Genomic DNA, 288,358 nt, shown 5'->3' with positions numbered 1-288,358 from the left:
AATTTATTTTTGGTTAATTTCAACTTCTTTTTTTTTTTTTTTGAATAGTGTTGAATAGCCTGTTCAAAATGTCAGTCCTCTCATTAATTTTTTGTTCAGGTAGTTTGTTCACTCTTTTTTTCCTGATCATATATTATTGTCTACCCATCCATTCTAGATTGTTTGTATATTTAGCTAATTCAGAACTCCTCTGCCTATGATTGTGTTGTGAAAGGAATATTCCATATCACGTACATATTAAAGGAATATTAAGTCGACAGCATTTGTGGCATAATGTTGATTACCACAAAAATTTATTTCAACTCGTCCCTCCTTATCTTTAAAAGAAACAAAAATCGAGGTTAAGGTGAGGCACTTACAATAGGAGTGAATGTGGCCAATTTTTGGATTGTTTAAAGGCAGAAATGTAAAGTTTATAATTTCATAAAAGCATTAAGATTAATTCTTCTGTTAAAACCTCTTATTTGAGCAGTGAAGTTGTTTAAATCAGTGTTTTAATGGTCGTGTAAGGTTTTAGGGGTAAACAGCATTACGTCATAATGGCAACAAAGCTGTAAAATTGGCTATAACTTTACACAGAAAAGGTTAGTGAGCGATTTTATCACACTAAAATCGTGTTAACACGCATATTGTTCATGTCTTGTGGCAATACTTTTGAAACAGTGAGTATTTTAACGTTTACCGATTGGCCCAATTCACTTCCATTGTAAGTGCCTCACTGGAACACAGATTATTGCGGGGGGGGGTGTTAAGAAAAGGAGGAGCAAGTCAAAAATTATTTAGTTGTAATCAACATTATGCCACAAATGTTGTAGATTGAGTTAACTTGTGTTGAACCCAGAACATTCCTTTAAGCTGTATTTTACGGTAACAGCATCTGTGACAAACTGTTGATTACCACATAAATACATTTGATTCAAGCCACAGTCCCCCCCCCCCCAATTGTGTTGACTGCTGCTTGCCCTGCTTCCATTGCAACTACATTTCATAAATGTATTTCTTGTATCTTTTTACAAACTGTGGGCTTAGTCAAAATTGCCACTGATGCTGTTGACATAGAGCATAACTTCTTTAGCCTAGAATTTTACTTTAACTTCTTCCACAGTTCAAGGACATAGTGGGTGTGTCCGTGTTTGTGTGTTTTTGAGGGCAATGACTGCCTGCCTGTTTCTGCCCATTGCAAGTAGGTTTAGCTGCAGGCCGGAGACCTCCAAATGGGGCGGAATCTCCCAAGGAGGGCGGGGTTACTCCAAAAGGGGGCGGGGTTACTCCAAAAGGGGGTTGCGCCAAGTCCAAAAGGGGTGTCACTTCCACTCATGGTTAAAGTTAGGGAAAGAGTTAGGTTAGTGGCTCCCTATATCTTCAATGGCGAATTGGAGCTCACGCCCCTTTTTGAAGCAATGCCTGCAGCTATACCCTTCTCGCCTATTGTGCCTCTGTTTGACTTGTTCTCTCACTGAGTGCCCTGATAGCTCTAAATTACCGGGTGAGATCATAAATATTTTAAGCATATGTTTTCCCGCTTTGTCATTGGAGCTCACAACTAAGAGAAACAAGTGTCTACATATTAATTGGGTGAACTGGACGGTTGATACTGTCTGTGAGTGTGAGGATTGGGGGGGTCTGCTTAGAGTGCTGACAGCAGGAGGAAATGGCACTCTTTCACAGCAGCTGCTCTTTTAGACACCCACCGGCCCATCCTTCCCTCTCTCTCACTCTCTTTTGTAGGAGGAGGTTAGCCCTGAGGAGGCTGGCCCGTGCCACAGAGGGATAAAGGAGAACTTTGGAGGGGTGCACGAGGCTGGGGGACTCGGTAGAGAGAAAAGACACTGAAACTGGGATCCTTCTGGCCTCTCTCTGACACCCGCCCTCCATCATCTGGAACCCTCAGGAGCCCCTAGCATGTGTCAGAACCTTCAGAGCATTCTTGATGGCTGCGCTAAACTGGAGAATTAGCGACGAGAGGCCGAGGGGAGGCTGTGATGGGGACTGCGAGTTTGGGTCTGTTCGCAGGATGCCCCCTTCGCAGCTATTTCTAATAACTAGTGGATGTCCTATGGGAGAAGTGCACTGTGATTGCAGTCCTGTAAGCATCTGTGGCCCTTACGCTTGAGAAAGGTGCCAATGAGCTGATAATATATATGGAAATCCCATGCAATATTTCTTTAGAAGTAAGCAAACCTCTCATCACATGGATCAGTGAATAACACATTAGAGGACAGGATTGAATAGTGTCTAATTGAATTTATGGACCCTTAAACTACCACTTAAGAGCTCTTAGCTCTGTATAATGACATGCTTTACTTAACATATCTAAACAAAAACACTGACGATTCACTGTTGACATAATGGTGTTTGCTCATGCCTGATTTGACAGAGTAGAACATTTAACACATTACTGGGCCGAGATAGACTGACATAATGTAGCGGGTAATAATTTCATTATTAGCACTTGTTCAATACAAAAGAAAATCTGATTAGAACAGAACAGCATAATGATGTAAAACTCATTCTCTGTATTTTTTCCCCTCTCAAATAACAGCTACAATCAAGGTCAAACACAGAGCTAATTAGTTTGACCTCTTCTGTCATAATTAGCATGTATATGGCAGAAATGTGAGAGGCAGTCCAGCTCCTCAAACAATCTATTATCATGCAAAACCAGGTCATTGAGAGGTTGTGTGGCTTTGTACAGTGTTTGCTCATTTCATTGCTCTTCCTATACATTTAAGGAGTGAAGTCAACTATATCTTGAAAATCAAGTGCTTTTGTAAACAAAGTTTGTTAATGAAAAGAACAAATTAATTTAGAACAAACTGAACTCTCTATGAGCCTATTGGCAATAGTCTAATTTGCTCTTTGAAGAGAATAAAGACATTAAGAAACTACCTTTAGAAATATAGTTTTCTAGTTTGCATCGATTGGGTAGAAATTGTTTCATGAAAAAATGTTGTCTGAATTTGAATACTCGTGCATTTATCTCATATTCGCTGTTGTTATCTGATATTTTTGTAAGCTGGAAATGCTAGATGTGGCATGCCTTTATGCATAGTACCACCGGAAATCAGCATGGGCATAGGGGAGACCGGGGTTAGTAGTCACACTTTTTACTCCAGTGAATATTTCTCAGGGTAGGTTTATTTTTGAAAGTCAATTTCTGCATACCTTAATGTCTTGGCTACAAAAACAGCTGTACATTTTCACTGATATTGCCCAGGAAAAAATATACAGTTCACTGAACTAAAATTGACCATTTGTGACAACTTGCCCCAATAGCGGGGCATAAATTCATTAAACAATTATGAAGCACAAAATGATTCATGAAACAACAAATATTGAAAAGGTAATGTTCAGAAATATAGAAACATACTGTACAAACAAATATTGTGATTGATATATTGTTAATATTTAAAACATGTAAAACACATTTAACAATCTGCCACAATAAAAATGAGATGACATGTCCTGACCTGACTTATTAAAAATACATTTGTGCTAAGAACACATTTTAACCTTCTTTCTAATTTCAGAAGGTTTTGAAACCAAAATACAAAACCTTTGCTAAAGTAAACACACATTTGGGCAGTTGGACATTTGACTACTAACGTTGTGACATCTTCCCCGTGTGACTTCTAACCCTGTTCTCCCCTATATTATTTTATCATTGAGATAGGATTTAATGATATCTGTGACATAAAGTCTCCCAGCGAGTGACTGGATGACAATGGCACACTTCCAATCTCTGGCCTTATTGTGATCTCAAAATCTTCTGAGGAGCCTCTATTGATGTATCTTTCCAAACACAATTCTTTTTATTCAGAAATCTTGTGCTTAAAAGACAAAGCGGCATTTAGAGAGGGTACTTTTGTTGTGCATTAAAGGCTCTGTGCTTGCTCGCTGCCTGCTTCTGGTTGGATTATTACACTTTCAGTGGAGGATTTAACCAGAGGCCAGTTGGGCCATTGCCTGAGGGAGGCCCCCCGCTGTTCAATGCACTCGAGATGCACTCCCCCCCACTGCTTTTATTGCCTGCCTTTCATTCTGCCAGGGAATCCCTCTGCAGTCAGAAGGCTCACAGGATAACCTGCCTCAGGCGGTCCCCAAAACCCTAAATCAGCTCGTCTTATATGTATGCAAGACCAAAATGTGCCTCTCTGCCACTTGATATAACTCATGCAACAAAGAAATGAGGGCTTGTGTCAGCATGTGATGTCTGCTTGTTCTAGTGGTGTATGAGAAAGTTCAGTGTTTGGCCAAGGATTTAAATGTTAGCTTAGGACATGATATGCCATCAAAGATAGGGTTTGGGGAAGGAACAAAGGACTTTTACATAAAATATCTGGTGAAATATTCATGCACTGTTAACCTACAATGCAAAAACCAAGATGTTTTAATTTGACATGCGTAGATGTTTGTGCCTACATAAAAAAACAAAAAACAAAACAAAAAAAAAACATAGATTTTAAAGCATATGTGTGTAACTTTTTCGATTTTAAAATATTTTATCCTAGCCTAGCTTAATATGCAGAGACAACTATAAGTAAGCCATTCATAGGCTGATTTCTCTGCAAAGTGTAAACACTGTGGTCTGTGGCGCTATAAAATTACTGCTCTGTCTGTTTAAGAATCCCAGACATCTCACTGCAAATCCGGTGACACACACTGCCTGGCCAAAAAAAAAGTTACATACTCTAATATTTCTTTGGACCGCCTTTAGCTTTGATTACGGCGCACATTCATCGTGGCATTGTTTCGAAAACCTTATGCAACATCACAACATTTATTCCCAACCAGAGTTGCATTAATTTTTGGCCAAGATCTTCTCTAGTACATCACAAAGACTTTCTATGGGGTTAAGGTCAGGACTCTGTGGTGGCTAATTCACGTGTGAAAATGATTCCTCGTGCTCCCTGAACCACTCTTTCACAATTTGAACCCGATGAATCTTGGCATTGTCGTCCTGGAATATGCCTGTGAATGTGTCAGGGAAGAAAAAATCCATTGATGGGATAACATGGTCATTCAGTACATTCAGGTACTGTAGTCAGCTGACTTCATTTTATTGCCGCATGATGTTGCTGAGCAATTAAATTAAATAACATGACCAATTGAAGCAACCCCAGATCATAACATTGCCTCCAGAAGCTTGTACAGTGGGCACTATGCATGACTGGTGCATTGCTTCATGCACTTCCCTTCTTACCCTGACGTGCCCATTGCTTTGGAATAGGGTAAATCTGGACTCATCATACCACATGACCTTTTTCCATTGCTCCAGTCCAATTTATGCTCCCTAGCAAATTGAAGTCGTTTTTTTTTTCGATTGACCTCACTATTGGCTTTCTTGTGGCCACACAGCTGTTTAGTCTCAATCCTGTAAGTTTTCATCGCATTGTGCATGCGGAAATGCTCTTACGTTCAATATTAAACATAGCCATGAGTTCTACTGTCGATTTTTTTATGACGTGACTTCACCAAGTGTTTTAGTGATATCTGATCATGATCATTCAAGCATTGGACAGTTCTTAACTCAATTCCAGTGATTTCAGTAATTGCCTTAGTTGTGTTCTTTGCTTGATGCAGGCCAATAATTTGCCCCTTCTGAAACACAGTAACATCTTTTCCATGACCACGGGTGTGACGAGGAGGAGGGCGGGCTAATCAGCTGCGGAGAGGGATAAAGGCAGCCGGAATGCGACAGTTCGAGAGAGAGAGCCACACGCGGCTGCCGTGTGTGCATTTGTGTTGGTTATTCATATTTTTGAGACGTTACAGACATTACAGCTGATTTTCTGTAAAGCTGAATAAATAATTCTTATTCAAAGTAATGTCCATCATCATCCAATCACTGCCAACCATGATAAAATAAAATGTTGCATTATAAAATTCAGAATCTATTAGGGGTGTAACGGTACATATATTCGTCCTGAACCGTCACGGTACTGACGTCACAGTTCGGTGCATACAGTCAGACGAAGAATACGTCTGAGTCAGTCACAGTCGATCCACTCCAATCCAGAAGGGGGTGTGCACGGTAATGCAACACTATTTGCAAACTGCCACAACAGGAAAAAGGGCAGAAGAAGAGACCATCTATGCACCAACCCAAAACAAGAATGGCGTCTCCTAATGCACAAGTTTTATTTTTCATTATTCTATTTATTTTGTACTTTTATAACACAAGATATGCTTTTCAGTTTTGTAGCTGATTGTGATCAAATACCTTTTGTTTTTTTATCAACCCTACAAAAAAATATGGCCTATGCAAGAGTGCATTCTGTTTACTGCTTAGTGCTTAATACACTAAAGGAGGCTGTACTGTACCAACTACCTCAGGGGGGACTAAATGCCACTAGGTGGAACAAACTGTAATTTGCACTACTGTCTGTTCAAAATTTATGAAAAGAAACCCAGCATTTGGGATTTGTTGCTTTTTCCTGTTGTACCGAACTCATATCGCTCCCTATTTAGTGAATGACTTAACCTCCAGTGAGCTGTCTGTCTTCACTGGTGTCAGAACAGTTTGAAGTGTGCCTTATTTTCATATATTTCAACTCCATATAAAGCCTCTCAAAGTAAAAATTTTCAGCTTTTGGATGAACCCATTTATTCTCAATTTGAAAATGCATAGTAAATATACAGGAATGCATTAACTAATGTTAATGAATAGAATCGTATTTCACAGAGATAACAAAATAAAATATAACAAAATGTATATTAAAATGAAGCGAAATGTCCCACAGATGTGTTAGAGTTGAAAGTTATTCAAAATAACTAACATGTTTTTTCTACTTTTGAGGAAATGTGATATGAGTTTCCACATATGTTGACATATGTTCATCAGGGCGCTGACGTACGAAAAATGAACAGATTTTTTAATGCGCCATAATGAAAAAACTTAGAGAATTCTTACCAGAGACACATTTGTTGGCGCTGCGTACATAGGAGCGCTTCAAGGAAATCAACGTCATGCTGTTGTGTCACGTGACTCGGTGCAGCAGAAGTTAACCCTTTAAATGACAGTCTAGAGCCTTGTGAACAGTATTCAGTCAGTTTTTATTCATTTTAATTATGCGATGCATATAGTGAAGTCAAAATACAGCGTCCACGCATGTGGACACAGGGTCGCATGAGGTTAATCACTGCAATAATGATCCAATCATAGGCTCTTAAGTATCTGCTTATTTAAATCCAAACTGCAATTTTTTTTTTTTTTTTTTTTTTTTTTTTGGGCAGGCAGTGTAGTTCGAAGCTGAAATCAGTCTGTGCTTGCCAAAATTGATGCATTGCCCCCAGTGGCCAAGCTGGAAATGCTTTTGAACATATGTCCACAGAGTGGCACCAAAAGTGAGTTGTAAAGCAAGTAATATGTTTTAGTTGTAAATGATGAAATACAGTCAACAGAAATACATATTTTATTAACCATACATCCTAATCCAAACTCCAACCATAAACCAAACCATTAGTGGAGTAAAAATGTAATGTAAGAATGGAAAATGCAACCTCCGAATTGCACACATGATTGATTATGTGAACAAGATTACTTCCAGTGTTATGGATCAACTGGGGATAGTGTTATTTGGCGATATGCACGTGAATAATTTTACTTGATGTTCCAGCAGATTTGTTGAACGTGAATTGCCAAGGAGCAAAGAAAAGAGTTTTGCCACATTATTAATAAATGTTTGCCTAATTATTAAATCATATAGTTTCACTGATGTCTGTTTCAATTAAGTTTGTGTTCGATTTTAACATGGTTTAGCATGGTAACATGGTTGCCCATGTCAGCGTGGGACATTCGCTTCAATGGGAAGTAACGATTACACTTGTCAACGCAGTAAATTGCAAGTGAAATTCTTTTATTTGCAACGCTAGATCATCACATAATGAAATGTGTCAATAGTATTATAGTATAACAGTAATATACTCTCATTTTGTTTTATTTATAATGCATGATAGTTTATGTTAAAGTGCACCTATTATGATTTTTAAACGTGCCTAATTTTGTTTTAAAGGTCTCATACAATAGATTTACATGCATCCAAGGTCAAAAAACACTTTAATTTGCTCATAATTTTAATTGCAGTATTACCTTTTTTTTTTTTTCCAGTGTCAGAAACGACTCCTTCAATGATCCGTTCTAAAGGATTCATTCTAAACTCCTCCTTTCAGAGATCCTACTCTGCTCTGATTGGTCAGATGTCCCAGTCTGTTGTGATTGGTCTACCGCTTACAGTGCGTGTCGGAAAGGAAACGCCCACTACCATATCCGAGTTTCAGCTCTGTCTGAAAAAATGTCTGTTTTACCTTACCAATTTGAGCACCAGTCCGATAGTGATACATCGGAAGCTCAATCCGAACCACCATCGCAAGCACGATGAGAACAGGACGTTTCTCTGTGGTAAGTTTATATGTAGTTTGACAACAACGTGAGTTAGCCAGTTAGCAGAGGCTAACAGCTAACAGCCTGCACTGGCTGTACATGTAAACAGACCAGAGGCGGGTTTTTTGTTACCAAATTACGTAGGTTAGTACAGGAAGTAAGTCTGGAATTACTAACGACTCGTATCAGGTGTTCAGAATTGGTTCTTTCTTTTGGGTGTCAATAAAAAAACCATATTTCATGCACTGTGATTTTTGAAACTTTGCAGATATTTTTACATTCACAAACAGCTATATAACACACTACATGAAAGGTAATATTTGAAAAACCATAATAGGTGCTCTTTAACACTGCAATAGTTGCAACAGTTCTTCAAATAATTGTTAGTCCAGTAGTAAAGTTTTTGCTTTGTGAGTGATGTGATTCGGGTTTGAATCCTGTGTGAACATTCATACACTCATACCTGATACTTAATTAGCAACTTTTTGTGTTCTGTGCATGGCAACATTGCATGCTTATGACTGTCCATGACATACTAACAAATGATGATATTTCAGAACAGTGCATTTATTGTGGAGAGCAAGAACAAAGGCCAAACTGACCAATGGGAGAGAATAAATTAAACACTGCAGAAGCATGAGAATAAATGTTGTTTAGAAACATAGTGATTTTGCTTGTTTGGCTTCCTATTGACAATTTTAAGAAGCCTGTTATCTTTGAACTATGAACTTAGTAGTTCAACCGTTCTTAGAAAATTCAATATATTACTATAGTATGTCACTAAATCTTAAATTTGAGGGTCTAATAGGCATAATGCAGTGTTAACACTTGCCATTCACAATACACAGTAGCTACAAATTTTGTCCACATTTAATTATGAAAAAAATAAATAAACTACTTTAGACTATCATGTCTTGTGACAGATGGGTTTGGCTCAGCTATGCTCAGATTCAGAGAAATGTAAGAACTAGATAAACCAAATGTGGTTGGGAAATCGAAATCTTGAAGCTTTTTTTTTATTATTATTTTATTTCTCAGTTTAAGTGTTGATATAAGTACATTATTTTGCCTTTGTAGTGCAGTATTGACTTACATGGCCTGCTTATAACTCATGATGACACTAGACTGAGCAGAAGTGTCTTGCCAATTCAAACTGCTCTTTTGAATGGTGATCATTAGCTACCAGGTTCAATGGAAGTTTTATTTATTTTCTCTTTAAAACATTATAATCAAAAATCATACAGTATACAACAAAAAATTAATGGTGATCACTGGCTGTCAGATTCAGTTGCAATTTTGATTGATTGATTGATTGATTAATTGATTTAAAACTGTATAATAAATGGTGTGGTATATACTGTAGATTATACTAGAATTGGATTACTGTATATTATTGACACATTTATGATACTCTGTAATGCAAATAAAATAATTTAACTTGCAATTTACTGCTCTGACAAGTGTAATTGTCAGTTCCAATTCAAAGGAGTATCCCACAATATCATGGGCAACCATGTTACCCTGTGAAACTGTTAAAATCACTCTTAAACCTTCTGATTCATTAGAACAGACATCAGTGAAACAATGCAGTTCAGTAATAATACCAACATTTATTAATAATGTGCTAAACCTTTTTTTTTTTTTTTTTTTGCTCCTTGGCAGTTCACATTCAACGAATCTGCTGAAAAGGCAAGTAAAATATTTTGTGCTTGCCCACATCCCTAGATAATACGATTCACAGTTGATTCATAACACCGGGTTTTCATTGGATCAGAACCCATTACTCTGAGGCTGTTCGTGCAACACACTATCAGTAGCACCACAGGAAAAGGTTAACATATTTGAATTAATGCAAAAATGTCTGATTGGAAATGGGGTTGATGTCAGGGTACCAGAACATTCGGTACCAATATGCTGATTTCATATGGTATCATGTTGCCCGTACAAAAGTAACATTCAACCTATGGTGTGAGAATTGGCTGTTCAACCAATGGCAAATGGAGGGAGTTTTGGGTAAGCTGTTTAAAAACAATGTGTATATTTCCAATTACTAGTGTTGGGTTCGAGTCCATCTAAGTTGAGTCCGAGTCAAGTTATGGACTCAGTCTTGAGTCCGACTTGGCCTGTTTTGGACTCGGACTCAAGACTGAGTCCATAACAGGCTGAGTCCGAGTCGAGTCAGAGTCCGAATTAATCTGTTCATGAATCTGAATTAAAATTGTAACCGTAAACTCAACATCAATGTTTTTAGCTTATTTTAAACTTCACAACTAAGAAAAACAGTTTGTCAATATAAACATAACAAAAACACCTCTGTTACATTTCATATATACATGTTATGATTAGTATTCTGCTGAATAAACTTCAAAGTGGTTTCAGAATGAAAGCATATGCTTTAGGTGTATGAAGACAAAACTGTCCTTCAACACAATTCTTATTGCATTCTGTTGACATTTCAATTATTTGTTGCTTTTTCCCCTCCACTCTAACATAAACTAAAAGAAAGTGAAAGCTGTGTTAGTCATTACAACCAGAGTTATTATTATTTCAGGTATTTATTTTGTTTTTATTTCTACTTCCTTTTCAATTTGTCAATTCAATTTAATTTGGTTTTATTTAAAATTATCCCCATCTAAATAAATAATAGTCTATACTGAGATTTCTTTCTAAGTCTTCTGCTGACTGATTTGGGAAAATACATACCGTATAAATGAGTCAACACAGTAGTAATTAGCACATGAGAAATTACGTCTCATGATTTGACTGCAAATGCTACATCCAAAAACACTGGAAAAGCCCACTGATAATATTAGGGCCATGTCGTCACGGACATGATTTTCTAGTTAATTTGCAGGAAACCGCACAATGCAGGACAGTTCTGTGTGCTGCTCGTGTACCTAAATCCCTGATGCGTCCATGTGCGTCTCACAGCTGCTGCCACAGAAAATAAAAAATAAAATAATAATTGATATTTGCTTGAGTCTGAAATCTTTAAATACCAACCAAAGAAAACGTCATGGTTACTGGTGTAACCTCCGTTCCCTGATGGAGGGAACGAGACGTTGGTGTTGATGTAGTGACACTAGGGGTCACTCTTGGGAGCCCGAGACACCTCTGGTCTTTGATAAAAGGCCAATGAAAATTGGCGAGTGGTATTTGCATGCCACTCCCCCGAACATACGGGTATAAAAGGAGCTGGTATGCAACCACTCATTCAGGTTTTACGCTGAGGAGCCGATATAAGGTCCGGCCATTTCAGCGGGTAGTTCAGCGTTGTGGCAGGAGGGACCAACGTCTCGTTCCCTCCATCAGGGAACGGAGGTTACACCAGTAACCATGACGTTCCCTATCTGTCACTCACTCGACGTTGGTGTCGATGTAGTGACACTAGGGGTCCCTATACAAAACGGCACAAGGCTGAACTGTGTTACGTGAACTGGCGGTGTGTGGTGGGCAGACTTGCTGTGTGCCTCATAGCCAGCGCACCAGGTCGACACGTAACCTCCCCCAACACAGTTATGAGTGTCGAACGGCCCTTTTTGGGGACAAGTCGACTACCCAGAGATAGAGACAGGCTTAACGCAGTCGTGGCCTCTTTCCCCTTCTCTTTTTCCACTCCCTAAAAAAGAAGGGGGATTATCTGACTGGGCCGCCAGGTCTAGTTGGGGGGTGTCCCTCCCAAGGGGAGGACACCGCGGAGACCACACCTCGCCCCAAGAGAGGGGGGATATTTAAGTGGAAGAATACATCACATGGTCTTTTCAACCATGTGGAGAGCCTTCAAGGTAGATCCTGCCCAATGGGGGAGGAGTTACTACAACATGGAGACTGAGGGGCTCTGCCCAAGGAAGACACAGTTTGCCAGTAGGGAAATGAACTAGCGGAAGATATAGATCACATGGGGTTAGCCTTACAGGGAACCGCCACATGCGGAGCACCTACCCCAGAACCGGGCTCTTAGCGCGTGTACTGGGCCGGCAGCGAGTCTCTCCGAAAACTCGACTGCCACATGGCTCGGAGGAAGTCAACCAGGGAACAACTTTTGTGAACACTACTGGGAATTAACAGCGCACGTCTTCAGCTCAAAAGGAGGTGGAAGGCGCTATGTGCAAGCGATACACCCGGCCGGCTATCCCGGGCTTATCTGCTTGTGTTGCGTGCCACTACCTGGGACGAAACCGGTTCCACCCGGAGGTTGTAGAACCTTGCAAAGGTGTTGGGTGTTGCCCAGCCCGCTGCTCTGCAAATGTCTGTTAGAGAGGCACCTCTGGCCAGGGCCCAAGAAGCCGCTACACCACGGGTAGAATGGGCTCGTAGCCCTACCGGGGGTGGCATGTTTTGGGCGAGACATGCCATAGTTATGGCCTCAATGAGCCAGTGGGCGATCCTCTGCTTGGAGACAGCGCTTCCTTTCCGCTGTGCACCAAAGCAGACAAAGAGCTGCTCAGAGATTCTAAAGCTCTGCGTGCGATCCAAATAGATGCGTAAAGCGTGCACCGGACACAGCAACGACAGGGCTGGGTCTGCCTCCTCCTGGGGCAGCGCTTGCAGGTTCACCACCTGGTCCCTAAAAGGAGTGGTGGGAACCTTGGGCACATAGCCCGGTCGGGGGTCTCAGGATCACGTGATAATAGCCCGGACCGAACTCCAGGCACGTTTCGCTGACAGAGAACGCTTGCAGGTCACCTACCCTCTTGATGGAAGTGAGCGCAGTCAGGAGGGCAGTCTTCAAGGAGAGTGCCTTAAGCCCGGCTGACTGCAAAACTCAAAGGGGGCTCTGTGTAGACCCTGAAAAACTACAGAGGTCCGATGAGGGAACAAGGCGCGGCCTGGAGGGATTCAGCCTCCTGGCGCCTCTTAGGAACCTGATGATCAGATCGTGCTTCCCTAAGGACTTACCGTCGACTGCGTCATGGTGTGCTGCTATGGCAGCAACGTACACCTTCAAGGTGGAAGGGGACAGCCTCCCTTCCAACCTCTCTTGCAGGAAGGAAAGCACTGATCTGACTGCGCACCTCTGGGGGTCTTCCTGACGGGAAGAACACCACTTAGCGAACAGACGCCACTTAAAGGCATACAGGCGCCTCGTAGAGGGAGCCCTAGCCTGAGTGAACGTGTCTACCACCGCAGGTGGGAGACAGCTTAGGTCTTCCGCGTCCCGTCCAGGGGCCAGACATGGAGATTCCAGAGGTCTGGGCGCGGGTGCCGGATGGTGCCCCTTCCCTGAGAAAGAAGGGCCTTCCTCAGGGGAATTTGCCCGGGGGGAGCTGTCACGAGGAGCGTGAGGTCTGAGCACCACGTCTGGGCGGGCCAGTAGGGTGCTTACCAGGACGACCTTCTCCTCGTCCTCCCTGACCTTGCACAGGGTCTGTGCGAGCAGGCTCACTGGGGGAAAATGCATATTTGCGAATGCCAGGGGACCAGCTGTGTGCCAGCGCATCTATGCCGAGGAAGGCCTCGGTGAGGGCGTACCAGAGCGGGCAGTGGGAGGATTCTTGGGAGGCGAACAGGTGCACCTGTGCCTGACCGAATCGACTCCAAATCAGCTGGACCACCTGAAGGTGGAGTCTCCACTCTCCCTTGAGGGTAACCTGTTGTTACGGTGCGTCCGCCGAAGTGTGGAGGTTGCCCGGGATGTGAGTGGCTTGCAGCGACTTGGTGCTGCTAACTCCATTGGAGGAGACGGCGGGCGAGTTATGACATACAGCGGGAGCGCAGACCGCCTTGGCGGTTGACATATGCTACCGCTGCCGTGCTGTCTGTCCGAACTAGCACGTGCTTGCCTTGGATCAACGGCTGGAACCTCCACAGGGAGAGCAGAATTGCCAGTAACTCGAGGCAGTTGATGTGCCAACGCAGCCGCGGACCCGTCTAGAGGCCGGTGGCTGTGTGCCCGTTGCCAACAGCGCCCCAGCCCGTTTTGGAGGCGTCTGTCGTGACCACGATGCTCCTGGAGACCAGTTCTAGCGGAACACCTGCTCGTGGAAAGGAGAGGTCGGTCCAAGGGCTGAAAAGACGGTGACAGACCGACGTAATGGCCACGCGGTGTGTCCCGTGGCGCCATGCCCATCTCGGGACTCGAGTCTGGAGCCAGTGCTGAAGCGGCCTCATATGCATCAACCCGAGCGGGGTGGCCACCGCCGAGGATGCCATATGCCCCAGGAGCCTCTGAAAAAGTTTCAGTGGAACTGCTGTTTTCTGTTTGAACGCCTTCAAACAGGCCAGCACCGACTGGGCGCGCTCGTTCGTAAGGTGCGCCATCAAGGAGACTGAGTCCAACTCCAAACCGAGAAAAGAGATGCTCTGAACCGGGAGGAGCTTGCTCTTTTCCCAGCTGACCCGAAGCCCTAGTCAGCTGAGGTGTGAGAGCACCAGGTCCCTGTGTGCGCATAACCCGTCTTGAGGGTGAGCTAAGATTAGCCAGTCGTCGAGATAGTTGAGAATGCGAATGCCCACCTCCCTTAACGGGGCAAGGGCAGCCTCTGCGATCTTCGTAAAGACACGAGGAGACAGGGACAGGCCGAAAGGGAGGACTTTGTACTGATACGCCTGACCCTCGAACGCGAACCGCAGGAAGGGTCTGTGTCGAGGAAGGATCGAGACGTGAAAGTACGCATCCTTCGGGTCTACCGCCGCGAACCAATCTTGATGCCGGACCCTCGCTAGAATGCGTCTTTGCGTCAGCACCTTGAATGGGAGTCTGTGTAAGGCCCGGTTCAGTACTCGCAGGTCCAAGATTGGCCGCAACCCACCGCCTTTTTTCGGTACAATGAAGTAGGGGCTGTAAAACCCCTTCTTCATCTCGGCTGGAGGGACAGGTTCTATCGCGTCCTTCCGTAGGAGGGTAGCGATCTCCACGCAAGGTAGCAGCATTTCCGACTTTCACCAAGGTGAAGTGGACACCGCTGGACCTGGGCGGATGCCCGGCGAAGTGAATCGCGCAGCCGAGTCGGATGGTCCGGACCAGCCCTCGTGACGGACTGGAAAGCGCAAGCCATGCGTCCAAGTTCCGCGCAAGGGGAACCAAAGGGACAACGTCATCGGATGTACCGGCGGGCGGGACCTCGCAGCGGGGTGGAGCTCGAGGTGCCACACCACATCGTGGCCGTGCTGAGTCCGAGGACATCGAAGCACTTACCTGGCTCCTTGTGAGACCGCCGCTGGAGCGCCAACCTGCCAAATGGAGTGGTGGACGGTGGTCGTGATGCCAGCCGTACACACCGGATATGTGACCCAGGGAACAAGGAAACCACTCTTGCGGAGCTCTTGAGTACTGCAGCCACTTAGGCATGCAGCGCAATTAAATGCAAAAGGTAACAAAAAGATGAAGATCTGCTTACCAGCTCCAGAGCAGCGGGTTTCGTTGTCCCTGGGTCGCCCGTCTCAGGGGCGCTTCGAAGACCTCCGTGGGTTCTTCGGTGCCAGCTGTGAGACAGGTGGCGTCGGCTTCCTGCGGTGGGCTCCACACCGGGGCCGGGCCGGAGGGGCGGGCTGCGGCGGAGCCGGTGCAGTCACCGCAGGGGGACGCCCTCGGCAATGAGTAGATGAGGTGCGGGATCTTGAGCCATGCCGGGGCAGGATAAGCCGGCTAGCATCCATCTACTGCTCTACCATCGAGAACTGCTGGGCAGTAAAAGCTGTGATGTGCTGCTCTGAACAGGAGCCTGGAGTATTTTTCTGACATTCAAAGCTGAGCTGCTGAGGTTTGGAGTTGCAGAGAGAGTGTGAAATGTGCGTGTCGAGTGTCGGACTGAGTAGCGGCGAGCAATCATGTCCTGCTGTTTGCTCTCCCTGAGATCAGAGATCACAGCTCCCGACCACACATGCTCTCGACGGTGTCACCGAATAGGCCCCCGCCTGGGAAATGGGGGCAGCAAGGAATCGTGTCCTGTCGGCCTCACCCATCTCGACCAGGTTGAGCCAAATGTGGCGCTCCTGGACCACTAGTGTGGCCATCGTCCGCCCGAGAGACCGCGCCGTGACCTCCGTCGCTCGGAGAGCGAGGTCGGTCGCCGAGCGCAGTTCCTGCATCAATCCCGGGGCGGAACTACCCTCGTGCAGTTCCTTTAGCGCCTTGGCGGACTTGCAGGAGAGCCATGGCGTGCAGGGCGGAGGCGGCTTGTCCAGCAGCGCCGTAGGCTTTGACCGTCAGAGACGACGTAAACCTACAGGCCTTGGATGGGGGCTTTGGGCACCCGCGCCAGGTGGCGGCGCTCTGCGGGCATAGGTGCACCACGAGCGCCTTTATCCACCGGGGGATTGCCGAATAACCCTTGGCCGCCCCACCATCGAGGGTAGTGAGAGCGGGGAAGCTGAAAAGATCGGGACCGGGCAGTAAAAGGTGCCTCCCGTGACCTTGTCAGCTCTTTATGCACTTCCGGGAAGAAAGGAACGGGGCGGGGCGTGGCTTTGAGCAGCGCCGCGAGCCCAGGAACCAATCACAGAGCCGCGAGGGTTCAGAGAAGAGCGGTGAAATCCACTTTAACCGACGCTCGCGGCTGTCCGGGAAAGCATGTCGTCATCTCCGCGTCAGCCTGTGACTGGGCAATCGACCCCGAAGGGAGGAGCCCAGCTGAGGCTTCCGACTGGACGAGCCCGCTCTCCGATGCTGCGCTCGAGAGCTCATCACTTTCGCGGGCTCCGAATAAGAGGTCGAACTCACCGTGAGACGAGCCGGCAGACTCACCCGGAAGCCCGATCGGGGCAGACGAGCGTGCTGGGGAATGGGAGGTCTGCGGGGGGATACCCGATGGAGGCGGTCCCATTGGGGTCCCCAAATCGCCCCCAGTGCTAGCCGCGCTGGCCTCAAACCCGTGGGTAAAAGGACCGAGGCGGGAGCCTCTGGGGTGGCTCGCTTTCTTACGAAGGCGAGCCGCAACCGCAACGTTGCCATGGACATATTCTCGCAATGAGAACATGACCATCCACGAACGCTGTCTCCGTGTGAGCAGTGCCCAGACACGAAAGACAGTGATCGTGACCGTTAGAAGGCGAGAGATAACGAGCACAACCAGGAATAACACACAATCGGAAAAGCATCTTTAAAAAGACGTTCCGTGTGTGCGCTCTTTTAGAGAAATATATACTCTTTTAGAGGGGAAAAATGCTCTTTCAGAAAATATACTCTCTAATTTTTCTGCCGAAGCGCCCAGGGGCGTTCTCTGCAGTGCACCAGTGCAGAGGAGGGAGAAGCCGCTGAAATGCGCCGTCAGATCCAGCAGGTGAATGAACAGTAGTATTCAGCTCAGCGAGCATGACCGTTCGGCTCCGAAGAGAAAATCTGAATGAGTGGTTGCATACCAGCTCCTTTTATACCCGTATGTTCTTGGGAGTGGCATGCAAATACCACTCGCCAATTTTTATTGGCCTTTTATCAAAGACCAGAGGTGTCTCGGGCTCCCAAGAGTGACCCCTAGTGTCACTACATCGACAACAACGTCGAGTGAGTGACAGATAGGGAACTTCTTTAACCGCAAAAACATGGAGAATAATCATTTTGAGTCATAAATTTGACAGAATTGTCCTTCAAAAGTGTCAGAGATATAGGCTAAAAAAAGATGTGCATAAGTTGCCCGGTGGTTAACAATAAAAATAAAATAAAATAAACATTTAAAATAAAAACATAATAACAAACTAAATTCATCTCGTAACATGAAGTTTAGCTTCATACACAAACTCTGTCATCGAATAATACATTTATTTTAAAGTCTATATTTAAATTATAAACAAAACATTTCACTGCCCAAAATATCCTAATATTTTATTGTGCATGGTTGAATGTTGTGAATGGTGGAAAAATGCTGTAAAAGAATGTATTTTAAGCAGCTCGTCAATGCTTTGAAAATAGTCAATCAATAATAAATAGGTGCTGTTTATCTGTTTAGAGTTGCTGTCTGCTTTAGCAATAACGATTTGTTCCCCAGACTATTTAAAAAGTTACACAGTTAATTCATCAACTATTATGGACCAAGTAAAGTCAAGTCATTTTTATTTGTATAACGCTTTTCACAACACAGATCATTTGAAAGCAGCTTTACAGGAAATCATGCATATAAAAAAAAAGAAAAGAAAAAGAAAGTGAAACTGTAATATCTATAATGACTTACAGTGATCATTGTGTAGTTTGATTAAATGATTGTAAAATGTGTATAGAAATTAAATAATTAAATAATAATTGTATTTAGAACCCCTGTGAGCAAGCTGAAGGCGACTGTGGCAAGAAACACAAAACTCCAAAAGATGTTGGTTAATGGAGAAAAATAACTTTGGGAGAAACCAGGCTCACTGTGGGGGCCAGTTCCCCTCTGGCTAAACAACATGAGTATAATGCCAATATTAGTTATTTATGTGCAGTGCAAGTCATGGTTTTAAATTTGTAAATTAAGTAAGCGTTAAGGTTCAGTGTTCTAAAAAGAAAAAGAAAAAATGTGTTGGCGTTGACCTCAAGAGACTACAGAAGCCTACATGTGTGGATACATTACGCCTAAAAAGACTTATTATCCAATATTAATACTATTTGTATGTATTTTTATTTCGATATGCTGTTTTTAGTAAACTGTGAGAGACATGATATGGGTGACTTGAAGGTGCACTCAGTAAGTCGAGGGCAAGGAGTCGCATCAACATTGGCGAGGCTTTTCAGTGGTGGAGAGATCTCCAAGAGGTAAAAGGCTTGAAGACGGATGCAGAAGTTGCTCTTTTTCTTCTCGATGGGTGGGTAACATAAATTCTGTTATGTTTCACAGAACCCATATATGCTGCTGTTGTGATGTTAGATTTAGTAGCAGGAGAGTTGTGAGTGTCCGGATCTGGTGTGCGTAAAACCGTCTCGCGTGCATGAATTTGGGGGGCGGAGCTTCCAAAGGAGCACTGAAGGGAGGGGTGTGTTTGTTTTGGCAGTTGAGTTCAAATATCAACAGTGTTTCTCAGGAATCGTTGAGTGCACCTTTTGACTCAATTAAGTTCTTGATTTTAAGTTTTTAACCACGATGAAACCGCAATGCGAGCACCGTCTTGGCTGCACAAATGCAACTGCCTTTTTTAGTTTCTGTTACATTGGATACATACCTGTCTTTATGCTTTCGTCGTGCCAGCCACCTCGGTACTCGATGTTATACAGTAGTCTCTGTAATAACATTCAGGCGTATTGGTTGATTGGTTATGTGTGTGTGTGCATGTGTTTGCTTAAACAGTGAAAGAACTCTGGCTATGTCTATAACTTTAGGGGCTAATACAGCTGCATGCAGACAGAGATGTGTTCATTAATTTCTGTTTTGTTATTTATTTGTTTATTTTTTTCATTGCATCACAAATGTCATGGACTCGGAGTCCCAAAGGCTCGAGTCCAAGTAAAAATGCATCCAAGACCGTGACAAGTCCAAGTCCATTAAAATTGGACTCGTTACTCAGACTCAAACTCGAGTACCCCAACTCTACCAATTATGTTTCGTGGCGCTAGTGGTGCAGAAATTATACACTTCAGCTTAAAAACCAAAACAATTTTCATTGGCACAGACTACAGATAAAATACATCTGTTAACATTGATAACCTCTATAACAGACTTTCTAAACAGAAGCTAGTTTAAATAACACAAATGTTCTTTAACGTTATACAAAAAAGTAATGTTTAAATGGTAAATGCTAGTCTAAACTTTGGAAATACTAGTTTGTAACTTTCCCCATTGCTTTGTGAAGAGATGTGCTGCAAAAGTTCTTATCCTGTTTATAAACTCACAGCATAGAATTTTCTCAAAACACAAAACTGCACCACTCCTCATGAATATGAAATGACCAGAATATATTCATCTGTTAAACTTTTAAAATTTACCAACTGTTTCCTTTTTCTTGGGCTTGTGAATCTATCCCTTGTCAGTAAATCTTTAGTACATCCCGGATTGTCAAATCCCCATGTGTTGGAGTGGCTGATTTGGGTTGATCGTTCTATTAAAAGCAGTTTTCCAGTTCTGCTGAGTGACAGGTCTCTGCCAAGCTGGCTCATGTTGAGGGTAAATATTGCAGGAGGGCAGGGTCTCAAGAGCATGTGTGGTCGGGAGCTGTGATCTCTGATCTCAGGGAGAGCAAACAGCAGGACATGATTGCTCGCCGCTACTCAGTCCGACACTCGACACGCACATTTCACACTCTCTCTGCAACTCCAAACCTCAGCAGCTCAGCTTTGAATGTCAGAAAAATACTCCAGGCTCCTGTTCAGAGCAGCACATCACAGCTTTTAGCTCAAACAACTGCTTGTTGCTGATCACTCAAATCTCCCTGGGCTGCAGGTGAAAGTTTCCACTGGCTTGGTATGCTGCAGTGCACTATAGGTATTTTGGTTCTATATAAAGCAGATTGTTATAGAGCAGCTTGGTTTTTAACATTTTATGAGGAAAATGCAAGTGGTGCTTGCTTGTTTTAAACTTGCCATCATGAAATTGGAGATGGCTTGAAAGCTTCCCAAGTATTTGTGTGTTCTGTTTAGTTTTAAAGGCACCACTAGTGTGTTCTGGCCGAATGCTAGGGTATTGCTTTATGTTTATTATGGTAGTGGAGAGGTTGCTATGGCATTGGTAGGTTGCTTGCTGCCTTGAGTAATAACATCCCACAGTGTGCGGCCCCTTTTCAAAAGTAGTCTATCTATGGGGTCTAAGGGATTTTATTTGCCTGATAAAATGGGCAACAAATCTTGTAGCCTTCAATTATCAAGGGCCACACAAATATCTAGGGATCAGAACATCATATACCATATGTCTGATTGCTTAAAAAAGTAATAGACCTTATTCACAGAAGCGTCATCTTTGATTTTTGATGGGAATGAAAATGAGGCTGAGGGATAGTCTTACCATCTCTTCAATGACATGCACTGTATAAAGCTATCAAAAAGCTCATAGATCACATTTAATTTTCCACAACTCATGTAGTCTGGAGTTTTTTTGTCTACTGAATTTCAATGTTTCATCAGCAGAATGATCCAAATATACACTTAAAAAAAATAGTACAACCCATTGAAGAGACTGTACGTCTATCCCTCACAACCACATTGTCATTCCTGTCAAAAATCAAAGATGGTGTTGCTGTGAATAAAGTCTATAGCACACCTCACTTCAGTGAGCTGCATGATTTGAATGATCATTTATCAGTTTCATTTGAGGGATTTACATTTGCTGAATGTGTATTATGAAAAGATGGAGTCTTTTTAATATGACAGAAGAAGTTCATAAGTTCACAGTTCATAATTTGTCGGCCTATATTGCTTTGTTGACACATTATAAAGCCATACAAGCCAATCCAAAATCATATATCTAAAGTAGGACTGTCAATTAATAAAATAAGATGTAATTGAATTAATTACATGATATGCCAATTAAATAATATTTCAGCAGTTTAATATTTAAATATATTATTATAAATAATTAAATAAAAAAATTATAAATATACACGATAAATATAATAATTCAAATATTTGCAATCTATTTCATAATTGTGGCAGACGAGTAAAGCAATGATTAAACAAAACAATAAGTGGCTTTTATTTTCCATGTAATTAAGCAAGCTTATCATTGGCCTGTATTCCAAAGCAATCCATTTTGCAACTTAGGGCCTTTCTAAGGATGTGTTTATGTACAGTATATACTGTAAGCATCAGAAGGACCCTTTGGAGCATCTGACTTTGGTTGCATCACATCATAAACACAGTGTTTTATGATGCTGTGTCAAGATTAACAGTTTGAAATGTCTTAAGACCCCTGCATTCGGAGTTGAGATCCATCCAGCTATTTTTGAGCGCAAGAACACAATCTCGTTTTGTGCTGTCTGCTGTCGGTAAATGTGGTTTGCATGCTGCCTATACAACTGGAGATGCGCTAACTTCCCCCCTGCTGACTGAGATTCGCAAAAACATGAAGCTTGAATTGCTTCGATGGCAGGAATATTAATTATTATGGTCAGGTGGCATGACTGACTGCATTAATGTTTTAACGTTAAATCGACAGCACCATTGTAAAAGTATACAAATAATTTGTATATGTAAAAAGGATGACTGTATTGTGATCTGTAACATCCCTCCAAAATAAATAAATAAAAATGGTTTCTTTTAAAGGACAAATGAAACCTAAGGGTTCTGTTACGAATTTACACACACTTTAAAACATGCATGTAACAAAACAAAAAAAAAAGCTCAATAGAATGGCTGTAAAAAATATATTACTTGGAGTATTGCAATAAAGCTGCACATGATGAGACAGACAATATGCCATTTATATTTACCAGCAAAAAGACACTAGGTGAGGCTGAGCTGATAGTACAACTGACAAAAACACAGGGGGAGAATTATTGCTGAATTTCAGCATTTTTGCATCATTTGCTGCTGGCCTGATGGTAAGACAAAGGCCTTTCATAACATGAAGATGGTGGCATTGAAAAGCTGCCTGTGTTTCTGTGAAGAACGCCTCACTCTATCGCTCTGAATTTTTTTGAAAGTTAAAGAAAGTGGAGAGGAAAGCCAGAATTACACATTTAGTTCAAATGTAAAGAAGGGAGCCAGGCACGGGAGGGGAAAAAAAAGACAAAGGGGGAGTGAAAAACAGCAAATGTATTTCTCCTCCATCCCAGTTTTGATGCCCGATTTTTGAGCACATAAATATTTGATGAAATGGGCCAAAACCGAAGCCATATAACATTCCTGCATTCCTGATGCTCGCTATCCCCGTAAGCCATTAACATTAAAGGCATGATTGAGTGCATTAAAATGAACTCATTCGAACAGCACATTGATTACTTGATGGAGAGTCCCCCTCCTCTAATACAATAAATAGTGCCAACAGAATATTGCCTATTGCGTTTGCATAAGGAAAAAGAACTTGGTGTGGTACGGTGGGTGGGAGGGTTTTGGTGGGTTTTGGGGGGGTTGGTCACAGGTCTAGGCCACATGCTTTTTCCCCAGTGTCCTAGGAATCATGCTTTGTCCCCTCAAATCTATTTTTTTAAATGATGTGTACATTTGGTCTCAGTGGGAAGTTAATTAGGTCCAGAGATTGCTTCAGGTATTGTTCAGGTAATTTAAAATGTCAGAATACGCAGGATGCCTGGTCTGATCCAGGCACACTCGGTACCTCTGCAATATCAGGAGTAGCTAATTAATTTTCTTCTTTTGGGCGGCAGATTTGCTGGTAGAAAGAGAACAGAAAAGGAATAATAATTTGAAAAATTAATGAGGTGGGTTTGTTGGACCCAAAAGACTGTTTCAATATATCTCACTGCCAGTAGAATGTTTGCACTCACAGTGAACCTCCAGATATTTCTGCTAGAATGAACTGCGGTTGCTGTAAAAGTGTTACCACTACAATAGTCATCAATTCTACCGCCAGTTGTAGTGGAGATTACTAATGCGACTGCTATTGCACAACTTCTTAAAAGGCTGTTTCTAGCTTTGCCTCTATATCAGCATCTGTTGGTGAAACATCCACTGTCTAGACTATGATATTGTAATTGTCATGTTTTATTGGTATTTAACTTTAAAGAGACATTTGAGGTGGACATCTGCTGTTGCTGCTTAATGCTATTACATCATGTCATAACAAGTTTCCTGTGACAAGTAATTTATGTCCACAATGAAGGAAAAAATTGCTGTGCAATGCTACACAACCAATCAGAAGATGTTTGATGTGTGCAACCGTCAGGTTCCAGAAGTTAAATACCATTTATTTTCTCCATAGGCTATTTGATTTTTAAAAATAAGTTATAAACTTTAAAGAAAGACCATCAGCTCAGAGATTGTTAATCAATGGTATGTGCTTCTGTTGAAGCCATCAGTTCACATTATTTCAACTTCATTTAAAAAAATAAAATAATAATTAATAGTAGATATCCTGGTGAAGAACTACACGAGAAAATATCTACCAATCAGAGAGTTGTGGCAACCAAATTGCTCCAAAAGATTTCTGCAGCGACTGCCCACTTTAATGACGCCCTGTAACTGACATGATGGATCAAATTACATGCACTGAGCACTTTATTAGCAACACCATGGTCCTCAAAATGTTCCTGACGTAACATTCTGCTGTTGTAGTCCATACGCCTCAAGGTTCGACGAGTTGTGCATTCTGAGATGCTATTCTGCTCACTACAATTGTACAGAGTGGTCAGGGTTGGGGAGTAACAGAATACATGTAACGGGAATACGTATTTAAAATACAAAATATAAGTAACTGTATTCCACTACAGTTACAATTTAAATAATTGGTAATTAGAATACAGTTACATTCAAAAAGTATTTTGATTACTGAAGAGATTACTTTGCATTTTATTTTCATTTGTTTCATTTAATATTTAGTCCATTCAGATGGAAAACATTTATCCATATAAATGATGTGATCCAAAGTGCATTTGAACAGCGGTGAAACACTTTCTTATGATGTGTTACATTCATACGAGCAGACAGAAAAGTAAGTTTGAAGTTTGGAGCAGAAGAAATAGAAATAAACCTTGTGTAAATTGTCAGTTTTACGCTAAGCTAAAATGCTATTTCTAGCCATTTTACATGCACATGTTACCAGGCACGATCATATTTGTTTATCAAGAAAATTCACGTTGGATCATAATTTCTATTTTTCTAGTAAGACCTTTGATATTTGGGCAAAAATCATATTCTTGATAATCATTTTTGTATTGTTTTCCTGTAAAAATATCTAAAAATCCTTAAAACAAGATCAATTTAATCTTGTTTTAGAAACAACACTGCATAAGATATTTAGGTTTTTCTGAGAATGTATTTTTAGCATGTGTATTTTGTCTTACTGTACTGGCAGAGTTTTTATAGTCAAAACAAGTGAAAAAATCTACCAGTGCTGAAGAAGTAATCCAAAGTATTTAGAAGACGTTACTGACCTTGAGTAATCTAACGAAATACGTTACAAATGACATTTTACAGCATGTATTCTGTAATCTGTAGTGGAATACATTTCAGAAGTATTCCTTCCAACCCTGTGAGTGGTTATCGGAGTTACCGTAGCCTTTCTGTCAGCTCAAACCAGTCTTGCTATTCTTCGTTGGCCTCTCTCATCAAGAAGGTGTTTCCGTCTGCAGAACCACCTCTCATTGGATGTTTTTGGTACCATTCTGAGTAAACTCTAGAGACAATTGTGTGTGAAAATCCCAGAGATCAACAGTTACAGAAATACTCAAACCAGCCCGTCTGGCACCAACAATCATGCCACGGTCAAAATCACTGAGATAAAAAAAAAACAATTCTCCATTCTGATGGTTGTGAACATTCACTGAAGCTCCTGACCCGTATCTGCATGATTTTATTCATTGCACTGCTGCCACATGATTGGCTGATTATATAATCACATTAATAAGTAGGTGAACAGGTGTTCCTAATAAAGTACTCAGTGAGTGTATGGTGATTGGTATACAAATATTTAAATATTTTACAATACAAATAAAATATATTGTTCCTATACTAATAATCAGCAACTTTTAATCAATAGTTTTATATTTTCCCCATCAATTGCATCAATCGCAATGCTTCATGGGATTGTAGTTCATTCCCTCATGAAAGTTCAGTCTTGAGTTACTTCCGGAACCAAGATGGCTGAAAAAAGTGGACAAGCAGCGTTGCACTTATATAGGCTACAGTTATGAGGAGTGGGATATTGGACCAGTGAGATTGGATATGACTATCTCAATAGAAAGAAAGTGATTGACAAAATGCCATGTCTTTATATGGCTGTGGCTGATTAGGGAAAAAACTACTCTACATGGTGATAGCTGTTATCGCTTGTTGCTTTATCACAACATACCTAGTTAGGACACAGTGTACACTTAGAAGACTCACTTCCTCTGTCCGTCAGCGTCACAAACACGATTTTGGTTTCTCTGGTGTTGCTGATTTCCATGATGTCTCACAGATAATTATGAAGGCACTGGCCTCTTTCAGATGTAAGGTGCCTATAGTGTGTTTCTACCAAAAGCAGACATGAAGCTGTGGCTGGAGGATCAGCCTGAGGCAGTGGACACTCAAAGACATGACAGCTCCCTCAGTTCAGCTCACACTATAGATCTGCACTTACTGAAACTGCAGAGACCACAGCAGCTCACCAGCTAACAGATATGCAATTACACTCTCTTCCTTTGCAGTAATAATGTTTTTATCTACACAACCAGTAACACTTGACTTAATGTTTCTATAGATTACTTTTGATCTGAAGGCTCATGCTTAAATGCTTGAAAACAGTTTTAGATTGTAGACAAATAAAAATTGTGCCACAAATTAATTTATTTGCAAAACTAAACTAAAAATAAATAAAACAACAAATAAATTAAATGAATAAGTTGAACTGGATAATGAAGGAAAAGGAAAAACAACTGTGTCTGTCCATCATATATGGGAACTCTAATACTGTTTAAAGGAATATTCTGGTTGCATTACAAGTGGAGCTTAATCGACAGAATTTGTGGCATAATGTGGATTGCCACAATAATAATAATAATAATAATAATAATAATAATAATAATTTGTCCTTTCTTTTCTTTAAAAAAAAGAAGCAAAAATCGAGGTAACAGTGAGGCATTTACAATGGAAGTGAATGGGGCCAGTCCGTAAACTTTAAAATACTCACTCTTTCAAAGGTATAGCCATAAGACGTAAACACTATATGTGTTAACATGATTTTAGTATGATAAAATTGTCCTAACCTTGTCTGTGTAAAGTTAAATCCAGTTTTACAACTTCTTTGCCATAATGACATAACGCCGTAAACCCTAAAACGACCGTAAAAACATTGATTTAAACAACTTCACAAGCTCAAATAATACACAAGTTTTAACAGAAGAATTATTGTAAGTTCTTTTATAAAATTATAAAAAAAATTGGCCCCATTAACTTCCATTGTAAGTGCCTCACCATAACCGTAATTGTTTTTGTTTTTTTTGTAAGAAAATCAGGGACTAGTCAAATTAATTTTTTTGTTGTAATCATCATTATGCCACAAATGCTGTCGATTGAGCTTAGCTTGTCTTGAACCCAAATATTACTTTAAAAGCATTCCAGAGGGCTTCTTTATGAAGTTGGTTGAGAGAATGCCCAGAGTGTGCAGAGCCACAGGCGGATACTTTGCAGAAACTAAAATATAAGAACTTTTTATTTATTTTTTTGCAATAATTTCTATTGAGATAGTAATACAAACTTTTGTATTACTCTAAAACGTGGAAATGGTAATAAAGAATGAGTATGAGGGTTCAAACATTTGACTGGTTGAAAAAGGCTTCTCTAATCTATTCAGAGTTCTCAGCAACTTTCCGATGACAAAAGTGCAGCATATTGGCCGGTGTAGAAAAATATGAATATTTTCTACTTTTAGGAAGATTACCCACACCATTCCCAATAATTATTATTATTATTACTATTATTATTATTATTATTTTATAATTAAGGCTTCAATTACTTGTATTTTTTGTGTAGTAGTTTTAATCGAAACTAAATCCAGTGAATTAAGGAATCCACGCTTTAGAGATTCTAGTCAAATTAAAATAATTTCATTTCTTGTGATGTATAGCATTTCCCTAGCATTGTGTTAATAAGTTGAATACATTAATTTTTAATCTTGTTCTTACTGAATTATATATTCATTGCACTGGAGGAATATACATTAAGACATTAACAGGGGTATTGTTAAATACACAACACCGCAATGGATGAGTTGCCATTCACTATATTCTTTCCATTTGCTGGATCATCCTGACCATAAAAGTACAGCAATTTATACTTAGATTCCATAGTCCCTTTAATGTGCCTACACACAAGCTGTCCATTTACTGTAATAAGACCCACATGTGGATCACATATAATAGGTGTATGTCATCATTCCAATCTCATCTATTTAACCCTCATTCCACTAGCTTTTAATTTCTGTATGGAAATTCCATCGGCATTACAAACAACACAGCAGCAGATGGTTAACTCTCCCATTGTCTTCCCTATTTTGTGAGGGGAATACCTATTGAACCAGCAGATTTTTGATCTATGGGGAAAAAATGACAAAGATTCTTTTATATTCAAATGAGAACATTATCATAAGGCACCCGTCAATAGCAAAGTCCCCTTCTGTTAGTGTCTCATTTGAATAGCTCATATCTTCAAGACACCTCATCACGAGATTCATTTGGGCTTTCGTCCCTGGCATGGGATACCTCTGTAGTTGGGAAGTGTCATGCATCCAAATCCGTAATTCAACATTAAAGGAACCCTTTCAGAGATGAGCAGAAATAACTGTCAAGGTGGCAATGAGTGATGTAAATACAAAAGATTAATTAGGCTAAGTAGAGTTGTACTTATGAGTCAAATCACTCCATCGAGGCATAGATGCGCCCACCAAACACTGTCTTTCCCATTCTGAAAGGGGAAAACTGTCCATCTTTTGTCAATCGTTTCAAAATGGGGTTGATCTGAGGGAAGTCTTTTTGTGGCACCTGTGGCAGTCAGAGCGTGTACGTTGAAGACAGAGACAGAGAAGCCGCCCCCGATTAAAGATGGAGACCAAAAGAGGATCAGACGCTAACATGTCAGCATCTTTTAATATGTGTATCAAGTCTTTCAGGCATCTCAGGAAAGCCAAACAAAACAGAAATGACAAGCTAGTGTTTGGCAACTCAGAGAGTGAGGAGGCAGGGGGCGAGGGGCTGCATAGAAAACTTTTATTTCTCCAATCATTCTCTGCAGGGAATACTTCACTCCACTATCATCTCAGTGAATTACAATTAACCTGTTTTTCTTTTTCGTCTTTTTCTTGTACTTTCCCTCCTCCTTTCATACGACAGGGGACCCATTGAGGCATTTCTGTGTTTGGTAATTTCTTTTAAACTATAATTAATGTAGGTGATTTTAAATCACTAATTATGGTTAACTGACTGCTGCATCTTCAAAGCGTGTCTGACATGAATACTTGACCTGAAGATTGATCACATAATCAGCACAGTGACGCATGCACATTAGATAATACACCAGCTGAGCAGTTGCATAAAATATCCATGTATATATACACATACAGTTACTTAATTAATATCTATAATTTATCTTTAACATTAAGAGTACACTGACATGAATTACACTGTTGAAAATAATTTAGATGTACTCATTAATCTTAAAATAAATGTCAATGCTAAGCATTGTAAGACTCACAAAATAGATGTAACTTTATTAGTAAAACCATTAATTGATATTAAAATATTATTAGAATTATATTTATTGCTATTTATTTTTAGGGAAAATTATTATTAAATGATATATTACTTAAATATATTTGTTAAAACGTAATAAATAAATACATAAATAAATAATGATAAATGTGTTTTCTTATGTACTCATTAATATTCAATAAAATGTTAATCCTATCATTATAAGACCTACAAAATGGATGTAACTTGACTAATATAACCAATAATTATCTGTGAGGTTTTTGATCTGCAGATGGACTTGTGTGCAACCATTTAGAAAGCAAGCTGTTCCTTCAGAGTTTTTTAATGTAATTTTTTTTAAATTTATTTAATTTTGGATTTTAGATTTTTTGAGGAGATTATTTATTTATTTATTTAATCATAAAAGGTAAAATTATTATTAAATAATATATTATTTAATACATAAGAAAGTGTGTGCTCTTATTGTTTGTACTCATTAATCTTCAATTCAGTGTTAATCCTAGCATTATAAGACCTAGAAAATGAATGTAACTCGACTAATATAACCAATAATTGTCTTTGGTTTTGGTTTTTGTTCTGCAGATGCACACATTTATGGCACTTTTCCACTGCATGTTATGGTTTGTCTCGACTCGACTCTGCTCGCTTTACTTTTCTGAGCTTGCTTTTCCAATGCAGTTTAGTGCCACCTCAATGTGGGTGGGATTATAGGCTGATCGTCATAGTTGCGCCGCCTCTACTGCCGTGACATCATCTTAAACGCGACACAAACATTACTGACCATAAACAATAACACGACCGCTAGCTGCATGGTGATTTTACACAAGTGTAACAGTTAAATTGGCCTGGTTGTTTTAGAAGCAAGCTTTCCAGTAGCTGGTCAACTAAATAAAGTGAAGCTTTTAAGCAGAATATAGAGTTAACTTAACAAAACGTACCATCCTCCATCATGGGCTCCAACAACGCAGAGTCCAGGGCACTCTCCCAACCATTGCTCGCTGGTCTATTGCCATAGATAGCGTCCATTTGGTCGAACCACTTCCACTTTCTTCTGTTTGAACCACTCTGGCTGTTGTGGTCCTTGATGGTTCTGTAGTCACTTTTAAGTTTTTTTAAATTTCCCTACACTGTTGGTAGGTCCTGTGGTAGCTGTGTGCGGCCAACAGCTGAGGCACTTCCTGAAAGACTTTTTCGTTTCGCGTCGTTTCGTTCGTCGCTAACGAGAGGAACGTCTGCACCTTGTTTATTGACCACGGCGTGGTTTTGCGCACAGCCATTTCTTTGTGCAATTCTAAAGTTGCGTGAACAAATGATATTGCTGTCGCCGTTGCTAACTTTAAAACTAGAGGGTTGATGTCCTGTGTCACAAATCCAGTGACGTGGGTAGTGACGATTCTCTCTGAACAATCAGTGATCTGCAGGGATTTGACGTCACATTTAGTATCGGCTCAGCTCGCTTGGAACCTCGACCGAGGTGGTACTAAACAAATTATCAGGTACCAGGTACTATCCACAGTGGAAAACCCCCAAAAAGCGAGCAGAGTCGAGTCGAGCTGTACCGTGCAGTGGAAAAGCCCCATTAGACAGCAAGTTGTTCCTTCTGATTTTATTTATTTATTTATTTATTTATTGGATATTAATTATTTATTAAAGGTCAAATTTTATAATTATTAAATTATTATATATTATAACATTAAATGTTATTAAATAATCTATTATTTAATTATTAAATAAATAATGTTAACTGTGTGTTCAAAATGAAATTAATTTATAAAACCAGATAGGTGGGCCGTTACTGTCACCAGGTTTCTTTTACCTCTTTGACATTGCTGTACACTCTGTCCTCTATTTCAGCTGTTCCCTTGGTAGAGCACTCTTTATTACCCTTGTCTCATCTCTGTCTCTATCTTCCTAACCTGGCTCTCTCTCTGGCCTATGTGCTGTCTGGGCCGCCCTCTCCATCAGGAAGCAGTGAGTCTGGTCCAGCCTCATCAGGCCGCTCCTCCAGGGCTGTTGGAGGGAGGGGTAAGGGACTTACACCATATGGCTGACCGAAGCCCCGCAGCCTCCCCAGGGGTGATGAGCAAGCTCGCTGCTGATCACAGCATAGAGAGGGAATCAGAGAGAGAGAGAAAATACTAAGAAAGAAAAGAAGACAGAGAGAGAAGATATAAGCTCTGGGAGAAAAAGAAATGTAAGAACACAAAACAAAGCAATATAAATAGTCAGTGAGAGTATTTAAACTTTTCAACACATCATGACCTATTTTATTTAATTTTTCAGACCTTTTATTAATTTTACAAATTGCTTGTTTATTTATAAGGGTCATTCCTATACCATTCAGTGCCTTTAAAATCCCAGTACAATTACGATATTTATAATTTTTTATTTCAGCATATTACAGTTTTAATACGCATGTTAAAAATAATAAAGACTAAAGACTTTGACAAAAGTAGGGAATAAATCCTTGGATTTCTATGTTGTTGTTGTTTTTTGTTTTTTGTTTTGTTTTTTCATAAAATTAAGTGTTAGTTTTACATTCCCTTTCTAAAATTTATTAATTTGTGGTAAATGTGTAATTTAAACACTGATTATGGAGGTTTTTTGTGTGTCTCTTAACTTCAGTCATGATACCTTTAATGATCTATGTTATGATGTCTTACATTAGAGATGACATCAGCCAGCAACTCTTCTGTTTATGTTTCCTTTATTTTGTGAGGTTACACATATGTGGGCAATACATTTATGTTAATAATTTATATTTTAAAAATCTGTATAAGTTAACAGATATGTTAGCTAGATCTCCTTCACAGACCATATAGTGGCTAATTTTGCTTAATGAATGTCCACCCTGTTATTGTCCACTCCGGCGCCTCAGTGATCCTAGGGGGAGGACATAACAGCATAAACATCTTTTATTTATTTAAGTAATTTAGCTTGTCTTGTATGACTTGTATGCCATGTATGAATCTTTAACATGTCCCTTTAATCATGAAATATAAAAATACTTTGAGTATGTTTCATTATTCAAAGGTTTCAAAGCTGAAAATGCACTGAATTGTAGGAATGACCGCTAAACAAATAAATAATAATTGTCATGCAGATGTACTTGTCTGCACCTATTCACCCTAGAAGATCCATTACCAGTAAATTTAGGGACCCCTCACCATCTGTAGGCCACTCAACAGGCTGCACCCCATCCCACTGAATCCAGCTGTTCAGGGCTGAGCCACCTCGGCAGAAAAAAAACACCCTGACATTTTGAATATGCTTCTGTGGGGCTTAGCAGCACACCAAATATTTGCATGCTTTTCGTCTCCAAAGGCAAGAGAGATAGGGGAGAGTCAACAGCATTCTCCTCCTGAGATAGACACGTCTAAATGGAGCTCACATCCCCGTACCCCCGACAGGTCTCTCATCGCCCCGTGAAGCTCACCACCTGGAGGGCCCGGTGATTGAGAGGAGCCCTTAGCCCAGCTCTTTTATCCTGGGAACGCTGTTCTGACCCCCCTCTTTAACTGCCGCCACAGAGAGAGAGAGAGAGAGAGAGATAGAGAGAGAGAGAGAGAGAGAGAGAGAGAGAGGAAAGAGGTGGGCAGGAGAACACATTGGATTATATGTCTGAGGACAACAACAGATTGCTTATCTGAACTTTTTAAATAGTTTAAAAGTAGTGCTTACGCTATTTAAAATGATAGGAACAATTTATTAATATTGTTTATATTAGTAATAATACATTGTTGAAAGTTAATTGATAATAATAAAATATCAATATCACAAGAAATTGTAACAAAATTACATTTGTTTATCTTGTTCCTAACAGACTGATCATTAGCTTCATTTAACACCAGAGCCTCAGCATTTGCAGTATCAGTGAGTATTAGCAAGACTGAGATTGGGTGCCAGAATTTATATGGTTTACAGGGACACCTATTGGCCGGGCTGCAGAAGAAAAAAAAAAAAAAAAAAAAAAAAGACAGAATAGAATCCATGAGTAGGCTGCATGGGGACAGGGGAGACAGCTTAATGTGATTATGAGAATGATGGACTTTATGTTGTTTAGTTTAAAATGCTGCATCTTCTTAGTCATCCTGCCCAATCACTGAATATAAGTAAACAGATTTTGACAATGTTAGATAAACACATAAACACATTAACCTTTGTGTTCTGCCAATTGAGCTGAATCAAAATGTCATGTAAAAAAATAAATAAATAAATCACTATTTGATCTTTTGATTCAATAATACAAACTATTCCTGTATACTGTATACAAGACACACCCCCTGTATTCTCAATCAATTAAAGAATCCTGAATATATATATATATATATATATATATATATATATATATATATATATATATATTTACATTTGTTTGTCATTTATATTTTCAGACTAATAAGTATGATTAGTACTTTTATAATTTCTATGTAATTATATTTTGTCAGCCACATTAAAAACTGGACATCATATTCTTACTACTATATGTGTTATCAAATTATATTGCAGTATTACCTGTATATTGCATCATCAAGTAATAACATGTTTCTTTCATAAATCAAACACCAGAAAGACAAATATTAGGTCAAATGAGATGTGAAGTTAATTGCAAATCGATCTTTTACTTCCAGATGTTTTTTAAAATATTTAAAGAATTGCAATGCATCAAAAAATGCAAAAAGGAATTATGCTGTAATTAATGAGTGATGCACATTATTTTAGCAATTTAAAATGAATTACGTTTTCAGATTTAAGTCCAGCGACATGAATGTATCACCCCAGGACATGCTAAATGGTAACTGAGAGTGATATTTTAAACATTTATGCATATTTATAATATGGAGGGGAAAAAATATGAAACAATATTATTAATCAAAAACTTTTTTATGCTGAAAAAATGCATATATACATACAGATCTTTACATCTTAACATCTTTTCTCCCATGCTGTCTGAAAGGGTACATACCCACACCCACATATTTACAACAATCCTTGATAGATAAAACTTGATATTTATACTATTTTAATTGTCATGTCCTTTTTTATATTCACACAGCATTGGGTTTGAATCTACCATTTAAGATTCAATAAAAAAAATGAAAATACACTAATGGAATAGATTAAATTTAATATAATCTAACAAAATAACTATTTGTTGGAACTTATTATTTTACAAATGTTTTAATTATCTAGTTTAATTGAACTTAGTTTATAATCATCATTTGATGCATTTTCTTTGTTACATTTGATTTGTTTTTTGAAAAGTTTTATTGTTTTCATGTTTGTTTTTTTGTTTTTCATTAATATATACACACACACAAACACACACACACACACACACACACACACACACACACACATACACATTTTTATTTTTATTTTTTAGTTTCTATTGATATTATAAGTTATTATTCATTTGCATGTTTGTCTATTTCTGTCTATGTCAGAAATACTTTTTATCGAACCACAAAGGATTCACATTGAGTATGCGTAACCATTGTTTACAGGGGATATCGGATCTAGCTTTAGATCAATTTCCTGACCTGATGCTTTCTTGTTCATTCCATTGAGACTGAAATTGGAGCAAATGAAGCTTACAAAGAGAGAAGAAATAGAATGTCTCCCAAACAGGACATGTTTTCAAGGCTCTGTTTTTTGGGAACGTCCCCATTTTGCTCAACAGGTGTTGTTTGCCACCTTATCAGCATACTTAATGGCAGAGTCCTCTCTATGTTTTCATCTTCACCTTTCTTGGACGAGTTACCTCAGAAAACAGTGTAGGCCTATACAATAAATGGAATAATTCATGAGTTGTCATTAAAAATGAAACTTTCTCTCACTTTCTCTCCTTAGAATGGAGATGAGGTTTGGAATTTAACATAATGGACTCAAGATGCTCTGAAGTTTTTTTCCTGTACCTTCTCATCCCCACTAGCATATGATGGAAGCCTCCGATTCCTGTTTGCCTTTCCCCAGAAAAAAGGGCCACCTTCACATTAATTGCAGCAAGACATTCTTTCTCTCTCAAGCACTCTCTTTCTCTCATCCTTTTACTTTGACACTGTTTCTAGCTTTCCTTTCTCTCCCCATTTTTGGTAGTACTTTACATTATATACTGTAGGTATACGTTAACATTAATGCATTAGGCATCATGAACAAATTTTGAATTTGGATATTTAATAATATATATATATATATATATATATATATATATATATATATACGTATATCCCAAGGACAAAAAAGGATTGCAAATCAACACTACATAGCACATCAGTGGCCTAACACATCAGCTATTTTAAGAACGACCAGAAAGCCCTTTGTTGGAAGACCCAACAATTCAAAGCACCTCTATCAGCATAATTAGAAAAAGCAAACATGGGAAAGAAGCTGCCAGCCCTGTCGGATATTTGTGTCTCAATTATTCATTAATGTGAAATTGTACTTGTCTCAAATGCAGCTTTGTAATTTCCTCAAGTGACAGATCCTGGTCGACCCCCTAACCACCCCCCCCCCCGTTTAGGAATCTATTTCCGCCTTGGTAGCATGGAAATTCTTGATTTGTCTTTATCCTAAGACCATTTGTATTACAGAAGACAGCGATAAATAATAAATTGTGTATGATAGAGCACAGGAAAAATACATGCCACAAGTGCGAATGGTTCTATCTGTGCTGGAAAATATGTTGTGCTCTGGATTTTAGGAAGTGTGACTAACTTTTGAAGAAAGTTGTGGGATTGGTATGAAAATAATTTTTGTTGCACTAGAAGTTTGTGAGTGTGTGTGTGTGTGTGTGTGTGTGTGTGTGTGTGTGCATGGGGTGGGGGTGACTTACACCCTCTCAAGATTCTTAAAATGTATCATCAGTTGTTCTAATGTCCTGAAGTGCAATTATAATTTGGTTTCCCAGACATTACTCAAATAGAGAATCTGCCTTTTTGGTTTCTTCTAAAATGGCCACTAGGAGAGGCAAATGTGATATAAAAGATATTTCATGTAATGAGTCAATGAATAAAATAATAGGGGTATGAAAGTCTCTGCAAATGACCCTCAGTGGAAGAAAATTCCTACCTGTTTTAACCTCTCATTTTAGCTGACATACTTTAATAAGTTCTTATTTAAATGTATTCATTAAACATGGTCTGAGGACTTTAATGTATTTTAAATATGGCCTTCAGTTGCTTAGATAAATGGCTATTTAGACAAGAGAGTGACATATATCAGGGAGAAACATTGTAAAGGTCTCAGAGGTGTAAGATGATCTTAAAATGAAATATGTTTTGTCATACCATTTAAAACAAATAGCATTAACTACTACTAGGCACTGCAAGCATATACTGTAGACATGTATTTCAGAAACATATTTCACATATATGCAAAAGGATTATTCCATAAGTTGGCCATTTTCCAAATGTGCTACATTTTTGCTGGCATCTCCCCCATAACCCTTGTGTTAATCGATATTTTAATCATAATACTATGAAGATGCAACTGAGGGTAGATGTTTATTCAGTAGATTCTATCAATGATTTACTCTGCTTTAAGTATTAAGTTTCAAATTCACATGACATGCTATCCATCAACAATACAATAAAATGTAATACTTAAATTTAATATTTAATATTTAGTACTTGTGTGCATGAAACATTCTTTAAGTGTTCTGAAAATGTTGCACAGTGTCAGTTCATGCATAATTGGGCTGTATATGTTACAGGTGAGTGTCTTGTATTGAGAATCCATTTGATCCACTTGAGGATTGCCACAAACATAACTTTTATGCATTTAGAATGTTTTTGCTAGATTTGTATATATTTTACAGATATATACTTATATGTATACTATATACTGCTGGCTGATTATAGCTTATATATATATACTACAGCTACTGCTTAGCTATATTCAGCCTGCAACAGATTTCAATTAAATTTCACTGTAATTAAGGCAAATATTTTAAAAGACATAGATGGAAGATTTTCCTTCTGACACACTTAGTGATTTGAATCTGATTTTAACTGACGGTTTTTGCTATTGCCAGTGAACAGTTTCAAAAAGTACTTTACGGTCACATATATACATATATATATATATATATATATATACATATATAAACACACACACACACACACACAAAACAGTTAGTTCCGGACCTCGAATCTGATTGGAAGAGAGATGTTCCATGAGTACTGATGGTCTCACACCATTAGCACTCAGATGCTTCACTGTGTGTATCACTCCGCTTGTGTTTGTGCTGTTCTAAATTGATGTGTAAGAGCAGTGCAGATGTGTTAAGAGCTATCTGTCTCGTTACATTTAATTCTGTGACATTACATATTTTAGCCAGCAGGTGGAGGCAAAATATTTTTGTGTGTAAAATGAGCCAGTTGGTGACTGAAGTGAATCAGCATCAGTCAGTGTTTACATTCAACAGCACTCTGTGATTGCTCGTATCACTACTACACTACTAAAGCTAGGAAATAGCTTTAAACGGCTTTAAACTAACAACTTCAGCATTAAGGCTCATCAAAGCTGAGAGACACAATAGACTGATTAATTACACAAATTCAAGGTGCTTTCCTCTTATCAGAGTTTCCACATTGGAGAGGACAAAATGGCGGAGGATATTGCGGTTTCTGTAGCGAAAGAATCTTGCGCACTATTTCAGTGCTTGTTTAAATGGTGCAAAATTGCCACAAGGTTGAAGCTGTCATTATGGTATCCTGAGTTTACTCAGACACCCATAAGAGTCAGATTTATAAAATAATGACAATTACCAATATAAAACCAAAACACATAAACAAATGAAAACAAATGACTCCTGATTGTTTGGAGAAGGGGTCTTCAACCTGCTGGCGGATAGAAAGAGGGAACAGAGGCCCATGTTACATAGTGTATGAATTGAGTAATTGCATTTTAAGCCTGGCATATTATTACATGTGTATTGTACCTTATTAATGTATTTACTGCTCTGTTTTTCCATTGTTTTCCTATGTAAACGCACTGGATTAACATCCATGTCTGCTGCACTGCGTCTCGCTGTTTCTTCAGTGTCTCACAAGACCAGCACGTTTTTAGACACATTGTCAAAAGTTAAAAAGAACTTCAGGTCTCAAAAACGCTGTTTCACTGAATGCTGTTTCACTCAAAAACATTCTGTTTCATTCGTTGTGCTGCGTCTAGATTGTTTTTAGCGCGTGTGTCACAAAGATTTAACGTTCTGAACAATGTTACAATGTTTAAAGGTGCTATATGTAAGATTGACAACAAGCATTTGAAATGGCTACTGCAGTCCAAATTCAAAATATTGGAGAGTTGTCTGCCCCGCCCCAGACCCGAAGCTCATGCGGGTTGCCAGAATGTTGACACACAAATTAGCCAATTCAGCATCCGTTTTAAAGGATTTCTGGGCTTTAAGCTGTCTCCATCTTCCAAAGGCATCTCCAATTTTTATCCTTGTTTTGCTACGCCTCTGGTCATGGTGGTTTTTAGATGGATGGCGAGGCTTTTTAGGTCGGGTGGAATCTGTTATCTCTGATCCAGTTGCTGGCTTCCATGGCTGCAGCACACAGTGTCGTTTGCCTGCAAACTTGTTCAAATCTGGCAAAACGGCGGTGTCTAAAAACTATTGGTGAGTGGGCAGTGGGCGGGATCACACAGGCCAAAACATATACAGAAATTCCAGCCAGAGTGGAAACTTTGAAGTAGAATATACTGGCTGTAGCATTGTTATCGGAGAAGCCAGTATTTCAACTTAGCAAGTTTACTAATTTTCTAATGACATATTATGGCCATTTTATGATTTGGTACAGTAAAAATATTACATATAGCACCTTTATTCCAGATTGTTTTGCACCAAGCAAAATTTCAGCGCTTTCAGCAATGTTTTTTCCCCCTTCTGCTCTAGTGTGCTGAGGGGCCGCTGTGACTTGTATGCCTTGTAACATGGTGAACAATACACTGCAGTGCCAGAATATAAGCTCCGGGTGAAACTAAATTAAATAAGAACAGAAATATATCACTATTGTATACAGCAAATCCTCAAAGTAATAATAATAATATTTTATCAAATTATAATGACAAACTGGACAACAATAAATAATTGTTAGCTTATAATAATAATAATAATAAATAAAAACTGTAGTAGGTTTTACACACCCTGTTCCTTAAAAAAAAAAAGAGTGTTTTGTAAAAATATATGTAGGTAAATATTGTTTTGTTTTTTTACAAATGTTTCAGTAAACTTTTTGAATGTACTTGGCTACAACGGCTGATAGGATGAATTTAAAATTATGATTTAAAATCAATTTTGTTATTTTTTAAGCAAATATTTTCAAAATGGGGCCCCGGGTTGCTTGGGGCCTCAGAAAATGTAAACCCGCCCCTGCACAGTGTACAATCTTATTGGGGAAGAGTATAAATTCATAAACAGGAATGTGTATTTCTTCTATTTTGAGCCAGTTTAAAAAAAAAAAAAAAAAAATTATTATTACATCAGTATTCACATTTTAAACTCCTTTTGTTGACCAAAACTGTCATTTTCTCTCACCCTCTCTTTCACTTGCATCAGCAGGAGTCAAAGAAAAGAGAATTGGTGAAGATGGGCTAAGATATGTTGATGAAAAGGGATGAAAGAGGGTCGTAATCGTATTCCAGTATATTTAAGAGAGTATCTTGGGGTTTTTAAGCAGCTGGCAACCCTCGTCCCCAGCGTTTATCAATTATTACTTATCTTGGAGGTTTCCAGGCCCAGGCATCTAAGATAGTTCTAAAGGTTTTTTTTTAGCCACTTCTCTTTTTTTTTTTTTTTTTGCACTAAGCACAGCCCATTAGAGGTGCATACTGTACAGCGTCTCTAAGAAAATGATTGTTTCTGTGACACTTCCAACTGCTCCATCTCCTCTGGAAAGTGACCCAAGCATGAAGAAATGTGCCTGTTAGCCAACAGAGTTTTTAAGGTTTTACAAGTATTGGCCAGCAGTACTGGACTTCATTTTTGAACTAAAAAAGGGAAGTCAAATCCCTGAGTCATCTAGTTCAAACGAGAGAGAGAAAAAAAAAATGTGCAGAAAGGGTATTGTTTTTCATAGAGACTTTTTTCCAAATCCTTTTGGTTCTTTTGATTATTTTCTGGCAATACTGAAGAGAGGTGCTGGAAGTCTATATCAATTTTCATGGAAACCTTCCCAAATTGAGAACTGTTAGAAAAAAAACCACTTATCTATGATTAAGACTCTATTTTAACACTAACCTAATTGTCATTTAATTACACTTGCACACATTAATTTTGCAATTTTTTGTTCGATATGTATCCACTCTCTTTTTCAATTAAGCAAATGAACAGCATATTTACATAACTACAAGGGTCATTCATAATTCATCATAATTAAAACATTTCCCTGTGTTGCACTCGTGACCACCTGTTGGCATTCACACTAAATATTTAACACCATTTCACCTCCTTTTTTTCTTGGTTTTAGCTCTTGGATGTTTTGTTCCAATTTATCCATTTTTTTACATGTATTCGGTGGATAAGCGAAGAAATAATCCGGATCGTCTCTTTCAGGCTAGAAACTTTGCATTTTAACTTTTTTTTTTTTTTGGAGATCCATTTTTCCCCCCTCACTATGAAATATCATCTTTAATAAAAGTGAAAGCGAGAAGAGAAACACGATAAGTCCGCTCTAACCACACAGAGGAGCAGGTCTCTGGGAGACTGATTATCATCGTACCTCAATGCTAGACTTCTCAATAATTAGAGATGTGCTGCTTTGCTGCTTTGGCCTTGATCTCCCTGGCTAGGCGTATATTACCGCAGCCCTTGTCTCTCCTGGTGCTCTTTGCCTTCTGGCTGATGGAGAGCTTTGCACATGAAAGGTCTGTTAATGTCCTGCAATTGCATCATGGGAAAAGGCACGATTCAGATTTGGTGAACAGGGCACTCTGCTTGCTAGTGTCATCTGGTTGGGAGTGATGGAGGTCCATCAATCTCTCCATGATGTAGAGGCTGCAAAAACAACAACAACAACAACAACAACAAAAAACTCTTACTCATGCAACAAAATATTATAAAAATGTTTATTTGAAACTACATTTGTACGGTTCTGGAGTTCCGCAGCCTTTTTTTCATATGGTAACCAGTTAGAATTAAATAAAATAACATTTTATAACGTTCTTTTTAAAATGACAGTAGGCTACTCTGTGCTATGGGTGTTGTACCAGTTATCTATACATGAAAACAACTGAGAAATGTACTTTTTACCTCTAATAATTTTCCTTGTATCTGAATTAAATGTGCATGTATATGTAGTAATGATATACACTCACTGAGCATTTTATTTGGAACATTATGGTTCTAATAATGTGCTCAACGTGGTCTTCTGCTGTTGTAGCCCATCCGCCACAAGTTTTGACATGTTGTGCATTCCAAGATGCTATTCTGCTCACTACAATTGTACAGAGTGGTTATTGGAGTTACAGTAGACTTTCTGTCAGTTTGAACCAGCATTGTAATTCTCTGTTGACCTCTCTCATCAACAAGGCATTTCCATCCGCAGAACTGCCGCTCGCTGGATGTTTTCGGCACCATTATGAGTCAACTCTAGAGACTATTGTGCATGAAAATCCCAGGAGATCAGCAGTTATAGAAATACTCAAACCAGCCCATCTTGCACCAACATTAACACCATGGTTGAAATCACTGAGATCAAATTTTTTCCCCATTCTGATGGTTGATGTGAACATTAACTGAAGCTTCTGACCCCTATCTGCATGATTTTATGCACTGCACTGAATAAGTAGGTGTACATGTGTTCCTAATAAAGTGCTAATTGAGTGTATAGTTGTTAAAAAGGTCTTCAACATGTTACAGAATGCTACTTCCACAAAGTGTAGTTAGGCAAAATAATGTGTGATGTATTTTAGGATTTTATTTTTGTTCCTTGACCATTTTTAGTCCCTGCCATTTATACAGTAAGCATTGTCTTTCAGAGCATGCACACAATGCCAAGGCAAATTGATTAATCAAATAATGTGTATACATGCAGGACAAAGCAGACCTACAAACACATTATCTAGGTCGGTTAGTATGAATTCGCAAAAAAATGGACTGGACAGATGATTTCAGTTACATGACATTTTAAAAAGTTAAATTATTGAAACGTGTAAATATACTGACAGAGTTGCAAACATCACCTCATGGTCATTGAGCATACTGTTATCTGCAAATCAGAATGGTAAACATTAAAATGCTTTAATTTAATTTAAATGAGTCATCTCAACAGGGCACCAGAAACATAGGCTATAATTATCCACATGAGTGTCAGAGTGAGAGACAAATTAAACAACTATCTTGAACGTGTAATGAATGACACTAACAGTGCTACGATCTGTCAAGTAATAGGCCACAACAGAGTGTTCCCTCCTCCAGTTGTACTTTGCTCTCTAATATATAAATAATTACCAGCACGTCCATCCACCATTACCCACATTCAAAGACCTTTTGAGACCAATCTTATGGTTATTCTCATCCATTCAGTCGCAGTCAAATTCAGCCAGATTTCCAACTAATTCCAGATAATAACATTGTGTTTAATTAACATTAGACAATTAAAGCAGTAATTATTAATCATAGCTAGCTCCCCACAGGCACAAGACACAAAGATGTTTTTAACTCATTATTGGAGTTCCTCCAGCACTCATTTTGAAGACAATTGTCCTCATAGGCATTGAGTTCAATTACATAATAACACTTGTGTTTATATTGCCATTGTGGAATGTGTAACGGTCAGAGTTCAAATAAGATCCTGCACAATAGTGAAAAAATGTAAAAGTCATTATATGTTTTGCTCCCAAGAGAGAATATCTTCATTACTGTCTTTTAAATTTTTGGGACAATTTCACATGGCAAGTTGTGTACATATAATACCTGCAATATGACTGCCATCAAACCCTTTCTGGTTTGCTCTGTATATAAATAGAAATCATTGATTGGTTTGATGACAGCTTTGATTCCTATTAGGGGCTATTCTTTCTTTGTTGTCGTAGGAATAAGCTTGTGAATTGTCACAGTGACAGCTCTTATTTGCCTCATAGGTTCTATGGGTCTGGCTTGCCCAAGGTTATGTGACCTTACTCCACTCAGAACAGAGAGAGAGAGACATACAGAGAGAGAAGGCGTGTTAACACCAGTGTGAATGGAGGCTTTGAGGTTATAACTCTAGCACACCACCTGCTGTGGATCAGGGTTATTGAATGGATATATCAATCAATTGTTGGGAAGCAACATTTCTTGAGAGTTTGATGGTATTGGAAAGAATCAGATCGCTAATGTAACGAGGCAGACGTGGAATGAGGATCTAAATGCAGCTTTTAATGGAAATCAAAAATAAACAAAGTAACTCAGAATAGAATGAAACAAAAACACGGGAAACCAAGCACAGAAAAAGACAACACATGTGAAGACTGACAAAGAAACCAGGGGAAAACAAGGGCTTAAATACATGGGGGCAAACAAGGAAAGGAGGAACACCTGTGGAAACAATCAGGGGAAAACCAGTCATAAAATAAACTACAAAAGGACTACAAACTAACAGGAAACAGGAACTAAACAAGAATTTCAATATAAAAGTCAACACAAAAACAGGGAATATGTGACAGCTAAACATTAACATCTTGAACAGGAATGTGGTGAGAATTTTTTTATTTACTGTATAATGACTGCATAAACATGTCAATGCTTCTTTGTAAAAAAAAAAAAAAAAAAAGAACAGTCCCTTGGCAGCCAAAAAACAAGTGCAGAACAACAATATTCAACATTATTCATAATATAAAATCTATATAACAATGTGTTTATCAACGTAAGATGATGTACAGTAAATTAATATAGAAACTTCCATAGCGTGGTTTATTTTCAGGTTACAATTTATAACAATTCAGCTTCACTCATGTAATGAAATATCAGCCATATCTAGAGAACACCAGATTTCCAGAATCCTACATCAAAATTAATAATCGTCATCATCAATAATTTAGTTTTCATTCTTTAAGTACATGCCAAGTTGAGGTTCCATTAATATGAAAACCCAATAACCATGCAGTGTTTAATACACTCCCCAATTAAAGCACAGAGTCCTATCAGCTACATGACAGCCCATCAACGCAAAAGCCCAAGAGCATAAGGCTTTCCAGTGTATCAGAACATGATAGCCTTCTACTATCCCTCCACCCTTTCTTGAAGGTGATCAATTTCACGGCCGCTGAGCTGTTGAGAGCACCCCATCTGAATTTTTACCCTGTACTAATAGATGATGATGATGCGGCCTGTCAGGGCACTAATGAGTATCGTGGTAATCTTAATGCATGTTTGGGTCTTGGCCTAGGGAGTGTGCTCTTGTTGCGGTCTGCATGCTCCCTGGAACTGCCATAGAGCTGCACTAACTAACCCAAAATCAAGGCCTCTTTAGTCAGTCTGAGTGTATGGAATTTCAAATGCTGTTAAACCACAGGTAATGGGCACATCCTAATTAATTTCCTTACAACATTTGAATCTGAATGGGGGGAAATCAGCTCTGTTTTAAGCGCAAAAATACAGTCCATGTTTGCATGGTTCCTTCATATTTTTTTTCTTATTTGATTTATTTGAAATTGTGTGTTATTTGAAATTGTGTTGATTAAATTTTATTCATCGTTTACATTAATGTTCCCATTGTTAATTGTATATAAAGGGGTTCATTATTGACTATTAAGTCATTTATAAATGCATTATAAATCATTGATATGCAGTTATAACACTATGTATAAAAGAGGCACATTTTATGCAATATTTGCCAAATAGTGAGCATTTTAACTATGTTAAAAATACTTAATAAATACAGTTATTGGGGCCTGGGTAGCTCAGTGGTAAAATACGCTGGCTACCACCCCTGAAGTTCGCTAGTTCGCTAGTTCGCTAGTTCGAATCCCAGGGCGTGCTGAGTGACTCCAGCCAGGTCTCCTAAGCAACCAAATTGGCCCGGTTGCTAGGGAGGGTAGAGTCACATGGGGTAACCTCTTCGTGGTCGCTATAATGTGGTTTGTTCTCGGTGGGGCGCATGGTGAATTGAGCGTGGTTGCCACGGTGGATGGCGTGAAGCCTCCACACGCGCTATGTCTCCATGGCAATGCGCTCAACAAGCCACATGATAAGATGCACGGGCTGACTGTCTCAGACGTGGAGGCAACTGGGATTCGTCCTCCGCCACCCGGACTGAGGCGTATCACTATGCGACCACGAGGACTTAGAGTGCATTGGGAATTGGGCATTCCAAATTGGGAGAAAAAGGGGAAAAATCCCAAAAAATAAATAAATAAATAAATAAATACAGTTATTTGTACATATTAAGAAAAAATAATACAAAAAATCCCGTAATTCATGATTTGTCACAATGCCGCAAAAATAAACTATTATAGTGAGATTAAAAGGAGGGATTATTGCTAAAGTGTTTGTTACCGTCTGCCTTGTTTTTATATTAATTACTGCAATATCTTGAATCACTTGTATTGTCACTTTCCTTATCATGTTTGATGTCAAAAGAATGGTGCTACTCTGTGTGGTGTCCCTACTTACCTAGTCCTAGTTGCCTAAAGTCCTCTGCAAAAACACTTTTCAGGTCTTTGTGCTCATTCAAGGTCTTCATGCTCATTCACAGCTTATATCATATAATAAAGCCTTCATGCTCATTCACAGCATATATCATATAATAAAGCCTGATGACCATTAAACCATACTGAACTTTGTGTAGAGGATGTATATTAATTAATGCTTAATTTTGTCCACTTTAAATTTATGTATATTTTCATAAGTAACTAATGCTGAATAAGTGTTATTAATCATTTATAATCTGTGGGGTAAAATGGCTCACAATTTGGCATGTATTGCATGAGACTGACCCTTTTTATGCATGTTGTTATAACTGCTTATCAATGATTGCATTTGTAAATTATACATTTATTAATCATTAATTAATCATTAATGAACCCCTTTATAAACCCTTAACAAAGGAAACATTAATCTAAAGTGTTACCTGACTTGTAGATATAAGGACATTATTTTACGGTCAACTGTAGTCAATTCTAGTTGTAGTTTTTCTGTAGGCAGAAGTTGTAACACGGCTCCATGTACTCTAGTGTCCTCCTGTCACGATGTACGCCTGATGCCTACAGACTGACAAAGGCATAGCCGTCCTTCTGAAACACCAGGGCCCCACTACACCGTCTGAGCCATACAAGATGAACTACTCTCAGTTTCCATAACATTTCTTGTTTCATTATCCTCTCTGGAGCATGTCAGAAAAAAAAAAATAGAAAAGATCTGAACCTTTTCCTTTCTGCATTTGAATTTACATCTTTTGCTCATTTCTCAGAGTCTGCCCCTCACCAGGAGTATTCTAATGAAGGGGAGAGTAAGGGCTCTGCTGGGATCCCTGAGAACCTGGAGACAGGAGAGAATGCAGGCCGGTGACGGCACGGCAGCCATGATTTCCATATGAGTACAATCAGTTTGCCGACTTTTAAAGTGAATGTTTAAGTAGCCTAAGAGATAGGGCTTTGATTTGCCCTCTGATCAAGCCCAAGACGTCTCATTCAGAGAATAATGATTTTCCCCCTTAATTTCACTGTGTTTCCTTCTTATCTCTGAGCTTACAGGTAGTGTAAAACCCAGTAGTATTGTCTTCCCAGAGTTGTGCGGGTGAAAATTGCCTTTCTTCTAGTAGATTAGAGATGTGCGTGGAGGGGAGCGAGATGAGAGGAAGAATTTCAAATGGAGATTGGGGTAGTCATTAGATGCTGGACAGGTTGTCAGGGAGGATGCCTTAAACTTTGGCTTGCATTTCACAACCCTGGATAAGAGTAGAAAGAACCATATTTAAATGTATATTTACATGAATACACAAAAAATGTCATGAACTCTAAATAGATGAAAATAAATGGATTGAAATGTTTAATTTTCTGAATGCTGGTGTCAAGGAGAACAGTGAAATGCTTCTCATTCATGCACATAAACACTTCACCAACAAATTAGCAAAAATTCCACCAAATCAATTTTTCTTTATTTCTTTTTCTTTTTTTTTTCTTTTTTTTTTTTACAGAGATCAGAGTGGCATTAAAAACTTGTGCAACCAAGTCACATGACAAGTCTTAATAATAGAATGAGATGGCGAAATCAGAAGAAATTCTTTGAGCTGGCTCATACAAAAACATACAACTTTTATACATGCAAGAAACCACAGAGAAAAATAAACGAAGCAACGAATAATGTTATTATGATTTCCCCTACTCCTATCCAAACCTAAACCAAACCATAAAGTCTAACCCCTTACTCAAACCTAACCATGATTTTCATAGGATAATATTTACTGTGTACCACGGAAGAAAGAAAACATCAGGTTTGGAATGAAAAGGAAGCGTATCACAGGTTATTGACACCCTCCAGTGGATCATCGTCACCCCGCCTCTTCAGAGGGCCATTCTTCAGCCAGGCTCACAACTTAAGTAGGCAGAGGAGAGAGAGGAGGGGCGTGGTGACTTTTCCCCATTTGGCGGCATGTGATGGGGTGCACCTGAACACAATGAAGAGCCTCATCAATGCTGACTTTAAAAAGCAAGAGCGCCTCCCCTCGAAAGACTGGTCTCTACCCACTGGCGTCTTCGTAAGTCCAGGAACGGAGTAGGGAGGGTCCGGTGGGAGTTAGATGCATCGACGGACGCACACCCCAAACCCCCAATGCAAATTAGATGTGACACAGTGTGATTGGAGCACACATCACGGCCGACAGGCAGGATGCCAGGCCGCTATTCCCCTCACACGCCGAGGCCCAGGGAAGCCGCACCGCTTGAAAGATGCCGCCACCCCACGTGCCTCGGAACCTACAAGGGGAAATGCGTGAGGCCACTGGACCCCACCCACTATCACCTGGACCTTACCTCCTCATCACTACCCTTTCTTCAAATAGCCCTATCCACTGCGAGAATGCCAGACTCCCCATTTGTTTTTGGACACCATCCCCTTTGGAAACTTTATTCCCCCTTTTTCTGTTGTTATTATTTTAAATAAACACCTCTCTGAGGCCTGACACCACACTCACTGTGTCTGTCTCTTGCTCACCCTACCACAATAGATAAATATGGAATGAGAAACCAGATTTGTTAACAGATGTTTCCTTTCTTAAAACAAAGTGCTAGATAGGAGGCTAGCAAAAATGTGTTGCCTGTGTTGTATAGATTTGAAATTCTTGATTAGTTGGGACTCTGTGGGAGTACAAATTGGACCTTTTCGTACGAGCCAAATTATACGATGTCTAACAATTTCACCATCTAGTATGAATTATTATGAGTTATCGGGAACATGGCATTACATTATAAATGCACGCTTCACTAACAGTCTTGTGGCAAGTCCCTTTGTGAAATTTTTTTTTTCTTACTTTAATTGGAAAGATCCTTCGAGTGGCATCCTTTTCCTGCAGTGCCCTTCAAGGATGCAAAAATGCAGCTGGAAAATGCCCTTATAATAAAAAAAAAGGGCTATAATATTTATCTGATTCTAAAAATCTTTGTTTGTGTTCAGCAGTAGAAAGCAAGTCATAAACATTTGGGATGGCATGAGAGTGAGTAAATGATGAGAGAATTTTTATTTTTGTGTAAACTGTCACTTTAATGCGTTTAAAAAAATAAAAAAATAAAACAATAAAATAATTTTTTTTTAGTTTGGACGTGGCTTAAAAGACTGTAAACTGTTAAAAAAGACTTGACATTCATAACAGAAGAAACTATTAAAATACCCATTTGTTGACTCTCCTCAGACATAAGTTTTTCTGAGACACACAGTTAATCATTTAAGTCACAGGGAACATTTTCCAAACTTTTTATGCTGTTGGAAAAACAACCTTCACCAACTCTGTATATCAGAGTTGAACCAGCAGACCTGTGCATTTTTGCTGCAAGCTATTACTCTTTTATGCCCCCTCTTTTTTCTGTGGAAAGGTGCCTCACCAATTATTTTGAGATGGATGCAGGGATGCAGAATGACTAGAAGCATCAGGTTCTCTTATATGTTATTCCAGAGGTCCATGCCTTAGGTAAGGGTAGAATGGCCAGAGGCTACGGTAGCTCCCGAGGGACACATGGGGCTCATAAACTGTGAAACTGACATCTCTCATCTATTACCTCTGCTAACTAGACCTTTAAGAACCTTGACAGCCTGTGCTACATGTCTTTTTCCCCCTACCTGTTATTTTTCCACAAATATGGATCTCAGTTGCTCTGTTTCCAGTACTGACTCATAATCATGCACGTAATCTTATATCAAGGACATGCCATCTTAATTCAATCCCAAAACTTAAATAAAAAACTTTTCAGTACAGTGCAGTTTTTTCCTCTGTATTCACTTTTATTTAATTTTTTTATAGTTTGAATTATGTGATACATTATATATTATATATGCTGTATATATTATCAGAGTCTATAGACACAGATGTAATTTAAAAGTGAATTGCTATGAATATTTGTCTCTGGTCACTTCCAGCGTGCTGGTGATTTTGCGCAAAAGGCTAAAATTTTTAAGCCTGTAGCTGTGGTTGCTGTTCCCCTGGTGACGCTGTTCTGAATCCTACAAGCCTTGCAGGATGCCTGCAGGAATGTTCCTTCAATCACAGGGAGACCCGTCACTCTCCTGTGCGAAAGGAAGCTGCTCAGAAACCCTGTCACCTTCACTTAGCCCCACGCACAGACAAGTCCCACTGCGGTCTCTGCTTGTAGATTCTCAGTCAGCAGACACACACACACACACACACACACATACAAACAAGTCTTTCCACTGGAACAGAGTCCTTTACAGTTGTCTTAAAATCAAGATAAATTGCTGGAGTTATAAACATAAACATTATAACTGTAGTGAAAATTCTTCCTTTGGTGTAAAAACATGTTCACTTTATGTTTAGCTTTAACAAATTTTTCAACAAAAGAACAGTTGCAGTGCCCCTGGTTTTTTCTGTGCAAAAAGTCAAAATATTTCTCAAACATTTCACCTGTTAAAGTTGTTTTTCCTATTAAATCATAAAATATATACCATGAGGGTGAATAAATGATGAGAGAATTTTCATTTTTGGGTGAACTGTCACTTTAATGCATTTAAAACAAAATAAAAAATAAAAAATAAATACATTTATTAGTTTGGATGTGGCCTAAAAGACTGCATACTATTAAAAAAGATGACATTCATAACAGAATAAACTATTAAAATACCCATTTATTGACTCTCCTCAGGCATTACTTTTTCTGAGATACACAGTTAATCATTTAAGTCACAAGGAACTTTTTCCAAACTTTTTATGCTGTTGGAAGAACAACCTTCACCAACTCTGTGTATCAGAGTTGAACCAGCAGATCTGTGCATTCAGTGTTCAGAGTTCTATTCTTCTCCCTGCTGCTCCAGTAAAGAAGCACCTCTTCAAAAACTCTTCCAGGTTTGTAGTGTGTTTACATTGCAACCCTAAAAGTGTATATTGAGAAAATTGCTGAAAAGTACATCTTTTTAAAGATGGAACTGTTTCACAAGTGTTTTCCACCTGCGAGCGATACATCTCTCTGTCTGACGGACATGAGCGAAAAAGCTGTTTTCTCACAGTGCTCATTGAGACTGATTGCGTTCAATGTGAGCACATGAAACTCTTTACTTTAGGCTCTTGCAGCTTGCTTTCATTCTGAAAGCTGAAGCCGCTCCCATCTCTTCCCGCTAACACTCCTCGTCAACCCCCAAGGGACCATTTAAGTGAGACATGAGAGGAGGGGATATAGAGCGCAGAGATTTTAGGAGGGTTTTTTGGAGGCTCAAGCCTTACATGCTTCATTTTTCTCCATATTAAGCGGTTTGCACGTTTAGTACGAGCATTGTATATAGCCTGGGCTAAGCCCTTGCTGACACAATGCTAGCTGAGCTTTATTGTGTTCATTGCGAACACATGAAACTCAGTACGCTTCGCTCTAGGCTAAACGCTTCAGTTCTTAAAACACAAAGTCACTTCCAACTTCTCCCGCTAACGCTCCTCTCCAGCTACCAAAAGAGCATATGAGTGAGACGCAAGATGATGGGATACAGAGCGTGGAGATTTTAGAAGGTTTTTTCAGCGGCTCAAGACTTGCTTTCCTCCTTTTTTTCTCCATATTAAGCGGCTTTGCCGGAAAGTGGCAGATCGGCATGCACTGTACAATCACATTATGCGGAGATGAAGGAGATGCTCACTGGGCTCTCATTAGTGTAACATGTCCTCTCACATGGGGTACTTGCAGTTTTTGTACCCGAGGGTGGGAAACGGGACAAAGCGCCCTCTGAGACTGACTTGCTTGAAGTTTTCACTTGAGCCCTAAAAACTGAACAACTGAACAAAGAGCGTGTTGGTACCCAGTCAGTAAGTTTTCTTCCTTGAAATGAAACTCGACTCGGTTGCCATGTCAGTACACATGACCAACTAATGCATTCAGTCCATTCTCCTATGCTTGACAAGGTTCAAGCTGGAGAGAACCCTGCCATTGAAAAAAGGTAAAAGGTGTTCACCATGTTGGCATGCCTTCAAGCTTCGCTGCCGGTGCTGCTCTTTCCAGAGTAGTACATTATGACTTGACATACTCCCTATTAAGTGAGAGTTCAGGTCTCTTGTGCAGCTGCCTTTGTGGTACTTATTAAGCACCAGGCCAAAGAATTGGCAATCCGGTCACCAAGCTCTATGCCCAAGAAATTTGCCGGTCTATTGATGACCTGGCGTCAGTGGAATAACACCCCTGGCTAAAATGTTTCCAAAATTCTTGCTTTCCCCACTGTTGTGAGCCGGGTACTAGAGTGTGACATCTCCATATTAACACAGGACGGTAAGCGCTCTTTTTACTGTTGTTGATGCCATGCCAGAAGATGGCTATGTTGCAACACAGAGATTGTAGGTGTTGCATATGCAGCCTTCTTGGTTTCCCTTGTGTTGCAAGCTGGGAACGAGTTTGTGGCATGACACAGGTCATTTTGATGCCTGCTTTTACTATGCTGATGCCATGCCAGACAACTGCCATGTCACAACACAAACTTGGACCTCGTTGAAGAAAAGTGAGGCATGTATGCTGGATAGACCCTGTGGAGTGTTTTCTTTCGCATTCCCAGGACCACACTCTCGCTTTCCCTGTTGTATGCTAGGAACAAGAACACTATTTAGGTCTACGATTTTGATGGTATTCCAGAACTCTGCCATGCCCCAGCACAGCTGACAGACCTTGTAGTGGCTGCAAGAGGCACAAACATATTCACACAAGTGAGCAAAAATCCAGTTGAGCCGATTTGTTTGCGGTGAGCAGTTCAGCCTCAGGCGGCACACACTGAGCACAGTCAAACACGGTTATGTGCTTCGGTTCGTAAGGTGACCGGCTCACCTCAACCTCAGCAGCGTTCTGTCCTCCACCATAAGGTATTGTAAATCCACTCAGAGGTACAATAACTCCTCACCAAAATGTGATAGAGGAAGTTCCACCATGCAAGGCACAAAAAGACTTCTACAGCTGTTAATGTTATGGTCACCATGAAGGACGGTGGGCTGTGGACCATACTGGACTTGAGCCACTTGAATTGGACACTTATAAGTCTCAATTAAAAGGTGTCTTATGTCCGTCCACTGGACTGGATTGTCTTAAGAGATTTTCAGATGAATATGTGTGGATATCCTCTTGCTGCAGGCCATTCTTGAGATGTGCATTCAAGGGGACTGCATTCCAGTTCAAGGTCCTTGATATCTTAATCGAAGTTCCAAGCGTGCAAGCACAGAGACCTGTCACTAGCACATTTGGGTTCAAGGGCAACTGGACAAAGAGTGTGTGAGTGCCCAATTAGAAAATTTCCTTCCTTGGAATGAAACTCAACTCGCTAACCATGTCAGCACCTGACCGACGGATGCGTTCAGTTCATTATCTTACAACTGACAAGGTTTAAGCTGGGGAGAATGCTTCCGTTGTGTTAACAGCGAGAGCTGGGCTTGATGGCCGCTACAGCTGCTATCAACCTGTTAGGCTTGCTACGGATGAGACCTGGCTCAGCCAGAGGGTCCATCATCACGGTTGGCAACACGGTCACTTTCACCTCATAGTAACGCGTCCAAGCTACACTAGCTATTGGAGGAGAACTGAGTTTTATTAGAAAGGTGTGACACTTGCCAAGATGGCCAGGTGCCCACGGACGTGTCCAACACATCCTTGGGAGCCTTGTTGAATGGACATATGCCGTTTGGCACCTGGAAAGGTGCACAAACTGTGTGGTGCATAAATCGCCTTGAACTGCTTGCAGTCCTCTTGGTCTTTCAGTCAGACGTCAAAGTTAATGTTTTAATTTGTACGGACAGTACTACAGTTGTTGCGTGTATAAATCGGCAAATAGGAATTCGGTCACGCCCAATGCTGAAACTGGCGTGCCAAATTCTCGTATGGAGCAAGTCATGTCCTCTACATGCGAAGCATGTCCCCGACAGCAGGACAGGTTTACTTCACCATCAGGGTGCCAGGAAGGGGGAATGGAGACATCACCCTCAATCAGTTTAGAGGAATTGGGTGAGGTGAACCTACTTGCCTCCCCAGAGACCACACATTATCACCTCTGGTATTACATGACAGCGAGCTCCACCAGGCTTAGCTCACAGATGGCAGCAAAATGCAAATTTACATTTTGTACGGTCAGTTTGCTACATCAAGTATGGTGAAAGATACAGGAAGACAAGGAAACAATGATACTAGTTGGGCAAAAAATGGCCCAACAGTCACTGGATTCCAGAGGTGTTAGAGCTGTCGATGCTCTCCCCTGGGAAATTCCTTTGAGGACAGATCTGCTATTGCAATGTTGAGGCACAATCTGACATCTTCAGCCAGAGCTGTGGAGACTGCTTATCTGGCCTCTGAACGGGGCTCATCTGACACAATAGGGTTATTGAAACCTTTTGCTAAGCACCATAGTATAGGCCAGGGCCCCTTCAACTAGGTGGCTGTATGTCTTAAAGCGGCGACTGTTTGCTAACTGGTACTCTTCCTGAGGTGAGGAACAAAACCATTGACCTCTGCAGATGATACTCTCTTTCCTACAAGAGCGTTTAGATGCAGGACTCACTCCATCGATACTCAAGATTTTCATCGATACTGTAGCGACCACTCATGACCTCTGAGGGACTGTTTATAGGCAAACACCCTCTGGTCAGCAGATTTCTGCATGGTACGAGACTGCTAAGATCTTTTTTCCCCCTGCTACTTGTGGAATGCCTTTGAAGTTACAGGAGAGACTTAGAGATGTTTCTGTTTAGCATCTGCAAAGGCAACTAATGTTACAAAGGGTCTTTTAGTGACCATGATCGGAACTGCACCCAAGAATTTCACACACCATTGCACTTGTGTATATGGCTGTGTGACAATAAAGTGATTTGATTTGATTTGATTTTGATTATCTTGTAGATTGTTGGAGCCGGGCTAGTGATTTAGTGTGCAGAAGGGGAAAGGGGGAGATTTTATGACCAGATGAGCAGATTGAGCGTCTTGATAAATGTCCAAACGCTACATATTCCCCCCTTTCGTACGACGAAGTTCATGTAGGGACGTCGTCGGGCGATAGTCAAGTGGATCATGATGGTCGGGCAGCAGGTGGTTCTTAAATGTCCTCAGCCTTTGGTTCCTCAGGCTTAGGGTCCATCTCGATGAGGTTTGGCATTGTTTCTGCCTGGGTACCTCCTTTGAGCTGGTTCTGTTTGAAGGCTCGAGGAAGGGCAGCCGTGCACTTGTTCATGGACTCTTGCATCTCGTTGAACCTTTTACACAGGATGAAAGCCAGGCCCAGTGTTAGGGAGTATCCTATTGCCGTGGAGAGGCAAAGTGCAGTGTCAGCGGCAGTCCAAGCTCGGACAATGGGTGAGTGGTCAGGATGGGCAGTTGAGACAGTGCTTGGAGGGCCGTGTCGATGGAAGTGACGTCAAATTACTGTGGCCCACACAACCTCATTAATAGTGTCCACATTAGCCTTGAGGCGAATCAAGATGTCTGCTCCAATGTAGACATCATGCGGTGGGTCCGGAAGGACCAGGAAGTAGTGGGTTAGACACCAGTCGTTCCATTTCAAGTTCAAAGCGCAGATGCCCTTGGCATTCACCATGGTTGATAGACCGGTGTCCAAAGGTAAGCGGGTGCGCTTGTTGGCAAAAGGAAGGTCTGGTGTGTCTTCAATGAGGGCATTGAACAGTGCAAGTCTGATGGCTGAGTTGTCTGCCCACAGTGCAAGTATGATGTCTGTTGTAGTTACATCATTCAGCTGTAGGTCTGCCATGACCTGGGGGCAGTAGGAGTCAGAGTCTTTGGTGAGTTGAAAAGTTCAGAGTAGCGACCTTGAACCTTGCTCTGGGTCGGAGACGGTGTTCCCGAGGCTGGCTGCGAGATTTCCCATGACCTTTGTGACCTGACAGTCTGGCTCGGGTGATCTGGGTGACTGGAGAGGCAGAGGTTCTCGCACTTGAGCCCAAATTTTCAGCTGTCTAAAGTCCAGTAGAGCCTCGAAACGATCAAGCAGATCTTCGCGAATGAGAAGGGAGTATGTGTCCATTGGTGATATGTACACAGGGTGTATCAGGCTCATAGGACCAATGGTCAGGTGAATGGGAGCTATCTGTTCAAGTTGGACCTCGTTTTGGCTGTATGACTGTACATTCAGCTCACATTTTTGGGATTTAAGAGTTCATTTTTTTGTCTCTTAGCTTCAACTCGGAGTCTGTCAAAGAGATGGGATGACATTAAAGTGAGGTCGGCTCCAGTGTCTACCAGGGCTTCCAGTCTCACCTCATTTTCCAATGGGATTGCTAAGGTAGAGTTTCCGGGCCACCCCCTTTTCGATCAGGTTCCCCAGGAGTCTTCGTACCATGGCTTGTGTGGTGACCAATAGGCAGTTAGGGCTGGTCTCATGTGGCTCGTTAGGGAGGGAAACAACCAAAACAGCACTTTCTGGTACCTTGGGGTTTTGGTTGATGGTGTTATGAAGTGTGTTGGCTTGCTCTGGATGTGCAGCCGTCAGCTGAGGTGGTTGGGTGATGCCGTCACTTGGTGATGGGATGGCTGGTTCTGTGGTCAGTGGCTGGTTAGCAAGGATCTGAGTGCTAGGTTCAGTCAGAGGGCAGTCAGGGCGGATGTTGGTTTCAGGCCTTAAGGAGTCTGGCCTGTCCTTTTTGTCTCCCTTGTGGGTTTCTTCTGGATGAGTTCTTTTAGAATCCTCAGGATCTCTGCTGACTCAGACATAGCTCCACTGTTCTGCTCAGGTGAGAGGTCGGACTTGGGCTTGTCCGGGGCATGTCGAGAGGGGTTCCGCTGCTGGCTGTCTGGGCTTGATGCTTTGGCCTTTGAGGGTCGGCTATTCCTGGGCCGTCGGCCGGCTTCCCACGTAGCTCCACCCTTTGGGTTGTTGGATGGACATGGCCTGTCCCAGGGTCTTTCAGAGCGGCCGGTCTGGTGCTTGGGACGGGCATCATCATGGTTGTGCTGCTCTCTGCTGGCTGGGAACGGTCTCGACTCTCTGCTGAAACATCTGTCACTGTGGTGTTGTTGTGCGCCCTCTAGAGCCAGCTCTGAACAGTGATCAGAGACAGGGCAAATTGTTGGATTTTTCAGTCTTTTCAGAAGCAGTCTTTTGCTTGGCAAAGGCCTTATGGGCTAAGTCCCGCAGCTGTTGGGTGGACATACAACGCGGGCAGGCCAGGACCCCTAAGTGGTGGCTCACTGCAGGATGCAGATTCTGGAGGGACAGAGTTCTGAAGTTAAAATCCTCCTCCATTCCTGGCTCATTCTGTGCTCCAAAGTAGGCCAATCAGAGTCTGTTGTAGTAGGCCTGTGGGGTTTCATGTTGGCCCTGTTTAAGGTCCATGGCGGCGATGAGTCCTTGGTCTGATTCATGGTCAGAAAACTCTCTAATCAAGGCCTGTTGTAGCTGCTGGTAGTCCGATTTGACAGTTTATGGTTGCCGATCTAGGAAATTTCGCACATCATGGCTGGAGGTAATTTGTGTGGTCACGTTGGCCACAGTTTGCAAGTGAAAGTCAATATCCTGCAGGTAGGTGTGCACATCATGGCCTCCTGCAGGGTATGGGGTGAAAGTAGGGATGTTTCTGGCCAGCTTGTCAAGATCTTTTGGAGCCATGCCATGACTAGTGGCAAGAATTCTCTGGAAGGGCTCCCACCCCCTTGCTGCTGACGGGGGTTCTTGGATGCTGGCTGGTGACGTCTTGAGCAGTGGGCTTTCACCCCCCTTTTGAAATAGGGACTCTTGACTGGGAGGCCTGGGCTTGCTGGTCAGGGTAAATTCTGTGGTGTGTGTTTCCCCTTCCTGGTCACATTGCAGTCTGTAAGACTGTTTCAGTTTTCTGTGAACAGTGTCAAGTTCATCTTTTAAATAGTCTCTTTGCTGAACCAGGGCATGGATTTCAGCTTGGGCCATTTGTAGATGGCCTTCACAGGCCTTGGCCTTAGCGTCCCTTTCTTTTAGTTCAGTCTCTGCTCTCACCAGGAGAGCTTCAGCTTGTTGTAATTTTCCATCTAGTTCCTCTCTGGCTTCCTTCTCCAACTGCTCTCTGTGCTCTGTCTCTACACGAAGATCTGCCAGGTCACTTTGGAGTCTCTCCACTTCCTCCTGTAGCTCTGGGTCCATTTCATCCACTCTCCCACGCTGGTCCTGGGCCTCGAGGGTTAGCTGATCTAGGCGACTTTGAGTGTGTGCCTGGTTCCTCCAGGCCTCCTCGGCCTGGAGCTTTAGCACTGCTTCTTCTTGCTCCAGGTGGATGCTGTTCTTTTCACTTAGCCGTGCCTGGACGATGAGGTTGTGGGCTAGGCCCCCGATGATCTTGGCCCATTCTTTGTGGTTGTAGCTCTGGGTCAGATGGTGGGCCATCAGCCTGTTCAAATCCTTGTCCAGCTGCTCCCGGCTCAGGTGCTGTAGGTCACTGGCGGCTTTGGGCAGGAGGGCATTGATCATGGTGCTCAGACAGGCCTCTAGGTGATCCCAGCGGGCGGCGGGACTGGATGATCGGGTCATACTGGCTCACTGGTGGTGAGTGAAAAACAGCACAAAAAAAGGCCAATACAAGTCCGTGCAGAGTTAGCGAGCTACAATAATATGTGAATATGTAAGCTGTGTGTGTGGTTTTGACTAACTGGTGCAGACAGATAGTGGGATGTAGGCCAGGCACCTATTATCTTGGCCGTGAATGGCCAGGTGTGGCCGATTTGTGTAGGTGAGCACCAGGTCTAAATAAAGATATTTGACAGGGCGGTAGCCTAGTGGGTCACTTAATGACTTTGGCTGCCTGGGTCGTCAATCTATTATTCAGCTATCCCATTCGGCTCTCATAGTTTCGGTCTCTATGTGAACTGAAAGAAAACAAAAACACAACAGAACAAACAAACAGAACATAACAAAACAAAACAAAACAAAACAAACAAAAACAACTTAAATAAAATAAAATAAAAATAAAATAAATAAGATAAAATAAAATAAAATAAGAACACAGAACGAGATAGAGGGGAGAAAAGGCCTAAGCTTACTACCACTGCTAGGGTTTATGACAGGACCGACAGAGTGGGGGCGCTGTTGAGTTATAACGCCTAGGGAGAAGGTATGGCTAAAGAGAGGGAGGATGGGCCAAACACTTAAATGACCAGGGAGTATCTAATACTCTTTAGCTTATAATAAGTGGATGGGCTGTATATCATTAAATATGCCTTGGGGTGAATTGAGGTCACTCAGGTGAGAATCCGTGGCGAGGTCAACCTCCCTGACTCTTCCGAGCACTCGACTGCAGTGTCCTCAGGCCCCTCGTCCCCCTTGTACCATGGTGCCGACCACTCAGACAGCCACGACTTTTAGCACAACTGGGCAGCACCCAAGTGAGGCATGTCAACGGCCAGACAGCACGGCCAAAATTGGGTTTCTCCTGAAACCCCTTTGGAGTCGGCTGCCTTGGGGGCCAGCCGCTCCAAATGGGCGGTTCCATCGGTGCGGAAACCTAATCAGGGTAATTAACCCAATTGCTGGTGTCGGTCTGCGTGCCGCCGCCAATGGTACAAGGACAGATGCGTCTGAAATTCACACACAGCCAGTATCAGGCACGTCAGGCCAGGTGACTCCACTCACCGGAACCCAACCTGAAGACAATCGTCGCTTCACCACCCGAGCACTAGGGGGAGTGCTACCTGTAAGTAAACACAGATGGCTGACCAAAGGAAACTTAATTCAAATTTAAATTTAAATTCAAACTTTGTTTAAACCAAATTTAAATAATTAAGTGTGTAAAGTAAGAGAGGCAAAAAGACTGAATAATACCAAATAATAGAAAAAATAAAAGGAAAGAAATGAAGAATATTGTAATAGTAAACAAAAACAAAATAACCAAAGGGAAAATTGAAATAAACAATTCGAATAAAATAACAGGAGAGAGAGAGAAGAAAGTAGACCTAACTGAAAATGCCCACAAGGTGGCGTGGGCGAGCCCACACCAAAGTGAAGTCGGGAGGTGTAATTTGAGAAGCGTTAAACACTTGAACCAACTGCCATATGGTGTTAGTCAGAGGTTTTGCGACCTACCCTACTTCAGTCGTGATTAAACCTGAACGCGTTTAGAGTGAGATTTAGTCTCTTCTTAACGGCCGATTTACTGCAACGATCACAAGTATACCATGTAATTTAGATCCCAGCGGATCTTTTTGTGTCAGTCAGCTGCATAGTAGTGTGCTGCAGGATTTCTTCGCTGCCCGTGCACAATTAAAATATACGCAACAGGATTTCTTCGCTGTTGTTACAAATCATCACTTGATCAACATTTTTAGGACGCCATTTACATATCAATCAGATACTGGCCCGCAGTGTTTCATGATTAGATTTGCATTAGGCACGCATTAGTTAGCTAAGCTAATGGTTAAACCTAAAGGAGTGAGATGGCTTAGTTGAATTGCACGTTATTACGCAATGAATTCAATCTAGCAATACAATTATATAACGCCTTTAAAAACTGAGATGAGGAGCTTCGCTCAAATCAACATTATCACACTGAAAGCAGATTTCTTCGTTCTAACAGGCGATCTTGATAATATTAAAATGTGCTGTAAAGAGTTTTCCTCGTTTTCACAGAAACAATTGTAATATTATGAACTGCAGTTTATTTTAACAATTAACAGTGGCTAAATGTTAGACAAATAGAAGCTGTTAACATACAGAACTGAAATCTACTTTGAGCCTTTCAGTTATCAGAGAAATGAGTTCGCGTTGCGACTTGTCTCACTCTCTAACCGCGCATAAAATAATAATAATACACACATAGATTGACATCGAGTTGACTCACAAAACAAAGTTTAAAACGTGCCCATTCTCCACCATAATATGTAGCAAATTAGCTCAAAAGGGAACTATATATATATATATATATATATATATATATATATATATATATATATATATATGTATATGTATGTATATGTATATATATGTATATGTATATATATGTATATATATATATATATATATATATATATATATATATATATATATATATATATATATACAGGTGCATCTCAATAAATTAGAATGTCGTGGAAAAGTTCATTTATTTCAGTAATTCAACTCAAATTGTGAAACTCGTGTATTAAATAAATTCAGTGCACACAGACTGAAGTAGTTTAAGTCTTTGGTTCTTTTAATTGTGATGATTTTGGCTCACATTTAACAAAAACCCACCAATTCACTATCTCAAAAAATTAGAATATGGTGACATGCCAATCAGCTAATCAACTCAAAACACCTGCAAAGGTTTCCTGAGCCTTCAAAATGGTCTCTCAGTTTTGTTCACTAGGCTACACAATCATGGAGAAGACTGCTGATCTGACAGTTGTCCAGAAGACAATCATTGACACCCTTCACAAGGAGGGTAAGCCACAAACATTCATTGCCAAAGAAGCTGGCTGTTCACAGAGTGCTGTATCCAAGCATGTTAACAGAAAGTTGAGTGGAAGGAAAAAGTGTGGAAGAAAAAGATGCACAACCAACTGAGAGAACCGCAGCCTTATGAGGATTGTCAAGCAAAATCGATTCAAGAATTTGGGTGAACTTCACAAGGAATGGACTGAGGCTGGGGTCAAGGCATCAAGAGCCACCACACACAGACGTGTCAAGGAATTTGGCTACAGTTGTCGTATTCCTCTTGTTAAGCCACTCCTGAACCACAGACAACGTCAGAGGCGTCTTACCTGGGCTAAGGAGAAGAAGAACTGGACTGTTGCCCAGTGGTCCAAAGTCCTCTTTTCAGATGAGAGCAAGTTTTGTATTTCATTTGGAAACCAAGGTCCTAGAGTCTGGAGGAAGGGTGGAGAAGTTCATAGCCCAAGTTGCTTGAAGTCCAGTGTTAAGTTTCCACAGTCTGTGACGATTTGGGGTGCAATGTCATCTGCTGGTGTTGGTCCATTGTGTTTTTTGAAAACCAAAGCCACTGCACCCGTTTACCAAGAAATTTTGGAGCACTTCATGCTTCCTTCTGCTGACCAGCTTTTTAAAGATGCTGATTTCATTTTCCAGCAGGATTTGGCACCTGCCCACACTGCCAAAAGCACCAAAAGTTGGTTAAATGACCATGATGTTGGTGTGCTTGACTGGCCAGCAAACTCACCAGACCTGAACCCCATAGAGAATCTATGGGGTATTGTCAAGAGGAAAATGATAAACAAGAGACCAAAAAATGCAGATAAGCTGAAGGCCACTGTCAAAGAAACCTGGGCTTCCAAACCACCTTGGCAGTGCCACAAACTGATCACCTCCATGCCACGCCAAATTGAGGCAGTAATTAAAGCAAAAGGAGCCCCTACCAAGTATTGAGTACATATACAGTAAATGAACATACTTTCCAGAAGGCCAACAATTCACTAAAAATGTTTTTTTTTATTGGTCTTATGATGTATTCTAATTTTTTGAGATAGTGAATTGGTGGGTTTTTGTTAAATGTGAGCCAAAATCATCACAATTAAAAGAACCAAAGACTTAAACTACTTCAGTCTGTGTGCATTGAATTTATTTAATACACAAGTTTCACAATTTGAGTTGAATTACTGAAATAAATGAACTTTTCCACGACATTCTAATTTATTGAGATGCACCTGTATATACCGCGTTATGGGTCATTCTTCAATTGGGGTGACAAACGAGAGGCAGAATTTGTAAAAATGCTTTTATTTTATTTTTTTTAAGAATAAAATGTATTGCTATGCATTTAAAATTTGTTTAATATGCTATATCCAGTAAAATGGAAGCTTAAGGACATTTAGATTTTTAAAAAATTTTAATCAAATACTGGTAACACAACTACTTATGTCTATGGTGTTACCAGTATTTGAAGTAAAATTCTGGTTTATTCTAAAATGAGCAGGAATATGCAACTTTAGGGAATAATTAAAAAAAAAAAAAAAAAACTTTAAGGATTCAGTTTCATTGTTTCATTTAAATTTCAGTTTTAAAAAGAAATATGTTTAATTGTTCATCTTGGCCCCTATTTCTGCCAAAGGAGAATAGTTTTCTTTTAACAATTTTCATATAAATAAAATAAAGACATGAAAAAATGGTCTGTGGTACCTTTAGAGTTTTTATTCTAAAAGATTAAAATCACTTCACAGTCTAAAAACTTTAAATTACAAGATGAAATGGCTCTGAAGGAAACAAATTATAGATACATTTTGAAGTAACACCACAGACTTCATATTGCATAAAAGGTGTAATAATTAAAAGTTTGAGTAAAATAATGAAATTCATCATGAGTAAGATTACAAGAAGAATCTACTCTGATAAAACAACAACATTTAGAGAAAAACAATATTAAAAAATAAAAATGAAAACAATCTTGAACGATCATGAAATTTATCCGAGTAAGATTACAATCAAAAAGTTTATGTTGCAGCTTTTTCAGTTGTCTGCAGTTGCCTTCTCTCTCGGATTTTCATGGATTTTTGGCCTGCAATATGTCAAAATACAATTAAGCCATGTGTCATCACTTACAAATGGTTAAGTACATAATTTGAATTATTTACATACAAAATATGATTTACAGTTACAATCCCTTTTATTTGTCCTAAAACCTGACCTGGATGTGCTGGGTATTCTCCTTGGACTATCTGAACGTGATGATGTTTCTGGTGAGTCAAGGCTTCTCTGTTGTGACTCTCTACTCTTTCTTGCCCTGTATTCTGCTTTATATACTTGCCAGTTCTTCCTTGCTGCTGTCTTTCCCCTCTCTGAGAGATCTCCTATTCTCAGTCTGTTTTTTTAATAGGTCTGCTGTTTCTTTTGCAGGTACTCTGCTTTTCAAACTGGGTCTGCATCTCTACACTGTCTATAAAGATGCTGCTTTTCAGCAGCAGTTAATCTTGCCATACCAGACAAGAGTGATAAAATTATATGATTATGAATGTCCTAAGGCAAAATTTATGTTTTTTATTAAAAATACAACATTTCTGGTTGTATATTGTCTGTGGAGTTACTATGGAGTCTGTGGTGTTACTGTCTTTCCTGGTTAATTAGCACAAATCCAGACTTTTCTAAAATGGAGGCTGCCATCATGATGATTTCAAGATCAGGGGACATTTTGGAAATATTAATAAGACTCTATTTATCAAAATTTTGATTTAAATATGTGAGATCTGCAAGTTATCAACATAACGCCACAGACACTAATAAAGTGCGACACATTAAATTGTCAGAAATTTAGCTAACTTTAAGAAAATTAATAAGAATGAATATACTCACCATGCACCCCTCAGATCAACCAGCACCTGCAATGACCTTTACACACAGGAAGTAGTCCAAATAGAATTCCCTCTTTTCTTAAAGGGGCTACATCTATTGTTTGTAACACCACAGACATGAATTTGGGGGACACAACTTTTTCTTTAAATATAACAAAATATGTATTTTTTTAAAACAATTTAATTGAATTGTACATGTTAAATAAAATCTATATTCACAATATAACCACTTTATTTGTGTTAAGAATGTTATAATGTTGCAGTTACATTCCATGATACCTCTCTGAGGTATGGCAGGAACATGCACATTTTGTTACACATGCAATCTCTCAAACTCAATTAAATATGTATTTTAAAACAAAAATGTAACTTTTAACAGTGCACAAATTGTTTACCCTACAGAATACAAACATGCAAACATTTTATGATTTATTGGTATTTAAAGTTTATTTCAACTGTTGCAAAGTAGAGGGACACCACTTGCCACCGCAAATGAAGAATGACCCATATGACTAATCATAAATATTTAAATCAGCCAAAAAGGGAGATACATATATATATATATATATATATAGATACACTATATTGCCAAAAGTATTCGCTCATCTGCCTTTAGATGCATATGAACTTAAGTGACATCCCATTCTTAATCCATAGGGTTTAATATGACGTTGGCCCACCCTTTGCAGCTATAACAGTTTCAACTCTTCTGGGAAGGCTTTCCACAAGGTTTAGGAGTGTGTTTATGGGAATTTTCTGACCATTCTTCCAGAAGCGCATTTGTGAGGTCAGACACTGATGTTGGACGAGAAGGCCTGGCTCGCAGTCTTCGCTCTAATTCATCCCAAAGGTGCTCTATCGGGTTGAGGTCAGGACTCTGTGCAGGCCAGTCAAGTTCTTCCACACCAAACTCGCTCATCCATGTCTTTATGGACCTTGCTTTGTGCACTGGTGCGCAGTCATGTTGGAACAGGAAGGGGCCATCCCCAAACTGTTCCCACAAAGTTGGGAGCATGGAATTGTCCAAAATCTCTTGGTATGCTGAAGCATTCAGAGTGCCTTTCACTGGAACTAAAGGGCCATGCCCAGCTCCTGAAAAATAACCCCACACCATAATCCCCCCTCCACCAAACTTCACAGTTGGCACAATGCAGTCAGACAAGTACCGTTCTCCTGGCAACCGCCAAACCCAGACTCGTCCATCAGATTGCCAGATGGAGAAGCGTGATTCGTCACTCCAGAGAACGCATCTCCACTGCTCTAGAGTCCAGTGGCAGCGTGCTTTACACCACTGCATCCGACGCTTTGCATTGCACTGCACTTGGTGATGTATGGCTTGGATGCAGCTGCTCGGCCATGGAAACCCATTCCATGAAGCTCTCTAGGCACTGTTCTTGAGCTAATCTGAAGGCCACATGAACTTTGGAGGTCTGTAGCGACTGACTCTACAGAAAGTTGGCGACCACTGCGCACAATGCGCCTCAGCATCCGCTGACCCCGCTCTGTCATTTTACGTGGCCTACCACTTCGTGGCTGAGTTGCTGTCATTCCCAATTGCTTCCACTTTGTTATAATACCACTGACAGTTGACTGTGGAATATTTAGTAGCGAGGAAATTTCACGACTGGACTTGTTGCACAGGTGGCATCCTATCACAGTACCACGCTGGAATTCACTGAGCTCCTGAGAGCAGCCCATTCTTTCACAAATGTTTGTAGAAGCAGTCTGCATGCCTAGGTGCTTCATTTTATACACCTGTGGCCATGGAAGTGATTGTAACACCTGAATTCAATTATTTGGATGGGTGAGCGAATACTTTTGGCAATATAGTGTAGATAGATAGATAGATAGATAGATAGATAGATAAATAGATACTTAATTACAACAGGTTATAATTAATTATAAATATATATAGATCATCTTTCAGAATTAATTTTAGCAGAATGATTATTCTTCTGGCCAAGAAGAATAACGTTCTTGTTCTATATAGTACTAACAGTACAAAAGCATGTAGCAAAATCAACGTTTAAGTGACTTTGATGTGTGAGCCGCAAACACAGAGAAAATCAAGCCTGGATATAATGAGTTTAATAAATGAAACTACAGGTAAATACAACTAAACTTAAGCAAAGAATACAGAATACCGAAAAGTAAAGAAAGAGAGAGAGAAGAGCAAAGAATGGCAAGATTTACAATCAGTTAACTCAACCTTTGAGAACCATCAGAGAATCAAAATCACCTTAAGAGAAAGGGGTCACAGCTTAATGACGCATCTAAAGATTTATAAAACGGTTACTTGCATTGGCTTTGGTGCTGAACAAGAGTCTGGATGCGTGTAGGGTACGGAGATTCTCTGTGAGTTCGTCAGCTGAAGCGTTCATTGGATTCTTCCGGAGATCGGTTCTCCGCGGGAAATTTGAACGAAGTTTCACAAGGGAATGAGACAAGATATTCTTGAGCAGTGGTCTCTTAAGGCCAAATCAGTTCACACCCATCTTTTTTAACATGACCAATCATAGGTGCCAACTTTTAGTGGTAGAAATCTTCCTTTGTTCCCCTTCCCAGCCTATTTGCATGTTTTATGATGGTCTAGGAATTTGTACAGTTTTACACCAAAGTATGATCAAAATAGTATAATGCATTTTACAGTAACATACTATACACCATTAATTAAGGCATAAAGAGAGGATCATTTCAATACCAAACAGATGGGGTCTGCAGACATTAAAACACTGATACGTACTTAAACCTGGATGTCAGCATTCGAAGTTACCCTAACATAACTAAAGAATCATAATTAGGTTAGTATAACATTGGGACATATATACAACACAGGAATAAATCATATACATTTTGGGATAGTTTGATTATGACTTAAATGCAGGCAATGTGTATTTGCTTTTTCAGTGTTTCTCCATCGCATGGCATTTCGTGCCGGTGATGGGGTAGTCGGGGGGGTGGGGGGGGGTGACTTGTTGAATGCCTTTGAAGTTACAGGAGAGACTTAGAGATGTTTCTGTTTAGCATCTGCAAAGGCAACTTATGTGACAAAGGGTCTTTTAGTGACCATTATCTTGTAGACTGCTGGAGCCGGGCTAGTGATTTAGTGTGCATAAGGGGAAAGGAGGAGATTTTATGACCAGATGAACAGATTGAGCGTCTTGATAAATGTCCAAACGCTACAGAGAGATACGCTCTTCTTACTTCAGTCGGAAAATCCTGATGGTGTGGTGCTGTGCCCCGGCTTATATGCTCACAATGATGTCAGCATATGCGAAGTGCCAAGCTCATCCAGCCAATCAAACTGGCGTGATGGTATAGGGTTTCAAAGTAATGCCTTCTGAAGGGTACTCCCATAGTGTCAGCTTCTGACACAGTGTCTCGTTCCCTCCATTCAGGGAACCAAGGTTACATGAGTAACGGAGACACTGTTGGGCTGATCTTATTTGAGTGTATATGATTTTAAAAATATATATAAAAAAAATAAAATAAAATACAATTTAAGTATAAAACATTTTCAATTACGAAAAATTACTGAGTGCACCTTTAACATCTGCATGAGAGAGGCATTTTACTACACAACTTACAAGGAAGAATATATTGAATTGTAATAATACTTGTACAATGAGTGAAGGATTACGCTGCATGTTGTCAGCAGTAATTCTGCAACTCAAACAACAGTGTGAAATCGATGAGTCAAAATGGAATGAAAAGTTGAAGAATAATTGGCTGACGATCGATGGCATTTTGAAAATAAGTCTAGATTTTGCCATATCAAGAGCGTCCAAATTAGAGTTTATATGGGTATCTAAAGAGATCGATGCTTACATGGTCATGGTTTTATATGGCACTACGTGTGTCATTAGAGGCATTTTAATAATTCATGGTGCACAGAGGTACTGAAAAGAGAAAATAAATGAAGATTCACCTAACCAGGACAATGTTAATCCCTGTAATACTGCCACTGTGGACAAAACTGTTTGTCATGTCTTTTGGACTGTGCTAAATCAATATTAGGTGTTTTCATCACTGCCTACACTTAATTTTTGGAGTGCACTCTTATGCTGATGTTTTTTTTTATATATATTAGGTTTCTCTGTTCCTTTGCATGAATAATTTAATTTGAATGTGTGGTACTTTAATTGTGCCCCACACAAATAAGTACTCTTTCCTTAGGAAAGTGATGAAGTCATGTAGAGATTATCATGATGGCAGAGGGTTAAATGTGAATTGACTCTTTGTACTTCATTAGAAAACATATTGACCACTGTAAGTATCTAATTAAGTTGACTAAACCCTTAAGGTCAATTAAAATTTAAATCAAAGGTTTAGAGTAAAACAGTGACTATGTTTACATGGACACCAGAAAGCGGGTTATTGCGAGAAAGTGGCGTATTGCGAAAAAGCAGCAATCTTGTTTACACTTTACTCCTGTATACATGCGGCTCGGTCAGTAAGCAGCATTCTCATAGCTACGTAATTTCCCTTTGACGCTTGTATAAATAATAACATACATGGTATCTGAAGAAGACTTCACAATTTTATTCTCTGTTGCTTCACATCCAGGTACTTAAAGTACACTTCTTTTTGCTGCATTTTCAGTGTAAACATACTACTCGCACTACTTACACTACAAAATGGTGTAGAATAGTGCAGAAGTGTGCATATGCATGAACGTGAGGGACCATATATGTTTTACAACGGTGTTTACACGTAAATGGGTATAGTTTATAGTGTATGTGCTTTTCCCACTGTACTCTTAGAAATATTTTGTTGACTTGTTGTTGGGCTCCATCCTATGATGTTTGTTATTCGGTCTGTTAACGCACATGCGCACTCTTCAAAAAAACCATTAGAACGCCGCTTATGTGTTTACATGGCCACATAAGCAGCTTTCTCCAGGAGAAACCTTGGTATGTTAAACCGCTTTCTCTTAATCCCTTAAACATCGTAAGGAAATCAGCATTCTCGTTTCCATAACGTTTCAGAATGCTGCTTTCTGCAAAAACCCTGGAATAACCCGCTTTCTTGCATGTAAATGTGGTCAGTGTGTCTATGTGTGTGCAGGGCAGGCAGATCAGGGATAAAAGATGGACAACAGGGGACGTGTCAGGAACATTGATAATATTCGGCTCCATTGGCACATGAGAGAAAGAGCTAAAATGTATGTGAGAGATGAAAAGATGAAGAACTAGGAAAATATACAGATTGCTATTTCAGATAGCTGCACATTAGAAAGTGACAAATTGACACAGATAAAGAATAAAGAAATAGTCATACAATTGAATGTGAAGTATAAGAGATAGAGTAACATTGAGCTTTATTGATAAAAGGCTGAATTATTTAACAAAGCAAGAATTTATTAAAGACGAGAGATGTGACAAGCGCTCCAAAAATGGGGACAAGTAGGAACTGGGTACAAGCCTCATGTTTCCATTCATTGTAATTACAGGCATGGCATGCAAAGTCCTTGCGTATAAGACTTTGGATATACAAATAGTAATCGTTTGAATTACACAGTGCTTCTTTTTAAATATGATATCACTTTTATAATATGTGAAAGCTTGTCATGCACTAAAGTCATCAGTGTTGAATCACCCTCTACGAGTGCTATGTGGATTAAAATATGTATTTCTATAAAGCGCATTTTTTGTTAGATTTAGTTGACTGTTCATATTGATGACTTTACTGTGTTTGATTTAAAAACAATCCTCACTACAACACATTTAATTATGAAAGCTGAGATATGGATAGGGCGACACAGTTTAAGGAACCATGATGGCACATGGTCAAAATCTAGGGTATGTGTTAAATATTCATTGTAAAGCAGAAGTACAAAGCACTTTTTTGTGTCGTGCTCTCTTTCTTTTAATGTTCACAGCTATTAACAATCAAGGCAGGAGCCTCATTAAAAAACGTCATTTCAAATAAAATATTTGTGTGAATAATGTGCTGTTTAATTGGCCTGAACCATATGAAAAGATATGAAGGGTTTTTGTAATTAAAGCTCTTTTGAGGAACAAGAGTGTAGATAAAGGAATGGTGGGATTACACCAGAGACCTGCAAATTGAGGTCCCCTGTGACCTACGGGACCATAGCAGGATATTACATTTTATATGAAGACAAACACACAGCTCAGAACATGAGCCTTTCTCGTGTTCAGCGATGTGATGCTACTGTAAGAAGCGTATGTTAAATTAATGCATTTTTTTGCTGAAATATAGACATGTGAATGGCTTTCGCCTTTACTTCCCTCACTTTCATCAGTTTTTATAAGATTTAAAAGTCAAAAGTAAAGAAATTAGTGAAGAATAGTACATGAGAAAATATGACTAATGCTTATTTAATGGACTGCTACTTGATTTCACCTTATTGCAAATTCCGCTCAAAATTTTAAAAGCATTTTATGATGCAATTATTATTTTTTTTTTTCATTTGAATTTATATGACACCTTATACTGTAATGCTTTGAATTTAAAATTAAATCTACACAAGAACTATTCAAAGAATAAGAATACGTTTGTGACTTCTAGAAGTACCAACTCTTTTTTCAACGTTGCTAACTTAAAATACTATAGGTAACACTATGGTTTCTTTGTGTAATTTATGGTGATTATACAAATCATAAATCATATACATTTATCAACCTGGTCTCATAAAACCATGTTACTATACCTTCATTTTTGCAAAAATACTGTTTTGTTACCTCTGTAGCAGAAAAACTGGGTTACCTGGACACGATGCTGGCTTGATAAAACAAATGTGGCAAATAATGAAACTTCTGTAAAGACAGCACATTACAAATGTGAGTAAATTGCATACCATGCTGTATGAATATGTAGGCCTACAGTATTTTATATAAGTATTGAACTGATGTGCTAAAGCTAGCAACAACACATAATGTGCATTTAAAAGGTCACTTCCTTCAGCTGAAAAACTGTGAATGTTTCTGTGAAAAAAAAAATAAATAAATAGTGCTCCATTTGAGATGATACTACCCTTTGAAAATTCATACACTAGATGGCCGAGTACATATTGTATAGTGAAAATGCATAGTGTCAAGTAGGACTGGGTAAAAAATACAGATTTTCCTATGCATCGTGATCTTTGTTTGAACAATCTCAATATCGATTCTTAAGTCCTAAGATTGATCTTTTACTCTATATGCAACCCTTTTTAATATTTGTAAAAATCAATCGCATATGCGACCAAATTGTGCACTATAAGACTAAAAATGTCTAGGATTTAGCCACTGGCTGGTAAATGTTCAGATTTCACTCACAAGTGTTTGAGTAGTATAGTGGTGAAAAAGAACCTTTCACTGCGTGTTGAGAGTAAACATTTGGTTTGACTCATTCTGTGTGTCAAATGTCCTGATCCATGCAATCAGTTTGTCATTGAATAATGTCTCTTTTAAAACCCTTTCTGTGCTTTACAGTCGGTTGTTGATTAAAAACAATAATAAAAATAAAATTAAAAAAAGTAATACTTTTAATTCTAATCACTCATAGCATGGATGCTAAAAAAAAATAAAAATAAAAGTGAGCATCCGCTCTCCTTAATATGCACTCTTGGGCTGATGCTGGTAGTCTTAAAATGACAGTACCAATTTAGCACATGTTAAACGTATCAATATAAATACTTAAAAATTGTACAAATTATGCATGTAAACAATAAACGTGTATATATATATATATATATGTAATACAATATGTGCAATTTCAAAATATTTTTTGATGGAATACAATGAATTTGAACATTTTTCAAAAGCTAAAATGTGACCAATATGATGAAAAACTAATGAAAATATAATTTTCTGGAGAAAAACAAAATGTGAAGAGTTAAGACTGCCACTCATGTTTGGACCAGCTTGTCCACATTTCAGCATCTGCAGCTTAGATTTGTACAAGTTGGCTGGCATGCCATCTTTATGATAACACCAGTGCACTGCCAGTCAAATATAACACTGTTTGTAGTTGTGTTTTGGCTACTCCATCAATATTTAGGCTCAGACCTCTCTCCACACACATAAAAGTCAGTGGATGGGAGTCTGAGTTGTTGCCACCACTCCCACTGTTGCTAATTACCACAGTTTGTTTTGTGCAAAGCCTGGCTGCTATTTTGATTGGATTTGCTTGACAAATAAATAAATGATCATCATGAAACTATAATGGCCACCCTATAACCTTTTCCTGAAGTTTGGTCTGCAAGCAACGGAGGACCCATCGGAAATTCCTAGAATCCTTTTGTTCTTCCTTTTGCGTTTAACCCGGCTTGGCTCTCATGCTGGATCCCATTGTGACATCGCCTATGCTCTCTTAGTTGCCTTCCCATACCTTCACATTTTATTTATAGAACTTTGTAGCATTTTTTAACTTTCAAAAAGTTATCTGAGCTTTGTTTCCATTCATCTGGCTATGGCTGCTCAGCTAGGTGATTACTATATGTGAATGTTTATTTACTTAAAAGTTTTTACTTGCATCATTTTAAATCCTTATACATCAGCTGGCTGAGAAGTAAAGCAGGCTTGTTGAAACACTTTGCATGAATTTGAGAACTGGATAGTAGATCATTAAAGGCTGTGAAATTTGTAACCTGGTCTCACAGAATCACGTTACTTAAATTGTTTGCAAAATTATTTTTATGTGGCTCATTATACGTATGACCTTTTTTTACAAAAATCACAAGTAAAACATCAGTTTATCAGTGCATAAACACTTACTTTTCAATCTGTTCCTCACACAATGCTATCTTATGACATCAAAACACTTTTACTATAGCGCATGACTTGTAGGGCGATACATTTTTAAGCGTTGCACTTGCGACGTGAAGAGTATGCGAGTCAACATGTGAGCCAAAAAACTCATAGAAGCACCACAAAATGACATGGTTGCTTCAGAAATTGCGTTTTTCATCTCACATTTGCTTTTATGACACTTTCGGTTAGGTTTAGGCAGGGCCGGATTAAGACTCCTTAGTGCCCCTGGGCATGAACACCTACAGTCCCCCCCTCCCCTCAAACTACCCTTCCCTAGTCCAAAAATTTAGCTAGCTAAGCTACCAACTACTCAACAGAAAAAATTGTTAAGATAAGCTGAAAGCAACACTTCAGAGAAAGTCGCAAGTTACACTACAAAATACACGGCAAATGTAGCATGCTACATTCAAGCTACATAAAGAAAAATACCAGGTGACAGTGCCGTCTACGTGCTGCTTCAGTAGCATTCTAGAGCTCTGGACAATTATTTACAACTGATTAATGATACTGAAAAACTTTACCATTGAAATAAAAACGTACCCAAGTCAATTAAAAAAATGCCATCGCATGGTGCCCCTCTGGACGTGGTGCCCCTGGGCATGTGCCCAATTGCCCATATGGTTAATCCGGCCCTGGGTGGACAGGAATTGTGATATGACCTAATGTGATTATCAGACTTTAAAAGAATACGATTTCATGAAATAAATGCATGCGCTGCCTCCTTCAAAGTGAAAACGCAGCACTGTTGTGGCACCTGTGAGTGTGAGTGCACTGAGCCTGTCATCTTGGTGGCATGCACTTGCATCGATAATCTATGTCTGTCTCTCGCGACCGCGGATGCATGTTGCACTCGCTTTATGCTGCGCGCCCGCGTTGCGATCTGTCTTCATGTTGTGCTGAGGTTTGGTCACTTCGGTTTGAGGTTTCTTGTTTGTGTGTGGCCGAACTCTCGCACAGGTGTCCTGTCTTGTTTTTGTCTCCTGTTTTGCGCATCGTGTAGCGTTTGCGTCACAATGTACGCTCAAGTTTCATTTAGTGTGAGAATGCGTGGCATCGCTTTGTTTGCCATTGCTACGCATTCTCTCGTCTTGTTGGTTGGCATGGGTGTATATCGCCTTATTGTCTTGGCAATGTGCGCTCATGCCATTCCGGTGTTTTGTTGTCTTGTGAGAGCACGTGGCTTTGTTTTGTTTCTGTATCAACACGTGTCTCTCTGTCTTACGTCATACCCCGCCTCCTTGTTTGCCCATTATTAGTTTACATTTACATTTATGCATTTGGCAGACGCTTTTACCAAAGCGACTTACAGTGCCCTTATTACAGGGACAATCCCCCTGGAGCAACCTGGAGTTAAGTGCCTTGCTCAACCGGCAACCTTCTGCTTACCAGTTCAGTGCTTTAGTCCACTACGCCGCCACCACATATTTAGTAGTAGTTAGTTCGGCTTATGTGTCTTGTGTGTATTCTAGTCGGTCCTGTTGTTTGGTCTTGTTCCAGTCAGTCCTGTTCCCTGTCCAGTCGGTCCTGTGTATTTGCCCCGTTTTCCAGTCCAGCCCATTTCCATTATCCTCTGCCCCAGCCTGGACACCTTTTTCCCCTATGGGGTAGTTTATGTTTGTTTTCCCCCTTGTGGGAGTTTTGGGGGTTTTTTTTATTCATTTTTGTATTTGAATAAATTCCTTGTTTTTTGAATCTCTGCGCTTGGGTCCTGAGACTCTTATTCCTGACATATGTGGAAAACATATCTTGAGAATTTTAAACTTGCATACTGTGTAGCCTACCCTGTTTTACTGATAAGTTTTGAGATTGTGTTGGTTTGTTTTGGTATGGGGATACGGTATTAATTTGATCTGTTCAGGTCTTGAAAAGGTCTTAAAAGTCTTAAATGTGATTTTAAAAACTCTGCAGCAACCCTGTTTAAAGTCCCTGCATTTAATTACATCTGCAGTTACACTGTTAACCTTACCCATAACCCTAAGCCTAACTTATTACATGTTGTCCTGTGAAATTCTCACAAGCTTCACATTTGCTGCTACTAAAGCTGAGTTACGGGTTAAGGAGTAGCTGTAGGATTAGGGGTTAGGGTTCATGATTAGGGTTGGGTTAAGGAACCCTTACCCTAACACTAACCTCTAACCCTAACCCTACACCTACTCCTAAACCTACCCGTACCTCAACCTTAATAGCAGCAAATGTGAATCTTGCAAAATTTAGCAGAACAACATGTACAGTAGTTACACAATGTCATTTTATTGACTGTATTTTAATGTTAGTTCATAGTAATTAAAGACACCTAATATAAAGTGAGACCCAATAATCTATAAAATATCAGTGTCTACAGATTTTTGCAATTTGATAACTTAATTTGTTGTTGATTTAGGAAGTTTTTAGGAGGTGTAACATGCTATACTTTTTCTGAAATAGTTGTAAACTGCATTTTGATCATTCTTAAAGAATTGTCATGCATGCAGCTTTTAAGACCTTTATTGATTGAGAGAGAAGATAGAATATTTGTACTTTGAAAAATTTATTTGACACAGCCTAGGACTATTTAAAATGAATTAGTAAAGGAAAAATTGTTTAAAAAATTAAAAGTGTTGACCAAGTTATAGGACCTAAAATATAGACTTAATGTGCATGAAGTTCAAAAGTCCATGCACATGTTGCAATTTAATTTGTTAATACCAGATATTACAGTTATGTTTTATAACACTGAGAATATAAGATGTACCTTATAAATCCTAAAAACTGAGCACTGCCCTATCTTGGGACCCGAACAGAATATTTTTGGAGAGCACTTTATTTTTATTTCTTATGCCCTTGGCTTCCTGTAAGTATGTCAGTGAGACTCTCTCTTCTCCTGTCAAGTCTGTGGGATGTGGAACAGCCACTGTTAGCATGTCGTTAGCATTGCCGCCTCTGTACTTTCAGGTACTTTCAGTCTGTCCCTCTCGAAGCCATTTGGGCTCTTGATGGAATCCTCCTGTCACAGACTCATCACTCTCACAGGCTCTCTGTGTCGGTTTTCCTGCCACTGGATACCGGTGGTTACTCTGGTAACCCTTTTGTGGAGCCCTGACCATTAGCCGGTGAGTGCGTTTGTGAGTGAGCGAGCAAGCAAGGCACGAGTCTCTTCCTTCAGCTCCACTATGACTTTCTGGACTTGCTTGCTCCACTAATTAGCTCTTTGGAGAGTTCTTCACATGAAGCGGGTAGAAGAGAGGGAAGGGAGGGAGGGCAGGGGGAACTGTGGCAGGCGTGATGGAGGTACTCCATGTCAGAAAAGAAGGGAACAGATGAAAAACTTTGAGCGCAATAGATGTAACTCAGTCCGCGCTCCCCATTTTTTCTGCTCTCTCTCTCTCTCTTTCTCTCTCTCTCTCTCTCTTTCTCTCTCTCTCTCGCTGCTTCCCACCCCACCCCCACTTCCCTCTAGTTCAAAAAAGGCTAGTTCAATTATAAACGGATAGGTTTAAGCAAATCAAGATGGGAACAAAGTCTTTTGATGCACCAGGCGGCTCTATCCTTGGCTCTGATTTCGAACTATATGTGACGATACGTAGTGTGGCCGGAGGTTACCTGTCCCTGATATCTGATGAGCCTAGTCAGGTAATGAAGCTGAACCTTGGCCAGATGATTGGTTCCTTATGAAGGGCCCTGGCCAGCATGAAAGAATCACCCTGGCTTTGTCTTCTGGAGTGTAAATATTGTGCTAGCGGAATATGAAAGTAGTGCAACACTATAAGGTACAAAAACATAGGGAAAAAAGATCAAGAGCGGGTCTTACATCAAGGAGGACCCCGAGGATGTCTTTGTTGTCAACTTCAGAAGGGAAGAGAGGAGCAGAGGAGGAAGCTGGCAGAAGGGGAAAAGATGCCAGAGAAAGGCTCAAAGGAGCATCTCTGGCCAAGGTGATCGGTATTCCTCGGCAGTCTGCCTCCTGGCTCTGAAGTGGGGGAAAGAAGCTGGCAGCCAAGCCAGAGGGCATAACAGCACAAATACCTTCAGCCCGGCGAACTCGCGTACAAACACACGTACACATTATCTCTCTGAATCGCTCACACTCTCATGCACACTTTAGCACTAGACGTACCTTTATATAAACTGTGCATATTCATGATGCACACTCACTCACAGGCCACACCTCAAACAGCATTTGTATGTGATAAAGTCTGAGTGGAACTTAAAACGTATAGTTACATATTTATAAATCGTTACTTTTTTCTTCAACTCTCATGCTCCTCTTTATCCTTATACTTTCTGTTTTGTCATAAATTGTTTCTCTCTGGATCATATCCTTGACTGATGTGGTCAATGAAATTGCATGCTTCTAACCTGTTGTCTGTGAATTAAGCTATATATTGTGTAACCAAGAAGACCACTGCTTTGAAGGACAGAAAACAACCAAGTTTATTCTGTCAGTATTACAGTAACTCAACAAATCTTCATTTTCAAGAACAAAGGAAATAAATATTCACCCAGTGCTAAATCACCTTATTATGCAATGGTAACCTTGGGATTCTAAAAAGGCATATAAATCAATAAAACTAATTAAAGTAAAATTGAATGCATTTTTGTTGTTTTTAATTTGAAACTTCTTTTTAACAATACATATAATCCCCATTATTATTCCATGTCTTCTTTAATGTTGTTCTAAGTTCTGTCAGTATATTTGCTTTCTTCAATGAGCACCTGTGAGACCACTCAACAAACCTGGAAACATTCAAGGCTGAGACGAAATTCAATATCTCAACAACGTCAGGAAAGAATCGTTAAAGCAACTCAAATCTGGCTCACATTGACATTCTGTTTAAGCATCAGAGCCTCAAAGTGCGAAATCGCAAAATCTTTGCCAATTTAAGTAGAATCCTAATGCCAACATCCCCACATCTGCATCCTGAATCCTCCGCTCAAGTCCTCGACTCAAGGTTAACAAATACACATTAGTAAGGAAATTAATTAAATAATAAAAAGAGCAGCAAACAATTAGCAATGCATCAATAGCCGAATCAATAGAGATGTGGGTAATTATCACTTCAGGGAGAAGGGAGATGGCCTTTCCTTATTGATGCTTCAGAGGTAGAAGGATAGATTAGAAATACATGTCTGAGACGAACATGAAAAATAACAGCATCAAATGTATTGCTATAAAGTTTGGTTTCTCTAAACTTCAATGGAAAAGAAAAGTCTCAGTGGTCTCACTCTGATATTGTACTCTATTATTTTAGAAGAATGTTGCTATGTTTTTGCTAAATGTTTAACTGTTTAAATTTGATTTTGTGATAATGCAATAAATCTTTGTATGTTTAAAAAAATCAAACAAAATGCTTTATCTTAAAAAAAAAATGTTGCTTAATTTGGAAAATTATTGTGGTAACCATTTTATTTTCTTGTCAGACTGGTCAGACAGAGAGAAAAAAAAAAAAAACTTTCCTATGCAAACCATCATTCTGCTTTTAAAGTTCTTTAGACAACCTAACCTTTATCTCATACCATTAAACACATCCAAGTACAATGGAGAACTGCCATTATGCCTTTGCATGGGCTATCTAAGATGAATTTTATATAAATGTTATGCTTATTACAATTTGTTGCACAAGCCTCTTTCACACTAATTGAAAAATAACGGGTATGGAAAATGTAAAAAGCTGTGTAGCCAAATCCCAAAGCACTTAACCATTCACTGGGCTGCTTTCTGCATAGCCCTTAATTGGCAGTCTATGTTATTGAGCTTCAATTAAACATAACGAGAGAATTGTCTAGAAGAACTGAGGATGTATAATTCATTTCTTTTTGTCATACAATGTAACAACTTTTTTGATTGTCTACATATCCATTTTTATAAAATAGATTACTGTCACAACAACAAAACAATACAGCATTCTAGTTTTATTGTCTAAATAACAGCTTGTTCAGACATATTGTCAAAACTCACAAATGATGATAAAGGGCTGAGGGTTTCTTAACGTAATGGTAGTTGATGCATAGTATGTCCATGAGCTTCTTGTTTAAATTTTTAGGTAACAATGTAAATTAATGCACACACACACACACACACACACACACACACACACACATGTTGGTGCAGCTATCCTTATGAGGACTCTCCATAGACATAATGATTTTTATACTATAGATTCTATCCCTAACCCTAACCCTACCCCTAAACCTAACCCTCACAAAAAACTTTCTGCATTTTTACATTTTCAAAAAAAACATCATTTAGTATGTTTTTTAAGCGATTTAAATTATGGGGACACTAGAAATGTCCTCATAAACCACATTTATAGCATAATACCCTTGTAATTACCAGTTTGTAACCTAAACAAATGTCCTCATAAACCACCCAAACCCACACACACACACACACACACACACAAACACATGTTTATCTAAAAATGTGCTTCATGTAGTAAAATCTAAAATCAAAAATAATATTTTACATCACTGAATCAACCTGAATGAATACATTAGGTTACGCTAACAAAACAAACTTTAAGGGTTAGATTAGATAGAAATAGTTTCTTAAGGTAACAAGGTTTTTACAGTGTATATGGAAAAGTGTATATATTAGGTCCTATAAATGATCACCATTATTTTAATATATATATATATATATATATATATATATATATATATATATATATATATATATATATATATAGTACTGTATACCTTATATATACTGTATATATGTACAATTTATTGCATGCATAATAATAATTATAATGAATTAAGAATATGCTGCTTAAAATATGGAGTATAACATGTCACACCAGGACCTGCGTTTAGTTTTCAATGACATATTTATTACACTAAATAATCTTAAAAATCACAAAAAGTAATGTGAAGCCTTTAAAGAAGATAAAAAATACAAAAAAAACTGAATTTTCCTATAAAAAAAAAAAAATGATGGGGGGCGGGAGGGATCTTATGTCTTTCCTTCTTTTACGGTGCATATAACAGATACTGTATGTATATACAGTCATTTCAATTTAAGGGTCCCATCACATGTGTCAGATATCATACACCTACATTCAAATCCTCATATAGATAGATGTTTTATTTAATTTCACTATATGTGAAGCTAAACTTATATTCCCATGAGCAGCTGGTATTGGCATGGAGGGAGTTACTTACCCATGAGATGTCCATTGATTGCTCCCTTTCTTCTTCTGTCATGTTATGATTCATTTATTGAAGCAAAAGAGCATGTCCTGATTAATATCTCAACTGCTCATCAGCAAATCCTGAGTACCTAAAAGCCAGAGACATCTTTCCATCTACTGTAGTTTGTCCATATGCATCCACTGCCTCTCCACTCACATTTGAGGCTTATTGTTAAATCTTTCTAAACTGGGGGCTTTTATGTAAGAACAGACACTCAATATTAGTCATTTGGTCCACAGTGATGAACCAAATTAAAGATGATGGAAAATAGGCAGTCATCGTACACAGGATATCATCCATTGAGAACATAATTTGCACACTAGTTGATTGGGAAGTACAGATGAGCTTAATCTATGAACATGATGAAATCAAAGTGCAACAGGATGAACTTGACATCGGACAGGGCCTGATCTCAAGTACTGCTGTAAATGTTAATTTGCACATGGTCTGAGTAGCAGCACACAGGGCAAAATCATTTTTTTATTTTACCAAAAAAGTTCACTAGATGGAGCAAAGATACCTTGTAAAAAGCTCAGTTCACTCTTTCTGTGAATTAGTGGCAACAGAGAAAGGTTTGTGGATCAGGAAAGCTGACAAAAAGATGGGGTAACACAAACCATTTCAAATTGAACACTGGTTCCTAGAGACATTTTCAGGGAAGGAACTGGACGGGAATAATTCAGTGCACTGTGCAGGCCTTTTAATTGCTGTTGACTTTTTGATATTTGTTTATCTATCTTCGTGCACATATTTATAAGTAAAAATGCATAAACGAATCATTAAAATGTTTGAGAAGCATCCCCATGAAGGGACATAAATTCTTCTCTGTGCAATTCAGATGCGCAAACAAGACCAGCTCTTCTTTTTAATGTACTGCCAGCTAATCTTAAATGGAAAGTTCACCCAAAATAATTATCTCACCCTCATGTTATTCCAAACCCATAAGAATTTCTTTCCAGAACACAAAAGTCAGAATTCACTTTAATTGTATGGGGAAAAAAGAAGAGATGAATTGAAGTGAATGGTGACTGTGTACTGCCTTTTGTGTTCCATAAGAAATTAATACAGGTTTGGAACAACATGAGGGTGAGTAAATGATGACAAAATAAACTATCCCTTTAACTCTTATTTTATGAGACACTGATTTGCCCAAATTTCAAACTTACTAATAATAGACAACAGAGATCTGCCTGAGTGACTAAACATTTAGTTTTGTGTTATAAAGATTTTGCATTTTCCTTTCCTATCCTCATATTTAAATGTATTTATATAAAGTGGTTGCATCCATCTGGTCAGAATTGGAGAACTTGTATACCTGTCAAGTGGTTGAAAGTTTGTGCATTGCCCTCTGCTAAAAACGCAGAATTCTCAAAGGCTTCAAGTGTGCAACAGTGTGTGCGTGCAAGGGTGTGAAAGTGTGTGTGAGCTCAAAACGAGGCGGTCTATGCGCACTGCAGGGAAGCAAGGGTCTTGCTCTGGGACGCCGTGAGTGACTTTCATCAAGTCTACTCATAGTTCTATTGAAGACAACAGGGGAGCTGATGTAGTGGAGAGAGTGAAATGTCATTCACTTTTGTGAATTGAATTATTGTTGATTTGTAGAAAATTGAATTTCTACCATATCCCAGTGAACGAAATGTATAAATTGTAATTGAAAAACAAGAGCAAGATCTGTATTGCGTTTTGGCAAGAAAACTATATTATTAGTGTTATAAAGATTATTTTAGATTACAATTAGTTTGTAAATATTTTGTTTGTTTGTTTGTTTTGTTTGTTTCTCTATGACTTAATACCTGAATATCAAGAAATCAACCATTATAAATTAATTTAATGATTCATTGACCAAGATAATAATATATGATATAAAATTATAAATTGTCATTAACACCTTTTTTTTTTTTCTGTGACCAAAAAGTGTCTAATTTGTATACTGTAGATTTGTATGCTGCAGATTTGTATAGTTATATTTCGTACCATATTTTAAAAACAAGCAGAGCATCAATAATCTATACAAAATATTGGTGAAAGAGGAATTTATTGAAAACACGCCTCTAGGAAACATCTAAAAAATAATCATACTTAGCGAGAACATTTAAGGACACCTTTAAAGGAGACAGCTCTGACACCAAGTGGTAAAGATGTCAAACTACATCATGCATCCATCATGAGACAATAAGGATTCTTCACTATTAACCCGTTTTTCTGTTCTCTTGCAGAACTATGGGATCCATAATATATATATATATATATATATATATATATATATATATATATATATATATATATATATATATATATATATACTAATAATAATAATAATTATTTATTTATTATTAATTATTATTAATAATAAATAAATATAAATATACTGTATAAATTTGTATAAATATAAATTATTATTATTATTATTAGTTAATTTGAGACCTTAGACCCTTAGATATTACTCAATATATATTGTAGGAAGGCTTATTTTTCTTTAACTATGCAGATGAAAGTATGCAGCGCTCGGCACATTCAGGCAAACTGCCAAATGCAAAGACAGACTTGATCTCTTCCATAAAGGTTAAGATGTTCACATGCTTTTCTCAGTATTTTATAGTTTGGCTGGATTTTTAGGAAAACTGAAATTTAGAAGGTTATTGTCTTCCCCTGTTTTACAAAATCTTGCCTTTCATGCTTTAATGCAGTATTTTAAGACTATTTGAAGTTAATATATTAAACCCAATGTGTGAAATTAAATAATTTGTTATTGACATTGTTTAAAGTTAAACTTACTCAAATAAAGCCCTTGAGTTGTTAGGAAAAAAAAATTCTTTCTTTCTTATTCTTTTCTTTTTTACATTCTTTCTTATTCTTTTCTTTTCTTTTTCTTTCTTATTCTTTTCTTTCTTTCTTTCTTTCTTTCTTTCTTTCTTTCTTTCTTTCTTTCTTTCTTTTTCTTTCACTAATTATTTTTTTATGTTGAGAGAGTTAGACATCTGCCCACTCCAGTGTATTTAATGCAATGAACAAATATACCCTTCAAATGTATCCGATAATGAAAATTCTGTCAAAATTTACTCAACCACATGTTGTTCCTAACCCATATGACTTTCTACCTAAATAAAAGAGTTCCTTAGATCTTATTCTACAATTTTTCTTATTCTATTCTTTTTTTTACTTCCCTAAAGATAGTAAAATTATGAAGTTTACATACAATGACATAAAGAAGACAGTAATATAGAATTATGATTAAGGCTAAGAGGTAATCATCCATGATGGCTTTGATGTAACATCACACACTGAAGAGTTAAAAATGGCTTTAAAAGATCTGTCTTTTAGTTGTCCTCATTAATAGAAGGGTTTATGCTGTCTCTTACATGTTTTAATTGATATCTATTTCTTTATCTAGTTTATGCAATCCAGGAATATTTAACACAAATGCTTCCAGTGGAAGTGCTGTAGAATGCATGCATGATTTTAAGGTTAATTGTGTCTTAAATTGTCTCTGAGTCTCTTAAAAAATGTATCAGTATATTACTGAAATCTTAATACACCCAAAGAAAATGATTGTAATGCTTTAAATAGCAGTGCCTCAAAGTAGTGTCTATTTAGTTAGTATTACAGTATGGAATTCAGTGTGATATGGACTATCTGTTCTTGAAAATCCTTATATAGCCACATAGATTTTCACTATTGTATTTTTAATAGCTAAAGATAATAGAGAGAGAGAGAGAGAGAGAGAGAGAGAGAGAGAGAGAAGAACATTCAAAGTCTGCTCGAAGTAATAAAAACATGTACTCCAATTTTATTGACAGTGCCAGTAACACCGTGCTTCATTTTGTTCCCAAGCTTTGCCAGAGAATGTAAGCAGTTAAGTTTTACATAGTGTAGCTTTCACTTTAGTGCAGGCAGATACTTCAATAAATAGCTCCCTGCTGCTTACTGCCAATTGCCAAGGTCAATTAGAACCTCCTACAGTTCTCCATTTAAAACCATTACAGAGATCATGCAACGCAAATGCAATTTTGAGTAGTCATTAATAATAGATTGCAAACAAGCAATATTAAACCCCCATAAACACCAGTTCAATTTGAATTTTTTGTGCTCTTTAGAAGACATAACAAGCTGGTAATGATATTCACGTTTTTACACGAGATTGTAATCTTGGTGGAATAAAACTTTGCTCTTCTTTTGGCTTTGAACTGAAAGGATTTTCTGTTAGTGATATAACACTGTTTATCTATATGAGTAAATTGATATTCAGGTGGAGCTCAGTCCTGCACATTCTTGAATGTGCATCAAGAGTATTGGTAAACAAAGCTTGTTCGACAATCGACATGTATGGTAATGTTAGTAGCAATTTTGTGGCATTTTATGATTGCTTTGAAAGCTACTAATCTTGTGAGATATTTGTAATGACAGAATGTACTTGAAAAATCTAAACATTAAATATATTTACATAGCATCCAAAATGGATTACCATAACAAGTCTAGAACACAGTAGTAATAAGACATGCTAGTAATGCTGGTAATTAGTTTTTGTCTTGTTCAGTGATTTTATTTCAAAACATTGTTTTAAGACTCTTTCACTCATTCTGAATAATTGACCATTTTATATTGTGTGTTTTATTTTTTATAAGTGTTTTGGAATCATGATGTTTACTGATTACATTCAAGGGCAAAAATTTATTTTATTGAATTAGTTGTAATTATAACAGCTTTAAATGAAATATGAGTTACATACAGAGAAGTTTGCATTCCTACATTGAAAATGAATTTTTTTTTTTTTTTTCATTTTTTGAAAAATGTCAAAGAAACGTTATGACATAAAATGAATGGGAAATATTTAAGATTCTGCACTATTTCTGGGTCACTAATCAAATAAACAAAATTGTTTTCATACAAGATCCTTTTTGAAACATCATTAAATATGGGACAACATGGATCATTAGGTTTTGCACAAACTTGTGGAAGTGCATGCTGCCATTAAAGCAAAAGTGAAACATAACACTAAGAAATGTCAAATTTTCAATTTTTTACCCAAATTACTATGCAGACAATAACAATTTGTAATGAAAGGAAAAAAAATAAACTGCATTAGAAAAATGCTATATAGAAGCATTTTTTTTTCTTTTTTTTTTTTTTTTTTTTTTACAAATGTACTGATTTTAAAACCCCACTGTACATGCAATGAAACTTTTTATCTCATTTCCTTTCTGTGGGGGTCACACTCTCAGTGTATTTTGCCTTCAGTCAAAATAGATTTAAATATATTGAAAAGACATGAAGGGCATGTTGTCTATATTTTTGTAAGAAGCACAAAATCCCTCCTCAGGTTAATAAAAACCACACATTTGGCTTTTCATCATCACCGTCTCAGAAGTCACAGGCAGAAGCGATGGGTCCTCCCTCACTCTGTTTCTACTGTTTTCATTTGTAACTCAGTTACCCGGTGGAGTTCTCTCGGGACCCATGCTTGGCTTCGTAGCACTGCCCCATGGCTTTGCTCAGGTCAGTGAGGCCACTGTTTTCCTTGGAAATCTTTTGTGGGATTCTGCATATACGCTGGGATTCAGCCTTGTGGAAAACAGCTCCGGCCCTGTACACTTCATATACAGTAGATACTGTATGACTCCAGTTACTGAGACAATTTGCCCAAAGTCATACCACACACACACTCACATATATGCATGAGCAGCTAAGGGTGGACGGCCAATTTAACAAGAACCTTTAGGCCACCACAGTGGGAACCTCTAACTAGAACAGAAAGTATTCTCAACTTGTGTTTATAATTAAAGGGCTCGCACCAGCCATTCCCAAGTGCTTTAGCCTCTGTCCTCTATCACAACTCAGTCTTCTGATGATGGACTGTTTGATGTTTTCATTTTATTTCTTTGTTATAGTAATGTGGGGGGGTGCGATTAGTTTGTTGACAAGTAGTCTCTGAAGGGGGGTCTGGATATGGGTGTGTTGGCTGGGCAGAAGGGTTCAGAAATCAAGAATGAAAGTTTACACTAGGTCTGCATGATCATCATAAAACTGTCAGTTCCCTAGATATTATAACTGCGATTAATTTCAATTAATAGAATTTACTTTAAAATACTTATTTTGCAGACGTAACACACTGTGAATGTGGTGAAAGTTTTGCTGCTGAAATTGGTCTTCGTTTACCAAAATCCGAACCACTGCCCCCAGTGGCTGAAGCTGGAAGTGTTGTTGTGGTGAAATGCCCACAGGGTAGTGCCATAAGTGAGTTGTTTTTTTTAGTTGTAAATGGTGTAAAAAATAATTAATTAATCTTACCCTCTAACCCAAACTCCAATCCTAAACCTAACCATGTAGTTTTAGAGTGAAAATGACATGGAGCACCTTTGAAGTGTGCATATTCACATTCACTGTTTATGTGAATCTTTATGTGAACGTTGTTTATGTGAACATTTGTGAATGTAATTACTTCCAGGTTTCCATGGGACCACAACTAGTGCTTGAAGTGGGGTGGTACGCAGCGGTACGCAGTACCTGCACTTCTATAATTTACTCTACAGTTTTTCTTGCATACCACCACTTCTCAGAGTCTCCCAAATCAAGTCAGTGATTTGATGAGGCCAGCCAATCACTTTATCTGACCTTCCAAATGATTTTAATAAAATCGCGGTGGTAAACATCTGAGCCCTCTCTGTGCAAACTCAGTGGTGAGTTTAACAACACTCAACACGTGCAACAACAGCATCGGCGGTTGTCAGGCTATCCATGGTCCAGTTCCGGAGAAGCGCACATGTTTAAACTTGTCTGGACATAGTTCGGTTACACTATTTTTCAGAACATGAGCCAGCAGTTTTTATTGCGTCTTAGTCAATCAAATGTATTTATGCAAATTGTTTAGCTGCTGGGTGCAGTCAAAACTACAGTCAAAAATGTCAAAGCTGTTACAGAGGTGGTGTCAGCTCATATGCACATTTTTTCACAAAAGATAAATCGATGATGAAAACCGAAGCTTCAAATAAAATACACAGGCAAATTTGCTTTTTATTCTCAATTCTTTTCTGTAGTCCTCATAAAAGGATTGTGAAGTGTCACTGAACTTGCCTATGCATAAATCCTGCCAGTATTTAGTTCTACATACAGATGTGTGTCAGCGTTCACAGTCCTGACCTGAACATCATCAAATCAGTTTGTTCATCGTTTCTTATGATTATTTATTATCTGCACAATTATCTGGCTCCTGTGTGCAAATTCATGTGTGCAGGACAAGAAAAGGCTAATTGTCCCCTCATTGAATGGGAGGATAGTAATAATAATAATAATATTAATAATAATAATAATAATAATAATAATAATAAAGGAGAAACAGACATAATGCTCTTTTTTCAGTTTAAGGCTACATTATTTTGAGTAAAAAGTGAGTTCTGCATTAGATTGACATTGTTCTCTTATGTGGGTTGATATTGTGAAATATACAGACTTAAGCAGGTATAAATATTTTTCCTCAGATTTCATAAACAATAACCCTACATTGTATGTTTTTACTTTCAAAGTAAAATTAATCAAAATTAACTATTTGTTAGTTGAGGGTATGAGGTCATGTTTGTTCTTCAGTCATATCTTAAGAAGGAATTTATGGCCAGACTCAAATGTTAATTGAATACCTCTTTTAATGTAATTACATACTATGTTAATGTAAATAAATGCATAATATTAACAGTTTTATTTTTGTGTTAGGTAAGGATGTAATTGTAATCTGGATTATTTATTCAGCTGTGAATTTGGCAGCCATAGGTTTCTTTCCCAAAACTAACCACATTACAGGTTTATATAATTCAATTAAATTGATGTTTGTTTCGTTTTATTAGCATGTTACTGACACAATCGTAACTTAATTATCGCTATGATAACAAGTTTAAATTATGTTATGTTGATGTGTTTCAGTCAGAATATCGGGTTATGTGAAAAAACGCTCATTTTATGTGACAGGTTCCCATGCTCAGTCCAGCTCTCTTTAGTGAGAGTTGATGATGGTGCCCCATTGAACAATACACACAGGAAGCGAAGCTTTGCTCTCTCTCGTCATGCACACATACACACACCAATGGGGAGAGAGACTTATTGTTTCAATTTAACACAGATTCAATTCAGACAAAAAAATTTTGCACAGGCAGACACACACACACCATCCAAATTCTCTTTCTGTCCATTATAAATGAACAACAGACTCACATTAAACGTATACATACCAACTTCACAATAGTCTCTACAGCAATAGCAACTTCATATTTCAACAGCTCTGACGTAGATCTTTATTTATTTTACAAACAAACTCCCGTCAGTCCAGCGTGTCTTGTGTATGGTCGCTTATCACCAGTTTTCAGAATAAGGTTATTCACCACAGAAGGAAAATGACTACTATGTGTGATTCCTCTAGACCATGTTTTCATCCTAACTCTGTCCAGCCCTCACTGAGCTGGCTGTTGGGACGATAGCCAAAGATAACAGCTAATGCTATATTGCAGCAAAGAGGCATGTAGACTGATTTGGATCTAAACGTGGGGCAGTTAGGGGAGTGTGAAGTCCATATCGGTGTAGATGAACATTTGGAATGGCCACAGTGAGAGACGGAGCAGCGGCCAACAGCTAAGGCCATCCAGAGGTCAAGAACGGACCACTGATAGCGTAACGGCGCCGTTAGTCATGTCTGCATTCGAGAGAGCACACTCAGCCAACCTGCCACAACTGTGTAAATACATGTATTCATGTTTGCCAGTCAGCTGTGATGTAGCCTAGGGAAGAAACAGATGGATTGCATTGAGTTCGGCAACAGTAGGACAAACGTTTTTCTGCTGAAATTGGTCTGAGATTTTTTGAATCACTCCCCCCAGTGGCCGAAGCTAGAGGTGTTGTTGAACAGATTGGCATGTCTGAGCTGTTTCCGGTGAAATGTCCACAGAGTGGCGCTAAAAGCGAGTTTGCAACCCTTCGAATCGCTCGTACTTTTGTTTAAATGAAAATGATTACTTCATGGTTACTATAAGACCAAAACCTGTGCCTTGGAGGTTTCTCAAGCAACTATTAGAAGCACCAAAGTGACAGGTGAACACATTTGAGTTGATGCAAAAACGTCTGATGGTGAATTGCACTTGTCAGTAATTTGGCAGAATGGGGACGATTTTAGTGTACATGAACATTTGGAAGCAACATGTTGATTTCTTGCATGATCAAGATGGATTGAGCAAACAGCAAAAGAGTAGGGAGGCAATGAAAACTGTTAAAAATTAGACCCGTTTTTTATTTTTTTATTTTATTTTTATTTTTTTTATTTTTTTTGGCGTCCAGATTAACAGGTTACTTAATTCAGAACAGCAGCACAAGCGTATGTGCAAGTACAGTTTCAGCACTGGCCCTCAAAAATAAAACAGAGGAAATGCACTATAGACCTACTTCTCAATACAAACTTTACTGTATGAAGCAACATACAGTACAATACTGGAGCAAACTACTCACCCATTGCTCAAAAAATATCTGTCGGGCTTGATTCAAGTTTAACAGGCAGCGACATTTATACAAACCAACAAAATCACACGAGAAATGTACATGTTCAGATTGATCTCACAGTGAATTCAAAAACGGTTGACTTTTCTTGTGCTAAACTCTGTCTGTGATTACCGAATTTCGAAGCACTGCCCCCAGTGGCCGAAGTAGGAGGTGTTTTTTAACATAAGGTTACTTGCGAGCTCCAGTTTCCTGGTGAAATGCCAAGTTGCTTTTAGGTGTAAAGGAAGTTTTAGCATGTTTTAGTAACTGTACCCCCAAACCTTAACCCAAAACCTAACCATCAATTGAGTAAAAATGTATTCTTAGAGAGAAAATGGAACCTTCGAACTGTGCTTGTCACTGATTGTGAAAACGCAAGTACATTGTGGTTCCAACGGGGGGTGAGAAACCGGGCCTTCCACATGACTGAAGCAACTCGCTTCTGGTAACGTCACAAAAGAATGTAAACACACTTGAAAAGATGCAAAAATTTCAGGTGGGCGATGCCATTTGTCTGTAACTCAGCATGATGGGGCCAATGTCAGTGTACTGAAACATTCAGAAGCAACATTCCAACTTTCTGTGTGATCTTGTTTGCATGTTTGTTTCAATAAAAATAATTTACACAAATTTGGACCCGATGCGGCAAATTCTGGACAAGCGCCACCATGTGGCAACTGTTCGTGCCCCAAAATCACCAGCGCTATGCTTTTGACATTATATCCATTTTGATCTCTGGCTATAGAAAAGCGGAAGTGACTAATCTACATTTGCAGAGATGTGAATAAAAAGCTGCTTTGGTCACAGTCTTGTTAGGATTAGGGTTAGGTTTAGTTTTTGGACTATATTAATGTAAGTACTATTCAAATGTTTCCAAATATCAGACACGCTGTGCCTTTCATGTCACATCCATTTAAAGAAGTTCGTCAAAGAATGCAATTTTGGTCTGTGCATGCAAAACTGTAGTTCCAGCTTTGGCCACTGGGGGCATAGTTTGTAAATACAGAAAGCAGAGACCAATTTTAGCAGACCAAACAAAATTGACCTCCTGTCACCGATTTTACAGATCAGTCTGACAGAAACAGCACTTTATATTTAGTAAATCTGACTGAATCCAGTCGATGAGTCTATAGGGTTTAGAGCTACACTTTGGGGCTTGGGTTTAATTCTGTGTAAAGTATAGTACTTACCATTTGTATGAAAATGTGGTCCTCCTTATACTTGATGTTTTGGGGTTGCTGTTCTGAAAGAATTTTCTTTTCTTTTTCTTTTTTCTTTTTTTCAGTCAAATTAGATAGCAAAAAAAAAAAATTAAATAAATAATTGACTATTTAATCCATTTAATGAAGAAGCAGAGAAAAAAGTCATTTCTGATGGTGTTCAAAATTACATATAAAAGAAAGAATTGCTGTTCCTGAAGTCCTCTTGCAGTCTCCCATATCCTGTTTTATGGTTTTACACATTAAGTTGTTGAGTTTGTGCTGTAAGAGATATGTGTGCAATCAAAGCAACAATTTCAGATCCGACTGTTGACATGTATGTAACAAAGACATATTTTTGAAGGACGAATAATTCTGTGTTTGCACGCAAAGACATGTAACAGCTCCCAATGAGTTACAAACAACAGAAAAGAGGGAATTCCTAAAAAAAAAAATAATAATAAAAAAAAAAAAACATTCCTTGGAGGATTTACCAGCTACTTATTTTATTTTATTTATTTTTTTTTGCATTGTTTGACAATAATTACTTTAATCTAAGAAACTTCAGAACCAAATTCACAATCGCTGAACAATTTTCCTTTTTCCCCAGAACATCTGAAGAAGTGAGTGAGAAAATTCTAGATTTGCATTTCCTGGAGGAAATACCAGTGATTGCAAGGCAGCCAAAGAAAAGTGTTAAAGTTTCGGGTAAACTTCAGGTAAGAACAAACCCCTAATCATGATGTTTGAGGAATCATAATGTTTAAGATCAATACAGAGTTGCCTTGCAAGCACTGTGTTAACTTTTTCGGTCATGATTATCAATAGAGGAAAGTAATATATTGTGAGGGCTGTAGAATTGTCCATTGTTTATTATGATGGCTGGAACTTAAGGATTACATCTGATAGTGATTGGTGATGAAAGTAATGGTGACCACTGGAGAAACATCTGGATTCAATTGAGCTCTAGCAGGGCTTCAGTTGAGCCTTAGTAGGGCTGAAAGGTTTTGTGGTTTCAAGTTTAGAGGATCCAGCTCAGCAGAACAATATTTATGAAAGTGAATTTCTTATAAAATTTTGTTCATGAGCTCATAAGTTTTCATTAAATGTTTTGCATTGGTTATTAGTAGAACTTCAGGGTTAAGACTTCATAAGCAGTACAATAGTTTTGTGTGAGGAACAGACCCAAATTTATTTCGTTATTCACTGATAATCTGTACATTCAGAGAGCTGTTAACCGATGTGGCCAGATCATTAAGTCGTGAGTTGAACTCGAGAACTGGATCAGTCCGATTCATGAACGAATCCTCTAGATTGGTCTTGTGAACCAAATCAACTGGTTCATTTATAATATCCAAATGAAAATAATTGTTTGTACAATCATTCTTTTTCAACATGAAGGGGCATATGGGAAAAAGCCTAATTCTCTATAATTGTATTCATTAACTTAATAAGGAACAGAGTTAGAATTACAATTATCTGAATATTTTTGCTTTAAATAAATATATACAATACATTTAATGTATCATTATGTTAAAATATAATGTATAATGTAAATAATTATATTGGTAATGATAAAAAGTAGGTGCACAGCCTGGTATTCCCCATTACTGTAAAGCAGTGATTGTCTCTTCCACATTCTTTAAATTTTGTTTTATAATGGTACAATATAATTTGTAAGGTTTCAGTTTTCCATTTTAAGAAGAAAAACAGGACTCCAGAGGACTGTTTTTTTTTTTTTGTTTGTTTTTTTGTTTTGTTTTTTCAGCGGTATTATAATGCATGCCATAGAGGGGTACTTGAAACAAATGACATTAAATCTCAAATTAATCCCTTCAGTAATCTAAATTTTTGAAATGTAACTATAATATTATTCCATTTCAAATTAATCAGATTACAGTTATTAAAAATATGTCAAATAAAATCGTATTTATAAATAGTTACCCATATTTTGTATTTTAAATATGATACACTATTACATATATTCAGGTTCTCCCCAACCCTGGTAGTAAGTGTGATTATTTGATATTTAGTTGACACTTTCTAATCAAAAGTAATTCAAAGCATTCTTGCAGCAGGGACAACCCACCTGGAGCAACCTGTAGTTGTTAAAGTGTTATAGTGCCTTTTTCAGGTGTACAACGATTGTAGCTCATGAATCACCACTTCCATGTTTTGACCTTACAACCTTTGTGCTACAAGCTGATCTTTACCAATCTACCAGCACCCCTATCAAAAGTCTGAAATGGGTAATACCTGTGTCCTTTGTGTGAACAAATACACTAAATATTAGCAGCAGTCTAGTTTACTATATTTCTATGTGATTTCAAATGTTTTCAGCAACTTTTACCCTAGATGATGTGCACAGGGTCACATAATCACAGTGCAGATTCAGTACTCGTCTATACTATTATACTGTTTACAATATGTTGCAATGTGTTTGCTGTTGAAATGTGTTTAACTTTTGTTTGTAGGTTAGAATGTGTATTTGTATATTGAGTGCGTTTATGTTAGTGACACACAGGATTTTCCAACATGTAATTTAACCAATTCATCAAAGACCAGCCCTTTAGTCACGTCGCCTGTAAAGAAAAAATTGTGTGGGGGTCGGGGGGGGGTGCCTCTACATGGAACCTCTCCCTCCTCTTTTCTCACCCTCTTTAAAGTCTAGACTCTGGCACTAAAACTGCAACAAATTGACATATAAATTTCAGTTTGATTCTTTTCCAATAAAGTTCTGATAATGCTGCTGTTGATCATCACTCACCGCCCTGTCCTCTGATGTCCTCTGGAGTTCTGTCTGTTGTAAACAGCTACAGGAAATGATGACCAGTTATCTGCATGTGTTTTCAATGAGGTCAGTTCTTGGATGGTGTGTTTGTGTTTGTGTATGTTTGTGTTTGAGAGAGAGAGAGAGAGAGAGAGAGAGAGAGAGAGAGAGAGAGAGAGAGAATAGAAGAGAATGGAAGAAATAGAACCACGGGAATTTTAGGCTTGCATGGGAGATATCTGGGCATGTCAAGTCATGTTCTTTATAGTCATCGTACAAGTACAATTAAATTATTGTGTTTCACTGGCTGTTATATACGTTTAGAAAAGAGAGTAGAGAAAAATTTTCAACAGTGTAGTTATGGGCATATTATAAATCATGACCATCAAAAAAGCTAATAAAATATTTTGCTTCACAATGCACTTGGCCAACATCATTTATTATTTGAAATTTTTACAGACTTTTAGAGAGATGAGGTACTATTGTATGCTCTACAAACAGAGAAATTCCCAGTGCTACTGCATAAAATATTAGAACTTGTGGAACGCCATTTGACCAATCAAATTAATGGACTGGAACAGTATAAAACTAGTTTAGGATTTAGAATTACATATATACAACTTCAAAAGATCATAGGAATAAATATAACAGATTACAACAAAAATCAATGAACTTTTATCCTCATTGTCTCAACTTTATTAGGAACACCTGTACACCTACTTATTCATGTGATTATCTAATCAGCCAATCGTATGGCAGCAGTGCAATGCATAAAATTATTCAGATATGGGTCAGGACCTTCAGTTAATGTTCACATCAACCATCAGAATGGGGAAAATGCCACTCTTTATTTTCACGTGTAAATGAGCATTTGATTTGCCACAAATGTTTGCCAAAAGTTTGCAGCTCTTTGCCAGTAGTGGTCAACCTCCGGCAAACCTTTGGCAACAATGGACAATTTGCCGCAAGTTTGGTGCAAAGCTCATTTGCATGTGAAAATTATTGGTGGCAAATTTGTGGCAAGTTTGCGGCAAATTTCCAATGAACTCTCAATTTTCATAAGGCCACTCTGTACAATTGTAGTAAGCAGAATAGCATCTCAGAATGCACAACATGTTGAACCTTGAGGCGGATGGGAAACAACAGGACCATAGTGTTCCTAATAAAGTGCCATTGAAAGTCATCTCAGCACACCCTTCACATGCCCAACCAAGAACTGGAGGCACACCCATCTCTAGGACACAACAAAGCATGTATAAAAACCACATTCACCCATCCATATTTCCCTCTCTCTCAGTGTACAACCAGTTGGGTGGTGCCACTTTAACTTCTGTTACGTATTTGATTGAAAAACCCATTGGTGCACGTTGTATATGAGAATGACTGTTTGATGTGAGAACGACTGTTTGGCTGATTTTGGTCATTACAGAGATGAAGGAAGAGATTGTGATTCTACTGTGTACATTCATTATGCTGAGTTTAACAAAGCAGAACTCAAAGCAGTATGTCCATCTGTAAATCACAGGACAAATTGGCATTAAAGGTGCTGTAAATGATTATTTTTTTCCTGGAAAGGAATGCAAAAAAAAAGTTTACTCCCCGAAAGATATTAATGAAACAAGTGTCCTGAGATAACTCACAGGTCTCTGTGACAGCATTAGACTTTTTAAACCGTAAACAAAAAAGCATCTGCGGGCCACGGCCTCTGACGCTTTCTGCCTGTCAATCATTTTGCGAGTTCTCACAGTATTGTAGTTGCTGCAAATTATTGAGGTTTAATGCCATTTTTATACCATGTTGCTCATAACAGTTGTCAGCTGAGGGCGCTATTTTGCTGCTGTTGTTTTTGACAATCAATTAAGCACAATTTGTATCTTTGGAGTGGGGTTTTGGGAAGAGGGGCATGGCTAATAAAACAGGTTCGTTTTTGGAAATTCTAGAACAACTTAAATTGCTTACAGCACTTTTAATATAGTCCTAATTCTTGAATGATGCAGGTTGACAACTTACTTCACCAGTTCTTTTAGTTGTAGGTATTGAAAAAATCTCTGCAATATACATAGATAGGCCTATATATTCATTTCAGTCTTCATTATTTTATTTAAAGTCTTGCTTGTATCTGTTGTCACATCATCCTTCTTTTAGATAAACATTCACTGATAGGTACCCCGGGATATGAGCTTGGAAAGGGTTATTAAGCGTCTATGACTCCTCAGTGTAAGGGTCAGAGATTATTCTATTGCCGGAGGCTAAATGCTGATCACTGGTGGCATTTGCATTTTCTGTCAGGAAGAGAAGAAATTAATGCCATAATATGAGTAACAGCTTCTTTCCTGAGATATAAAAGGTATATATTATATATATATATATATATATATATATATATATATATATATATATATATATATATATATATATATATATTTATATATAAGTCTCATCACTGTCACGACTGCTATGTTGCTCGGAACTGCACCCAAGAATTTCACACACTATTGCACTTGTGTATATGGTTGTGTGACAATAAAAGTGATTTGATTTGATTTGATATATATATATATATATATATATATATATATATATATATATATATATATATATAACATTTTGATCATAAACATCAAGATATTTTAGGGATGTGTATCTTTTATTTTTGTTATGGACAATTTTCCCAGAGAGCATGAGTGTAAATACTGTACTTTCTTTGTCCTTTTTTAATTATGTCTGACACTTAAAATTTTTAATAGTTAAATATTTACAATCTTAAAATGGCATCACTATCCATTGGAATATTAATTCGGATAGAGAGTTCAGTAACCTGACATTTAATTCTGGGGTCTGGGGTTTAGTTGAAAGAACACACACTCCAGATCTGAACTCGTAAAACAATAATGCAAGTTCTTTGCGATAGAAGCCTTTCTGTATCGGGTTGGACTTGCTTCTGGTATCATCATTGGTGGAGACATTCCGGGAAGCCGTCAATTGACGAATCATTGCTCAGAGCTGCAGTAAATCATGCATAGCAACAGAAGTAGAGCAGAGCCAATGATGATTAACTCACATAAATGTTTTGTGCTCCTTTAAAAAAGGCTGAGGGGCAGATACAGTCATTGAGAATGCTTTCATAACAGCCCTCTAATGACTTTGTGGTAATGGTCCATGTGGTAAACATCAAAACTTAACGTTACACTGTTTGCAATTAAGAGAAAAGGGTAGAGAGACACAGAGAGTGAAAGATAAAGAGAGATGGGGAGAATTGTGAGTTAAGTGTACTTGCAAAATTCTAGACTTTTCACATGAGAACCAGCTCTGTGATGGTGGAATAAGCAAGGCTCTGTGGTTGTTAAGTTAGAAGGTTGGGCCCCATTGACTAATTATACTCATTTGCCACTTGTTTGGAACTGCGGCAATAGCTGTGTGTTACTGATTTCTAAGCACCTGCAGGTGGTCATTTCCTTCTTTAGAAAGAGCAATTTCATGAGATCAATTTGAAAATCAAAATTCTAAAATATGACATGCATGTCAAATGATTTCAGATTTCTGTAACTGTTATATAAGTACTAAGAACTAAGAATTTTCAGTTAAAATAAGAAACTAAGGAATAATTCAGAGAAACTACAGGGGGCCATTCAGACAGGCTTATTTTACTGTGAATTCGGCAACAGCAGGTCAAAAGTTCTTCAGCTGAAAACAGTCTGTGTTTGCCACTTTTAACCACTGCCCCCAGTGGCCGAAACGGGAAGGGTTGTTAACTGTATGGGCATGTGTAAGCTCCAGTTTCCTGGTGAAATGTCCACAGAGTGGTGCCAAAAGCGAGCTGTAAAGCGAGTTGTATTTTTAGTTGTAAATGATGTAATACAATCAACAGGAATGCATATATTATTGACCCTTAGCCCTAAACCAAACCCCAACCCTAAACATAACCAGTAAAAATGTAATCTTACAGGAAAAATGCAACCTCCGAATCGTAATCATCATTGATTGTGTGAATGTGATTACTTTTTGGTTTCCATGGGACCAGAACCTGTGTCTCGGAGGCTGCAGTAGCACCAGAGGAAAAGGTAAACAAATTTGTACTGAGGCAAAAATGTCTGATTAAAGATAGCGCTTATCAACACTGACATGCACAGAACAGGACAGAAACCCCTGCTCATTTCATTCACAAATCTAAAGGTGCCCTTTTGGTCATCCAGAAAAAGGGGAGAAATTTTATTAAATTAAATTCAGCAAAAAATGAAACGTCCTCTCACTTTCAACTGCTTTTATTTTCAGCAATTTTAACATGTGTAAATATTTGTATGAACATAAAAAGATTTAACAACTAAGACATAAACTGAACAAGTTTCACAGACATGTGACTAAAAGAAATTGAATAATATGTCCCTGAACAAAGGGGGGGGGGGGGGGGTCAAAATCTAAAGTAACAGTCAGTATCTGGAGTGGCCACCAGCTGCATTAAGTACTGCAGTCAGTGCATCTCCTCCTCATGGACTGCACCAGATTTGCCAGTTCTTGCTGTGAGATGTTACCCCACTCTTCCACAGTGGCACTTGCAAGTTCCAAGACATTTCTGGGGGGAATGGCCCAAGCCCTCACCCTCCGATTCAACAGGTCCCAGACGTGCTCAATGGGATCCGGGCTCTTTGCTGGCCATGGTAGAACACTGACATTTCTGTCTTGCAGGAAATCACACACAGAACGAGCAGTATGGCTGGTGGCATTGTCATGATGGAGGGTCATGTCAGGATGAGCCTGCAGGAAGAGTACCACATGAGGGAGGAGGATGTCTTCCCTGTAATGCACAGTGTTGAGATTGCCTGCAGTGACAATAAGCTCAGACCGATGATGCTGTGACACACCGCCCCAGACCGTGATGGACCCTCCACCTCCAAATCGATCCCACTCCAGAGTACAGGCCTCGGTGTAACTCATTCTTTCGATGATAAACACGAGTCCGACCATTACCCCTGGTGAGACAAAACCACGACTCATCAGTGAAGAGCACTTTTTGCCAGTCCTGTCTGGTCCAGCGAAGGTGGGTTTGTGCCCATAGATGACGTTGTTGCCGGTGATGTCTGGTAAGGACCTGCCTTACAACAGGCCTACAAGCCCTTAGTCCAGCCTTTCTTAGCCTATTGCGGACAATCTGAGTACTGATGGAGGGATTGTGCATTCCTGGTGTAACTCGGGCAGTTGTTGTTGTCATCCTGTAGGCTACCTGTCTCGCAGGTGTGATATTCGGATGTACCGATCCTGTGCAGGTGTTGTTACATGTGTTCTGCCACTGCGAGGATGATCAGCTGTCCTTCCTGTCTCCCTGTAGCGCTGTCTTAGGCGTCTCACAGTACGGACATTGCAATTTATTGCCCTGGCCACATCTGCAGTCCTCATGCCTCCATGCAGCATGCCTAAGGCACGTTCACACAGATGAGCAGGGACCCTGGGCATCTTTCTATTGGTATTTTTCAGAGTCAGTAGAAAGGTCTCTTTAGTTTTTATAACTGTGACCTTAATTGCCTAACGTCTGTAAGCTGTTAGTGTCTTAATGACCGTTCCACAGGTGCATGTTCATTAATTGTTTATGGTTCATTGAAAAAGCATGGAAAACATTGTTTAAACACTTTACAATAAAGATCTGTAAAGTTATTTGGATTTTTACAAAATTATCTTTAAAATACAGTGTCCTGAAAAAGGGACATTTCTTTTTGCTGAGTTTAGTTAAATAAAACAAAATTAAAATCATGTCATAATCTCACAATAATGGTAATAATGTGTCATTATGAGATTTCTTTGTAAATCACAGGCGTATTAAAGAAAATTAAGCGGAGGTGCCTTTAAGAGCACGCGCTACAGCAGAACAGGGGTGGATTCCAATCGCAAGTGATCCTCCCTATGCCCTATACTCACTCCGAACTGCAGAGCCCTTGAAGTGGGTACTCTGAAGGAAACATGGCATTACTGTCTTGTGGAAGGGCCCTCTGAGAAAAGATTCATTTTCTCACTTTCGTTTTGAACGAGCTTTCAAGTGGCATCCGTTCCGCAGGAGTGCCCATCAAGGGAGCAAAAAATGCAGTTTTAAATTCACCCCGGAACATCAAAGTGCTGTTACCTCAGACGGGTAACAGGTCAGATAAAAAGTCCACTCCATGTATTGTGTTGTAAGTTCATCAAAAGAATAATACTCGATTGCTACCGCATTTCTAACATCGCGCACCACTAGTGTAGACAAATGTATTAATTATAATGGGAGCAGTCGCGTTGTTTTCAGTGATATAAATGTAATTAGTCTTTGATAGAATATTGACATAAACTGAAGGAGCTGTCAAATTCAGCCAAAGCCAGTTTGGTTTTGTTGAAACTAATAAGCCATTAGACTAATCACTTTCAGAAAAATACCATTAGGCTACCACAGTACTGCAGCTCCCTATTCACATATTAAGCAGTCTGCTTAGGGCACCAACTCCCTAGGGGGGCACCATCATACCATAGGAGGGCACCAGAATTTCCACTGCCTGCCCTTACTCGCATGTTATAAGTTATTCAAGGACCCTGTAGCATTCGCGGAACACAGTCGATCACCTCGCGCTCAGTCGTGCCTTCGTGCCATGCACCACGTTACCAGGGTTATGCCATGGTACTGAATGATTGATCTTGTTCATATTTCATGATACTGTCATGGTACTCTAAGGTACTTTAAAAAAATACAGTGGTTTTACTATGACACATGTCATAAACATGGGGTTATCACAGACCATGTCTGAAAATAAATAAACAAACAAGTGTATTACCATGGTGCTTTTTGTGAGAAATATAACAAAATAGGCTGTTATTTGTGAAAAACAGAAAAGGAAAAATTGAAAAAAAAATATGTATAGTATCTACTGTATATACAAGAAAATGGTTAAATACTCAAAAAGCAAAGAAATCTGTTAAGTATTTATAATTACTACTTAAAAAAAAAAAAAAAAAAAAAAAAACATTTTTTATCCTTCTGTTTATTTACGAATATCTAACTCTTGGAAATAAAAGCCCATCTTTGTAGACCACATGGATGCAATTATTGAATTATGCATTCCTATAACTTCCACTGAATGATTCTGCTGATCACTCAGGTTTGGCCAGCTGTGCAGAGCGTATTGTATATCGTATGCCATTTTAATAATCATTGCAGATGCTTTAAGTTGACCTGCTCCAGGTGACCAACTGCATTTCCTGCTCAATTGACATTGCAAGATATTGAAGGACCACATAAAAATGCTCAGTAGTTCTTGAGGGTTTTTGAACTCTATTTGCTCAGAGTTGAGGACTGAGACAGGAACTCAAATAGAGCTGTTGAAATGTTGTCCAGGGTCAATGGCCGATTCTCAACAAGTAGCCTTTTTTTTTTTTTTTTTTTTTTTTTTAACGATCTCCCTTAGAAAGAGTTGGAGACCTGAAGGATGAGCAGTTATTAAGTCCAAGATGTCCCCCGGGTATTTATTTAAGCGCTTATGCAGAAAGCATGTCACAGATATAGCCGTGTGCTCAGACCTTATCTTAGGTAGATTAGGTGAGGGGTGCTTCAGGAATGTGTCTAGAGTCCTACTGATTTTCTTAGACCCATGCTATCAGTTGCCTACTCATTTGGAAGTTGCCAAGGGACTTAAAGCTTTAAGTTTGGCCATAAATACAACCTGAAAACTGGAAGCAGGTAAATTGCTAATTTTGTAATAGTATTTCCTTATTTTTATGGTCATGCAATGCTAATCAAAATGTTAGCAAAGTTAGCACAATACTAACCAAAAGTAACAAAAAAAGATATACTCACTTGCAAAACTATATTTCTGTGAGATGTTCTATGGGAATGAAACAGAACTGCCGAAACATGTTTTTTGTCTTACAACATTCTGCCAATATTCCCCACACTCCCGTGATGGCAGTGATGCTTAACCTGTTATCTTGTGCCCCCACTTTGGTGAGGAACGGTGTAAATGACATACCCAAAATAAAACTTTTATATCATTCTTTAGCTGCATTTCAACCCCGGTATTTCCTTCAGGAAATGCATATCTAGTTTTAAATGCAATAGCGTAATCTACAGCATAACTGTTTACAGTATCTTCCCTGATGTGTCTGTCTTTCCCCTGTAATGCAGAACAGATAATAGCAGCCCTTCTCGTGACCTTAGACCTTCTGGTGTCAAAGTCAGATGACTAATATGAACACTTTGCCAGATGACTGTACACTTTAAAACATAAATTATGCCTTTTCTACAGTGAAGGGACACAAGAGGTTAGAGAGGACAAAGTGATGATGTTGGGGGCTGTAGCATTCCCAGTCTAAAACTGCAAAATTCCGACCTTTAGGCAATGCTCTACTGTCTACAGTTTAATTTTCATTTGTCATCATTTATTGACCCCCATGTACAGTAGTTCTGACCCCTTATTAGTTACTTTCTTCTGTCAAATACAAAATATGTTATGGAGAATGACCAAGCACCTCGTTTCCATTCAATAAAAGTGGATGGTGATTTTCAGTATGTGTATGACAAATATAGGTATATATAGTACATAGTGCACAAGTCATTTAAACTATATTTATCAAACTTTTATGGACATTTTTTGTCCATTTTGGAGCTTGACAGTACAAATCACAATTCTTTTTTTCAATGGAAAACAGAAGCTTGTACATTCTGTCTAAAATATCCTCCTAAAATCTAATTTGGGGGTGAACTATCCCTTTAAATTACAAAATAGTGAACAATATACTGTATATGTTCATCAGCACCAGTTTTGAGCCCAGTGCATGATACCATCATCACACACCCTGTGTCAGTCTGCCAATCAGTCACCACTCAGACAATCAAATTGGCTTTCTTTCCCAATCTTTTTTCCACTCTCTGTCTGTCTCCCTTTTGTTTTTGGTGCAAGTGCCCCAGTTATGAAACCACGTACATCAGACTCAGTCAGAGGTTTGAGCTCCTGCTCCCTCCCACAGGGTATGTACCAATATGCACGGAGCACATTTTCACAGATGCCATCAGAGAACAAGCATATGAATTACCAGGCAGCCTGCCATCTTTGAGTTCAGACAGAATGCCATTAATACCAGATGAAGAGCCCAAACAACAACAGCACAACAACATGAAAGCCCAAAACAACTGGGACCAGGTAAAGGCTTCATCATTTTATATATTAATGTCTTGATTAACAAAGACTCCAAACTCAACTCCCTCTCTCTCTTTCTCACACATACTCTGATGCTCTCTCTCTCTCTCTCTCTCTCTATCTCTCTCTTGTGACACCATTGAAACTACCGGCAGACTTGAGGGACTTTCTGAAAAAGAATCCTGTCAGCAAATCACGTTACAATGAATAAAATATATGCCACTGTTGACCATGACTTATTCAAGAGCTATTATAAATGTATGCGTACAATTAAAGAAAACACAATCGTTTTAAAATTGAATGGCAATATTAGTATTACCCAATTAAGTCACAATTAATACTAAGCAGGCAGATAAGCTACAAATGAACATTCCAATTATAAGATACACATACTAAAAGAATAAGAGGGAGAAGAATATTTCCACCTGGAAATATAATGAGGATATAGTATAGATGCATAGAGAAGCAATTTAGAGGTTATCACATGTTTTCTTCGGGAACTTTTTAAAAGAGTTAAAGAATTGCTGCTACGGTCACTGTGAGGAGAATTTTCAGTTTATGACCCTTACGATTTTTTAGGCTAATCAGAATCAGAATCAGCTTTATTGCCAAGTATGCTTACACATACAAGGAAGTTGTCTTGGTGACAGGAGCTTCCAGTGTACAACAATACAAAAACAATACAAAAACAGCAGCAAGACATAGATAATAATAAAAAATAAAAAATAATTATTCACATACGTACAGACACACATACATACATACACACGTACACATAGGTAGTGCAAATCTAATACAATCTATTATCTGTTATGTACAGTTCAAATACAAATCTGTTATGTACAGTGCAAATTTTTTTTTCTTTTTTTTTTTTTCAGAGGAATGAAATGGCAGAAGAGGTGGGATGTGTTGGATAAATATAAAAAAGACTAAACTGTGTATTGCACATAGCTATTGCTCAATGGGGCAATTTAACTGTTCATAAGATGGATAGCCTGAGGGAAAAAACTGTTCCTGTGCCTTCAAAAAAGGTAGTGGGCAGGGTGAGTGGGGTCCAGAGTGATTTTTCCAGCCTTTTTCCTCACTCTGGAAGTGTATAGTTCTAGAAGGGGGGGGGGGCAACCAATAATCCTCTCAGCAGTCTGAACTGTCCTTTGTAGTCTTCTGATGTCTGATTTCGTAGCTGAACCAAATCAGACAGTTATTGAAGTGCAGAGGACAGACTCAATGACTGCTGAGTAAAACTGTATCAGCAGCACCTGTGGCAGGTTGAACTTCCTCAGCTGGCAAAGGAAGTATAACCTCTGCTGGGCCTTTTTCACAATGGAGTCAATGTGTGTCTCCCACTTCAGGTCCTGTGAGATGGTAGTGCCCAGGAACCTGAATGACTCCACTGCTGCCACAGTGCTGTTTAGAATGGTGAGGGGGGTCAGTGTTGGGGAGTCCACAATAATCTCCACCATTTTGAGCATGTTCAGCTCAAGGTTGTTTTGACTGCACCAGACAGCCAGCTGTTCAACCTCCCTTCTGTATGCAGACTCATCGTCATCTCGGATGAGGCCGATGACAGTGGTGTCGTCTGCAAACTTCAGGAGCTTGACAGAGGGGTCCTTGGTGATGCAGTCATTGGTGTAGAGGGAGAAGAGTTGTGGGAGAGCACACATCCCTGGGGGGCATCAGTGCTGATTGTACAGGTGCTAGAAGTGAGTTTCCCCTGTCTCACAAGCTGCTGCCTGTCAGTCAGAAAGCTGGTAATCCACTGACAGATAGACATGGGAACAGAGAGTTGGTGTAATTTATTCTGGAGTATAGCTGGGATGATGGTGTTGAAAGCCGAACTGAAGTCCACAAAAAGGATCCTTGCATATGTCCCTGGTCTGTCCAGATGTTGCAGGATATGATGCAATCCCATGTAGACTGCATCATCCACAGACCTGTTTGCTCAATAAGCAAAGTGAAGGGGATCAAGAAAGGGTCCAGTGATGTTCTTCAGGTGGGCCAACAACAGTCTCTCAAATTATTTCATGACCACAGACATCAGGGCGACAGGTCTGTAGTCATTAAGTCCTGTGATTTTTGGTTTCTTTAGGACAGGAATAATGATTGAGTGTTTGAAGCAGCATGGGACTTCACACTGCTCCAGTGATCTATTGAAGATCTGTGTGAAGATGGGGGCCAGCTGGTTAGCACAGGATTGAAGACACGCTGGTGAGACGCCATCTGGCCTGAAGCTTTCCTCGTCTTTTGTTTCCGAAAGACCCGGCTCACATCATTTTCACAGATCTTAAGTGCAGGTTGAGTAGCAGGAGGGGGGAGGAGGGGGGTTGCAGGATGTGTTGGTGTTTGTGTGAAGTGAAGGTCAGAGTGGGTGTGGGGTGTGAGATTGGGCCTTTCAAATCTGCAGTAGAACATATTCAGGTCCCCACCCCTGTAAGCATCCTCTTTGGCCTGACAAAGCTGCCTGAGCTCTGCTGTAAACAAGCAGGCTTGTAGTTCCCACTCTGCTTCATTGGTCCATCTCTTTACAGTCCTTACTACTGGCTTGGTTGATTTTAATTTCTGCCTGTAGGTTGGAAGAAGATGAACCAGACAGTGATCAGAGAGTCCCAAAGCTGCTCTAGGGACAGAGCGATATGTATCCTTTATTGTTGTGTAGCAATAATCAGTATGTTCCTGTCTCTGGTGGGGTATGTGATGTGCTGTTTGTATTTGGGCAGTTCACGTGTGAGATTTGCTTTGTTAAAATCCCAGAGAATAATAATAACTGAGTCCGAGTATTGTTGTTCCATGTCTGTGATTTGATCAGCCAGCTGTTGCAGCACCGCATTCAAACACGCGTTTAGCTCAATATATACACTCACCAGAATAAACTAGGAAAACTCCCACGGTGAGTAGAAAGGCTTACAGTTAATAAAGAGCACTTCCAAATTAGGACAGCACATCCTCTTTAACGTTGTTACATCTGTACACCAACTTTCATTGATGTGAAAGCATGTTCCACCGCCTCTCATTTTCCCCGTTGACTCCACGTTGCGATCCACTCTGAACAGCTGAAAGCCCGGCAGATGTAACGCGCTGTCCGGAATGGCTTCACTCAGCCAGGTTTCTGTGAAGCACAAGCAGCAAAGGTTGAAAAGTCCTTGTTTGTACGGGTGAGGAGATGTAGTTCGTCCGTTTTGTTAGGAAGAGAGTGGAGATTCGTTAGATGAATGCTCGGCAGCGCTGTTCGAAATCCGCGCCGACGGAGTTTGACCAGCACACCTGCTCTTCTCCCTCGCCTGCGTCTCTTGAACAGCAGAGATGCCCCTCCAACTGAAATGTCAAGCAAAACGTCTGAATATTCAAAAACCAGGAAAAAGATTGTCTATGCTGTCGAATGTTCAGCAGTTCGTCTCTGGTAAAACTGACTGGGAAAAGATTACTAAACACAGGACAAACAAACAAAAACAACAAAATAATATGAGCGCTCCACACTGAGGCAGCCATCCGTGGCGCCAACATGATAAAGTATAATAAAGTGTAAAAGGAAAAGTCACTGTATGACTGAGGTATGATTGACACTGTGTCGGCCAGAAAACATGTAAAGGAAAAAATTAAAGAGAATATTAAACTTTCTAGGAAGCAGGGATTATTCTGTACAGCTATCAGCCTTTGGCATTCGGCAGAATGTCTCTGTACAGAGTAGGGGTGTGCAGCGAAGCCATTATCTGTATCTGTATTTGTATCTGTTCCTATGACAAAATTATCTGTATCCGTCTCTGTCTTCTGATAGAACCAGATATGGGCATGGCTTAAACCGGAAATGTCTCAAAACTAATTAAAAATTGTAACTCTTACATTTATAGTTTCTATATGTAATGGGGTAGAGGGCAGGAAATGTAGGGACTACATTACTCTGGTGTAGGTCTACAAATTTGTAGGACTACAAATTAGTTGGAATACAAACCCCATGAGCCTAGACACTATAAAGAGGAAACCAAACTTTTTGGGCTTCCTCTTTGTGGTACCATGTGCTAAGCAGGAGAAGCTGTGTGGTGTTGTTCAAGGCTGTGTAACAGCAGATGAAAAGACCAGTTGATTAATGAGCAGCATAGAACTGAATTGTCTAGGTAAGGTTTGTGAGTATGATGGCTATAGTGGGTTTGTTTAGTTTTAACATTTGTATTTGCTTTTTGTTTTAGTGTCCTTACTGGAGATATGTTGATTGGTGCCTCAGAGAATTAAGTGGATTTATTTAATAATACAGGTACTGATCCTAATTGAATTATTGAATATGTGAGATTTGTTTTTAAGCTTTTTATATTTACACTGTGTGTTTTATGCTTGGTGGTTTTAAGTGTTTTTAATTATTGCAAATATTTTATAGGGCAATCATGAATTGTATTTTCTTTGTTTTTCTACAGATGATGCATGATTGCCTATCACTTTTATTGAGAGCATTAGTGGCTTCATTGGTGTCTTAAGAGATCACTTTAATGTTAAATTGGGTCTGATGTGTTGAAGTGGCAAAGTGATTTAATTTATTGTGAGATTTTGTTTTGTTTTTCTTTTTGTTTTGTTGTTTTGTCTTGGACCTATAACTGACAGTGGGGTTCCCATTTTCTTGTCAACTCTAAGATGGGGGGGGGGGGGGACAGTTTGTAGTGGTTTAATTTGGTGATCATTTTGCTTTGGAGTTTGTAGTGAAATTTTGTCTGTTTTATTGAGGAAGTGTGCACTTATTTGCAGAGAAATTGCCATTCTATGTGATTGGGGAACCCTGGGATCTGCGGTGGTTCCAATTATTGTTTCTTTTTGTTTGTTTGTTTTTTTGGTTGTGTTTGTTTGTTTCTTTTGCCATTTTTAACTACCCTTTGTGCTGCTTTTGCATTTGAATATTGTTTAATAAACTTTGGTATCTTTGCAAAGAAACACTGTGGCCCTCTTGAGTTCTCATCTCTTGTGAGATGATGGGGTTAAATGTATATAAAATATGCCTTGGATAGGCCTATTTAATTTATTATTATTATTGTTATTATTATTATTAATTATAACAATAATTAATATTATTGAATTATATTATTGATATATTCTTTATTTTTTCTCACCAAATGAAACTGGATATGTAGGCTACATTAACTGTGGAATGTGTTTTTATCTATGGTTTCTCCTGGTATTTTTAACATTATTATCTGTTGAAAAATAATTTTGGTTTATGTCTGCAATGTGCAAGTATTGTATATGTTTAAGTTTATGTGCAGTGTGAAAGTATAACAATGTTATTCTGGAGGCACGGGGTGTCAAGCAATTGTGAAATGTCAAGCACACATTTTGCAGCAAATATTAAAAACAAAAACAAACATTAAAAGAAAATAGAAAAAAATTAAGCCTACAAACAGGTGAAATCACTGTAAATTTATATCAGAAAGTTTGATGATAGTCTGCTCTTGAGGCTTGTTTTGTGTGCACATATAGGACATAATTATTTACTTAAATTACATGTGCAGAATTAGCTTAATACAGCGGAATAAATAGCAAGAGCGAGCCTCTATAAATTTCTTGAAGAGAAAAGCAGGGAAAATGAGCATATTTTGTTTTCTCTGCAATCCTCCGTGCATGTGCAGGAATACTCTGAATAGATTTACAAGTATTTAAACCTCTATGGAGCATTTAAACTGTGGGAATAAAGGCTAAACCATGCAATTGTGGTGATGTGGATATAAATGTGGTCAGCTTTAAGAGACAGACAGATGAGCTCTGCTATACAATCTTCAATTTTCTGGTCAGGAATTTATCATTGCGTTCAAGTTGTCAGAGTCCGGCCACTTTGCTTCAGTTGACATTCTCATCATTGTTTACATTTTGTTGGTTTTCTGCTGTTTGAGTGCATGTGGCTTTGTTTTGTTTATCATCGCCATGTGCACTTGTGTCTGTTGTAGTTGTGTTATGTTTGGTCCTGTATGTCTGCATATTGCTTTGTGCTTTGTGTTTGTTAGCCATGTGTCTCTCTGACTCTGCCCCCTTGTTGACGAGCCTGTCCTGTTCCCTGAGGCCATTGATGAGCCTGTCCTGTTCCCTGTGGTTGTCAACAAGCCTGTCCAGTTCCCTGAAGTCATTGAGCCTGTCCGGTTCCCCAAGGTTGTCGACGATCCTTTCCAGTCACCAGCGGTCACCATCCAGTCTGCCAAGCCTCCTGCGGCAGCCAAAGACCAGCTTGCTAGTTCCACTGTGGACTGCCAGGAGGCGGAGGAGCACGCTGCTCTTTCCACCCACAAGAGGAGGAAGAGGAGAGGGTTCCCTGCATTAGGGTCTACTGTCACGTTCCAGGAGGGGTCCGAGCCTGCTTTAGCTGCTGCCCAGTCAGACCTGGTCCTTTCCATTTCCCCAGCCTTCCAACCCCACCCCTGACTAAGCCATCCTCCTGGTTTCATCCACCCACCCTCCCTGGACTGTCATCTGTCCCTCGGCCTTACCCATTCCATTTCTCCTGCCTCCCGACCCTGCCCCTTACTCGAGCCATCCCCCAGGGTTCTCCCACCATTGCTCCCTTGGTTGGTACCACTTGTTTCTCAAGTCCTTCCCTGTTCTGTACTCCCTGTCCCACCCCAGTCTGTGCCTCCAGCCCCACACTAGTTTGTGTTTTTGTCTGTTATGCTTTGTTTCTGGTTGATGTTCCCCTTTTTTGGGGGGGGGGGTCTTGTTTTCTTCCTTTGTGGCAGGATTCTAACATTCTCATCATTGTTTACATTTTGTTGGTTTTCTGCAGTCATGTCTCATGTTTGTGTGTGCATGTGACTTTTTGTCTATCATCGCCATGTGCACTTGTGTCTGTTGTAGTTGTGTTATGTTTGGTACTGTATGTCTGCTCATTGCTTTTGTGCTTTGTGTTTGTTAGCCATCTGCCTCTCTGACTCTGCCCCCTTGTTACCTCATCACTCCCCTTCATTTAGTCCTTATGTTAGTTGTCTTCACCTGTTTCTCATGTGCCCTACCTGTATATATTGTGCTCCTTTTCCTCTTGTGTTTGTCAGATCGTTTTGTTTCTCATGTTCAATTGGTTCGTTTGCTCTGTCTTGTCTTTCAGTTTGTTTGTTTTTTTGCTTTTCAGTTTATCACTTTCTCTCCTCTGAGTTGGTTTTCCCCTGTTTGTATGCTTTTATTCAATAAAATCGTATTTTTTTTTCCTCATTTCTGCAATTGGGTCCTCATTTCTGACTCATTTCATGACAAGTTGGTTCATGAATCCTTGCGTGTGAATCCTTGCCTGGGTAGCTCAGTGGTAGAAGACGCTGGCTACCACCCCTGGAGTTCGCTAGTTCAAATCCCAAGGCATGCTGAGTGACTCCAGCCAGTTCTCCTAAGCAACCAAATTGGCCCGGTTGTTAGGGAGAGTCACTTGGGGTAACCTCCTCATGATCACTATAATGTGGTTTGTTCTTGGTGGGGCGCATGTTGAGTTGAGCGTGGTTGCCGTGGTGGATGGCATGTAGCATCCACACACGCTATGTCTCTGTGGCAACGCGCTCAACAAGCCATGTGATAAGATGCGCGGGTTGACAGTCTCAGACGCGGAGGCAACTGGGATTCATCCTCCGCCACCCGGACTGAGGCGAATCACTACACGACCATGAGGACTTAAAAGCACATTGGGAATTGGGCATTCCAAATTGGGAGAAAAAGGGAAAAAAACAAAAACAAATGGAAAATGTGTATGATAGTATCTTAGTTAATTTTACTGTTGACTAGATTAGATTTCTGAGATGTGCACAATTAATGGAGATTGAAATGGAGTCAAGAATGCGGCCATCTGATAAACTTAATCGCACCGTGCAAATTTTCATAAGGTTTACACTGCAATAATATTGGCTTCCCAGACTCATCCAAAATTACGAAGCAATGATATGTTTAAAATATTGCTAAATACCTGTGCTCATTGGATGATCACTCATAATTTTTTTTTTTTTTTTTGTATTATATGGATGAATTCTTTATTCGTTAAGTCATTATTCGTGCCTATCCGAATAAGGTATTCTGCTTCAGACACATCCCTAGTACATAGCGAGAGAGGGAAACAAGCAAAAAGAGAAACAAAGTTTATACATTTCAAAGATCATGCACACATTTTTACACTAGCTACACATTGTCCTCAATCAGATTCTCAAAATTCTCATATGTATAACTTCAAATGTGAACTGGTAGAGGCCCTTTTAAATGGATATTGCTTATGTACTGTACATAAAAAAAACACAAACATTTCCACATCCATCTTAAACATTTAAAAAGCCAGAAGCTTCATGCCCATTCAAAATACACATGCACTCAGATTTTGAGCCAAAAGATTTTGAATGCAATCATGATTTTGAATGCATGGTGATCACTGGCTGTCAAATTCGGGATTTGAACCCCAAGTCTTCTTGCAAATGAAAACGATAGCATTATATTAACATACTGTATCTTGCACTTCAAAGCATAACTTAAGTTTTTTTTTTTTTTTTTTTTTGGTCATACAGTATCTAATCTCGCCTCGGGTACCAAGTGAGCTACAGTAGGACTTCCCTGGTGCTCCCTCAAAAACAAACAGACAGACAAACAAACAGCCTTTTAAATAGCATTTAAGTGTCAATTTCTTTTAGATGTGCTTGAAAATGAGCTGTGGCAATACTCAGCCGGTGAGTGTTTTATCTGTAAACAGTACAGTTTCTTCATCAGCTCATTGACAAAACTGTTAGGCGCCTGTTGGCCAAACTCGGGCAACCTTCCTGCACTTAGACACCATATTGATAATGGCCCATTTTACGAAGTATAGACATTTAGGACGGGTTGCATAATGGACACTGATGTAGTCATCCAGGCACTTTGCTTTATATTAGTGTTTTGTTGCAATCGACTTTCTTGAAATCAGCTTATCTTGCTGCCAAGGCACATAATGAAAAAGTCTTTCAGATCAGAACCAAAATATCTCCAATTTATGCAAGGCTGGTAAGGCAGACTTGAACAGAAGGCTTATGTAGGCTTGTATGTTCCCATGATGAAGTATGGCAGGGTAATAAAAATTTCCCCTGAGTCTGGCCACCCACGTTGGGATATTTTGGGCATAGAAAGTTCAAGGGGTATTTGGCTCTCGATTCCCCACCCTTATCCACCACCCAACCCCTCCTGCTTATCTTGCAGTATCACATCTAAAGGACAGGACTTGTAGGTGAGTTTGTCAGATGAAAATATTGCTGCTGATCATTTGGGAAAAGGTTATGACATGGTGGCAGTGGTTCTGTTAAGGTGAGAGGAAGACAATAAGAAAGATAGAAGCAGAGAAAGTACGACAGAGAGAGAAAAACTCAGGAAAGGATTTGTGATTCCTCCTGATGCTCTGTGCTTCGGCTGATTGTCGACAGCCAGGCAGGCAGTGCCTCGCCAAACGCTGGTGTTTCCTTTGGGGCCCCCCTCCCGGCTGAGGGGGGAGGTGGAGAATTGCAATCCCACCCCGTCAAAGTGCTCTCTCTTAAACACTCATGTACACACACATACGGCAACTCTCCACAGGAAAAGCTGGAGACAGAATGCGCAGCCCCTTCACAGCAGCTTTGGTGCGTCGTGCAGTCCAAATGGGATCCTGCTATACTTTGATAGTTGCTTAATTACACATATGATACCACACAGATGTCTCAGGGGCTCTAGCCGAATTCTCGTCTCACTAACTCACTGACTGACTGACTGACTGACGGGACCCTGGGGAAGGCAGACAGTTAAGGAGCGGTAGGTGAAAAACCAGGAGGCATTTATAATTCACGAGCATAGCAGTTTACGTGCCAAGCTGATGCTAAACTAAGATGCTACTTGAAGAGCTGTCTACTAAATAGTTCCGTGTGTACCAGGTTGTGGCAGTGACTTTGAACAGGAAACGCATCTCGGCTCAGAAGTGTTCCTTTGCTGTCAAGATAATGAAAGAGGGTTGAAAATTATTCCAAACAAGATGAGAGTTGATTAACTTTTCACAGTTGTGATTCTTTTGTATGAATAGGTTTACATTAGCTTTTTAAGGATAAAATAATTTAAGTTACTGTACTTGAAAGAGATTTGTGATGGACAACTTTTTTTAAAGTAAAATAATACATGTTTTACTGCTCTTTTTTTTTTAACAAAGTATCTGATCAGATCAAATCAGTTGAAATCTCCTCTTGTTGGACAACTCAGTAAAATGTGGAAAATGAATTTCAGAGTTTATGAAAAGAAATATCTTTAGCATGTAATTGTTACTGTGCTGTGTTCCTTCCTTACCCTCCAGTCCATGCAAATTCTCTGGTATGAACTCAGAAGATTTTTTTTTTGTAAGCAAGAAGCAGTCCAAAAGTCAACCTTTTTGTGTTAAAGTGGCCATTTGTTTAGGAAACAGCCCATCTGAATGCTCAATCAAAACTGGAGGTGGAATGTATGTTGCAGAAACTAAAGTGATGAAAGCTATGCAACGGGCGCATTGTTAAAATTACAAATGAAAAAACAAAAGTTTGGTGCTATGCCACTAGCACCATGCCAACACTGATGGGTACTTGATGAGAAAGGCAATGTCACGTCCCCATGGCGTGACAGTAACTCATACTGGCACTCTCCATCTGTGCTCCTCCACTAAATCCCTTTTGAAGTTGCGTTGAAGTTTTGCAGATCTAGTGTGATACTTTTAAGCAATTCTCTTTGATTTTGTTTTATTCTGAGGCCTGTTTGGAACATGTAAGTCTTTTTATTTGGGGGGGGGGGGGTGGTGCGTGGAGAATGTGAGACAGTTGAAATATTTGCTAACTGAACTCAAACTTGCTTTAACTTAACATGATATATGTCCTCTTGTTTCTTGTCCCACAGCTGTGGTAAAGAGCACAAACCTGACTCATCAACAAATCTGGAAATCAAAGCAAGAACTGTGTTCAGCAATGGGCTCTACAACACTACATGTGTTTTTGCTAATGGCCATCATGGTCACTGGTGGAATATGTCAGTTAAACAGCACAGTGGAGCTTAAGGACTCTTTTCTTCAAAACTCCACTACCTCTAAAACTACCATCCATACTGGTCTCCAGCCTGCCCCTCAGCCCACCTCAAGAAAAACCCTGATGGGTAACAACACCAGACCTAGGGGCCCTCCATCCTGCAAGGCTCCCACCTCCATCAAGCTCTGTTTCAAGTATATTAACACAATTATTTCTTGTGCTGTTTTTGTGGTGGGAATGGTGGGTAATGCCACATTGCTGAGGATTATATACCAAAACAAGTGTATGAGGAATGGGCCCAATGCCCTCATTGCCAGCCTGGCTCTTGGAGACCTTATCTACATCATCGTAGACATCCCTATCAACGTCTATAAGGTAGGAATACACACCTCTGTGCTTCACACAAGATGTGTTCTTGCATTCTGTCCACTCTGTTTTTTAATTGTCTATGTACACATTGCCTACAGTATGTCAGACCGATGTCTTTGGCTGTTATGCCACGTCTCTTTGTTTATTCAAGGTCTTGCACCACAAGCACAACTTTTTAAAGCAATACCTTAGAATGGTTTACTTATGACAAGTCACAACAACAGTATGAGATGGTGAAATCATTAGAGTTGGCTTGGAAAAAACTTTTACTCCCATAGAGAAAAAATAAATGAACCAATGAACGATGTTGTTGATGGTTTTTCCTAAATTTAACCCTAAACCTAACCATAAAGTCTAATCCCTAATCCCAACTCAAAAACTAAGTGTTTTATAGGAGGCTATACAGTAGTTAAAATGTGATTGTATTGATTTGAACTTGTTTGTTGATCGGTTGGTCTCTGTGAGAATAAAAGTATACATAAAGTAATAAAAGTATACAGTTTCTTAAATTAGCAGTAATAGGATTAGGGGTTAGAGTTAGGTTTTGGGGTAAGGGTTGGATTAGGGCTAGGGGTAAAGTTAACAGTGTAACTACAAATGTAATTAAATGCAAGAACTTTAAATGTAATTTCAATACAACAACTTGTATGTACATAATGAGTACATTGTATCAAATGGTTAAGTACATAGTAGTTAAGGCCACCTAATATAAAGTGGGTCCGACTGTACTTTACCTCAGATTACGCAAAAAAAAAAAAAAAAAAAGACCCGCAAATTTCCCAGCTTGTATAGCTAATGCATATGCGTGTTCTCAAGTCGATTGACAGACGATGTCTGTATCTAAAGGGTGATTGGCTCTTTAGCTTTAAGGCAGGACTTCCTTCCTACATCCGTTGGCCGTTTCAATTTCTCACATTCATTTTAATAGAAGTGTCCCGTCCCTACTAAATAGTCTCTGGTCAAACACAAAAGGAGATATTAGGCAGAATTTTGGTTACCATTTACTTAGCATCTTTTTTCCATATGAAATGAAAAAATTCCATGTAAGTGGATGGTTGCTGAGGCCAACATTCAAGTTTAATTGTTGCCTTAAACTTTTCAGTTAAATTAAAGTGGTTCCAAAGTTAAAACATGCAGTTATAAATTCATAGCACTTTTTCAACCACTTTGATTTTAATTACTGATGAAATCGAGCAGAAATTGCAGAAATTATTGTGACAAGTTAATAGAAACAAAGATTTTGTACTAAGATAATTATGAATATTAAGTTTAAGGCCAGAAGGCAGGATAGTCTGTAAGATTTACAATGCTAAAACATTCTCTGAGCTGATGTGCATACCACTTTGGTGCAGCTTGATTATCTTGATATTCCGAAGACTGATAAAGCCAGCTATTTGCTTTTACACATTTCATTTTGAAGGACTTTTAACAGGATATTAGATGGAGATGTTAGATGTGAACATCTAACATCTATAGTCTTGAGAGTTATACTTAACACAGAAAGATCAAATTTGTTTAGAATATAACAGTTACCTCAGAGACAGTGCAGAGTTCACAGATCTCTCTCTCTCTCTCTCTCTCTCTCTCTCTCTTTGTGCTTCAAATATAGAAAAAAAATAAATATTTCTGTATCAAAACGGAAGTGTGCCTGTTAGCATGTCTTGTTTTATGACGCACAGATTCATGTGCACTCCAGAACACTAACTTCCAATATACTCAAACACACACACTTCTCTGACTGTGCCTCTCCCCTCACTTGTTAAACGTGGACTCTTCATACATCAGGGCCAGGATACACCCATGAGGAGTTTCCTTTCTAAACTTGAGAAAGATCCACATTCTTTTCCTGTTTAACAAAAGAGAGGGTCCTTTCAGAGAACATTTTTAGGGCCACTTGAAGGATTAGATTTTCTAAGGGTCCAAAAAGGAACAAAAAAAGCTTCTGTCCTTTGTGAACTGATGCAATGGGTCATTAAAAAGGGGTACTTTTTTATTATTATTATTATTTTTAATAAAGGAGACATAAGAGGTTTTCCAAGGTGTCTTTCAAGGTGAACGCAAAAGTACACTCAGATCAAGCAGTGTCTGGGCCCATGTAAAAGCAGCAATTGAAAAGCCGTTCGAATAAGATTCATGAAGCCAAGATGTGTGCCCTCAAGGCCCAAGATGGGAACTGAGAAGCAAAACAAAAATATGCCCCTTGTTGAAGTTAAACTGATTCAGAAACAAGTAAATTCCAGAAATCAAGACTGCTGAAGTTATGATAAGACATCTTCATTTCATTCATATTTTTTATAAATAAATGTCCTGACAACAGCATCATTTTAAATAAAGAAATACATTTTGCTCAATTCATCACAATTTCATTCATCTTAATGCAATGTATTCTGCTTGAGTATTCTGCATAGGGTCATATGGAAAAAGAGCCTCATAGTCATGAATGATTCTAATTTTCTTGCAGTTACTTTTCACAAAATGGCCATTTGATGACAGCTCCTTTGGACTTTTCCTGTGTAAACTGGTCCCCTTCCTCCAGAAAGCATCTGTGGGGATTACAGTACTCAATTTGTGTGCTTTGAGTGTGGACAGGTAATTCTCATCTTGACCATTTTGATATCAAAGTGTACATGTGTGAACATGTTGTAATGCTGATATATAATCTTAAATCAAAAGCAGCCAAAAGCCACATGCTGCAAAACACTCAGCTTCTCATGCCCTGATGTTCTAAAGCTCATCACAACAAGTTAATATTTTTAGAAATCAACCTTTTTTTAAACTGCAGCAGTCAGATATAACACTTTTAAACTCTTATTTTGTGAAACTTTTTTAATGTTTTTATTATTATTATTATTATTGAAAATATGTTTTCATGATAAAGTACTTACAATACCAGAAATCCATTATATATAATATATAAACTTGATGTTGTCTCAGTCTCTTTGTATATGCTTATAAGGCATCTTCGAACTTGAATTGCATCTTAACATGATCTAATCTTCAGGCTCTAAGATTTCTCTCACTAAATCAAAAACATATGATGCTAATGTCCCTGAGTGTTGTGGAAAACACCCACATTTAAATCAGTTTTTATTCTGACAGAAAAGCATTATATGTTGCATTTTCATAAGCAAAGTTAAGGACAGAGATCCTTTCACTGCGTTTTGAGAGTAAAAGTGCCAAAGAACTCAGACAATATCCATGCAATCCATTTGTCATTGATAATGTTTCTTTTGATACCCTTTCTGTTCTTTACAGTCAGTTGTTGATCAAAACCAAATAAAGGAACATTTAATTCTAATAAAGAATCTGTATGACTCCACTCTTGTTATTATGCACTCAACTAAAATAAAATGCTGAACTGCCAGAAGTCTTAAAGAGACAGTACCGTTTTAGCACTTGTTCTGCATATTTCAAATACTAATATAAATACTAATAGTACAAGTTATGCATGCAAACAATAATAATTTAGGCCTAACTATAATATATATTAATATACATTATTGTGTATATATACACTGGTGGCCAAAAGTTTGGAATAATGTACAGATTTAGCTGTTTCGGAAGGAAATTTGTACTTTAATTCATGAAAGTGGCACTCAGTTGATCACTATGTATAGTCAGGACATCACTGATATGAAAAACAGCACCATCACTATTTGAAAAAAGTCATTTTTGATCAAATCTAGACAGGCAGTCATCACTCCAACACCTTATCCTTGAGTAATCAGGCTAAATTGCTAATCTGGTACTAGAAAATAACTTGCCATTATATCAAACACAGTTGAAAGCGATTTGGTTCTTTAAATGGTTTTTGGTTCTTTTTTTTTTTTTTACTGCAGTAACACTAACTGGTAACTTGTATAGATCCATATTAAATCTATTAGGGCGAATCTATTAGACTTTGTTTTTATTACAGCAGTGAAAGTTGTAGTTAAAGGTTTCTAAATGTGTTTATGCTATTAGTTTTTTCATAACAAATACTATTATTTTAAAAAAACTATCAACATTAACTACAGTAATGTGGAGCCATCCATGGTCTTACCTGTGTAATGGCGTAATCATTACAAATGCCACTGTTAAACAATGGTAGAATATATATATATACAGGTGCATCTCAATAAATTAGAATGTCGTGGAAAAGTTCATTTATTTCAGTATTTCAACTCAAATTGTGAAACTCGTGTATTAAATAAATTCAGTGCACACAGACTGAAGTAGTTTAAGTCTTTGGTTCTTTTAATTGTGATGATTTTGGCTCACATTTAACAAAAACCCACCAATTCACTATCTCAAAAAATTAGAATATGGTGACATGCCAATCAGCTAATCAACTCAAAACACCTGCAAAGGTTTCCTGAGCCTTCAAAATGGTCTCTCAGTTTGGTTCACTAGGCTACACAATCATGGGGAAGACTGCTGATCTGACAGTTGTCCAGAAGACAATCATTGACACCCTTCACAAGGAGGGTAAGCCACAAACATTCATTGCCAAAGAAGCTGGCTGTTCACAGAGTGCTGTATCCAAGCATGTTAACAGAAAGTTGAGTGGAAGGAAAAAGTGTGGAAGAAAAAGATGCACAACCAACCGAGAGAACCGCAGCCTTATGATTGTCCAGCAAAATCGATTCAAGAATTTGGGTGAACTTCACAAGGAATGGACTGAGGCTGGGGTCAAGGCATCAAGAGCCACCACACACAGACACTACAGTTGTCGTATTCCTTTTGTTAAGCCACTCCTGAACCACAGACAACGTCAGAGGCGTCTTACCTGGGCTAAGGAGAAGAAGAACTGGACTGTTGCCCAGTGATCCAAAGTCCTCTTTTCAGATGAGAGCAAGTTTTGTATTTCATTTGGAAACCAAGGTCCTAGAGTCTGGAGGAAGGGTGGAGAAGCTCATAGCCCAAGTTGCTTGAAGTCCAGTGTTAAGTTTCCACAGTCTGTGATGATTTGAGGTGCAATGTCATCTGCTGGTGTTGGTCCATTGTGTTTTTTGAAAACCAAAGTCACTGCACCCGTTTACCAAGAAATTTTGGAGCACTTCATGCTTCCTTCTGCTGACCATCTTTTTAAAGATGCTGATTTCATTTTCCAGCAGGATTTGGCACCTGCCCACACTGCCAAAAGCTGGTTAAATGACCATGGTGTTGGTGTGCTTGACTGGCCAGCAAACTCACCAGACCTGAACCCCATAGAGAATCTATGGGGTATTGTCAAGAGGAAAATGAGAAACAAGAGACCAAAAAATGCAGATGAGCTGAAGGCCACTGTCAAAGAAACCTGGGCTTCCATACCACCTCAGCAGTGCCACAAACTGATCACCTCCATGCCACGCCGAATTGAGGCAGTAATTAAAGCAAAAGGAGCCCCTACCAAGTATTATACAGTAAATGAACATACTTTCCAGAAGGCCAACAATTCACTAAAAATGTTTTTTTTATTGGTCTTATGATGTATTCTAATTTTTTGAGATAGTGAATTGGTGGGTTTTTGTTAAATGTGAGCCAAAATCATCACAATTAAAAGAACCAAAGACTTAAACTACTTCAGTCTGTGTGCATTGAATTTATTTAATACACGAGTTTCACAATTTGAGTTGAATTACTGAAATAAATGAACTTTTCCACGACATTCTAATTTATTGAGATGCACCTGTATATATATATATATATATATATATATATATATATATATATGTGTTGTCTAAAAATATGATCAAATAAAATTAAGTTAAACTGAACAAAGTTAGAAAGTCCCCTGTATAATTAACAGCATTAGTATGTTCTAATTGCGAGTTTCACGGCTCAAATGGATGTATTTTTTTTTTTTTTCTTTTTTTTTTGCTAAATTAATATCATACCTGGCAACTCTATGTTTTCATTTAGTACATTATGGATATTAAAATATTAATGATAACGTTGAATTATATTTAGTATTCAATGAAGGGGTACTTGAGCCTTACTGGTGGCGCTGGGGGTACTTATAGCAAAAAACTTTGGGAAACACTGGTCTGTTGGGTGAAGCAATATTTCATGTTTTGTGACTCTAAACAGTTTTTATTTATTTTATTTGTTTGTTATTATGTAAGTAGGGTTTCTGTGATAAACTAATGGGTTCAGATTCATGGAAATATATATACATATGAAGTATATAGTATTTCTTTCTTGCCTAATTATTTCTTGCACAATTGACCTCAAATTATGTAGAGGTCATTAATCCAGAAAAAAAAAAAAAGAACAATTTCTTTACATAATTTTCTTTCTTTCCAGTGTACTTGTTTTTAGCTCAGAGGAGACAAAGCACAGATATATATATATATATATATATATACATTTGTATGAAAAAAGAGGAAAAGCTGTATTTCCCGTATCATCTCGGTCAGGGTGGTGCCAATGAACAGTTTCTTGGGAAACATTAATGGATTTGCTCATGTGGTTTAGGGGAAAAGGCGGGACGTGAGCTTGTCAAGTCCTTGCCTGAATCAGGGCACTTTTTCCAGTTTATAAGGTCAACTGTAATGGGCACCTCTCATTAGAAAGTATTTTCCTCATCAGGAGTCTGAAGCCACCTGCCCACCTCTGTTTAATCACTACCATAAAGAAGAAAAGGCAGTTATTTTGTTGTAAGATTAGACTCTAAAGCTAAAATGGCAATTTTCTCTTTTTGCCTATTTGTTAAATTTCAGTCTTGACCGTAGACGCATCTAGTGTTAAAGAATAGTGTAAGTTATAACTATGAAATGATTTACTTTGTTTTTTTTTTTTTTTTTTTATTGTATATTAATATATGCATTTTATTTATTTTATTTTTTTCAGTAAAATAGAATTTGACTTATCAATCTTTTTTTTTATTTTTTTTTTTATAAACTTTTTAAAGGATGTTTCATTGGATGTTTTCATCCTGCCCTATACATGGTAAAAAAAAAAAAAAGAAAAAAAAAAAGTGGGGTATTAGCAGCTCCTTAAGTGTTTTTTTGCATTCTATCTTACTCTAAAAAAAAAAAAAAGACTTTTGTTGGTTTAACCCCATATATATATTCGGGTTGATTCAGCCATATTAAATATGTTTGTCTTAAAACCTGTTAAGATACATTTAGTTACCATTTGATGTACATTAAGTTTATTTGACAAAACATTTTACAGTCCATTTAAACCACAAATTTGTAGCAGTCTGTTGCAGTTTTTAAAAAAATGAATCGCTTGAATCAAAAGACTGGTCTTAATTTCACAACAGCACAGCAGCTTTCAATTAACTCCTGAATCACTTCGAGGAAATATTCAGCACATCTTGTCCGATTTGTGTTCCACATGTTGTGAGAACTTGGATATCATGTCTTTCTCTCTATCTGAGCGTCTGCAAAGTGGATACATCTCCACTATGTGAAATATAAATGCCCCATTGTTGTTAAACAGGAATATTCAAATGGATCATGAAAAAAATATATAGTTACATATAAAATCTTGATGCACCATTTTACAGAAACATCCACGAGAGAAAATATATTAATGAAACAAACAAGCAAACATGGCTTTGAGCAATGGGAAACAAGCAGCCAGGCAAACCAGTGACTTTATCCAAACAAACAGCTGAAGTTTATATCTGTGAGCATTTTGGTAATATGAATATTAAAATGCAAATCAGTCTTTTCATTAAACTTAGATCAACCTTTTATGCTATCACAGGCTTATTGTAGCTCTAAACCGGCATTCCCACAGGATACATTTCTGATTCTGTAAATGATTAAACATTCTTCTCTGAGGTCATTTACAGAGGTGTTCGAGCACAAGTGGAATTGTTACGGAATTAGCTTTAACCTATATGTCTTTGTATAACTCTCTTGTTTGTATGTTTTGAAATGATAAACCAGGACCAATAACATGAAAATGATAAAACTGGTGGGAAAAGTTTTTCCCCACCCAAATATCGGACTTGATGACAAGCGTCACCATGTGGCAAATGTTCATGTCCCAAAAATTTGACATCACATCCATTCTGATCTTCGGTTTCAGTGCTGTAAGGGTTATGTTTAGGGTTTTGGTTAGGATTAGGAGTGTATTAAAGGCATATTCTGGGTTAAGATCAGTCGACAGCATTTGTGGCATAATGTTGATTATCACAAAACATAATTTTGACTCGTCCCTCTTTTTCTTTAAAAAAAAACAAAAAAAAAAGCAAAAATCGAGGTTACATTGAGGCACTAACAATGGAAGTGAATGGAGCCAATTTTTGGAGGGTTTAAAGGCAGAAATGTGAAGCTTCTAATTTTATGAAAGCACTTACATTAATTCTTCTGTTAAAACTCGTATTATTTGAGCTGTAAAGTTGTTTAAAATTGTAATTTTTACAGTCATTTTAGGGTTTGTTGAAATTATATTGTCATGGCAACGAAGTTGTAAAATTGGATATAACTTTACACAGAAAAGGTTAGTAAGCAATTTTATTACACTAAAATCTTAACACATTGTTTACATCTTGTGGCTATACTTTTGAAACAGTGAGTATTTTAACGTTAACGGATAGGTTCCTAACTGGAACCCAGATTTTGTTTTTTTTTGGAATGCCCAATTCCCAATGCGCTCTAAGTTCTCGTGGTGGCATAGTGACACGCCTCAATCCGGGTGGCGGAGGACGAATCTCAGTTGCCTCCGCATCTGAGACCGTCAGTCCATGCATTATCATGTGGCTCGTTGGGCGCATTACCGTGGAGACCTAGTGCGTGTGGAGGCTTCACACTATCCTCTGTGGCATCCATGCACAACACACCATGTGCCCCACTGAGAGCAAAAACCACATTATAGCGACCACGAGGAGGTTAACCCAACACAACTCTACCCACCCTAGCAACCGGGCCAATTGGTTGCTTAGGAAGCCTGACTGGAGTCACTCAGCACGCCCTGGTTTCGAACTTGCGACTCCAGGTGTGGTAGTCAGCGTTTTTACTTGCTGCTACCCAGGCCCCGATTTATGTGTTTTTTTTTTTTTAAAGAAAAGGAGGAGCAAGTCAAAATTATTTTTTGTAGTAATCAACATTATGCCACAAATGCTGTCTATTGAGCTTAACTTGTATTGAAACCGGAATATTCCTTTAATCTAATTACTACTTAAAAGAAGTAAGTGAAAGAAAGCAGTTTGCTTTCAGTACTGTTAGGGTTAGGAGCAGGGGCATGGATTCCGTGGGGGGGGGGGCAATTACAACCCCCCCATGATCAATGGAAACGTGTAAATGTTTCACGCTGCAACCTCCCCCAATGTTCAAGCCAAATCTACGTCCTTGGTTAGGAGTATATTCATTAAATTACTACTCGGGTGTTTCACTCAAACAATGTTTGCTCATGTCTTGCGTCACATGAATAATCGCACTGTGAATTCGGCAAAAGGAGGTCAAAAGTTTTGTAGCTGAAATTGGTTTATGCTTACTGAAATTTTCATCATTGCCCCCATTGGCCAAAGCTGGAAGTGTTGTTGAGGTGAAATCTACAGGATGGTGCCAAAAGATGAAAATGTAGTTTTATAGCAAAAATAAAACCTCTGAATCATGATCACCATTGTTTATGTGAACGTGATTACTTCCTGGTTTCTACAGGAGTTGAACCCGTGTCTTAGAGATTAGGCATGCAATGTGCTATCAGTAGTGCTGCAGGGAAAGGTGAACATGATTGAACTGATCTAAAAATGTCTGATAGAAGACAGAGCTTGTCAGTAATTCAGCAAAATGGGGTTGATTTTAGGGTACATGAACATTTGGAAGCAGATTTCCAGTGTGATCATGTTGTTTTACCAGACAAAAAAAAAAATTGACCTCCTGCCGCAGATTTCCCGCCAGATCTGTCTGCTTAGAAGGCAATGAATCCTCTTACACTGTAAAATTTGTTTGACTCCTTGATGTATCAAGGTGCTTTTTTGAGATGGCACATCTAAATTGTCCAGTCAACTTAACATATTTGTATTTAAGTTGCATTAACAAGTGTATTTGTCATTTCAACTTGCTTAAAGGGATAGTTCACCCAAAAATGAAAATTCTCTCATCATTTACTTACCCTCATGCCATCTCAGGTGTTTATGACTTTCGTTCTTCTGCTGAACACAAATTAAGATTTTTAGAAGAATATCTCAGCTCTGTAGGTCAATACAATGTAAGTGAACAGTGACTGTACATCTTGACAGCAGTCTCCTTGGTGTTCATGACTTGAAGCTCGATTATAATTCTTAGCGCTTGACACATACACAGAGCGCTAAATGGCACTCTAGGAAGTGTAATTGAGCTTGAAATCATGATTGTGCCTAGAGACTGCAATAACAAGATTTACAGTTAAAAAATAGTTATATTTTGGTCTGTTCTCACCCAAAACCAACTGGATCGCTTTAGAAGACATTGATTAAACCACTGGAGTCTTTTGGATTACTTTTATGCTGACTTTATCTCTTTTTTGGAGCTTTTGGAGTTCTGGTCACCATTCAATTTGTATGGACCTACAGAGCTTAGATGTTCTTCTTAAAATCGTTCTTTGTGTTCAGCAGAAGAAAGTCACACACCTGGGATGAGGGTGAGTAATTGATGAGGGAATTTTCTTTTTGTGTGAACTATCCCTTTAACAAAGTTGTCTGAACAAAGATTTGCCAGCTCCCAGCATGCATTGCAGTATGAATAAATGAGGTTAGTGTTGTAGGCTTGTTTTCTTGCTATTTGACGACTTTATGTGTGCTGCTGCTGTTGTTTTTGTCATTACTGTTGATAAATAGGTGTGTGGTGATGTTAAGAGCTCATCTTTTACATAATGATGTTTGTTGAGTATTACCATTACTGAGGATTGTCTGTCAAATGTTGATGTCTATGTGCCTCTGAAACAAACTTTGTTCTTGTAACCTGTGTTTCTTAAGGAAAGACCTTCCTGCAGTGCAAACCTTGCAGGGTTTACGTGACAATTATTGTTAGGTTCAGTAAACTACATTTATAGTGGCAGGTCTTAAATTTCAGTTATTTAAAGTGAAGTTGTCCTAACTTACCCCAATTTCAGATAACTAAACTGAACTTTTCAAAACTACGTTCAATCAGTTCAGATTACTTTTTAATTTGTGAGATAAATGTATCCAATTAAGTCAGTTAAACTCAAAAAATCCCATGCAACAAAGGCACTAAATATAATGAGTTGAATCAACAATTATAATTTTTTTTACAGTGTAGAGTTTTGTTAATGGTCTTTAATTTGTTCACCTGTGGTTTAGGTACAGAGCTGTAGCATCCTGGAGCAGAGTGCAGGGGGTAGGCATTCCTCTTTTCACTGCCATTGAGATTGTCTCCATCTGGGTCCTGTCCATTATCCTGGCTGTGCCAGAGGCAGTGGTCTTCAACATGCACCCCTTTACCTACAACAACCAAACCTTTCGCACATGCATGATCAAGCCTGAAACGAGTTTCACTAGGGTACGTTTTAACCAGATGAATGTCATCCTTTTGTTCTTTTTCCTCTGTTGTGCATAAACACTCCCACATTTGTTGACCTCAAGCAGGATTCTATGAAGGTTTTTCTGTGATCTTGTACAAACTCACAAAACTTTGATCCACTGAGCAACATTTTCTGTAAATCACAGACAAAACAGGGGGATAAGAGTAAAACCTTTTAGTTTTTTTGCAGTTGCCCAATGCAGACAATATCTGGAGATTTATTTCGCTTTGTTCAGCCCAAAGAAGTAAATTGATGGCAGAACATAAGCCCAATTACATGCTGATATATCTCCCTCAAGCAGAGCCATATGTGTGGATGAGAAACAGAGTTCATTCTCTCACATGAGCTCGTCTACCATTAATCACAGAATTCAGAAGACAATCCAATACAACACAAGTAATTAAATTATCATCGTATTGTATCCCGGTGTTTCTCAACTGGTTTTGCCCAGGACCCAGATTTTACACTGGAAGTGGTGACCTAACATAGTACCAAAATTGTTTACAGAGTGACTATTTGCACCCAGGTGTAAATAACACCTGCCACACAGCGCGGCTATTTGCTCCCCAATAGTCTATTGGAAACTTGTTCATGACAAACTTCATTGTCGCTTCAATTACATGGGGCATAACGTCAATGAGACTGTGCCTTTTCGACCCGTGTTCAGGGCTGGGGAGTAACGAAATACATGTAACAGGATTACTTATTTAAAATACAAAATATAAGTAACTGTATTCCACTACAGTTACAATTTAAATCATTGGTAATTAGAATACAGTTACATTCAAAAAGTATTTTGATTACTGAAGAGATTACTTTGCATTTTATTGTCATTTGTTTCATTTAATATTTAATCCTTTCAGATGGAAAACATTTATACAGTACATATGATGTGATCTAAAGTGCATTTGAGCAGTGGTGAAACACTTTCTTATGATGTGTTACATTCATACAAGCAGACAGAGAAGTAAGTTTGAAGTAAGTTTGGAGCAGAAGAAATAGAAATAATCCATGTGTAAATTGTCAGCTTTACGCTAAGCTAAAATGCTATTTCTAGCCATTTTACAAGCACATGTTACCAGGCATGATTATATTTCTTTATCAAGAAAATTCACGTTGGATCATAATTTCTTTTTTTCTAGTAAGACCTTTGATATTAGGGCAAAAATCATATTCTTGATAATAATGTTTGTATTGTTTTCTTGTAAAAATGTCTAAAAATATAAATTTGAATTATCTTGTTTTAGAAACAATACTGCATAAGATATTTAGGTTTTTCAGAGAATGTATTTTTAACATGTGTATTTTGTCTTGCTGTACTGGCAGAGTTTTTATAGTCAAAACAAGTGAAAAAATCTACCATTGCTGAAGAAGTAATCCAAAGTATTTAGAATACGTTACTGACCTTGAGTAATCTAACAGAATACGTTACAAATTACATTTTACAGCATGTATTCTGTAATCTGTAGTGGAATACATTTCAAAAGTAACCCTCCCAACCCTGCCGTGTTTGATTCCACGTTTGTCGCACTCTTTTTCCCATTCTGTTTCCTGTCTCAACATTTCTTTAAAACCACAAAAATACTATATTAATATTGTAGCAAGCATGTTTTTTCATTGATCTGATGCAATTAACAATAATTTTACTACAGTAATATGGTGTTTATATAGTAACCATGTTTAATTTTGTGGTTACTATGATTTTACAACAAACTACAATGGTGATACTGTGGTTACTGTAGTAAAATCATGGTTAATTTTTGTGAAGGAAGGTTAGGATTATGTTTAGGGGTAAGGCATGGTGTAGTGTGTCTGTGGAACTCTAATAAACACAATAAACATGTGATGCTTACAGTGATGCCACTATACTGTTAGTATTTAATTAGGGGTGCAAATAGTATTTCCCACTATTTGCACTGGGGTGTGAATAGCATCTACCTTTATTTGGCTAGCTTCTACCAAGAGACAGATTAATTAGTGCCAAAATACTCTAGAATTTTATTGGATGCAGCTTTTTGATAAAAGCTGAAGAAAGGGTTTGTTCTGATAAGCCTATTTATTTTGATATCCTGATATGCATGGTTTTTGGGACCAGACCTACCAACAAACATTGTATTCAACAACTTTGAGTACTGTTTTATATGTGTAACAGTAAAGTATACGGTAGTAACAGGCGCCCAGTTTATGATTAGGAGATTACACTTCAGATCACTGAGCAGCCATTCACATCATAATGTGCTCACTGTGAAAATAAAGAAAAATAAAATACTTTTACATTAAAACAAGATAGTTTGAAAGTAATTGTTGTGAAGATTCAGCCTTTAAGTTACCACTTATGTGTTTCATCTGCTCTCAGTTCTATGTAGAATGGAAAGACTGGTGGCTATTTGGCTTTTACTTCTGTGTGCCGCTGGCCTGCACAGCCATTTTCTACACCCTCATGACATGTGAAATGCTCAACCACAGAAACGGAAGCCTTCGGATTGCCCTCAGTGAACACCTCAAACAGGTGAAAATAAATAATTAAATACTAATTCTAAATACTAATGATTTCAGCTCTTTATCATAAAACATAATGAATCTCTAATGTTAATGAACGATTACAAGATTTTATAATATTCTTTTTAGCCTGTTTTGTTTGCGCTCTTGGGTAAAGTCTGTGAAATAATTGATTTTTAATGTCTTGACTGCTGTTCCTGTTTTTGTTCTGCAGCGACGTGAGGTGGCTAAGGCAGTCTTCTGTCTAGTGCTGATCTTTGCTCTTTGTTGGTTCCCCCTGCATCTCAGCAGACTCCTGAAGAAAATGGTTTACGTTCCAAATGATGAAAGACGTTGTGATCTTCTCAAGTGAGTGAGCAGTCTTTTTATTTGCAGAGTTCTGATTTATTTTATACCTTGCATACTTGTACTGCTTGAACATCAAGTATGTTAGGGAAACAGAATATTTTGTGACACAAAAGTTATAGTTTGTTCTCTAAATGTTTATATATGATAAAAAAAAAAATGCGTCAATTTTCAGCTTCCTGTTGATCATGGATTATTTTGGAATAAACTTGGCCACTGTCAACTCCTGCATCAATCCCATTATCCTCTACTTCGTCAGCAAGAAGTTCAAGAATTGCTTTAAGGTGAGCTTAGATGTGCTTGTTTCCCTTATTAATGTGCTATTACAAATAGACAAATACAGAACTTTTTAACTTAATGATCCTCATTATGGGTTCTCAAAATCTGACAATAGCTGCCACAAAACATTCTATCAACAAAATAGGGACTTGTGCTTTATTTATGGAGACAATATTTTAAATCATTCTGCCAGCTCAGAGAGAAGTTATGTTTCTCTGTTATGCTTGCCCTGATTGTCTTCATTGTGAGTCAGCATAGTTTGCAGACTCTGATGTCAAACCCTAAAGTGGGCCCCTTCCAGTAATGAGTTGAGGATGATCCCAAATAATGTAGCTGAATTCTCAGTGAGACAAAGCTAAAAATACAGTGGGGTCCAAAAGTTTAAGTCCACATAGAAAATCTTGGTTTCAAATTAATTTATATCGGAATAAACAAAGTTTATAATAGGATTTTGAAAAGAAATCTAACATAAATGTAAAATGAATATAAGATACATATTTTGGTCGCTTATCAAATAAGCACATTTGTGACATTCACCATGTTAGCTTTTTTGTAAAATTCAAACTTTTTAAGTCAACATTTCACTTTAATGGACTGCTTCCGCATTCTAAGTAGCTCAGGCGCGGCTCATGCGTTTCTGGTTACAGTGTTCAGGGCACCTACATGCAGAGGTTTATTAATGAGAAGGCAGATTATTTGTGCTTTTTAGGTCTGTCAGTTGATTAAAACAATAAATCATGTTTCTGCCATTTAACGTGATCTCAAATTTATAATTTGCTGAAAGTTGCTTCTAAATTTATTTTGTTCCTTTCCAAATGTAGCTATACACCCAGCTCCTGAAAAGTGCATCAAACATACTGTATATAACCTACAGCAGTCTGGCCGTATCATTAACGCATGTTTTATTCATTGATGGTATTTCATACCTGTTGAGCTTCAACGATAAATTCCACCATACAACGATTGCAAATGACTTTACTTTGGTTAAACGTCCTGATGGATTGATTTATAAAAACATTAGTCGATCTCTTACTTTGACCAGGCTTTAAAAATCACTTAGACCAGAATGAAGCAGTTTTAATGTCAAATTGGATAAATACATTAACTGCGCTAAAATATACAGTATTTAACAACACTACACATATTTAATACTTTTCATATGTTATAACTCATTGTCTTTGGCAGTTTTTCTACTTTTACATTTACATTTCAACATATATCGATATACTTATCACTGAAACAATGACACAAAATAGAGATTAAAACATGCATTTAATAAAAACAAGGTGATGTATGTGTTCATCAGGTCTCTCTCTCCTCCCTCACATGGAGCATTGCTGTGTTTGAAGCATGTAGTTGTTTCATTTAAAGAGCGCTGGTGCTGACACCCTTTACTAGTCTCCAACCTTCTGGCATGTGCGGTTCAATCTGATCTGTGGTTAAATGTCTGCTATAAACCTCCGTGTGAGGAGAAATGGTGAAACGCATTTGGAGTTTTTACCAGCCATACTTTCTCAGATCGGCTTGGGCTGAATTAAAGCTCTGAAAACTGTTCTTCCACTGAATTTTGAAGACGCTGTACATAGTAATGTTCAGAATATTTCTTCTCCTGCTCTGAAAATGTCAACCTAGTCTTATAGAAGGAACGTTAATATAATGACATTTTTGCAAACTGAGTTTTACGTGCCACTTTCTATGCTTTGCTGCAGTTTCCTGGTGAAATGAACACTAGAGACGCTAAAACAACTGTGCGTTTTGTTCACTTAAACACAAATCATGGCTACTGTGGCTGCGTAGGACTATATAAACACTTATTTTTCACTTTCTTATTACTCACATCCTGCTATGTATCAAAACACTTTTACTTTAACACATCATTTGAAAAACAATAAATTTTAATGCTTATATTACAGACCCACCTACATTTACACACTTATTTCAATGTGATTAACTTCCGCGGTAGCTTATCTGATAGAGTGTTGGACTTTGGACTCTGAAGACTGAGCCTCGAGGCCAGCCAAGCATGTAACGAAAGTGAAAGTGAAGCGAAAGTGTCATAGAAATGATGTGGTTGCTTCAGTAAATGTGCTTTTAATGTTAAATTTGCTTTTAAAACACTATCAGTTATCTTTAGGTTAAAGTTTTAGGTTGAGGAGGTATGTTTTACTCATTAAAACATTCATCTAATATTCACCTTAAAAACCTCATCTGATTACAACATCATTTCACTCGATTTTGGCACCCCCTACTGGACAATTCACTGGGAAACTGCAGCCAAACGTGTAATGAAGCATGTCATTTTGGTTTGCAAAAATCTTTCCATTGTCAACTTAATTTCATGAGATCAGGCTGGAAAATGTCCGTATGTTAAAATCTTCTTCCAAACATTAATTTTAAGTGGAGTTTCAGGAACTAGGCAACTACGGCACTTTGTAAACAATCTCAAAGCAGCAAGCCACTTTATTTCACAGCGGAAGTAGGTACGTCATGAGGCTCAGTGCAAGTAGTCCATTGTCATAACTGATAATAATTTGTTGTTGATCAAAGCTGCCTTAAATAAAACAAAAATCCAAATAAAGGCATTTTCTAGAAGCAAGTTCACTCAGACTTTTAAACACCACTGTACAAGCAAAAATGGACTGCACTCTCAAATTTCATGGCCTGAGGTGATTTGTAAATGAAGTTGTGTGGATCCAACAGAAATATTCAACATTGATTTCCTATGGTCCAAACTTATTGCTCTAGAGACTTAAAAATAGTGCTGCAGAGAAGTTGTTTCATTTAAACTCATTCACCTCTAATACAATATACGTAAACTACTTTAATATCAGTTCATTTTTCTTTGTTCCTTTGTTTTCTCTTTATTGTGTTACTGTATCAGTCCTGCCTGTGCTGCTGGTGTTACACCAAGAACCAGGTGTCCAGCTCTGGCCCCATGAATGGCACCAGTATTCAATACAAAAACCATGAGCCCTGCAACCTCAATACCAACAGAAGCCTCCGTAAAGACAGCGACTGATCAGTGAGCGTGGAGAACAGCCAGCCAGTCTACAATCATACTTAAAACACATTATCAAAAAAGACATCAGACAGCATCAAAATTTGAGGTGTATAACATTGTAACTTTTTGTATGACGGAAACTAGAGGCCTTTCGTACTCAGCACAGTTTGAGGCTGGTTTTATATATAGCCACAGACTAGACAATGGACCTGATATATTTAAAGTCTCCCGCAGACCCAGAGCAGCTGTTTCCATAGACTCTCAGTGTTGTTTTTCTGTATGAGAAGAGGTGGGAGTGAAGAGCAACAGCAACAGGATGCAGCTGAACCTAACAACCACAAATTAATCCTCATCAGGAGCTTGACGTGTTTTTCCTACGCAAACACTTCACCATGAAAGCGCTTTGGATCGTCACTGTCCGACGTGAAAGGAAGTTGCAGAAAGGAAGAGTGAAGTGGTGTGTGTCAATATGTTTTCTGTGGGCTCTTTTCTATGAGCTTTGCCAAAGAAATCCCCAGCATGTTGCTGATGATGCAGCCTATCCTTTAAATTCAGTGTCCGGTTTAATGTCCGTTTGTTATTGTAACTTTGGACACAGTTATAGCTTGATGCAAGACTATTATTAAGAGAAACAGGAACATGCAAGTAGTTTAGGTTGCCATCTCCCTCAAACTTTATTATTTGTTTAGTGAATAATATTGTGCACTGGATGTCACCTCTGTTATTTAGTGGGGAAGGGAAGATAATGAAGATATTTTTGTATCAGCCTTTGTGTTTGTATACCGCATTATGATTTATGTATAAACACTCACTGAGCACTTTATTAGGAACACTGTGGTCCTAATAAAGTTCCCGACATGGTCTTCTGCAGCTGCAGCCCATCCGCCTCAAGGTTCGACGAGTTGTGCATTCTGAGATGCTATTCTGCTCACTACAATTGTACAGAGTGGTTATCTGAGTTACCATAGCCTTTCTGTCAGCTCGAATCAGTCTGGCCATTCTCCATTGAGCTCTCTCATTAACAAGACATTTCCGTCTGCAGAACTGCCGCTCACTGGATGTTTTTTTGGTTTTGCACCATTGAGACTGTTGTGCTTGAAAATCCCAGTTTTTCCCCATTCTGATGGTTGATGTGAACATTAAACTGAACTCCTGACCCATATCTGCATGATTATGCAGTGCATTGCTGCAACACATTTGGTTGATTAGATAATTGCATAAATAAGTAGGTGTACATGTAGGTGTTCCTAATATAGTGCTCAGTGAGTGTATATAGATATGCATGGGAGGTGGCCTTATTGCTAATGCCTAGCCTTGTATAAAGTGTCTAAAATGAATCTATTAGCTCAGAATTTATTTAAAAATGTGCTTTACTGAAACACGATGAACTGAAACAGGAACATGTTCCAGTAAATCTGAAATTCACCAGCTGGATTCACTAATCATCACTTCCAGCAATGAGGCAAATGACATTTTGACCTCAGCGGAATTTAAGAGTAATTTCTAGGAAGGCATCCAATTGCAACAAATGTTGGGTCATAATGTGTTATACACACACATACACACAATGAGGTAAAAAAAGAACAAATAATAATTTCAGAATTCTAAGAAAAAGGGTAATCTGTAATCAAAACCAAAAACGCCCAAGAGAGATACAGTAAAAGTTCTTGCTTTATTTTGACACTGTGAATTTTAAGAGAACTCGAATGTTGTTAACATTGTATACATTACTTCAATATTCCTAATATTTAATGCTTTGGTAGTTGTAAACATTTTCATTTGCATCTGTATTTTGAAGATGAAATATTTGTTTTCTTATATCCAAAATATATGGAATTTTTCATTTTCTGCATAACGTAATTTGAAATTACTGGTGTGAATGAGATCTACAGGGCTCCTGTTAAATTAAAGGGCTAATTATTGTGAAGATGAATATGCTTGTGTCTTTGAAATAAAATAAAGAAAAGGTCATGTTTGTAGTGAGAACATGATATCACATATGTATTCATCTTCTCTGCCCCCATTGAGTGAGGAATATTGCACATTTATAAAAAATAAAAAAATGAATATTTAGATTTAAACGTATTATATCACTATAGAAACCAAACAGCTCTGTTTATATGCTATGCGTTACTGTGATTAACTATACATTATTTTACATATTATGATTTACTGTGGTTATAATACTGTATAACATTTCCTTTCATAGACTGTTATAGCATCAGTCCAATTTTTTTAGATAAGCTGCTAGTTATTTTTAAGAGCATTGGACCAGACTATTGATCCTACCACTTAAAGCAACGTTGTCTTATCTCAAAATGTAATGAGGTTCCAGTGTTCAAAGATAGGTGCCTTGTGATAGCTGTCTTTTTGTGGCTTGGGAAGATGTTCCAGTATGGGAGTGATTTGATACGCACTTTGACCCGTTAGGAAACACGGCCCCTCTGGGTCATCTGTGTCGAGCCAGAGGATGTGAACAATGCATACATAGGAGATTTTATGTCAACTGTGGTGCTTATGCCAAATCTGTTTGCAATGTCTGTTCAGTAAATGTTTATTTGAACAAAAATCTTCCATCAGTCTGATTGGTTTGGACAAATAAAGTGTGTTTTTTATTTACTTTTGTGGGTTTTTGTATGTCATTAAAGAAGTATATAATGGAAAATATTGCTTATACAAACATTTATTCTACTAGACAATAAATGATTGGTTGTCTGTTTTTAATACTTACTGGAAATCTATGAAAGTTAAATTTGGTTAATGCAGATTTGTTTGCTCAGAAATTAGTATTATGATTGCTTTTTTAAATTATAAAGTCATTGCGTTTCAGACTAAATGTAAATCTACAATATCCATCATCAAAAACAAGCATGGACTTAGTAATTTACCATACAAAATACCTTATTTTAACAAGCATGGACTTAATTTGAAAGTACAGAGACAAGTCTGTTTTTAGAGTTTTGCCAAACTATTTAAATGCTTTGCAGTCTGAAATGCATTAATGAAAATGTGTTGCTTTTCATCAGTGGTTTGAGATATTTTTTCTCATGCTTTAGACACTTTAAAAAAGATTCTGCCTTCAGGGAAAAGGAGGAATGGTTTTTAGGTCTGAAGAATTTGGTGGGAACCTCAGAGTTTGCCAGGGAGGAAGCAAATGAAGCAAACAGCAGAGACACACTTAGTAACCGAGGCAGTCCTTTATATCCATCCATCCATCTATGATTTTGGATTTTTTCTAATCTGAGTCCATTTAAAAACTGAAAATAAAACAACACTTTACATTAATGTGTAAATGTACACATTTTTTGATGAGATTATGAAGAGTTTCATTAATTATAACTAATAGTTCATTTACAAATCATTGATATGCACTTCTAACTCATAAAAAGGTGACTTTCATGCAATACCTGCCAAATAGTGAGGCATTTTACTTCACATGTTATAAATACTTAACCCTTATTCAACATTAGTAACCTATGAAAATGTGCCGTAATGTAAAGTAGACAGCTGTGAAGCATTTATTATGAAGTTGCCAACATTAGAAACCTGTACATAAAAGTATCTAACTATGATGTTGGTTTTTTCTAATCTGACTACATTTAAATACTGAAAATCAGTAGCGGTTCTAGCTTGTATGGCGCCCTGGGCGAAACCCGCTTCAACACGCCCCCAAAGTTGTTGACCTTTCTGTGTGGATGCCTCGTGCAGCACCCCCCCCCCCCACACACACACACACACACACACACGCACACACACAAGATGCCGCCCTGGACAACTGCCCATGTCGCCCATGCCTAAATCTGCCACTGCTGAAAATAAGGCAACAATTTTACATTAATGTTCCCTTTATTAAGCAATTATAAAGGGTTTCATTAATGATGACAAATAATTAATTTGCAAATCATTGATATGCAGTTATAACAAAATGCATACAAAGTTGACTTTCATGTGATACCTGCCAAATAGTAAGCCATTTTACTTCACATGTTATAAATACTTAATAATCCTTATTCAACATTAGTAACCTGTGGAAGTGTACCGTAATGTAACAGCTGGACAGCTGTGAAGCATTTGTTAAGGAGTTGCAAACATTAGAGACCTGTACATTTGCACTTTTTTGCAGAGGACTTTAGGTAACTAGGACTAGGTAAGTTGGGACACCACTCGGAATAGTACCATTCTTTTGACATCAATGTGACAAGGAAAGTGATAATACAAGTGAGTCAAGACATTATAGTAAGTAATATAAACACAAGGCAGACTGTAGCAAAATGACATAATCCCTCCTTTTAATCACACTATAATAATCTGTTTTTGCTGCATTGTGACATAAATCATGAATTAGAGCATTTTAGGATTTTGATTAAAATAAGTATGAATAAGTGTATTTATTAAGCATTTATAACATGTAATTAAATGCTCATGTTAAAATGCTCACTATTTGGCATGTATTGGATGAATGTCACACTTTTTAAGCATATTGTTATAACTGCATATAAATGATTTATAATACATTTGTAAATGACTTATTATTAATTTTAAAAAAAACATTATAAATCCTTAACAAATGTAAATTGTTACAGAAAATATATTACCTTGAGGGTTATACCTCAACGCGAAGCTGATCACCCAGTCAGGGTTTATTTTACGATACTGACTCCCACTTATTACATCGCTGCATAAATAAATAAATACATGGACATACTGATTTAGAAATACAGATATGTTCAAATAAAATGGCAATGGCAATATTGAATTGAGTCGAAGTTATTTTATTAGTTTACTTGAAGAGACCATGGAGAGACAAAACCACAACACACCTTTGTTGAATGCCCAGATCAGCAGTCAGTTACGCAGTGCTGACATGGACAACAGTCATTATTTTGAAATATTTCACTGCTGAAATCCCTGATTGACCAATCAGAATCAGGTATTCCAGAGAGCCATGTAATAAGAACACTACACTCATAACACAAATCTGAACATAGGAACTCATAGCTTAGCTGTCACAATCACCTTTCTAACCAAACAAATTCACTACATTTACTTTTGTTCAGGCTTCAGTTCAAGTCTTTTAGCACTATATATTCCGAAGAAACAGCACTTTTGCTTTTCAGATTGCAAGGCCAAGCTCTCCCTAGAACATCAAACTTAGATAAGCTCTGGCTGTATGTTTCTCTCACAAAATCTGTTCTGTCATGGATTAGATTAATAACACATTTATGATATTACACAACACCACTGAAATTTGACATAAAAAGACAAGAAAGAGAAGGAATTTGGATCAAACCAGGGAATAATTGGTCTTGACTGTGAGATATTGCAGTGTTTGCTTCACCTTTCTGTCCATTAGAACACACTATTTTTGAACATGAGGTACCCATATCTGTCATGCTAGAAATAAATAAAAAATAAATAAATAAATAAACATACAGAACATGAGCATACAGAAATATCTGCAATGAGTTACAAGAACACAGATATCCAGGAAGTAATAAGTTATTCAGCAAAACTCCTTGCAATGATTGTTTTCTTGTTCTTTTTTTCAAAAGAGTGCATAGTATTGCACATGTTATTATATTGGAGTAATAAATGTAACCCTTGTGCGACATTCTGGACATTTTTGTCTTTTTCATTTTGTTTTTTGATCATTTTGGCTGTGACTCAACGGCATAAATTTTGCCAAAGGTGTGTATTTTGGGGGAAATTTTGATATTTCAACCTCAGTTCCTAAAATACATCTATAATACACTGTACACAAAATAGTTACACTTAGGAACTTCAGGACAAAAATGTCCCCATTGAAACCCATTAAAAGTGCGATATCTGATCCCAGTGCCATTAAAGCATAAAATCATGAATTCTATGATATTATGCTTTCATTCCGGAGCCCTGGTTTCTATATATATATATATATATATATATATATATATATATATATATATATATATATATATATATATATATTCCACCAGATGGCACCATTTTTCTCATGTTTGGCCTATGGAGAAAATACATGCTTTTTTCCTATTTTCTGTTTGTTGTATTATAGAGCACTGCAGGCCAATTGAATAAATGATGCAGCTAAAATTGTGTAGGTGTGTTGGTATGGATGTCAGAGTGTGTTTTGTATGTGTGTTTGAGAAATATGTGTGTGTAAAAAACAACTGTGGCATTATATAAACAAACTGGCATTTAAAGGGTTAAAATCCTGAAAATTAATGTATATTTGGTAGTTATGATCAGGACTGATGTTGGTTAAAAAATGTACTTATTGAAAGTGGAATATAATATTAATATATAATATTATTATAGCAGTTTTTTTACGTGGATATTTTTGTCCTCGAAGGGCCTCTGAGTAACTTTTTTTTTATTGATGCACAAGGGTTAATTGATTACCAATGAGTAGATTAGATTGAATCATTTGTGCACTCAAAAATGTTTGTCACAACTCTTTGGCCAGATGTTTGAGATGAATAAATAATCAAACGTACATTTACTCAATTTTCTGTCCTGAGGGTATCCATCTGGCATGACACCAATTCATGAAGATCATAATTCAGACATGTACAAAGACATAAAGCCATAAACCATGATGCTCTCAATGTGTATTGACGTCTATATTAAATGCAAACTCTAATGCTGGGAGTCACGTTAGCTGTTAACTATGGACATCACTCAGCTTTTAAAGTTTAAATGTGTATCTAATTTTCTCAAACAATGTGTTTGTCTTCCCTGCCCTGACATGGCTGAATCCTGCATGCCATTTTGCAGAGCTATCCCTTCAAGTAATTCACCAAGGCACTCACATGAGTGTGGCAAGAGCGATTTCTAATTTATAAAAGCCAAAAGGATCGATTCAATATTCATGAACAATCTGTCCCACCACTTTGAGTCATTTCTGTAACTGGGGGGCAGTATGATGACAGCACAGCAACATAAAGGAAAGTTCTGCCTCCGCGTATTCAGGACTGAGATTCTTCAACCTACAACTTTAGCTCACATCTTCCTCTGTCCTCAAATGTTGCACTGGCCCTTTTATGGATATATCTTATTTTCATGATACAGGACAACAGCAGAAGAACAAATGACTGCCAGGTGATGCCAGTTGTAGCTTGTTTCTTTCCAGATAACATAAAAGGAGAGGGGAAAGAATGAATATTTTGTTTTACAGGTCAAGCTCCTGCTTTCATCATAGAAAAGTTCAGCTGGATCTGGTTTTCCATGTTAAAGACCATTTCATTGTTCCTCCACATTTGGTGGGTAATTCAAACAGGCCAGTAGGCTATAGCTGGGCTGTTATGTCTGCTACAACAAGGAGATACTTTTAAAGATAAAATAGGTCTACAATAATAACATCTCAAATTAGAACTGTTCATCACTCAATGTTACACACAATGCCGATTCTAAATGTTTGATTGCTTAGAGAGCTCCCCAACTTCATAAGGTAAACAGCCATTAGCTAAAAAAAAAAAAAAAAAAAAAAAAAAAAAAGTGCATGTGGTAACATCTAATTTAGCTGATTTTATTTAAGTGAAAATATTATCTAACATGTCTGAATCAACTTGTCTACATTAGGTTACACCAACAAAACACTTCAAGCTGTGCCACTGCCACTAAGAAAAAGACAAGGGTCACATTGAAAATGCCTGACTCTTGTGACAAGCAAATTAAAGGAATAAAATCAAAAGTTCAGAATTACATATGAACCAATATAGCTATATATGTATATAAGCCTATATTATAAATACATTTTATGTTATTTTATTTGCGGTTTTATGTAGGTCATTTAAATCAAATCAAATCAAATCAAATCAAATTTAGTTCCAAAACTCGTTCACTCCGCAATTCGGGGTTCAATCACATTGTGCTTTCGTGCTGAAATGGCATTAAATGTAATTAGGTTAGCACACAGATGAATAAAACACTTTTTCTCACATCCTAGGAATCTTAATTAGAAACTGTAATTTGGCGACTGTTCTGTTGTTCAGGAAAACAAGCATAAACATGTGGCGCAATATCTTCCTGCTAATATATATATATATATATATATATATATATATATATATATATATATATATATATATATATATATGAAAAAGAACTTAGACTCACAAGCTTGGCTTGTTTTTGTTCAGCAACAATCATACTTTCTGTGATAACCTGCGCTGGAATTTTAAACCACACAGTGCCATCTAGTGGTGGTAGATTAATATATGGACTTTTGTATGCAAAGCCAGTTTTACTTCCTCTGATGTATCCGGGCAATAAGATAATTTTGCTTAATATAGGTTGCTTTCTATTAGCTTATTCAATTAGCATATATATATATATATATATATATATATATATATATATATATATATATATATATATATATATATATATATACTTTTTATAAAAGGACCAAAAGCACAATAAATGTAGTCCATAAAACCTAGGCAAAATAAAGATACCATAAAGAGCAGACACGAAGGTTGAAGGTTACTTGATGGTGAAAAGAAACTCAGCATAAAATATTTATTTAATTTATTTATTTATTTAGTGTATGCACAGTGGGTATCCGCAGGGGCGTAGATTCCAGGGGGGATGGGGGAGACGTAACCCCCCAATATTTATACCATGATCAATGGAAACATGTAAATGCTTCATTCTGCTCCCCGTACGCCCTTGGGGATCCGTATAGTACAGTATTTATAAATATATATATTTTTTTTAATGTGAAAGTTTTGACCAATTGCCACATTCACATAGAATGAGTTTATTGGATAAGTCATGTAAAATAAAATGAAGATGCGGTTGCTAAAAATGTTTTTGTTGTAAATTTGCGGAGATCTTTTGTCTTCAGTCTAGACGTTTGCCTGCGTTGCACGTCATGATTTGGCGCTGCTGCTGCTGCTCCGATCCGAGTGGTGGCGCTAACTGCACAGTTTCCTTCTCGAGCGTTTCACGAGAACAGGCGAATAACCCAAATAATGACGACAAGATCAACAGGAAGTTCCAACCAGCTTTGTTTATTAACTTCTAGTCCGTACACTTTTGTACTCTGCAAAGTTGTGTGCGTTTGACGTTATGACTTCTCAAAACTTGTCGTTAGATATGATTGCGCGCTGCAATGAATGTATTTGGGAGCGGAAAGTATGAGGAGGTCACTGTGTGTGTGTGTGTGTGTGTACAGTGAATCAGCTGATTGTTTACCGCGGAAACCCTGCTCATGATTCTTCTAGATCATGATCATGTTTTTACGGATCATATACATCTAAATCAAACCACAGGAGTAGAACTACCAAGGACTTAACGCGGCATTGACAGGCTCAGATTTTATCCAGGCGAGGAAACTGGTTCCTTCTTTCAGAAATCCTATTTAACTGTAATGTAAAAGTTCAGTATCAACGGTAAAGATGCCGTGCACATGTGGGAACTGGAGAAGGTGGATTCGACCTCTGGTGGTGCTTCTTTACATTTTGCTCCTTTTGGTTGTGCTTCCACTTTGTATATGGGAACTTCAAAAATCCGAGGTCAGATGTCTTGTTTGTGTCCATACACAAACACACACACAAACAACATTTTACAGCTAAAGATCAAATCTGTCTTTATATGCTTTTAATGAGTAGTTTTCTCTCTACCCCATAGTTTAGTACTCATAATAAGGCGTGGTTCATTGCTGGGATTTTTGTATTCATGACAATACCCATCTCACTGTGGGGGATACTGCAGCATCTAGTACACTACACCCAACCTGAGCTACAAAAGCCTATTATCAGGTAAACATAGATGTATGAATAATAATACTTTACAATGAGTTTAATTTTTTTATACAATATTGTAAGCCCTTTCTCACCCACCCTGATTTCTTTCCCTTAGAATATTATGGATGGTTCCTATATACAGCTTGGATAGTGTGAGTATCATTTTATCACCATATTGTTGTTGAAATTTTGGCATTCAAATCACAAATGACGTCTTTGCTTTACAGTCCAGTTTACCTGTTTGCCGTTTGACACATTTCTTTTACTGGCCATTTTCTGCTTGAGAGTCAGTTAATGAGAAACCTGATGTTGCAGAAGCTGCTGACTTGGATTACCTTTAGAGTTTGGCTTGAGAAAGTCACTCTTTTAAGCAAACTCATGTGCTTTTAATCTGATTTGTGTTGTCTCTGGACTGTATGTGGAAGACTGTGGTTACATTTTAATCTGTATGGTATATTTAGTTTCAACATTATGTTCTTCTGTTTTCACAGTGGATTGCATTGAAGTATCCCAACATTGCCATTTATGTAGACACATGTAGAGAGTGCTATGAGGCCTATGTCATCTACAACTTCATGATCTTTCTGCTCAACTATCTGGGGAACCAGTATCCCAGTTTGGTACTGATGCTGGAGGTGCAGGAGCAGCAAAAGCATCTCCCCCCTCTCTGCTGCTGCCCACCTTGGCCAATGGGAGAGTGAGTTCACAAATCATTGTTTATATGAAGTATGAAAGTTAGATGGGCTTGACTATAGTAGATGCATTTGTTTCAAACTTGGTGTTTTTGCAAAGGCAGGATGTGGTATTTAACAGCTTCATTTTTACAGTAAAGGCATAGCTGTTTTTAACATTGCTGAAGTCAAGTCATTTTTATTTGTATAGCGCTTTTCACAAAACACATCGTTTCAAAGCAGCTTTACTGGAAATCATGCATTAACAAAAACAAAAACAAACAAATAATGAAACTGTAATATCTGTAATGTCTTACAGTGATCATTGTGTAGTTTGATTAAATATGATTGTAAAATGTGTATAGAAATTAAATAATAATTGTATTTAGAACACCTGTGAGCAAGCCGAAGGCGACTGTGGCAAGGAACACAAAACTCCATAAGATGTTGATTAATGGAGAACAATAACCTTGGGAGAAACCAGGCTCACTGTGGGGGCCAGTTCCCCTCTGGCTAAACAACATGAATATAATGTCAATATTAGTTATTTCTGTGCAGTGCAAGTCATGGTTTTAAATTTGTAAATTAAGTAAGCATTAAGGTCCAGTGTTTTAAAAATAAAAATAAAATATTTTTTTATGAACTTTAAGATGAATGACTAATGTCTTTGAAGTTCATCCTGGATTAACTGCAGAAGTTTACATAGATGCATTGTCCTTTGTTAGTTGGCTGATGAAGACTTTTGTTGGCAATTAGATGATAGTCTATGTATTCCATTTCAAGAGTGTAGTCCATCAATAGACAAAGGTGATGCAGGCAGAGATAAATGATGATGTGCATCGCAGTTCAACTTGCAGGTCATTTCGGTGAGGTTTGGTGGGGTCCATCCTAAGTCCAAGGTTCAGGCAGTGGCATATGAAGTATCCAATGTCTTACAGTTGGAGTTGGCTCCAGTTCATCCTCTAAAGTAAAAAAAAACTGAAGTGATATCTGGCTAGCATCAGCTGTAGTTTGTCGTCATCTCTCAGAGACACGTAACAGTGGAGTCTGACACCAAGCAGGAACGGAGCTGGATCTGGCAGGCTCTGGTAACCTCGGGATATGAGTTGTTGAGACATGGAAACAAATAGAATAATATTAACATAGATGCCATTAAATTTTATGCAGAGTTATAGATCATGATGTATGTTTCTGGTTCCGGCAGACCTAACCAAAGCAGCTTAGAGTTGAAGGATAAATTAGGTGTTTGCCTGGCTAAATAGATAAGTCTTTAGTCTAGACTTAGACTGAGTGAGTGTGTCTGCATCCCGAACAGTGTTAGGGAGACTATTCCATAGTTTAGGAGCCAAGTATGGATCTACCTCCTTTTGTGGATTTTGATATTCTTGGAATTATTAACAAGCCAGAATTTTGTGATCGTAATGAACTTGATGGAATGTAGCGTGTCAGAAGGTCACTTAAGTCCTGTGGAGCTAGACCATTCAAAGCTTTGTATGTAGTTAACAGAATTTTCAAATTAATACGAAATGTAACAGGTAGCCAGTGTAATGATGATAAAAGTGGGCTAATTTGATCATATTTCTTGATTCTAGTTAGCACTCTGGCAGCTGCATTTTGAACCAATTAAAGTTTACTTATTGAACTTGCTGGACATCCTTCCAGTAATGAATTACAATAATCTAGTCTTGAGGTCTTGAACGCATGAATACATTTTTCGACATCGGGAACAGACAGCATGTGTCGTAATTTAGCAGTATTTCGTAGGTGGAAGAATGCTGTTCTACAAACATTGGAAATTAGATTTTCAAAGGACAGATTGGTATCAAATATAACACCTAATTTCTTTGCAGAAGAAGACAACGTAACAGTACATCCATCGAGAGTCAAATAATATTTTAGCGGCTTATTTTTAAGAGGTATTTGGTCCAATCATTTTTACCTCTGTTTTGTCAGAATTGAGTCGAAGGACATTTCTGGCCATCCAATCTTTGATTTCATTGATACACCCTGCTAATTTGGAGAATTATGAATTTTCATTGGGTTTAGAAAAAATATAAAGTTGGGTATCGTCTGCATAACAGTGAGAACTTATTCCATGATTCCTGATAATATCTCCCAGGGTTAGCATGTATAAGGAGAAAAACAGAGGTCCTAAAACTGATCCCTGTGGCACTCCATACTTAACTTTTGTTTGATTTGACAATTCCTCATTTACACATACAAAGTGGTAGCGGTCTGATAAATAGGACCTAAACCATGCTAATGCAAGTCAACTAATGCCAACATAATTCTCCAGCCTATTCAAGAGAATGTCGTGATCTATCATGTCGAAGGCAGCACTAAAATCTAAAAGCACTAGAAGAGAAATGCAGCCGCATCAGATGATAAGAGCAAGTCATTTGTAACTCTGATAAGTGCAGTTTCTGTACTGTAATGGGGCCTAAATCCTGACTGAAATTGTTAATATATTCAATTTCTCTGTAGAAATGAATATAGTTGGGAGGACACTACCTTTTCTAGTATTTTCGACATAAATGGTAGATTTGAAATCGGTCTGTAATTAGCCAATTCTCTAGGATCAAGCTGTGGCTTCGTAATAAGCGGTTTGATAACTGCCATTTTAAAGTTTCTTTGGACATGTCCTAAGGATAGCGAGGAGTTAATAATATTAAGAAAAGGTTCTGAGATGACTGGGAATACCTCCTTTTAAGAGCTTAGTTGGTATTGGATCTAACACACGTGGCTTTTGATTTTTTCGTTTTGTTAGTTCTTCATGACCTATGACAGCGAAGGATTGAAGTTGCTCATGAGCAAAATTATGAGACACTGTTTTCTGAGGTGCTGTGACTGTTGATTTCATAGTTCCAATTTTATTTCTGATTATTTAAATTTAATCAGTAAAGAAATTCACGAAGTCATTACTATTGTGCTGCGACGGAATATCTTGTTCAGTCGATGCTTTATTCCTAACCAATTTGCCACGGTACTGAATAAACACCTAGAAGTGTTGTGGTTATTTTCTATGAGTTTGCTAAAATATGCTGACCTGGCAGCTTTTAGTGCCTGTCTGTAGCTACAGACACCATCCTTCCATGCACCACGAAATACCTCTAATTTTGTATTCTTCAGCTTGCGCTCCATTTTCTAAGCTGCTCTCTTGAGAGCATGAGTGTGATCATTGTACCACGGTGCGAGGCTTTTTTCTTTAATTTTCTTTAATCGAAGGAGGGTGACACTATCACGAGTGCTAGAGAAGACTGTATTTATATTTTCTGTTATTTCATCAAGCTCTTCTAGACTTGTTGGTTTACTGAGTATGTGAGACTATTCTGGAATTAGTGAAGCTGTCTTTAGTGCTCAAAAGAATAGTTCTACCTGAACGATAGCGTGGTGTAGATTGAGTGATATTAGCTGATCGCAACAAACAAGAGACGAGGTAATGATCTGAGATGCGATCGCGCTGCAGTAGAATTTCTATAGTATCAGCATCAACTCCACATGACAGAATTAAATCTAGCGTATGATTATGGCGATGAGTTGGTCCTGTCACATTTTGTCTGACTCCAAGAGAGTTGAGAATATCAATAAATACTAATCCCAATGTGTCATTTCCATTATCTATGTGAATGTTGAAGTCACTAACAATTAAAGCTCTATCTACAGTAACTACTTGATCAGATAGAAAATTTGCAAATTCACCAAGGAAACCAGAGTAAGGCCCAGTTGATCTATATACTGTAGCAAGGGCAAAAGACGATAGAGATATTTTTTATTTATATCTGATGGTGTCATATTAAGCATTATTAGTTCAAAAGACTTACATTTATATCCTGTCCTCTGAGTAACACCAAAAACTGTAAATTGCAGCAACACCTCCTCCTCGACCCTTCAGATGAGGCTCATGTTTATAACAGTAACCTGAGGGAGTAGATTCATTTAAACTAATATATTCATCCGTTTAAGCCAGGTTTCAGTCAAACAGAGCACATCCATAATATGATCTGTAATAATTTCATTCACAATTAGTGATTTGGTAGAAAGAGATCTAATGTTTAGTAGCCCTACATTTATATGATGTTTATCTTAATTTTTTTTTTTTTTTTAATTTGACCTTAATCAAGTTTTTTCTAAATGGTTTAGTGAGAGTTTTGTGTTTGGTAGTTTGGGGAACAGACACAGTCTCTATATGATATCTAGGTGATACAGTCTCCATGTGTTATAGTTTATGTGACGTCTCAAGGCAGTTAGCAGACGTTTGGGTTAACCAGTTTGTCTGCTTTCTGACCTGGGCCCCAGTTAGTCAAATACTATCATTATTAAGACTATGAGCCAAATTACTAGAGAGGAGAGTGGCACCTTCCCTGGAGAGATGGAGTCCGTCTCTCTTTAGCAGGTCAGGTCTACCCAAAAAACTCTTCCAGTTGTCTGTAAATTCTATGCGATTTTCCAGACACCACTCAATCATCCAGCCGTTCAGTGACACTAATCTACTATAAACCTCGTCACCATGACAAGTAGAGAGGGGGCCCGAGTATATTACAGTGTCTGACATTGTTTTTGCAAGTTCACACACCTCTTTAACATTATCTCTAGTGATCTCCGACTGGCAAAGTCAGACATCATTAGTGCCGACATGAATAACAATTTTAGAAAATCTATGTTTAGCATTAGCCAGCACTTGTAAATTTGATCTGATGTCAGACGCCCGAGCCCCCGAAATGCATTTAACAATGTTGGCTGGAGTCTCTATTTCCATGTTCCTTACAATAGAATCACCAATTATTAGTGCTCTTTCAACATGATTCTCAGTGAGTGCATCACTAAGTGGGGAGAATCGATTGGAAACCCTAAAAGGAACGGGAAAGTGGTGTTGCTTTGCTGAGCGAGTATGCTGCCGAGACGTCACCTAATCGCCCTGCTGTGGGGGCTCTTCAGCCGGAGCCAAAGTTTGTGTGTTGCTCACTGTACTACCAGCATCTGAAACTGTATCTACCGGCTTCTCTTTCTCACTGACCTCCACTAGTGTTCGGATGTGTGCCACCAGCTCATGAAGTGTAAAGTCAAGGTGTTATGTTTAAGGCTTTTTGTCTTGTGTTGTGAGAACAGATCACCTGTTCACCATCTTCTCCTTTGGAGCCATCTCCAAAGTCCTTTTTTAAAGTTGCTTGCAAAGCAAGGAACACTTTCTCAAGGGTTTTGGCAGCCTTTAGCTAGTACTGCTGACAGCAGCAAGTTTAAAATTTACGTTAGGCAACCAAAGTAATGTGTGACATGTTTGTTGATTTAAACCAGAAGTGTTTTAAACTGCAAAAAAAAGACATTTGTGTTTGAAACAAATGCTTTCTGCTGAGAGAACAGTGAAGGTCTATGCTATTTGCCATTTCACTTAACCCTCTGATGCATGGTGTCCACTACTATGGATAGCCATTTTTAACCTTTCATAGTGTGATGCTACATCCAAATCACCATGGGCCTTAAAGGAATAGTTCACCCAAAAATGAAAATTCTCTCATTATTCACTTACCCTGATGCCATCCCAGATGTGTATGACTGTCTTTCTTCAGCAGAACACAAATGAAGATTTTTAGAAGAAGAAAGAGCTCTGTCAGGTCCTTATAATAGAAGTACACGGGTGCCAGCACTCTGATGGTCCAAAGAGAATTTTTATTTTTGGGTGAACTATTCTTTTAAACTTGTATGTTTTGACCCCTTACACATAATTATATTTGACTCTATATGTCATGTCTCTTAATATGTATATGTTATTAATTGCAACAAAATCAACCTGGCATCATTTATAAGCAGTTAAAAACATACCAGAACAACTACTTGTCAGTTGTTAACCCTCCCATTCTGTTCAAGTAGGGCTGCTTACTTTGCTGTACGTGGTCATTTTTGACCGGAATCAAAAAGTACAGGTGTAAACATTTTTTTACAGAAATTATAAAATTTCTACCCTAAAGTAAAAACAATAAAATTATGCACTTATTTGGGGATTTTTTTGTTTGTCTTATTTAGATATACATACAGTAAAAACCTTCACTTCTATAAGTTGAAACATGAAGAAAATATGAGAATGTGTCATATATTGCTGCCATCTGGTGAAAAAAGAAAAATGACTTGAAAATCATGTTATGACAATAATAGTCAGTAGATGGCTGCAGTGTTCTGTGAAGCCACCTACTGTGTAGTAATCCAAATGTTATCATAAATTATGCATTTAAATATATATTTATTATTTGTTATTACAATTTTTATTTGTTTTTGTTTATTTTAACTGATTTGAAGTGTCAGTTTTTGCAATAATGTCACATTATGCTTGCAGTCACCTGGTGTTACAAAGAGAAGACATAAAATGTTCATTTTACTACCAATCATTTATTTCAAACATCAAAATGTAATAACTTAAAGTAAATGAATAATAATGTCAAGAAAATGAACAGTTATAAACAGAAATGAACAGCAATGTACTGTGAAAATTCAATTAGTGTATCAAAGAGAATATGCAGACTTTGTTATTTGTTCTCTGTGTGCGTGCGTGTGTGTTTGTATGTGTTGTGTTCTGTGTTCTGTTAAGTCTCACCCCCTCATTTATGTGTGTGTGTTCTGCATTGTGGCTGATTTATACATTGTATTTGAAAACATCTCGGTTTTGTTTTTTTTTTTTAATCTTTACCGTTAATTACCTATAGTCGGTCAGTTTTGACCGCAAACAGCAAAGTTGAAAGGTGTCACTTTTTTCTAATCGAATCAAGTCCTTTTTTTTTATTATTATTATTTTTTTTTTATTACAGATGGCAAGTGGAGAAAAAGTAATAAAGTCTGGTACCCCTCAGATAAACTAAACCATTTTTATTACATTGAAAAATGTATTCCTGTCAAAAATGACCGAACAGAATAGGAAGGTTAATATGTATAAAATATAAAATATCTCACTGTATTTAATGAATGAATACTCTCTTAACAGAGTGCTTTTGCTGAGATGTAAACTGGGAGTTCTGCAGTACACAGTTGTGAGGCCTGTCACCACAGTCATTGCTTTGTAAGTGTCTGAGAAGTTGTCTTTTGTTTTATGTGTTTTAACACCATTTAAAAATAAAATCTATAATTGCTTTTAGTAGAGGTCTAGTAGAAGTAGAGGCATCAACAAACCCCTTTGAACAACACTAGCACTTCTAAATACTCAAATGCTTTTTAACACAAGACTGAACTGTAAAAGAATAAGGTAAAATACCGGCAAGTCCCGCAGCTGTAGTTGCCAGAAATTTACTGCAAAAAATATGGTGACCGTGTTTCAGGCTTCATGGGATGTAATTTTGATGCTGTATATTTTACTGTTCACTACTGTTTATGTCATTAAATGTTATAAACATAATATACTAACCCTCTGGAACTATAAAAGTCTTCTTTTTTACTTTAAAATGTATTGTTAATCACCATAGTAGATACAAAGGGCCACATGATGACTTAAAGTTCTTCAAGAGTGGCCCTTCCAGGAGCAATTATTAATACACAAATAAAGACAGTGCATAGTGTTACTTACACAAACACAAAACACCATCAGAGTAACATGTGACACTAAACTAATGCATTAAACATGAACTAAACTACAAAAAATATAACACAGAACACACCAATGTACATAATAATAATGTACGATATTAAAAATAAGAAGAAACATAACTATTCCCATAAAATATAATGAAATGTGATGGGTCATACAGGGAGTTTTTTTAACGATAGCTTACCGTAAAAATTGCATGTATTGTCTTGTTTAATATATAATAATATTTTTATCTTATATGTTAAGGTAACTACCCATTAACCAAATAATTTGTTTTTTTTTTTACTGTAGCATTTTTTACATTCTTTTACCTTTAAATTACAGACTTTTTTTTTTTTTTTAACAGTGTGTATTAAGTTAAGATTGTTTATTTAGAGATAATACCTGGGGATAAAGCTCCAACAAAAGATTATATTTTTAAAGCTGAAGTATGTAACATTTTCAGTGTTAAAATACTTTCTTCTATCCCAGCTTAATATGCAGAGACAACTATAAGTAAGCCATGCACAGGTAAATTTTCTCAAACTGTAAACACTCTCTGTGGCACTGTAAAATTCCGTTGTTTGTTTTGAGAGACCCGCTTAGACACGCCCCCACTACGGGACTATTTGACGGTTTGAACAACTGCAGGTGAGGGCATGTTCAGAAAGCTGTTCTGAAAACCGTATTTATATTTGCCATTCCGCTTGGTGGCACTAGTGGCGCATAAAGTACATACTTCAGCTCTAAATATGATCTTCATTTTAGCATACAACTTTTCTGAATGAAGCTGTGTGTGTCGGACAGTAATTTACAGACATAAGTAATTTTAACATTGTTTGTCATCGTCTGAAATAGAATTTGTCAGCTTTGTGGCGTCTATGATGAAGGCAACTTTAGCTCTAAGAATGTCTGGACGTACCTGGTTATCGTCAATAATCTCTCTCAGCTTGTAAGTACCTCTTTTTTTCTCCCTGAATATTATGTAAGGCTGTCACATGACCTTGTATCATGAGAGCTGTGTGAGTCTGCAGTCCCACACAATAACCAGAAAGATAAAATGTATCTGAGAGCTTTTGACATATTTTAATTGTAAAAAGTTGCAACAAACATTTGTCTCACTACCAGACCTTAATTCGTTTTAATCATAAAAAAAATGTAAGCTTATTGAAAGTGAAGCAACAACAGTCAAAAGATTATTTATTGACAGTTCAAGTTAAAAGATAACTAGCTTACATGGCAATGGGCTAATGGTGCACTTGTTTTCTCTCTTCAGTTTGCCATGTACTGTCTTGTGCTGTTCTACAAAGCGCTACGAGAAGAGCTGAGCCCTATCAAACCAGTGGGCAAATTCCTCTGTGTCAAGCTGGTGGTCTTTGTGTCATTTTGGTAAACTGATGTGTTCTCTAGACAAATAACAGACTTCTGATTTACTTGAAATGATAAATGTTATAACCATGTTGTTTAGTAGCATCAGGACTGCCTTATAATTAAATAAAATAAATATTATAAAGTACTGTCTAAATATTTTACTTTTTTTCAATTTCTAAAATAAGTGTTTGAATGAAAAATATATCTCAACTAAAACATCTCAGCATATTAGAGTAACACTGTGTAAAAGCTATCTTTCATCTAAATCTTGAGTTGTAGTTTTCTTGTGAAGAATGTTTTTACCTGATTTATTTATTATTTCATCTGTCTTAGGCAAGCTGTGTTCATTGCACTCTTAGTGAAGGCAGGTGTGATCTCAAAATCTCAAATCAGGGACTGGAATAGTGTGGAGGCTGTAGCTACTGGATTACAGGTGCGTACTTTACTTTGGTCTGAGCACTACCATATTTAATAGGTTCATATACCTTTGATTGGGTTAACGTGTATATCTAATGAAAATTAAAGGGCAGACCATCAGCAAAATATTATCCTCTCTTGCATAGGTAGCATAGACTTCTGTTTACTTGTGCCTTTTGTTTTAGTTTTGTAAATAATTGTGAAGCATTCCAATTATCTTGGTGATTGGTAACTGGCAAAGTCCAAGCATTGACTCTGGTTGTGTACTGTAGCTGTAACAGTTAATGTTATTAAATTGTAGTTATTAAAAGTCTAGTGTGTAAAAACAATGGGTTTTAATGGGTTTGCTCCATTAAAGGAAAATGGTCATTTTATTTTCTCACAGGACTTTATCATCTGTGTGGAGATGTTTTTGGCAGCCATTGCCCACCACTTCAGCTTTACTTACAAGCCCTACATCCAAGAAGCAGAGGAAGGTTCCTGCTTTGATTCCTTCCTGGCCATGTGGGATATCTCTGATATACGGGCAGACATCTCAGAGCAAGTGCGCAACGTTGGTGAGTCTTGAGGATTGAGAGTGGTTTCTTATGTTGAATGGTTAAGTCTAGGATCACTGTTGCTGTAATCATAGAACATGCTTTATCTTGTTCTTTATCTAGTTTTCTACTTTATTTATTTACAGTGGAAAGAAAAAGTATGTGAACCGTTTGGAATTAGCTGGTTTTCTGTATTAATTGGTCAAAATGTGATCTCATCTTCATCAAAGTCACAAGTGTAGACTAACACAATGTGCTTAATCTAACAACACACAAACAATTATAATCTTTAATGTCAGTCTTTCATAAATATTCGCAGTGCTGTGGAAAATGTAAGTGAACCCTTGGATTTAATAACTGGCCGATCCTCCTTTGGCAGCAGTAACCTCAACCAAGTGTTTCCAGTGGCTGTGGATTAGACCTGCACAATGTTCAGAAGGAATTTTGGACCATTCTTAGGATGGCCATATTCTTAGGATGTCTGGTGTGAAAGGCTCTCTTGATGTCATTCCAAAGTATCCCATCCATTGGGTTAAGATCTGGGCTCTAACTGGGCCACTCCAAGAGGTGGATTTTCTTTTTTTAAAGCCATTCTTTAGTGAATTTACTTTAATGTTTAGGGTCATTGTCCTGCTGTATCAACCAACTTCTACTGAGCTTCAGCTGGTGCACAGCCACCCTGACATTATCCTGTAGGATATCTTGATAATTAATTTTTCTCTCTGATGGCAAGCGGTCCAGTCCCCGAAGCAACAAAGCTGCCCCAAATCATGATGCTTCCTCCACCGTACTTTACCGTTGGGATGATGTTTTTATGTTGGTATGCGGTGCCCTTTTTGCGCCATACGTAGTGCTGCGTGTTCTTCCCAAACAATTCGACCTTAGTTTCATCAGTCCACAAAATGTTTTTCCAGTAGCATTGTGAAGTGTCAAGGTGGTATTTGGCAAACTTCAGGCATGCAGCAATGTTTTTGTTGGAAAGCAGCAGCTTCCTTCGTGGTGTCCTGCCATGGGCACCATGCATATAATGTTTTCTGTATAGTACTCATGAACAGAGATGTTAACCTGTTCCAATGATTCCTTAATCTTTAGCTGTCCCTCTAGGGTTCTTTTGTTACCTCATTGAGCATTCTGCGGTGTGCATTTTGAGTCATCTTGGCTGGACGGCCACTTCTAGGGAGAGTAGCCACAGTACTAAATCGTCTCGAGATAACTTTGTAACCCTTTCCAGCTTTATGCATTCTTGATCATAGGTCTTCTAAGATCTCTCTTTTTTTTTTTTTTTTTTTTTTTGCGAGGCATGGTCCACATCAGCAGATGCTTGTGAATAGCAAACTTAAAATGTTTGAGTGCTTTTTATAAGTCAGAGTAGCTCTAACCCACAACTCCAATCTCGTTTCAATAATTGCCTGGTTTTCCAACTACTGATTCTAATTAGCTTTTGTTGAGGTCATTAGCCTTAGGGGTTCACATACTTTTTCCAACCTACACTGTGAATGTTTGAATGATGTATTCAATATGTACAAGAACAATACAATAATTTTTGTATTATTAATTAAAACAGAGTGCGTTTGTTCATTATTTTAACTTGGATGATCAAACCAGATTTTAAGGCAAATTATACATAAATGCAGGTAATTCCAAAAGGTTCACATACTTTTTCTTGCCTCTGTAGGTATTTTGATTTTGTTTAAAACATACAGAGCTATTCATGAATTTGTGTCAGACTTGTTTGTTTACTTTTAACCCTAAAGGGAGAACGGTCATGGGTCGGCCAAAGAAAACATATTTCGGTGAAGAGGTTTACCAGGATGAGAACACTGGACTTCTTTCAGATGGTTTGCAAGACCCTAGTGCTGAAGCCTTCTCCACCCCTCCATCCCCCAAGGGCCGTTACCAAGGCATGGGGCAAACTGTAACCCCTCACTCCATCTCCGCTCCTGCCAGCCTCAGCTGTGCACCGTGGGAGGGAGATGTTGATGACATCAGTCCTACGGTGCTGTCCGGCAATTATAAAAATCAACAGTTCTCAGATTACGCTGCTATCACTTAGCATGCCATCTGCAGCGGCTACCAAAGCTATTAAAGTTAAAGCGCATTGGTATAATGTGCATTAGCTACTGTGTTGAATATGCAACCACTGTTAACTATGGGTACTTGTATGAATTAGTTACCTGTGGTTAATATGTGTTCAGAGAGACTTGGTGATGCTTTGGTAGCAAGAACATATTTGAAGGACACGGGGCAGGTAACAGGTTAGGTCCTCTGTTTATATCTCCTTTCTGCATTATTCTGCTGAACAACATGACCAAATTCTAAACTGACCAAAGAGCCAAGCACACAGTTATTTACCAATACACAAATGCCGGTTTTAATAATTCACATAACCAGTTGTCCAAGACAGCTGTTGGAATGTTTATTCAAAGTGAGAAACACTAAATGTTGATGACACTATTTCAAAATGTGATTGATGTTCTCCTGGACTTTGTAGGCAAGTAATTTTAATATTTTCATTTTAACATTGGATTTACTTAAAAACAATTTTTAAGTGATGTTTGTGGAGCAAAACCTTGACCATGGACAATAATGCAAAATTGCCAGAATGCAGAGAACATAGCATGGGCTCTAAAGCACATGATGCTTAAGCACCCAAATCTCTGTGCTTCAAAGAACAGCAACTACTCCTGAACAGCTTGCCTTCAGTAGAGATTCATATACATGCACCAAAGTGTATCTTTCTGTTGTTCAAGTCCAAAATTATTTGATTTCGAGTAAAAGCATTTATATTTTTGGTTGTTTTATCAACTACAAAGAAAAAGTCTAAAACTTAACCTAAAGAAATAGTTCACCAAAAAATGAAACTTCTATTGTAATTTACTCACTCTCATGCCATCCCAGATGTGTATGACTTTCTTTCTTCTGCAGAACACAGATTTTTAGAAGAATGTCTCAGCTCTGTAGGTCCATACAATGCAAGTGGACCAACACTTTTTTAATTTGTTTTAGGCTCGCATTGGGAAATGTTGTCTTTTTCCATTAAGAAATTGTCTTTCCTTTTTTTTTAGTTTGTGAACATTGTGTTGTCATGATGCTTATATCCGCAATCAGTTAATACTTAAGTTGCACACAAGCTGTTAATGTCATATATATATATATATATATATATATATATATATATATATATGGGATACAAGCCAGGGCAGATAATTTCATTATTATAGGTGTGGACATGCGGGACAAAATGTTATGAACTGACATGCATATCTCTGCTACATTCAGAAAGAGATACATCTTCTACAATGGGTTGTACAGCTATTGCATTGCCTTATCTAACAATGGTTGTCACAAATCATTAAACATCATATGGAAATGTATATTAATTGCCTTTGATCCCTGTTTACATTTCTATAAGTGTACCTAAAGTAATCAAGCCACACAATTTAGCAGTGAATTATTTTTTAATGTAAAATGTTCTGTTTTTAAAAATATTAACATTGTACAATACAGCAATAATATACAATTGCCCATTAGCTGCAATTTGTCCATTTTGGAGTGCACTTTACTGTATATTTCAGGCTTCCCAGAATCATAACCCCTTCCCTTCATGAGGTATTGCTTAGAGGTCCCATCTCTGTAATGGAGTCCATGTCTACAAGCCCCTCCTCCCTGCTGACATAATTAGCTCAAAGCCCTTCCTCTTTAACTGCTGTAATGGAGATGCTGCTCTTGTGGAGCCGGACGCTAAGCTTGACCCATTCTCCTCTGCTCACCACCAGGGGCTGCTGGAGGACCACCGCTGCCTGCTTCCAGTGAGCAGTCTCACTGAAGGTGCTGACACTCAGCTCAGAATCCAGATGGATCTGGTACCAGAAAGGGATGGCAGTCACATTGCCAGAGGTGCTGACCTGAATCTGTCAAATATAAAGAATTAATGAATGAAATTAAGGTAGTTAGATTACTAATCTAGACCTAAACTGTCATCATTTGCAGTGTAATTTTTAGTCCAAGGCAATGCTTCTTTCGGCTATGGAAACTGCAAATTTATGGTCTAATTACAACCATTTTTACACAGGGTTCCCACTTGGCAAACCTGGAGATATCAGGGAATTTTAAAGTTGTGATTTCAGGCCAGGAATGGCAATGAATAAAATCTCGAAAGTCATGGAAATATCTATAGTGAAAATACATTCAGTGAATATATTTTTTTTTCTAGTTTTTCTCTGCTCTAAAATATTTCATGAGCTAAATATTACTCTGTGATGTGTGATTCATGAGTGAATCATGCTATAGAGTCAGTTCTTTTCAATTAACTGGTTGAAAGGGTTCACAAATTGTTCTAAACGATTCCTTAGCAAATTGGTCTGAATCAAAATTACTTGTAAAAATATATATCCAGTTATCTCAAATGCCTGGAAAGGTCATGGAAGTCATGAAAAAGTTTGCCATAGACAGACATTGTGCACAAGTTTTTAAAGAATTTGTGCTCCGATCAAATTCACAAACAAAACAAACATTACATTAGTATTAAGCTTTCAGATAGAGGTCAAAAGGACCAGAACCAAAAACTATTTGGACTCACTTTGACATCTTTGTTGGTGTAATCGGCAGTGCAGTTCATGAGGTCCAATGTAAAAAGTTCTACTGGTTCACTAAGATTCGTACACTCTAGAGTGGATAGGTCCAAAAACATATGAACAGGTACCTGAGGAAGTAATAAATTACAGGAGACACTTTAGATTTTACACTAGAGAACAGCACAGAATCCATTTTAAATTGTTCCCCGAATGTATCACTTTTCCCCAAGTGTGGAATTATCAGAATACCCATTTATATACTATTTGAATAAGCTGGGATATGACAGGGAAACTGATTTTCAATAAGCACCCAAACTCTGCGGGTTTTAATGCATGCAAATAATCCTGTGATTCCCTAATATTTTGTTGCATGTACTTGTATTCTTTGGTATACTGTATAGGTAAAGTTCAAGATAAACAGACAGACCAGTCTAAATGTCTGTGCAGAGTTTGGAAATATGGCAATAAACAACTAGATAGGTAAAGTTTGTCAAGATTAACTGATGTTGACAGACAGACCGATATATGACAGATAGACAGACAGATAGATATGTGACACAGATAGATAGATATAAGACAGACAGATACAGTTGAAGTCAGAAGTTTACATACACCTTAGCCAAATACATTTTAACTAGTTTTTTTTTTTTTTTTTACAATTCCTGACATTTAATCATAGAAAACATTCCCCATCTTAGGTCAGTTAGGATCACTATTTTAAGAATGTGAAATGTCAGAATATTATGAGGGAAAATGATTTATTTCAGCTTTTATTTCTTTCATCACATTCCCAATGGGTCAGAAGTTTACATACACTTTTTTAGTATTTGGTAGCATTGCCTTTAAATTGTTTAATTTGGGTCAAATGTTTTGGGTAAACTTCCACAAGCTTCTCACAAGAAGTTGCTGGAATTCTGGTCCATTCCTCCAGACAGAACTGGTGTAACTGAGTCAGGTTTGTAGGCCTCCTTGCTCGCACACGCTTTTTCGTTCTGACCACAAATTCTTCTATCTGATTGAGGTCAGGGCCTTGTGATGTCCACTCCAATACCTTGACTTTGTTGTCCTTAAGCCATATTGCCACATCTTTGGGGGTATGCTTGGAGACATTGTCCATTTGGAAGACCCATTTGCAACCGAGCCTTAACTTCCGGGCTGATGTCTTGAGATGTTGCTTCAATATATCCACATAATTTTCCTTCCTCATGATGCCATCTATTTTGTAAACTGCACCAGTCCCTCCTGCAGTAAAGCACTCCCACAACATGCTCCACGGTAAGGCATTGGCATGGTGTTCTTCAGCTTGCAAGCCTCACCCTTTTTCCTCAAAACATAAAGATGGTCATTATGGCCAAACAGTTTAGTTCAATTTTTATTTCATCAAGCCAGAGGACATTTCTCCAAAAAGTAAGATCTTTGTCCCCATGTGATGACTTTTTTATGGCGGTTTTGGAGCAGTGGCTTCTTCCTTGCTGAGCAGACTTTCAGGTTATGTCGATATAGGACTCGTTTTACTGTGATACTTGTCTACCTATTTCCTCCAGCATCTTCACAAGGTCCTTTGCTGTTGTTCTGGGATTGATTTGCACTTTTCTCACCAAACTAAGTTCATCTCTAGGAGACAGAATGTATCTCATGGTGTTCCCATGGTGTTTATACTTGAGAACTATTGTTTGTACAGATGAATGTGGTACCGTCAGGTGTTTGGAAATTGCTCCCAAGGATGAACCAGACTTGTGGAGGTCCACAATTTTTGTTTTCTGAGGTCTTCGCTGATTTCTTTTGATTTTCCCATGATGTCAAGCAAAGAGGCACTGAGTTTGAAGGTAGGCCTTAAAATACATCCACAGGTACACCTCCAATTGACTCCAATTAGCCTATCAGTAGCTAATTGGCTAACTGCCTAAAGGCTTGACATCATTTTCTGGAATTTTCCAAGCTGCTTAAAGGCACAGTTAACTTAGTGTATGTAAACTTCTGACCAACTGGAATTGTTATAGTCAATTAAAAGTTAAACAATCTGTCTGAAAACAATTGTTGGAAAAATTACTTGTGTCATGCACAAAGTAGATGTTCTAAACGACTTGCCAAAACTATAGTTTGCTAATATTAAATCTGTGGAGTGGTTAAAAAATGAGTTTTAATGACTTCAATCTAAGTGTATGTAAACTTCTGAATTCAACTGTATATAGTTATGTGATAGACAAGATAGATACATAGATGAGTCAGAATAGTCTAAAGGTCTCTGCAGAGTTTGGATGTATGGCAATAAACAACTACAGGTTTCCCACTCTTTTTAACCAATTTTTAACCAATTTCCATGCCCAAACATTTAGACTTTCATTCTAAAAATGGCACCAAAAATCACGTAACAATAAAAAAAATAAAATAAAAAAAAGAAATGACACCATTGTTTGATAAAATCAAACATTTAATTTTAAATTTAAGCCACAGGAACACATTGCGTGAATCCTAATATGTGAGGGGAATAGCGGCACATCGTTGTCTGTATTTGGTCAGGTATTCTAAATAACATGATATATTTTAAACTCTTCACCGTGTGTTTTTAATCCAGTGCAACGTAACACCCCAATGAAATATTTTAGGACAGAGCATAATAAATAATATATATATATATATATATATATATATATATATATATATATATATATATATATATATATATATATATATATATACATTTTAGAAGATTTTATTACTTTCCATGACTTTTCCAGGCCTGGACATCACAATTTTAAAATTCCCTGATATTTCCAGGTTTTCCATGACCGTGGGAACCCTGCAACTATATAGGTAAAGTTTAGACCGACAGACAGGCAGACAGATAGACAGACAGACAGACAGAGACAGATATGTGACAGACTGATAGAAAGATATTTGACAGACAGACAGTTCTGACAGATGAGCCAGAACAGTCTGAAGCTCTGTGCAGAGTTCGGACATATGGCAATAAACAACTAGATAGGTAAAGTTTAGACTGACCGATGACAGATAGCTATGTGACCGACCGATAGACCGGACAGACAGATAGAGAGACAGACAGAGAGATAGCCAAGTCAGAACAGTCTGAAGGTCTGTGCAGAGTTTGATTGATGAAGCTTGAATGCTCTAGGAAGACTTACAGTCAGACATTTCGATCTTGGTTTAGAAAAAAAACAGTAAATGTCTGAAGAGTAACAGTATGTTGGCTTTGCCAAGCCAACATAATTTATAGAGCAGTTTCACAAACCACATTACAGCGTTTTCAAAGATAACAATGAAACTGTCTTAACGTGGCCTTAGTGTATCTGGTATCAAATGTATACTGAATGTGTGCTGAACACCTCCCATTTTGGCATTTGGTCAAGAATTGATTTTGTAAAAACTAACTGAATGCAAATTTTACACAGCAGCAGTGCAAAAAAACTTTTCAATTGAAGATAAACAAATAAAGCAAGAAAATGCAGTACATTGCAAATATTCATTGGTACTTAGAAGTAGGGGTAGGCAAAAATATTGTTTTTCCAATGCACTGCGATCTTCATTAGAACAATATCGATACTGATTCTTAACCCTCTACTACAATGTGAGGAAATCACTTGTATTTGCAACCAAATTTTGCACTATGCGAATGCAGTGTATATTTTTAACAACTGGATGGTAAATGTTTACATTTCACTCACCAGTGATTGTGTAATATAGTAGTGGGGTATTCAGCAGCGAGATCCTTTTACTGTGTGTTGAGAGTAAAAGTTGTTCTGTATAATGTGTGTCCAAAGACGAGACCCACGTGACCTATTTGTCATTGAAAAATGTCTCTTTTAATACCCTTTCTGTTCTCTACAGTCAGTTGTTGATCAAAAACAACAAAAAATAAACATTTAATTCTAATGCATGGCACAATTAGATAAAGCCATTTGAATCCTCTCTCATTAACATGCGTCCATCTACAGACGCTCTTTACAGAAATGCCAGTTTTTTAAAAAAGACAGTACTGGTTTTAGCATGTGTAAATAGTACAAATTATGCAATTAAACAATAATCATGCAACACAAAATAATATATGAAATATAATATCTTATTTATTGATTAAAAACATGTATTTGTTCATTTTTAAAAGGCCAAAATGTGACCAAATGCTGAAAAACTAATAAAATATAATTATTGAAATTAATATTTTCGTAATGTACCTAGTTAGAATGTCCCCTGTATAATTCACAGCATTAGCTGGGAGAGAATTTCTTTCATATGTAAAGGGACATTATGACTGAAATATACCCATATGAATCGATACTGAATCAAAATTGTAATCGAATAGAGAGTTTGTGAATCAGAATCGAATCGAGTATCAATGCCCAGCCCTATTTAGAAGTTAAAAATAAATACGGAGCCTCATACAGAGAGAGACGAGGTGAAGTGCAAGTAGTCGCAGGGTGGTTGAAGGACATACTGTGAATTGATTGATAAATGGAGCAATGTTGAACCCAAGAGTTGGCTCTGTTCCCTGAACAGCGCTTTCCCGAAGAAGTGTATCGGACTCTACGAGCATACCATGGATCACAATACGCTCTGGGAAAATCTGTCCACCGTCCTCCAACAAACACCTAAAATGGCAGTTGATAAGATAAATGTCTGTCCAGAACATAAAACAACAAGGCTTTGTTTAACACTCGAACCAGGATGACATTACCTTGCTAATGTTGCTTTCTCCAACAGTTTCTGTCTAATAAGCCCACAGGTTTCTATGCAGTCCATGATGATGGCACTCCAGAGCTTCTGAGTGGCTGGCCGCTGGAGAACAGCAGAATCGTCCTCCACATGTCTCAGCCAGAACTCTAGAGTGCTTTCAGGTACACCATTTCCTTTGGCCAGCAGTCTCAGCATAGTCTGGTGATGTTCCTTCTCCACCGAGCTGTAGGCTTTAACCAACCCAGTGCTGAGTTGTTGGTCTTCACCTGAATCTAAACCTAGCTGGGTTGCCATCAAGGAGAGCACAGAGAAGCCCTCTGACACATCGAGCACATAGGCCGGATCAGTTTCCTATGAGCTCCTAGTTGACTTCAGAGAAGCTAGAAGTTTACTCATGGCCTTTTGGAAGCTGTTATGATATGTTGTGTTATTGAGGAGGGCGATCTCTGAACACTCCAGCAAGAAAGTGTAAGATGGTTTCTCCTGGTTGGTTTGAAGGCCAGCCAAGGCACTACACAGGTCTGCCTCCGAATTTGTGGTGAGGATCTTGGGAGGTCCTTTATTTACATTGTCTAGATGAAATTTGTGTCCGTCTCTTACAAAAGCAACACAGCACAGCCTCAGATAAGTGTCCTTAGACGAAACTTCCACCAACAGTTCATCACCACATTTTACAGTGTCTGAGGGATGACATGAATGATTGAAGTAAATTATTTTCCTTAAATTAAATGTACAGAGTCTAACTGCCAATAAAGCATTACTTGACATTATTGACATCTTAATATACAGCAGAATTCATACAGAATTTAGTTTTTGCAGTGCCAAATTCAACTGGTTGCAACTAGACAGATTTAAACCAAAAACTCATCAGTTTGTGCGTCTTTTGACCGTTTCATTAAATTTTTGCACTGTATGTTTATGTTTGTGTGCAGCCAACGAAGATAACTCAATGGGAAGACTTATTGTTTATTTATTCTCACTATTATTTTCAGAATATTTCTCTCATCACATTTAACATTCATTATATTAACCGTGGCACTGTAAATTCAGTAGTGTCACAGAATAGTGGTGCAAGAAATACTAGGATAGATCACATGTGGATGGACAACTAGCCATGTATTAGCAGGATAAATTCGCCAAATGTGAAATGAGTGACACTACTTACTGTGAAAGCTAATTGTAACTCACTAAAGTGGGGGAAGCATGCTTTTCTAGCCACTTCACTTTCATTAATGCATTTTGACTTTGTTCATGGTGCAGGTGAAATCCGATTTTTTCTTAACCCCGATTTTTTGGAAGTTATATGTGGCCAGATCTATTTTTTTTCCTTTTGAGACTGCAGTCACTTTTGCTAGTAAATCCAAATTTGCATAGGTTCACCATGCATGAGACTTAAGCAATGGATGATTTGCTGTTTATGTTTTCATGAGTGCAGTATTCAAATCTGAACACATTTGTTACACACTCGAATAAAAAATGGGAAAGGGTGGTATATGCAATGACATACAGTACTGTTCAAAAGCCTTTGTTCAAAGCATTTGCCTTGAGATGGTTATTTATATCTTCAGCTATAGTGTGTCAATAGGAAATATAAAGTTTAGACTCCCAAACATTCCTTTTGCAAATAGAATAGAAGAACAGGCCCTGCAACAGATGGCATGACCCCCACAGAGCCCCCCCCCGCGCTGAATACTGAGTCAGTCTGGGATTACAAGAAGAGACAGAAGCAATTGAGACAGCCGAAATAGATAGAGCATCCTATCTGCCAACAACCAAGAAAAGCTGTGTTCAGGTGTACCTAGGAGTATTGGAGCTGTTTTGAAGACAAAGGTGGTCAAACCAAATATTGATTTAGCTTTTTTATGTTTACTGGACTTTGTATGACATTAAGTGATAAATGAAATCATCAAGTGCCTAAAACTATTGCACAGTACTGCATGTCTTCTTGTCAAAAACAACCTGTCACACAACAAAATCCGATCTGAACGTTCAAAGAGATGCATTAACAAATATCTGAATTGAGTTGTATTGCAAACCACCATTGAAGATGGTTTGGATAATCGAAACTTGAAAATCAAATTTCATTTGTTTTTTTCCCCCTTGCTTAGACTATGGTACAAAAAACTAAACGGCTTTTGCTGCCTGTCTAAACAAGATTCAAGGAATATTTTAGAGCAAGTAGTTCTAGAATAATGGTCATCTTCTCCACTTTACTAGATACTGTATATAAGCAGCTCTTACTGAATGGACTCTGTACAGGATAGATAGCCTTCTCCCAACATGTGTCTTCCTGTGGGCCAGTGGACAGGTGGTTGTCCTGGTCCAAGTGCAGCTGAAACCCCACAGCCAGAGCATCAAGAATTCTCTCCTGAGTCACATGTAGTCGCAACATCGTCATCTCTCTGGAGCAAAGTCCCTCCAGCTCCTGCAATTTGTTTGCAAAACATAAGACCGCTTATAACAATTCTGGTGAGTTTTTCTCTGCAAAGTTTATGCCACTTTGTGTCACATTAAGTTGCAAAAATATATATCCACCCCCCCCCCCTCCCAATAAATTCCACAAATATTTTGTGTTCAATACAAGTTAAGTTCTATCGATAGCATTTGTGGCATAATATTGATTACCACAAAAAATATTTTTGTCTTGCCCCTCATTTCCTTTAAACCAAGCAAAAATCTGGGTTCCAGTGAGGCACTTACAATGGAAGTGATTGGCGGCCAATCCGTAAATGTTAAAATACTCACTTTTTCAAATGTAAAGCCACAAAACATAAACAATATGTGTGTTAACATGATTTAAATGTGATAAAATCGATTACTAACTTTTTCTGTTTAAAGTTATAGCCAATTACACAACTTCGTTGCCATGACGGTGTAATGTCAACATACCCTAAAACCCTAAAATGACAGTAAAAATGATTTAAACAACATTACAGGTTTAATAATACATGAATTTTAACAGATGAATTAATGCAAGTCCTTTTATAAAATTATAAGCTTCACATTTCTGCCTTTAAACCCTCCAAAAACTGGCTCCTATTTACTTACATTGTAAGTGCCTCACTGTGACTTCTATTTTTGCTTTTTTTTTTTTTATTTATTTATTTTTTTTAAAGGAGGGACAAGTCAACATATTTTTTTTGGTAATCAATATTATGCTACAAATGCGGTCGACTGAGCTTAACTGGTATTGAACCTGGAATATTCCTTTAAGACATGCATTGTTTAGGACAGGACTATTAAACTGGTGCCCCGATGGCCAAATCCGGCCCATTTGCTATTTTCAGTGGCCCGCTTGAGGTTGTCTGTTGTCTTAGGGGCTGTTCACACTGAATGTGTTTTGTGTCTGATCGTACTGTTTTTCAGTTTTTTTCCTATGTAAACTTCCGCTCTCGATGTTTTGCAGGGTCTCGTGCAAGAGCGCCGCTCTTCAGGGGTTGCGCTACAAACAACACTACATAACACAATTTTTGTTCCTGGGTAATAAGTGTTATTTCCTAATTGCTTATGCCTCAAAAGTATAGAAAATTGCTATTATTCCCCACACACTTTGCTTTGGTGACCAGGACTGTGAAATTTTGAAATTTAAGTTCGGAGAAGCAAAAATTTTATTTTCATTTAGTTGGTCAAGAAAACATTCGATTTGAAAAGTTTATATTATTGCATCTTTATCAAACTTCACTGATATTGTTCAATACAATTTTTACTATCAGTCTGATTTACTTTCTCAGTTATGGACCAATTTTAAAGCATTTTTTAGTTGTTTTTTTCCCCCTGTTGGATAATTTTTCTCTTGATGTTTTATTGATATAGTGAACATAAATTATAGACCTACTATAACACAATATCTGATAGAATATTTTCGTTAACAAAATGTTCTGGCTTGGCCCACATGCCCCGAAGATTTTTTTCCATCTGGCCCACTTGTCTATGAAGTTGAATAGCCCTGGTTTAGGATGACATCAAAATCAACAGTAGCAGGGTTTCAATCCATGTATTTTATTCACATTTTGGATATCACATAAACTATGATGGAAGCACATTTAATGAATAAACTCCTATTGAATTTATTAGCATTACAAGATACACATCAGAAAGTCTTGTGACTGAATAATTTGCTCATAACTGGAATAACCAGCAGACAAATCATTGCATCTGAAATGTGTCTGGTCGTCCTGAAATAACGGTGTCCTGAAAACCCAAAGCCTGCAAAGAGTTTGCAGAGCAAATAAGTCAAACACAAACTTTTACTGTGCCGAAGAGCAGGTTTATTGTCTCTTCTGAAAAATATATTATAGATCTGCTTGGCAAAAACTTAAGGAAGGAGGAATGCATACACATAGTGTTCCCAGAACTGTGTGATGTGCTTTCGCTCCCTGACATGAGACAAAGCTCTTTACAGTGTTTTGCCTGTGTGCTCTAAAACGTGAGTATTTCATTAACAAAAGAGTCAAAGTGGCTACAATTTCTCCAGAAGTGATGATTTTGTTCATTTGAACACATGGGATGGAAACACGGCTTTATTCGCACATTGTTTTTGCAATATTATGGTTTTTTGCATATATTCAATTTGCAGCTTGGATGGAAACACAGCTATTGTGACCTGTTCGGCTATCCATGTCAGGCTTTTACTGACCAACCAAGTACATCTGGTAAGTGTAGCTCACTTGCTCTGGTCAGAATTTATTAAATTCACTGATCTCTATACCTGCACATTATTGAAGTCTATGTCCAGTGCTGTAAAAGGCTGGGTGAGCTGAATGTATCCTCCACGCAGGCGGCTCAGTCTCTCAGTAGTGTAGGGCTCTGTGCTATCCTCAGCATCAGCTGAACAGCTCACAGGACTGTAGATCTGTCCTACTGGAGATAGGTCTAACCCTCCCACTGTAGACGCACACAGTCTGCAGACGAAAGGAAATGACAGCTGACTGGACGGTTAAAGGAATAGTTCACCCAAAAATGAAAATTATCTCATCATCTACTCACCCTCATGCATCCCAAAAGTGTATGACTTTCTTTCTTCTGCAGAATACAAACAAAGATTAGAATAATATCTCAGCTCTGTAGGTCCATTCAATGCAAGTGAATGGGGTCCAACATTTTGAAGTGCCAAAAAACAGATAAATGCAGCATAAAGTAATCCATAAGACTCCAGTGGTTTAACCCATGTCTTCTGAAGTGATCCAATCAGTTTTGGGTGAGAACAGACCAAAATATAACTCCTTTTTCACTATAATTCTTGACATCAGCAGTCTCGTTGCCGATCATAATTTCAAGGTCGATTATATTTCCTAGCGCCAACTAGCGATCTGCAAATGCATCAAGCACTAGGAAATGCAATCAAGATTTAAATCATGATCGTGCCTAGTTAATTCAATGGCAAAATGTACAGTGAAGGAGTTATATATATTTGTCTGTTTCTCACCCAAAAATCAGTTAGATCACTTCAGAAGATTTACTGCCTCAAAAGACCACTGGAGCCATATGGATTACTTTTATGCTGCCTTTGTGTGTTTTTTGGAGCTTCAAAGTTTTGGTCACCATTCACTTGCATTGTTTGGACCTACAGAGCTGAGATATTCTTCTAAAAATCTTCATTTTGTGTTCTGCAGAAAAAAGAAAGTCATACACATCTGGGATGGCATGAGGGTTAATTTTCATTTTTGGGTGAACTATCCCTTTAAGAAGTGCATTGTTATCACTTACAGTTTATAAGTCTTTAGTAGTTCAGTTATTTAAAATCTACTGTAATTTTTCTAAGATCATACTCAATAGCTTGCTCCTTTGAGAAATATTTTTTGTTATTGAAGACCCAAATGAACAAAAAATGTAAATTTTATGGCTTGTAATCCATGTCTGTAATTATTTAGGCCATCTATATTTTAGTGTACTTCTAAAGGTTGACAATTATCTTAAAGCAGATATCCACATTTAAAATTTAGTCTCTCTTCTGGTAAAACAGACCAAATATATTGATGACGCACCTTGCACTCAAAATTATTGTCCAATAAAATGCCCTCTAGAATAAGAATGTCCTTCCCCCTAATGCCACCTAGGACAACCCTTCGATGTCCTGCCCAACTTCAAAAGGAAATACGTCAACACAGGAAATAAAACAGTGCTCATCATATAAATTTGATATGATACAATTATATAATAGAGTAATATTAGTGTTATCCAGTAGAATGTTGTCGCTCATGCATGAGCAGCTTTGATTTCTCACCTGTGGTGTCTACGGATCTCATGGCACTGCACAGCCACTCCAAAAACAGTTGCACCAGCAGGTATTACCCGGCCTGTTTGCAAGGGATTGGACAGCGGTTCCTGGGTGTTCTGCTGAAATATTTTACTGCTCAGAAGTGTTGCCTGGATACTACAAATTTTTATGCTTCGTATAGCCACTAGGTTGCCCTGTTGGTTACATTTAAAATGCCACCCATTAAGGCTACTCTCTGATACTGATTTGGGAAGAGGCTTGCCATATTCAATCCAGATTAAGGATTTGGTCAAAAATTATCTGGCCCTAGGACGGCAAAGTATTGAATCTTTTGCCAAATTTTACATTAACATGTTGGTGCAAAGTAACTTAATATTTTAGCGAGGAAATCCCTTGTCATGGCCGGACAAACAAATAATCAGACAGGATAAAGTCATTGGTATAAAAGGATTACATTATAATCACAGTTTAGTTTGTGCCATCATGTGAACAGGCAATACCGCATACACATACTGAAATATATGTTCAAAAAGTAGGTGTTTCCATGCATGGATCAGACTCTCAATGATGCCCTCACCGAACAGCCCTGCATCTACTGTTTCTGTTACAACGAGTGACACCCTAACAAAGGGGGCAATATATACAGGTCAACAAAAAAATTATATCTAGCAACTCTTCATCAGGTAAAGCAGTAAACTGTTTGCCAATGTTTTCCTTAAAAAAGTTTATATACAAATCAAAAATGCAATGCACCATGTCAGTGTCCCATGCATTAAAAAAACCACAAAAAAAACAAACAAAAAAAACACATATTTTAGCACACACTTACACTTAGCACTCACATTACGAGAACTAACACTTGCACTTTAAATTCACTTAAAGGGATAGTTCACCCAAAAATGAAAATTCTCTCATTTACTCACCCTCATGCCATCCCAGACGTGTAAGACTTTCTTTAAAGATTTTTAGAAGAATATCTCAGCTCTGTTGGTCCTTACAATGAAAATGAATGGTGACCAGACCTTTGAAGCTCCTGAAATCACAAAAAGGCAACATAAAAGTAATCAATAAGACTCTAGTGGTTAAATCTGTATCTTCAGATGCAATATGATAGGTGTGGGTGAGAAACAAAATTTGAAAAAAGTGAAAGTAGAGATTTATAGTAAAAAGGATTTAAATATCGATCTGTTTCTCACCCATACCTATCATATCACTTCTGAAGATGTGGATTTAACCACTGGAGTCTAATGGATTACTTTTATGTGGCCTTTCTGTGATTTTTGGAGCTTCAAATGTCTATTTACAATTCACTTGCACTGTAAGGACCAACAGTGCTGAAATATTCTTCTAAAAATCTTTGTTTGTGTTCTGCAGAAGAATGCAAGTCATACTTATATGGGATGGCATGAGGGTGAGTAAATGATGAGAATTTGTATTTATGGGTGAACTATCCCTTTAAGAAGTTGAAGTAAAAATGTTGTCATTAAACATGCACCATTCATTTTATACAACTGAATGAGCCATTTACAGTATCAACTAAAACAAATTGTACATACACATTTATACTTTTTTTCATGTGTAATTCATTTACATTTGATCAGAATATGCTTTACCAGAAATTAATTATGCTTGCAATACAGCATAACAAAATATTTAATTATGCATCTGGTTAATTGTTTACCTGTTTGGTATGTCTTTCGGAACTTCCATATCCAGAAACTTCATGTGAACGATCTCGATGCTTTCTGCCATCCCATTGGCTGAAAGCACCTCGCATGCCAGTTCGTACATTGTCTTTGACAGCTCACAGGCATAAACCTCAGCAGCACCTGCCATCTTCGCACACATTCTAGCATGCCAACCAAACAGTGTCATAACACAGTCACTGCTGTATACATCAGCTGTAGAAGGTGTCTGTTAAATAACAATATGTTTCTGTAAAACTCTCACCAGAGGATGCCAGTGCCAGTTCCAATGTCCTAAACAGTGTTGCATCCTCCCTCTACAGCTTTCTGAATAGCCAGCTGATACTTGTGATTACGGCCATGGTCGTTGAGCATTAAGAAATGCCAACGTTCTACCAACCAGTTAGCGACACGATAAAAGTTCTCCTTCGCCTCTGGGAAGTCTGGTCGGAGTTTAATTGCTTTGTAAAAATGGCCAGCAGCCTCGTCCCGAAATCCCATTCTGAAAACAAAAGAAACCATTCCAACAACTGCCTCAGGACTATGTTTCTAAATAACAACAAGATTCATCTGGCTGCTTAGCTACTGACTGTGACTTGTAGTTTTTTGGCACTCAATGTTCCAGTAGTTGTAATTATATAACACAATCTTATGTATGTGACACACTTCGATTTACATAGCATGTATTACTGTTAAAACTTTGATTTGACATGATTTTTGTAATAAATAGCCTACCTAAAGAGATGCTCTCCCATGCTGTTCACTATCACCTCATCGACTGGAAACAACTCCATAGCTTGTTTATAGCAATCAAAGAGGTCCTGAATGCATCCCAGAGAGTCCAGCTCATCAGCCCATTTAAACAGAGTAAATCTAAAGGACTCCTGTAGATACCAGCACACACATTTACTACAGTCTGACTTTGGTTTGGAAGTTAACTTCAGATACACCATTCTGCCATGCATTCATGCAATATTTAGCCTTACAGCGAGGAAGAGGTGCTGGAAAATCAAGCTTACATTTGCAAAGTCTTTTAGGGCTTTAGCGAGGTTTAGAGCCAGGAGATAGTGAACGAAAGCAGTGCCGTAGTCCTGACTGAACAGACACTGCTGAGCACTTTCAAGTGATCGAGACACCAGCTCATTTCTCGCAGCATCCTCTCTCTGAGCTCGCCTCTGACGTCTCGTCCTTTTAGGTCTTGTAGTGGCATTGGGCATCTCTTCTGTGAATGAAATAACTGATTAAAACCAGTCATTCTTGGCTAGATTACTGACTACTGTTGAATAAATAAATTATGGACCAGGGATACAATCCAAGAAAACAGGCATCTGTTTAAACATTTCTGATAATATAGATGTGGTGGAAGGATGATAGAAGTGGGTGATACTCAAGAAAACTGTCAAGAAAATGTTCTAGTCATATTTTACCCCAAATCAATAAAAATAAATTAAAAATATATATATATGAAATTATATTTTGCATAAAGAAAATGAAGCCTACATTTAGGAACTTTAAGTTGTTGTTTTTTGCATTGTGTTTATTAACCCTATTTCTCCTTACTGTAATACGTCCCGGCGTTTAACTTTTACTTTCCCCATTGTTTTCAATTATGAATCTCATTACCATAACACAACGATTTCTTACTGTATTACAGTAAAAAAAAATACTTTTATACAATGTTTTTTTTTTTTTTTAAATAGCACTAGCACTCCCCTGCTTCTTGATGATTTTAATTTAAAAAAATGTTTTAAAAAATAATGTACAAATACTTTACTATTTCAATCTTTTTTCTTCTTCTTTTTTGCATTATGGTAATTAATGAATGTCACAATGTTAAAAGTCTTAATGACACTAAAATAAGTTTAATTTTCTAAATACAAAAAAATATTTATTTCTTTTAGATTTTGGAATAAAATACGACCACATAATTTTCTTGACGGGTTTCGTGAGAATCTTTTAAAGGGATAGTTCACTCCAAAATGAAAATCCTCTCATTATTCACTCACCCTTATGCCATCCCAGAGGTGTATGACTTTCTTTCTTCTGCTGAACACAAACGAAGATTTTAAGAAGAATACCTCAGCTCTGTAGGTCCATATAATGCAAGTGAATGGTGGCCAAAACTTTGAAGATCCAAAAAGCATATCAAGGCAGCATAAAAGTAATCTATTTGAATCCAATTGTTGAATCCATGCCTTCAGAAGCGATATGATTGGTGTGAGAGAAACAGACCAATATTTAAGTCCTTTTTTTTTTTTTTACTATAAATCTTCACTTTCACTTCCTCGTTCTTCTATTGCTTTTGGCGATTTGCATTCTTTGTGCATATCGCCATCTACTGGGCAGGGAGGAGAATTTTATAATAAAAAAGGACATAAATATTGATCTGTTTCTCACCCACACCTATCAAATCGTTTCAGAAGATATGGATTTAACCACTGGCATCTTATGGATCAATTTTATGCTGCCTTTATTTACTTCTTGGACCTTCAAAGTTCTGGCCACCATTCACATGCATTATATGGACCTACAGAGCTGAACTATTCTTATAAAAATCTTCGTTTGTGTTCTGCAAAAGAAAGAAAGTCATACACATCTGGGATGGCAGTAGTGTGAGTAAATGATGTGAGAATTTTCATTTTTGGGTGAACTATCCCTTTAAGTGGATGCGCACCACTATTATCAAATATCGATACATAAAAGGTAAGTGCTTTGCAACAAAACAAAACGAGTTTGTGTTTGTTAAGATTGTAATATGTTGAATGCCTATTTTTTAAGTTATTTACGTATTTACCTGTTTCAGATCTGCTATCCCGCCAATGCAAATTTAACAAACAAACAACCCGTCGCTGTAACTAAAACCTAGATCGCATTTTGAACATAATTTATATGGTCATATCTGAGCCACTCTAGTGCAGCTCAGCTCCCATGCAGCATGTACGTGCAGTACAATCAGACGGACAGAAACAGCAGCAAGCCCCTGTTTTAAAGTTCCACGTACGATTAAAACATACTGACACTGACCAGCCCATTAGATGTATCATATTAAACAGCGTTTATTAAGAAAAATAAGAATCGAATACTAATAATAAACAAGTTATTTAGGTATGAACAGAGGTAAACTGCTATGAGCACACTGCCTGCGATCAAGCAATCCCAGAAAAAAATCCCGGTTTTCCAGAATGCCAAGCGTGATGACGTGATTGCGTGAAAAAGCCCCGAGAGTCCTGCACACGGGAGGAGACTCGCGCGCGGCTGTCATACGCGGACCCGAGAAAAAAAAAAAAAAAAAAAAATTCCCTGACTGGACATTACTACTACCTTTATTTAAATAGATATCGCTACAGCTTAGAGCTGTTTACCGTATCTGTTGAGAGTTTAAACCTGGGACATACTTAGTACCCAAGGACCAAGTCTACTCGTGCGAGGGGTTTGACTTTAGTAGAGTTTTGTTTGGAGAACTCTCGTTGCGTTTGGTCTCAGCGAAATATACGAGGACGCGATTTTTTTTAATCGTTTTTAATTGTTCCTCTTTTATTTTGAACAGTTTTTCATTCACGGGTCTCCTTTTTAACGGGAATCAGACGCTAGCTAGTCTGTAAACTAGCACAGTCTATTGAAAATGGGTTTACACCCGTTGGAGTTCAGTGAATGTTACCTGGACAGTCCTGCTTTCAGAGAGAAAATCAAAGCACATGAAGCCGAGTTGGACAAAACCAGCAGATTTATCAAAGAACTATACAAAGATGGGAAGAATCTCATCAATGCCATAAAACGTAAGTGTCAACCCATTTCATGTCTCGAGACATTTCACAACACCTACAATGCAAAGTGTTTTTCTTATAGCTGTGCGTTATTATTTAATGTGCAAATAATTATGTATTAAACGCTAAAGTGTGTCATTTAGCCTGACAGTTCATCAACATGTTATCCAGTCACTATTGATATGTGATATAATAAATCATCAACCCAAATCAATCCAACGGTAATTTTGGTCAAGGTCAACGGGACAAGACTTTGCTGGAGAAGTTTTGCTGGAGTACTGCATACTAGTCAGGGGAGAGTAACATGGATCATTTGGTGTAGTGCTCATAGAGAAAATGAGCTTGCGTGGCACACCCGTTGCTGACCTCATCTGATCTTGGCTTATGATTTACATGCATACTGAACTAATTTATGTGCAAATCACCAGGTGTCTTAAAAGTCAGATTTTTGGTCGGTTTACATTTGGATTTGCACCACTCAAATACATTATCAATTTATTTGAAAGGCCACACTTCTCAGTTTGGGATACAACAAACGCCTTGTCAGACGTCAGTAGTTATGCATCTTCATATGTGGCTTATCACCTTAGTCAGGTGACCCTCCTTTTCCCATCCATGTGTAATGCTTATTGTAAACATGCCATGCATCTTGCCGTTTAGGCTATGCACTTATTATTGCTGCCTTCTTCCTTGGAGTTTAAGAAAGGGCAGAACAAATAAGCTAAAAATAAAACTTGAGTATTACTTCAGCACACATTGATTGTTCAATCCTTTTTTGGACTTGTTTGAGTTATTAGGATCTCAGTATCTGGACTTGCTTAGCTTTGACATGAGAGCTTTGAAGCTGTTTCTTGTAATATTATTATTTTTAATTTTTTTTTTAAAGAACTGTTCATTTTAGATATGATGTTGTAATTGGTTCCTCTTTCTTTTTTCAGTTGTATGAGTAATGCAAATGAAGTTGTCATCACTTCCAGAATATATAATATTGTAAAAGTGGCTAATTTAAAGGAATAGTTCACACAAAAATTAAAATATAAGACTGTTTTTTTTCTTCTGCAGAAAACAAACGAAGATTTTTAGATGAATATCTCAGCTATGTAGGTCCATACATTGCTAGTGAATGGTGACAAAAAACTTTGAAGCTCCAAAAAACAAAGGCAGTAGAAAGTAATCCATAAGACTCCAGTGATTTAATCCATGTCTTCTGAAGCCATTCAGTCGGTTTTGGGTTAGAACAAATATATTTTATTGTATATGACACTCTCGATTTGATATCATATGTATCATATGGTAAATAAATAAATGCATTAGTGCGATGAAAACCAAGCAATGCAACATTGAGAGCTGCGAATCTGTCTCCTCTCCGGAGAGGCAGTGCTGAGCACTCACAGGAAAACAGAGCAACTAGTTTACATAGGTGAGTTGAGAGCTCGAAGACCGATGGCAAACGGCAAGTAGATTGTAGCATTACAGCTTGATGAATTTGCCAAACAATGGTGTCATGTTGCGGTGCTAGAGTACATCAAACGTGTAGTTTTATTTACCCCGACTGGGGATGCACCAATATTTCGGCTGCGAAAAATGTAGTCCGAAAATGCTGTTTTCGGTTTTCGTCCGAAAGAGAAAAATAGCCGAAAATCTGAATAAAAACTGTTACTTGAAAATCAAGTATTATGAAAAAAATGCAGTATTTTATGTGAAAGATGTAAACGGCTGCTATGTTTAAATATATATTGATGGTAACAGGATTGTGCTTATTACTGAGATGCGCATCTGTACAGAGTGTGTATGTGTGTGTCCACACGAACAGGTTTATGAAAGCACACTGTGGTGAAATTTAAAATGCAAAAGCTTATTCTGTTGGTATTTGCATTACCTAGTTGCCTATTAAAGTCTACATTCCCAAAAGTAATGTAGCGATCACTCTCTTGAATATCAACGCAGGGATCCAGACTAAAAAAATGACTAAGGAGCCAGTGGCTCCTAACTGAAACATTTAGGAACCAAATGGCTGTTTTAGTTGACACATCACAGAATTGCTCGATTTATATAGAAAGCCAAAGAAAAGACAGCTGATAGCTCATTAATCGGGTGTTTAATATATATCTTTACTCTGACTAGATGGCCCAGACACAAAGACTACAAGAGTGCAAATTGAATGAAATTTCAGATGCAGTTTATTGTGCTACTCCAATACCAATCGAAAAAAAACAGAAAAAAAAAAAAAAAAATATTTGGTACATAACACGGGACATTTAATTATAAACAAGCCCGAAATTCACATGGGACTACTATTTTGAAATGCCTGCGCTCCCAGTTGTGAACTCACTGATGGCTGATTCACAGAGAAAGTGATTCAAATTCAAACTGCTAACCTGAGCTCCTGAGTTCAAACGAGCTCTTGTCGGGTGATTCATTATAAAGACCCGGTTCAAAAGAGTCATCTGTTCACGAATCGGACATCATTGCTTGCGATGTGTTTGTTGTTGCGTGCAGCCATTTGAGTCGCAGTCTGGAGCCTTGCAGCGCATTAATAAAGAGGGTTTCACTGTCCGTATTCAGTGGCTGTGAGGCCATTAAGCTTTATCCACCGAGTACAATTCAACCCGCTTTGCATCCGCTGTTCGCGGTCTCGCGCAAACGGGCAAATTCACGCTTTTCGGCTAAAACTGGACCAGTGAGTGACAGTGGCACAGATAAACTAAGTTTAATTTTCCTCACTCACCGCAATATTGACAATATGGATGATGGACAGATACAATAAAAACTTAGAATAGGAAGGTTTGCTTTTGTACTTTGCTGTGTATTCAGAAGTACTTCATTAACACTTGGTAGAGTAAATTTGCTTAGGCAAAAGTCAGTTTATATATATATATATATATATATACACACACACACACACACAACAGTTAGTTCCGGTCCTCAAATCTGATTGGACAAGAGACGTTCCATGAGCACTGATGGTCTGACACCATCAGCACTCGGACGCTTCACTGTGTGTGTATCACTCCGCTTGTGTTCGTGCCATTCTGAACTAAAGTGTAAGAGCAGTACATGTGTGTTAAGAGCTGCTGTTTGTCTTTTTTTTTTTTAATTTGTTTTTTTACATATGTTAGCCAGCAGGTGGTGGCAAAAGATCATTTTTGTGTGTAATATGAGCCAGTTGGTGACGTGAAGTGAATCCACGTCAGCCACTGTTTACATACAACAGCGCTCCGTGATCGCTACTACACTACTAAAGCTAGGAAATAGCTTTAAACGGCTTTAAACTAACAACTTCAGCATTACGGCTCATCACAGCTGAGAGACACAACAGACTGATTGATTACAGAACTCAAGGCGCTTACCTCTTCCTGGAGTTTCCACATTGGATACATACTGTTTAAAATGGCGGAGGTCATTGCGGTTTCTGTAGTGAATGACTCTAGCACACCGGCTACCGCGAAATAGTGGAATACCCCCGCTTGGACGGCTATTTTACCACTGAGAAAGCTGATCTTCAGAAAGCTAACAGCATCTCTGTTTGGGAGTGGCAACAGGTGATCGCACACACGCTCTCTCTCTCTCTCTCTCTCTCTCTCTCTCTCTCTCTCTCTCTCTCACACACACACACACACACACACACACACACACATCCATCCTTGTTTATCCAATAACTTGTTAGAAACAGCACAAGCCGTGATACTATTTCTGAAGTGACATTTTTGAATCACTAACGGAGGCTTGGACGCATCATTTGGTTTGAACCAGCAACGGCAGATTCTGATCTGTCGCGTAAGAAAGTAGTTCCATGCACAAATGCGTTTTTATGACCGTACTCAGTTTTTCCAAATTTTTAAAATGTATTTGTTCATTGAACTGTTGTATATAAGCAATATCACACTCGCAATCGTGCTATATGGCCCAAAATCAGCACTGCTGTGATTACCTATGGCACTTGAGCGGCCTTGTGCCTGCGGCTGAATCACAGTAGTGCTGATGCAGGGCCATATCGCACTTTTGCTCGCGTGATATTGCGTGTGTATATATATATATATATATATATATATATATATATATAGGCCTAAATACAGTATATATTGTATATATTATACATAATATACATAAATACATGATAGATGGATAGATAATTATTCCAAAGTCCAATACAAAAAGTAATATGTGTGTGTGTGTGTGTGTATATATATAGACGTGCTCAAATTTGCTGGTACCCCTCCACAAAAAACTAAGAATGCACAGTTTTCTCTGAAATAACTTGAAACTGACAAAAGTAATTCGCATCCACCATTGTTTATTCCATATTTAATAGAAATCAGACTTTGCTTTTGATTTTTTTTATTCAACATAATGTTGTAAATATTAAAACAAATGAAAATGGCATGGACAAAAATGATGGGACCGCTAACCTAATATTTTGTTGCACAACCTTTAGAGGCAATCACTGTAATCAAATGTTTTCTGTGGCTCTCAATGAGACATCTGCACCTGTTAACAGGTAGTTTGGCCCACTCTTCCTGAGAAAACTGCTCCAGCTGTCTCAGGTTTGATGGGTGCCTTCTCCAGACTGCAAATTTCAGCTCTTTCCATTGATGTTCCATAGGATTTAGATCAGGACTCATAGAAGGCCACTTCAGAATAGTCCAATGTTTTGTTCTTATCCATTCTTGGGTGCTTTTAGCTCTGTGTTTTGGGTCATTATCCTGTTGGAGGTCCCATGACCTGCGACTGAGACGGAGCTTTCTGACACTGGGCAATACGTTTCGCTCCAGAGTGCCTTGATAGTCTTGATATTTCATTGTGCCCTGCACAGATTCAAGGCACCCTGTGCCAGGCGCAGCAAAGCAGCCCCAAAACATAACCGAGCCTCTTCCATGTTTCACTGTAGGTATGTTGTTCTTTTCTTTGAAAGCTTCATTTTTTCGTCTGTGAACATAGAGCAGATGTGACTTGCCAAAAAGCTCCAGTTTTGACCCATAGGACATTCTCCCAGAAGTATTGTGACTTGTCAATATGCATTTTATTAGCAAATTCCAGTCTGGCTTTTTTATGTTTTTCTTTCAAAAGTGGAGTCCTCCTGGGTCTTCTTCCATGGAGCCCACTTTCACTCAAAAAGTGATGGATAGTGTGATCAGAAACTGACGTACCTTCACCTTGGAGTTAAGCTTGTATCTCTTTGGCAGTTATCCTTGGTTCTTTTTCTATCATTTGCACTATCCTTCTGTTCAATCTGGGGTCGATTTTCCTCTTGCGGCTGCGCCCAGGGAGGTTGGCTACAGTTCCATGGACCTTAAACTTCTTAACAATATTTGCAACTGTTGTCACAGGAACATCAAGCTGCTTGGAGATGGTCTTGTAGCCTTTACCTTTACCATGCTTGTCTATTATTTTCTTTCTGATCTCCTCAGACAACTCTCTCCTTTGCTTTCTCTGGTCCATGTTCAGTGTGGTGTACACAATGATACCAAACAGCACAGTGACTACTTTTCTCCATTTAAATAGGCTGAATGACTGATTACAAGATTGGAGACATGTGTGATACTAATTAAAGAAACTAATTAGTATGAAATATCACTATAATCCAATTATTTATTATCTTTTCTAAGGGGTACCTACAAATGTGTCCAGGCCATTTTAGAATATCTTTGTAGAATAAGTAATAGTAATCTCTTTTCACAGCTTCTTTGCTTTATTCTATGACATACCAAAGGCATGCAAGTACACATGATAAAATAGCTTTTAATTTCATCACTTTTCAGGAGGAATGAAGCATTATTTCAATGAGCTGTAAGAGTACCAACAAATTTGAGCACGTCTGTATATACCTCTGCCTACATAAAAATTACAGCCCAGCTAGCTTAGTTTTGCTTAGCTTATATAGCGGATACATGGGGAGGGAAAAAACGAAAAACAAACAGCATTTTCAGGTGAGCAGAGTCAAATGAGAGATGATTATTATAGGCAGCATGCAGCAGCATTTAGTAATGTAATCGAATGCTGTCAGGTTTTATTGTTTTCCCGTGATTTTCCTGACAATGGCAGTATTGCTGCAGCCAGTTTGAGCATTTATAAGCTCTGTTCATGGTTTCATTTTCAAATGTCTATTGCAGTGTTGATCTTTAGTAAATGGAAACAATTGAAGCATTATTGCGTGCAGAGCTTTAGCCTCTATAAAAAAAAAAAAAAAACACTAAACAATTAGCTGTGGCAGGACAGTCTAGTAAATACAATAGGTTGCAGCTTGCAGATTTCAAAGATTGCACTTCTATGAAAAGGACCTTCTAAATGCTATCAAATTTTGAATTGTGTTATACATTCTGTGTGATTGTTTTTGTTATTTTGCACTGGCAATGAACAATTTTGGCATTACTGAATATATTAAACAAGCAGTTGGTCAGCACGTCAGCAGAGGTTTGGCTTGGCACACATACATTGCAATGATTCACACGTCACTGTGCTGTTGCAGGATATATGTGGATTATTCCTCAATGCAAAGCTTGTTGTAACGACTGGCTTTGCCCCAGTCAACAGTAATGCCTCCTGTACAAATCTTTATGCAGTGACCTAGGAGAATTAACAGCAGAAATGGCCAATTAACTCTCCCACAAACAGAAAGGGAGACCCTGCAGAGATCAAATTATGGCTCCCATGGGTAGTAAAGAGATCATTAAGACTTAGCTTATAGCCTACATATGGTGTATTATAATGTGTCAAAAAGTTGAGATTGTTTAAATGGTTACTTTAAATACTCTCCCAGAGCTTACCCTTTGGCTTAAGCTGGTATGTTTAGTGTTTCCCACAGGATTTTGTGAGACTGTGGTGGGTGGACCTCGGACCCTGTAGGGAGGTCCGGGGGCATGCTCCCCTGTAAGAAAATTGTGTACATTTTAAAGTTAAATGCATCAGTCTGGTGTACTTTGAGAGCATAATTAAGAGGCTAGATCTATGAAGAACTTTGTGCTCTTGTAAACAATTGTGTGTTCTAGTAGTAATTTAATCATAAACGCAGATATGAATGTCACACCCACAAAGCATGGTAAACAAGACGGAGTTTAACGCAGTTCAAAAACTGAACTGAAACTACTCTGACTACTGCCCCTTTCTCTGCTGTCAAAATCACCTGCTGTCCCTCTCTCGGGGGAGGCTGTCTCCCCTGCTGCCCCTATGGGAGTTACCTGCCCTGCTGCCCCTCTCTGAATGTCTGTCCCTCTATGAGAGTCAGCTGAGGCTGTCTCTCCTGCTGCCCCAGCTGTCTCTTCTGCTACCTGGAGAAGCTGTCTCTTCTGTTACAAACTCAGGCCGGGGAATTCTCTGGGCTGTGACCTAACCCCCCTCCCCCCATTTCTAGGGAGGGAGCTTTGGCACGTCAGGATGCACTTCCTTGCGGACAGCAGCGGTTCCTTCGGCTCCTGGCGGACGGCAGCGGTGACTCCGTCCCCTGGTGAACGGCAATGGCTCCTCCTCCTGGCGGATAGCAGCGGCGAGGACTCCGCCAACGCATCCTTCCTCCTTCCCGGGTTTCGGCACCAGTGTAACTATTCAAGGATGGAAAAGGAGGAAGCTGGGACCAGCTTGACAAACACGTTGTAACAAGGTTCTTAAGATAAGCAAGGAGGAGGGGGAAACCTGCTGAGCAGTCAATGTAAAACTTTAATAAAAAACTGAACTCAAACATAATATAATCTGCATAACAAACAAAGATGCACACACACAGCTTCGTGCATCTCTCTCTCCTTCCGGCCGGCCTTCTCCGCCTCCTGGGAAACTGAGAGAGAGGAGGGGAGGGAAAGGGAAGAGAGAGAGAGAGCGAGCGTGAGAGACCGAATGAGAGGGAGAGAGAGAGAGAGAGAGAGAAAAGTGGCACGCCGGTCCCCAGGCACGCTGTCACCTGGTCCTCGGCCAGCTGGGCAGCGGTCCTCCACGACACTGGGAATGGCACTGGACCTCGCCTCCTGACAGACGGCAGCAGGCTACTCCGCCCCTTCGCGGACGGTAGCGGCTCCAACGTCTCCTGGTGGATGGCAGCGAGCTCCTCCGCCTTCTGACGAACCGCTCCATTACCACCGCACCAAATCTCCTCAGCATCGCGACCCTCCAACAGCGGCAAGGGCTCTCCTACAGAGCATCCCTCCTCCCTCCCGGGTTTCGGCACCAATAAAACAAGGTTCTTAAGATGGGCAAGGAGGCGGCGGGAACCAGCTGAACAGTCAATGTAAAACTTTAATAACAAACTGAACTCAAACATAACATAAACTGCAAAACAAACAAGGACGCGCACACACAGCTTCATGCGTCTCTCTCTCGAACTGGCGTCTCCGGCTCCCCCTTATCTCTCTCCCGCTGATTAGTCAACTCGGCGCCAGGCGTGCGTCATCACAGCCCGGCCATGCCCCCTCTTTGTCACAGTTACTTTGTCAGAGGCGCTGGTAATAACATTAATGTTAGATAATTAGCTAACGTTAGCTAGCTATAATGTTACAAACATTATACATTGTTTTTCATGACAAGCAGCCTGATATATCAGTCGACATAAGCGAGGAGACTGACAGCTAACGTTAACATTACCTAACTTGGTTAACGTTAGATGAACGTTAATTATCAATGATAACTTATGCAGTAATGTTATCTGCTTGCTGTCGTACATTGCAGAGCTCGACATTAATCATTGTCATGTGCTTGTCCTCCGGACGGTGAATTGGTCATTCACTTGTCGATTAAAAAAAAGTTCCTTGTCCGGAGGGAAAAAAGGACATTTGCGTTACATGCTCAAGTAACATGTCAAAGTTTCTGTTGTATGTTTCCTAAAATTACGACCGATTCCCAACCCAATAGTGTACCTATGCAATCAACTCAGTTCTCTGCGACAGAAATGTAAATTGCACTGGGTAAGGGAGGAGCCTGTTGTCATATGTTAATTATTTTATGTCATGTATGGTAGTCAAAAAAACAAAACAAAGAAAAACCCACAGGTAACCTCAGGAGAAATACAGGCTGCTCTGGAAAAAGACGGTGTGGTTGTTTCAAGGAGCACAATACGACGATACTTGAACAAAAATGAGCTGCATGGTCGAGTTACCAGAAAGAAGCAAATGCCACAAAAAAGCCCGGTTACAATATGCCCGACAACACCTTGACACGCCTCACAGCTTCTGGCACACTGTAATTTGGAGTGGCGAGACCAAAATAGAACTTTATGGTCACAACCATAAGCGCTATGTTTGGAGAGTGGTCAACAAGTATTGTGCTCCTTGAAACAACCACACCATCTTTTTCCAGAGCAGCCTGTATTTCTCCTGAGGTTACCTGTGGGTTTTTCTTTGTATCCTGAACAATTCTTCTGGCAGTTGTGGCTGAAATCTTTCTTGGTCTACCTGACCTTGGCTTGGTATCAAGAGATCCCCGAATTTTCCACTTCTTAATAAGTGATTGAACAGTACTGACTGGCATTTTCAAGGCTTTGGATATCTTTTTATATCTTTTTCCATCTTTATAAAGTTCCATTACCTTGTTTCACAGGTCTTTTGACAGTTCTGCTCCCCACTGCTCAATATCTAGCCTGCTCAGTGCATCCACGTGAGAGCTAGCAAACTCATTGTCTATTTATACACAGACACTAATTGCAATTGAAAAAGCCACAGGTGTGGGGAATTAAACTTTAATTGCCATTTAAACCGGTGTGTGACACCTTGTGTGTCTGTAACAAGGCCAAACATTCAAGGGTATGTAAACTTTTGATCAGGGCCATTTACCATTATGATTTAAAAAGGAGCCAAACAACTATGTGATAATAAATGGCTTCATATGATCACTATCCTTAAATAAAAGACAGTCATATTTTGATCAGTCATATTTTCAAAATTTCTGCCAGGGTGTGCAAACTTTTGAGCACAACTGTGTATATATATATATATATAAAACAGCCATTTGGCTCCTTAATGTTTCAGTTTAGGAGCCAATTGCTCCGAAGTTATTTTTGTAGTTCTGGAGCCCTGTATTTGACCATTCAGGTGTGCATTAGCATGAGCATTTTCGGAACACACGCGCATGTTCAGTACACACACATGCGCTGCCTGTCAATCAAACAGCACAGCTGTTACTAGATTGCTAGCGAATTATAACATTGCATGCTGTGGATTATTTTCCATAACAGCAAAATAGGAATATGAACTTTGTAATAAGTGACACAAGCCTAGCCTATCACAAATAAAGCTGGTTATTTTTTCGTTATTGACGTTTTAATCAGTCTGCTTGTCCGGTCAGGCAAGTAAAATTAGACGGGCCGTCACAGTCTAGGTAATTAATGGGAAACACTGATGTTAACAAAGCATGTGTGGAGCAATCTGACCAGAGAAGCTCACATGACAACGCAGATGTACATTATGATACATGGGTAGTTTTTTTTTCTATAACAAACATTAACATCTCACAATCATCATGATATCTCGTAAAATGTCCAGCAACATACTAAGCTTGTTTTATTTTCACAGAAAAGGGTTTAACAAAGGCAGAAACCTAGTATCATTAAACGTTTACATGCACGATCTTTCACGACCAATTATGCTTAAGTTGAAACCATCTAAACACTTTAAACTTTTTTTCTTTATTGGGTTAATGTTAGTTTATGCAAAAAACTATCGCCAGCTGTGTTATGTGTACTAAAATTCACAAAGTTTTTGATAAAGGGATTAATAGTGACCACTAAGCTTTAAATCTTTATATCTCATTAATGCAGTAAGACTGATTGGCAGCAACAGAATCAGAGCTTGTTGCTTGCCTTCATAGTGAATTGGGAGTGAAAATGTTAATAAACCATGTGGGCTAATTATGATTAGCCTATACACGTTGCTTTTAATTAGGTAAATAAACCTTTTGAGTTTTGTTTACATAGCATATCTTGAGAATGTGCCAAAAATGTACACATCATGAGTAGACAAGCAGGAAATTTGGGAAGTTTTACTATAACTCAAGCCCTGCCGCCTCAATTTTCCACCATTTGGAAGTCTGGGAGGATGTATCCGGTCATGGAATCCTTGCTTCAGAGGGACGTGTGACAACAAGGCTGTCAGTTGGTATGGAACAGGAATATCTCAGTGAATGAGAAGGACTCAGAGGATGCGCTCCTGTTTCCTCTTTAGAGCAGCTAGTCTTTGTCACACAACCTTTTGACCTGTCCTCGTATCCTCGCATCTCCCCAGAGGAGATGTGATCCTTGTTCGTCACTGTTCATAGGAAACAAATAGTGGGTTTTGTATTCCATAGCAAAAAGATGCCCTTATGAAAATGGGGGAAAATGCTTACATCAGTGCCTTATATCTTGACAGCATATATTTAGCTCTGTTAAGAAAACAAGATCATAACATGACCTCCACAATGAGAGCAGAGTGCTGTATAGCTAACCTGATGTCTTATACATTGTCAGTTTATTGATTATGATTTTATCAAAGCAAATGGACTGTGCAGTTTTTCACTCTCTGCATGTCACTTTTTATAAATGTCTGTGAAATGTTCTGAACTCTTGCAAAGGTTTCCGTTTGCAAACAGTCCCAATACAGTGTTTGTCTACCAACACATATCATCATTTTTTTATTAAAACAGTATTAGAGTGGATAAGAGATCATGCAAGGAGGGGTTGCTTTTTTAGGAGAAGAAATGCAAATCCATCAAATGAGCTTCAGGTATTGTGCAGATGGTGTTTTTATACTGCAGAGAACAAATGAAAGTTTTGCTGTTGGTGTTTATGCAACAATGTCACCATCGTTATTTGATGATGCCAAAAGGTATGCATTTTTTTAGTTATCCATCTCCTTTTCCACTTGCTAGCAACACTCCAGATTCTTCCACTTCCACTTGATCAGTTTTACTTTTAGTGGTCTACTGAAACAATAACAAAGTATTCATAACCAAAGCCTTTTTTTTTTTTCTTCTTATCTTACCTTAGTTCAGCATGCAGACCTATTGCAGCCCTGGAACGACTGAACGTCTGCAATGGTATTCCACAGTAATTATCATATCTTCAACGCATTCAGGGAATTAGTGCTGGAACTAAAACTGAGCCCAGAGGGTTAAGGATGATGTCATTCGTTACATGAAATAATAAAAAATAAAAGAAATACTGTGCTTAATAAACTTGGAGAAATGGTAGGCCAAAAGAGGCCTTAGGAGAGGAAAAGAAAGAGAGGGTGAGTGAGGGAGAGAGAGAAGGGAAGAAGAAAGGTCTGCAAAAGATCAGTGAGTGCACAGAAAAAAATGGGGAAAGAGAGGATCATGTAAACACAGTCCTACTTATGATATGGGTTGATGATTCACTGTACCCTTGCTTTCACATCAGAGCTCTAATGTAAAGATGTCACAACTCTCAAACATGGCAGAGGAATCGGAGAGTTGCTGATCTCAGTGGTGGCTGGTCCATAGGGGGTGCTAGGGCACCGCCCCACCTGGTGGAAAGTTGTTTTTTTTTTTTTATAAAAATTTTTAAAGTAATTTTTTAAAACTTATTTTAAGTATGTGTGTGTTTAAAATGCATAATAACGTGTAATATATAAATCATTATGTGGGGGGAAATTAGCTTCCTTTTCATCCCTTCTCTCGTCAAGAGTCCCGACCACCACTGACGGTGCATGCTTGGGGTGCTTTTTCCAGTGCCCTTCGGTGGAGCCAACCAATGCTGACACAAGATATTCACATGTGCAAAAGAAATTTAGCCAATCAGTGGCCTCGATATTATGGCCTGAGGGGTGCTGAGAGAAGCACATTTTATCAAAGCATTCCTGACTTCAATAATAGGGTCATTGAGAAGTTTGCCACTCAGAAGGACAGAAGGGCAAAATTCCTGTAAATAATATTTTCAGAATCAATGCCAAAATTTCACAATTTCTGGCAGGGTATGCAAACTTTTGAGCACAACTGTACCTATATGAATCGATATTGAATCGAAATCTAATCAATTCGAGAGCTTGATAATCGGAATCGAATCGGGAAAACTGTATCAATACCCAGCTTTAATGTGAACTCTGTTTACCGAACTCTGGTGCACACCCGGGAACCGCTCCTGAGTCTGCTTGAAAAGGTTGTCTGGGGTATGGTTCATGTGAACTCTGGTACAGTTAGCTGCTCATATGAATGCAATCATACCTAATTGCTAAAGTAAACCGCTTGTGATGACGTATAATTTGTGTCTTTGCAGGCTCGTGTTCTCAATTTTTATGGTATAATGCATTTCTCATACCTCCTTGTGTCCAAAAAATCACCTTCAGAGAGCAGCCCACATTCTTCACATCTCTTGCAACATATCCGCGGGCTCGCGGCAGACAAATGCTATCATTCATTACATCACTGCACAGACAATGCATTCGCTGGAGACAAATGTAAGTGCCGTTCTGTGGATAAGTTATGGTGGTAAATCCAAAAAGATGAATTCTTTAATAACACAGTGAAGCTGAGGTCTTCTTGATTTGTTACCTAGTTATAGTGGTAAACAGCTGCCACTTTTACTCGCACTGATGATGTAATTGGTCCGCAGTTCGGACCCAAATAATATGATATGAACAGAGACCGGGGGGGCAGGAGGGAAGAGGGAGGAAACGAACTCTGGTTTGATCCAAGCAAGCGAACCAAGAGTGAAAGCACCCTTAGGTTCTCCATATATTTTGTTCATGTAAACTCACATTAAATTAATGAAATGTGGATTACAAACCACTGATTACAAACCAAATCCATTGTTCAGAAGCACATAAATGCTACAAAATGCTGCAATTTGTCTAAATTACACTAATATATGACTCAAACATAAAGAACAAGGAATGTACCCTACATAAAATTGGTTAACACTACATAAACAGTATTTCATCTTCACTAGTTCAAAATAAACTTGACCCATTCCAACCCATCTCTATCCAAGTTCTCTTCATATTTCACAGATGTTTATCAAGATTTTATCTGTTGCAATTTGCGTTTTTTCAACTTTATCTATTTGTAATGTAACTATGGTGGCTAGTATTGACTTGTAGAATTTGTTTAAAGAATATGAACAAAGTTTACATTTTCATTCTGCTGTTGAAAATAATCTAGATGGTGTTTTCGAGCGTGTAGGCTATAAGCAGTCGCTTAGAAGAAAGAATGCCTTGCTTGACCAATCAGAATTTGATTCGACATTACCTCAGGCAGCGATCTGAGTAGTTTAAATATTCTAATTAGCTAGTGATCTAGTAATAGGCTGCAATGTTTCTCAAGCCTCCAAACCCCGGTCAGTCGCTTGGTAAAATGGCTAAACCCCAAAAGAAAACCATTCAGATTACGAATCTAAAAGATAGAGGAAAATGTATGAGGAGGAAGAATGAGTGATGTTCTGCACTGTCTGTCAGATGCATCCCAACTTGGCTGACAAGTACGTTTCTATCATGTTAATTTTAGTTGTGTAGACTAGCTGATTGTGATAAACTAGCCCTACGCCAATAACAACAAAATTGCACATGATTACATCACGCCTTTTCCAGGAAACATGTGACTGTAAAGACTGTACATAATATATGTGCTTGCAAGTATGCATAATACATGATGTCATGATGCCCTGATATCCCACATCCCATTTCATCCCATTACTCCAACACAATCTACAACCCTTGGGCCTCTCATAAAGGTTGGTTCATGTGGTTTCAGTTGCTTTCTGTCCTTTTGTGGTTTGTATTGGTGTGAGGGGACACTCAGATTTTTTAGGAATAGATGGTTATGTCTAAATGAATTCTGAGTTGGGCCTCTTGCGTTCATTAGGGAGATCTTGACCGTTTCCAGCATTTCTCCCAGCATGCCTTAAAAGGACTTTGTTGAGAGCACTGGGGAATGTCTGTGCTGATCTGGGGTTGTGCTGGTATTCATTCAGACTCTTTGTTATTAATCTTCCAGGAATTTTACTCTCATAGCCAACCAATGTCTTTATCTGTGTTGATGTGCAGGTGCCAATGATGCAGATTCTTCCGATTGCTTTGTTTAACATAGGTCACAGTCCAAGCAATAGATCAAAACTGCAGTGATTGTTTAGATTTTTTAATAAGCTGTGCAAGCTAATTTATACATGATTAAAGAGGCCCTATTATGCTTTTTGGGATTTTACCTTTTGTGTGTAACATAGCTCTTTGTGCATGTAAAAGGTCTGCAAAATTACAAAGCACAAAGTCCACGCAAAAGGGAGTTATTCTCTCCCACAGACAACACTGCTCAAGAACTACAAGAAACGGCTGGATTGTAGTCCAGCCATTTCTTCTGTAAAGTATCTACGTCACTAACACATTTGCATAATTATAGACGAGGCCAGGATGAGTTGGGTTAGTGTTGTTGCCATGTCGAGAAGATGCTGTTTTCTTCAATGTGAAAACAAAACCTCTTTGTTTGGACTACCAAAGGCAGACGAATTGAAGAATCAGTGGTTAAAATTTAATTTGAATTATTTAGCAGTACAACCACAACCAATGCCGGATTTTTAAGATGGTTTCTCCTTAAAGATGGTGCAGTTCTCACTTTGCTGGGACAATCTGGCGCTTCAGGATCACAACCTGTAAGTATGCTTGATTATTTGTGGATTTATCTGCTAACGAGAGTTCAAATGCAGAGTTTTGAGTTTTGTGTTGTAGCTGCGGTGTACAACCAGTGCACAGCTGTAGGCCTCTGCTTACCTACTAGCTAATGTTATGGTGTTGAAATAGTTTTGCTAATCAGCTGCGGGCCCACTTTCGTAGGTTTTACCTACAATTGTGTAGAATTATGCAGATTGTTTGTCGTTCTTACCATTATGAATAGTGATCAAGTGTGGAGATGGATTTTTTTTTACAAATGGTAATTTTACGTCTGCAATCCACGGTAGTGCTTTGCTAACTTGCTATGTAATGTTATTATTTTGGTAAGGGTTTACTATTCAGCTGTGGTCCGGCTTTTACCTAAAACTGTGTAACAAAATGGCCGTAACACTACAGCTTGTAATTATATAATTACAGTTGTGCTCAAAAGTTTGCATACCCTGGCAGAAATTGTGAAATTTTGGCATTGATTTTGAAAATATGACTGATCATGCAAAAAGATATTAAGGATAGTGATCATATGAAGCCATTTATTATCACATAGTTGTTTGGCTCCTTTTTAAATCATAATGATAAAAGAAATTACCCAAATGGCGTGGATGCACAGGTCTTTTGACAGTTCTTTTCTGCTCCCCACGGCTCAGTACCTAGCATGCTCAGTGCATCCACGTGAGAGCTAACAAACTCATTGACTATATATACACAGACACTACTTGCAATTTAAAAAGCCACAGGTGTGGGAAATTAACCTTTAAATTGCCATTTAAACCTGTGTGTGTCTATAACAAGGCCAAACATTCAAGGTATGTAAACTTTTGATCAGGGCCATTTGGGTGATTTCTGTTATCATTATGATTTAAAAAGGAGTCAGATAACTATGTGATAATAAATGGCTTCATATGATCACTATCCTTAACTTTTGCATGATCAGTCATATTTTCAAAATCAATGCCAAAATTTCTGCCAGGGTATGCAAACTTTTGAGCACATCTGTAATTATATAATTACAAGCTGTAGTGTTACGGCTGCTATCCACGGTAGTCCACGGCTAACTTGCTCACTAACTCTCTAATACACCCAGTAATGTCCAACCTGGAGTAAGCCTCTGTTCTCCGTTCATATCTCAGGCGATACAAGTTTGGCTACACCCATACCAGCAAAAGATAACTAACTTTATTAGTTAATAATATTTAGTCATTTAGTTTTACTTACATATTAGTTGACATGCTATTTTATATGAACATGGACATATTTTACTAGTTGGACTATTTCCAGACTTGCCAGCCAGGATTCAGAGTATTGAATTTTGAAATATGTCCTAATAGGCATGTTTTAGTTACATTTAAATGTTGTTTCGGCTAAAGCAGGCATTTAAATTGTATGCTGTATGATATAAATATGATATGTAATATGATATAAAAATAATATGAGTGTTTAGATTATATTTTAACTAGTGTTTATGCTGCCTCATTATCATCAATGGAGCTTGTGCTTGCAAATATCTGTTCGGGTGTAAATGTGTAAAATGTGCTGTAAATATTCCCATATTAGAAAATCAGCATATTAGAATGATTTCTGAAGGATCATGTGACACTGAAGACTGCAGTAATGATGCTGAAAATTCAGCTTTGATCACAGGAATAAATTGCATTTTACAATATCTTCAAATAGAAAACAGTTATTTTAAATTGTAAAAATATTTCACAGTATCAGTACCGTTTTTGCTGTATTTTGGATCAAATAAATGCAGCCTTGGTGAGCGGAAGAGAATTCTTTTAAAAACATTAAAAAATCTCACAGATCTAAAACTTTTAAACGGTAGTGTAGGTCTAAAGTTTTTAAGTAAAGTCTTTATGTAAAGAAAATGTATAGTCAGATTACTTTTAACTTAAACTTGATTTTGTGAATAGGCTACAAACAATACATTCAATCATTAAGTCTCCTCACATTCATTCTCTCTCAGGGGAGGGGTCTTTGTCTCCTCAGGTGTGAATCACATCAATATTGATCATGATACAAGATGATCATGATCATCCATGCCTCCTCGCATATGGCCTTTCTAACACTAAAAGTGTCTTAGAAAAGTTAAATGACTATATTGTTTTGTATGAATGAGTGATCAGGATGGTTTTCACATCATTTTGTAGCAAAAACTCCAAGCTACAATATCCAGTTCTCAAAAGTCTTGTGAACAAATGTTTAGTATGTGTTTATAGCCTTATTTCAGTGACTTAAACGTTATTGTTTCAAAAATACAAACATGTACATACATGTTGTTCACATATTATTGTAGCCCAGTTTGTGCTTAATACAGTGTTATCAGACTTTAGCCATTAATATGTTTTTAAGCAACTGAAAAAAGCACAAATGTCAAGCATGTCAAAACTTCTCCAAGGCCCAAAACACCCTCAGACCCCAGAGGGTTAGAGACAGGAGTTAAATCAGAGTGTTTGAGCCAGAGGATGAAGAGAGGGGAAATAAATGTACAGTATGAGAAAAATAATGTGTTTTTTTAACATTAAAGCATGTAAACCTATTCTAGTAGACCCCCCAAAATAAAATGATGAACCTGTAAATTAGCATAATATGGGCTCTTTAAATAAAGGACTACAACATTATGGTCCTAGTAAAGTGCCCGACTTGGTCTTCTGCTGTTGTAGCCCATCTGCCTCAAGGTTCGACGTGGTGTGCATTCTGAGATGCTATTCTGCTCACTACAATTGTTCAGAGGGATTATACGAGTTACCGTAGCCTTTCTGTCAACTCAAACCAGTCTGGCCATTCTCTGTTAGCCTATATCATTAACAAGGCGCTTCCATCCGCAGAACTGCTGCTCAGTGGATGTGTTTTTTTTTTTTTTGGCACTATTGAGTAAATATTCTGAGACTATTTTGTGTGAAAATCCCAGGAGATGAGCAGTTACAGAAATACACAAACCAGCCCGTCTGGCACCAACAAACATACCACGGTCGAAATTACTGATCACATTTTTTCCCCACTCTGATGGTTGATGTGAACATTAACTGAAGCTCCTGACCCGTATATGCATGAATTTATGCATCGTACTGCTGCCACATGATTGGCTGATTAGATAATTGCATGAATAAGTAGTTGTACAGGTGTTCCTAATAAAGTGCTCAGTGAGTATTGTATTAAATAAGCTGTAATGAAATTAAAACTATCTTGACCATCATCAAATAAATGACACAAGTTTAGGGCTGCAACTAATGATTTTTTTGATAATCGATTAATCTTCGATTATTTCTATGATTAATCGGATAAAAATGGAATTTTATTTCCTGTATTTTATTAAAATATGATTTAAAAAAAAAAACTGAAATGATAAAGGGCATAAGGATTTCGTTTGATTTACATTACTGAATTAATGATTCTTTACTTTCACAAAACTTTGAACAAAGCCTGAATCATAAAAAGTTAAGTTTAAATGTATTATTATTATTACTTTCAGGACATATGCGAAAAAGTTGCTTAACTTGAAAACTTAACAAAAAAAATGCTCATCATTAAAGAGTAAAATGATCCATAGGGCATGTAGTGGGACAAAAGATCAGCCCAGCAGAAGGCAATAGTGACACCAGAATAGAAATATTAATAATTCTGCCCAACTGAAAAATACATAATTATGTTAGATACATACAGTATGCTTGTACACTGTCACTGATTATATGCATTTAAGTATTTTAATGTTTTAAATAATGTTTGCCATAGTATAAATTTAATAGTGAAATCAGATCTTACATGTGGCATTATCAGGAGGACTTTTCAAATATCAGGACCCTTGGCATTATTATACATTATATTCAGCATTACAGTTTAATAAAGTACAATCATCTGTAAACCCTGTGCAAATTCACTCTCGCGCTGAATAATTGTATTACATGTGCTTACATGGGCAGGAGAAAACACTTTTAAAAACCGGCACACCTTGACTGCTGAGTAGGGCTGGGACGATTCATCGACGTAATTGACGTCATCGATTACAGAAATACGTCAATTTGCATAACATGCGTCGGCGCGTCGCAATGGAGTAATTAAAATGGCAGCGCCCGGTTTAAGTATGGATTCCCCTGAAGAACAAGCTGCAGCTAAAACAAACTCGACTACGGTCATCTAAAGCGTGGGAGTATTTTAGCCAGAGACCCAACAATGTGGTGCTGTGTAAGCTATGCAAATTGGAAATGGCTTATCACAGCAGTACAACCACCATGAACGAACACTTGAAGCGAAAGCATCCCAGAGTGCTTTGTCAAGACGGCAGCACCGTAAGTCCTGTTTACTTTTTGTCTCAACCCAAGCATGACTTATTAGTATTACAACACGTGTTTCTATTAGTAGTAGTCACTTCAAATAGATTTTCTAAATGTTTCCTCATCGCCCCCATGTTAAAAGTAATTTCTGCACCGCTGTGACCATACGTCCTCTTTTTCCCAGACATGTCCTCTTTTTCAGACCTTAAAAAACGTCCGGCTGGGATTTCTAAATTTGCGAAAATGTCCGGGATTCGGCTTTAGTTGCATTATGATGTGCATCTGGTCTAATACTTCACTGTGTGTGCGTGCATATTTGCATTGCTTTAACCCTTTTTGTAAGTCCTGCCTTCTCGCACACCAATTGGTCAATTATAAGAGGCTTGCAGCAACTATTGGCCAAATTCCTGCCTGTCAGTCTCTCCGCAAACATGCGAAGCGCTGTTGTGTGCGGCATCAAACAGTTGCTTGACAGCAGCAGCAAATGACAGCTGAGTGGAAACAATGCCCAAACGAAAGTGCAAATTTACAGAAGATTTGCAAAACAATTCCCATGCTTTCGTCCAGGTCGAGATCCGTGGGAAGCAGAATGTATGACTTGTAAAGCTGGCACTTAGGTGTCAGTTGCTAATAAAGGTGCAAGTGATTTAGAAGCACACATTAGCTCCGCAATGCATAAAGGCTCAACAAAAGGTGAAAGTTCATCAGGTAAATTAACGGACTACTTTTTGCGACCAGGTAAAATTATCACATTGCTTCATTTTCCATGGCCATTCAAAATAATACTAATAATTAATGAAGGTACACTCATGGCATCAAATATTTTATTTTAGTACATGGACATTCAAAAGAATGTTGGAAATTTTTATTTATATATATATATATAAATAAAATTGTTATGCTAATAGTGTCTTTTTTCAATAGTGTCATTCATAGTAACTTTTTTTTTTTTTTTTTTTTTTTTTTTGCAGAATAATGCCCTGCAGTGCACACTTTGTTTCTTGTACATTTGTTTGTGTTTAAGAGAAGATGATTTAATAAAATATTGAAATATTAATGAGACAAGTTTTGTATATTTATTTTGGGTTAATTAATTGTTATATTAATCAAGTAATAATTATAAAAAATCTTTTGAATAATCGGCAAATTAGTTGTTAGATTAATCGACTAATCGGAAAAATAATCGTTAGATTAATCGATAAAAAATAATCGTTAGGTGCAGCCCTACTGCTGAGACTTCAGTGTGATATCCAGGAAATCTGCACAGTTGATTACATTGAAACTGAACTCGTGGTATGATGTTGGACAGTTTAATCAAAATGATTGTGCTTCCTTTCTCCATTGCGATCAGTTTGATTGACGCGGATGCGCACGCTCGCTTGCTCGGTAGAGTTTAACAGAGACTCGCTTGTGGTAAGAACAAACAGTTTTGCGAAATACGCAGCTGATTTTGAATTCATAACATGTTTACATTTTAAAACATAGACAACAGCAGTAAAATGTAAGTGATGCGCTGGAGAGAAACAACTCTCGCGCTTCAAACAGCACAAGCACTCTGTAAACGTACCTGACGCAGCAGCCGGTCCACGTTAAACTGTATGCTTATTATGATCTTCTTTGAAGTGTTTATAAAGTGCTCTCGTGCGCTGGACAACTTGGGTCATGTTTTTCCGCTACAACCTGTCTCCGTTGTTTTTCAAATGAGTTTCATCATGCAACACATTTTTCACTTGGCTGTGAAGTGACATCACTGACGGGGCTTCTCCGTGCTTACTGCAAATATCCAACTAATCGATAATGAAATTCGTTGTCGATGATTTCCATTTATCGATAATTATCAATTTTATCGATTAGTTGTTCTAGCCCTACACAAGTTATTTTCTGAATGTGTAGATTGTTTGCAATTCCTTATGTAAAGAATGAGTTGGCCTTATCTCTCTCCATTGCTTTGCTTCAAGTATGAAGAGAAAGAGCATGTGACCTATTGACACAGCGAGTTTTTTTAGTTTTTTTCTGACACCAGGTCGCTATACTGTTTCTAGCAAGTGTTCCTACAGCTAGATATCTTTACATTATTGGTGGTAGAGGTGGGGTAAAAAATCTTTCAGCGATGCATCGCGATTCATAATCAAACGATTCTGAATCGATACTCAAAAGAATCAGAATCGATTCTGAGTTCATTTTAAATCACGGCAGAGCAGTGGCGCACGCCAAAGACAGATGTAGAAACAAAGTCGCGAGTTAACTGCATACACTAAAGTCAAGTGCACAAACACGACTGTTTGCAGACCAGCTGTATCAAACACATTACCATTTGTACCCGAATGAAACTATGATCCCGAAATTCTTTCACAAACCCACGCACATAGCAACGGGAGAGTTTATTCGTGATAATATGCTAACAGACAACATGAAAGACGAGCTCGCACCCATTATTGCACTAATTTGCACACAACGGGGGAAAACACAGAAGAAAATAATGACGAGGCAGCGGTTCGGGAGATGTTGGTCGTTTTTTTTTTTTTTTTTTTTTCTGATGCCTTTCTCTACTCTTGCGCTCTCCATTTCATTGGCTTTTGCTTTATTGCCGGTCATTGCCGGTCACTCGCTTGTCAGGACAGTGCGCACACCTGATGATAAAGGTTTGAAATCCATCATAGCTTTTGCGACAGGGTCGTGCGATCTTCTACTCACAGAGCAAACAAATGGAACAGTGCATACGAGACGCTTGATAAATTACCGAAGCAACAACTGCGCTTTTTAAACCGCTTTACTATCACCTGTGCAGGTGAGAAGAGGAGAAGCTGACAGCTGCACTCTCATAGAAGCAGATATATCTCTCATCCTGGCCCAGCAACTTCCAGTTGTGGTTAAAAATTAAAATGAATAGCATGACATAGATTAATTTTAAATAATAATTAAATACTATTAAATTATTTACAATGCTTAAATAAAAAGAATAATAAATATATATACATATAATCAGTTGAAGTAATAGTATTCAGTGTGTTTTGATGGAGAACCAATATTTTTTTTCTTGTGCTTTTAAGAGATTTTTTTAGGTTCTAAAGAAAGAAACTGAAAAACTGAGATACTCTTTTAAACTATAGAACCATTTATTTAATCTTGTGGATGTTCAATGTTTTGTTCACAGCTCATACTGAATGTAAAAGGCCAGTTTATGTAATGTGACTCATTCTGTTTTTTAAAACAGCTGTTAAATAAAAAGCTGAAAGGGAAAAAATAGAGTAAAAAATAAATTTGGAAGAAACTGAAAAAAGAAAGAAATTGAAGGACAAGATGCATCGTGATGCATCAAAAATCGTTTTATAATCGAATCGTTACCCTTTAAATCATAATCGAATTGTGAGGCCAGTGAAGATTCACACCTCTAATCGGTGGGCTGCACAACTGGCCATGGCTCTCGAGTATATGATCACAAATGAGATGTTGCTGATGTAAAAATATGACATGTGTGTCAGTATCATGAATGAAATAATTGTTTATCAGTGTAAAATTAAACAAAATTCACTGTCATTTTCTGACACTGTTTTGAACACATTATTTTTCAAAATTAAATCTCTATATGTATGCAGAGACAAATCATGTAAAACTGTGAAATCGCTCACAATAACCTTTCAAATCTGGCACTCGACTAGGATCTCATTGCATCACTGCTCATTTGTAGAGTTATGCTGCGGTTCCAAGATGGTGCGACCTCCGAGCATAAACCAAAACTGGGTTTTGTGAAGTATAAAAACAAACCTTTAAGTATTTTCACTGCAGGAAATGTCTGTATATGCAATATACAATAAATGTACAAGAGGATGCTAAGAAGAATTGTTTGTGTATCAATCAATGCCTTCATTTTCACCTTTTTTGCTTATGAAATTGCTACTAGATAGCAAGCTAGCATTTGGAACACTGTGCATGTATTTATGCATTTGGCATGTGTTCATGTGACCGTTACATGTGGTTGACTGGAACGCAATGAGGATGAAAGTGGGAAATTTCAATTCTGATAATCCCACCTCCAACTTCGTCTGGAATGCAGCATTAAACTTCTCAAATTTGTCGAGGTGCTTGACACGCCCGCATCCATTGCCAGTGGTCACTTTTACTCATGTCACAGTACTTGTCCTGCTCTAATTGAAAATTAATGACGGTGCGTAAGACATCATTCATTGCTGTTGGTTATGCTATAGCAATACAAACTTTACAAATTGGGAGGCAGGTTATCAATTAAACAGTAGTTATTGACAATTAGGTTGCATGGCCAGCTAAAATGTAAAATATTTGGCATCATTAGACTGGTATCTTGTGTTATGGACAAAATGCAGAATGTTAGGGATAGCTTCAGTCACCATTCTCTTTCATTGTGTGGAAAAAAAGAGCAGCTTCAACATTCTTAAAAATGTATAATCTTTGGCATGACATGAGGGTGAGTAAATGACAACTGACTTCATTTTTGGATTTACTAAACACTTATTTAGGGCTGTGTCAATACAATAAAATTTCTAAATATTGCAGTATTTTTTCGATATTTGTATTCAAAAGTTTATGCATTCACATCATGTTGATGATTAATGCAGCATTTCAATAAAGAAGCAGCAGGTTGTCTAAAGTGAAAACTCAGAGAGCCGTTTCTCAGTGCAGTCGGAGATGCTATTATGAGGCGTGAGAGAATACTGAAACTGAGCTTGTTTCTCGTGGACACACTGGGACTATCTCACGCGTTTGGCACGAGGGCCTGGCAAAATTATTGATTATTTGTGTAATCGCGATCATCATTTGAACAATCCTGACGTCGGTTCTCATGATCGCTCTTTCATTCTGTGCGCAACCCTCTACAATGCTTGTTAATCACTTGCATATGTGACTAAAAATGTCTGTGATTTAGCCTCTGGTTGGTAATTTTTCAGTTTTCACTCACTCAGTGTAGTGGCGAAGATTAGCACCGAGATCTTTTCACTGCGTGTTGAGAGTAAAAGGTTTGACTCTTTCTGTGTCCAAAGACGAGATCCACGCAATCAATTTTTCATTGAATAATGTCTCTTTGAATACTTTTTCTGTTCTTTATATTCAGTTGTTGATCAAAAACAACAAAAGAAACATTTAATTCTAATCACACATCCGCACGGATGCTGTAACACCATTTGACCAAAACACTGTCAAAGTCCCTGCTGCTGGTCTTAGAGATGGTACCATTTTAGCATTTGTTCTACATATCAGTGTAAATACTTGTAAATAGTAAAAATTATGCATGCAAACAACAAACATGTAACAAATATACAGTACTGTGCAAAAAACACTTGTGAAAGATGTTGCATAATGAAGATGTCTTCAAAAATAATGCATACATGGTTTTCATTTATTAATTAACATCATATTAAGTCCAGTAAGCATAAAAAAAAAAAACCAAAATGGTTTTTGGTATGACCACCATTGCCTTCAAAACAGCACCAATTCTCCTAGGTACACTTAGTGACCCCCATTGATAGGATATTTGTCTTGACTGCTAGATCTGCTATGCTGCTGTTGCTGCTGCAGATCTTGTACGGAGACTTGCTACCACTAGAACATACGCAGACATGCTGAGTTAAGCATATGGACATGCTGCTGCTGCACAACTAGACAAAATGCAAGACATGCTGCTTCAAACATGTATGACATGCTGCTGCACAATTAGACATAAATACAATCTCCATGTAGCAGATCTTGACAGGTGAATCTGGGGAGGTGGAGGGTTTCAGAGAAAACTTTTGTAGCGTGCTATAGTGAAACACGGCTTGCTTGCAAACTAAGCAAATTTATGTGTTAGGCAAAGAGAGAGTACACAAGTTGATTGGCTACCTAATTAAATGTCAAAGGACATGTCAGCTAACACCATGTGAGCGAGCTGATTGGCTAACAGATAACAAGTTAAAAAAAACTCATCTTGCGCCATTTGAAGTTTCATGCCTGAACTTTTCATTGTCATTTCTCGTCTACATGCTGGGGGAAACAAATAAATGTAGTTCTTTTAGGACCATCACCCTTTTTTAGTAACTCACAAAACTACTAAAGCTACAGTTTTAGGTATTACTGTTATAAATGCTTTTGTCCCCCAAGAAGCATACAACCTTTCCTAAAATTTTTCACCACAGTTATTGGCCAGGTTCCAGTTATGAGCTGTCCATAAACCGGTGAATCACTGAGATTCTCTTGCAGGCACTATAAAGACTCTTAACCACAAGATTTACCAGGTAGACTGTCCATGCATTACTGTATCTTGCTTCAGATAATAAGCAGCTGCTAAATGACAAGTTACTGAGTAGCTGAGTTTTCGAAGCACTCATTAATCATTGGTTAACTTATGAAGGATTGCAGTGATTCAGAAGATTTAGACTGGGTGTGACTTCAGTCCATAGACTGTTTGAATTTCGGAGTGCATACATTTTTATTTCTCGCTGTAGAATAGGCGTATATTGTGATTTGGCTGTCCTTTAAACTTCAATTAAATGCCTTTTAGTGGAAAGTGGATGCTCTTCACTGTCATGTCTTGTCATATCATCTGCTTCCACAGATCTCTTCCACAGATCTACTGATGTCTACACACACATTGACTGCACCAAGCCTTCAGTATGGTGTGGCATGTGCTAAAGTACAAATGTTTAAAAAATGTGGTTTCCTGTGATAAGCAATGGGAGGGGCATTTTCCTGCTTTTTCCTTTTTGGTTTCCTGGGTTCAGTGACATAAGCTAGACGAACCAAGATGAACCAAAACATTTAATGGGGATCTGTCATAGTGGGATTTGCTAATAGTCCTTTGTGCACCTACTATATTGCATAAAATACCTCAAATGATTTTGTGAAAGATGTCAACACCACTCTCACAATTGCTTAGGAAAGAAACAGTTTAACTTAGATAAAACCAACACTTAGCCAAGTGCCCCTGCCAATAGTCACCTGTGAATAAAAACAACTCAAACAGAGCAAACATTACAAAGGAGCACAAGAGGTGTGTCTCACGTAGACATTTATAAGTAACCAGACACGAAGTAACAGTGTTGTTACACAGCTTGGGCTGTGACAGTGTCTCTTATGTTAGTGTGGTTGTGTTGGTTTTGCTCTGCTGTTTGTGAAACTCAATATCAGAGCAGTAAGTCTTTCAGGCTTTCTTATTTTACCCCAACATTAAGAATAAAGAAGCCTTTGTTTACTTGAAGACATTACTCTTTCACCAGAACATATAAGAAACTCTGATGTTATCGCTCTATAATAAGCTGGAAAATGAGCCCATGTGACATGGTCAATTTTGGTGTTGATAAATGACCATTATTGACCTTAGTCAGGGTAGACACAATATATTTAATTTGACACAAATCATGAAAACAAGACTGAGGGATAGACATACAGTCCATTTAATAAGTTGTACTGTTGTGAATCTTGGTCCTGAACGTTCATCCATCAAAGCATTGAAAATGTCTTTCCAAAAAGTTTCCTGTGGACAAAAAAACATAGGTTTGGAAAATGTTTAATGATCAAAGACATTAAAACGGTTCAATTAGGGTTGCATGATATACAGTAATTGAATATTCAAAATAATTAACTGTGATTTTGCTGGCGATATAAAATAAAAGGAATATTCCAGGTTCAAAACAAGTTAAGTTCAATCGACAGTATTTGTGGTGTAATGCTGATTAAAACAAAAATAATTTAGACTACTAACATTTAATATTTTTAGTGGTAGTTTAGGGCTGCACAATTAATCAAAATAAAATTGAAATCGCGAAGGGCTGTGATTTAATTAAATACTGTAAATAGTCTACTCGCTTCAAAGTTTATTTGCACTGCTCTGTTCAGTCTTTATCAAGTTAGAGCATTATTAAAGTGTTTTCAGAGGGGTTCTGTGCTCCACAACTCTATCTCATGCTTAGAGTAACAGAAGTGCTCAGAGTTCTGTCCCGTTTGCTTACGTGCGCGAAGCGCTTTATTTACACTTTATACCATGGGTCTGTTGAATGCTTGATTCTGATTGGTTGACTGATGTTCTAAGGTGTGTAATTATTTTTCAAGTAATCACAAGGCTATGAAGTACACTGCTCAAAAAAATTAAGGGAACACATAATCATCACAGTATAACACCAAGTCAGTTAAACTTCAGGGATATCAATCTGTCCAGTTAGGAAGCCTAAGCGATTGTGAATCAGTGTCACCTGTTTTGATGCAAATGAAAGTGACAACAGGTGCACTGGAGAGGCAAAAGCAAGACAACCCCCAAAAAGGGAATGGTTTTGCAGGTGGTGGCCACAGACAGTTGCTTTCTCCTTATCCTTCCTGACTGATTCTTTTCTAGTTTTGCATTTTGCTAGTGTCCTTGTCACTACTGGTAGCATGAGGCGGTACCTGCAGCCCATTCAGGTTGCACAGGTAGTCCAGCTCCTCCAGGATGGCACATCCATACGTGCCATTGCAAGTAGGTTTGCTGTGTCTCCCAGTACAGTCTCAAGAGCATGGAGGAGATACCAAGAGATGGGCCATTACACGAGGATAGCTGGACAGGGCCGTAGAAGGGCATCAACCCAGCAGCAGGACCGGTATCTGCTCCTTTGTGCGAGGAGGAACAGGAGGAGCACAGCCAGAGTCTTACAAAATGATCTCCAGCGGGCTACTGGTGTGCATGTTTCTGACCAAACTGTCAGAAACAGATTCCATGAGGGTGGCATGAGGGCCCGACGTCCTCTAGTGGGACCTGTGCTCACAGCCCAGCACCGTGCAGCTCATTTGGCATTCGCCAGAGAACACCAGAATTGGCAGGTCCACCATTGGTGCCCCGTTCTCTTCACAGATGACAGCAGGTTCACACTGAGCACATGTGACAGATGTGAAAGAGTCTGGAGATGCCGTGGTGAATGTTATGCTGCCTGCAACATCATCCAGCATGACCGGTTTGGCGGTGGGTCAGTGATGATCTGGGGAGGCATATCCTTGGAGGGTCGCACAGACCTCCACGTGCTAGCTAACGGTACCCTGACTGCTGTTAGGTACCGGGATGAAATCCTCAGACCCATTGTCAGACCTTACACTGGTGCAGTGGTCCCTGGGTTCCTCCTGGTGCAGGACAATGCCCGGCCACATTTGGCCAGAGTGTGTAGGCAGTTCCTGGATGATGAAGGCATTGATGCCATTGACTGGCCCTCACGTTCCCCAGACCTGAATCCAATTGAGAACCTTTGGGATGTTATGTATCGGTGAAATTCACGCATGTTGGAACAGCCTGTGATTTCAATTGTTTACTTTGATTTTCGGTGTGAGTTTGAATCCAGCCCTCAATCGGTTGGTGATTTTTGGTGTCCATTGACCGTTGCTATGTCATTTTGTTCTCTGTGAATTACACAATGTACAGTAAAGATTTTGATCTTCAATATATTTCATTCATCGAGATCCGATGTGTGATTTAAGTGTTTCCTTAATTTTTTGAGCAGTGTAGTTCCAGGTCTTGACCACATAACGGTTCCATATCACTTCTCCAAATTATTTCAGTTATTTCAAAGAGCCCTACAGGCTACCACAACAAAAGAACCAATTAAAACAAAGACATTGGTTAAGTACATCAGATAAGAATGACAATGTCTATAATATCCTAAATTTATTTAAATTTTGATTAAAAAACATCCTTGGGCTCCCGTCTTTCGCTCTCCTCCCACCCACACACACACACACACACACACACACACACACACACACACACACACACACACACACTGAGACTCGAGTCGTGACCAACAAATAGAGCCGCACCCCCCGTGACTTGATCAATATAAATAACTTCTAATATGTGAGTCTTCAAAGTTTCAATGTATTTCGCCCTAATCAGCCTCACATAGCTATAGTGGAAAGCACTGCACTAACCCTCCCCCTCTCTTTTGCTCTCACACAAACTCTCTCGGGAGCAAAGTCAGCACACCCCTGCGACTCACTGGGATTGTAAACAGTTGTTTAGTAATAGAAAAGCTGTACAAGAATGGCGACACTCGCTGCTGCTGAGACTTACACTTTGGCAATTTGAGGCGATGTTATTCCTGACGAGAGCCAATTTAAACACAGGTAATTCCACACAGGATCTCTCTCAGGTTCTCTCTTTTTCTCGCACGCACACACACACACACAGGTTACTCCAATGCCAAAAAGCAGCGCATCCTCCGTTGCTAGTAACGAAGGCTTGAGCTGTATCAAAGTTAGATACACTCGATCAATACAACAGTTTCTAGATTATCTGAAATATCTGGACACACAAATTACGCACACACTCGCGAGCTAAAAACAGAGCCATCATGTCAGCGCACACCTGCATCTCAGTAGGGTTGAAAACAGTTGTTAAGGTTTACATTGGAGTTGCTATATACAACACTATAGCAACACTCATTGCTGCTGAGAAGTGCTTAAACTTTTGAAGCTTCTGATGAGAGCTGCAACAAAAAAGGTGATCCCAAAAGAGATCTCTCTGTTTGTTTCTCTCTTTCAGTACCTCAAAAACAACTCACACACACAAACGCACTACATTATTACTCCAGTAAATGCTCCAGTAAAGCAGCGCAAGCCTTGCTATCCTCCATTTCTAGTTCTAAAGTGACGTTTTCGAACTAGCAACGAAGGCTCGGACTGTATCAAAACAAGATGCTGAATTTGTGGCAGAAGAATGTAGTTCCACTCACAATGAGATAAAACCATGAACAATGTCTTAAGGTGTGGTAACCGTGGTATAAGCACAATAATTGACTCCAGCCCATTGAATTATTGAAAAATAATACACACCTGAGATGCATTTACCACCTCAGTTGTGCATTATTTTTCAATAATTCAACGGTCTGTCGTCAATTATTCCTTACACATCCGGCGCGTCCTGCATGAAGAGGTTTTTATTATCATCTGCGTTAACAGCATCTCAGTCTCCACCAAGCACAGGTATCATAATAATAAGACGGAATGCAAGATGGGGTATAATTCAAACATCTTTATTAAATGATTGCCGAGCAAACAGCATTAACAGTAGCACCTGTAGAGTCCAGAAACATGCGCTCTTCCTCCATTCTCCTGTCTTCTGTTTAACTCACGAGAGAGCATGTCGCCCTTATTACACTCCCAGCGGCAACAAGTGAAAGCGGAACTAATATTACCAACATCCAACAAAATGAAAAGGAAGGAATGTACATTTAATAAATCTATATAAAATATTTAGATACGTAAGGAATAATTGATGACAGACCATTGAATTATTGAAAAATAATGCACACCCGAGGTGGTAATGCATCTCAGGTGTGCATTCTTTTTCAATAATTGAACAGGCCGGTGTAAATTTTTCCACTTATACCATGGTTACCACACCTTAAGATATCGTTCAGGGTTTAACTCGTGACATTTTCTGGTTTTCATCCCTAAAACGCTCTTGTGAGTGGAACTACGTTCTTCCGCCACAAATTCAGTGTCTTGTTTTGATACAGTCCAAGCCTTTGTTGCTAGTTCGAAAACGTCACTTTAGAACTAGCAATGGAGGATAGCGAGGCTTGCGCTTCTTTACTGGAGCACTTACTGGAGTAAGGTAGTGTGTTTGTGCGTGTGCGTGTGTGTGTGCGTGCGTGTGTGTGTGTGTGTGTGTTTGTTTTGGAGGGATCGAAAAAGAGAAACTCAAACTGAGAGAGATCGCTTTTGGGATCACCTTTTTTGGTGCAGCTTTCGTCAGAAGTAGCATCACTTCAAAATCACCAAGATGTAAATTTAAGCACTTCTCAGCAGCAGTGAGTGTCGCCATTTTTGTATATAGCTTCTCCAATGTAAACCTTAACAACTGTGCGTAATTTATGTGTTCACGTGTGTGAGAGAGCTTAAGAGAGAGGGAGGGGGGCTTTAGTGTGTTTCCCACAAATATTTCAGACAAGATAGAAACTGTTATATTGATCAAGTTTATCTAAATTTGATACAGCTCAAGCCTTTGTTGCTAGTTCGAAAACATCACTTTAGAACTAGCAACGGAGGATGTGCTGCTTTTGGCATTGGAGTAGCAAAGTTGTGTGTGTGTGTGTGTGTGTGTGTGCGTGTGTGTGTGCAAGAAAAAGCGAGAACCTGAGAGAGATCCTGTGTGGAATTACCTGTGTTTAAAGTGGCTCTCGTCAGGAATAACATCGCTTCAAATTGCCAAAGTGTAAGTTTAAGTCTCAGCAGCAATGAGTATCACCATTCTTGTACAGCTTTTCTATTACTAAACAACTGTTTACAATCCCAGTGAGTCATGGGGGTGCGCTGACTTTGCTCCTGAGAGAGTTTGTGTGAGAGCGAAAGAGGGTTAGTGCAGTGCTTTCCACTATAGCTATGTGAGGCTGATTAGGGCAAAATACATTGAAACATAAAAAGTTTCACATATTAAAAGTTATTTCGGATAATAGAAGCTGTTGTATTGATCAAGTCGCGGAGGTTGCGGCCAATTTTTGTTGATCGCGACTCTTGTCTTAGTGTGTTTGTGTGTGTGTGTGTGTGTGTGTGTGGGTGAGACGAGAGCAAAAGAGAGAGAGAGAGAGAGAGAAAGAGAGGGAGCCCAAGGATGCTTTTCAATCAAAAGTTTAATAAATTTAGGATATTATAGACATTGTCATTCTTATCTGATGTACTTAACCAATGTCTTTGTTTTAATTGGTTCTTTTGTTGTGGTAGCCTGTAGGGCTCTTTGAAATAACTGAAATAATTTGGAGAAGTGATATGGAACCATTATGTGGTCAAGACCTGGAACTACTTCATAGCCTTGTGATTACTTGAAAACTAATTGCACACCTTAGAACATCCGTCAACCAATCAGAATCAAGCATTCAGCCGACCCATGGTATAATATAATATAATGCATTGTTAAATTAAATATAACAAAAGAATGAATTAATAATAATTAAAGGAATGGTGACAAACTACACAAAACTTTCACTTTAAGTTTGATTACACCAATAGGTAATCAGTTCAACTTCAGTTTACATTAAAGGAATGTTCCGGGTTCAATACAAGTTAAGCTAAATCAACAGCATAATGTTGATAACCACAAAAAGTTAAAAAGTTTTCTTTAAAAAAAAGCAAAAATCGAGGTTACAGTGAGGTCCTTACAATGGAAGTGAATGGGGACAATAAAAGTAAATGTGGCCAATTTTTGGAGGGTTTAAACAGAAATGTGAAGCTTATAATTTTATTAAAAAACACATTAATTCTTCTGTTAAAACTTGTGTTTTATTTGAGCTGTAAAGTTGTTTAAATCATCATTTTTACTGTTGTTTTAGGGTTTGTTGACGTTACGTCATTATGGTAACGAAATTGTAAAATTGGCTATAACTTTACACAGAAAAGGTTTATAAGGGATTTTATCACACTAAATCATGTTTACACATATATGTTGTCTTGTGGATATACTTTTGAAAAAGTGAGTATTTTAATGTTAAAAAAAATTGGCCACCATTCTCTTCCATTGTAAGTGCCTCACTGGAACCTAGATTTTTGCTTTTTTTAAAGAAAAGGAGTAACAAATCAAAATTTAATTTTTGTGGTGATCAACATTATGCCACAAATGCTTTCGATTAAGCTTAACTTATATTGAACCCAGATTATTTCTTTAAGCCTCGTTCTTTAGGACTATCTTATTTACAGTTGAGAATAGTTTATATAAGTCTACTTGTTTTTGAGGCCTAGAGTAAAGAGTAAAGTTGAATATTTTGTGATTATTTAATTATTCAACCAACCAACAGTATTTCTGACAGCAAAAATTAGGCAACAACTATGGTATTAGCAACAGGGAAATTCAGCTAACAGTGACATTGAGCAGAAAGCTTACATATAACCAGTTTTGACAGAGCTGCTGACAAAAAGTTGAATAATCAGCATCGGTTTGGTTCTTTTGAAGAGGACTCAGGTGTGAAAACCCCAGTGGCCTTTTTGCAGTTGAACGTGGAAAACATTGCCCCCTTTTTTTTTTTTTTTTTTTTTTTTTTTTTTGTCTATCATATCGCAGTTCAAATTGGAATCGCATTATTTTTTAAATAATCGCAATATTACTTTTTTTCCAAATCGTGCAGCCCTGTGGTGGTGGTTTTAATTAATTCTCAAATTAATTGAGAGATGCAACTTTTTGGAGAGAGTTTTTGCGTGATTATAGCTTGCTTTGCTAAAAAGTGAATAACAGTCAGCACAGTAAAACCCTCTGCAACAAGTTTTGTGTCTTTAATGCTTTAAGTCAAGTCCATTTATGCACCTCTACTGTAACAGCCATCAAAGCGCCACATCAACAATACATTGCAAGACGATCACTGTTGGACGTTAAATCCTCTGCTGCGAGTAATGTTACCGTATTTGTGAGGCGCTTTGGAGAGATTAAAGTCTTTTGCTGATTGCCTAAAGAAATAGTTGCAGTTAGTTAAACTGCTTGATGTCATGAACTAGATGTTTGTACCCACACTATTATCTTGCAGTTCTGCATTTTTGACTGCACAGCGGGGATCACCATTTAGACTCCCATCCTCAGTGTTTACATTGAAGCGCATCATTCTTCATTCAGGATGTGCATAAGCGTTTTTGTGCCATACTTTATTGGACCCTTTCTTATCTCTTACTTTTCTATCTTTGATAGTTTTGTGCAAAAAGATGTTATAGTTATTATAGTTATAGTTACCATGTTGAAGTGCTGCACTTAGCGTCCGTATATCCCTCTGAAATGCATCTGATCAGGGTCACTTGACATTAAGAGAGCCTATATTATAAATTATTATCCTTAACACAGACTGGTCGATTAGTAGTTCAAACAACCGTCCGACCAGTCGAATATGAAGATTGGTAGTTTTGCACATCTCTATCGGTAATCAATATTTTGCCACAAATACTGTTAAATTGAGCTAAACTTGAATTTAATACTGAATATTCCTTTAAGCACGATTGTGAATATTGCAATGATTTTCATGCATTTTTTAGCACTTAAGTTTCCTTAAAAGCATGTTACTATTCCTTTGCACTTTTTTTTTCCTTGCGACTCACAAATTTGAGATCATTAAGAAAGAGTTGTTTTTTTATAGAAATGTTGCATAAGCTACATAGCGAATATAATCAAAAGGCTGAAAAATATATGTAAAGATATAATATAATCGCCCAGCTATAAGTACAACAAGTGGAATGCACTGTATGTCTATCCCTCACAGCCTTGTTTTCATTTGTATGGAATTAAATATGCCATCTACCCTGACTAAGATCCCTTAATGTTGATATTAAAATCAGAACCCTTGTACTTTAGTTCAAATATCAGTAAAGTGTGTCTACTCTCTTTTCAGAACCGTCATTTTAAATATAGGTCGCTATGTTTGAAACTAAAATATGCACCTCTGCCAGTACCTCTGTTTTGACAATAAGGCACCAAACCCGTATTTAACATTTCCATAATACATAGGTTGACATGACAAGAGTCGTCAGTTTGCTGGAACAAGAGTTTTTTTGTTTTTGGTTAAAATTTAATTGTCTACGTTATATATTTGTTATCAGAACTATGTTAATTGTAACCGTCACTCAGTCTCAACCCTAAGTTTAACAAAATATTATGCTTGGGTCTGCACCAGGGTTCGGCTGCACTCGGAATTTGACCTTAGGAATCACTGTTTCCAGGGTGTGTTGTTTTTGGTTTGTGTTTTCAAAATGCTTTACTGTTGAAGGAATTCCCTTGGATTGACAAGGGAGTTTTTTGGAGATTGTCAATGGGCCCAAAACTTCCATGATTGCGTGCTGTCCACACTCCTTGATTTTCCTGTAACACTAACAGATTCCCTGTCTTATTACACATCCTGAGACCCCCTTAGTCACATTCCCTCCAAAGCGAATCAATCATTCACCATGATTGTGTAGCATGACTCAGTGGCATAGGTCAGTTTCAGGTCTCTGACCTTCCTGTTTGTGCCTGCACATTACAAGGAGTGCGTAACGTGCTGCTGGGTCAGCGTTATTGTATAGACACCAGAGCATGCGGTGTAGATCGCTTCTCAGGTTTCTTAACTGCCGGTATGTGTAACATGTTTGCCATGCAGATATTGCCTCAGTATATTATAGATGAGTAGAAAATTTAGTGGTCAGCTGATATGATGGTTTTTAATGACTGATGCCAGTACTGATATCTAGAGAGCAGGGTGACCAATATACAGGGTTCTCGTGGATCCTTAAAAAGTCTTTAAATGTCTTAAATTCAGTTTTCCAAAATTTAAGGTAATAAAAAGTCTTAAATGATACAACAAATGTCTTAATTATCATTTAAAGGTGCCTTAAATTTGGAGGCGGAAAGACAGCAATCTTGATATGACCTAATGTGATTATCAAACTTCAAAAGAATATGATTTAATTGAATAAATGCATGTGCTGTGGCACTGTTGTATTTTCTCCAAGCATGCAGGGCGGGGGCTTGTGAGTGTTTTCAGCTGTTGCAGAGTAGTTCACAATCATTAGACCATATCGGAAATTTATGACAAGCGATCACTAAAGATCAACTGCTGATGATGATGATATAGTGTCGATGAAATATGTCAGTGTTTACTTTTAATTGTTTATATTGTAATGCGTTGTAGGAGTATATAATTTATTTCCCTTATCTGTTTGAATGAGCAGCTAGAAGCAGTGAAGCACATACATTTCAAAATAAGAGTCCCCGGTGTATTTCAGTCTTTAAAATTAAAAGTTCTGTGCTATGAATCAAATCTTTTACATTTTTTATTTTTATTTAATTATTATTATTTTTTTCTTGGTTCTTGGTATTTTGGTTGCACCATAAACTGCATCTGAAATTTAATTCGATTTGGACTCTTGTAACCTCTGTCTGGCCCTCCCCATCACAGGAAGGAATGACAACAACATTTAATATAGGCTAACAATTTTAAAAACTATTGGCAGATTAATTGCCTTTCTTTTAACACATTATCATATCAGCAAAATCCAATATTGGTCGACCTCTAATTTGTATTCATTTATATAATGGTAAATAAACCAATTTTAAAGTGTGGAAAACATGTCTTGAGTATTTAAAACATATAGCTTGCATATAGCCAGAGACTATTTAGCAGAGACGGGCCACTTCTATTTAAATGAATAGAAGAAACTGGAATGCCCAACCAAGAAGCTCTAGCGCCCAGCGGATATAGAAAGGAAGTCCCACCTTAAAGGTAAAAGAGCCAATTACCTTTTAGATACAGACATCGCCTGTCAAACAACTCGCTAATGCGCATGCACATTAGCTATACAAGCCGGGAAAATTGCATGTTTTAGCGTAATATGAGGTAAAGAAGCACAATTTATGATTCCAGTATTATCACATTTTATTGCTGATTTGAAATATGTTCTTTGATCATAATCTTGACCAACCATTTTTGAGATTTCGGTCTTTCCCCATTCAAGTAGATAGGAGCTGTAATGGCATGACTAGAAATAGCCTCCAGAGTGCATTCCAAAGATTGCTGACAGTGGACTAACTTACTAGAAAGACTTTGACATAGCTACCCTGTGTTACTGATAAGCAATGATAAGGCCATGTTGAATGTGTGTCCATGCCTGTTTAAGTAAGTGTATGTGATACATGGTTTATTTTGAGATTGTGTGGGTTTGTTTTTGTATGGGGGTACGGTATTCATTTGAATTGTTCAGGTCTTAAAAAAGGTCTTAAAAACTCTACCTGAAATAATACTGATATACATAATACAAGTTTGTTATAACAACAGATTCAAAATATTAATCTTATAATTAAAAAAAATCTTAATATTAAAATGACTTCATATTTCAAGTTTAAATGAGCAATTATTTTACTCAAGTCAAAATCACCAAAAAATAAAATAAAACAGAAACTAATCACTGTCCATTGACAAGATTGTTGGGAGTATTTGAAACTGATAGGTGAAATAACTTCTGTTTACTGGCCAAGCAGACAAAGTTATAGGCCAGTGTACTTACAAAATATCAGCCGATTTATCAGCTTGGCCGATATATTGGTTTATAACTACAACAAAGTAGTTGAAATTTTGTAGAAAGATTTTGCTCTGCTTTCTTGTTGTAACTTGTCTACTAGTATTTAGGGCCCTGTTATTTCCGTGATTTCTCTCAACTACTACAAACACAATGATCATGATGCGTTTTCAGAGCATGAACTGCTGCTGGCTATGTCTTTGAATGCTCTGCACTAACTCTATCTACAGTCCTACTCGGAGTGTTCAGCTCGCCAGCATCTCTGCGTTTCCTTTTAGAATAGGAAGCTTATTAAAAACATCCTTCAAATACACACAGGAACTCTAGGGATGTTCCAATACCATTTTATTGTAGCATCTGCTACAAACAGAGCACACAATGCTCAAAATGGTATTTTCCTTATATGAGCCAATTAAGGAGCTCTCAAAGGTATGAGCAGCTGATGTTGGCACAACACCGGCTCCACACATTCACTTTGAAGTGGGCAGCACATGCAAACTATATATTTATCATATTAAATCTTAGCCTTCACACCACGACATAACGTGATTATTATTTGTGTGCTGAATGGTTACGGAATGACATTTGTATGTCAGATGGTATCTTTTTGGTATCAGCGCATTTTTACAAAAAAGAGTACAAGTGCGGTTACGGTAACGGTGAAAAAATTAAATGGAATTTAGAAACAAATCAAATGGATTTCATTGGGCCTTATATATTCCTAATGATAAATTGCTGTTCTATTCTGAACCAAAGTCTGATCTACTGACTTGCCATTTAGTTAATAGTATTTCATTTTGTAGCACTCTTCTCAGTTGTAGCGTGGCAAATTCCAAAGCCATATCTTCATGTGTTCACAGAGTGATGCCTACACAAACGGAAGAATTGAAGGAGCGAACTTTCCTGTTTCCTGTTGCTTCTATTTTAAGTCAGACTGAAAGAGTTTTTAAAGCTCATCAAACAATGAGTTGACATAGTCCAGAACGGCACATGCTGCCAGGCTGCCAGCCCTACTCAAAGACTGTGCCCACTGACTGCCATTTGCCCTCCCAAACCCGCTAGGACTTGATGGCTAACCCTGCACACAGAGACTAAAATCTAAATATGTGAAGTGTTGGTAGACAGATTTTGTGTTTAAAGATGGATTGATGCTCTGCAAAAGTTTGCTTTTAAAGATATAAAAATGAAAGTCTCGTTCTCACATGCAGCAACATGTCTGAAAAAAAAAGAAAGCATTTATCCATTGACAGCCATTCAAAAGTAGCCGTGTTTTCTGACAAATCAAATTTTTTTCCTAGAAAGATTTGAATCTCAACAATTCATTACATTACAGTACATCTTTCCTCAAGGACAGATTGTCTTTGATGGGCTCTTAAAAGCGTGAAATGAACATGTATTTTCCCCCGTCTGTTGCCACTGACAAGTGATTGGTCATGTTACAGCCGATCCTAGAACTGTGTGCCCATGAGCAGAGATGCCAGCCTCTATTTCACGTACTTCCAGGAAACCCTGCACTTGCCGAGCAGATGCCATTGAAATAAATGGGAATGCTAATGGAAAGCTGTCTCCAAATATTTTTGAGCTCTTTGGTTCTACCCATTTAGTCTTTTCTCATAAATTATATATATATATATATATATATATATACATTGAACTTGAAATTATATTAATAATTATATTCCTATATTACAACTTATTTTACTGTACAACAAAAAGGTGTGTTTACATAACATTGCAGTACGGAGGCAACATAATTGTATATACACAAGAATATCGACAGTCGACAAACAAAATGCATACTGAATTGCTATTTGCAATTCTATACTGGACAAATCAGAAGTTTTGGACTATTTAAGGTTTATTATTTCTTACTATTGGGACATTATGGGTGCAAATTTAAAATGTAGGCCTATATGATTTACAATAAATATTTCTGAAATGCACAATATTTTATTTCAAAGCCATACAACATGATGACTCCTGAAACAATTATATGACCTTTGCTGGAAATAAAATTAAAATGAATACCTCTGCCCTAGAGTGTTGATCATTCATATTTATCTCTTGACATTCCCAGTCCACTCTGTCCAGGGATCAGGCTTGCATGTAGTCAGCAAGCACACTTTGCCAGACTCACATGATTGAGCTTTGTTGTGTAGTAATCCACATTCAACCCGCCCCACCCAGATGAGTTGACCAGGCGATTTTGGCCTGGACTGGTCAAGAGGGTGGAGTAAACAGCTTAATGGATAGCTAGCTGGCTGTAGATGAAATATGGGTCATAGAAAGCTCTAATGAGACTAAACCACACATGTAGATTTAGAATACTCCTTTTGTGTTATCCATGACATATTTGATGTTCACTCAGTTTCATTCTGCTCCCATTTCATTCTCTATTTTGAATGATAGTGTCTTGAAGAAAAGAATGTGGCCCTTCAAGTCTTACAGACTATTTTAAACAGGTCAGTCTAGTGCAAGAATGAATGATTGAATGGAATCGATTTGAATATCTTAAAGTGGATTACAATCATGAAAGATTATGAATCACTGACAAATATGGCAAGCAAATTTAGAAAGTACCATAGTAAGCAAGAGAAAATGTGATAGGTCTACGCTGCCAGCTCATTTCACAGAGACAAGCCCAGCTGTCAATGTTGACGACACCACATTGCTGGAGACCGCTCATAGTGTTCATCCTGAAATACCCCACCGTTCTGTCCCACGGACCGCAATGAGAGTACACTTATGTCGGGATCATCCTTTGGGAATCCACAAAAATGCTTCCTATGATTACTCCCAAACTAATGTTCTCATCCAAATTCTAAGAAAAAAGACAAATGCCTTTTGAGATATGCCTTGTTGTATTGATTTCCTTATATCTTTGAAGAATGTCCAAGTGCGGCTTAATTTTTGGGAAGGTGTTTTTTTTTTTCCTCTCTCTCTCTCTTTGGTATTCATAGTTTTAATCACCAGGCACACAGTAAATAAATGCGCTTTTCCTCCATCAGGCCAAATGGTTTCCATTGCTAAACCGAAAACTGACTGAGCAAGTGACAAATCATGAGTTGCCATGTCACTTAAACCGTTCCATTAGCATGGTTCTCTGTTCTGAGTACGGTAAGCTAACTGAAATCTGGGCTGGGAACGGTTTGTAATTGTACCGTATCGAACCATAAACCATATCGAATGCTACTGGAACCATTAATTACTTTGTTCAGAACTGGTTTGGCCCCATAGTTGGAAAAGTGCCTTAAAGGGGTCATGAAATACTCTATTTTTATTAATTATTATCTTCCCTGAGGTCCACTGATAATGTTAGTTATTTGTATTTTTTTTGGCACCAAAACAGTTATGATTTAGTAGTAGTAGGCTATATGATCATTTACCACCCTATCTCTGGCCCTCTGTCTGAAACGCTCGGTTTTGGCCCCAGCGCCTTGCTTAAACTTCAGTGTAAACACTCACTTTTAAGATTGGCTAACATCGTGCAGCCCTTCGAATACAGCCATATTTGAAACCCAATCGGTAGAGAATGAACACAAAATTATAAAACTAAATTTCAGGGTTTACACATAATGTAAATCCAACACATTGCATCTGAATATATGAAACTGTTCACTCAAGCACAGCAGAACCATAAACTATCAAACAGTCTTGACATTTGAATCTCAGTTTTGCGATCAGGTCCAATAGGGCTTTTAAATGCCCTGTCCTTCAATAACAGTTCCTTTTGCTTACTTGAATCGGATTATGACTGGTTCACAAGCAATCCACGGTGATATGAGCCGAAAAAAAAAAAAACCCATACATACACATACAGTATCATCCTGCACTGAGGTGCACATCGCCAGAAATGCAGCAAAACGGTCAAAGACGTCCATCCTGTGCATGTTTACATACACCAACAATTAAAAATAGCACAGATGGGCGCAAGAACGCATCCAGGATGTGTTTGTGCTCAAAACAGAAAGACACAGCTCAGCTGAATGAAACAGAATGGGGTCTCCTTTTCAGAGATGTAACTTGACACTGCATCTTTTAAAAGGGGTGCAAGATACATGAAAATGGTCAAAGTCGTCTGTCTAGTGCATGTCTATACAAAAGTATACAAAAGTAATTCAAAATAGTCCAGATGGGTCCCCTTTGGTGTTAAGGAATAGTTAGTAGGCCACACTATGCCTGTCCATCCTGCTCTCTCTCTGTATACAAAATGAGCACCAGTGGGTGGGGCCAAGGGTCCGATGATTTAAAGTAGCTATTTATGTTGTTGCGGTAGAGGCATTCATGAATGGGCCCCCTATTGACATAGAGAAGTCATAGAAGTAGAAAACAAGGTGTTTTTGCAGCTTGGTTTTATTAAATGCTTTTATTGCATTGAGGATTAAGTTTTGAGTTCTGAAATCTACAGTATGTTTTTATAATAGAGTGATCTCTTATATGTCAAAATATAGAGGAAAATTTGATTCTTCTTGACATGTCCACTTTAAGTTGACCCATATATCATTTTTTTTTTTTTTTCTTCTGAAGAAAACAATCTGAAGAGTTCAGCCATGTTTTGTTTTGGGTGGTTGCCAGGGCATTGCTATGCAGTTACTTAGATGTTCTCAGTGGTTTTTAGTCCATTGCTGTGTGGTTGATACAGTGCTATGGGTAGATTCTACAATAGGTGGTTGCTAGGAAGTTTTTGGTAAATTAACAAATATAATAGTGATGCTTATGTTGGCAAGAACCACTAAAAGAAATCCACTATCTGATGGCTTAAGAGGTCAAAATGTCCAGTGACACTGATATTGAAACTCATACCAGACATAATCCCTCCCTTGTTTTTGCTGTGGTTTCAACAGTGAAAGCACCATGTTTCCCAGAGGGAAGGGAATTTCTTGGTATCTACAAGCAACACCTGAAACTTCAGGATGCTTTTGCCAATGCAAGAATCAAGCAGGATGTTTGCAGGGCCTGACTTTTATTATCACCAGTTCATATCTGTGAACGGGTGGTATTGTTAAGCTATTCTTCAGGAATACTTTGCTGTTTTCCTGAACAGAGGGCTGGGTGATGTTCAAATATTTCCAAAGCAATGAAGAAGGATTATGTGTGCCTTATGTTTAAGGTCAAGTCATGTGTTGGTTTGCATAGATTTAAATATGGCACACCTTTTTATGAGTTTGCCACTGCAACATTAAAAAATGAAGCTATTCCTAATTTCCCCTTGTATTTAAAGCTGTTAACTCTCCTCTCTCCACCTTTCAGAGCTTTCCTTGGCCCAGAGGAAGTTTGCTCAGTGCCTGGGTGAGTTCAAATTTGAGTACATCGGTGATGCCAAAACTGACGATGAGAAGTGCATTGGTGAGTGTTTTCTGTTTGCATATATTTACATACATGCACATTTTTGAATAGATTTGTGCTTGTAAAGTATGTTTTTGTGCTTTTACTATCATGTTCAGTGTACCTTACTGCATGTTTGCTTATGTGTCGTTTTAGATGAATCCATGCAAGAGTTTTCCTCCTTTCTCCGAAACTTGGAAGACCAAAGGGAGCTGATGGTGAGCACAACCTGTTGAGACTTGCCAACCCCACTCTCTGATATCTGTCTCTGTATTTGCTCTCTGATATCATTTCACTCAAATCCTTGCATGCTAAAATATACTGTTGGATTGTGCCGTCACAACCATTTGCATGCACAGAGACAACAACTGTTATCAGCTTTAACACTGAGATCTTTATAATCAGAAGAACTACTGCTCTGTACAGAGACACATACAGTACTCACACATGCACATAAGCTACATCAGTCCCCTGTTAGTACCTGTATGGAGTATGGTAATACATTGTGACTACAGGAAGGGAGTTACTTTGCCATCAGTTATTTGTGTCCTCTCTCTCAGTGACTGTGCAGTCAGTGTTGACCCTGAGATTACGCAAGACCTCTGCTTGTGTTGAGTCATGTCACCTCAACTGAGTTGAGCAGGAACAGTACTTTCAGACAGTATGGTGAACGACCAATGGCACTCATTTTTGACATTGTTTGAGTATTTAAGGCCAATGTGTAGATTTAAAGCCCATGAAATAGGATCTGTAAGGAAGTACACAAATAAATCACTTTTATAAAGTGAAATGTGCAAAAATATTTTGCTGCCTTTTAGAAAATGTACGAAAAAATACTTTAACCTATTGGTGTGATAAATCCCATTGATAAATCATCAGAATCTATTATTTTATATATTAATATATTATCATATTACAAAATAAATACAATGTAAAATATAGAATAATATATTTCTTTCCATCACATATCAAGTATTTTGGGTGAAAATATCACCAGGGCAAGTACAAATCTTAACTACTGGCCAAACTGGACAAGCGACCACGACGACAAAAACAACAAAGTCATTATTAAGCCTTGAAATAATTTTATCTGGCATAAATGTGTAACATATTATATACAGTTTTTACATATCTTAAGGCATGAGAAGACTGCATTTTGTAATGAACTTTTTTGTAATGAATTGGCATTTGGATTAAGGAGAATTCTTGTTAAGGTGATATTTTGCAGCCATCTAGGTGGTAGAGCTCATACTGCATGTAGGTCATGTTAGTTTTTATTTAGTATGCGGCATTAGAGTGCTCATGACTCAAAATACAACAGCTGACAGTTGTTTTGAGCTCAGATAGGAGCCCCACCCGTTCATAACACAGCAGCAGGCAAATGATGTTACAGCCCCTCGGCACACTGAAGGCATGTGTGTATGAAAGGGGCGGTTCCAGCAGGTCGTAACAGGGTCAGAATGAGAGAGCAATGGTAGGCTGGAGGGACACATAGCATGTTTTAATGAGTAAAAACAGTCATGATGCCTGTTCCCCTTGTAATGAAATTGCCTTATTACAGTGTAACGGTTTGCAATTTTAGGATAATGAACATAGCAAGAAAGTTTTATTTTTGTATTAAAGTTGAAGTATTTTCTATCATTAGTGCCACCAAAAGGAATTGCAAGAATAAATGGCTTACTTTAGTTGTCTGCATATTAAACTGGGATAGGAGAAATAATTTTTACATCTAAAAGTTACACACTTCAGCTTTAAATTACAGGGCTTGCCATTTTCAGAATATAGGCTAGTTTGTTGCTGAAATTTGCTTATGACTTATCATACAGTGGAGTATTCTGCTTTAAATACAATTTGAGCTCCATTGACAGCATATGTGTTTGCCCTAGACTTTCATTTAGACTTTGATTGTAAGTGCCTTACTGTCCTAACTTTTTTTTTTTCTTGTTTATTTTTCCAAATTGAGGAAGTTAGAATGTTTTCCTTTTTTTTTTTTTTTTTTTTTTTTTTTTTTCCTGTGGTAATCAACAGCATGCCATAGATGCTTCAGATTATAGAAGTAGTTTACCCAAAAATGAAAACTCAACATTTACTCTTTCAACATTTACTCAACATCACTTTGTAATGAACAAAATAAAAATAAAAAATTGATATCCTATTTTTGTATCTGGAATATACCTTTAGCAATTAATTTAAGTTAGTGAGAATAAGATAACTGCACTCTTTAGTAACTGAAATAAATATTGCATTAGCCAAAAAAAGTTAAACAAACATGCAAGGGGATGAGTAGAACTTTGAATGATAGGCGTTCAAATTCTCTGGAAATCTGCAGAGTATTCTGGAATTATGGTGGTGCAGTTTCCATGCAGGTTTAGTCAGCACTAGAGATACTTATTTTTTAGAGCTGTTGATTTAAGCCTTAATTCAGTGTGATTAATTATATAAAAAATTAATGGTTTAAAAAAAAATAACACAATCATGTCCCTGGACTGTCATTTGGGCCCTATAAAATCCATTTGACTTTTTTCCCAAATTCTGTGTTTTCTGTTTACTACTTTCTGAATTCTATGATTTAAAGTTTAATAAAATTATCATCAAACAGCCATCTAACCAAATGAATTTTGGAACTTTAATCAAATGAAAACAACAATTACTTTTTAACAAACCATTGCATTATTTTTTATCAAATGAAGTGCTTCTATACAGATCCTCACAGCAGAATCCAAAACACAAAAGGAGTTTTTATTTTTGTGTGTCAAATACAGTGCTGCACAGCAGAGCATAACAATTTTAATGAAATCATTCATAAAAGCCTTTTCAGTACAAAAGCAATTTTGCTTGTGAGATATTGCTTAAATATAATGTAATTATTATTATTATTATGATCAATTATTACTACTATATTGAATATTAAATTTTACAATATAGTAGTGATATATTTTTTGTCTAGTTAAATTGAGTTTTTATTTTGCTGCAAGCTTTTATTTTGGAGTGAAGCCCTTTCAGTTTCATGAGTGCTCTGCTCTCTGTAATATGCTACACACAGGGCGCATGTGATTACTAATGTTCAGAGAATATTTAGCCTTGAAAGGGACCAGTGCGGTGTTATCAGTGTATGAGCGGCCAGCTTCACACATTAATTTTGAAGCTTGCAGCACATGTAGACTGTATATTTATTTCTGTTAATTTTATTATTTTTCAATCATACATTAATTTTATCGCAAATATGTAAAATTCCATGACATTCTTTATTTTATGGTTAATTCCGTATTTATGACTGGAATCCACTATTCTGTCCATGTTTTCCTCATTGTGGAAATCATAGAGCCCTACATAATAAGGAATTTTCCTTCCATCAGAGAAATTTAAGCTTGAAGTATGGTTTTCAGCAGGGGGCAGTAAGCGAAACTCCAGCTGTACAGGCAACGTGCAGCTGTACAGACAACAAACCACGCTTAGGCTTTATCTAAAAATGTAGTCAACAAGCTTGCTGCCTAATCAGTTAATGGCTTAACCGACCACATTTATGAATTAATGGAATTCTTAATTCACCCAAAAATTAAAATTCAGTTATTGTTTGCTCACCCCTGTGCTGTTATAACCCCATATGACTATCTTTCTTAACTCAAAGGGAGACATTTTGAAACAATGATGTCATAGTGATGTCATACAATGGCAGTTTATGGTGACCACCTCTTCAAAAAGGATGCAAAAGTATAATTCTAATAAATTATTGTATGCAACTCATGCCTTGTTCTGACGGAAAATGGTATCTAAATCTAATGTATTATTTAGGGAAAATCCTTACCATTTGTTGCTCTCCTGTTCGTGTTCATGAGGTGCATGAGAGCAGCAGTTCTCGAGAGATGGGGCATTCAGAATGATTTTTTTTAAAAATTATCTATCTACAAACTTGAAGATTTTTAAGTTGAAGAGGATATGCATTTCTATGCCCGGCCTTATTTGTTTGAACTGGAGTACTGGCAGAGGCTGAGGAAGGCACATTCACACCGTTTCCTAACCACACACCAAACAACATGCGATTAAAAAGTATCTTTTTGTCCTAACCAGCCGTGACAGGACATTCTGTGGATCGCTTGGTTTCTATTTGCGGCGTCACACCGTGCAGCCCCACCCGCTGTGAACAAGCGCTGGTCCAAAATCTTTTTCATAACAGTATATTGAAGCCAGCATATCGCTAGCTGATTAAAATTACATGATTTTGGCAGTGTGTGTCACGACTACCGACTGTTATGCTAAGGTCTTTCACACATACACACCAGTTCAAAAAGCGCTTTCTACCTTTCTCTCGAGATCTTCCAGTTCACTTTCGGTAATCAAGACATCAAAAATCACCAAAACACTGCGATCTTGTTTTGTTTTCTGTTTTGTGTGCAGCTGTGCTGTGTTCTATTGTTACTATCACTGTGGTGATAGTCAAACAGATTGAGTTTTCATTTGAATGCCCCGTTTCGCGAGCGTTGCTCTTACGCACTCTCATATATGCGCACAGGAGAGCAACGGTCGGTGAAGATTTTCACTAAAGAATCCATTCGATTTCGGTTTGTTTCTCACCAAACCTTATTGTATGCCTTAAGAACAAGGCACGAGCCACATACAATAATTTATTAGACTTCTGAATTATACTTTTGCATCCTTTTGAAGCTTGAAGAGGTTGTCGCCATAAACTGTCATTGTACAGTGCATCCGGAAAGTATTCGCAGCGCTTCACTTTTTCCACATTTTGTTATGTTACAGCCTTATTCCAAAATGGATTAAATTCATTATTTTCCTCAAAATTCTACAAACAATACCCCATAAAGACAATGTGAAAGAAGTCTGTTTGAAATCTTTGCAAATTTATTAAAAATAAAAAATGAAATAAATCACATGTACATAAGTATTCACAGCCAAAATTGAGCTCAGGTGCATCCTGTTTCCACTGATCATCCTTGAGATGTTTCTACAACTTGATTGGAGTCCACCTGTGGTAAATTCAGTTGATTGGACATGATTTGGAAAGGCACACACCTGTCTATATAAGGTCCCACAGTTAACAGTGCATGTCAGAGCACAAACCAAGCCATGAAGTTCAAGGAATTGTCTATAGACCTCCAAGACAGGATTGTATTGAGGCACAGATCTGGGGAAGGGTACAGAAAAATTTCTGCAGCATTGAAGGTCCCAATGAGCACAGTGGCCTCCATCATCCGTAAATGGAAGAAGTTTGGAACCACCAGGACTGTTCCTAGAGCTGGCCGCCCGGACAAACTGAGCGATCGGGGAAGAAGGGCCTTAGTCAGGGAGGTGACCAAGAACCCGATGGTCACTCTGACAGAGCTCCAGCGTTTCTCTGTGGAGAGAAGAGAACCTTCCAGAAGAACAACCATCTCTGCAGCACTCCACCAATCAGGCCTGAATGGTAGAGTGGCCAGACGGAAGCCACTCCTCAGTAAAAGGCACATGACAGCCCACCTGGAGTTTGCCAAAAGGCACCTGAAGGACTCTTAGACCATGAGAAACAAAGATTGAAATCTCTGGCCTGAATGGCAAGCGTCATGTCTGGAGGAAACCAGGAGCCGCTCATCACCTGGCCAATACCATCCCTACAGTGAAGCATGGTGGTGGCAGCATCATGCTGTGGGGATGTTTTTCAGCGGCAGGAACTGGGAGACTAGTCAGGATCGAGGGAAAGATGAATACAGCAATGTACAGAGACATCCTTGATGAAAACCTGCTCAAGAGCGCTTTGGACCTCAGACTGAGGCGAATGTTCATCTTCCAACAGGACAACGACCCTTAGCACACAGCCATGATAACAAAGGAGTGGCTCCGGGACAACTCCGTGAATGTCCTTGAGTGGCCCAGACTTGTACCCGATTTGAACATCTCTGGAGAGATCTGAAAATGGCTGTGCACCGATGCTCCCCATCCAACCTGATGGAGCTTGAGAGGTCCTGCAAAGAAGAATGGGAGAAACTGCCCAAAAATAGGTGTGCCAAGCTTGTAGCATCATACTCAAAAGACTTGAGGCTGTAATTGGAGCCAAAGGTGCTTCAACAAAGTATTGAGCAAAGGCTGTGAATACTTATGTACATGTGTCGTTTTTCATTTTTTTTATTTTTTTTATACATTTGCAAAGATTTAAAACAAACTTCTTTTATGTTGTCATTATGGGGTATTGTTTGTAGAATTTTGATGAAAATAATTAATTTAATCCATTTTGGAATAAGGCTGTAACATAACAAAATGTGGAAAAAGTGAAGCGTTGTGAATACTTTCCGGATGCACTGTACATAAAAGACCTTATGAAAACCTGAAATATATTTCTGAAATAATTTCATTAAATGAGTATAATGAAGTATTAGATCTTTAGTATCTGTTGTGGATTCTTTATCACAGGGATGTATTAATTTTCAGTTTTTTTAGAGACTTCTTGATTTTGCGCTACAGAGCACATTGTTATGGTAACGGTGTATTCACAAGATGCACATTTAGCACGCAACTCAAGCCAAATGCACACCATGACTAGGTGTAACAACTACATGTCCATTTGTCCCTGACTTAAGTTACAATCTCAAAATGCCTTCACAAACTCATGCAAAGGAGAGTTTATTAATGCCAACAAACAACATGAAAGATAGGGCTCGCGTCTATTTATGCACTCTATCTGGAACTCAAGCTCCGTTGTGCATTTGCTGCCTTCATTGATTCACAAATTCAGTTATAATATTATATTAATGTGGTTGATTATAGCTGATTTTGCTCACATATAGGCTATATATATATAAAGACGCATTTAAAAATAGGTGATTAAAAATCACTGCAGTTTACCGGGGATCATGCACGGGGCAGTTCTCACATACTCTCTCTACAAGTTCAGCTGTTCAAGCTCCGTTGTGCATACGCTTCATTGCAGATGTAAGTTGTAATATTATATTTATGCTGTTGTTGGCTTGTTTATCTCATATATACAGTATATATGATGCATTTAAAAATAGGTGATTAAAAAAGCAATGCTATGACTGGATCATTTGAATAAACAAGATTTTATTCAACAAGGTTGTCCTTCTAAAACATTGTCAGTGCATTTGTAATATCTTGCAGTGTTGTTTATTTCTCATCATATTTTTGTTAACAATGTTTGAATGTTTAATTTCATTGACGAGATTAACACCGCGTTCTGGGGGGGCCTGGGTAGCTCAGTGGTAAAGACGCTGGCTACCACCCCTGGAGTTCGCTAGTTCGAATCCCAGGGCGTGCTGAGTGACTCCAGCCAGGTCTCCTAAGCAACCAAATTGGCCCATTTGCTAGGGAGGATAGAGTCACATGGGGTAACCTCCTCGTGGTCACTATAATGTGGTTCGTTCTCGGTGGGGCGCGTGGCTGCCGCGGTGGATGGCGTGAAGCCTCCACATGCGCCATGTCTCCGTGGCAGCGTGCTCAACAAGCCACGTGATAAGATGCGTGGGTTGACGGTCTCAGACGCGGAGGCAACTGGGATTCGTCCTCCGCCACCCGGGCTGAGGCGAATCACTACACGACCACGAGGACTTAAAAAGCACATTGGGAATTGGGCATTCTAAATTGGGAGAAAATAGGGAAAAATCACAACAAAAAAAAAAAATACCAACAGCGTTCTGGATGTGTATTCAGTGCAGCTGGAAACATCATAACTCACAAAAAATTATGCATCTGACAATTGAGAAGCTTCCAGCAAAGGTAGGACTGAACTATTTAATTATTGTCCAGCTGCAGTATTTTTAGCCATTGAGTATTTTATCTTATTATTGACGTAAAAGATAGGCTGTATGTGCAATTACAGACAGAAATGGTAAACCAAAAAGTGTGTTTTGTGATTTTACAAAAGGTTTAATTTTTATTTCGTGTTCAATGATGCACTTTCTAAAGTTCGATGTACAATAAACATGTAATTTCACTCCCTCCTCTGCCCTTCAACCACCGTATAACACGTTCGCTGGCGGTGATTGGTCCTTTACCACCGCGGTGGTAAAATATGGCCCTAGTTATAACAAAGGGGTAGGGCTGGCTGATATGGCAAAAAAATTGAATCTCGATTTTTATCAAACTTACAGATGATTCACGATTCTATTTTTTCAAAATGTATGTTCTTTATTAGAATGCAAGGCAACCTGGTTAGAGAAATTCAATTTATTTTCATTATATGAAACAAAGGTGTGCAAGAAATATGTACAAATGCACCAAATGCACGGCAGGGGGAAGTTGTCAGCAGAGTGTAAATGTAAAATAAATTAAAATCTAATAAACCTAGATGTTCAGAAATAATAGAATAAGAACATGGCAAAATAATCCTTAGCCAGTGTAGGTATTAATTTTATCCAAGTCTATCTAGAAATGTATCTAGAAATCAATATCTATAAATTATCTTGTTTATCTAGAAAGTACTCATTGTATATCAAACAATTTGTGTGTATATTCATAATGGTGTAGGGTTCGAGTCCACCTTAGTTGAGTCCGAGTCAAGTCCGAGACCATAACAGGACGAGTCCGAATGAATCTGTTCATTAATCTGAATTAAAATTGTAACCGTAAACTCAACATCAATATTTTAAACTTATTTTAAACTTCACAACTAAGAAAAACAGTTTGTCAATATAAATGTAACAAAAACACCTCGGTTGCATTTCATATATACATGTTATGATTAGTATTCTGCTGAATAAACTTCAAAGTGGTTTCTGAATGAAAGCATATGCTTTAGGTGTATGAAGACACAATTCTTATTGCGTTCTGTTGACATTTCAATTATTTGTTGCTTTTTCCTTTCCACTCAAGCATAAACTAAAAGAAAGTGAAAGCTGCGTTAGTCATTACAACCAGAGTTATTATTATTTCAAGTTTTAATTTAGTTTTTATTTCTACTTTTCAATTTGTCAATTCAATTTAATTTGGTTTTTATTTAACATTATCCCTATCTAAAGAAATAGTCTGTACTGAGATTTCTTTCTGAATCTTTTTTTTCTCTATCTGCTGACTGATTTGGGAAAATACAGTACCTACAAATGAGTCAACACAGTAGTAATTAGCACTCACTGGGAAGTTACGTCTTACGATTTGACTGCAAATGCTACATCCAAAAACACTGGAAAAGCCCACTGATAATATTAGGGCCATGTCGTCACGGACATGATTTTCTAGTTAATTTGCAGGAAACCGCACAATGCAGGACAGTTCTGTGTGCTGCTCGTGTACCTAAATCCCTGATGCGTCCATGTGCGTCTCACAGCTGCTGCCACAGAAAATAAAAAATAAAATAATAATTGATATTTGCTTGAGTCTGAAATCTTTAAATACCAACCAAAATACCTTTAACCGCATAGACATGGAGAATAATAATAATAATTTTGAGTCATAACTTTAACAGAATTGTTCTTCAAAAGTGTCAGAGATATAGGCTAAAAAAATATGTGCATAAGTTACCCGGTGGTTTACAATAAAAATAAAATAAACATTTAAAATAAAAATGTCATAACCAACTAAATTCATCTCGTAACATGAAGTTTAGCTTCATACACAAACTCTGTCATCGAATAATTCATTTATTTTAAAGTCTATATTTAAATTATAAACAAAACATTTCACTGCCCAAAATATCCTAATATTTTATTGTGCATGGTTGAATGTTGTGAATGGTGGACAAATGCTGTAAAAGAATGTATTTTAAGCAGCTCGTCAATTCTTTGAAATTAGTCAGTCAATAATAAATAGGTGCTGTTTATCTGTTTAGAGTTGCTGTCTGCTTTAGCAATAATGCTTTTTTCCCTTGACTATTAAAAGTTACACAGTTAATTAATCAACTATTATGGACCAGTTCAAGCTGACAACACTACGTGGACCACAAGAGAATACAGAAGCCTACATGTGTAGATACATTACACCTAAAAAGACTTAATATTCAATATTAATACTATTTTTATGTATTTTTATTACGATATGCTGTTTTTTTAACCACGAAGAAACCGCACCATCTTGACTGCACAAACGCCACATGCAATTTTACCAGTTGTCAGGTCCCGTGTCATGTGAAACTGCCTTGTTTAGTTTCTATTACATTGGATACATACCCGTCTTTATGTTTTCGTCGTGCCAGCCACCTCGATAGTCGATGTAATACAGTAGTCTCTGTAGTAACATTCAAGCGAATTGGTTGACTGATGAGTGTGCCTGTGCACGTGCGTATGTGTGTGCCTGTGTTTGTTTAAACACAGTGAAACAAGTCTGGCAATGTCTACGACTTCAGGGGCTAATACAACTGCATGCAGAGAGATGTGTGTTCATTCATTTCTGTTTTGTTATTTATTTATTTATTTTTTCATTGCATCGCAAATGTCATGGACTCGGCTGCCGAGTCCCAAAGGCTCGAGTCCGAGTTAAGTTCGAGTAAAAATGCATCCGAGTCCGTGACAAGTCCAAGTCCATTCAAATTGGACTCGTGACTCAGACTCGAGTCCGAGTCCAATCTCGAGTACCACAACTCTAATTCATAAACCCCTGCAGATAGAGACGCGCCCTCTAGTGGTTCACGCTGTGCAGTGCAGCAATATTAAATAATTTATTACAGTTCAACTAGCAAAGTTTGGCAAAAATGATCGCTTGCCAAATGTTGGCTATAGATGCAGTACACTTAAAACACGTCACAGAACAAAGCAATAATTAGCGATCTTTCTGAATCATCATGGCAAAAGTAGCGGCAGATGTGTGATTCTGCCATATATAGCCTCTCTGTGATTTGAAATAAAGTGCACATAACTGTCATGTAACTAACGCTGAGCTACAATAACACTGTGTACAATCATACTGGGAATATTACCGGTGTCTTTTATATCAGTCTCCGTGTTGTTAACCTGTCATGTTCTTTTGGAGCACCACACGTGTGCAGCTGATCAGATCGGGAGCGGCATTAAGACAAGCGCTATGAATTAGTTTTCTCATCCTTATTCAGCCTTTGGTGGATTACAACGTATCTAACTTTAGCGTTTGCAATATTTTGTTTTTGCAAAATCTCAATTTTCGATTTAAAAAATAAATAAAAATCGTGTCTCAACACAAGTTCGAATCAGTTGGAAAACCGCCCAGCCCTACACAGGTATGTGAGTAAACAATGACTGAATTTTCAGTTTAGGGCGAACTATCCCTTTGAGGAGACTGATCTCAGAACAAAAGTACCTTATTTTTATCCTGCTTCCATATACACCCTCCGAAGGCAGCATTTTTTTCAATTTTCAGACACAGCTTCCGGCTTGGTTGACACCAGTGACAGGCCAAGATGAGAATGCATTCTTGTTTTTATAACAGCTGAACAGAGATCAGTTCCGATAGCAGGGATCTTAAGATGTGTTTTTCTAAGTTTCAAGCTACGTTTAACTAGTGACCTAAAAACACTGTTTATGATGTGACGCAACCAAAGGGAGATGCTCAAAGTATCTGTCTGACGCATGTGTACATTGTCACGTCCTTAGAAAACCCTTTCTAATAAGTCTACCTCGGACATATTGACAAATTCAATTGCATAATGGCTTGCTGTGGACTGTTCAATAATATGGAAAGAATGTATAGAATGTTCAGTAATATGAAAATAAACTAAATATTGCTTTCTAAAGCCACTTTTTGTATTTTCTTATGCATTACTTGTCTGCATTTAAATTATTTGAATTATATTTATAATATATATTATATGTATAATTATTAAAATATTAGTATTTAATCATTATATATTGAATTATTGTTATTTGAGGGGCTTTCTCTGAATATATTTATATATGCGATTAATTGCAATGAATTTGATTAATCGGCATGCTATGTAATTAATTTGATTTAAAATTGTAACCAATTGACAGCCTTATTTTTTACATGTCGTACAGCTGGAAGGGTGCATTGATTTGCTTCAAGTGATAAAATGGTAATGTCTTTATTGATGTTTATAACTGAAATCTACAAAGTGTTTGTGGGAGTTTTGAGTGATGGGAAGCATCTGATTTCTGCTAGTGTTTTCTACAATGAAATTAGCTAGTATTATGAAATGTCCTTCATCATATTATTAAATTGTCTTTCACAGATGAGAAACATCACAGAGACCCTGATGAAGCCTTTAGAAAAGTTTCGGAAAGAACAGCTCGGCTCAGCAAAGGTACAAGCATAAATCACCCCATCGTAGATTTAAAAGAACAGAATAGCTGGACAAACATTGAAACCAGTGAAGTATTTAAAACGTGCTTCTTGTTCTGTGTATTAACAATTGTACGTTTCTCCATTGTACTTGGTATTTTCTCATTTTCACTATCTCCAGGCAGAGAGAAAGAGGTACGATAAGGAAACCGAGAAATACTACAGCTCACTAGAGAAACTTTTAAACATGTCAGCAAAGAAGAAGGAGCCACAATTACAGGAGGTACTTCATATTTTCCTTTTCCCACACACAAGATGGATGTGTCATTCAAATGCTTTCCAAAAATTTTTGTTTTCTTCTGTAGCTCATCAGAAAAAAAAGATTTCATTGGATTGGATTCATTCAGTCTTACTTTGTCACAGTTGTTTAGTGTAAGCTTAGTATATTCTTTTCAATATAGCAGTTCAGCGTTTTCATAACTGCAGTAGTTTAATAGCTGACATTAGACAGTTTCTTGGTGTAGTTAACAAGTGCATTTGCAATTTAAAGACACTTTTACCCATTCATTAAATTGTATCCATGCATTCAGAGTATACATTCGCAACAGTGTGGTTCCAGAAGTAAACACTCCCATTCATTTTCTCCATAGACTAATTTATTTTCAACAATAACTTATAAACCTTTAAAGTAGTTAATCGATGGTATATGCTTCTGTTGTAGCCACCAGTCTGTGTTATTTCATGTTTTAAAAATCATGTTTAATTGTGGAATTCTTGATAAATAACAACACTACCCATGAATACTTGAGAAAGATCCACCATCAGAGAATCACAGCAAACTGTGGCAAAAGAGCTCTGCAGTGACCGCTTTCTCCCATGACACCGTGTAATGCTGGGTTTCCATCCACATATTTTTATGCACATTTTGGGATGTCGCATAAATCTGCTGGATGGAAACACCAAGATGCGAATAAAATCTCCAAAATGGGCATAAAACGTATACGTTCGCTTGAGGTGGATACATTTTTAATTCGAAAAGAAGTAATGCGTATAATCTATGATGGAAACACATTTACCGAATAAATTCCTATTGAATTTATTAGGAATATAAGATGCCGATCAAAAAAGTCATGTGACTGAATAATTAGTTCATAACTGGACTTGCATCTGAAATGTTACTCTGGTCATCCTGAAATGATGTTTTGCACTGTGTCTAGAAAATCCAAAGCCTGCAAACAGTTTGCAAAGCAAACAAGTCAAATACAAACTTGAACTATGCCGAAGAGCAGGTTTATTGACACACTTGAAAAATAGATCATAGATCCACACTTTAAAGTCATTAAGGATGAAGGAACGCACAGACACATAATGCTCCCAGAACTGTGTCGCTCAGACATGAGACAAGTTCTTTACATTGTTTTTTGTCTGCATGTTCTAAACCGCAAGTATTTTATTAATAAAAAATCACAGTGGCTACAATTTCTCCGGAAGTGACGATTTTGTTGCGTTAACACATGGGATGGAAAAGCAGCTTTTTTCGCTCATTGTTTTTGCGATGTTATGGTTTTTTGCATAAACTGAATTGGCATCTTGGATGGATACATAGCTTATGATGCAGTTAAGTCGGTCTCCCTACTCTCAAACTACTGTACTATTTATGTATTTGTATGTATGAATATGTATTGTTTTTATAATTAAAATTAACAAACTAAAATCAATAGTTTTAACTATTTCCATTGTTTGTAGTTCAACTGTCATTCGCAGTGTGATTTGTTTCATTTCCTCATGAAAGATGTAAAGTACACAGTCTTAAATTCAGATTAATTTTGATGCTGGTTGTTTTGGTTCATGATTCAGAACTGTTTGATAAAGTATTTTAGGAAATCCCTATGGAAAAATACTTCCAGAACCAAGATAACAGAAGTGGGAGGATATTGTTGTGCTCTATAATCTGTTCATTGCTAATATAACATCACTTGAAACCTAAGAATTAGTTTTTGCTTATAAGTGCTTTTAAGTGAATGTGTGCATTGTGCAGTTAGGATAAACTTGTATGGTTGCATTGCTTTTGTTTGCAGTACCTAACTAATGGTTTGTCAGTTGGAGGTGCCTTTCATTTATTATTATTTTTATTATTAGTAATATTATTGTTATTATTATAATTATGATTTTCGTTGTTGTTGTTGTTTTGGGTCATTAATGTGCAGTGTCATTACTCCTATATTTAAGAAACCTTTTCAAGCTGGGATTATAAAATCAACAGAGTTGGCAGCATATTATACTGCTTGATCCAGCAATGCCTGGAGAACATGACCTTTTATGGCGTGCCCATCATGCCTGTACGTTATACATTAAGAATAATAAACACTTGAGACTGTTGACATTTTTACGGTGGGCCATTATGTTCCTGCGGACCGAATGACGTTTGTGTTTTTGTTGAAGGGCAATGGTTTTAGCAGTGAGCTGTTTAGAATCAGCCTGAGGTTCACTCAGCAGCAGGGAGAATTCTGTTCAGAGTATCTGATCTCAGCTCATCCCAAGTCCAATCATCCAAGTTTGTCGCATGTTTTCCAAATTGTTTTCAAATATTCCAGTCTCAGTACAGCATTTCTTAAACTGAGTTAATACTAATTTTAACATGTACAATTTTAACATGAAATGTTGTATATGTTTCAATTAGTTAATGCATTATGAACCTGAATTAATAAACAACATATTTACAATTAACATTTAACCAAGTTTAATAAATGCTGTTCAATTTTATTTATTTTTTTTTTTTTTTTGGAGCATGAAAGTAAATGTGCAGGCCTTTTTCCTTATATTTGAACAACGTTATTGTAAAGTGATATCCAGTCATATTTTTTTGCTAGTATCTGCATGTTATAAAGGCAGGGGCGGCCACTTAAAACAGGCACGTTCAGCTAGCAGGCAGTCTTAACTTCTTATGCCTTTTGGTATTTTTCCAATCTGTCTCTGTCTGTCTCTCTTTCAGGCAGATGTGTCAGTGGAGGTGATGAGACAACATTTTCAGGAGTCATCTCTGGAGTATGTGTGCAAACTGCAGGAGATACAAGAGAGGAAAAAGTTTGAGTGTGTTGAGCCTGTGAGTGCATGAGCCTTCATTCAGACGGTTTAACTTCATTTCAGCACAATTTTTCCATCATGTTTTTGAGTGTATTTCAAGTAAATACTGCTTAAACACCATCGACAGCATCTGTGGCATGTTGTCAATTCCAAAAATTCCAGAAACATGTTTACAGGTATGCACTTCTTGCAATGGAAGTCTGTGGGTCGAGCTCCGAGACTATAGTTAAAAATAGAAAACAGTCTTTAACAATCAAATAATAAACATTATTTGTACTAAAGTCATGTGAGTGCTTTAAAAAATATGAGAATTACATTTCAGCTTTTAAACCAGTGATTAACAGGCAGAAAGCCTTTCTCTCTATACCTGTCATGAGGAAAAGAAAAAGAAAACTGTTGGCTGCTGCCCTGACACTTTTTTTTTGTTTACAGATCCTAGGGCTGTCATAGATGATAATGTGATTTTACAGGACACATTTTATTCATGATATTTAGCTTATAGCAGAATAAGGGTTTTTAATTCAAAATATTTTATGTCTTTATGTTCAAGAGAGTCTTGGTCTTCTATACATTGCAGTTAACCTCATAAATCTTACCACTGAGGGTAATCTAGTTCTAGTCAGCTAGACGGAGCGCAGTGTAATGGAACAGAATGCAGGGGTCTCAGAAAATAAAAAATACAAATAGAAATAAAATAGTCTTAATAAAAAAATACATTAAATAAAATTCATAAACAATTGTGAGATGCTTGTCCCACCCCCAGCTTCTTCTTATTGGTTCATGTTTAAACTGACATTGATGCACTGCACTGCATAACAAAAAGCTGAACTTTCACTTACACCTTTATGTGTCTTTTTGAATCTTGGATACCACGTAAGGATTTAAGTACAGTTTTGATTATGCAATAAACACATGTGAAATTACCCATCTACTCTAGGTGTAACTGACATTCTCATTCTTTCTTTCTCCCATTCCCTTCTTTTTCTCTTTCTCTGATTCAGATGCTGGCATTCTTTCAGACTGTATTTACTTTCTATCATCAGGGATATGAATTGGCCAAAGATTTTGACCACTACAAAAAGGCACTTCAAATCAATATTCAAAATGTAAGTATTAGGGTTTTCAAGATGAATACAGAGTTTTAGGCCAGTTTTTAAGGCTGTTAAGGCATACTCAACGCGCTTTCCACATGAATGATTTTCATCCATGTGGCACGAATGAAGTTTTCATCATGCTTTACATTTATCCAAGATATTTGTGTTTGCGTCAAGTACATTAAATGGCAAATAAGCTTTTAAGGCAGAGGCTATTTGCACTAAGTGTAAATAGCAACCAAAAGCAGCATCTTTGCACTAAATGCAAATAGTGTTAGATGCTAGTGACAGATACTATTTGTACATCTATTACTTACTAACGTAAAGTATAGGGGCATCACTGCAGCTTGTTTATTGTGTTTATTTAGAGTCCCACAGACACCTTACGCCAACCCCTACCCATAAACCTAACCCGTACCTTACAAAATTTAACCATAGTATTGCCATGGTATTTTGTTGTAAAATCATAGTAACCACAAAATTAAACATGGTTACTATATTAACACCATATAACTGTATTAATACCATGGTTAATGAATTGCATTAAAACTGTGGCTTCTGCAAAAAACATGGTTACTACAATATTGCTATAGTAAAACCATCAAACCGAATCAAATCATTCTCTTAGCTCCCTGACCTTCACCATGACCAAATCACTACGAGGAAATCAACTTTTACATTCATTTTATTTGTGAGTGGAGACAGGAAACAGGATGGGAAAAAGTGGGATAAAAGGTGGAATCGAACCCGGGTCTTCCGCACGCAAAAAAGGTTAAATAGCCATTACACCTTACACACTGCAGTGACACTAGAGGTGCAGTTTTCCTTCAATTTTCCTTCAATTTACACCTAGTGCAAATAGTCATCCGAGCTTTTAGTCAGTACACAAATAGAGGGATTTGGCACAATTGCCTTTCTTCACTCATCTTCCTCTGGCTACCCTCGTGTTGCTCTGCTGGGCGATGTGGAAAGAGCTACTGAGACAGGATACAGCAGTGTTTCGTAAGGGCCAAGGTTTCCAAGGGAAACTTTAAGGCCTTTGTTTTGCTTTGACCTTCCATTGTGTTTCACATTGTGCCGGAAGTTTGAGAGCTAACTTCCTACCCCTGTCTGTTTGATTGGACCACGTCATTCTACTCGCTGCAGTATTTGAATTAGTTAGAAGTGGTCAAGGTTAGAATTATGAGGATGTATAGCTTGAGACAATGGATTGCAAATTAGCATGTTAAAGCTACAATTGGTGAGATGTTCCCAACAACATTGGAAAATATTTAATATTTAATTATCCTTGTTGTTAAATTCCCAATTACTAATTTAAAGGGATAGTTTACCCCAAAATGAAATCTCAGTCATATACTCATCATCATGTTGTTACAAACCCATTTAACTTCTCTTTGGTGATACACAAAAAGACATGGAATGCAGAATGACAGCCTCAGTCACTATTTACTTTCATTGTTTGGGAAGAAAAATGCAATTAATGTGAATGGTGATTGAGCTTAACATACTGCCTAACCTCTTTTGTGGTCCAGAGATGATAGAAAGTAGTGATTTTCACTATAAGTAGTGATGGTGGAAAACTAAGGGTTTCGTGTGAATCACATGTCTTCAGTTGCTCTTGTTCTATACATGGTGACAGCAGGAGGAAAATTCCTGTCCACAAACTGTGTCCCAGTTTTGCTGTGTGTCATTACCTTTGTGTAAATAAGCAGTAACAGTCAAAACTATTTGAAATTATGTGAAAGTAAAATATAAAAACCTGGGGCTCTTTGCGTTCACAAAGCACATTATAACTGAACTGTCTGGCATGTGTTGCAGACATCTATGGTCTGAGTTCATCAAAATTCATGTGAACCGCCCTGAAACTAATCAAGTGTCGCCCAGTGGCTGACAGAAACTACAAGCGAGTGGGACGTGACTGTTTATGCACCGTTTATGACAATGCACTCAGTATGAATCTGGCAATGGAGATATGCACGCTTTCGTTTCTCACCTGCATTCTCTCCAGTCACTCACACTCTTTACACAGTGTTGAATTTGCAAAGACCACTAATGCCGCATGGTGTATGCGGAGTCATTTACATTGGCCCACCGACTAGTCGACTACCTTTCTGGGTTACTAGTCGACTAGTAAAATGAGTAGTCGTGCAAGCCTTATGGGAAACTGAGTTGATTGAGTACCAAGGATTCCCCCAGACTTTGTCCATAACTTTTTATATGCGTGTGCGTTTCCTTTCAGACACGGAGTCGTTTTGAGGGTGCACGCTCTGAGGTGTATGAGCTAATGAAGAGAATCAAGGAGTCACCGCTTGAGTACAGACAGACTAGCCCCATCAGCAGCGAGGGCTATCTTTACATACAGGAGAAACGTATGCAAGAGAACTTTCATGATGTAACTCTGCGGTGCCCATTTCCTTGTGATTTTAGTGACTGGCATGTGTTCGCATCTCCTCTTGGGTTGCAATAAAATAGTTTTGTGATTTCTGCAGGACCTCCTCCTTTTGGATCCAGCTGGGTGAAACGGTATTGCACTTTTGTCAAAGAACAGAAAATTCTTCACATGATCACATTTGACCAGAGATCAGGGGGCAAGCTTGTAAGTGAACATATAGTGTTACTGCGTCACAGAGAGTTGATTTTGACATGTTCAAGCACCATGACTGATTAAACTCTAGCTAATTGGCTGTTCATGGTATGTTCTGTATCCTTTCAGGGTGAGACGGACTCCGTCACACTTAAGTCTTGTGTCCGCAAAACCACAGACATGCTTGACAGGAGGTTCTGCCTAGACATAGAGATCACAGATCGGTATGTTCTCCATAGTAACCTACAGGCCTGCTTTGCTATCTTCATTTCTCTCATACACTAGTGTTCAGTTGACCTCATTGAGTCCTCTTTGAAAATTTGGGATTCAAGATTGAACATAAACCTCAAAATAAGTATAATGTTTTGGGATTTTGAAAAAGAAATATTGAAAATGTTGCTTTATTTCTAGGTTACTAATCAGATGTGACATTGACCATGTTAACTCATTTGTATTTCCATGTTAACTCATTTCCTTGCTTACACTAAAGTACACAAGATGCTCTTTGCAACGTTCTCAAATCATCCTGGGATAACATGAATCACCAGGTTTTGCCCATGGTGTAAAAGTCCATGCAGTAAAGTAAAAGAGGCACATGCCAAACAGAAGAATAGAACATCTTGTTAATTTAACATTTCACTCAAGTTGTTATGCTGTTATTGTAAATTGTAACGTAAAAAGCAAAAACATTAATATGTAGAAGCATTCTTACAAGTATACTCACACCTTCAAACCCCACTGTATATTTGTGCTATCTGAGACAGAAATATATTTAGTTTTTTTCTTTCTCTGTTTTCTCTCATTTCATTCTCATATTTGAGGAATATAAGAGAAAGTAAAAAATAAAAAAAATAAAAAATACTATAATGGTTTCTACACCATCACTTCTCATGTTACTGTCACTTTAGGTTGAATTGCTTGTGTTTTAACATTCCTTATTTACATGAATAAATGTAATGATGCATTTCTGATCCACAAGTGGGTATCAGAAATGAAAATAAATAAATACATACTTGCAGACTACACTAAAGTTACACTAAAATTAAGTCATTACCCTTACTTAATTGAATTGTAGAAAGTTTTATGAATAATTTAATGTCTTTCCTTCAGAGTGTCAGTTTCATTGAGCCAACATAATTTAGTGGAATTAGGTCAAATTAATGTAATATAGCAGTTTTAAAGAGCACCTATTGTGGTTTTTCAAATATTACCTTTCATGTAGTGTTTTATATAGCTGTTTGTGAATGTAAAAAAGTCTGCAAAGTTTCAAAAATCAAAGTGCACAAAATATGGAGTTATTAACACCCAAAAGAAAGAACCGATTCTGAACACCTGAAATGAGTCGTTAGTAATTCTAGACTTACTTCCTATACTAACCTACGTAATTTGGTAACAAAAAACCCGCCTCTGGTCTGTTTACATGTACAGCCAGTGCAGGCTGTTAGCTGTTAGCCTCTGCTAACTGGCTAACTCACGTTATTGTCAAACTACATATAAACTTACCACAGAGAAACGTCCTGTTCTCGTCGTGCTTGCGATGGTGGTTCGGGTTGATCTTCTGATGTATCACCATCAGATGTGCTCAAACTGGTAAAGTAAAACAGACATTTTTTCAGATGGAGCTGAAACTCGGATATGGTAGTGGGCGTTTCCTTTCCGACACGTGCTATAAGCGGTAGACCAATCACAACAGACTGGGACATCTGACCAATCAGAGCAGAATAGGCTCTCTGAAAGGAGGAGTTTAGAATGAATCCTTTAGAATGGATCATTGAAGGAGTCGTCTTTGACACTGGGGAAAAAAAGGTAATGCTGCAATTTAAATTATGAGCAAATTGAAGTGTTTTTTGACCTTGGATGCATGTAAATCTATTGTATGAGACCTTTAAAACAAAATTAGGCACGTTTAAAAATCATAATAGGTGCACTTTAACTCAACTTCATTAGGTTTGTCAAACCTTTAATACATTTTCTTATGTTGGACCAACTTAATTTATTTTTTTAATCATTAGTATATGCCAGGTGAGCATGTGTAATGACAGTGAAACTGTTGCACTGTCATTTTATTAACAACTGCTTATAGACCTAAGCAGCACTCGAATCAAGTATCACCTGAATGTGAAAGTCCATCATCAGTGTAAGCACAAGCGGCGTTATTCGCCACAATGTTAACCCCCTAAACTACAGCTTAACAGACTTTTTTTTTAAACTACCAATATAACTAAACATTAAACATTAACAAATCTCTTCCTATTTTCATCTTTTTTTAAAATCCATAAAATAACACTTAATTTCAACACTTTTTCATCCTATCCAGTCCTGTGCAAAGCATGCTGGGAATTGAAATCCCCTGCCTAGTTTCATCAATGCTACATTAACTCCATAAAAAGTATTCATGTAGTCCCAACTCAAACTGATTAAGGAATCTTCCATTTTGCGTAGAACGGAATGAAACGAAGTTGTGACTAAATGTTTAGAATTGTGTTGCATTAGTTAATTTTAATTAAGTAAATTGAACAAGCAGCAAATATCCTTTTTTTATGCATCTTAAATTAAAAAGTCACACTGTAGGGCAACTCACACAAGGTTTTAATTGGCCTCATCTGTAATCCTGTATTCCTCTTCTAAAATAATTTGCTGTCATTTAACAGTTAAACAAAATATCATCATCAGTCATTTATGATTGGCCAATACTTGAATGGTTTCTTAACACTTGATTAAGCATTTCCATTTTACCTGATTATAATAAAACTATTCAAATAACTTATTTTAATAAAACAAAATATTATAATATTAGTAATGTAAACATACAATTATAATAAAAAATACAGAAAAAGCAATAGGAATATAGCACTGTAAACCCTTCTCTTAGTGAGGTTCATATGAGAGTGCGAGGCAAGTGAGATTCATTGATGCTGGTATGTCAGTGGATTGGGTAGAGGAAAAAGAAATCAAAATATTTTGTTCATCCAGGATACACTCAGGGACATCATTAATTAAAGCCTTCAGCCAAAACCAGCCTGGGCACAAGATCATGTGCATCCTCAAGCAATCTTTAGGTTACTTGCCACAGTCGCCTTGGCTTGCTCACCTGGGGGCCTAAAGACTAATCATTTTTAAAGCATGATTTTTATTGACGTTTTCATTTAAACTGCTCAATGAGAACTTTAAGACATTACAGAATAATTTTCTGTTCCAGCAACTTTTTCTGTATAGCTTCTTTGAAACGATATGTGTTGTGAAAAGCACTATATAAATTTCTTTTTTTAAAAAGGCTTAACGTGACGGTTTGTGGATTGTTCTATGTCTGTCGAAAAGATCACAGCATCTTATATGTATATATAGCAACAAATAGAGTCTGTGTGTTTATTTTTCTAGACCAGGCACAGTGGTGACTGTCCAGGCACTTTCAGAAGATGACCACAGATTCTGGATGCATGCGATGGGAGGAAAGGAGCCAGTGCGTTGAAAAATCACTTTAACTACCTGAAATAAACCCCAAAACCTTATTCAATGAAAGCGTTTTTTTTTTTTTTTGGATTTTCAACACAGCTGACTAAACCCACTATAGATACTTTTTAATACATATTTGCATTAGAACTATGCGTCAAACAGTTACTATTAGTGGTATTAGTCTCTTGTTTTGAAATAGTAATGTTGTTTAAAGTTTTGTAACCTAAGCTGGTCTGGTTTGAGTTTTCTGATGTTTATCTCTGACACACAGATGCAGTATCTCAACAGGACGCATTCAAGAGAAAGAGGAAGTGAGTAAACTCAAAGTATGATATGATAATTAGAAATAAAGGTTATTGTGTTATAACAGAGCTACAAATTGTAATAATAATGCAGATATGTGTTTAGTGTTTGTTTGATTTTAATATTTGTACAGGTATTGTGACATAGTTCTGTCATTAATGATATTTGTGTGTTTCTGTAGTTGATGCCCAGCTGGATGACGTGGGGATAAACTTTGTGAAAAATTCAGTAAATGCCATTGAGTCCAGAGGTATCCACCCATACATTTTTTAATAAATGAACATCATATCCAAAATAAATAAAGTAAAAACAGCATCAGGTGTATATGTGTGTATAACTTCAACTTTATGTATTAGTGCAAGTCCCTTTAGGTTTAGCAGTTTTCAATTTATGAGCAGTATTTGGTCAGTGGTTAACATTACTTCTAGAAACTTTCCCGTTTTGTTCCTTATAATTGTGTGTAACAAATTCCACATAAAATGGGACATTTTTGGAACCATTGTGTGCTTTAAGCATTTTCTTCTGGTTTTTAGGACTACAAACTGAACCGTTCTGTAGTTTACATACTGCAGTAACACTTTATGAGCACTAGAGAGCAGGCTAATCTATCAGTTTCTTAATCCACACTGTACCAGCAACCTGTTGTGCTTGTCAGTATAAATGGGAGATGTAGCTTGTATATAGTTTTCTGGATCAGCTGGGAAGAGTATATAAATACTGTTAAGCTATCTGAAGTGACTCTGAACAAGTTGTCTGAAGACTTTTTTTATTGAGTTTTTTATTTTTTATTACAGGTATTAATGATCAGGGTCTGTACAGAGTGGTCGGGGTCAGTTCAAAGGTACAGAAGCTTCTCATTTTAATGATTGGTAAGTTGAGACTTTATTTGTAGTTCATTCTTTTTTGTGGTCTGCAATTGTTGCTGGCCTAAGTCATAAGTTTATTTGAAACCCAATAATTGTACCTTGAGCCAGTGTCCTGCTGAGTCCCATTGGCATTCAGACCATTCAGTTACCGAGTCTGGTGTCTGTCTTTATGTCTTTCTGTCCTGTCCTTGTAGGTGACACTTGGCTCCATTACTAAAGGCAATCAGACATCCGGCTGCTTTCTCTCTGTCGCTTTTTCTTGATTCTATTTCGCCTCTCCCCAAAACCCAACACAGACTGATCACCTTCTCTCTTCTATACTACCACTGCTGTCCTGTGCTCTGCCTTTCTTTGTAGCAGTGTTATCCAAAATCCACAACAGATGCTGTCCACACACGAAATGAAGAGCAGACCAAGAAGAGCACTGAAGAAAGCTATGGGCTGAAACGTTTGCTTACTGATCTGTTTTTAACTCATTGCACTTTGCACTTTTTCACTATGCAAGTCTAAATTCAAAAATATTTTTGATAGACCTGCTTGGTCTGCTCTTCATTTAATGTGCGGACAGCATCTATTGTGGATTTTGGATATTATTTTTATTAAATTAAGATATTTTTGTTTGTTAGTTAAAAAATATAAAAACAACTGGAAAAGCTGAAACAAAACTTAAATACATTTTCGTGTCTCCAAAACAAACTCCAAAACTAACCTAAAATAAAAATAACCACAAGTTAATTTTAGTCTAATTTTAAGGCTACATTATAAAAATAAAATAAATAATAATACTAAAAATTGCTTCTTGCTTTCTTTCTTCTGTGGTCATAGCATGAGCTGCTATCTCTCTGCTCTGAATGCTAAGCGACATGTCAAGTCGGCAGGCTGCCTGAGCCCCTGCTGCTACATGAACTCAGCCACTCCAGTCTAATAGCCATTAACACTCTATATGGATCCTCTGTCCTCATCTGAGAACAGCCTGAGCCCTTTGTAGTTGGCTCATTCATTAAAAAGTTGTGAAATATCCAGAGCACAACAAAACCACTCCTCTCATTTTTAAATTTGTCATTCACAGGTGCTGCAAGGGTTTTACATGTGGTTTTACAATCACTGGATTATATATATATGCTTAAAAGTGATATGTATTTTTATTATTATTTATTTATTTTAAGTAAAATATCATATTCCATCATAAATATGTAGAGACAACTATAAGTATGACCCAAAAGCAAAAACACTGTGACTGAGCACTATCAAAGCACTGCTCTGATTGATTGATTGAGCATCCCATTCTGTCATTTTTGCAATTCAGTTTGGTGACGCAAGTGGCAAAGGTCTTAAGATCTTTACAATTAAACTTTGAAAATGAAATTAGATTTTATTTTATTTATTTTTTTTACTGATGATGTAGATTGTAGAATAAAGTGAAACTCTAGAAAACAGAATCTAGAAAACTGTAGAATCTAGAAAAGCAGAAGAGGGGCATGAATGGAAAAATAAACAAAACTTTATATGTCAGGAATCCAAAAACGGACGTGCAGTAGTGATATACCCATGATTTACTTTAATGCTAATTTAAATCACTTTATGCCAGTACCCGTGTACAGCTACATTTGTTGTCTCAATAGACACTTTCTTTCTTAAGTGACTTAATTATTATTCTTATTCATATTCTTATAAACTTAATTATAATTCTCTGGCATTTCCCCACCAAAACGTGTGTGTATGTGTGTGTGTGTATATATATGTATATGTATATATATATATATATATATATATATATATATATATATACACACACACACACACACACACACACACACACGCACTCTACCGGTCAAAAGTATTGAAACACATTCATATTGTTTTTCTTCACATTTTAGAATAATAGTAAAGTCATCAAAACTATAGAATAGCATAAAGGGAACTATGGGAGTTATGTTGTGACTAAACAAAATCCAAAATAAATCAAAACTGTGTTATATTTTAGCATCTTCAAAGTAGTCACCTTTTGCCTAGAATTTGCAGACATGTACTCTTGACATTTTCTTAACCAACTTCTTGAGGTATCACCATGGGATGCTTTTTAAACAGTATTGAATCCCCATCTATGCTGGGCACTTATTGGCTGCTTTTCTTTATTATTTTGTTCAAGTCATCAATTTCAAAAACGTTTTTTGTTTTTTTTTATTAAATTTTATTTTTGTAATAAATTAATATGGTGGCACAATTATATTTTTGTATACAAAGCTAATTTCAAACATTTAAGCATATGCCTTAAGATCAAAAGATTTTTAAGATCATGAGAAACATTTCAGTCAAGTGTTTCAAAACTTTTGGCCGGTAGTGTGAATATATATATATATATATATATACAAGTAAAAATTACCTTGTCATAAGAACACATTTAAACCTTCTGGCAAAAACCTGCCTTCATAATATAGTTAACCCTTGCTTGTGTAATGTATCCCAGTGTGGATTTCTTATATTCTCTTCTTTACCAAAGAGCTATAACAAAAAAATTATTTATAGTAAAAATGTACTTCAGAGGGTAGAATTCACTAAAATTATTCTAATTTAAGAGGCTTTTGAACTAGGTGTTTGAAACCAACACACAAAACGCACTTCTGCTAGAAGAAACACACATTTGTGCATTTGGACTTTTGACTCCAAATCTTACTGTTACTAAGAATATAGCCCTTGTGACAACCTCCCTGTGTAACAACTAGCTCTCCTCTATTTGTACTGTGTATATATAGATACATTTGAAGTCAGAAGTTTACGTACACCTTAGCCAAATACATTTAAACTCAGTTTTTCACAATTCCTGACATTTAATCATAGAAAACATTCCCTGTCTTAGGTCAGTTAGGATCACTACTTTATTTTAAGAAGGTGAAATTTCAGAATAATAGTAGAGAGAATGATTTATTTCAGCTTTTATTTATTTCATCACATTCCCAGTGGGTCAGAAGTTTACATACAATTTGTTATTATTTTATAGCATTGCCTTGAATTTGTTTAACTTGGGTCAGACATTTTGGGTAGCCTTCCACAAGCTTCTCACAATAAATTGCTGGAATTTTGTGTGGCTTTGTGATGGCCACTCCAATACCTTGACTTTGTTGTCCTTAAGCCATTTTGCCACAATTTTGGAGGTATGCTTGGGGTCATTGTCCATTTGGCAGACCCATTTCCGACCAAGCTTTAACTTCCTGGCTTGTGTCTTGCTTCATTATATCCACATAATTTTCCTTCCTCATGATGCCATCTATTTTGTGAAGTGCACCAGTCCCTTCTGCAGCAAAGCACCCCCACAACATGATGCTGCCACCCACATGCTTCACGTTTGGGATGGTGTTCTTTGGCTTGCAAGCCTCGCCCTTTTTCCTCCAAACATAACGATGGACATTATGGCCAAACAGTTCAATTTTTGTTTCATTAGATCAGAGGACTTTTCTCCAAAAAGTAAGATCTTTGTCCCCAGGTGCACTTGCAAACTGTAGTCTGGCTTTTTTATGGCGGTTTTGGAGTAGTGGCTTCTTCCTTGCTGAGCAGCCTTTCAGATTATGTTGATATAGGACTCATTTTACTGTGGATATGGATACTTGTGTACCTGTTTCCTCCAGCATCTTAACAAGGTCCTTTTCGCACCAAACTACGTTAATCTCTAGGAGACAGAATGCGTCTCCTTCCTGACTGGTATGATGGCTGCGTGGTCCCATGGTGTTTATACTTGCGTACTATTGTTTGTACAGATGAACGTGGTACCTTCAGACATTTGGAAATTGCTCCCAAGCATGAACCAGACTTGTAGAGGTCCACAATTTTTTTTCTGAGGTCTTGGCTGATTTCTTTTTATTTTCCTATGATGTGAAGCAAAGAGGCACTGAGTTTGAAGGTAGGCCTGAAATTACATTCACAGGTACACCTCCAATTCAGTACTAGAGCCCGACTGATATGGGATTTTTGAGACCGATACTATACCGATTTTAGAGGGGGAAAATTCACCGATTACCGATATGGTGGCCGATATAGTTAATTTGTGAGCTGGAAAGAAAACAGACCTTTTCTATGTGGATTTTGCACCGATATGACTATGCAAAGGTACTCAGAAGGCTGCTTTCTTAAACAGATATTTTTATCAAAGAATATTAGACATTATTATTATACGTTGTCAACAAATTCTAGAAATGAACATTGAAAATAAAGAATAAATAAAAATACTATAAATAGCTTAATAAACATCAGTACTGTATGTTCAGTATCAATCAATGACTGACCATTTAAATAAAGAATAAATTAAAATTATAGCTAAATAAAAATCAGTACTGTGTTTTATATCAGCCAATGGCTGAGCATTTAAATAAAGAATAAATAAAAATAAAATAAATAGCTAAATGAACATCAGTGGTACTGTTTAGTATCAGTCAAATGCTGACTATTTTAATACTGCCAGTCAATTAGGAGCAGGTTGTAAAACAAGAAGCATTTACATCTGCCGAGTCAAGAGATAAACAGCGGCAGCGGTGTTACACCATATTCTGCTATACAAGTTCAGGGGAAACTTTCAATGGTAGAAAACCAGACTTTTAAATATTACATTTTGTAAATGCAGTGACTGGAATTGTTCAGTTGAAGGGGGTACCAAACTGTGAATCCTGAACAAAACAATTTGGTGAATACATGTTTACACATTAGCTTCCACTCAGCTGACAAGGTATGAAAGTAGCTACGTGGTTAGCTAGTTAGCTATAAGCTCATTGTCACAGAGATTAAAGGATGGACATTGTTTATTTACATTCTAGCATTGCATCTCACCAACAAGGTAACAATATAGCGTGAAATCAACACTCAGCAGACACAATCCACCACCGCACTGTTGTCTGCTGAGCTGCAAAAAGATCCTCTGATGTTTGCCTTTCAGTCTGCTAAGTTACTGACTGCACTGACAAACTATAGCTGGCTAACATAGCAAACAGATGTGTTAAACATGAGTGACATGGTTGTCAGGGACAGGGTTAAAGTTATATTAGTTATACTGAAAAGGGAAAATGATGGGGTCATTTTTTATGAACTTTCGAGTATGTATTTCACAAACTAGTTAGCAACTTAATATGAACTTAACTCCGCACTGTCTGCAGAACCACGTCAGCTCAGAATCAGCTCTGTTAAGAGTGGAGTTGGAGCGCGCTCTGCTGGATAATATCGGCCAACCGATAAATCGGTCGGGCACTATTCAGTACATCTCCTACCAGAAGCTAATTGTCTAAAGTCTTGACATCATTTTCTGGAATTTTCCAAGCTGCTTAAAGGCAGTTAACTTAGTGTATGTAAACATCTGACCCACTGGAATTGAGATATGGTCAATTAAAAGTGAAACAGTCTGTCTGTAAACAATTGTTGGAAAAATTACTCGTGCATAAAGTAGATGTCCTAAACGACTTGCCAAATCTATAGTTTCTAATATTAAATCTGTGGAGTGGTTAAAAAATGAGTTTTAATGACTGCAACCTAAGTGTATGTAAACGTCTGACTTCAGCTATATATATACACACACACACACACACACACACACACACACACAAAATCATAGTATCTCACTCAGTCTCTTCTCTGCTGTTTATGCCATCAACAATTGTGGAGTTACAAAACGTAAATGTAGTTCTGTTCCTCACTGGAGTATTAAATAGTGGTGTCCCATTGTCATGACTGGCATGTTTAGAACTGGTTGGAGCAAGTTAAAAAATATCTTAACACCTGCAAAGTAAGGCAGGGAATATTTTCAATTATTTTCTATTAAAATGGCACAAAATCTTTCAAAATGGTTTATCAGTTTCGATCAAGAATGAATTAACTGTTTTGAAGTGTTGTGCTGTGCATGTGTAACTTAAGACATTTTTGATTGTCTGCTGTGTTATATAATAATCACTTAGACATTACCAACAGTTAGCCAGACAGAGAGGTAATTGTTAGTGAATGCTTTGGCTGAGTGTTAAAGCCCTGGAGTTACACACTCAACGAGGATCGTTTTACACACATATCCGCATACACTTTGGCCATCTTCCTAGCAGAAAAATATTTATAGAGTCCAGAAACCCTTAGGCAAACTGTGGTACTGCATGAAGGTGTAGAAGATAAATAAAATAAACTGAATAAATAAATTCTCTAGATGTCTGCCCCCCACGTCGTCCACACCCTGACCTTTGTCACTCACTGTAACTGTACTGTGCATCCTAATCTGGATTTATTCAGCACATAGGCATCCCTGATTATGTCGTTTGAACTTAAATTCTTTAATGTTTTTGATTTTTAGATGAGAAGAGCAGTGAAGTAGATTTAGCAGCCAGTGAGGAATGGGATGTAAAAACAATCACCAGTGCTTTAAAACTTTACCTGAGGTGAGTGAATACTTGCACATTTTCTGTTTGCAGATATAAAACGGTGTCATTTGTATGTGTGTACAAGTACTGTATGTTACTTTCATGGGCTGATTGTCATTTAACAGAATACATCATGCCCTTTCAGTTGTGATTATGAGGCCACAAGCCAACCGCTGTTGTTTTAAAAGGAACTTCAGTTTTTAATCTTTAAATTTTTGGCAGTCTTTTGACTGCTAGGAAACAACAATAATCAGCCAGCTAACTTCAAGTCTGAACACTCAGAAAGAAACTTGTTGACCTCTTCCATTATACAGTACCAGTAAAAACTTTGGCCACTCTTTTTTATTCTTTCAATATCAGTATTTTTCACATTTTAGAATAATAGTAAAGTTATCGACGCTATAAACTAATAAAAGTATGGGAATTACATAGGGACCAAACAAATGTTAAACTAATCACACTCTGCACACACTGCATTCTCCCAACCATCTTCAAGAGATTGTTCACCCAAAAATGAAAATTCTCTGTTTACTCACCATCATGCCATCCAAGATGTGTATGACTTTCTTTCTTATGCTGAACACAAACTGAGATTTTTTAGAAGAATATTTCAGCTCTGTAGGTCCATATAATGCAAGTGAATGTTGGCCAAAACTTTGAAGTCCCCAAAAGCATATAAAGGCAGCATAAAAATAATCCATACAACTCCAGTGGTTAAATCCATATCTTCAGAAGTGATATGATAGGTGTGGGTGAGAAACCAATGAATATTTAAGTCTTTTTTTACTATAAATTCTCCTTCCTGCCCAGTAGGTGGCGATATGCACAAAGAATGCAGATTGCCAAAAGCAAAAAATAAATAAAAATAAAAATAAGAAAGTGAAAGTGGAGATTTATTGTAAAAAAGGATTTAAATATTGATATGTTTCTCACCCTCACCTATCATATTTTTCTTAATCTTCGTTTGTGTTTAGCAAAAGAAAGTCACACAGCAGAGAATTTTCATTTTGGCATGAACTATGCTTTTCATGATTTATACACTTGGGATGCTTCAGAATTTTGTTAGTTTTTAAGTAATTTATACAAACTTTTACAAAGTCCTTTCAAAATTGTAACATTTTCATCTTGTAAATAAACGTAGGCATAATTTATATTTGTCTTCAAATTTATTTTCAGTAATTTAAGCATAACTCTTTAGGTCAGTAGGTTTTTAAGATCATGAGAAACAAATTCATTCAAGTGTATACAAACTTTTCTCCAATTAGAATCTCAAATAAAAGTATCAATGATAAATGTGTAGATGTGAAATATGTCCGATCATTTTAATGATTTGCAGTGGAGCATTCCTGGAAGACACAGAAGCTCATTTTAGGCTGTTTTAATCAACATTTAATTAACAGTGCTTTTAATTCACTTCTGTAATTGATGTGTCGCAGAACAGCACTAGGTGGCTTTTGGACCGCCTGATGGTATTGGCTCATTTTGTGGTAACAGTACTGGGAAGTCTGCCAGAGTTTGAGTGAAAGTACCTTCAGATGAACTTGGTTATCACAGAGTGTGTGTGTGTGTGTGTGTGTGTGTGTATGTGTGTATGTGTGTATGTGTGTATGTGTGTATGTGTGTGTGTGTGTGTGTGTGTGTGTGTGTGTGTGTGTGTGTCATTTCTTGCAACGATCAGCCACATTAATCATAGTGTTGTGTCCAATAATGCCCAATAAAACCAATAAATCTCTCTCTCTCTCTCTCAAGGAGCCTTCCAGAGCCTCTAATGACATACGAGCTGTATAAGGAGTTCATCGTCCCTGCAAGTAAGCTATTTGTCCTTGCTTAGACAATAATCAAGCTAATCCCCAATCAGTTACTTTACAAATACCATAAACCAGTGGTTTTCAATTTTTTCGGGTCACACCCCACCTTTGAAACAAGCCCCCCACTCGTGCCTTAGATTTAAATTCTTCTGAAGCCATATGATAGTGTTGTGTGAGGAACAGTAAGTGTTAATTCACCTCTTCACTCATTTGAAACCGGTGCGCACGCAAGAATGACCTTGTTTACATGAGCGCACCTGACATCAACGCTTTGGGCTGTCAAGAGCTGCTCGTGCAGGATGTGCTGATGTGCCAGGTGAAAGTTTAAACAAGACAGGAGAAATGGCAGAGGAAGAGAAACTGCGCACATCAGTTCTTATGTGAATTTTCACTATTTTTGTTGAATGTGTGAAAGTGAACGAGATTTGACTGGTCAGTCTTCCGCGCCCCCCTTGCAATACCAGCGCCCCCCACACTTTGAGAACCACTGCCATAAACTAAGAATATGTGTATGTCATTGTGAGCTTGTTTGGTAAATGCTGAAGGGGATGTAATGCTTGGCTAAAGTATTACTGAGTACAATTCTTTGTACTCTTTCAAAATATGAATCTAAGATCAAGATCAGTGGGTAGTTGTGGGTCTGCGGGTTTGTAAGGGGCTGTAAATATATCAAAAGTGGCAAGTCTTTTAACACTCCATGTACTAAGCTCAGAAAACAATCCTAATTGATTACAAATTTAGGGAAGTCTCAAGGGAAACGGGACTGTAGAGACTTTAATCCAGCACCACGTAAACGTCACTCTTGTGACATTGTTTTATCTCAGTATGGAGGATTTGATCAAAAGGCTGTATAATTTTCGATACTATCATCTGCGTTTTTAACCGCAATATATTTCAAATCAAATCACTTTTATTGTCACACAACCATATACACAAGTGCAATAGTGTGTGAAATTCTTGGGTGCAGTTCCGAGCAACATAGCAGTCGTGAAAGTGATGAGATCCACACCAATTTACAATAAACTTCAAATTTACACAACACAATTTAAAATCTAATATACACATAATTACACACAACACAATATACAAATAGTAACATACAATGTACATTATACAATACACACAATATAGAATACACATTATACAATAAAAAATAGTATATATAGTATATATAAAATGTACAGTAGGTTGTATTGTACTGTATTGACATTCAGCCTGTCGGTTGATAGTCAGTTGCCAGTGTGTTGTTAAGAGAGATATAATTATGACAGTCCAGTGTGAGATAATAAGATTAATAAAGTGCAGTGCTGATGTATATTGATCGTGAGAGATCAAGAGTTCAAAAGTCTGATTGCTTGGGGGAAGAAGCTGTCATGAAGTCGGCTGGTGCGGATCCGGATGCTGCGATACCGCCTGCCTGATGGTAGCAGTGAGAGCAGCCCATGGCTCGGGTGGCTGGAGTCTCTGATGATCCTCCGAGCTTTTTTCACACACCGACTAGTATATATGTCCTGGAGGGAGGGAAGCTCACCTCCGATGATGTGTCTGACAGTTCGCACCACCCTTTGCAGGGCTTTGTGGTTGTGGGCGGTGCTATTCCCGTACCAGGCAGAGATGCAGCCAGTCAGGATGCTCTCTACAGTGCTGGTGTAGAACTGTGGGAGGATGTGGTGGTTCATTTCAATCTTCCTCAGTCGTCTCAGGAAGAAGAGGCTCTGACGAGCCTTCTTCACAATGGCCTCAGTGTGGACGGACCATGTGAGTTCCTCTGTGATGTGGACACCGAGGAACTTGAAGCTGCTGACTCTCTCCACTGGTGCTCAATTGATGGTGATGGGGCTGTGTTCTCTTTCTCTTCTCCTGAAGTCCACCACAAGCTCCTTTGTCTTACTGACGTTGAGGGAGAGGTTGTGCTCCTGGCACCAGCGTGTCAGATTCATCATTGTCAGTGATCAGACCTACCACCGTCGTATCATCAGCAAACTTAATGATGGCATTGGAGCTGTGTGTTGCCACACAGTCATGTGTGTACAGGGAGTACAGGAGTGGGCTGAGAACACAGCCCTGTGGGGCTCCAGTGTTGAGGGTCAGTGATGAGATGTTACTGCCCATTCTAACCACCTGGCGTCTGCTTGACAGGAAGTCCAGGATCCAGCTGCACAGCGAGCTGTTTAAGCCCAGAGCCCGGAGTTTCTCATTAAGCATGGAGGGCACTATGGTGTTGAATGCTGAGCTGTAGTCTACAAACAGCATTCTCACATAAGTGTTCCTTTTTTCCAGGTGGGAGAGAGCAGTGTTTATTGTAGATGCAATGGCATCATCAGTGGAGCGGTTGTTGCGGTAAGCAAACTGCAATGGGTCCAGTGATGGAGGCAGCACAGAGCAGATGTAATCTCTGATTTGTCTCTCAAAGCATTTGCTGATGATGGGGGTCAGAGCAACAGGACGCCAGTCATTTAAGCAAGTGATTTTGGATTGCTTTGGTACAGGCACAATGGTGGATGTTTTAAAGCATGTGGGGACTACAGACAAAGAGAGGGAAAGGTTGAAAATGTCTGTAAAAACACCAGCCAGTAGGGTAGCAATGGTCCAAAACCCGGTCCCCTTGTGTGTTAAAACTGATGTGTTGGTGGTATTTTGGTGCGATTGATTTGAGATTGGCTTTGTTAAAGTCCCCAATCACAATGAATGCGGCCTCAGGGTGCGCGGTTTCCTGCTTGCTTATAATCCCATATGGTTCCTTGAGTGCCCGGTCTGTGTTGGCTTGTGGCGGGATGTACACAGCAGTGATAATGACCGCTGTGAATTCCCTCGGTAGCCAGAATGGTCGACACAGAAGCATGAGAAATTCCAGATCAGGAGAACAGAAAGACTTGATAGAATGTACGTTCCTCTGATCACACCAGGATTTGTTGATCATAAAAAATACACCACCACCTCTGCTTTTACCTGAGAGGTCTTTCGCTCTGTCTGTTCGGTGCACAGAGAACCCCGCTGGTTCGATGGCTGAGTCTGGAATCTCCGCAGACATCCAAGTTTCTGTAAGGCAGATAATGCAGCAGTCCCTCGTCTCTCGTTGGAAAGAGATACGCGCTCTCAGCTCGCAGAGCTTGTTGTCCAGAGGCTGAAAATTTGCCAGCAGAATACTGGGTAGCGGGGGTCGATTTGCGCGACGTCTTACTCTGAAGAGAACGCCGGCTCTGTTTCCCTTTTTCCTTCTGCGTTTCCGCGGCCAGGCTGCCCAGACAAAGGGCTCCGCTGGCGTGTTTGTAAACAGCAGGGCGGCATTGAGGAATTTTAAGTTGGGTTTATGGTGTGTAATTGCAGAACCAATGTCCAAAAGTGTTTGTCTGTCGTAGACAATAAGGCAGACAACATCCAAGACAAAAAAACATAAGAATTGTAAACAAAACAAACAAAAAACTACAATGTTGTGTCGGAGCTAGCAACGCAGCAGCCATACTCGCGCCATCTTGAGTCAAAATATTTAATTGTGTTTATATTATCAATCAAATTAGTTACATTATTCTAGGATGCAAACCAGAGTCACCTTTTCTGAAGCTAATTTGCCCAAATTGTTTGGTAAAATTTTCTACGTTTTCCTTGGCAAGTAACTGTCTCAGGCAAGGGTCATTGAGCCTTTTTATTTTAATTTATTATTTTCTCCCCTTTTCTCCCCAATTTGAAATGCCCAATTCCCAATGCGCTCTATGTCCTCGTGGTGATGTAGTGACTCAATCCGGGTGGCAGAGGACAGATCTCAGTTGCCTCCGTGTCCGAGACCGTCAATCCACGCATCTTATCACGTGGCTTGTTGAGCGTGTTACCGCGGAGACATAGCACATGTAGAGGCTTCACGCTATTCTCCACGGCGTCCACGCACAACTCGCCACGCGCCCCACCGAGAGCGACATTATAGGGACCACGAGGAGGTTACCCCATGTGACTCTACCCTCCCTAGCTTAGAAGACCTGGCTGGAGTCACTCAGCACGCCCTGGATTCGAACTTGCGACTCCAGGGGTGGTAGTCAGCGTCTTTACTCGCTGTGCTACCCAGGCCCCCCGTTGAGCCTTCTTGTATGCCATGGTGATAACCTCCAAAACCCACCATGAAAGCATCTGTTTGGATAGAGGGGCACACTTTTTAATGCCCCCAAAAGAGACAAACAACTGATCCGATTGTGTCCACTGCGCAGTAGCCTCTACATAACATCTAAAAGCCTGCACGGGGCACAAGGAAATAAAACGTCCATCACTGGACTCAAGCGCTGTTGGTTGGAAAGAACACAGCTCAGTGGACTAATTAATGAACTGGTGCATGAGCATCTTAGGAAGGAAGGTCGGGTTGGGCCAGAGGGAAACACCTGCGTCTTCCAGTTTCCATCTCATGCAGGACTGACTCACGGACAATGCATGAAGCTTGTTAACCCTCTCAGTGGAAGCAATAGCCAGAAGGAAGGCCGCTTTCAAAGACTTCCACTTAAGGTCTGCATTCTCCAAGAGAGGTAGACAAAGAGATCCCAACACCAAACGTAAGTCCCACACTGGGGAATGCGAAGTGTGAGCAGGATTAAGACGTCTTGCACCCTGCAAGCTGCCCAACGGGTGAGTGGTGCGCTGAAATGGCTGCCACATAGACTTTAAGGGTGAAAGACACTCTGCCGCTTTCCAAACAACGTTGGTAGTGCGCAACATGCAAAAGGGAGCCTCTTTAAGAATCTGTTGAGTCTCCTTAAATCTAAGATTGGACGGAAATCTCCGTCTTGCTTTGGAACAAGGAAGTAGTTTGAGTGAAAACCATCACTTTGAACTAGGGGTTGAACTTTCTCTGTTGCTCTCTTCTCAAACAAGGAAACAATCTCAGACTGAGTCAACCACCACCAGTCTACCGTCGGAATGAGTCCCGAAAACTTTGGGGGCCGTTGTCGGAACTGAAGAGAATAACCTTTTGTTAGAGTTGCCAAGACCCAAGGGTGTGATACTGTGTAACTCAGATGACAAGCTGAGAAGCGTCCAACTACTGGCCCTAACACTTCAGGCCTCGAAAGTCTGGCATTTTGAAGTTGTGGGGGTGGTCCCCCTGGAGTATGGCAGGAAGTGGGGCTATCATGGGTATGATGCACTTGGACATTGTAAGAGCCATGAAATCTCTGCTGGGTGTGAGGTCAGTTGGTGGGAATTTAGCGTGGCTGTGTAGGTGTGATGAGCAGGCGTAGTTGGCACCCTAAAATTTGGGGCACGTTGCACCTGTGTTAGTTGCTGGGTGGTTGCGGACAGCTTCATGCAAATCGGATCCAGCTGGCACGTCCTGCGGATGATCAAACCCGGCAGTTTTAGAACCAAGGTGCTGTTGAAATTGTGTATGAGAAGCATACATGGATATAGTGTCAAGGTGGGAGCTATGAGGTAGGATAAGGAGATGCGGTATCCTCTTTGTTTGATAAACGTGATTGAGCATCCTCAGTGGAGCCCGTAGTAGCTGTAGAGACCAAGCCTGCTGGTTAAAGGGACTGCAGGGAGTCACTTCATCTCCCCCATATCTGAGGAAAGGCCAGCAACCTTTTTTGACAACAGATGCTCTGCCAAACGACTGCCTTTAGAAGTGGATCTTTTCTTAGCCGGATTTGTGCCAGCGGCTACAGAGGCACAACACTTTTGAGGTCTCTGCTGTAGAACCGGTTCTACAAGATTAGCTTCCCGGTTGTGGTCCAGATCAGCCAAACGCAACTGTCTCTCAGACAAAGACAGCAAGCTACAGTGTGGGCATGGCGCTTCACGTAAGCAATTCACACAGGTGTTAAAGTCCCAGGCATGATGGGCAGCGATCATGCCCATCATCAGGAAGGAGCTTATTAGGACAGAGTAAAAAATTCAGGGGACAGGCAGGAGAAATTGCGCTGTAAGCCATTTTGACTGTCAAGTAGCCCTTCGAATAGAACTGCAAGTAGTGATTGCTATATGCAAATGCGTCACAACCTCCGGATGAACCGCGAGGATCTGTGGAGGAAGAATACCAGAACGATAGTACCGCGTAATTGACTCAATCACACCCATGAATAGGACTGATAGGCATAAAGAAAAAGAAAAATAAACACAAAATTAGCGGGAAAAAATGCGTGATAAACGCGAACACGGCAGCTCGAGTCCAACGGCTCATTAATTCAACAGATTGTAATACATTAACAAAGATACGGGTTAAAGGGGAACCTAGCCCGAAGCGCGGATGACACACCCTCGGATAGAACCGAGAGGCACAGTGACACCGACAATATAAATGAGCTCCATATAAATAAAATAAAAACTCAGTAGAGTAGAGAAGTCTGTAGAAAACAATCCAATTCACTATATGACCTATATGAACACTATATGACCTAATCCGAAAGCGAAAAAGTGAAAGAGGCTGGGTGCCGAGCTGCAGTGGCTAATATTCTCTCAGCTCGCCTTACATCACTACGTGACTTCTTTGATATACTTTTTTTTTTCGACCTGTCTGGCTGGCGCTGCAATCATTCATTACTGTAACACCGTCTCTGGCGGTCAGGAGGAATGTAACAGAACTTATTGCGAGGGAACAGAATCTTTTGCAAGGGAACGCAAAACGTATTGCAAGGAAAACTTATTGTGAGGGTCAAAAGTGTGGACACACCTTCTCATTCTTTATCAGTACTATTTTCCATATTTAGAAAAAAGTCATCAAAACTCAAAAGAATCTTAAAAAAAATATGGATCAGACATTGATGGCACATCAGTTAAAATAGAAATTAAAATTCACACCACTCTCGTCTCTCACTGTGAAAGATTTTAATTCTATAAGTATATATTTTGAGGTATCTTCTAAAACCCCCTTTTTTTTCTGTCTACACAGAGAGAGGTAGTCCAGAATCTAGAGTTCAGGCCATTCACTGTCTGGTTCACAAACTGCCAGAGAGGAACAGATTAGTGCTCAGTCTGGTTACCAAGCATCTCGCCAAGTGAGTGGAAACTGGTTTGTCTCTTTCTCTCTCTGTTTACACTAGTCTGACACATCCAGATTTTCTCTCATTTTTGTTTGTACATTCTCACTTTTTTGTCTCCTCTTCATTGCCCATCTTTTTCTTTCTCTCGGCTTTCAGCCACCTTTTTCTATAATATCCGACTTTTCCCTCTACCGTGGTTACTGGCACTACACACACAAACACACACCCATTATACGGCCACCACTACTAGAAACGTTCCTGGCTTTCCGTAGGGTAGCTCTGTTGCTGGGCAACAAAGCAAACAGACAGACAGCACTCTAAAGAGGGGGAAGACTGAGCATGTCAACTCCACATGGAGACTTTTATACCCTCCACTCTCTGGGAGAAGAAAGGAAAACAAGGCAAAAAATTATGTAGTCTAGATCAAACCTTCTATAGAGAATAACCCCTACCCCTCCCATTTCCACCCAACAACTGCCCACTTTTAGAAGAGAGTTATGCAACATCTCTCTGTAAGAGATTAGATCGGGTAAGAGATTTCCAAATAACGTTAGCTATCATTACAAGGCTTTACCTTGGGCTGCACATTTTTGTATAATATGAATTTAAGCAAATTGAAGATAAGCACATAATCTCCCTAACCTTCGGCAATCAGTGACTGGGCATCCGCATCACCTCAAAATATAGAGTGGGACTTTGCTGGCAGCCAAGGATGTGCGTTTGGAAATTAAATTCAGGTTATCCGCCACTAAATTCCACTTGCATCCACTCCAACCCTCGCAAAATGCTTTAGGAATTGGCTCAGTTAGGCACCCATCAGAGATGAAGAGGAAAACGAAACATTTTGCCCTGCTATCTGAAATGGGATTAGAGAGGTGATTAATTAGTGTTGTCTGTGGCATATTTAGCTTTCAAAGTGCGTCCTTTAGAAGTGGTGATAGACTGCACTAGCTGAGGTGCCTCAGGAAAGAATACCTAATATTCAGATATGTTTAAAATTTGTCTCATTGACTCTTCACAGGGTAGGAATGACTTTTTTGACCTTACCACAGAGGTTGGTAAGGTTACTGTTTCAAATGATTTACAAAATGACCTATATGGAAAGTATGATCGGCAAAGAACATTGGCTATAGAAGGCTGATAGCAAAAAAGTAGCAATAACGATACTTTAGTCCATATTATGCATTCAGTTTATATATATATATATATATATATACAGTGTGTATAATATATATATATATATATATATATATATATATATATATATATATATATATATATATATATATGTATATATATAATGTATATATATGTATATGTATATGTGTATGTATATATGTATATGTGTATGTATATGTGTGTGTGTGTATATATATATATATATATATATATATATATATATGTATATATATATGTGTATATATATATATATATATGTATATGTGTATATATGTATGTGTATATATATGTGTGTGTATATATATATATATATATATATATATATATATATATATATGTGTATATATATATATATATATATACACTATATTGCCAAAAGTATTCGCTCATCTGCCTTAAGATGCATATGAACTTAAGTGACATACCATTCTTAATCCATAGGGTTTAATATGATGTCGGCCCACCCTTTGCAGCTATAACAGCTTCAACTCTTCTGGGAAGGCTTTCCACAAGGTTTAGGAGTGTGTTTATGGGAATTTTTGACCATTCTTCCAGAAGCGCATTTGTGAGGTCAGACACTGATGTTGGACGAGAAGGCCTGGCTCGCAGTCTTCGCTCTAATTCATCCCAAAGGTGCTCTATCGGGTTGAGGTCAGGACTCTGTGCAGGCCAGTCAAGTTCTTCACACCAAACTCACTCATCCATGTCTTTATGGACCATGGTTTGTGCACTGGTGCGCAGTCATGTTGGAACAGGAAGGGGCCATCCCCAAACTGTTCCCACAAAGTTGGGAGCATGGAATTGTCCAAAATCTCTTGGTATGCTGAAGAATTCAGAGTTCCTTTAACTGGAACTAAGGGGCCAAGCCCAGCTCCTGAAAAACAACCCCACACCATAATCCCCCCTCCACCAAACTTCACAGTTGGCACAATGCAGTCAGACAAGTACCGTTCTCCTGGCAACCGCCAAACCCAGACTCGTCCATCAGATTGCCAGATGGAGAAGCGTGATTCGTCACTCCAGAGAACGCGTCTCCACTGCTCTAGCGTCCAGTGGCCGCGTGCTTTACACCACTGCATCCGACGCTTTGCATTGCACTTGGTGATGTATGGCTTGGATGCAGCTGCTCGGCCATGGAAACCCATTCCATGAAGCTCTCTATGCACTGTTCTTGAGCTAATCTGAAGGCCACATGAACTTTGGAGGTCTGTAGCGATTGATTCTGCAGAAAGTTGGCGACCTCTGCGCACTATGCGCCTCAGCATCCGCTGACCCCGCTCTGTCATTTTACGTGGCCTACCACTTTGTGGCTGAGTTGCTGTCATTCCCAATCGCTTCCACTTTGTTATAATACCACTGACAGTTGACTGTGGAATATTTAGTAGCGAGGGAATTTCATGACTGGACTTGTTGCACAGGTGGCATCCTATCACAGTACCACGTTGGAATTCACTGAGCTCCTGAGAGCGGCCCATTCTTTCACAAATGTTTGTAGGAGCAGTCTGCATGCCTAGGTGCTTCATTTTATACACCTGTGGCAATGGAAGTGATTGGAACACCTGAATTCAATTATTTGGATGGGTGAGCGAATACTTTTGGCAATATAGTGTATGTATATGTGTATATATGTGTATATGTATATATATATATATATGTATATGTGTGTGTATATATATATATATATATATATATATATATATATATATATATGTATATGTGTGTATATATATATATATGTATATGTGTATATATATATATATATATATATATATATACACACACACATACATATATACATATACATACATATATACGTATATACATATATACATATGTATATGTATATATGTGTATATATATATATATTTATATATATGTGTGTGTGTATATATATATATATATATATGTGTATCTATATATATATATATATATATGTGTGTATCTATATATATATATATATATATATATATATATATATATATATATATACACACACACACACATACATACATATACACATACTTATATACGTATATACATATGTATATGTATGTATATGTATATATATATATATTTATATATATGTGTGTGTGTGTATATATATGTGTATATATATGCTTATTTGCCTTTATTGGACAGGACAGTGGAGACTGACGGGAAAGTAGGGGGAGAGAAAAATAGTTGGCGAATGAAATCGGGACTTGATAACCACAAAAGTGGCAACTCTAAAATACTGTTCATGAATCAATCATGAGCCTCTTTAGTGGCCCTTCCTGCTTAATGAAAGTAGTTTATGTAATAACTTTTGGCCACATCTCTTACTATTCATTTCTCTGTCATCCTATAAGAGTCAATTCAGCAGGAATTTATTGCAGTAGTCCGTTTCCAGAAGTAAAAATACTATTAAAAACAAAAAATCATAGGGGAATTGATTATTAACGATAACTTTTTAAGACAGACCTACTGTGAGCTTCAAGTTGTTAACCAATGATATATGCATCTGTTGAAGCCATCAGTCTGCATTATTTCAACTTCCTTTCTTAAAAATGTCTGGTAAAGAACTACATGAATCCTAAAGAGAAAGATCATAGAGTTGCAGTAAACAAACTGCGGCAAAAGAGCTCAGCAGCAACCTTTCACTCCCATGACACACTAGCTGGGATTCCATCGAAATTTCAAAAAAATTAACGCCACAGAATAAGTGAGGGCTAAAATGGGCTGCTATGTCCATACTCTGCCAGCCTCTGCATAACTGTGAGTGCCCGCTCTCAAAACTGTACTGGCGGATTGTGAGGACTTTAATGACCAGCTGTGGGTTAAACACTTCCAAAAGTCAAGGGCTATGTTTGAAAAATTGTGTGCCAAGCATAGATAGACTGGCCATCGGGAGTACCGGGACTTTCCCCAGTGGGCCGGTCAGTCGAGCAGTGGGCCAATCAGTGAAACGATCGAGCGCTGCTAATAACTGCAGCGCATGGGAAACGCCAAGAGCCAAATAACCTAAAAGTGTGATGAGCGGGACCCGTGTCTCTCACCCGCGCAGCGCTGACTAATCTGATCTGCCCTTGCACCACGCTGTCCAGTGTCTAGTTGCGACCCATTTTAATTTGACACACAATTCTCTGTTATACAACTGTATGATATGAGAACCTTAAAGGCTCCGTGCTGAAGCTAGATTAAAACCAGATCAGCCCCGACATTCTAAACAAATAAATATGCAATGTTAATGTTGTTAACTGTGCAGTGTTAATGTTGTTAATTGCATTTGCAGTTAAAAATTTTTGTTATTTTTATTGATTCTATTATTATTTAAGGCCCTAAACATGATTAAACATTCATTGGGGCACGAGTAGGCCGGATGGGCTGGATTTTGCCAGGGGCAAATTTTAGTCCCTGTCCAGTCCTGGTGCCAAGGTCAGACCTTTCATTGGGCCAGTCACATTATGCCATCGCACACTCATAACAGTTGAACGAAAACACGTCATCGTTTTGTGAATAAACTGTTTCCATCACCTTAATGCACATTTTAATTAATGCGAAACTCTAGAAAATCCACCTCCACCTAGCGCATTAAATTTTAAGCCAGTTTTGAGTTTATTTGCATGTCAAGCACTTCCATTCAGGAATTCTTATGCACAATTTCAAAATGTGCATAAAAATAGTTGAATGGAAACCCAGCTACTCTGAATGACATAATCGAAACGGTCTCTTAACACTCTCAGACTACTTGTATATTTGTAAATATCTGAATATTTTACAGTGTAATGATTCTATAATTGCATTCAACTACTTTAAATCAGTAGTTTTATAGTTCCATAGTTTTTAAATCAATTACGTCATTCATAATGCTTCATGGGATTGTACTTCATTCCCTCATTAAAGACATTAAGTACACAGTCTTGTACCTTTTGTCTTTTTGTCAGATTTTCAATTTGTTTTTGCTTCAAATCAAAGTTTGTAATGTTGTGATTCACCTCGAAGCTGATTGGTTTGGCTCAAGGCTTAGACCTCATTTATGCAGATCTTTATGAAATACTTGGATTGGAAAAGTACTTCCAGAACCAAGAAAAAGTGGACGGGCACTGTTGCACTCAACTGAGACTGCAAACCACCTCTCTGGGGAAACTTTGCAATGGGAGGACAACTGCATCTAATCTTGCTTTCAGAACAACATTTCAAACTCCAATGCAAATTCATCATTTAATTTCCACCTTTTATCATCATTCTAGTGATTAAATAATAACACGCATACACAAGTTCTTACCCTAATGTTCCTGTTTATGTGTTTAGCGTTGCTGCCAACAGTAAACAGAACCTGATGACAGTGGCGAACTTGGGTGTGGTTTTTGGCCCCACACTCATGAGGCCGCAGGAAGAAACAGTGGCAGCCATCATGGACCTCAAGTTCCAGAACATTGTGGTGGAGATTCTTATAGAACAGCATGAAAAGGTGAGAGTTCTTGCAGTGTCGGGCACAAAAAATCAAGAAATCCAAAGAACACACAGCCCATCAAAAATGCGTCACTGGTACAGCATTTACTATATTTAGTGAAACATTGATTGCAGAATATTTTACTTTTCGTCAGAATACACAACTGCTTTTGAATGCCCGGTGTAGTTACAGGAAGCTGCCTATGATGCCCAAAAATTTTTTCTAGGTAGGCAGGATTTTAGACACAGCTCAGTCAATATCACATTATGGAGAGGAGTATTGTGACTCGAACTTCCCTTGAAAAATGTAATTGTAGCTTTACAAGGTGAATGGTGTTCGAATTCTGTAAACTCTTGCCATGCTGAGGTCAGTGTAATTCTCATTAGAGGCAGGAGGGGGAGCCATGTGTGTTTTGTGTCAGCCAGACCCTGACACAAGGGTCTTAGCTTGGCCCTGTCCCAATACCCCCACTTGCGGTTTTGGTCTTGCATACTTACCCACTTGTCTTACGTATTTCCGGTGTTTGGCCACTAGTGTGCAAGTAGACGTGAAGACTGCAAATGTGCGGATGACTTTTGATTGCACATTGGGACACTTGTACACTTAAAGATGTTGGTGATGGTTGCAACAGCTGTTTCTGTCTCTACACTCAGCTGAAGACTGATTGTTTTTGGTAGCAGTGACTGTTAGGCTACTTAAAATAATAAATAACTGAAAATTGTACCCATTTTTTCATTTATTAGTACAGAACTGGTTGTTGGAAGTGTATTGTGCTGTAGAAAATATGTAAATAAAATGTTTTATAATGTTTTTATTGTGTGGAAATAGTTGTAAAAGTTAATTATTTTTACTCGATTTGATTTTCAATACTTTGCACCTTAAAAAATGTTTAACTGTAAAATTGCGTTGTCCATAACTGCTGTAAAATATGAAATATAAACAATTTCTTTCTACTTTGTTTCTCAATACACTGCATAAAACTTAATAATAATACAAAAACTTTATTATATAAACCTGTGTGATCCATTAATAGCTACTAATACAAACCATTTAAATTATATGCTTTGGCTTGTCATTTATATAAGATGACCAAAGACTGCTTTACACAACTTATCAGTATGTGGATCCATACAACAAATAAAAAAGCATCAAAACATACACTACCAGTCAAAAGTTTCAAAACACACTCATTCTTTATTTTATATATTATATATATATATATATATATATTTTATTTATTTTTTTCACATTTTAGAATAATAGTAAAGTCATCAAAACTATGGAATAACATAAATGGAACTATGGGAATTATGTCATCCATTTCAAAAACTTCTTTTTTTTAAATTACATTTTAGTTTTATAATGAAATAAATTAATATGGTGGCACAATTATATTTTTGTCTACAAAACTAATTTCAAATATTTAAGCATACGCCTTCAGATCAAAAGATTTTTAAGATCATGAGAAATATTTCAGTCAAGTGTTTCAAAACTTTTAACCGGTAGTGTATATTTTAAATACATAAAAATGAGAAAGAACCTGTGGTAGTAGTTGATACATTTTTAATTTTAAAACACCATTTAATAGACCGCATATTGTATGCCACACACTGGCTGATAAATGACCAAAATGACCAGCAGTATTAGGCAAGAACAAACAAAATAAGGTGATTATTGGGTGAGAATGATAACAGAGGTATACAAATATACACATAAATAATATTTAGTAATTATGATGCTGCTATTAAGTCATCCCGAACACGTTACATAACGATGAATATATTTATTTATACTCAAATAAATATGTTTCACTTACGTTTCACAATCTGATTATAATAAATAACTTGAAAAGCGAAAATACACCGATCGCTCAGGTAGGCGGGTGTGGCCCCTGATAGTGATGAACTCTGGGATACACATAGCCTGAAAGACCGCTCCTAAGTGGTATTCGCACTAGTGTGGATTTAGTGCGGGTGCATTTAGTGCACTGAGCTTTGGCATGTTTTAGACATGGGACAGTCTTGAACACTTATTTCCTGTCGTGTGCACGTGCACTCAAGTGGCCAAGACCACAAGTGTTGGGTATTGGGACAGGGCCCTTCTTTTTTTGATGGCTTAAATACAGTTGGACCATGATGCTCATTTTACTAAAATGCAAGTTAAAACACTGATTTAATCGGCTTTAGATGTCAGTAATCTGGTTAATCCTGAAATGGGGTTCTTTAAGAGGGGCAAAATGAGAATGAGGGTGAGATTATTTCATAATCTCTAAATTATTTTTCCTGCTTTTGACACAGGGTGATAGAATTGCTCGCAGACTATGCACAGTGTTGCCAGTGTTAGTATTTAAAGTAAACTCTTGAATCTAATAGTCACTTTCAGCCTTAAAATTTGAATTTATTTGAAAAATACAATGTTGACAGAACAACAGAGGGATTTGTTGCTGTATTTTTCATAACCAATATTAATAGACATGCATGCAGCCAAACAAAAGGGTGTTAACATTATTGTTGTCAAACATAATAGTACTTTGAAATGTGAAAGAGTTATGCAAATATTTCTTAAACATTTCTTCCATCTGAGCCTAAATTATAGTGGGAAATTAAGATGCACTTGAAACTGAAATGTGCTGCATTAATTCTGAAGAAGCACACAAAATTTTATTGAAGGGCAAATTAACGTCTAAAATATTCCTGCATATGACCTTGATGTTGTTTTGAGGTAAGTTGAAATAAGTGAGCAGTGTGTTGAGATTCAGAGGAAGGAATCGCTCTGCAGAGCGGCAGACTGATTAGCTCCTCTCCTGACTGCTAATACACCCAGATGCACTCAACAGTCAGTGTTTTGCATTCAGGTCCACCTGAAGAGAGAAAGAGAGATAGAGAGGGAGAAGTTGGAAAAGTTGCGAGACAGAGAAGAGACGTGGAGGAAAAAGTGTGTAGACCGAAGGTAAAGAGAGAAAGAGGGGTGAGAGGGTAACAAAAAAAAGAAGCAGAGTGCAGATGGAAAAAGACAAGAAAGAAGGTCTGACAAAGAGAGAGAGAGCCTGAGGTGGAAAAAGAGAAAGAGTACGAAAAGTCTTTGCTGTCGTCTGCAGAATTTCACAGTGGTATCAGATTTCTATCCCTTCACCAGCTCTCTCATTCCTTTGTTCATCCCTGTTGAGACTTCCACACTTCTGTTAACCTCAGTCACTCAACACTGCCTGTCTGAGGTTCAAATGTAAACATTGCGTGACTCAAATTAAGAATTACATTTTTTTATTTTTTATCAAAGATGCTTCCCGTGTTGTAGCAGAGCTGTGACATGCCTGATTCAGTTTGTGCTAATCAGTATTAACTAGGTCTTTTATTTAGTTTTAAAGGGATGTTTCACACAAAAATGGCAATTCTGTACTCATGTTCCAATCTCGGATTTACTTTCTTCTAAAAGGCAGAATGTTAGCCTCAGTAACCATTCACTTTCATTGCATTTTTTTTTCCATACAATGAAAGTTAAAGGTGACTAAGGCTAACAGTCTGCCTAGCCTCCTTTTGTGTTCCATTGAGGAAAAGTCATATGGGTTTGGAACAACATAGAAAGAATTTTCATTTTTTGGTGAGCTGTCCCTTTAACTTTTATAAGAGCCCTTTTTATGTCTAGTTTATCAATGTTTTGTTAATGGCCAGTGAGTTGGAGTTTGCAAACACTTCTACTGATCTCGAGCACATTCAGTCACTTTTTTTTTACCACACCATATACGTATTCCCACTCGCACACAAAATCATTGTTAGTTTTCCGCAGGCGTCGGTTTTCACACACAAATCGTATTCAAGTGAAGCAGAAATTTCAATGACCTTTTATTCTTTTAGATATTTGGGGATGCTCCAAGCATCTCTCCATCCTTAGCAACTACGCCCCTCTCCGCTCCAACCAGACAATCCAAGAAGGTCAGCCGACAGAATCGCCCACTGGCCGTGTACAACCCGCAGGTGCTGGATATTCAAAAAGGTATGACAGACTAACCACACAGAATTATTCTTTGTCTCCTACTTGTGCTATTAAAGGAATAGTTTACTCAAAGATGACAATTATGTCATAATTTACTCAGCCTCATGTTGTTCCAAACCCATATGAATTTCTTTTTTTATGCGGAACTCAAAAGTATCATAAAAGTAGTCCATGTGACTCGTGCGTCATAGTTTTCTGAAGACATTTTGACATACTAAATTTTCTTTTTTAGGTGAACTATTCCACAGATTTTTTTCAATTACTTGAATGCCCCCATTCACGTAGTTTTACTTATTCCCTATCCCTGAGGGTGTTTATTAAATATTTTTAATATTTGAAAATGATTTCAACTATTAATAAGAGTATAGTGTTCTCAGATTACCCATTGTCACTCTGGGCCACAGTGTGTAGTTTTCCAGTCCATATTTAGGTGGATAACCGATGCTTTGGTGACCCTGGTCTGCTTAGAAATGCATTGTTAGATTCTCTTTTTTGATTTGTTACACCACCCACAGAAATTATTTCAGACTGGAATCAATACAGGGTTAGGCTGGCAAGGTTTGTTCTAGGATTTTTATTTTTAGTAAAGAACAAAGCAGACCATATCTAAATTTCTTTTTCAGTAGAAAAATAATGTGGTTTTTCGGTCTTTACTTGCTTTTTCACACTGTATACAGCTGTGCAGGTGTACTCGGATTAGTTTTGACTCTTTTAACGTAGAAAATTAGCACATTGTCGGCAGGCTTTCCAAGCAATGTTGGCTTTCGAGGGCTATGCAGTTTTCAGGGCCAGAGAAATATCACAATTTCCACACCAAAGATAGTAAACACTGGTTATTTGTTTAGTAGAGATCTATGCGTGTTTTGGGATGTTACTGTTGAAAGGAAATGTGGCCACAGTCAAAATAAACAAAATGGGATGGAAAACTGTAAATTTGAGTGTTAATGCAGCCAATTTGAATTCATGAAAAAAAAAAAACCACATCATCATCCTTGATCTCAACATTACCATTTTTAGTTCAAAGTGGCACTTGATGCTTGCGTTGTTGCCCTGACGCGTGTCATGAAGGCGGCTTCACAATTACTATAACAAAATGAATAGCCACAGTCTACTGGTAGATTACTATTGTGGAGGATGAGAGTTTAAGAGATTTAATTCCCATTGCAATGAATATGCAACCGATGTGGGGACTAGTTCTTTCAATTAATCAACCTCCCAGTGAGACTTTGGGAAACATTTAATGTTACTTGAATTGGTGCTATATTAGAGCATTTCTCTCTTTTATACTGTGGAAGGCTTTGTTTAGAAAATGTTTATAAAGCATTACTGTTATACAATATATTGTTTTCTTTCCCAAGAAGGAAATAAATGCATTTTTACAGGAAAAGAAGTAAATTTAAGTAAAATTTCAGCACTTTTAAAATCTGCAATTAATCACAACTAACTGCGTATAATTATACGATTAATCGCAAATTCGAAGTTTGAATCAACTGACAGCACTAGCTGAAATTGCATGTGGTCATTGGGCAGAGTCACATTGGATCGCTACATCCAGGTAAATCTCAGGTAAAAAGTAAAAAATTTCAAATCATAAAAAAATAAAATAAAAAAGTTTGCCTAATACCCTCCATATACAACAGACAGCAGATTAAAGACATAAAATAAAATATTGGATTATATCATTAACTGGTTTCCTAAGACTTGGTTCAAGAAAAAAATTGTCTGTTGTATGTTCCCTGAATTACTTTTTTATAGGATATCATTGCCTCCTGGTCATCAGCCTCCAAAAGGAAATACATTATCTTTAAAGGATGAGGGAACCATAAAAGTATCGCCTCAAGATTTATGCATTTAGGAAAAATATGCCATTTAAATACTTAGACATACAGTGTTTTCATAAAAATGTTTTAAAAAAAAAATAGTGGGCTGGAAACAGAAAACCAGCTAGGGGATAATTGCCAAAAAAAACTTTTTCTCACATAGTGTGTTGGACTACTTGGATCATAATATAGTATATTTCTTAGGAAATGTTGTCTTAACTTTCTAAATATTAAAATTAAACTACTCAAACACCATCTAAATCAAAGTGTTTGGACTGAAATGGTTGCATCTCAGAAATCTCTTTTACACATTTTTAAAGAAACTTCAGTGTCTTCAGTTTGTCCCAACCGCGCGCGCACACACACACAAACACACACGTCCTCAAAGTTACCAATGTCATTTCTTTAGACTTACTTATTTCATATTGTATTCATTAAATCAGTGTCTGAACTGATTTATCTCTCTTGCTCTCTCTCAAAGTCAATGTTTTTCATCTTAAGGTAAAGGATTTTCATTTCAGCTGTTTGTAGAAAAAAAGTTTAGGTTTTACTTATGTTTGGTCTTGTACTGCTAAATTGGTAAGGGAAAAAAAATACTGGAGGAAGTAAAAATATAACTACCGGGTGCACACCACGTCTAGGTTTCCATGTAGAGAGTGGAAAATAGGTCATTGATATTGGGGGGATAAATAAAGTATTATGCCCAATTTATGAAAAATTCGAAATTGTGTTTTTCTTTTTATAATTTTCCTTTCAAAAATTTGAGATAACTTGGATGAATTTTGTAAACTGTTTTATATTTTATTTTTTATTCTTCTTCTTTTTTTTATTATTGTTATTATTATTATTATTATTATTATTATTATTATTATGTCTATTGTTAAAATAGAAGTGGATGTAAAATGTCCTCTTTTTTTCTCCCTTTCTTATTATATGTCATATTTCAGAATATATACAGGGTTCGTACAGAGTCTTGAAAGATCATTTAGGTTTTCAAGGTTTGAAATATGCTTGAATTTTTTATATGTTCCTTGAAAATGATTGATTTTTCCTTAGGTTGTTGACAGTTATAAAAGATCTTAAATTATTTTGAATTTGAAATAGATATTATACAGTCGTTATGTTTGTGGTGTCTCTTAAGCGAGGGAGCACATGTGCGCTGCTCCCACATCTTGTTTTGATGTCACGTGCACACTAAAGTTCTGCATGTCTCCACTGTGGTAGATTGGTGCCAAAGAAATTATACATGCATCTCTTGCTTCCACTTGCCGGAGTGCCATTTCAATGACAGCTGGATGGAAGAGGAGACATAAAATATTACTATGCGGAGGAGCGATCGACAACAAGGGAATCCGTGCAAAGAAAGTAAAAGACATCAATGGATGTTGCCACTAAGCCATTCTGAAGTTATAAGCTGAGACAAAGATTTCGATAAAATTTGAATTTACTTTTGGATAATTTGCAATCAACAATACAATTTAATATAAAATTACGACAGAAATATTACTGTTGTACTACAAAAAAAAAATTACATATTCAATAATTATCATTTCATATTATATTACAGTAATATAATATTACAGTTTGCTAATTGAATCTGTTAAAAGTTATCACAGACGTCCCTGCATGATGTTTTCCATTAAATAATTTAGTATTATTTGTATTTAAATATTGCTGTTTATTCATTGGCTATGTATTGATATGTTGGTACATTAGCCAATTTTAATATGATAAACACAAATTTATATTTATGATGAATATTATTCTTCCATGAACTCATTTAGTGGAAAACATGACTTGATTATTTTAAACTTGCAGAAACCCTGTTTGATAAGCAATGTTACATGTTCAATTTCCTGGGTGTATGCATTTATCCTTTACATATTTTAGCTGTCAGAACAGCTGAAATCACTTATAATATTCATAATAACATAATATTCTTCAGATCAGTCTGATAATTGTAGTCATGTCTTACACTGGTGGGGGGGACAGTACATTTATTTCTGCTGCAGATGTGCATGTTTAGAGGTGAGATTTCAGATGCAGATCATATCTTCATATTCAAATATTCTGGCTTTTATTTGAAGTGAAAAAAACAAAACAAAACACCCTCCCACAAATTTTCTTTAAAAATAGCCAAATCTGTTTGATAGTTTTTTTCATTTTCCACATGGAAATGAAGAAGTTACTACAGTAATCAGGATTTGTTTTCCCCCATGGTATTTCAAGCCCAATAGATAACTGGTGTTGCAGAATGTGTCTATGTGTTAATGCAAGACTTTGGTTGCAATCATATTAAGGATTCCAGTCTTAGCTGTCTGTGGCTTTAAAGGAATTCTTAAAACCTTCATTTTTATAGATTGGGCAATGTTTGAATCACAGAGGATGCTTTATCATTGAATTTTTGTTAAGTAACATTTAGAATTAGATAATATTTAAAGCTTTGAGGTGCTTGGAAAAATATGATTAAGGTACCTTGAAAATGCTTGAAAAGTGCATGGATTTCACTCCTAAAAAGCTGTAGGAACCCTGTATATATCTGTCTGATCTTTCTTTACATTTTTTGTACTTTCTTTTCTTTCTCCCATTTTGTTTCTTGCTGCTTTCTCTCACAGTTGCTCTGGCGGCTATCTCTCCATCCTCTGAGAGTCCAGTCCTGGCTAATGATGAGACATCAGTGGGCAGTAATGAGTCGGTCTCCTCCCAGTCCTCTAACGCCTCTGGAACACCCCCCGAGAAATCTAAGAATTCTCACAGCACCATTAACATGTCCCTGCCAGAGAGTACTGGGTATGTTGCAAAGACTTGACTCTTTTCAAACTAAGACATAATATCCATTTCATTTGTGTTACATGTAAAAAAAAAAAAGAAAAAAAAAGAAAAAACTTTAATGTCACGAGAGTTTTGTTTTATAGATAATATAACTGACATACAGTATAGTACAAGTCAAAAGTATGGACAGGAGTACTCATTCTTATTACTATCTTTCACATTTTATAATAAATGTAGTCAACAAAACCATTAAAATAATATGAATGGAAGTATGGGAAAATTGTAGTGACCAAAAAGTTAAACTCAAAATTATCCTATATTATAGCTTTTTCAAAGTAGCCATCCTTTGCCTAGATTACAGCTTCGCACATTATATCTGGGCAGCTTTTCCTTTACTCATTGGTCCAACTCATTCACTTCAAACTTTGTTTAAATAATTTCAGTTTTGTAAAGACATTTATCCATATAAACATTTTTATAATATTAATGATAAACTGTTTAATAGTGTATTGCAGGCCAGAATAAGTCAACAACAGACAACACCTGGTTACAATTTTATGTTTTGAATGTACTGTACATATTCTGCCTTGAACACAACAACAGAAAACAAGTAGCATAACCATCATCCAACAATAATACGAATTTGATCGCAGATGCAGTAACCACCACAAATCAATATCAACCAGTGCTGATCTATATTGAAGCCATAGCCTTGCCTTCCCTTCAGTTCTACCTAATTTAGTTGCAGAGTTTATTTGTGTTGGTATTTTGTTCTGTCTCTGTGCTTAAGCGTGTGCTTGTCATCTTGAGTTAGTGCATTGGCTGAGAGCCTAATCCTGCACCAATGTCATTTGCCAGAGGTTTTGCCTCTGGTTTCTCAGCTCTTTCACAGTCCTTTAGAAGCTGTGTGTTTGTCTGGGGCACTTGTGTTGAATGATTATAGGTGATCTAGTAAAGTACGGACATGCTTGCAAATTCCACCTGCACATTCTGCAGAGTTACCTGGAAATAAACTTTAAACAACCACACCACATTGGTTAATTTTTTCTTGCTCTCTATTTTGCTTTCTCACAGATTTTGAAAAAGTTTGTTCTCATTCATTTTGTGAATTATTTGGCACTTAATCTCCTTGGTTACACTCTCATTTTCTCAAACCTTGACCTCCATCTGTTCCTTCACCACCTCCACTCACTCAATCACCCGTTTATGTCCTCACATTCCCCTTTTCCCATGTACAGTAGAGCTGCACTCTGAGCACATGCTCTTTTTGGCCGGCGGACATGAGTGCAGACGGCACTGGTCTTATGTAACCCTCTGTTTCTCTCCCTGCCGTTTCCCACTCTCTGCCATCAGAGGAAGCGGCTCCCCGTGCCCCTGTTAATCCAGCCTGCTGTTTGTCCGAGGGACAGGTGGCCGTGGCCCTACCCCATAACCACTATTGACTCAGAGAGATGTTTGCCTTGTTTACCCTTCTAGCGGGCACTGTCGCTTATGGAGCTACTCCTGTCCATATGTCACGCAGTTGTCACCTGTTTATCTGTAAATCTCGCAGCCCCTGGCCTTGAATGAGGAATGCATAGATCATTGTGATAGTAGTTGTCTAGTCACGGTAAATGCCGAATTGTGCTTTATTACGTGTAATACATTTTTTGAGTGTTGACGGTAGTGGTTGTTTTTTCTGTTTTTGTTTGTGGACGGTGCAGATACCGATATCTAGAGAGCAGGATGACTGATAGACAAAATAATGCAGATATATACAGTACATAACTTATTTTATACAATATTTACTTCAAATTAACAAAAAATAAAAATAAAAACAGAAAATGTTTATTGTCCATTAACAAGGCTGTCGGCAGCTTTTGGAACTTACACTAGGGGTAGCCAACACTTCTGTCAATCAGAAAGTGGACAGTTATTGGCCAATGTAGATAATCCCAAAAGGTCCAAATGCCTGTTGATTTAATCTGCTTGGCCAGTATATTAGTCCATCACTACTTGAAGGTGAAACTTATGAGACATTATATTCTGTCCTTAATGGGTCTCATGCACTAATAAATGCTTACAAGTTGCATATTTGTGATATTTGTGCACACAGAAAAAATTCTCAGGCAACATTTCCATCGGATTCACAACAGGTGCGTATGCACATAAATTTGTTCTTGCCTTCGTTATAATGTTGATAAATGAAGAAACTTGTCCTCACAGTTAGAATTTTGCGTAAAACACTCCCGAACAATCTCCATATACTGTAAGGGATTTCCAACAACCTGTCCTGTACAGTGATTTCTCACTCTCTTTAAGATGTGCTCTCACCTTACGGAATGCATGGCAGTATCTTCGCGTTAAGGCAAGTGTCATTCTCAAAACCAGTTGAAACCCATAAAACACCTTTAATATAGGCATTGACTATACGTGATCAGCTTTAATTTTATGCAAAACCTCTCATATCGAGCTATAACACACTCCAATAAAAGTAAAAATTATTTTTGGGTGTTTTTTTTTTTTTTTTTTTTTTTTGTGGTTTTTTTGGCAACAGTCCAGGGCGAATTCGCTAAACAGTTGTGCCATTATTGCACGTTATTTTAGCACAAAAACCTGTGTCTTGTTCACTAACCACCAGCAATCTAGTTTTTGTCATTCCTTTCTGTGCAAACACGTCTCCTTTCTATATAAATTAAGCACATTATAGATTGAGTTTCATTCACAAAAATGAGCATAATTAACATCACACTTTTACTGCCAGATGAAAGCAGACAGTGATGCTGTACAGTCCCAGCAGAGTGAACCAGATCGTGGTGGTCCACTGCATCCTCTGCTATATAGCACAAAAAATTGCTTTGCAAAATTAGAATTGCACGGAAACAAGCGCAGACTATGCGTGCAAATAACCAGCGGTTTTACCAGGCACAATTCGCTCTTAGTTAATTTCCCCCTGTTACTGCATGTGTATTTATATTTCACCTCTTGGCCAACGAAATAATATCTTAAATTTAGCGTAAACACTGTTTATAAGCAAGTAACAAGATCAGACAGTTTAAGACATTAACTTTGAGCATGAAGTACAAGACGCTACTCTTTGAATACAAACGAGATTTTAAACTATTCTAAACCTAATACATAAACAAATCTAGCGTGCACACACAAACACGCAAAGTGAACGGTGAAGAAAATAAGATTTGGAATACTGGAAATGCAGAATATTGAGTTATGGTAATGTATGAAATTTAGCAAACCACTACAGAATGAACCATCAATCTATCCATTTCACCTTCGTATTAGACCGCAGTAGCGTTATCGATTTTTATCTAATACACCAGATTAGCGAGGCATGGAAATACTGTACTTGGTTACTTGGTCAGTTGATGAGTTGTTTTTTTCGTTGTGTCGGAGGTCTGGGAGTCTAGCCAAAGATGTTGAGAGGGGTCAGAGAAGCTAATCGAGAATGACGAGTCAAGAGATTAATGAGCTGGGTTTCATTCATTGGCAGGTTGCTGCGGTGCGTTCAGGGGCCAAAGGCAGTTGCGGCGAAGTAAACTACTATTTCGAAAGACTTTGCGGAAAACAAAGACTGGATGATAATGCTAATAGCTCAAAAGGAAACGTAGACTCAGCGTAGACTTTGTGTTCAGCGTAGATTCTTTGTAGGCATGGACTCTGTTTTCAACATCGACTCGACTCAGTGGTTTGTTAAGTGTCATGAGGTTTTAATCTTTCTGACTGGGCACAACCCAGAAGACGTCTGACCAGTCAGAAATTAACTTGACCATGGGGCGTAAACATAGCCTATCATTCTCTTGTTAGATGCTTTTCCTTAGTTTCCTGCTCTGACTAAAGGTATTTCAGACCTAATCTTTGATAGCAACAATAAAATGCAAATTATAGGATTTTAGCCAACATCAACATTCTGGAAATGAACTATGGACTTTATAGATACCAAACATAAGGGTAATAATAATAATTACAATGGTAATAACATTCACGATAAGCAATTAAAAGAGTAATACGAATAAATCATATGGTTAAAGCAAGGATACAATTACGTGAGGTAGTCTGACAATATCTAAGGTAGATATACATGTGAGAAAAACAAGAAAAATGTTAGTTCCATGTGTTTGAGAGGGTAAAATGTTAGTAAACACAGTCTTGGAATTTCACAGCTTCAGATCTCTCTCTCTCTCTCTTGAGTGGAGTTAAAATAAAGTTATAACGATTACTCCATTAACTTAGAGCATGATTATGCTTGATTATCTGTTATTGTAGATGATATAGTCAGGCTAAGCCTTGTGTATAAAATTATCTTGTACGTTTGGTCTCACATGCATAGAGAGTAGGGCTGTGTGGAAAAGTTCAGTCTCTCAACAGGGGACTGCCCGCGGTGAGTGCGATCTTTCTCACAGTTCTTTTGTTTAGTGAAGGGTTACAGAATGCAGCTGGAAGAGACTTTCGGCACCAAATGTATAGATTCATAGTTTTATGGCCTGGAAAGGCCCTAAGGTCATTCTTCCAGAAGGTTTGCTTATTGCTTTGTGTGTCCTTACGAATGTTTCATTGTCTGGTGCACTTAAAGTCCTACAATATATATATATTCTTAGTATATTTACAGATATTGCATTGTGAATAAACAAACAGAAAGGAGCCACATTGCACAGTTAAGCCGTTAATTAGTGTTTGTTTTACAGGCCTTGTTTTGTCTTGAATTTTTTTTATCCTCTTTCAAAATGGATGCTTGTTTGAGCATCAGAAAATAATATGTAACACAATTTCAACCTTGGTGCTTTTTTAATAGCTCAAAATGAGAGCGATTTCCTTGGTTTGTCTTGTAAAAGCATTTTGGGTGAAAGCATTTTCAGGTGGTAATGCTGGTTGCCAGGGCAACCGTGTTGTATATATTTATTTTTTCCACTTCATTTTGCTTTTCTTTAGAGTTTGACGATTTGGATAAAAGATTGTGTAAACATTGTTTCTTTTCTATTCTGGATTGATTCTTCTCACAAATACTTTGTGAGCATGGGCAGTATGTTTGAACAGTGAGTGAGTGTATGGTGTATTAGCTGGGACTCATGCGGCCAGTGTGTGCGTGGCTGGTATGAGGTTAATGAGTGGATTTGCTGCACTGCAGCGCTGTTGGAGTCTCATGCTGATGTGCAGCAGCTGAGCACTCGCACCCACTGCAGAGTCATAAATCACTGCATCTCTCTCTCTAAACATACTGTATATTATATATTTATCTCTCTCTCTCTCTCTCTCTCTCTCTCTCTCTCTCTGTCCTTTTGACTGCCCTGCCAGACTGTGCTTCTCCTCATTTGCCCATGTGCTTCCTCTGAGCTGGATCTGATCTCTGAGTCCTTCACTCCCCTCACCTTCAGCACATACACACAAACACACACACATTTCTTCTGTCGATTCTCCTGACAGTTTCCCAGACTAATTTTGCCAACTAGAAAGAGTATGAGTTTTCATAACTGTCATCAGGACCTTCTACAGCTTAAAGTCAGCATTAAACAGTGTCCGTAACCCATTTTACTTCCGTAATGTGACATATTTCCAAGTGAAACAGGACATTCAGTAATAATAAGAAACAAAGAAGGGCACAAATTATTTTTATCAAAAGGGAATTGATTGTAAAGTGAAATTTGGGCTTTCCATACCAGAATAGATCAGGTGGTTGGAGGGGAGGGAATGAAAAATAAATGTAGTATAATGATAAAGTTCTAAAAGAGTGTAAACATTCCTTTTCTTCTGAATAAAATGCACTGATAAGTCTTGCAAAATAAGACAAGAAACGTGTATTTTTTTAAATAGGGTTAGTTCTGACTTCATGTTGACTTTAAATTGATGAAGTTAAGATTCCTGTTTGAAAAACAAAATTGAAACTTTGAGTTTTAATAATTACTTTTAAACTACAATGTTTGCAGTCCGTCTCCTTTATAGCCTGATCTTGCTGTTGGCAATTGTTGGTCTAATGTGCTCATTTGCATATTTAGCGGTTTCCACATGCATCCAATTCTTAGGGATGTTAGGCCATTTCCCCACTAACCTTTACATCTCTCTCTCTCTCTCTCTCTCTCTCTCTCTCTCTCTCTATATATATATATATATACAGCATATATCTTTTTCTCTGTGAGATTGTGAGACTTGCTGCTCAGCCTTTGAAAGAGGAATAATGATAGAAGGGGTTTGTGTGTGAGTAATAGTGCAGAGAGTGTATTTGTCATCTGTTGTTTTACTTTTAACTCTTCTTTGAGTACTTTATTGATTGAGTGTATGACGTGTTTCTTTTGATGTGCTGAAATAGATGATTACGCCTCTTTTAGTAGCTCTTGTCTGGCAAGGCCAGAATTTGTGCACTTCATGTGCAGTGCAGTGTATTTCCTGTGCAATTTGAATGGAACACACTTAACAACTTCCTCTGCTGCTGAATAATCCATTAGCCCAGTTAATGTGCCCAGAGTTCTTTATGTACCTGCCCAATATTACCAATATTGCAACGCATTAGAAGAGTAACATTTGTGGTCTAAAACATCGTAGCGATCAAAGCTTGAGTTGTGGTCCACTTGAGACAGAGCTGCTGACAGCAGTTTTAGAATGGACAACTTTTACAGTGGGAAGATGGTATCGAGTTTTGTTATTCTCTTTTCACAGAGTATGTACTGCCACAGCATCATGGATGAATTCAGCCTCCCCTGCTTCACTTACACCGATGAAACCTGGATCAGTGGGAACGGAGAAGAATAAACCTGAGGAAAGGTACAGATATAAACACAAAAAAAAAAGAAAACACTTATGCTGTACACACACACATCCATAACTAATTTCTCATAGCTTGTAATTAATTTGTAGGAATGTACAAGTAATAGTACTTGTTAAACTGCTCCTATACCAAAAACCTATGAAATGTAGCATATATAACCGACCGTGACTTTTACCACACAAATAAACGCTAGTAGTAAAACATAATGTCAGCACATTGTTGATGTTTCAAAATAAATGTCTGACATAAATGGTATTGCCATAAATTTTTAAATAAACAAAATATAAAAAATAAAATATTGCCAATATTTTATGCCTCTGTACAGCTGCAGAGTACTCATGTAGAGCACAGACAAGCAAGTGTACCCAGCGACCTTTCCAAGGATTAATAATTTCCAAGAACTAATTGTGGTGAATTGGTTTGTTCTGATGTTTCATTAAAAAAAATAAAGAAAATATATATTCATGCACTTTCCAATTCTGGTTGAGCGTAAGGACACATGAGAGTGCGTGCAATAAGCTTGTTCGTCTCTGCTGATGTGTAGTTAATTGGGGTCTGCCCTTTGAGCACTCATACTGTATGGGTCTTTTCCAAACCTAGTGAGCTTCCTTCGGAGGTAGCATTTTAAGACATCATAGGCGCGCTTCCGACGTGAAGGCTGTTCTAAAAGGTACGTATCTAAATGATGCTGCCTCTTATGATATTTCATTTTGGTCAAATTTCAAGGTTAAATTGCATGTATCCTTCCCCAGGTAGGCAATCCCAGAATGCACCGCGATGAGCTCGGTGGAAAAATAAATCCAAGATGGCAGACAAGGCAAGAAAAATTTGGATTATAAATACATTTATAATCCATTCAATAAGATTTATCGGTTGGCTGATATTAGCCTTTCACAGATATATCGTATTGCCGTATATGTTTTACGATATGTGCAGAACTGAAAACTCCAGAACTTATTATGCAGAAAACGATGCTTGGGTGATTTAGAATTGGTGTCATAACATAGTTTGTCCAGCAGAGTGCGCTCCGACTACATTGTTTACAGAGCTGAGTTGACGGTGGTTCTGCAGACAGTGCGGAGTTAAGCGGTGTCTTCACAGTAAGTTTCTAACTAGTTTGTGAAATACATACAGGAAAATTAATAAACAATGACCCCATAATTTTCCCTTTTCAATATTACTAATATAACGTTAACCCTGTCCCTGACAACCATGTCACTCATGTTTATCACATCTGTTTGCTGTTCGCCATCTATAGTTTGTCAGTGCAGTCAGTAATGTAGCAGATTGAAAGGTAAGTATCAGAGCATCTTTTTGCAGCTCAGCAGACAACAGTGCGGTGGTGGATTTTGTCTGTTGAGTGTTGATTTCACGCTACATTGTTACCTAGTTGGTGAGACGCAATGCTGGAAAGTAAATAAACAATGTCCATCTCTGTGACAACGAGCTTATAGCTAACTAGCTAACCACATAGCTACTTTCATCCCCTGTCAGCTGAGTGTAAGCTAATGTGTAAACATGTATTCACCAAACTGTTTTGTTCAGGATTTGCACTTTGGTACCCCCTTCAACCGAACAATTCCAGTCATTACATTTACAAAATATAATATTTAAAAGTCTGGGTTTCCACCGTTGAAAGTTTCCCCTGAACTTGTACAGCAGAATATGGTGTAACACCGCTTGACTCGGCAGGTGTATATGCTTTTGTTTTACAACCTGCCTCTAATTGACTGGCAGTATTAAAATAGTCAGCATTTGACTGATACTGAACAGTACTACTGATGTTTATTTAACTATTTATTTTATTTTTATTTATTCTTTATTTTAATGGTCAGCAGTTGACTTATACTAAACATACAGTACTGATTTTTATCTAGCTATTTATTTTATTTTTATTTATTCTTTATTTTAATGGTCAGCATTTGACTGATACTAAACAGACAGTACTGATGTTTATTTAGCTATTTATTTTATTTATATTTATTCTTTATTTAAATGGTCAGCCATTGACTGATACTAAACATACAGTACTGATGTTTATTTAGCTATAATTTGAATTTATTCTTTATTTAAATGGTCAGCAACTGACTGATACTGAACATACAGTACTGATGTTTATGTTTATGTTGATGTTTTACATTTATTGTATTTTATTTATTTATTTTCTCAGTGTTCATTTCTATAATTTGTTGACAATGTATTATAATAATAATGTCAAATATTCTTTGATAAAAATGTTTTTTTAAAGTAAGAAGTCTTCCGAGTACCTTTGCATAGTCATATCGGTGCAAAATCGGTGCACAATCCACATAGAAAAGGTCTGTTTTCATTCCAGCTCAAAAATTTACTATATCGGCCACCATATCGGTAATCGGTGAATTTTCGGTCTCGGCCTCAAAAATCCCATATCGGTCGAGCTCTACAGGAGACAGCAAGTCAGCTCACTAAGTTTTGGAACAGACCCTGTATGTGTATGTATGTGTGTCAAACAATTCCATAATTTTAATTTAAAAAAATGTATATGTAACTAAAGTAGCTACAGAATGGTAACACTAATGAGATTACTGAAAAACAAAGTGTAATCCCCTACATTACATTAAAAAGTATCTACTGTAATGCGTCACTCCCAACAACACTGCTCAGAACCAGTGTGTGAGCAGTGCCACTAAATGGAAGTCACAAAAAGGGACAGTGTGAACAAATTTCCCAAGGCCAGTTACCCAATGTATGGATGATCAGCTATAATGTCCTGTATTTTAATGTAATTACTAGATGAGGTATTAGTTCATGAAAACATTAAATATGCTACCCTTAAATCATCAAGCCCACTGTTCTGTACTTGATAATTGCAGCATTATTAAAATCAGTATTGGTATTGACAAGCAAAAAAAAAAATAAATTGGTAGGGTGCAGCCTTATTAATTTGTTCCAGTCTATGTCAATTTAAGTGTCTGGTTGGCCAGTTTTCGCTCAACATCTCTCTTACTGTCTCATTGATTCTTTCATTCAAACTCCAAGTCTCACTTAAGCTCACAGCCTCAGGCTATTAACTCAATCTCACATGCATTCACTCACTTACAAAGTCTTCATCTGTCATTGTTTAGTCTCCGGCTTGCACATTTGCCAACTTTGCCTTTTCTCCTACACACTGAGACAGCTCCGCTCTCTCTCTCTGTCATCTCTGCTTTCTCAGCTCTATTTACTTCTCTACACATTCACCTGCACACACACATTCTCTCTGTCTCGCACTTTCCAGACAGAGGCCATTGCAATTAATAAATAATTCATTGCATTTTTGTTAGAGGTCGACCGATAGGGGATTTTGCTGATACGAGGTGACTAAGGTGGTGGGACAGGCTGATAACCGATTAATCGGCTGATGTTTTTTTTTTTATTATTATTTTTTTTTATTATTATTATTATTATTATTATTATTGATTTATATATATAAAAAAAAAAAGTCGGGCACAGACATCGAGGCTACAAGAGTCCAAAATGAATTAAAATCCCAATGCATTTTATTGTGCAACCAAAATCCCAGTAATGACAAAAAAATTAAAAAAATTAAAAAAAACGAAAATTTGGAGCATAACATGAAACTCTTAAATATAAACAAACCCGAAAAACACCGGAGACTTGGCTCCGTTACAATGCTCTATATGTAAGTATTTACCAAATTAAGCTTTTTATATCCTATATATTCATCATATGAAGTGTGTGTGTGTGTGTGTGTGTGTGCATATATACACAGACTAGGCTTAATGAGGAATAAAGTTTATTATTATTCACAAGATATGAAGTTGGAGACACAATATATGTGCTGACGGGGCACGTTTTCATATAGTTTTCATATTTTTTTTCTTTGCATGCTCTCTCTTCAATTTAGAACACTTGATTAGCTAGTCAAAATAACAAAACATGCATTAAAGGAAGGATAAAAATTTGTGCCCGACCGATATATTGGTATCGGCATATATGTTTACCGATATGCGCAGATATGAAAACTTTTTGAGAACATACAATGCAGAAAACAATGCTTTAGAATTGGTGTCATAACTTAGTTTGTCCAGCAGAGTGCGCTCCAGCTCCATTGTTAACAGAGCTGACTCTGAGCTGATAGTGGCTCTGCAGACAGGGCGGGGTTAAACAGTGTCTTCTCGGTAAGTTGCTAACTAGTTTGTGAAATAAATATTGGAAAGTTAATAAACAATGACCCCATCATTTTCCATTTTCAATATAACTAATATAACGTTAACCCTGTCCCAGACAACCATGTCACTCATGTTTATCACATATGTTTGCCAGTTATAATTTGTCATTGCAGTCAGTAACGTAGCAGATTGAAAGGTAAACATCAGAGTATCTTTTTGCAGCTTAGCAGACAACGGTGCATGGTGGATTGTGTCTGCTGAGTGTTGATTTCACGCTGTGTTTTTACCTAGTTGGTGAAGACGCAATGCTGGAAAGTAAATAAAGTCCATCTTTTACTCTCCATGACAACGAGCTTATAGCTAACTATCTAATCACGTAGCTACTTTCATAGCTTGTCAGCTGAGTGGAAGCTAATGTGTAAACATGTATTCACCAAACTGTTTTGTTTAGGATTCACAGTTTGGTACCCCCTTCAACCGAACAATTCCAGTCGTTGCATTTATAAAATATTATATTTAAAAGTCTGGTTTTCCACCATTGAAAGTTTCCCCTGAACTTGTGTAGCAGAATATGGTGTAACACCGCTTGACTCGGCAGGTGTATATGCTTTTGTTTTACAACCTGCCTCTAATTGACTGGCAGTATTAAAATAGTCAGCATTTGACTGATACTGAACAGTACTACTGATGTTTATTTAACTATTTATTTTATTTTTATTTATTCTTTATTTTAATGGTCAGCAATTGACTTATACTAAACATACAGTACTGATTTTTATTTAGCTGTTTATTTTATTTGAATTTATTCTTTATTTAAATGGTCAGCAATTGACTTAAACTAAACAGTACTGATGTTTATTTAGCTATTTATTGTATTTTTATTTATTCTTTATTTAAATGGTCAGCAACTGACTGATACTGAACATACAGTACTGATGTTTATTAAGCTATTTATTGTATTTTTATTTATTCTTTATTTTCTCAGTGTTCATTTCTAGAATTTGTTGACAGTGTATAATAATAATGTCAAATATTCTTTGATAAAAATGTGTTTAAGATAGCAGCCTTCTGAGTACCTTTGCATAGTCATATCGGTGAACAATCCACATAGAAAACTGGTGAATTTCCCCCTTCTAAAATCAGTATCGTTCTCAAAAATCCCATATCGGTCGGGCTCCAATAAAAAATGGATGCATTATGGAGTTAAAAAATGCAACTATCGGCACTGATTAATTGGTAAAACTATATATCGTCTACCTCTAATTTTTATCACTCTCTGTGACTTTTTTGCCGCAGACCCTTTTTAAATTGTGAACCCTGGTTGAGATAAGGTCAAAAGATGCATCGAATTTCCACCCTATACAATGACTAATGCCTAATGCCAGGTGATCAGACTAATTTAGTTTAAAGTACTGTAATGCTATTCTGTTTTAAAACAGTTTCCAAAAAAGGAGGTGATGTTCTTACGTTCTAATTTTAGAGAGTATATTTCCGTCATAACGCCTACATTGTAAACTTTCTGGAGTCTGGGTATCCGTCTGGGTTGTGTATTGACTTCAGAATGTGTTGTTGTTCTGAGGCAATACATGAAACTTCCATCAGACTGTCAGGTGTTGAGTGGCATTAAAGAGTTAGTTCACCCCAAAATGAACATTTTTGTTGTAATTTTTTCTCCCTAGTGTCATTCCAAAGCCATATGACTGTCTCCATGAAACACAAGCAGAATAATTTTGCAGAATGTTGACGCTGCTATTTAATTTATACAATGAAACTGAATGAGAATGAAGTATGTCAGTCCATAATAGTTTGCCTAACATCTGCTTTCAGCCTGGTCCTATGAAATTTACGTGAGCATTGCAACATTTTTGCAAAACTGAAATTACTTGCTTCATAACACGTTTGGTTGCAGTTTTCAAGTGAAATGTCCAGCAGAGGCGCCAAAACCAAGCGAATTTAGGTTGTAATCAGACAATGTTTTTAAGATGAATTTTAAATGGTTTTAATAAAACTTACCTCCCTTATCTAAATCTTAACCCTAAACTTAACCAATAGTGTCCGAAAAGAGAAATGAGAGTTTAACAAAACAGACATACTTACCCTTAACCAACACCTAACCTTAACTGATAGTGTTTTAAAATGCAGAAGCTAAATGGAAAAGTACATTTTCTGAAGCAACCATGTCAATTCATGTTGCTTCTATGTCTCAGTTGTGTCGTGTCGGCGTTAGTTCTTGTCTGGTTTTGAACCGTGGTCCTCCGAGTCCAAAGTCCAACTCTCTATGAGGTGTGCTATTGTGTAAGCTAATCATATTGGAATAAGTGTATATATGTAGGTGGGTCTGTAATACAAGCGTTAAAATGTATATACGTATTTTTAAAAGATGCGCTAGAGTATATACGTGACTCGATATCAAAACATAGCAGGGTCTGAGTAATAAAGAGAAAAATAAGTGTTTATAAAGTCATAATCAGCCATTCTTCCGCTCTTCAGCCATTGAAGTCATGATTGGAGTGAAAGTTAATAAAACACACAGTAGTTTTATCGCCTCTAGTGTTGATTTCACCTGGAAACTGCAGGGAATTGTACCTGGTGACACGTATAACAAGTTTTGCAAAAATGTATATAGTCACGTGTTTACTATGAGACCATGTTGTCTGCTTTTGTGTTCCACAGAATACAAAACGTTATACAGGATTGAAATAACATGAGGCAGATTATATGATGACAACATTTTCATATTTGCTTGAACTAGCCCTTTTAAATACTGGTGAAGAGAAGTCTGGAGTACTGATTCATGACATTGTTGCTGAATCCCCTGTTCTGGGTTCTGGACTTTGGAGAGCATGCATGCTCCAATTCCATTCCTGGGAAAATTTAAGGATACACAAAAGCTTGCTTGAGAATTCATCACTTTATTGAATTGTGTCTCCTCTTTGATTATCTTCCTACTTCTTAAAAACTCAACTTAGGGATTTATATGGACAGGCTTTAATTGTGCTGACTGCTTTTATTGATAACTTCAGCGAAGTCCACTTTACAGCTAGATGGAAAGTCGTTTCCTAATCCCCACACTTCTGAATAGTGAGAGACACACTAACTGATTGCCTTCATTTTTCAGTGTCACCCTCATGAAAGCAAAGGCTGTGTACCCCTGTGAGGCTGAACACGATTCTGAACTCTCTTTCCAAGTTGGGGCAATCTTCCACGACGGTAAGTGTTAACGTTATCAGTGCCACGGGCGCTCACCCGAATCCGCAGGCATATTGAATTTGGTGGGTACGACTAGCACACACACACAGACAAAAGGGAAACAATCTAAACTCATATCAGCAAGAGTGGAGGCAGAGAAGAGGGGAAGTGCGGCAGGGGGTGTAACATCCCCTAAAATCAATCCACAAAAGAAAAGGCAGAGCTAGAATCACACATGAAGGAAATGAGAGCCTTAACCTCTATCAGAGCTATTGTTTTCTGAATATCATAACTTCAGCTGAATACTTACTAATTCTTATCAAGCCAACTTTGAGCTAAATCAATACAATTTGAAAGGTAAATTTAATTTTAGTTTATTGACACCCCAAAAGACACCACAGATTTTGTCAATATCATTGTGTTATTATATGTTGGCTAATGTCTTAAACTTGCAACATGATTGTCAAAGGGCCAGTAGAAATATTAAATAACACAATGAAAACTTGTATAATCTAATCAATATCTTTAGAACTCTATTCATTTATCTGAATCAATGAAAGCACAAAAATCATCCTAGCTAATACTGCACAAACCATGAAAAAAAAAAAAAAACTTTGAGATTGTGTCACTTACATTCACATCATTCAAGTTTGTACTGTAGTAAGGTGCCAGTCGATTTCATATGATGCAAACCAGTTCTTAAAAACTGATTCATAAAAAAATTAAAATCATAGTATTTAAAAAACAGCCTAACATAAATCTGGTGACTGAGAGTTTAACAATATGAGCATGAAAATTCTGTGGTCTTTTAAAGTTGTTTAGCAACTATTTAATGATTTAGCTTCTGTTAGCATTCCATCACATGGCTTAAGGAAGATGCTATTTGAACCCCTAATTAAATATTAACAGTATAGGGGCATCACTGCAGCATGTTTATTGTGTTTATTTAGAGTCCCACAGACACCCTACATCAACCCCTAAACCTAACCCAACCGTCCCTTACAAAAATTAACCATGGTTTTACTACAGTAATGGTATTTTGTAGTAAAATCATAGTACCCACAAAATTAAACATGGTTATTATATAAACACAATATTACTGTAGTAACACCATTGTTAATTTCTAATCTATTGTTTCTGCCAATAAATATGGCTACTACAAAATAAATATAGTAAACTATATTTATATACATTTCTATGTATTATTAAGTAGCATTAAAGAAATTATTAGGAGAGGAGACAGGAAAAAGAATGGGGGGGGGGAGTGCGACGAATTGAAAATCGAACCCTGGTCGAAAAAGCACAATCTCATCAGCCTTATGATCCACGTCACTGAAGCGACACTAACAATGCAGTTTGTAGTAAATTTCTGTGTTTCCAATAGACTATTGGGGTGCAAATAGCCAGACTGTGTAGCAGATGTTATTTACACCTGGGTGCAAATAGTTTGTTTATGCATGTGTTATTATTATAAATGTGATTTTATGTTTGTTATTTTTGTATCATCAATTTCCTTTGTTCCTTGTGCTTGTGCATTTCACTGTATTTTTCTTTTTTTCACCGTCATTCACCAGGGCTTTCTAATGCATTACATATATTAAATTATATATTGTGCTCTGTCCCTCTGCAAAATCATGCATGTTGCCGGGCAATGGTTCAGTAATTTTCTGGAACTCTTGGCTTTTGTCTTATACACCATGCAGCTCTGTTTGATCATATTCAATATGCAGTGATAATTAAAGGGACATATTATGCCCCTTTTTACACAATGTAATATAAGTCTCAGGTGTCCCCAGAATGTGTCTGTCAAGTGTCAGCTCAAAATACCTCACAGATCGTTTATTCTACCATGCTTTTATACCTCTGTTTTGTAGCCCTGTTTAAAACGGGCTGTTTTAGTGTCTGTAGCTTTAAATACAAAGGAGCTGCTGCTCCCCACACCCCTTTCTGGAAGTGGGCTGTGCCTTTCCTGTTGGTGCCATGGATACCCCGGTGACAACAATGCAGGAGAACCAATATGGCTGCTACTGAAAACACCCGTACATGTTTGACGAATTTCTGTAACTTTTGTAGGGTTATTTCAGCCATTTTGCTATGATGGATGTGTTGTTCGGTGCCTATCGCCAACTTTAGCTTTCTCTGCTTTCCATTGTAGGGAACAGTACTACTTCAATAAGCTACACTCACTAAGTACTGTAACGACGTTCGCTAAGCACAATATAGTGGCATGATACATTTAGTATAACGCTCATTTTTTAATTGTGTTACAGGTGCTCATGTGGAAACTGTGAAACGATGCCTACAGAGTTGCTACGTTACACAAAGCACAATGCTTTCACAACACAAGTTTTTCGCACAATGTACAAACAAGCAAATTCAGAAAGCTAAATTGCAAACATTAAAAATTATAAAGTGAAACTTATGACTTGCAAATCTGAAGTTGGGTCACAGGGAGTTGGTATCGATCCATCCTTGATCCTTAGCTTGGAAACAAATCCAGCCTTGTGTTGACCCTCGTTGATGAAGCAGTCCGACGTAAAATGGTTTGCACAAACATATAGGGATTTTCCTATTGTTGTGGGCACATTGCCATCAAAAATAAAACTAATCCACTGGGTCTTCAGTGGCTCAGATGTTGGGAGTACATGAAGACTGTTGTGTTCTCTCTTGCAACCAATAACAGAACACTTGGCGTGTTTACCTCGTAGTTGGGACATTCTCGAGTTAGCACAAGTGGCTCTAGTGAGGAGATAAACATGGCGGACTGTGCGCTGCTCGCTCAAGTTTTAATGAGGGCGGATCTCTTTGCCAGCCGTGGGCGATACCTTTCCCCTTTTGATGTCATAAGGGGCTGCAAACCTGAACGGCTCGTTTGGAGACACTGTTTTTTATTGATGGGGAAAGGAAAGAAATGAGGGGATGGTCTTTTACCATATTTTGTGGTTGTCTACACACACTGAGGACACATAATTATGTTCCAAAAATTTAAAAAGTGGATTTTGCATAATATGTCCCCTTTAATATTCACACTTTTTAGTATCCCAAGTATAGATAAAGACTCTAGCATGATTCCTCAGTGCTTCAGTTACCTTGCATAAAATCCTTTCTGCTCTGACTAAAAAAAAAACTCACATCATTTATTTCTGCTATGGCTCAAAATCCCCCTTAACATTTGTTTAAACAGAAACTTTCTTATTCCTGTCTCCTGCCCACTTTTGTGTAATGTATAATACATTAGCTATACAAAACTGCCCTGCAAAGCCAAAAATGCTGTAAGTACACATACTGGACAATCAAAAACTTTGAAGCCATGTACCTCAGTTCCAGTGTTGGCATATTTACTGCCTTTTGGCTTTGTAGGGCAGAATACTGGTACAAGAACTTTTTTGTTTTCCTTTCTTTTTTTCATCCGATGAAGAGTTCTTGCTTGTCTGACATGCAGTGTGACAAGAAGAGCTGCAGTAAGAGTTTTACCTGTGTCCGTGGTTGTGCTCTACAGTGTCTCTCTCCAGGGAGCCCGGATGGCTGGAGGGTGTCCTGGAGGGAAAGCGAGGACTCATCCCTGAAAACTATGTGGAGATACTGTAACTCGGAAAATCCTCACACTGCTCTTTATATACATGGTATCCATGGTCTCGGCTCTTTCACTATCATACTGCTCATCACTCCTTTAGCCCTCTCCACGCTAAAGACATTGAGAGGGTTTTGTATACTGTATCAAACACATGTTGCTAGCACAGGTATTACATAAGTTAAAATGTAAGCTAGGATGTGTTATATACATATACAAAAAGACTGCACTTTTTGTCACCCAAAAGGTTACTTTCAATTTGGAAATGAAAATATGGTTTTGTGTGGGGAAAACATTGAAATGTCTTTGTGACTCGTGTTGTCCTTTTTTTAAATTGCATGTCTCGTGATTTTAGAAGAATAGTTTGGATTTTTCAGCATTAGTGCACACCAACATGGTTTTATTTAATATTTTCAAGTTGACAATGCCTTTAATTGGGCATATATAATGATGTATAAAAGTACATATGAGGATAATGTTGAGCACAATATTATTACAGTGCAGTGACCATTATCACTTTAAAATAATCAGTTTTGCTTCTTGGTTGGTTTGAACACCTTAGTGCTTACCTGTTATTGATATTGTCTATTGAAATTAATTGTGATCAGTTAAACCTTTGTCCAAAAGTTAAACTAATGCTGTGCCTTAATGTTATTTTGCATGGCATGCGTGACGCTGTTCAATACTTTGAACACGGCAATTTATTTTTTTCTTTTTTTTTTTTAATTCTATGCATAAGCTTTAATGATTTTATGTTGAAGAACACATGCAATAATAAATAAACGTAAAGACAATTACCCTTGCTATGACTTCCAATGAAATTTGCCAAGTCTTACATCTGTGTTGTGTATACATAATTATTTTCTTCCCTGACACTTGAAAGCCAAGCATGTGTGTCCTCTTAAATGGTTAAAGGTTTTAAAGTTTACCACATGCTTTTTGCAGAGACTCTCACAATGGCAGGACTTTAGCAATGTTTAATGAGAAAAATTTCATTTTTCCAAGAGTTTTTGTTGCAAAGGTTTGTATTTGTGACAGAGTGTACCTGCTGTAATGTAAGACAGTGATTAAGGCCTCTGCAAAGGTCTTGCCATCAATATAATTTTGTGATGTCGGATCTCCTGTTGATCAATGTTAGATAAATAAAGTGGTTTATTCTTATATCTTTTTGTTTCTATCTTTATTGCAAAATGAGTGTCTATAAGCGAAGCCAGATGTGGAAATAAACTAAAAGCATTTGTGATATGATTGTTTGATGAAAAATAAAGGAACATTGTGTGTAATGGCGTAATTGTGAGATGTGTCCCAGCAAGGTCAGAAATATGCAGCCGTCTTCAAAAATTCTGATGAAAAACTTGATTAAATGTTTCCATATAGGAATCTTAGCCATATGAATGATAGAGTATGTCATGCTGTCTTTTATGCCTCAGCTTAATGAGAGTGTGTTCTCAATCTATCATCAAAAATTTCAACATATGTTCACAACTCCTTTCTGTTTTATGCAAATAAACTGAATCACGATTACATTACAGTTCAGAGGAATCTTAGCCATATGAATGATAAAGAATATGCCATGCTGTCTTTTACGCCTTAATGAGAGTGTGTTCTCAGTCTATCAGCAA

General features: G+C 37.9%; 3 protein-coding genes and 2 pseudogenes across 5 annotated transcripts; 3 read left to right on the top strand and 2 right to left on the bottom strand.

Annotated features, from left to right (window-relative positions):
* Window positions 1-57,224: 57,224 nt before the first annotated feature.
* LOC127443542 (uncharacterized) lies at window positions 57,225-58,673 on the bottom strand (annotated as a pseudogene).
* A 44,152-nt stretch (window positions 58,674-102,825) lies between these two features.
* Window positions 102,826-134,475, top strand: LOC127443913 (endothelin receptor type B-like). 3 transcript variants are annotated; one of them, XM_051702960.1, is made up of 8 exons: window positions 102,826-102,968; window positions 113,796-114,295; window positions 116,751-116,878; window positions 125,511-125,709; window positions 128,088-128,240; window positions 128,445-128,578; window positions 128,751-128,859; window positions 131,736-134,475. In XM_051702960.1, exons 2-8 carry the CDS (start codon window positions 113,864-113,866, stop codon window positions 131,871-131,873), a joined length of 1,293 nt encoding a protein of 430 aa, XP_051558920.1. In that variant the 5' UTR covers window positions 102,826-102,968; window positions 113,796-113,863; the 3' UTR covers window positions 131,874-134,475. The 3 variants fall into 3 exon arrangements, with proteins under 3 accessions (XP_051558920.1, XP_051558919.1, XP_051558922.1); XM_051702959.1 differs by lacking the exon at window positions 102,826-102,968 and adding an exon at window positions 112,467-112,697; XM_051702962.1 differs by lacking the exon at window positions 102,826-102,968 and adding an exon at window positions 113,527-113,666.
* Window positions 134,476-140,811: 6,336 nt separating this feature from the next.
* On the top strand, window positions 140,812-155,327 carry LOC127443909 (transmembrane protein 184C-like). The gene is made up of 10 exons (XM_051702955.1): window positions 140,812-141,373; window positions 141,489-141,619; window positions 141,720-141,756; window positions 142,096-142,301; window positions 149,243-149,317; window positions 150,677-150,770; window positions 151,095-151,207; window positions 151,523-151,622; window positions 151,992-152,163; window positions 153,897-155,327. Exons 1-10 carry the CDS (start codon window positions 141,257-141,259, stop codon window positions 154,193-154,195), a joined length of 1,344 nt encoding a protein of 447 aa, XP_051558915.1. The 5' UTR covers window positions 140,812-141,256; the 3' UTR covers window positions 154,196-155,327.
* LOC127443954 (protein arginine N-methyltransferase 9-like) lies at window positions 155,285-172,230 on the bottom strand (annotated as a pseudogene).
* Window positions 172,231-172,547: 317 nt separating this feature from the next.
* On the top strand, window positions 172,548-287,899 carry arhgap10 (Rho GTPase activating protein 10). The gene is made up of 23 exons (XM_051702916.1): window positions 172,548-173,083; window positions 216,138-216,233; window positions 216,369-216,430; window positions 228,307-228,378; window positions 228,538-228,639; window positions 231,349-231,459; window positions 232,442-232,546; window positions 234,774-234,903; window positions 235,024-235,130; window positions 235,248-235,342; window positions 238,497-238,578; window positions 238,843-238,882; window positions 239,056-239,124; window positions 239,669-239,743; window positions 246,051-246,135; window positions 247,867-247,925; window positions 254,791-254,896; window positions 260,351-260,510; window positions 264,344-264,482; window positions 268,918-269,092; window positions 275,717-275,821; window positions 283,095-283,186; window positions 286,665-287,899. Exons 1-23 carry the CDS (start codon window positions 172,930-172,932, stop codon window positions 286,751-286,753), a joined length of 2,310 nt encoding a protein of 769 aa, XP_051558876.1. The 5' UTR covers window positions 172,548-172,929; the 3' UTR covers window positions 286,754-287,899.
* Window positions 287,900-288,358: the final 459 nt, after the last annotated feature.

The sequence above is a fragment of the Myxocyprinus asiaticus genome, chromosome 7, assembly GCF_019703515.2.
Source record: "Myxocyprinus asiaticus isolate MX2 ecotype Aquarium Trade chromosome 7, UBuf_Myxa_2, whole genome shotgun sequence".
Classification (NCBI taxonomy): domain Eukaryota; kingdom Metazoa; phylum Chordata; class Actinopteri; order Cypriniformes; family Catostomidae; genus Myxocyprinus; species Myxocyprinus asiaticus.
This window is presented reverse-complemented; position numbering and strand designations above follow the sequence as displayed.

What these genes read in the sequence shown, in the direction of transcription:
- LOC127443913 (XM_051702960.1), top strand. Translation starts at nt 113,864, where the DNA reads ATGGGCTCTACAACACTACATGTGTTTTTGCTAATGGCCATCATGGTC. An exon ending in TGTGCTTTGAGTGTGGACAG is followed by an intron (nt 116,879 to 125,510) that starts GTAATTCTCATC and finishes CCTGTGGTTTAG; the next exon opens with GTACAGAGCTGTAGCATCCT. An exon ending in CTGAAACGAGTTTCACTAGG is followed by an intron (nt 125,710 to 128,087) that starts GTACGTTTTAAC and finishes ATCTGCTCTCAG; the next exon opens with TTCTATGTAGAATGGAAAGA.
- LOC127443909 (XM_051702955.1), top strand. Translation starts at nt 141,257, where the DNA reads ATGCCGTGCACATGTGGGAACTGGAGAAGGTGGATTCGACCTCTGGTG. An exon ending in GGGAACTTCAAAAATCCGAG is followed by an intron (nt 141,374 to 141,488) that starts GTCAGATGTCTT and finishes TCTACCCCATAG; the next exon opens with TTTAGTACTCATAATAAGGC. An exon ending in CTGTAGCTACTGGATTACAG is followed by an intron (nt 151,623 to 151,991) that starts GTGCGTACTTTA and finishes ATTTTCTCACAG; the next exon opens with GACTTTATCATCTGTGTGGA.
- arhgap10 (XM_051702916.1), top strand. Translation starts at nt 172,930, where the DNA reads ATGGGTTTACACCCGTTGGAGTTCAGTGAATGTTACCTGGACAGTCCT. An exon ending in TGACGATGAGAAGTGCATTG is followed by an intron (nt 216,234 to 216,368) that starts GTGAGTGTTTTC and finishes GTGTCGTTTTAG; the next exon opens with ATGAATCCATGCAAGAGTTT. An exon ending in TCCCTGCCAGAGAGTACTGG is followed by an intron (nt 269,093 to 275,716) that starts GTATGTTGCAAA and finishes CTCTTTTCACAG; the next exon opens with AGTATGTACTGCCACAGCAT.